The sequence below is a fragment of the Syngnathoides biaculeatus genome, chromosome 2 (assembly GCF_019802595.1).
Source record: "Syngnathoides biaculeatus isolate LvHL_M chromosome 2, ASM1980259v1, whole genome shotgun sequence".
Lineage (NCBI taxonomy): Eukaryota > Metazoa > Chordata > Actinopteri > Syngnathiformes > Syngnathidae > Syngnathoides > Syngnathoides biaculeatus.
Window position 1 is genome coordinate 26662407 of NC_084641.1, and position 277104 is coordinate 26939510.

The 277104-nt window shown below is 43.1% G+C and overlaps 3 protein-coding genes, 1 non-coding gene and 1 pseudogene across 11 annotated transcripts; 4 read left to right on the forward strand and 1 right to left on the reverse strand.

Annotated features, from left to right (window-relative positions):
• The first annotated feature begins 20307 nt into the window (after positions 1–20307).
• Positions 20308–194813, forward strand: grm4 (glutamate receptor, metabotropic 4). 7 transcript variants are annotated; one of them, XM_061844055.1, is made up of 12 exons: positions 20308–20525; positions 76290–77237; positions 134061–134277; positions 152481–152616; positions 156957–157111; positions 161309–161449; positions 172799–172999; positions 179618–179754; positions 182563–183498; positions 188168–188414; positions 189567–189612; positions 192184–194813. In XM_061844055.1, exons 2-11 carry the CDS (start codon positions 76731–76733, stop codon positions 189602–189604), a joined length of 2715 nt encoding a protein of 904 aa, XP_061700039.1. In that variant the 5' UTR covers positions 20308–20525; positions 76290–76730; the 3' UTR covers positions 189605–189612; positions 192184–194813. The 7 variants fall into 7 exon arrangements, with proteins under 7 accessions (XP_061700039.1, XP_061700021.1, XP_061700031.1 ...); XM_061844076.1 differs by lacking the exons at positions 20308–20525; positions 76290–77237; positions 189567–189612 and adding exons at positions 85135–86156; positions 86247–86324; positions 86674–86794; XM_061844037.1 differs by lacking the exon at positions 189567–189612.
• Positions 27929–28047, reverse strand: LOC133497338 (5S ribosomal RNA). Its single transcript, XR_009794031.1, has one exon. It is a non-coding gene; the product is annotated as a 5S ribosomal RNA (ribosomal RNA).
• Positions 75504–75624, forward strand: LOC133497339 (5S ribosomal RNA; annotated as a pseudogene).
• Positions 194814–234167: 39354 nt separating the features above from the next.
• LOC133495531 (immunoglobulin-like and fibronectin type III domain-containing protein 1) lies at positions 234168–257273 on the forward strand. The gene is made up of 23 exons (XM_061810303.1): positions 234168–234204; positions 235193–235252; positions 238728–238850; positions 238938–239077; positions 239150–239249; positions 239407–239458; positions 240194–240347; positions 240477–240546; positions 241867–242139; positions 242247–242558; positions 244224–244328; positions 244675–244799; positions 246203–246344; positions 246432–246728; positions 246837–247133; positions 251066–251245; positions 251317–251445; positions 251525–251824; positions 252247–252332; positions 253268–253460; positions 253532–253828; positions 255219–255545; positions 256288–257273. The coding sequence occupies exons 1-23, from the start codon at positions 234168–234170 to the stop codon at positions 256290–256292; spliced, it is 3804 nt and encodes a 1267-aa protein (XP_061666287.1). The 3' UTR covers positions 256293–257273.
• A 3461-nt stretch (positions 257274–260734) lies between these two features.
• zgc:66479 (uncharacterized protein LOC327541 homolog) lies at positions 260735–268452 on the forward strand. Of its 2 annotated transcripts, XM_061844160.1 has the most exons (6): positions 260735–261344; positions 263448–263663; positions 263754–263902; positions 264201–264363; positions 266668–267097; positions 267200–268452. In XM_061844160.1, the coding sequence occupies exons 1-5, from the start codon at positions 261066–261068 to the stop codon at positions 267061–267063; spliced, it is 1203 nt and encodes a 400-aa protein (XP_061700144.1). In that variant the 5' UTR covers positions 260735–261065; the 3' UTR covers positions 267064–267097; positions 267200–268452. The 2 variants fall into 2 exon arrangements, with proteins under 2 accessions (XP_061700144.1, XP_061700135.1); XM_061844151.1 differs by having other exon boundaries at positions 260738–261344; positions 263448–263902; positions 267200–268451.
• The last annotated feature ends 8652 nt before the right edge of the window (positions 268453–277104 follow it).

The following is a 277104-nucleotide window of genomic DNA, read 5'->3' on the forward strand; positions in this document are numbered from 1 at the left end:
AGTTGTGACCTCTCTGTAGAACTCTCTTGGAAAAGTCTGACGCATTTGGCAGAAAACATACCCCAATATTATCTGTAACCGTGATAGAGAATCCAGTTAAAACCTGTTATGTTCAGTCGCCATTTTGGAAGATTGTGTGGCACGGCAACTGTAGCTAATGGGGGCGGAGCTGAAGATCGTCAGTGGGAAAGATCCATTGGCTGGCAACGAGTTCAGGGTGTACCCCACCTCCTGCCTGATGACATCTGGGATAGGCTCCCATGACCCTTGTGAGGATAAATGGTTCACAAAATGGATGGATGGGTTTGTGCAGCCAGTGACTTAGCTCAGTCACTTAAAACGCTCACAGATTCATGACAATTCCCATTTTTAAATGGCTTTTTTTTTTTTTTTTTTTTACATCATAATGGGAGCAAATAACTCTCACCACAGCTGATATTGCTCAAAAACTATGCGAGTATCTCAGTGCATGACGTGTAAATGAATGGACAAGCTATGACGAGGGAAGGTGAAGGATACAAATTGCAACGGCACAGAAAGTCTTGCATGTTTCATGTGCACCTCCTCACGACTTTGTGAACTCTCCCAGCGCACAAATGTTCAAAGTGTCCCTCTTGTTTTGTCAACCCTGCGGTGCATTTTTAGACGACGCCCTCAAACGTTGATTGGCGTGCGGGACGAAGCCGTACCAGGTGGAGCCGAGTGCGCGAGTCAGACGTTCATCCTCTGTGGGGACGTGTTGAGGGAGGGGCAGAATGAGGTGAGGGCAGAGTAGTGCTGCACCTGCCCGCTGAATAAATCATTGCCTCGCGCTTTCGCTAGCTGCAGTCCAATTAACCAAAGGGGACCCGGTGAATGGAGTTACCCGGCGTGATTAATTACAGAATGTTGAACCCAAAGGAGCGAAAACCAAGCGAGGTTTTACTTTGCTGACTTGAGCTTTCCTGATGTAAAACTGTTTCGTTTGAATATTGTGAATATACCGCATGCTGTATTTTGCAAACACTCCCAGTTAAGTATCACCTCACACATTTCGCAAATGAAACACGTCACAAGGAACCCTGACGGAACACTTTAAGGGATTAAATGAGACGCGCACCGCGGGAACGTTTCACCTAGCGGATGGTGATTAGCGCTTGAATAGTAAATTAGGGTGCAATTATTTCCTCTTATATTCCCTGCGTAACTCTTGGGTGTACAACTGCGGCACATTTCAATATTGCCTTTAATAGCGCATAAAAGGTAGAGGAAAGGTGGAAGGCGAAGGTTAATGGCGATGGCACAGAGCTTCGGGAGACAGCCGAAGAGGTCTCGCCTTGAGCGTCACATCCCACCGGCTTGGCAGCCCCTATGACGAGCCAATTAGCCACAGTCAGTAATCAAAACAGGTCCACGCTGAGGCCGGGTTCTGGCCTCACCTTCTGAGGCGATTAAAGCCCTCCCCGAGACAACTGCTGGTAATGACCTTCGTCTTTCTATCAATAACTGACTTGCACCGGACCTCTGACTGCTGCAACCGCGAATAGAAAGGTCACTCTGGATGTTACTGATGAAAATGGAAGAAAGGAGAAGGCACGGACGTAATTGGAGCGGCCATTGGGAAGTGTGAGAAACACTCGGCTGGAGGGCAGAATAAAAACAAGGCCGACGTTGATGTTTGTTTCGCTCGCGGGTCACAGGTACGTGCGTCATTTACGACTCAGCTCACACTTCAAGATTTTTTTTTTCAAGTCTCCAAGTCAAAGCAAGGCGCGAAATAACAAAACGTGATATAGACTGTACATGTATAGAGCTCGTGTACGTGACGTCACCATTTTCCAGTCACACTGTGGTCCACCAGTCATGCCCGCAGATATAAAGTTGCGGGTGTGATTAGGGATGGAATCTCAAGACCTTAAAATAAATTACCGAGTTTTTATACCCGAGTATGTAGTGGTTACCTCATACCATAATCTTAATTTATTGACACTGGACAGACTGATACATTTTTAAAGAGGTCAGTAGATGTTTAATTTCAAAACTAAATATTCATATAATCACATCATTTTATTTCATCATGATGTATTGTTATAATCTAGCGTAATTTACGGCGGTATCCAGTGTCAATCCATTGAAAAAAGTTAGCAGTAGATGATCTATATTTATTAACGTTAGATACTGAAATATTACCCGTGTTATATCCCAGAATATCTTCAGCAATGCATGTTGAAAGCTGAATGATGCTACCAAACAGTTTCAAGGTTAATGTTATGTTGCCTCCTATATTTAAAATACAGAATTAGCTTTCTGTGCACTGTATTGTCTGTGTTTTCATCCTCGAGCAGACTGTGCCAAGGTGTAATATTAACATTATACTCCATCTCTTCCTGTACTTTCTACGTTGGCTTCAAACCAGACCTTTTTTGCTCAAAAAAGAGAAAATCTCATCCAGTTGTGCCACTTTTTCTTCTTTTATGCGCATTATTTTCATTATTTTTGTTGTTGTTTTGCTTTTACCATTATTATCGAGAGAGCACACAAGCAACATGTCTCTCTTTGCTCTACGTTGCCAAGACTGTGTGGGTGGACGGTGTTTGTAATTATGAGTGTACCATTCTAAGAGCCAAAGGGGGGCACAGTTAGGTAAACTATCAGGAGACCGTGTGCTTCCGTGTTGGCTGTGGTTAGCTGCGCTGGATTGGTTTCCGTGTGCGTTGAGAATGTCTTTGTATTACTACTCGTAACAAATTCCATGCACGTGATTTTTTTCGTGCTCGACTGTGCAAATTTGCGAGTGCGTGGGCGCCATCGCGCCCGTCAAATCGCAGTGACTGATTTTCATTGCCGGTCAAACAGAGCTGCTCGACGTTGTGGGAAACATTGAACTGGAGGATAATATTTACAATACCTGGGACCTGTTATGATGTTGGTTGTCACAACAGACAAGACATATTCAAAGAGATCATTCTATGGAACACCAGCTGAAAAGACCAGAAAATATTGATGAATTTCGGCAATTAAATATGATGCGATCACTTCATTTCAGGTTGCAATTATTCTTCTCAATCTCAAATTCCCAAGATGTATTTAAAATGCCAAGTTGGCTCATTTGAGAATAATGTTTAAAAGAGCTCTACGAAGATTAAGTGTTCCCGCGATCGCTTCTGTGTACGTGGAGACGACTCCGTCCTCTTTTTTTTTTTTTTTTTCCAATCATAGTTAATGAATGCGAGTTTATGTAAAACCAGGGTTCATTTATTTAAATATTGGTATTTGTATTGAATATTAGCCGAAAAGATCGATGGATTCTGGCAAAGGTTAACGTGCCGCCGAACACACTTCCATGTTCACGAGCCGTCAAAACCGTTACTCTGTGGGATTTATTCCTGATTGAGAACCGATCCAGACACAAAGTATTTGTATGCGTCCAGACTTTCATACGCTTTCAACCTTTTCCGTGTAAATCTCGACGACTTACTCATCAGATACATTTAGATCCAGTTGTTCAAGACAAGCAGAAGCAGGTCAACAGTCCAATTTCTTATTGGCGAAAACATCGATTTTGGCATTAAGTAGGAGTCATCTATGCCGAGTTTATCTAATTTTTCCGTGTACTGTCGTTTATTTTCACCTTCTAAATGTCTGACGGTATCGGACAAGACTCTGGTACTGCTACAAGACACATTTCCGTGTCGTCTCCAACCGACTTAGCATTGAGCAATGCTTAGCTTGACCGGCGATATGGCGACGTAAGCAAAAGTCACATGATTTTATGACGTAGGTGCATGAGCTCTATAGGTCCTGTATACATGCATGTTTATATATCCCGCAAAAATAATTGTTATTAGGATTTTCTTCATTCCAATCACCTCCAGCCTACTATTCTAACAGAACGTGATGTGGTTTAACTTTTGTGCGGCATCATTTGGAGGCGAACCATTATCACGCGTTGGCGCCAAAATGGGCCTTCCCGTTTGATACCAAATTCATTACCACACAAGCCGCGATAACTCACTCTGACCAATCTTCATTAGCGCCGCAGCAAAGGCGTTTTAGCTTTGATGGATTGGTAAGAATTATCACGAGTAAAAGCAATTAAGATAAGTGAGAATGTTCAGTGCACATTTTTACTTTGTCTAGTTCTGTTTGAGATAATGAAGGTTTTTGCGTCGGGATGTATACTGTACAATTATATCACAAGAGTATCAAATCTGTATTTTGGTGCCTATATAGGAAAAGTGTTTTTTTTATTCCTGTGCCTCGCTCTTGTTAATCCTATTGACTAAGCCTAATTTCTATGTGTAAATATTTTCCCGGGTTCATCTGAGGCTGCCTTCTCTCCCACACTGTAAAGGTTCATCTGCCCAAAAAAAAAAAAAAAAAAAATGCACGACAAATTTATTCTGACTGCGGTTGCTTCCAAGGAATATCGCCAAACATGATTTATCCCGTAGATCGTGATTGCAGAGGTGCGTTTGTGGTTCTGCTGACAAAATGACGGAATGCAGAACAATGAGTGCTGGATACAGCTGAGAACATTTCCCTCAATTAGATTACATTCATGGACGATGTCCATTCACGCTGTGAATGGAGACGACATTTTCACCCGCTATAATCTGTGGCGATGGATGAAAGAGAGAGAGATCACCAAGCAAAATGAGGAAAACTGGAGTGATCAGATAAAACCTTTCTTAGCTATAGAATCACATTTTTTTTTATTTACTCCTGTTATCTGAAGTTCCATCCGTCCATTTTCTTTGCCGCTTATCCTCACGAGGGTCCCGGGGAATACTGGAGCCTATCCCAGCTGTCAACAGGCAGGAGGCGTGGCACACCCCGAACTGGTTACCAGCCAATCGCAGGGCACATCGAGACAGACAGCCGCTCTCACAATCACTCCAATTTAGACCGGATCCATCGTCAGAAGAAAAAGAGGAATGCACAGAGCCTACAACTGAGTGTAGGGACTATGACAGCAAAAGCTCAGGAGTTGGTTGACATGATGATTAGGAGAAAGGTTGATATTCTGTGCATCCAAGAGAGCAGGTGGAAAGGTAGTAAGGCTAGAAGTTTGGGAGCAGGGTTTAAATTATTCTACCACGGAGTAGATGGGAAGAGAAATGGAGTAGGGGTTATTTTAAAGGAAGAGCTGGCTAAGAATGTCTTGGAGGTGAAAAGAGTATCAGATCGAGTGATGAGACTAAAATTTGAAATTGAGGGTGTTATGTATAATGTGGTTAGCGGCTATGCACCACAGGTAGGATGTGACCTAGAGTTGAAAGAGAAATTCTGGAAGGAACTAGATGAAGTAGTTCTGAGAATCCCAGACAGCGAGAGAGTTGTGATTGGTGCAGATTGTAATGGACATATTGGTAAAGGAAACAGGGGCGATGAAGAAGTGATGGGTAAGTACGGCATCCAGGAAAGGAACTTTGAAGGGCAGATGGTGGTGGACTTTGCAAAAAGGATGGAGATGGCTGTAGTGAACACTTATTTCCAGAAGAGGGAGGAACATATAGTGACCTACAAGAGCGGAGGTAGAACCACGCAGGTAGATTATATTTTGTGCAGACGATGTAATCTGAAGGAGGTTACTGACTGTAAAGTAGTGGTAGGGGAGAGTGTAGCTCGACAGCATAGGATGGTAGTATGTAGGATGATTCTGGTGGTGGGTAGGAAGATTAAGAAGACAAAGGTAGAGCAGAGAACCATGTGGTGGAAGCTGAGAAAGGAAGAATGTCGTGCGGCCTTCCGGAAAGAGGTGAGACAGGCTCTCGATGGACAACCGAAGCTCCCGGAAGACTGGACGACGACAGCCAAGGTGATCAGAGAGACAGGCAGGAGAGTACTTGGTGTGTCATCTGGTAGGAAAGGGGAGAAGGAGACTTGGTGGTGGAACCCCAAAGTACAGGGAGTCATACAAGGAAAGAGATTAGCGAAGAAGAAGTGGGATACTGAGAGGACTGAGGAGAGGCGAAAGGAGTACATCGAGATGCGACGTAGGGCAAAGGTAGAGGTGGCAAAGGCTAAACAAGAGGCATATGAAGACATGTACACCAGGTTGGACACGAAAGAAGGAGAAAAGGATCTCTACAGGTTGGCCAGACAGAGGGATAGAGATGGGAAGGATGTGCAGCAGGTCAGGGTGATTAAGGATAGAGATGGAAATGTGTTGACTGGTGCCGGTAGTGTACTAAATAGATGGAAAGAATACTTTGAGAAGTTGATGAATGAAGAAAATGAGAGAGAAGGAAGAGTTGAAGAGGCAAGAGTGAAGGACCAGGAAGTGGAAATGATTACTAAGGGGGAAGTCAGAAAGGCACTACAAAGGATGAAAAATGGAAAGGCAGTTGGTCCTGATGACATACCGGTAGAGGTATGGAAGCAATTTGGAGAGATGGCTGTGGAGTTTTTGACCAACTTATTCAACAGAATACTAGCGGGCGAAAAGATGCCTGAAGAATGGAGGAAAAGTGTTCTAGTTCCCATTTTAAAGAACAAAGGGGATGTTCAGAGCTGTGGGAACTATAGAGGAATAAAGTTGATGAGCCACACAATGAAGTTATGGGAAAGAGTAGTGGAGGCTAGACTCAGGACAGAACTAAGTATCTGCGAGCAACAGTATGGTTTCATGCCTAGAAAGAGTACCACAGATGCATTATTTGCCTTGAGGATGCTCGTGGAAAAGTACAGAGAAGGTCAGAAGGAGCTACATTGCGTCTTTGTGGATCGAGAGAAAGCCTATGACAGAGTACCAAGAGAGGAACTGTGGTACTGCATGCGTAAGTCTGGTGTGGCAGAGAAGTATGTTAAAATAGTACAGGACATGTATGATGGCAGCAGAACAATGGTGAGGTGTGCCTTAGGTGTGACAGAGGAATTTAAGGTGGAGGTGGGACTGCATCAGGGATCAGCTCTGAGCCCCTTCCTGTTTGCAGTGGTAATGGATAGGCTGACAGATGAGGTTAGACTGGAATCCCCTTGGACCATGATGTTCGCAGATGATATTGTCATATGCAGTGAAAGCAGGGAGCATGCAGAGGAACAATTGGAAAGATGGAGACATGCACTGGAAAGGAGAGGAATGAAGATTATCAGAAGTAAAAAAGAATATATGTGCGTGAATGAGAGGGGCGGAGGGGGAAGTGGAAGGCGATAGCGAGGGTGGACGACTTCAAATACTTGGCATCAACAATACAGAGCAATGGAGAGTGTGGTCAGGAAGTGAAGAAACGGGTCCAAGCAGGTTGGAACAGCTGGCGAAAGGTGTCTGGTGTGTTATGTGACAGAAGAGTGTCTGCTAGGATGAAGGGCAAAGTTTACAAAACAGTGGTGAGGCCGGCCATGATGTACGGATTAGAGACGGTGGCACTGAAGAAACAACAGGAAGCGGAACTGGAGGTAGAAGAAATGAAGATGCTGAGGTTCTCGCTCGGAGTGAACAGGTTGGATAGGATTAGAAATGAGATCATTAGAGGGACAGCCAAAGCTGGATGTTTTGGAGACAAGATTCGAGAGAGCAGACTTCGATGGTTTGGACATGTTCAGAGGCGAGAGAGTGAGTATATTGGTAGAAGGATGCTGAGGATGGAGCTCCCAGGCAAAAGAGCGAGAGGAAGACCAAAGAGAAGGTTTATGGATGTGGTGATGGAAGACATGCGGGCAGTTGGGGTTAGAGAGGAAGATGCAGGAAATAGGCTAAGATGACACGCTGTGGCGACCCCTAACGGGACAAGCCGAAAGGAAAAGAAGAATTAATGTTGCACGTTCTTGGAATGTGGGAGGAAACCGGAGAGCCCGGAGAAAACCCACGCAGGCACGGGGAGAACATGCAGACTCCACATGGGGAGGGCCTGGATTGAATCCCCGTCCTCAGAACTGTGAGGCCAACGCTTTCTCGCTGAGCCACCGTGCCACCGTTACATGTTAATGTTAGAATGAATTCAATGAACTTTCTTGACCTTACACAAATACCAGGCAGGAGTTTTTAGTCTACAGCCGCTGGAGCAGTTTACCTGTGTTAGCCATTCTTAGGGTGTTATGCCGTGAGCCTTGCATCTGTCCCGACTGCAGATGTGGAGCCAGTAGTTGCTGCACCAAAAACTGTAATATATGATCAAAAACACGATAACTCGAATGTTTGTGTCAAAATAATCCAAAATGTTCGAGGCCCTGTGCCTCGCGATTGGGTGGCAACCAGTTCAGGGTGTACCCCTGATGACAGCTGGGATGGACCTTTACGACCTTTCAATGACTCGTACAATAATAGCCAATCAGATAGCCGCATTGTCTTGACACGCCCCTGCCGCCATGTTGTCCCACAAACGTTGCTGGTTGCCAGTAGTGTGCGCTTGGAAAAGTTAACGTTTCGAAGAAAATGGTCCTCAGATGCGGTTGGGGAACGTGCAATTCTGATGAAAGAGATCCTGCTAGCTTACAAGGGGCCCGCTTGATTCATTTTCCAAAACCTAAAACAGAGTTGACCAAGTGTCTACGATGGATAGAAGCTTGCGGAAGAGCGCATGTACAACTAAATGTGGACAATATTAAAAAACACAAGACTGTATGTTCGAAGCTAAGTGAGGGAGAAGTATCTTTTCTGAGTTTAATTGAATTATTATCGGTCTTTCATACATTGCAGGAGAACAACTTTCACTTTGTTAGTGTCTCAGTGACCTGCTGAATGAAGTGTGTAATGTTTTATACCGAAGAGTCGGTATGTCATGTAAGAGAAATATCTATTTGCCTATTTGTGTCACATCGGAGCACTTGGTTTGAGTTTGAGCCAAGTCAAATGAATACACCCACTCACTAATAAAGACTACAATGATATTTCTTGTGATCTTTCCAAGTAAAAAGTACTCACCCTGCTTTACATGCGCAGTATGATTCCACTATTTTAGCCTGTTCGATTTCAATTGGAAGTTTGTGAGGCGTCAAACTTTTTTGCATCGATCGCCAACGTTTCGCTGTAACTCTGACATTGCGCCCTGCTCCATCCAAAATATTAATTCCGTGTACATATCTTTGCGTGAAATAGTTGAGACCTCTCTGTAGAACTCTCTTGGACAACTCTGACACATTCGGCAAACAACATAGCCCAATATTATCTGAAATACATGATAGAGAATCCAGTTCACACCTGTTCTGTTCAGTCGCCATTTTGGAAGCTTGTGGGACATGGCTAAGGGGGCGGAGCTGAAGGTCGCCATCGGAAAGGTCCATTGGCTCCACCCTTGTTAGGATAAGCAGCTCAGAAAAGAGATGGATGATGACACCCGATGCAAAGTAGACAGCACTGGGCCAGACCAGGAAGAACTGGATGACAAGAAGTGTTATAAAATGAGAGGTAGGAAGTGAAGGAGTCCCCCTTTGGCTAAATGAAATATGTTCCATAAACTTCCATTGAAGAGGGCCACATTCAAAACACAAATGTTATTATGTATTATTAAATTTATTTAGCGGGACAGGAGGTCAGCTGGTAAAGCATTGGCCTCACAGTTCTGAGGTCCTGGGTTCGATCCTGGACCCGCCTGTGTGGATTTTGCATGTTCTCCTTGTGCCTGCGTGGGTTTCCTCCGGGCACTCTGCTTTCCTCCCACATTCCATAAACATCCGGCATTAATTGGAGACTCCAAATTGCCCCTAGGTGTGATTATGAGTGCGACTGTTTGCCTCCATGTGCCCTGGGATTGGCTGGCAACCAGTTCAGGGTGTACCCCGACTCCTGCCCGTTGACCGCTCGGATAGGCTTCGGCATTCCCTGCGACCCTCGTGAGGATAAGCAGCAAAAGAAAATGGATGGATGGATTAAATTTATTTCCATGCACAAGGGGAAACATCTTTAAGTCAGTCAATCATACACTTCCACTGATATACAGGACACTAACACATTTTATTTTATATACTATATATTGGATACATATGTGTGAGTTATAATTATTGCTAATACTTGTATGAAAAACACTCCTAGGCCATGAAAATAAAACAACCAAATGAAAAACGGGAAGTAGTGCGCAACCCAAGGCGGCCTTCTCATGTCACGTGACCACGTACTCCGCCAAAAGTAATTCATTGCTTTACAAAACAAGGATTTCTTACATTTTCTGCACCAGTCTACCGGAATTCTGTTCCAAATCACAGGTCTACAGTTTCAACTTTCATTTCATTTTGTGTTGTAGACCCTATGGAAAGAACTCTGTCTTGCTTTGTTGTTGTTGTTTGTTTGTTTTTTGTTTTTTTTTTGCGGGGGTGGGGCGGTGGGTTCGGGGGTTGTTTGTTTGATTGATACTCGTTCCCCGTGAAGTCCTCCGAGGCGGACTGTACTCAAGATAAATGGTTGCAAAGAAAGATGTGACTGAACATTCTTTATTGGAAGCTCGCAGAGGCAAGTAAATTATGAATTAGATGCCATATTTTTTGATAAATAAACCACGAACACGGGTTGAATCTTAGGTGTTGGAGTTGCTGTTTAGAATGATCCTTGAAATATTCTCAAAATTTTGGAGTGAAAAAAATTTAAGTGTAGCACTATTATTGCTTTCCAAAAATCTAACAGGGTGGCATGGTGCTGGGACACATCAGAGCGGACGCCTCACAGTTCTGAGGACCGGGTTTCGAATCCCGGAGTTTGCATGCTCTCCCCGTGCCTGCTTGGGTTTTCTCCGGGTGCTCCGGTTTTCTCCCACATCCCAAAAACATGCGACATTCATTGGACACTCTAAAATTGCTCTTAGGTGTAATTGTGAGTGCGACTCTGGCCTGTCTCGATGTGCCCTGCGATTGACTGGCAACCAGTTCATCGTGTACCCCGCCTCCTGCCCGGTGACTGCTAGGATAGGCTCCGGCACTCCTGCGGCCCTTGTGAGGATAAGCGCATAAGAAAATTAATGGATAGATGGAAGATGAAACAAAAAATTGGTAACATTCCTGAAAATAAATTCAGTTTTGACAAATGCTAATTTAAATGAGTCATATCGTTGGTGTTAGCTGTCAAGATAACGGTCATGGATTTATTTCCTCTAATTTAATTGAATTTAATTTAATTTATTTTTTTAAATATAAATTACATCCAGCTATACAGTTTAACCCCCCAAGGGAACTTCTTTCTTTACTGTGCTATATGGTTTTCTCTTGCATGCATGGGCACCACACAAAAAACAATCCAGTCACACGCAGGCCAATCAGAGACGTGAATATCAGAATCAGGTTTTGATGGCCAAGTGTGACAAAACACACAGGGAATTTTTCTCCGGCAGTCGGTGCTGCCCTGGTACGACATTCACAACAAAGAACATATCTTGATATCTTATATCGTGAACATAAGCTGCAGGAAGTTCTCAAAGGGGAAATCCAGTGGTTTGCATTAACAATGTATCCAATTGGTCATGTAATATGTACTCTATTTTGACAATGTGATGTTAAATCCTCTCGCATTTAATAGTGTTTTGAGAAGATTTTTATCGACAATTGTGAATTTTCTGGGGCGGTGCTATTTTCGCGAGTCACATGACCTATCTTTGCAGATTTGACGTGTTACGTGCCGCAACAAAGGCTCGATTACATGGGACACCATTTATGCCCAGCACTGATTTCTTGGATTTTTCCACATCTGATGAAGAAATATCAGAATAAACAGGTCCAAGCAGGTTGGAACAGTTGGCGGAAGGTGTCTGGTGTTCTCTGTGGCAGAAGAGTCTCCGCTAGGATGAAGGGCAAAGCTTATAAAACAGTGGTGAGGCCGGCCATGATGTACGGATTGGAGACGGTGGCACTGAAGAGACAACAGGAAGCAGAACTGGAGGTGGCAGAAATGAAGATGCTGAGGTGAAACGGGTCCAAGCAGGTTGGAACAGTTGGCCGAAGGTGTCTGGTGTTCTATGTGTCAGAAGAGTATCCGCTAGGAAGAAGGGCAAAGTTTATAAAACAGTGGTGAGGCCGGCCATGATCTGCGGATTAGAGACGGTGGCACTGAAGAGACAACAGGAAGCAGAACTGAGGTGGCAGAAATGAAGATGTTAAGGTTCTTTCTCGGTGTGAACAGGCTGGATAGGATTAGAAATGAGCTCATGAGAGGGAGAGCCAAAGATGGATGTTTTGGAGATGTCCAGAGGTGATAGAGTGAGTATATTGGTAGAAGGGTGCTGAGGATGGAGCTGCCAAGGAAGAGAGAGCGAGAGGAAGACCAAAGAGAAGATTGATGGATGTTGTGGGTGTTAGAGAGGAGGATGTACGAGATAGGCTTAGATGGCTGTGGCGACCCCTAACGGGACAAGCCGAAAGAAAAAGAAGATGATCCTCACTTGATGAAGACATAGCAGTACCAGTTGATCGGGAAGACGGAGGAATACTTCTTTCTATACACAGCCGTGAGCGGCTCGACCGCTCGGTTGATCGGGACGACGGAGGAATACTTCCATACACAGCCGTGAGCACTCAAAACACTATTAAATGAGAGCGGATTTAACATCATATTGTCAAAATAGAGTACATACTGTATTACATGAACTATTGGATATGTTAATGCTAACCAGCGGATTTCCCCTTCAGGCAAAAATGAGAAGCCAAAGAGGCTCTAAATGTCGATATTACTTGACGAGCTGTCCACCAAATCATCTGTACCATATCGTTGTGATTGGTTCTCTTGTCAACTCTTTCAGCCTCTTAAAACAAAATTGGCTCTGATTGGATCTTGTCTCTGGCAGACATTTGCGTCTTGTTTTTAGTCTAAAAAAAAAGTCATTCCGTTTTGTCATTGGCTTAGTCTGAGGAAATGTATTTTTATATAGCTTTCATCCCGTTTTATCATCGACTATAACAATGACAGGGGGGGAAAAGGCAGTAAAATTAATACAGATCCACATTAGAGTTTGAATCTTTGGATAATCATCACGAGTATCTTGGGCAGAAGTAGAAATAGGACAAATGGTATATGCACACAGACGCACATGCGCATGGACAAGCTGAGTAAATAAACTACAGAGAGGAAAGCGAGAGAGAGATTAGCTGATACCAGGCCGCTGAGCTTTGTTTCATTCCGTCTTTTCAGTTCTTGTTTGACTTTTGGATCAGATTTTGAATGTCTTTTGAGAAAAGTTGCTCGAGCACTGAATCATTGGACGTTCGGGCGCGTACGGTACATCCCGCGGGGCGGGGCCGTCACCTTCCACGGCACAAAGTCACAAGTATCGACACGAAGACGAGTCATCCGCCGTCAGAGCAGAGAGCAGTTGAAGAATCCTTGTTGCGGTGGGGGCCACCCGCGGCGACAATTACACCGGCGGGGGGCTGCAGTCTCCGGAGGCAGGACAGCAGGCGGACAGATTCATGGCATCGCGCCTGCAACTACAGTGAAGAAAATAAGTATTTGAACACCCTGCTATATTGCAAGTTCTCCCACTTAGAAATCATGGAGGGGTTTGAAATTTTCATTGGAGGTGCATGTCCACTGTGTGAGAGATAATCTAAAAAGAAAAATCCAGAAATCACAATGTATGATTTTTCAATGATATATTTGTGAGATACAGCTGCAAATAAGTATTTGAACACCTGTCTATCAGCAAGAATTCTGACCCTCAAAGACCTGTTAGACCGCCTTTAAAAGTCCACCTCCACTCCATGGATTACCCTGAACCAGATCCACCCCGTACAATCAGTAAGACTCAAACTTTTAATGTGGCCAAGAGCAAAGAGCTGTCCAAAGACACCAGAGACAAAATTGTACAACTCCACACGGCTGGAAAGGGCTACGGGTAAATTGCCAAGCAGCTTGGTGAAAAAATGTCCACTGTTGGAGCAATCATTAGAAAATGGAAGAAGCTAAACATGACGGTCAGTCTCAATCGGAGTGGAACCCCATGCAAGATATCACCTCGTAGGGTTTCAGTGATCCTTAGAAAGGTGAGGAATCAGCCCAGGACTGCACGACAGGACTTGGTCAATGACCTGAAAAGAGCTGGGACCACCGTTTCCAAGGTGACTCTTGGTAATACACTAAGACGTCATGGTTTGAAATCATGCATGGCACAGAAAGTTCCCCTGCTTAAACCAGTACATGTCGAGGCCTGTCTTAAGTTTGCCAATGATCATTTGGATGATACAAAGTAGTCATGGGAGAAGGTTTTGTGGTCAGATGAGACCAAAAGGGAACTTTTGGTCATAATTCCACTAACCATGTTTGGAGGAGGATGAATGATGAGTTCCTTCCCAAGAACACCACCCCTACTGTGAATCATGGGTGTGGTAGTGTCATGTTTTGGGGGGCATTTTTCTGCACATGGGACAGGACGACTGCACTGTATTAAGGAGAAGATGACCGCGGCAATGTATTTTGTGATTTTGGGGAACAACCTCTTTCCCTCAGTCAGAGCCGAAGCACACAGCCAGGAAAACCAAGGAGTGGCTCCATAAGAAGCATATCAAGGTTCTGGCGCAGTCTAGCCAATCTCCAGACCTAAACCCAATAGAAAATCTTTTGAGGGAGCTGAAACTCTGTGTTTCTCAGCGACAGCCCAGAAACCTGTCTGATCCAGAGAAGATCTGTGTGGAGGAGTGGACCAAAATCCCTCCTGCAGTGTGTGCAAACCTGGTGGAAAAACTAAAGGAAATGTTTGACCTCAGTAATTGCAAACAAAGGCTACTGTACCAAATCGTTGAAAAAAATCATACATTGGGATTTCTGGATTTTTTTCTTTTTCGATTATCTCTCACACAGTGGACGTGCACCTACAATGAAAATTTCAGACCCCTCCATGATTTCTAAGTGGGAGAACTTGCAATATAGCAGGGTGCTCAAATACTTATTTTCTTCACTGTGTTCCGTCTGGCTCACTACCGATGTGACCTCCATCATCGCCCGCCTCTTCAGAGTCCGACTGACAATTGAGAACCACACGATCCAAAATACGTCAGTTGACATTTTAAAGCGTCAGCTCAGGTATCGATGGAGCCTTCTGCGGTTATGACAAATGGAAACTTTCATCTGTTATTTGCACCAGGTTTTCCCAGCTTTATTTATGTGGGGATTTATATAGCTTTGAGGTGTTTTTATCTTTATTTAACGTGCCACTTTGTCTCCGTCGCTCACAGGTGGCCTACTCAGAATTTATGTGTGAGCGAGGCTCTGAAGGCGGCGCGAAGTAGCGGTAGACTGACATCTGTATTTTGGTAACAGATGAGCTGCGAAGGGGATGGAAATCTGTTGTCCTCAAGTCAGCAAAAGAAAAATCTTCTTAAAATATTTGTGTGCTGAACTAGATTGTACTCCTGTCTTCAAAAAGTCTTCAAAGGGCTTCTTGAACTATCCATAAAAACGACCTCATTTGACTTTTTAAACCGTCTTCACAAAATAAGACACGCAACCATCATAAAAATTACACAGTGAGTCACTAAAAGTGGGCAAGTAGAACATTCATTTTTTGGTAGGTTTTATATATATATATATATATATATATATATATATGTGTGTGTGTGTGTGTGTGTTTTTTCTCTAGATTTTATTGTTTTACCTGTTATTTGAACGTCATAATTTATGTATGATATTTGGCAATTACTACCACCTTATTTGTATGCGTGCCCTTTATCTCATTTGCCTCTTGCTCTTTCTAATTTTTTTTTTTACAAATGATTTTTGTTAGGTCACTGTACACGGTGACCAAATGTGCCAATTTGAGTGTGAAACAAAAATGTCCCCCCTGTTTTAAAAAATGATTAACATGGAATGATGCATCTCAAACCAACATTTTACATGATTGAGGCAGCATGGATATCAGGACGTTTTCCTCACAGTCAAAAGTTCTGGGTTCGACTTTCGGCCTGGACCTTCCTATGTGGCCTTTGCATGTTCTTGTGTTTGCATAGCGTGGTTCACAGTTTTCAAACTCAAAGCCCACGGGCCAGATCCGGCCCACCACATGATTTTATGTGGCCCGCAAAGGCAAATAATGCGTGTCAACTTCCATGGTTTTTGTCCAAATCTGTACCAAGATTTCAAATCGCCATATCATAAATGATAACCTTGAAATATTGCAAGCATTTTCTGTGTTACCAAGCAACAATAGTTGAAAAACCCATTACCCTTGATGAGGAGGTTAAAGATTTTTATGATTTCAGTCACAACGGACCTCTGAGCAAAAGCGGAACTACAATGTGGCCTGTGAAAAACACCCCCTGACACCCCCTGGCGTAGATGCTCTCTGGATTGACCGTTTCCTCGCACATTCCAAAAACGTTGAATACTCGGTGTGAATGAGCGAGTGAATAAACGTGCCCTGTAATTCACAGATGGGTTAGGCTTCATTACTGATGTTGGTAGCAAGCTTGGCTAGGCTAAGCTAGGCCGCGTTGCTTCAAACGCGCACAAATACGGCTCCAATTTGGGTAGTAAGATTTCACAGAATGATTCTTAGTCCACTGAAGTCATCACCGGGGGCGTCCCACGCTGAGTATTCACAACATTCGGTCCAAATTCATCCATCCATCCATTATCTACTCCTTTTCCAGATCGGTCGCGGGGGAAGTAGCTTCAGCAGGGATACCCAGACTTCCCTTTCCCCAGCCACTTCTTCCAGCTCTTCCGGAGGGATCCCGAGGCGTTCCCAAGCCAGCCGAGAGACATAGTCTCTCCAGCGTGTCCTGGGTCATCTTTGGGGTCTCTTTCAGATGAGACATGCCCGGAACACCTCACCAGGGAGGTGCCCGGGAGGCATCCCCAGCCACTTCATCTGGCTCCTTTCAATGTAGAGGAGCAGTGACTCGACACTGACCCCCTCCTGGATGACCGAGCTTCTCATCCCATCTCGATGGGAGTTCAGTTCTCCCATGATCCTTAAATTATGTCTCTCGGCTGGCTCCTCTACATTGAAAGGAGCCAGATGAAGTGGCTGGGGATGCCTCCCGGGCACCTCCCTGGTGAGGTGTTCCGGGCATGTCTCATCTGAAAGAGACCCCAAAGATGACCCAGGACACGCTGGAGAGACTTTGTCTCTCGGCTGGCTTGGGAACGCCTCGGGATCCCTCCGGAAGAGCTAGAAGTGGCTGGGGAAAGGGAAGTGAGGGTATCCCTGCTGAAGCTACTTCCCACACGGCCCGACCCGGAAAAGTGGTAGAAAATGGATGGATGGATGGATGGATGGATGGACATCACATCACAGTATGGATGATTGTAATTTCACCCTCGACCAAAAGAGGGCAGTAGTGAAAAAAACCCCATCAAGAATTGAAATGACTGTTGATTGCTTGACCCGTTTCAGTGAGAGTGAGCCCTTGAGAGTCCATCCTGGATGCAGGTGTCCGTCCAGTAGTTCCATTACGATACTGTGGGATCACGCTTCCATCACTGTGGGTTGAGTTCCGGTGCGACGGTCCGAGCCCTCCTGGTGCTGAAAAGTCTCCTTGTGATTAATGCGCATGCGCGTATATTTTGTAAACTTCCGGCCAGTCTGAAACGTCCCCACCCACGCTTCAACATGTGCCATTTGGAGGGGGGAAAAAAACATACAGTAGGTGAAAGAGATGTTGCAATAAAATAGCATCTTTTCCTCAGCGACAAATTGGTTGGACAGCGAACACAGCTTGCGCTTTACTTTCTTTTTCCCCAAGTTGATGTCATCAATTTTTCATAAACAATTTGTCCCAGTCCCTTCTCCACCACGAATGCCAAGCGAATAAAGAGATGATGCCGGTTATGGAACGTTAAGTACATTTTGACAAGGTAATTATGTGCTCTGTTATGACCAAAGACATTTGAAAAAAAATGTTTACAGTCCAATTACTCTTGAATAACTCAAAATGCTCACGGATGACTGAAACGCATACATTCTAATTATTCCTTAATGCATCATGAGAACCAAGCATAAATTCGTACCTCATGAGTACACAAGAGAAATTTCCCTTTTAATATTCAAGCTCATTAAACAAACTGAAACATCAGACCAGTATAACGCAAGTGAATTTAAAATGCCGTTTTTAACTCGAGATTTCAGTTTCCATCCATCCATCCATTTTCTTGGCCACTTATCCTCACAAGGGTCTTGGGAGTGCTGGAGCCAATCCTAGCAGTCAACGGGCAGGAGGAAAGGTACACCCTGAACCGGTTGCCAGCCAATCACACAGCACATTGAGACAAACGGCCGCACTCACAATCGCACCTATGGGCAAATTTAGGGTGTCCAATTAATGTTGCATGTTCTTGGGATGTTGTCACGAACCTCCGGTATGGGGGCGGACCCAAATGCCGGACTTCAAGGTAGAGGCATTATGTTCAAAGTGGTTTATTCCGGAAACCGGGTCATACACGGTGGAGCAGTCCGACAAGGCGGAGGTACAGAAACGTTAGGCTAGGCGGGATCCAAGAGACATGCAGCAAGGTCCGATGACTATGGGGCAAACTAAGAACTCAAAAGGACAGGATCAAATAAAAGGGCACCGAATCGCTGTGACTTGGGTTACTCTGCATTTTGGCTAACACGAAGGAACAAGAAGCTAATGGAACTAAAACTAATGGAAACAAATGAGTCCACTTGGGGGCGCCGCTGTCCTTTACGTCACTTCCTGCTTCTTCTCGAAAACAAATCCTCGAGAGCATTTTCATGGTGTCTTTTGTCTTTTGCTCCCGCGCAATCCATTTTTCACGACAAACCTGGTCTCTTCCAAACTTATGAAGGGTAAATCCATCCTCCCGAGTGTTCAAGCAATGCCCAGCAATGCAACGAGCCAGCATTTCGGCTAACACGAAGGAACAACGACCTACCTTCCTAGCGGTAAAACCAATAGAAACAAACGAGTCCACTTGAGGGCGGTCCTGCCATGTACATCACTTCCTGCTTCTTTTCGAAAACAAATCCCTCGAGAGCATTTTCATGGCGGGAGTTACAAAAAGCTGTTTATGTCTAAATCAGGTTTTGTGGTGGGGAAAAAAAAAACGCATGGGTCCATGTCGGCTGCTGTTTTTTTTTCATGAATAACACACTAAAAATCATGCATGTCATGACAGTGGCCCTTTAACTGAATTAATATACTGTAAATGGATGACTTGAAGAGGAGCATCAGTGATTCACGGACTGGAGGAAATTTATAAAATATGTGCCGGCCAAATATTTGTTGAAGAGAAGTAGTGGACTCAGGTCTTTAAGTTGATGCAGGAAAACAGCCCTGCGCATCGGCTCAGCTTTGCTATAAAATGCACTTATGAAGCAGATGTTTCATGAAATATTTATTAGTCAGCCGTTATAAATGATAATGCTTAAATCGACTCTCTGCGATTAGAAATTATTAATTATGTTAAAATTCCATGTTTTCGCTTTGGGCGTTTTCGTCATTGCTATTCATACGTATAAGTAGATATAAACCATGATATCTTTTCATAAACACATTACGTTCAATGTTGCGCTTTCATCAAGTAATCGGAAAAGCTTCAAACGGGGCTTAAATGCGGCACGATTAATCGAGCGTAATGCGGTGGAAAAAGACGCACGTTAATAATATATTTTTTAACAGAACACTTCTTTGCACATAATGTTATCTTTGTTTTAAATGAAATGAAAAAATTATTATGGAGATTTGTGAAGAGCATTGTCAGTGTCATTACATAATAGTAAGTAACCCAGGTTGAGGTCTCTAACACTTGTTACAATATCCGCACGGCCGGAGTGAAAAACGCATCTGGACAATGGACGCCGCTGCGTCACGTGGTCCAAAGATAAAAGAGGCACTGATTGGACTGATGGATCAATACGTGCAATCAGCGGCATGGCGATTTAAAAAAAAAAAAAAAGAATAATTGCAATTCCAATGAGAATACGACAAAATTGCCCGAGACGTGATGATCATGAAGGGTGTACTTGATAATCTAGAATCGTGCACGACCCCCACTCCCCCCCCCAAAAAAATAAAAAACTGCAGTAACCCTAAAAAGACGCAAGTGGGCGCTTTACTAACAGATGTTCACCTATGGCGGGGGGAAAAAGCTGACGGGAGCGCTTCCAACTTGCTCAAGCCCCCCCCCCCCCCCCATCAAACTGAACGCAGGGATGGATAAGAACTAACAGGCTCGAATAACTGCAACTCATAAAATTATGGATCCGGTTGCTGTCGTACCATAGGTGACTGCCATTTATTATTATTATTAGTTTTTTTTTTTTTTTTTTAGGGCAGCGCATTTGTTTCTATTTTCTCAAGTCTCTCGAGCACAGAGCGCGCTGTAGTTACAGTGGTGATTGGAATTTAAGGGTGGGGGGGGTGTAAAAAAAATCTTCTGGGGGCGGGAGGGATTGCGCAATCAAAGTGAGGATTCGGGAGAACAGGGAGGCTGAGGAGAGAAAGCAGGAAATCCCTTCAGCAGCAGCAGCAGCAGCAGCAACACACGCCTCTGGACAGCGTCTGAAGCTGAAGACCGGGAAGACAAAAGCAAGGCTGCAAAGTGGAAGTTCAAATCCTCCTCGTCCGAAAATTGTCCGTTGCAAACAAAGAAGCAAGAGGAGCAAACTAACAAAGCCACCGGACGCCAACAGCATAAGTTTTCATCCAAGTCACTTGGAAGATTATCCACGGTAATGTGTGTTTTATTTCCGTGCGCGTGCGTGTCAGCAGCATGCAATGGAGTGTGACACAAGTCTCAGTGCGTCTTGTGTTGCACATTTTTCGCCTCTCTTTTCTCCTCTTGGATCGTTTCGGAGAGGCTTGAGGAACACCCGGTTGTTGTCGGAGTGGGACGATGTGCGTGGTGATCAATTCGGTGACACGATGGCTTCGACGCGCACGTGGACTTGACGGAGGTCGACCTGTGAAATATCGACGCGTGCGTATGAAAGGAGCGCGGCGTTAGTTTTTCCCGTCATCGCGCGTTCAACAGATGAATCAGGCTCGCCCAAAGGCTTTCGAGCGCAAACGAGCCACCACTCATCCATACAATGGAGCCCTTTATCGGCTGCATGTATGGGAGCCCCCCACCCCCACCACCCCTCGTCCCCTTGCGCCTCGATCCCCTTTCCGCTCTACTTGGCTCGGCGGGGGCTCCACTCCAACAGGCACATCCGAGGAATCCATATAGATGTAATCGCGAGAAATATATGTAGAGCCGCTGATGCGCGCGGCGGAACGGCCGAACTTCAAAGTCATGCAAATCAGAGGAGGTTTCTTTGCGCATTTCTGCAGACGCGCCGGTTTGCTTGTTCGTGCACGTCGTTGGGTGGTTTGCGCTTTACCACTTTCAAGCCTCGCTTGACGTCTTCCTCTCGCTTATGCTCGTATGCATCGCTGGCAGGTGATATGTATGCCGTGCATTCAATATCATACTTCAGAAGCTTTCAACTACTCTAGTCTCTCCAGATGCGAGAAGTCATTTTTTTTTATAAGTGTGTCACGCAGATATGTAACCCTTCTGTAATAACTGTACGTTCTTCTGGTGATGCAAGAGATTTGAAAGATTGCACTTGGTCAAAGTTTGGATAATACCCCCCTCGGTGATTTTTTTTTTTTTTTAAGTTGGTGATCATGGCGCTTGTCATTAGCTGGAAAAAATGCAAATATATTTGAATTATTTCCTCAGCAAAAGTGGTTCATCTGGTATCCAGCACGTAACACCGTCATATTAAAATAAACAAATGATCTAATAAAACCTCACATAATGTTTTTTTTTGTTTCATAGAGTTGGGATAGGCTCGATGGCTGCACAGTGGTTCAGTTGAAAAGCTTTGGCCTCACAGTTCTGAGGTCCTGGGTTCAATCCCGGACCCACTTGTGTGGAATGTGCATGTTCTCCCCGTGCCTGCGTAGGTTTTCTCCGGTAACTCCGGTTTCCTCCCACATCCTAATAACATGCAACATTAATTGACACTCTAAATCAGGGGTGTCAAGCTTGTTTTTGTCATGGGCCACATCGTCGTTACGGTGTTCCTCAGTGACACCAGAAAAATCTTTAACCGCCTCATCATATTTACACATTACATTTATGGATTAATTTTGGAATCGGAAATCAAGGGTAATGGGTTTTTCAACTATTGTTGATGTTTCGTAGCGCAAAAATGCTTGCAATAATGCAACATTATCTTTCATATGACATAACTATTTGAATTTATGATACAGATTTGAACAAAAAAAATCATAGAAGTTGATACAGATGATTTGCCTTCGAAGGCCACATAAAATCATGCAGTGGGCCGGGTCTGGCCCCCGGGCCTTGAGTTTGACACCTGTGGTCTAAATCGCCCCTAAATTGCCCCTAGGTGTGATTGTGAGTGCGGCTGATTGTCTCCATGTGTGAATGGCTGGCAACCATTTCAGGGTGTACCCCGCCTCCTGCCCAATGACATCTGGGATAGGCTCCAGCACTCCCCGCGACCCTCGTGAGCATAAGCGGCAAAGAAAATGTAAGATAGGAAAACCCACATCTATCCATTTTCTTAGCCACTTACATTATCCCCACAAGAGTCGTGACGAGTGCTGGAGCCTATCCCAGCTGTCAGGGGGCAGGAGGCGGGGTACACCCCAAACTGGTTGCCAAGCAATCGCAGGGCATTTGAGACAAACTGCCGCACTCACAATCACACCTATGGGGCAATTTAGAGTGGCCAATTAATGTTGCATGTTTTTGGGATGTGGGGAAGGGGAAACTGGAGTGCCCGGAGAAAACCCACACAGACATGGGGAGAACACAGGCGGGTCCGGGATTGAACCTGGGTCCTCAGGCCAACGCTTTACCAGTTCTCACCGTGCCTCCGTGGATTTTCTCCAAGCACTCCAGTTTCTCCCTCCCCACACCCCAAAAACATGCATTAATTGGGCACTCTAAATTGCCCCTTGGTGTGATTGTGACTGCGACTGTTGTCTGTCTCCATTTGCGCTGTGTTTGTGGTTCAGAGCGTACCCCACCTCCTGCCTTACGATAGCTAGGTCTTACCACCCTTGTGAGGATAAGTAGCTCAGCAGCTTCGCGTGGGGGGAACGGGCACTGACTGGTGTTTGTGCCTATCCACCAAAGAGCAGTTCAGAGTACCCTCCCTTTTTGGAGTACTTGGAAATGGTGCTCGAGAGATACTCCTGCTAGGGGATTTCAATGATCACGGAGGCAATGACGATAAGACCCTGATCAGAACCCAAACAGTGTTCTGTTATTGGACACGCTAGGGAGACTACGTCTCTCGGCTGGCCTGGGAACGCCTCGGGATATCCCCCCCCCCCGGGAGAGCTGGATGAAGTGTCTGAGGATAGGGAAGTCCGGGTATGGTGGTGGTAGTTTATCGCTCTCCGTAGAGAAAACTACCAGTCACTACTGTGTCAATGATGGATTGAACCTCTCGCCCCATCTCCCCTAATGGATTCTTGGGAGCCCTCTAGATGCTGACATGCAGTCAAGCTGTTCCATTTTTGCTGTCACCGAAGTGTATTCACTGTGGCAGACTTAATGATTACGGTCCGGGTCCAGGGGATCAGCTGTGGGATAAAGACAATTACTGCAGAATTTACTGTAGACAGAACAGAAACCCTAAAAATGTCTCGTCTCGGCGGAATACCTGGAAGTCCTCATTAAGCAACAACGCTTGGAGAAGCACCAGTAAACAAAGCCAGTGAACTGACTGTCGGCGCAACATCTGCTACTTTCAACTTTTACATATCCAAACAATCATTTCCTTCATATTCCTGCAGTTTCTTCTCCACGCTGGTGTGGCTTCGTGTGATAACTTTGCGTTCCTCTGAGTGTCTGACTCGAGCACAAATGTCTGCACAGAGACTGCTAAGTTACCAGACAAGCAAACATCGAGATGCTTGACGATACCGATTTTTATTTTTTCGTTCCATACAGCGGCGCGGAGTTTGGGACCTGGGACTTCGGTGACGTAAACCCGTCACCATCACGTTGCAAAAATCCTAGACGTGTATAACTGTGTTATTACTGTGAGACAGCGGCATTGCCAAACTTGAGGATGAATGGCATGATTCATAAAGCAAGAAATACATTCATATTCCAAAACATCACCTCCAAAGCAATGGTAAACAATAAACTCTTACTATATTTCGCTTTATCCACACCATCAACTCCAAACCTCTACACTCGCTATTTGTATAAACGACATTGTAGCAATTCACAATAGTTATCTAATAACTTGACAAAAACGTCAAAGCTTAAAATGAAATATTCACCGCCGATGCTGACGGTGATAGCTAATATTGTATATACTGCTCAGAAAGTACCTCAAAATCCTTTTCCGGGTTGACAACAAACCAGACCAAAATACGTTGGCTGACCTAGCCCCACAAAATCGAAAAGAAAAAAAAAGTGGCCATGAAAATAGATTTTAAATTATGCATTTTTTAAAAAAATTCTGCCCTGAATCATCATCTTCATTAAAATCAATTCTATTTCTAATAATTCTTCTGGGTGAGATACATATTTTTTTCGCAGTCTCTTGAGTCTTTCACTCGCTGTTGAGGATCCAAGCAAGTTGCCAAATTACCACTTTTCAGAAAATGGAATTACTAAGTCACGTGTCCCCTTTAAGCTTTTTCAAAAAGGTGATGCAAGTTATGTTTCCGTCGCAAGGAGTGTGTAACAAGTCGCGGTGTCATATACATAATTGTTCTTCAAGAATATGATGCACAATCATCCACGAAAAAGGCCTTGCATCATCCTTTTAAACAGGTGAAGTGTATTTAAATATTTCATGGCGCGCGATGGAGCTTCATCAGCGCGCAAACAAAACATCTGTGAATTTTTTTGACTTCCAGAGAGGACGAGACACTTTTCTCTCTCTGACATGCACGGACGCCGAGTTCCGCTTTTTGCTTCCGTGGCGCCGCTTTGTAAGTGATGCTTAATCTGCCGCCGTGCTAATAGCTTGCGAGGACTCACTCCCGCTTCCATCACTGACATTGTATAAATGCAATATTCATCTTAATTGTTCGTGCGTATGTCGAAAATTAACCTTTGCGGCGAAGAAAATGAGTATTTGAACACCCTGCTGTATTGCAGGTTCTACCATTTCAAAATCATGGAGGGGTCTGAAATTTTCATTGTCGGCGCATGGCCACTGTGAGAGAGAAAAAGCAGAAATCACAATGTATGGTTTTTTTTGTAACTATTTATTTGTGTGATTCAGCTGCAAATAAGATACATTCTTTTAATTTAATTTTAATATCCAGAAAATGCTCGGTTTTCTCTAATTAATTACAGCAACATTAGCATTTTTTCATCAACATTTTATTCATGAATGGTGTTGAAGTTTAGTTTTCACTTCCAACTTTTTTATTTTTATTTTTTTTCCACACACTTTATGACCACCTACTCCATCGCCATTAAACCGAGTTATTGATCCTTTAAATGTGTGCGATCACCGCGATCTTTATGAAGCGCTCATTCAGTGCAGCGAGACACTGAGTAAGGTCCAAGAGAAAAATGCGGCCAAAGCTGCTGCCGGCCCCGATAAAATTGCACCTCCCAACCGAGAGATGACCTACTCGTGTCTGCTGCATCTTGTGTGCGATTCCTCTCTGAGTCATCAAAGGCGCCACTGAAACAGGTAGCAGATGAGAGCTGGAAGATGACTCGGAGGAGCGCCGTCACAATGACTTCTGAAACCGTAAGATGATGACTGCGACAGCTTCGGGGCATTTGCCTTATCAATCGGGACAAGAGTCTTTGAGTCTGCTGTCTGTTCTCACTCATCCATTCAATTATCCGAGCCGCTTATCCTCACAAGGGTCACGGGTAAGACGGAGCCTATCCCAGCTAGCTTCGGGCGAAAGGCGGGATCCACCCTGAACTGGTCGCCTGTCAGTCGCAGCCAGATATCGACACAGTCACCGAGCGGGAATCGATCCCACGCTGCCCGCACCGAAGGCAGGCGTGTGTACCGCTACACCATCAGTGACTTTTTCTCTATTATCATCAGACCTGAAATGAGTTTCAACCCGCAGGACCAGTAGAGATATGAAAATATGGTTTGCTGGAAAAATTGTTTCCTCAGCAAAAGTGGTTCAACTGGTATCCAGCACATCGGACCATCATATTAAAATCCATAAATTATGTAATAAAACCCCACACTACGTTTTTTTTTTTTTTTGTCAAATAGTTGGGATAGGCTCGATGGTGGCATGGTGGATCAGCTGGTAAAGTATTGGCCTCACAATTCTGAGGTCCTGATTCAATCCCGGACCCGCCTGTGTGGAGTTTGCACGTTCTCCCCGTGCCTGTGTGGGTTTCCTCCGGGCGCTCCGGTTTCCTCCCACATCCCCAAAAACGTGCAACATTAATTGGCCACTCTAAATTGCCCATAGGTGTGATTGTGAGTGCGGCTGTTGTCTGTCTCTATGTGCCCTGCGATTACCTGGCAACCAGTTCAGGGTGGACCCCGCCTCCTGGCTGTTGACAACTGGGATAGGCTCCAGCGCTCCCGGGACCCTCGTGAGGATAAGCGGCTAAGAAAATGAATGGATGGATGGATAGAACAATGTCATGTAGGTAGGTGCAAATGAAGCTTTTGGAACTGCTGGATATTCAGACTGGGTGAGGAAAAATATGCTTTCTTGAGTATTTTCTGACATCCGGAATCAATACCAAATGTATGTTTTACATATATATAATATATATTAAGTTATACTGTGTATCTATGTCTATTTTTTTATTGCTCACAGATGCATCATGAGTCACGGTTAGTTTGACTGCCTATTTCTGGTCTCTTGGTAGGAAGCAACAAAAAAAAAAAAAAAACAACAACAATTGCAAATCTTGCTCACACAACTCTGAATGCAAACATGCTACATCAGAAACATAGAAATGAGTGGGCAAAAATGTACGACTTCTCACTCAAGATTAGTTGTTGTTATGGACACCAGCGCCAGGCAGGCCGCTCAAGCCCAAGTTCCTAAATCCCGCAATCCTCCGACAGCCACCCGGCACTATTCCTGTCTTCCCTCGCCGGTTGTTTCATCGGCTGGAGACATTTCCAATAGTCTGTGTAGTTGGGAGGGATTGCTGCACTTGCTGAGCTATTTTATGTACCGTTCTCGAAAAACGGTCAGCCTTCTTCTTATTCTTTTCCTTTCAGCTTGTCCCGTTAGGGGTCGCCGCACCATGTCATCTTTTTCCCATCTCGTGCATCTTCTTTTCTAACCCCCACTGTCCTCATGTCCTCCCTCACAACATCCATCAACCTTTTCTTTGGTTTTCCTCTCTCTCGCTCTTTTGCCTGGCAGCTCCATCCTCAGCACCCTCCTAACCAATATACTCACTCTCTCGCCTCTGGACATGTCCAAACCATCTACGTCTGCTCTCTCTAACCTTGTCTTCAAAACATCCGACTTTGGCTGTCCCTCTAATGAGCTCATTTCTAATCCTATCCAACCTGCTCACTCCGAGCGAGAACCTCAACATCTTCTTTTCTGCCACCTCCAGTTCTGCTTCCTGTCGTCACTTCGGTGCCACCGTCGCTAATCCGCACATCATGGCCGACCTCACCACTGTTTTGTAAACTTTGCCCTTCATCCTCGCGGAGACTCTTCTGTCACATAGAAGACCAGACATCTTCCGCCAAGTATTCCACCCCCCTTGGACCTGTTTCTTCATTTCCTTACCCCACTCACCATTCCTCTGTATTGTTGACCCCCATGGGTGAAAATAGCAAAGCAAGTCATTCCATGTGCTCCACAAACAAAATTCTCCCTGGAACTAATCGCATTTTTGCACCAGCTCTGCTCGCCACTGAACGCTTCCAGATCCAACACTGAGATCAGATTTTCCCATGAACCTCCCGGTGCACCGAAGAATGTTAGATAGAAAACACATTTCTCCTCTGACTCCAACCCCTGCTCTACAGTAGCTACAGCACAATCTTCTTCTTCTTTTCCTTTCGGCTTGTCCCGTTGGGAGTCATCTCAGATGAACGCACATTTGTTTGGCACAGTTTTACGCCGGATGCCCTTCCTGACGCAACTCCTCTGCATTTCAGCCGGGGAGAGAAGCTTACAGCACCCGGTATTCCCAGGCGGTCTCCCACCCAAGTACTAATCAGGGCCAAACCCGCTTAGCTTCCGAGACCTGACGAGATCGGGCGTTCTCGGGGTAGCATGGCCGTAAGCTTAGCTACAGTACAAGTACAAGAAGAATACTGGACAGGATTAATCGCAGCCCTGTGCCCTCCTTGTTTCATCCCGAGTGAATAGAAAGGATTTGGATAAATATGAGGGAGCAGAATGTGATTGTCCCCCAGCAAAAGGCATCAACATATTGACCGTAGAGATCCTGCTTCAGGTCACTCTTGATTGCTTTGCACAAATTAGCCTGTGAAAGACTAATGGAAAAACTCAGCAAGACTGTACGGGGAGGAGGGCGCTTTTCACGTCCTTGTTAACACTCGTGTGCAGCTTGGCTCAAACAATCACATCCCCAACAACTTTCTGAGTTATGTTCAAAAAGATTCAATTGTAAAAGAAGACCACCATTAGACGCCTCGGCTGCTTCTGTGCTTTGCTTCGTAATGGGCCCGTCGGGCTGCAACGTGCACCGCGGGTCCACTTAATGGCGTGCTGATGTTTGAGCCCATTACTCAGAGAATCCTTGTCATCGCCCTTGCCCCCCCCCCCCCCCTCCAGCACGCACCCCCAACCCCGACTCCCCCCCTCACTAGTCACACTCCCACCCCAGCCATGAGCACCACGCTGGAGCTGGCTCCCCCTCGTAATGAGATGTCTGCATATACACGCAAAGTCCTGATCAAGAATGCAGCGACTGCACTCTGGGGTACTGTCGACCGCTCGCAGCTTTCGTGTTTGACACCTGTGAATGGGGGATTATAAGGTCGCACACACACACATTCACAAATACAAAGTATATCAATACCCAGTGGTGGGCTTCAGCAGTCACGGGAAAAAAAAATTAGCATGAAAACAAAAACATGGAAGTGTGCATATGAAATTCCCAGCATAATGCGAATTTGGGCGGCACGGTGGAGCAGCTGTACAGCATTGGCCTCACAGTTCTGAGGACACGGGTTCTGTCCCCGCATGTGTGGAGTTTGCATGTTCTCCCCATCCCTATGTGGGGTTTCCTCTCACATCCCAAAAAGCAGGCATTCATTGGAGACCTTAAGTCAGGGGTAGGGAACCTATGGCTCGTGGCCCTTTTGGTGGTTGTCCATAACCAGTGGTCCCCAACCACCGGGCCCCGGACCGGCACCGAGTCATGGATCAGCTGGTACCGGGCCGCCGAAGTAACAATTAGTTCCGCTGTATTCATTATCCGAGTCTGAAAAACTCTAACCCTATTTTGACAAATGACCGGATTGTCTGGGTTAAATATCTCGATCACTTGAGCGCCAAATTTACCCCCGCAATCTTGAAAAAACACATCTTTGGAAAAATTTCTTTTCGATGGGGAAAAGGCCCAGTGAAGAGATCAAAGAAGAGCCGACAACTTCCAAGAAAAAGAAAGTTATTAACCACATCAAAACACTCCCTTAAAGTCGCGCCATTTTGAGGAGCTTTGTGGATGTAGATGCTTCTCTTACACACGAAAATAAGATGGTTACCCAGAGGCAAATCGCTCACAAGGGTGTTTAAATTACGACAGCCGCTGCAAAGATTTCTCTCATTTCTGACATATCTGTAAAACGGGGTTTTCTGGAGTGACAGCGACCAAAACAAAGCAACGTAATAGACTGGATATAAATAACAAACTTCGGGTGTCATTGTCTCCCAGTTCGTTACCACCTCGTTGCAGAGAAACAAGCTCAGGGCTCGATTTAGCGTGATGGTGAGTTAAAATTGTCGTGCACTTTAAATTCATTTTCGTAGCGTATCTGTATCTTATTTTGAAGGCTTGTTTAAACGTTACCCTTAAGATAGTGCTCGGGCTGTGGTCGCCAACTGAGGGAAATTGTTCAAACTGACAAATTTATTTCAGCTGTTGAAAAATAACATTCATGGAGTATTTAATAATAATAAAAAAAGTTAGAAAAATTAGAAAAATTTACTTTGACACCGTTAAAGTTTGTTTGTAAAGTTTTTTTTTTTTTTACATTTTCTGATGAGCTTAATTCACTTGAACAAAGTTTTGTTTACGGTCGTTGTTGTTCACTGTTCACTCTCTGCTTCCCCTTTGTAGGTCGACATTTTTTTTCTGAAAAAGCGATGTCAATATTTTCCCAAACTTCTATCAGTCGATAAGCAAGAAAACACATTTTCTGAAATATTATATCTAACTGATTGACAAAAAAATGGTTAGTTTTTTTTGCTATGTTATGATAGTAGAAAAAGTTAACGAGGTAATATGCAAGGTTTCTGGTAGTCACCTTGTTATATGTCTTTCCTTTGCACTTAGCCTTTTTTTGGCTTACCAAGTAAAGGCGAAGTAAAAATCTTCCGTGTTACTAGAACTGAAAAAATGTCAAGCTCACACCACCAGTTTTAATTCTGCATGCCAAACTTTGAGGAACAACCCAACCATAATCCAACCTGGAAAACCACCTCCTACACACGTTTTGGGAGTACCAAGATGGCGACTAACTGGCTTCAAACAATCGACATACCGCTTGATGTATATACGCTATCCGGCGGTTTTATGCTTTTTTTTTAAACTATATATTTTATATAAGTGGTTGGGGACTACTGCTCATAACGACATTTTGTACATGTGAGCTCTGTCGTGCAGAGAAGGGTTGTCCTTGTGGGGTTACTGTAGTTAGGTGTGTGAGGCAACGCAAGTGACGTAGAGACAGTTTGGCCTCGTGAGTTGCCGTAATTTTTGCGTGGGATTCGGTGTCCAGAGGTGCCGAAGGGTTTAACTCTGATCGTGTAACAATTCATTATGGAAACGCTTTTGACAAAGGTCGCTCAAAGAAAAATGTATGAGGAGTAACGAAGTTTTCAACAAGAATTAGAATGGACAGCCTTTGTGGAGAGGGAGGCTTCTGCTGTGTGTGGAAATTCACAGATGGTGAGGATGGCAAAGCATTCGTACTCGACGTTGCCAATCAACACTTAGCCAACTTTGCATCAAGACAAGATAATCAAACAAATAAAAGACACGCCTTTGTCGGCAAGAACTGTTCACCATCCTACCAGCGTGATGGCAAATCTAATTGAATTATGTTCATGATTAATTGACGGAAATCTCAACGCCTCCGTGAAGATTAAAATGAGGATGTACGAAACAAGACTATCAAACCATTTGCAAAACCGGGAAGCACCTGAAGTCGCATTCATGGTAAGAAGCGCTTTTGTCATCATTGGTTTGCAACATCATAAAAATGTTATTTAAAAGAATTCAGAGACTTTATTGCACTCTAAAAGTGTTGATTCTACATAAATGCGCAAATACACCTGCATTTAATTTTTTTTTAAATATTGCATGGGTCTTTTGAAATTCCGTTTTGAAATATTTGGCATTCATGGCTCTCTCAGTTTAAAAGGTTCCCGACCCCTGGCCTAAATTGACCCCTCCGTACAGGGCACTTAACCACGCCTCCTGAAGTTACGTCACCCCACGTGTGCTAACCTCAGACAAACAATTAGCAAAAATGGCGACGCAGGAAGAAAAGACTAGAGCGAAATTGTCTGATTTACCAGCTGATTTCTCACTCGCATTCTTAGCGAATAGTGAAATATCGTTGAAAAGCAGACAGCAGGGCTTCAAGTATTTCAGCGAGGGGTATTTCAATGGTATTTGCATGCATATCGACGGAGAAACCATTGATAGCGCGAGATCTTTCCGGAGACAGAGGAAGACCGAGAAGCCACATAATATAATATATTATAACCCAAAGACGAATTCGTCATTGACAGTTTCCTGTTTTCGTGTTACATATCACACTTGTGTGCAGAATCTGCATGTGTATCTGTATAGCCGTTTGTGAGCTGTATGAAGGAAAAGAAGGCGAGGCTTGATTTACGAGTTGTTTCTCTCGTTTTTTTGGTGTAACGTCACGCGCTCCCCTCAATAATTATTCTTGAATTAGTGCCGAACCTACGTAAGTCCCGACCGAGTACGACAATCACTACTTTATAGTGTCCTAAAACATCCTTCCTTCAGTCTTGGTGTATCGGTGCACGTCGAAGGCTTTTAGGACTCGCTAGTCCGGTTTAGCTTAGCTCGGTAGCCGACAACAGAGACACGTTTGTGCAGTTAGATCATCGCAAAATATCGCTCAACACAGATCAAGTGTGTCAATCATTCACACGTAGCTATGTTATGCAAGCGAAGAACTGCTAATTCATTTATATGAGACATGTATTGAAAATCAAATATGGGGCTTACCTTCGTGCAAACATATCTGTTCCGGTTGATTTTAGATGGATTCAGTTGATCATACGGTCTTCCTCAAAGTTTTATCCATCAAAGACATATTTCGTACTCTGTCTTCTGTTCCGGTTGATTTTAGATGGATTCAGTTGATCATGCCGTCTTCCACAAAGTTTGATCCATCGAAGACATTTTTCGTACTCGGTCTTCGGTTTTGGAAAGGGTACGAATTGAACTCCAGCAACTAGCCTTTAGGATACCTGTCGTCACTATTACAAAGTCCGTGACTACACCTCTTAACCATATCGATTGTGAAAGAACCCAAATACGCAATAAAAGCTATCAAAAGCTATACTGGACCAATAGTAATAGCGGACGCCAACAAGGGGCGTGGTTTATGCAGATCTCTGGCGTCTGATTGGTCAGTGACCCGGATGACGCAATTTCTACGGAGGGGTCAATTGCCCCTAGGTGTGATTATGAGTGCGACTGTTGTCCGCCTCCACGTGCCCTGCGATTGGCTGGCGACCAGTTCAGGGTGTACCCCGCCTTCTGCCTGGGATAGGCTCGAGCGCTCCCTGCGACCCTTGTGAGGATAAGCGGCGAAGAAAATGATTGAATGGGTGCAAATGTGTTTGGAATTTCACTGTAACCTTTCATTGCTTATGACCATGAGATTAGCCGACGACTATTATTAAAGAAAGGGCTAATTATAAAAAGAGGACATTCTGCCGTTTAATCATATCTAAGGGGACTTTGATTCACTTCACAGGGGGAGAGAAAAATTTTAGCACTCAGCTCCAGTCCGATAAGAAGGACAGTAGTATATGCAGGCGGTGTTTGTGCAATTAAGATGAAGCGTCACAGTAAAACAAAAGGAGTCGATGCTCGTGTTGTTCCTCAGAAGTTGCTAATTGGCCCACAAACTATAAAAGGAAAAGGCTGACTGCTTTGGATGCCGGGTTGTTGCTTTTCGGAGGGCTACGTTCGGGGTGATAAAATACAATCAAATACAATCCCCTTTCCCAAAGTTGCGGTCGTAGAATTTGCCGTAACAAAGTTGGATAGCTTGCTCAGCGTTTTCCCGGGTCCGCATGCGCACAAAGAACAACCTCAATGAGCTGTTATGATCCATATATCTTTTATTACTCAAGTTGGCTCCAACTCCTCTTCTGATGTCTGCACTCTTTGTTTAAAGGCGACTTTGTAGACATTTCTTAGTGGATACAAACGCTTCGAGAATGCTGAATGCACGTATACACACACAACATACACGTGCACTGTCAAAATGCTGCAGGGTGCTCTTCTCTGTCTGACTTATTCATGTAGAGAAATATTAGAACATGGCACGGGGTGCATTTGATATATTGGGATGTTCCGCTAGATTTACCGTAACTTGTACAGTCAACATTGCTGGAACTGTAATGCAGTGAAGAAAATAAGTATTTGAACACCCGGCTATATTGCAAGTTCTCCCACTTAAACATTTTCATCATAGGTGCATGTCCTTTGTGAGAGTGATAATCTAAAAGAAAAATCCAGAAATCACAATGTATGATTTTTTTCAACTATTTATTTGTGTGATACAGCTGCAAATAAGTATTTGAAAACCTGCCTATCAGCTAGAATTCTGACCCTCAAATACCTGTTAGTCCGCCTTTAAAAGTCCACCTCCACTTCATGGATTAACCTGAACCAGATCCACCCCATACAATCAATAAGACTAAAACTTTTAATGTGGCCAAAGAGCTGTCCAAAGACACCAGAGACAAAATTGTACAACTCCACACGGCTGGAAAGGGCTACGGATAAATTGCCAAGCAGCTTGGTGGGGAAAAAAAGGTCCACTGTTGGAGCAATCATTAGAAAATGGGAGAAGCTAAACATGACGGTCAGTCTCAATCGGAGTGGAACCCCATGCAAGATATCACCTCGCAGGGTCTCAGTGATCCTTAGAAAGGTGAGGAATCAGCCCAGGACTGCACGACAGGACTTGGTCAATGACCTGAAAAGAGCTGGGACCACCGTTTCCAAGGTGACTGTTGGTAATACACTAAGACGTCATGGTTTGAAATCATGCATGGCACAGAAAGTTCCCCTGCTTAAACCAGTACATGTCAAGGCCCGTCTTAAGTTTGCCAATGACCATTTGGATGATACAAAGGAGTCATGGGAGAAGGTTTTGTGGTCAGATGAGCCCAAAATTGAACTTTTTGGTCATAATTCCACCATCTGTGTTTGGAGGAAGACAAATGATGAGTTCCATCCCAAGAACACCATCCCTACTGTGAATCATGGGTGTGGTAGCGTCATGTTTTGGTGGTGTCTTTCTGCACATGGGACAGGACGACTGCATTGCATTAAGGAGAGGATGACTCCGACCATGTATTGTGAGATTGTGGGGAACAACCTCTTTCCCACAGTCAGAGCATTGAAGATGGGTCGTGGCCGGGTCTTTCAACCTGTCTGATCTAGAGAAGATTTGTGTGGTGGAGTGGGCCAAAATCCCGCCTGCAGTGTGTGCAAACCTGGTGGAAAAAGTACAAGAAACGTATGACCTCTATAATTGCAAACAAAGGCTACTGTACCAAATATTAACATTGGTTTTCTCAGGTGTTCGAATACTTATTTGGAGCTGTATCACACAAATAAATTGTTAAAAAAGTCATACATTGTGATTTCTGAATGTTTCTTTTTTGATTATCTCTTTCACAGTGGACAAACACCTACGATGAACATTTCAGACGCCTCCACGATTTCTAAGTGGGAGAACTTGCAATACAGCAGGGTGTTCAAATACTTATTTTCTTCACTGTCTTTGTGCAGGTTTTCAAGGGTTCTGTGAATTCTCGTTAAAAAGAGCAGATTATTCATTTGAAAGTGTGTCCTTTCCAAATGGAGCCATGACCAAACTGTATAAACTAATTGCACTAGTGATCCTCAACTAAATTAGTTTTCCTTTTTTTTCAATTTATTTTTATTGGGTATCCCTCCAGACCAGTTACTCCGCACTGACTCCACAATCAATTTAGAGCTCGTGATTTGCATCCAGCTGGAGACAAAATTACGATGCTGGGATGCCGTGTTAGTCAGTCACTGATAAATGGGACGAAATGATTTGTCCACGATTTAATGTGTGTGCACTCTGAAGAAAATCAACAAACGGTCTAAAAATGACAAGAATCAAAGGCACAGTCTCGCTGGAGCAGACGATTTGGAGCCGTTCGCTTTTGAATTATTCCCGGTGACAACCGCGCGATGCAAATAGCTGATCTCCTCAGTCGCATTCCGTTAGCGACTGGAACACCAGGGTTGACACGGGGTGCCTCTAGGTTTACATTTATGAGCTACACCGCATTTCTCCACCCCGCCTTCGGGCTTGCTCAATTATAGCAGTTGTAATAAGGGTGTTGTTGTTGGCTGCCCCAAAAGAAACAAGCACACCTACTCTGGAGGAATGCATCTTGGTTCATCCCCACCACACAGCGGCAATTGGACCATATTTATATATATTATATATATATATATATATATATATATGAAAAGAATTCCCATTATGTTCCCATTATTAGCTTATGGCTGTAACCGCAGAGCTGCAATTGTCCGAAAAGATTCCGTCAAGAACATTACCATGGGACGGTTATTACAGTACGATTAAAAATAATTTAGCATACTGTTCAATTACACAACATGATCATGATAGATTCATGTACATTGTTAATAAATGATGGCTTCGCTGTTTTTGTTATTTAATTCATCTCGTGGACGTGTTGGCAGACGAATGTTTTCTCTTGGATGCTATTTTTAGATTTCCCGTATCGACCATTGCTGCCGATAGAATGCAAATTTCCCCATTGTGAGACTAATAAAGGTTATCTTATAAATATTTATCATCGTAATGTACTTTTGAATTTATGGGTCCCTGTTCTGTGGTGACACAGCGGGACTAGTGGCGACGTACTCATTTATTTTCGGTTTCAGGTTCAGGACCCCGTGTCCCTGTCTCGCATAATCGTGTATTACAGTAAAAACGTTCTTTTTGTCTCAGCACTTGGTAATTTGCCTGCTATTTTGCTCCTCAAAGTTGGTTACTCTACATCAAGGCCGTCAAACTCATTCTCGCTCTGGGGCCACTCGGAGGAAAATCTATTCCCAAGATGGTCGGACCGGTGAATTATGGCCTTTATAGACCAACTTGTATACTTTATAACTTAAAAACAAAAACGTCCTGATTGCTTTCTTTGTTTTAATACAAGTCTAAAATAATAAGAGCACAACATCACTAGGGCGGCACGGTGGGACAGCTTGAAAGCGTTGGGCTCACAGTTCTGAGGTCCCGGGTTCAATCCCGGACCCGCTTGCGTGGGTTTCCTCCCACATCCCAAAAACATGCAACATCAATTGGACACTTGAAATTGCCCCTAGGTGTGATTGTGATCGCAAGCGTTGTTTATCTCCGTGTGCCCTGCGATTGGCTGGCGACCAGTTCAGGGTGTACCCCGCCTCCTGCCCGTTGACAGCTAAGATAGGCTCCAGCACTACTGCGACCCTCGTGAGCATAAGTAGCTAAGAAAATGGATGTATGGATGGACGGAAATCACTATTAATCATTAAACAGTTCAAGTTTTTTTTTTAATTCTCAGGATAAAGAGCATACAAACACACAATGGCTCAGTTATTCACATCAGTATATAACAGAACACAGAAGTATATCAATATATATATCTATATATCTCCATCCATCAATTTTCTGAGCTGCTTATCCTTACGAGGGTCGCGGGTGAGCTGGAGTCTATCATTTAGTTCCAAATATGACCTCAAAGTGCCACTTTCTGTGTGATGTATTAATTTGTCTGAGAATTTGACAAGGTTAGACCCAGCGTTATACTTTTGAACACATAAAAGAGCATTGACTTATGAACAGTTTCATCTTCATCATTTCAGACATTTTATGAAACGTTGACTTATCTGGGAACGCTTAGAAAGCGATATCGCCAAAATTGTGCACATTTGTCATTAGGTCAACATGGTATCACGTTTTGTACATGCTGTATGCATACTAAAATGTAATCCAGCATTCTTTCTTCTTAATTATTATATTTCGTTGTCTCTTTATTAATTGTTCAAAGAACAAATATGTCGTACAGCATGTACAGTATTTATTTTATAAAAAATAAAGTGGAAAAAAGAAACTCCATTGCAATCAGCCCCAAAGGTCGCCGTTTGGACAAGTGTACTGTGTGAATCACTTGGCATGGCGGCTTCACTCATTCCTGGAAGGAGGAGCGCCTACAACAAGAAGAGAGGATATGAGATATGATGCTTGGACATAATTATGCATTACAGTATAAACATTGAGTTCACCGAGCCCAAAAAAAACCTTCCAACCCTTCCACTAAATCTCTTCTCTTCATAAATGTCATCAGGGTTGAAAATGCGAATAATCTCCGCCAACTGAGGTGTGTGTAAAATGTTTACGAGAATTCAGGCCTGTATTGTCCAAATACATAACTGGACTGGACTCAAGCCACGTGGGGCACTGTGGGGCAGCAAATATCACACTGCATAAGTATAACAATTAGTTTTGTACTTAGAAATTTTGTGAAATAGAAATTGTTTTGTGAAAACAGATAAGAATATTTATGCAAGAGTTTTCAGGACAAAATAATTTTATTACAAGTCCTGTAAGGTGAAATAAACCAAGTGCAGAAAAAAATGCTGCAATGAAAATTAAATAATTCTAATTATCATTTCATGTATTTTATCAGGTTTCAACGAAAATGAGGGCAACGAGGGCAATGACCCTAAGTGGGGAACGAAAGTACTACCGAGTGTCAAAGATATGAGGCGGCATATCTGATGACATGACCACAAAGTCCATCATCGAACACCAGTCTAGGGTGTCATGATGCCATTTGTAGATATGGATATCCTCATGCATGAACATGGTGTTCATTATGGACAATCTATAATGAGGACAGAAGTACAATAACAGAACACTGCTTAGATTCTAATCAGTGGGGGGGGGTGGTCGGGGGAGGGGGGGGGGGGGCGTTCCATCCATTCACGCTCTTCCAGGTCTCACTGTCATCCCCCATGTGAGCATAGAAATGAAGAACAATACGATCCTCATCAGAGGCGCTCTGTAGCAACCAGTCCAAGTACTTCAAAAGGTTGGGTACTCTGAACTGCCCCTTGGTGTAGTGGCACAAACAACAGTCAGGACCCATTCCCACTATGTGAAGATGGAGGGATGCTACCCTCCCATCCACCCGAGTGAACCCCAATGTACAAGCTCCAAGCTGGAGCCAATAAGTAGACTCAGACCTTCCCGGCACCTCTCACCATGGACAACCAGAGAAGGAGAGAGTCCAACCAAGGGTACTGGTAGTAGACCCTAGGTTGTGTGTGGAGGCCAGCCCGACTATATTTAGTCAGAACTTACGCCTCACACACCAGATCCGCTTCCTTCCCTGTCAGAGAGGTGAGGTTCCACATTGCAAGAGCCAGCCTTTGTAGCCAGAGATCGGCTTGCCAAGGTCCCTGGCTTCAGTCGCTGCCCAACTCACAGTGCACCTGAACCCTATTATCCCTTCCACAGGTGGTGGAGACATGGGAATGAGGACCTACGTTACCCTTTTGGGCTGTGCCTGCCCGGGCCCCATGGGTGAATGCCAGGCCGCTGGGTGCTTGCCTTCAAGCTCCATCTCCAGGCCTTGCTCCAGATTGGGGGTGGCATGGTGACCCACATCTGGGCAAGGGAAACTGATTCGCATTGATGTAAATAGTCTTATGGGTTCATTTGAGCTTGAAAACCTTCTAGCATGATAAGGTGAAATGCCAAAAATTCCTCCCAAAATGTATGTGGTCTATGATATTGTCATCTTTCTCACATCAACTGAAGTTGATTTTTAGATCATACACTGGATACAATTGCAAAGATGGAGGCATGTACTAGAAAGTAGAGGAATGAAGATTAGCCGAGGTAAAACAGAATGTATGTGCGTGAATGAGAGGGGCGAAGGAGGAAGTGTGAGGCTACAAGGAGAAGATATAGCGAGGAAAGACGACTTCAAACACTTGGGGTCAACGATCCTGAGCAATGGTGAGTGTGGTAAGGAAGTGAAGAAACGGGTCCAAGAAGGTTGGAACAGCTGGCGGAAGGTGTCTGGTGTTCTATGTGACAGAAGAGTCTCCGTCAGGATGAAGGGCAAAGTTTATAAAACAGTGGTGAGGCCGGGCGTGATGTATGGATTCGAGACGATGGCACTGAAGAAACAGGAAGCAGAATTGGAGATGGCAGAAATGAAAATATTGAGGTTTTTGCTCGGAGTGAGCAGGTTGGATAGGATTAGAAATGAGCTCTTTAGAGGGACAGCCAAAGTTGGATGTTTTGGAGACAAGGTTCGAGAGAGCAGACTTCGGTGGTTTGGACATGTCCAGAGGTGAGAGAGTGAGTATATTGGTAGAAGGGTGCTGAGGACGGAGCTGCCAGGCAAAAGAGCGAGAGGAAGACCAAAGAAAAGGTTGATGGATGTTGAGAGGGAGGACATGAGGACAGTTGGGTGTTCGAGAGGAAGATGCACGAGATAGGCCTCGATGGAAAAAGATGACAGGCTGTGGCGACCCCTAGCAGGATAAGCCAAAAGGAAAAGAAGAAGAAGAAGAAAACAGTAGGTACAAGTCTAGAGCCACATTCTTGGATTAGTTTGAAGACCGACAAACAGTCAGACTTTGAATTGATGGATTGAATGTGTCAAAGAAACATTGGATTGAAGGACACACACATTCATTGATTTTTATGTTTATCCTTGTATAAATTTGTAGATGCGCGTACACAGGCACTTTGTGTGTAACTTCATTTTCATACAGATGTTTAACTTTTCCGACGGCAAAAACCCATCTGCCTGACACACACAGCGAGCACACGGAGCACTCGAAATACATTTTCATTCTTTGCCGTGATTCCTTTGCCTTCCATCCAACCATTTGCAAACGTTTTTGCACCATCTGCAATGGCGCAGCGCAAATAAAAATGTCACCAAAACTTTTGGGAAACCATTTTAGCTCACTCAAAGCCTTACCCTGCACGCTCGTCATGCAGTGCGAGCTTAATCCACTTAAAACATGTTGATAGACTGGAATTATAAATGAGACTGCTTGGCCATCTGAAAATCTGTCTTCATTTGGAGCGGATCTGGAAAGAGTTTCTATTAGCTCGCTATCAAGATGAGGCCAGTGTGGAGGAAATTACACATGTCATAAGACAAAGTGTGGCAAGCGCAAAGCCCAAAGCCCAACCAAGGATGAAAAGACTTCATCAAAGACAAGGACTGTTGGTGACAGGACCGGATGATCAACCCATGCGGGTCCATTTTACATGCCGCCTGACAGATTAAGTCTTCCTCTGTGGGTTGGTGGCTCAGGAGCGCAAAGGCTTCCTCTCTGCCCTACTCAAGAACAATGGTTTTGGGTCAGTATTCTGGTATCATCGCCGAGGTGGGCGATAGGAACTCTTCTTTGTTGGAACTGCAGTCGAAGAAGCCCAAGGGATGTGTTTGTATGAACTCACTGGTCTTGGGCTGTTTTGCTCTATTGTCCTTGTCACGTTTCTTCTTTGCATTTACCACTCAAATATTTCTTTGTGGGCGGCAAAATGGAGCAACTGGTCGGAGCATTGGTTTCACAGTTCCGAGGACCAGGGTTCAACTCCCAGTCCCATGTTCTCTCCTCTCGTTTGTTTCCATGTGCCCTGCGATTGGGTGGCAACCATTTTCAGGGTGTTCCAACCCTCCTACTCGATGATAGCTGGGATAAGCTCCACCACTGCTGCGACCCTTGTGAGGATAAGCGGCTCAAAAAATGGATGGATTAATCACTTCCTCCTTACTCTATCAGCCATGTTATTTTTTTCAATTGTTTAAACCTACTGCATTTTTTTAGGGATCCCTTTCAAAAAGAATAATTAGATCCCGAGTTAAATAAGTACTAAGCCAAATGACCATTACACAAACATGGAAATTGAATTAAAAAAAAAAATTAAAATTCAGTTGTTGGAGTGCAGATTGTTTGTTTGTTCCGATAAACATTTGTGAGAGTTTTCCTCGCCAATTTTCCTTTGTAGCTCATTCCAAAGGTGTGAGAGGCCTTGAAACTTTTCCACATTCATTCATTCATTTTCCATCCCGCTTATCCTTACTTGGGTGGAGCCTTTCCCCGGCTGACTCTGGCCAAGATTTAGTGTGTACACCCTGAACTGGTCACCAGCCAATCACAGGGCACAGATAAACAAACAACCATTCACACTCAAACACACTGATGGGTAATTGAGAGCCATCAATCAACCTACTATCCATGTTCTTGAGTGAAACTCGAGTGCCCGGAGAAAACCCATGCAAGCACAAAATTTTGTTTGTTCTAATTTCTGTGGGTGGCATGGTGGCATGGCTGTAGAGCGTTACCTCTCACAGTTCTGAAGACCGGGGTTCAAATCTTTGCCCAACCTTTGTGGAGTTTGCATGTACTCTCCATGCCTGCATGAGTTTTCTTTTGGCGCTCCGGTTTGCTCCCATATCCCAAAAAACATCTATTAATTCTGGGATTCTAAATTGCCCCTAGGTGTGATTGTAAGTGTGACTGTTGTCTGTCTGCATGTCCGCGGCAATTGATTGGCAACCAGTTCAGGGTGTACCCTGCCTTCTTCCCGATGATAGCTGGGATAGGCTCCGGCACTCCCGCAACCCTTGTGAGGATCGGCAGCTAATATAATGGATGGATGGATGATTTTTCCATGTTTATTTCATGATTATCGATGTGGCCCGCGATTGGCTGGTAACCATTTCAGGATGTACCCTGCCTCTTGCCCGTTGACAGCTGGGAAAGGCTCCAGCACTTCCTGCGACCCTTGTGAGGATAAGCGACAAAGAAAATGGATGGATGGAAGCTGCTATAATTTTCCAGTTTCCAAAAGGCAGATGACACCCTCCTCTGATTGCAGTCACATGACAGATATTTACCCAAGACCAGTAATTCGCAACCAGCGTGCTGGGGCAGATGAGCGTGCCGTGAGCGCGCTTCAGGAGTACCGTGGGAAATTGCAAATAATTACATAAATGCTCAAAAGCTCATTTATTTTAGAGAAATATTGTATCTGTGTTTATCTATTTACGCCAGTGAGGCATAGTGACAACCGGAACAAATCCACGCTCCTCGATTAGATGGGAAGAAGTACATAGAGCCATTAATGTACCCACATTTTGTGAAATTTTCGTGTGTTTGTTTGCAGTGACATTTTTCAATTGTAAAATATGTGCCTTGGGGCCATAAAATCTAGTCAGACAACGATTCCCAGTCTTATTAATAGCTATAGTCCACAACAGGTTGTGAATTCACTGAGCCGCGCACGGTTCTCGCTTTAAGACGAATGAACGTTGTCATTCTTTTGCACCGCTTACAAAATAATGTGATTTAATGGTTCTGCTCCTCTGAGGCCACACCACTAATTAACAAACAAAGCAGCCAACGTTTTCTTTGTACTCTCCGGTGGGAAGAATGCTAATTGTACAAAGCATTGCCTAAAGCTGGGGAGGTCGTTGTCTCGGGCCAAAGCAGTTCTGTCTCTTTTAATATTCTGGCCACCGTCTGGAAATACAGAAAGGAAATGCTTGTGGCTTTCGGAGAGATGCTTAAATCAGTCAACGGCGAATTCCTTCTTCTTCTTCTTTTCCTTTTGGCTTGTCCCGTTAGGGGTCGCCGCAGCGTGTCATCTTTTTCCATCTAAGCCTATCTTGTGCATCTTCCTCTCTAACACCCACTGCTCTCGTGTCCTCCCTCACAACCTCCATCAACCTTCTCTTTGGTCTTCCTCTCGCTCTCTCTTCCTTGGCAGCTCCATCCTCAGCACCCTTCTGCCATTGTACTCACTCTCTCGCTTCTGAACATGTCCAAACCATCGAAGTCTGCTCTCTCTAACCTTGTCTCCAAAACATCCAACTTTGGCTGTCCCTCCAATGAGCTCATTTCTAATCCTATCCATCCTGCTAACTCCAAGAGAGAACCTCAACATCTTCATTTCTGCTACCTCCAGTTCTGCTTCCTGTTGCTTCATCAGCGCCACCGTCTCTAATCCGCACATCATGGCCAGCCTCACCACTGTTTTATAAACTTTGCCCTTCATCCTAGCGTATACTCCTCTGTCACATAGAACACCAGACACCTGTTCCACCCCGCTTGGACCCGTTTCTTCACTACGTTACCACACTGCCCATTGCTCTGTATTGTTGACTCCAAGTATTTGAAGTCGTCCACCCTCGCTATCTCTTCTCCCTGTAGCCTCACTCTTCCCCTCCGCCCCTCTAGTTCACGCAGATATATTCTATTTTAGCTCGGCTAATCTTCATTGCTCTCCTTTCCAGTGCATGCCTCCATCTTTCTATTTGTTCCTCCCCCTGCTCCGTGCTTTCACGGATTATCACAATATCATCTTCAAAGATCATAGTCCAAGGGGATTCCATTCTAACCTCCTCTGTCAGGTTAAGCACAACATCCAGGAAAGGAACTTTGAGGGACAGATGGTGGTGAACTTTGCAAAAAGGATGTAAATGGCAGTCGTGAACACTTTTCTACAAGGGCCATTCATGCACAGTCTGGGCACGGAGGGTGAAACGCTTATATAAAATCCAAAAGGTAACTACAGCTGCGGATCCACAGCTGAGCATTTGATATCAGAATTAGCTGTTGGTAGCGCACACTGTATGTACTTGATTGCTTGGTAAAATTGTTGGCTCGGTGACGTCAGGTGACATGTCTGCGGCCCCTCATACGCCGCCCGCTCATTCCTTAAAGTGTAATCCGGTGGCTTGGTGATGACAACACACGGGAAAAGGGAATCCGTGTTGGTCAGGTCACGGAAAACAAGTAACAATAAAGAGATACATATTTCACCAAGAATTATCTCTGCAGGTTTGAAAGAAAATAAAGATAGTGTGATCGAGGAATGAAAAACATGTAAAAAACAAAACAAAAACTCAGTTACCTTGGGCACCTGTGTCAGATATCTCTAAATATGAATGGGTTCTGGGTTAGATGTACAAATACGGTCCCTGAGTGCTTTCACAAATTATGGTCCAAAACTAAAAAATGCTATAGGCCCATTAAAAAGGTTTTTAAAAAAGAGCTCTACATCAGCTGATCTTCATCAGTCCTATTTCGTTTTTTCACTGTCCTTGATTGCATATCAAAGGACAAGAACAGTACAAAAAAATTAGACTTATACGATTATTCATTTTACAGCAGCTCCCAGCATATTCTTTTTTTTTTTTTTTTTTACATCCCTAAACTGTCCTCTGTCACTTTACCTGACTAGTGCTAGTTTTAGGATGGCAATAGTTTGCACATGAGGTTTATGTGAAGAATAAAAGGCAAGGCCAGCTGCATTGGAGGAGACAAATGAACCTTCACTCACTTGTATAAAAGGCGGAATCCTGCTCCACAGGGCCGTAAACCTCCATTCATGGCATTCAAGGTCCACCGACACATTTCAACATTAAAACACATTTTAAACAAAACCCCCCCCCCCAAAAAAAAAAAATCCCATCAAAACAAAAACGTTTTCTATAAACAGCAGACTTTCATGATCTTTAGGAATTTTCCGATAAACCCCAGCAATATAGCTGGAGTATGAATGATAAATTGCTAGTTACAGTGGAGCAAAGAAGAAAACTTCGGAGACTGTCTTTGTATGTTTGGAAATGTTTGTTTCTGGTTGGGCGGGACGGTGGCTCAGCTGGTAAAGCACAGTTCTAATCTCGGACCCACCTATGTGGAGTTTGCATGTTCTCCGCCGTGCCTGCGTGGGTTTTCTCCGGGCACTACGCTTTCCTCCCACATCCCAAAATCATGCAACATTAACTGGACACTCTAAATTGCCCCTAGGTGTGATTGTGAGTGCGGCTGTTTGTCTCCACGTGGCCTGCGATTGGCTGGCAACCAGTTCGGGGTGTACCCCGCTTCCTGCCCGATGACATCTGGGATAGGCTCCAGCACTCCCTGGGACCCTTGTGAGGATGAGCGGCTAAGAAAATTGGATGGATGGATTAATGGTGTAACCAATCATATTTTACATTCACCACTTTGCACCTTAACACAGGTTCAGTTTCTGGTTGATTTGGAGTTGAGGTGGCGGATAGTAAACACCTGAAGAGAAAGAGCCTATGGGCTTAATTAATCACTCAATTTTATCATACAATTTGTTCAGATAAAAGCCATTTTTTTTTTACATTTGTATTCTTATGAATTTAATTTCATCACATTCATACAATTTGCATTAACTTTTCATTCATTTAAATTGTTGGCCTCACAGTTCGGAGGTCCCGGGTTCAATCCCGGCCTTGCCTGTGTGGAGTTTGCATGTTCTCCCCGTGCCTGTGTGGGTTTTCTCCGGGCACTCCGGTTTCCTCCCACATCCCAAAAACATGCAACATTAACTGGACACTCTAAATTGCCCCTCGGTGTGATTGTGAGTGGGGTAGTTTGTCTCGATGTGTCCTGCGATTGCCTGGCGACCAGTTCAGGGTGTGCCCCGCCCTCCTGCCCGTTGACAGCTGGGATAGGCTCCAGCACTCGCACGGCCCTTGTGAGGATAAGCGGCGAAGACAATGTATGGATGGACATTTTGTATTCCAATTATTCTCATTTGTCACATTTGAGCAGAAGCACTTTCACATGCGTATTTTTGGAATGTGGTATGAAGCAAGTGTACTCACACAAGAAACTCACACAAGCATAGAGAGAGGATGGAAAGGCCATCTCGGATTCAAACCCTCACCTCAGAACTATGAGGCGGATGTGCAAACCACTTGATGACCAAGCTGCCGCGATTAGTGTAATCGTATTTATTTCTGGGTTATATGAACCTGATCTGAACACCAAAACTGAAACTGAATAAATACTGAAAATAAGAGAAGTAGACTGATCTAAGTGCTGCACCAGACCCTCTGTTGGTATCTCAGTCTTCAACTTTGTCTAGATACTAAAGGAGAAATATTCGCAACTGTCCAAAAATGTCATGAATACGGTGCAACACCGAAACCTCTTTTTATATCTGCAGCATTGGCTTCTCACAAATAAAGTTGTATACGCTTTAGTGACATGGAGTGCGAAGAAGGATCTGAAAAACAATGTTGCCATATTAAACCCAAATGTCACGCAGAGCTTATCAAAGGCCATCTTTCACTATGGTGGGGGTGCTTGTATGCAATTGTGGATTTTTTATTTATTTTTTTCGCGCGTGTTTCTGTGTGTGCCACTGGTTATGTAATGAGTCTTGTCGCCAGGGGTTGTGCTGACAACATGGGACCCTGCTCTTTACTCTCAACTACTGCCAAGAAAGAAGACCTGAGGTTGTGAAAAGGGGTCAGGGGCAGAGAGTGTAAATGAATGTAGCCTCAATCCAAAAAGCTGTCGGTGGAATTGCAGTGGGAAAACATAAAATAATAAAAATACCAATAATACAGTAATGTATTACAGCGCCGTGGTCATCAGACGTTAGGAACGCAGGCCTGAGAGGCACTTTGAGGGTCGGGATCAAGGGCTTGTTTTGCTGCCTCTCGGTTGACCTTTATTACAACGAGCCAGCGGAGCTGACCGAGGGTTGGAGTCCTCCTGTGGTTTTCTGCAGAGCGCAGCAGCCCAGCACGGTGACACTTGTCATCTTGAATGGTCGGCTGCAGGCGGTGACGGGGCAATGTGAGCCCCGAGCTGGTCTGTCGCCTGTCTCTGCCCCCCACCTCCCTCCCCTCACCTTCCGCCTACGTTGCTTTCAAGCGGCAGAGCAGTTAAAGGCTCGACAGAGAACGCTCATCAGGGTATCGTGTCATGCTCACTTTGTAGCACACTCGTCACACTTGATTTGAGAACTTCTAAAACGTTGGTGCTATTTCATCTTGTTCTGGCACTATCGGAGGCCGAACTGCGTTGCAAATTAACTTGCAGGGATGAAACATGTCATGTTGACGTTTTCAGTTTGTTTGGCTTGAATTGTTTCATGTGCATATTTATCGACTGCACTTTTATCTTTCTATGTCATGAACCACAGGGATTATTGCAGTACTGAGCTTACAAACCCGATTCCAATGAAGTTGGGACCTTGTGTTGAAAAAATAAAAACAAAATACTGTGATTTGCAAATAATGTTTAGCCTATATATAACTAAATACACGACAAAGACAAGATATTCAATGTTCTCGGTGTTGTTGATAAAGGGATTTTGTGTTTTGAGTTTTAAGGTTTAAGGTTAACCCTTTTCTCAAGTATACGTTGATATGAGTTTTTGATGCAGTTGCCGCCTGAGGGATCGAAGGTCACGGCCATTCAGTGTTGGTTTTTGGCCTTGCCGCTTACATGCTGTGATTTCTCCAGATTCTCTGAAGGTGCTTGACATGATTAAAAGCATAAAATCACAGACTAAGAATAAAAAATAAAAGTAGACTGCGAGACCTTGGTGCGGTGTGAGTTGGACTCCAGTATTGACAATCGGCCTTTAGGCTAATCAAGTGATTTTCGCATTAGGCTTTGGTCCAGTGGGTCAAGAAGGGGTTGGAGTTTCAAAGTGCTGGCTCATCTCATTTCTCATTCATTCTTTTGATTGGTTGAGTGACACTGAGGAATCCATTTGTTATGTCCTTATCTCTTGTCCCTGCGATTGTTTTGGAACATCTTTTTGTTCGTCAGCTGTGTCAATAAGGCCAATGTTTTCCTCCTCAGGCCACTGAATGATGTACAAAGTAAAAAATGTTGTCAGCAGATAACCTAACCCCTTGTCTATTTAGCTAAATATCATCATCATCATTTAATTGACTGAGCATACTGAAAAGTTCATCTCAAGAGTGAAGCGCCTGGGAGAAGAGATGGCGAGGGTGAACGACTTAAAATACTTGGGGTCAACAACACAGAGCAATGGAGAGGGTGGTAAGGAAGTGAAGAAACGGGTCCAAGTGAGGTGGAACAGTTGGCGGAAGGTGTCTAGTGTTCTATGTGACAGAAGAGTCTCCGCTATAGGATGAAGGGCAAAGTTTATAAAACAGTGGTGAGGCCGGCCATGGTGTATGAATTAGAGACGGTGGCTCTGAAGAAACAACAGGAGCAGAACTGGAGGCGGCAGAAATGTAGATGCTGAGGTCCTCGCTCGGAGTGATCAGGTTGGATAGGATTAGAAATGAGCTCATTGGAGGGACAGCCAAAGTTGGATGTTTTGGAGACAAGGTTCGAGAGAGCAGACTTCGATGGTTTGGACATGTCCAGAGGCGAGAGAGTGAGTATACTGGTAGAAGGGTGCTGAGGATGGAGCTGCCAGGCAAAAGAGTGAGAGGAAGACCAAAGAAAAGGTGGATGGATGTTGTGAGGGAGGACATGAGGACAGTGGGTGTTAGTGAGGAAGATGCACAAGATAGGCTTAGATGGGAAAGGATGATACGCTGTGGCAACCCCTAATCGGGACAAGCCGAAAGGAAAAGAAGAAGATACCATGTCATTTGGAAAACACTGGATTTTGGTGTTGTTCTCACTCACCAAAATCCCGTGACACCCCTGACAGCTCCATCAAAAAACTAGTAACCTTTTGGGGACTTGTTTGATTAAGTTTAATACCTTTCAGTGGGGGTGGAGGATGAGAATTCTTGGCCATGGTCATGTAAAAGTGACTCAGAGCTATTTGTAAGTCTGATGTGTTTGGCATTGGCTCACGTTCTTTTTTTCTCGCTCTTCGCTGTAATGACCGTCCGAGGCTGCTCACTCGGGGTTGAGGCAGGCCGCAACAGAGGCCAGCCGGGTTCCTCGGTTATCTGCTGGCGTTGTGTCCTCCCTTTTAGCAGTTTTCCTTCTATCTTTACGCTTTGCTCCCAGTAAATTCTAGGGAGAACCGCTGGATTGGAGTGTCATTTCAAAAGTCCAGACCTGTCTTTCTTTGTTGCGCTAAGTGGCTGTCTTCTAACACACTTCTGCTCACCATTTTGAGATTTCGGGAGAGTCGTTTCATTCCCCGACTGTCCGTTTCCATCCAGATACACTTCACGTCAAGTCGGTGGTTTCTCCTTTCGAGGACTCCCACACTCTGTAACAGTTCATGATAGTCCTCAATGGGGTAGAGAGGCATCTTGTCTATGGTCTTGTTGCCAATAGCAGGCCTGTGCTAATTAGCCTGGTACGCTCACACGTAAGTGGGTAAAAGAATTATTGGAATATGGCAACAACTGACTGCATTCAGACACACAAAAAATACATTCTCAAGAGTTTAAAAATATCTAGGAGTTGTTTCTTCCAATTTTCTTGGGAGAAGAAAGCAAGCTCATCCGCAAGAAAAAAAAATGCAAAAACAGGCGAAACACGCAGCAGCAAGCAGAAAAGTATATGCACTAATAGAACAGAAAGACTCCTTTAAGATTAAACTTGACTCTATATTTATTTTGATACCTTCTCTTTTTTTTCTTGAAGCTCATGTTTGTGGATACTTGATTTTCTACAAGTTTCCCAAAGTTCTTTTCTATTCTCTTAGTTTTCTTCAGGTGCGTGAGTGCTTATCGAATAATCTTGGTTCCTTCTCCCCGGTCAGTCAGTTTCACTTTTCTGCTGCGGATGTTGTTTGCCAGCTTATTCATGTTAAAAAAAAAAAAACACATTGCAAACTTTTCCTACACCTCGCCACACATTACAGCACTTTACTCAGACTCTTAGTTCTCACATCCTGTAGTCAATGCCTTCCCAGCTTCAATTTGTGCCTTATGCTCATATGCTAAGCTGCCGTTAGTCACCGAGCCTGCTTTTTTCACTCTTTAAATACAGTAGGCGGATGATATTGCGGTGTACTTAGACCTTTTTAAAAAGGTTGAAGATAAAAAGGACAAAAAAAATAGAACCTTGAGTTAACAGTACAAGCATATGAAAAGTCAGTGAAAAATGTGTATTAATGCGTTTTTACGGAACCTCTTTATAATTGTTTAACCTGGCACTCGGGCGTTTGTGTGGGGCCTCCATCCAAATAATTCTCTTTTTAGATTCAACCCCAATTGATTATTTCATTGATGTAACCCCCTTGTGTGTAAATGGATGTGACTGTTTCAAGGTTGTCTTCATCTTTACTCATCTCACATTGGCGCCCAAAGGAAATCTCAAATATTAAAGCTCCTTACTCAGGGTATGCCATGAGAATGCATGGCGTGATGGTGAAATGCAAAGCAGAAGAAAAACAGCCTTTCTAATGTAGTTCTCCAGGGATCCTCTTTCCACCACTTTGAACAGTTGGGTGTTTGAGCTTCTGAACGTTCCCACGGATGGAGACAGGATAACAACGGGCGTAATCCAGGCGTGTCAAATCATACGCCATGGAGGGCCGAGAGTTTTCAGATTATACCTGGAGATTTCACTGAAGGGCTCAAGAGATGAGTGGAGAGGAGGGCTTAATTAGTCAAATCATTACTCACACACTTTTAGAGCCACCGCTGCGGGAGTTTTATTTTCCAAACCTCGGCAAAAAGTTCCATCATGCAAAGCATTTGGAAAAAGTTTGCTACAAGGGATTTTGAAACAAAGTAGCCGGTTTGGAGAAGGGACTCTGACCAGATCATGTGATGGGGTACCACAAGGATGTAAGACTGCAAGGTACAGCAGTGGTTGGGTCTGGGCAACATTTAATTTGTTCAGGAAACAAAGCAAAGCAAATTTATTTGTATCGCGCATTTCATACACAAGGTAACTCAATGTGCTTTACATGATTAAAGGCATTTGAAAACAAAGAGATATAACATTTAAAACGGGACAAAAACAAAATATTAAAAAAAAAGACAATTGAAACCGCATACAGTGCAAGTAATGTGATCAAAAAGTGGACATATTCTGAAAAGCATGAGGAAAAAAAGAAGAGTTTTCAACCTGGATTTAAAAACATTCCCACTTGGGACTGAACTCACCCTTGTTGGCAACTTATTCCATTTGTGTGCAGCATAATAGCTAAATGCTGCTTCACCATGTTTGCTTTGGACACTGCGCTCCACTATTTGACCTGAGTCAGTCAATCTCAGAGCTCAACTGGGTTTCTATTCCGTAAGCATTTCTTTCATGTAAATCATTTAGTGATTTATAGACCAGTAGCAGAACTTTAAAATCTACTCTAAAGCTGATCAGAAGCCAGTGCAAGGACTTTAGAATGGGCGTTATATGGTCTGACCGCTTTGTTTTGGTCAGAACGCGAGCTGCAGCATTCTGAATCAGCTGCAGCTGTTTGGTGCTCTTTTTTTTTTGTGAGTCCAGTCAGAAGACCATTACAGTAGTCAAGTCTACTTGAGATAAAAACATGGATGAGCTTTTCTTGGTCTGCTTGACACATACAAGACTTGACTCTAGATATGTTCTTCAGATGGTAGATGTCAAGCGTCTGCATGATAATCAGGTTTTATTCAATGTCAGTATTGTTGTTACGTTGAACTGCACAGCACTTATTGTCCACTTTCTTCCCTTCCTGCACATGCGAGGCATGTACAGCAAGACTTGATGAAACAGTTTCTGAATGCACTTCTTGTCTCTGTATATACATGAAAATATGCTCAGTGTTTTAAAGCATTTGTAAACCCATTGGGGATTAACCGTGTGTGGTAATTACTTTTTTTTTTTACTTCGGAAAATAGAGATGCAGGAAAGCCACAACTCTTTGTTGTAATGCATGTATCGCTTCATCAACAATAATTCACTGCTTGTGCTGTATTCATGTCTGGTCAAGGTTGTGTTTTATGCAGATGCATCTTAGTGGAAAACCCTAGTCTTTGTAGAGCCATCCATTAAATAGGAGAACCCATTTTTCGCTTTAACCACCGTTTTTGATCCATGTGCTCACGAGGGTTGTTTTGATTCAGGTGTACTGTATTGGGCCGTAATGGTTTTACTGAACTGCAACACAATCAGTCATAACTGTTACCCACAGATGCTGTGAAAAGGAAAATATAAACAGGTGAAAATATATCACATGCTCAAGAAACATACACACTTGTTTCTCTGAACTATTGAGCAATTGTTTTTGTGTCAAAGCTCATTGGGGTCATTCGCTTACATGGATGTAGAACATACTGACTTGAGTAAACCTGCATTTGTTGCCAAACAGAGGTGACGTTCGCTACTGGATAGTGAACAGGGTACTACACAGGCTATGATGACATTGAATTTAGCTGTTGTCAGACTACTGCCTCCTGGTGATTCATTAAACTTTATTTGCAGGCGCTAAGGTGCACGTGTAGTGAGTCTAACTGTGTTGTGTATTTTTTTTTTTTTTTTTGGATGATGAATGAGAAGATACACGTTGGCTTGTCTAAACCTGGTTTAATCCTCTCTCTCTATTATAAAGAAGGCACATTCGCAGATGTTCACAGATGTTTCTTTACAGCTACTCTCAAAACTCTTACCCTCAGGAATCTCACAAACAAGAGGAAATATATTTATTATATATTATATTCCCACCACGCGATACGTGTGGCTTCAAAATAAAGCATGCAGCCTACTTCCTTCCTTCCTTCCTTCCTTCCTTCCCTAAATGAACATTTTTAAACACAGAATTCCTTATACCATCATTGACGTTGGAAAGAACCAAAAAGAATAATTGACAGAGATAGTGCTGCCTTTCAAAATAAAAGTGGGCTTCCACGTCCTGTTCCTATTATAGCGCACAACATCACACCAGTACACAATGCATCGCTCAGTTTTACTTGGAAGCACTGCACAAAATTCTTAACAGTAAGTTTCACACTGGCGGTAATTTTAACACAACATAAGATTTGTCCCGGCTGGTCTACAGTGATAGAACACACAAGTCGGTGGTTAGGAGAGATGCATTATTCACGCTACCAGAACCTACGGCACGCAAAAAATGTTTAATTCAAATCACAATTCATATAATTCTTGTTTTGTTTAAATTGATGAAAAGTGCATTATTTATATTATATACATTGTAAGTCTATGTGTGGTGAGGCAAGATGTACTGTGATATATTGCTGCAGCTGGGGTTCCGCAGCTGCGGCAAAAATATTGATCAAAGTATCAAATAAGTGCTTTTTTTTTCTGATGTTGATGATGGAATTGGCCCTGGGACGTTCATTTTGTAGGGTGATATGTGTGCTCGAAGCAAAGTTATAGAGAAGCAATTAATATGGGACTAGTAATGAAAGCAATTTGTTCCACTTCTGCCTGAAGAAAACTGTTACTAGAACCATCTGCTAGATTTTACAAGGACATATTTTCATATACTGTAGTTATTCCAAATAGCTGATACGCTTTCCGGAGTGACAAATGAAAAGGCAGCCACTCCTGAACGCCACCGACTGGATTCACCGCCGCTCTCGTGATGGTGAACTTCATTCTCGGAGCCAATTGGGAAGGAAATAATGTAAACAATTCTGCGCCTACTGGCGGGCTTGGCGGGCATTTCCCGTTTGTGTCTGTGTCTGCCGCAGAACTGTCGTCCATCTGCTGCAACCACTGAAGCTGATCATAAGACTCGAGAAAGTGACACACGAAGAAAAACGAATGGCTGCATCGTGGGTCCTTTTTCAGAGCCCAGAATTGGAGGGTTTTTGCTTTTGTACTTGTTTTGAATGAAAATTTTACAGTGTAAAGAGCGAATCATGCATCTAAATCTGAAAATGATTAAACCTGGTTCATCTGGTTAGGGACACGTGGAGACCTCCTCACATCAGTTCCAGGAGCACAAACCTGTGATGGGAGCATTCTACAAACAACAGTTGTCCATTGTACAGTAATTAAAGGTGTTCCAAAACCAAGCTTTGTCATTCAGAAGAATGAGACCCGATTGCTGCCTTTGTTACATCCTTGCTTTTGAAAGATAATAACAGCTTGTCAAAGAATTTGACAAGTTATTCTCGAAACTGGGTATCTCTCTGCATGTAAAGCATGGCCATACATGGACTTCTTCTTCTTTTCCGTTCGGCTTGTCCCGTCAGGGGTCACCACAGCGTGTCGTCATCTTTTTTCCATCCAAGCCTATCTCGTGCATCGTCCTCTCGAACATCCACTGTCCTCATGTGTTCCCTCACAACATCCATCAACCTTTTCTTTGGTCTTCCTCTTGGTCTTTTGCCTGGCAGCTCCATTCCCAACACCCTTTTACCAATATACTCACTTGCTCACCTCTGGACATGTCCAAACCATCTATGTGCTCTCTCTAACCTTGTCTCCAAAACGTCCAACTTTGGCTATCCCTCTAATTAGCTCATTTCTAATCACTCCGAGCGAGAACCTCAACATCTTCATTTCTGCTACATCCAGTTCTGCTTCCTGTTGCTTCATCAGCGCCACCGTCTCTAATCTGTACACCATGGCCGGTTTCACCACTGTTTTAAAACTTTGCCCTTCATCCTATAGTGTAGACTCTTCTGTCACATAGAACACCAGACACATTCGCCAACTGTTCCACCGTACCTGGACCCGTTTCTTCACTTCCTTACCACACTCTCCATTGCTCTGGATTGTTGACCCCAAGTATTTAAAGTCGTTCACCCTCGCCATCTCTTCTCCCAGGAGCTTCAATTTTCCTCCTCTGCCCCTCTCATTCACGCACATATATTCTGTTTTACTTCGGCGAATCTTCATTCCTCTCCTTTCCAGTGTGTGCTTCCATCTTTCGAATTGTTCCTCCGCCTGCTCCCTGCTTTCACTGCAGATCACAATATCATCTGCGAACATCATAGTCCAAGGGGATTCCAGTCTAACCTCATCTGTCAGCCCATTCATTACTACTGCAAACAGGAAGGTGCTCAGCGCAGATCCCAGATGCAGTCTCACTGCTGTTCTGCTGCCCTCATACACGTCCTCTACTATTCTAACACATTTCTCCGCCACACCAGGCTTGCGCACGCAGTACAACATTTCCTGTCTTGGTACTTTGTCATTGGCTTTCTCTAGATCCACAAAGAGACATTGTAGCTCCTTCTGACCTTCTCTGTACTTTTCCATCCTCAAGGCAAATCATTCATCTGTGCTACTCTTTCTAGGCATGAAACCATACTGTTGCTCACAGATACTTACTTCCGTCCTGAGTCTAGCCTCCACTACCCTTTCTCATAACTTCATTGTGTGGCCCCACCATCTTTATTCTTCTGTTGTTTCCACAGCTCTGCAAGTCCCCTTTGTACTCAAAAGTGTGAACTAGCACACTTTTCCTCCATTCTTCTGGCATCTTCTCTCCCGCTAGTATTCTATTGAATAAGTTGGTCAAAAACTCCACAGCCACCTCTCCAAATTGCTTCCATACCTCCACTGGTATGTTATCAAAACCAACTGTCTTTCCATTCTTCAATCTGTTCAGTGCCTTTCTAACTTCCCCTTTACTAATTATTGCCACTTCCTGGTCATTCACGCTTGCCTCTTCTACTCTACCTTTAAATGAGATTCAAAAAAAAAACAAAAAAAAAAAGACAACCTTTTTTCTCACAACAGATAAGCTAAGACCAGCGTCCCGTTCCCAAAACTGCATATGCTCCTGGAAACTTTGCAAGAGCGACACAAATGATGAGCGGTTGACTGGCCACACATTTATAAGAGTTTGTAAACTTTACAGCGGACAGGATTACTTGAGGGATAGTCTATATACAAAACATTTGATAAAGCATGCACATAAAGTCAAATCACTGCAAGTGGAAGAATGGATTACCGCAGCTTCAGAAATTATCAGCTTTAAAGGACACACAATCCTGAGAAAACAAGGCATGAATATTTATCAAATGAATACTTATTCCATGACTCTGTTATTAATATTCTTGCTATTTCCAGATATATGTAGTTTCCTTTCTCTTAAAATACTTTTCTTTTTGCCAAAAACAGTCATTGACCCTGCAAATAAGTGTTCATTATTAACACTGCTCACAGAGTTATTGGAGCCCATCATTGCGTCTCAAAATGTTAACATATTCATTTCCTAATGTCACATCATCCTCCTAAGTTGGAGTCTTTGACAAGAATTTCTCAAGTGATAATATTTACATTTGGATAATAACAGCCGGGCTGCATAATGGCACGTCTGACTTGAATGCGCAGGTTCTGGGTTGGCACGTTATCGTGGAGCCTTTGTTCTTTTTTCCAAAACATGCAAGCATGTTGGGTTACTCAAGTTTTCCCAAACTAGTGGCGCAATTGTCGGCTTCCAGCTGGTCACATGATGAACAGTTTAATTTCGCTGTGACAAGGCTCTTTAGCAGCTGACGCAGTAGAGTAGATTTTTAAATCTCACGACCTTTTCCCCTCATTCCATCTGCGCAAAGCGAAAGAACACCTTGTGCGGCACGCCGTCATAAAAGCACCTTGTTGTTTGCTGACTACATTTTAAATTTGTTTGATGGCTGACACGTGCAATGTCACTTCCTAACCGCTTTTAGTAGAGCCCCGCCAACCCGAATAATTTTCAGAAACAGTTTTGTAAACCATTGGAGACTACATTTCAGGGGGTGTGAATGGGACTGTGATTGGGCTTTTGTCTGTCGTGCGTGTGCCCTGTGCTCGACTGGAGGCCAACCAGCGTGTACGCCATCACTTGGGATAGCGGAGCATCAATTATCCCCTTCACCTCATTCAAGATGCCCCAAAAAGAGACAGCAAAAAATAGCTCTCTTAAATTTAGACACATCCATAAGCTACGAGACTTACAACTGTTGTGTGCTTAACATCCACTGAGAGAGTTGCGGCTCATTAAACATTCCCTTTGTGCCCACATTAATAATGCAGCGACAATGTTATGATATGCTCAAAGACTTGCCTTCTCGTTCATGTAACGTTCATCATCCAGGTTAAGACTACAGCCTTTGAGGCAATTGACATTACCAGCCATCCCCTTTTTGTATCGTACGGATCGAGCCATAACAGACATTGTGTCTTGTTGTTCCAGACTTTTTAACTGAAGGCCCGCCAGCCAGATTGCACCCCCCACCCCCCATAATTTCATGTTACCTGTGAAAGCATGTCACATTTTCCCTTGTTCTGTTCAAGCTGACCAAACTATTGTAGTATTCAAATATAGGTATCATTACTGTTATATGACAAGGCAATTATTGAGGTTCACGGACATGGTACAAGTTCAACTCCAGGGGAGTTCTTGTGGTATCAGCAGAACAGCTATGTCAGAAGAATTTAAGGTGGAGGTGGGACTGCATCAGGGATCCGCTCTGAGCCCCTTCCTGTTTGCAGTAGTAATGGATAGGCTGACAGATGAGGTTAGACTGGAATCCGTGGACCATGATGTTCGCAGATGATACTGTGATCTCCAGTGAAAGCAGGGAGCAGGTGGAGGAACAATTACAAAGATGGAGGCACGCAGTGGAAAGGAGAGGAATGAAGATGAACTGAAGTAAAACAGAATATATGTGTGTGAATGAGAGGGGCGAAGGAGGAAGAGTAAACCTCCTGGGAGAAGAGAGAGCGAGCAGGCATGAGGATTTCGGCAAATATGGTAACCGATCTTTTGGTTCCGTTGATTTTTGTCCTGGGAAACGGTGGGAAACAATTTTTCGGTTCCCATTGATAATGCTCACGGGAACCGGTTTTTACATGTACTTCAAAATAAAGCCTTAGCAGGCATGAGCCTTTTGTCTTTTACGCTTAGCAACTGACATGTTTGACTAGCGTTTGAGTGACCCGGATATGAATAACTCGACCTTGCGCATGCGTAGCGCAGAAGTGGAAACCGGTGCTGTTTGTAAACCACACTGACAAAGCTGGGCGTTTTAATCATTAAAAATAAAGGGGTTCATGTAGGTTCGTTTTATACAGATTGTTGTATTTCGTTGAGAACTTGTTTTACATTCCACACATGGGCGAATTTTATTAAAAAGTAAGACCAGAGATCTGGGAAACAGACTTTCGGTTCCGTGTTTTCTCAGGCTGGGTAATGACACGGTAACGGAACGATCATTTTTGTGAAATGCTCATGCCTGAGCAAGGGTGGATGACTTCAAATACTTGGGGTCAACAGACCAATTGGGAGTGTTGTAAGGAAGTGAAGAAACTGGTCCAAGCGGGGTGGAACAGTTGGCAGAAGGTGTCTGGTGTTCTATGTGACAGAAGAGTCTCTGCTAGGACGACGGGCAAAGTTTACAAAACAGTGGTGAAGCCGGCCATGATGTACGGATTAGAGACGGTAGCACTGAAGAACCAACAGGAAGCAGAACTGGATGTAGCAGAAATGAAGATGCCGAGGTTCTCGCTTGCAGTGAGCAGGTTGGATAGGATTAAAAACGAGCTCATTAGAGAGACGGGTAAAGTTGGATGTTTTGGAGACAAGGTTAGAAAGAGCAGACTTTGATGGTTTGGACATGTTCATAGGCGAGGGAGTGAGTATATTGGCAGAAGGGTGCTGAGGATGGAGCTGCCAGGCAAATGAGCGAGAGGAAGACCAATGAAAAGGTTGATGGATGTTGTGAGGGAGGACATGAGGACAGAGGGTGTTAGAGAGGAAGATGCACGAGGTAGGCTTAGATGGAAAAAGATAACACGCAGTGGCGAACCCCAACGGGACAAGCCGAAAGGGAAAGAAGAATGTTCTTATAGTATAATAAGTAACAGTTTCAACCAATGCTGTTGCACTTGACTGCAGTTCGATTTCAATTTATATGTTGCAATTTTGGTTAGCATATCTGCCTCACAGTTCTGAGGACCGGGGTTCAAATCCCAGTGTGTCCCAAATCCTAATCCCTATGTGGAATGTCCCTTTTCTTCCCATGCCTGTGTGGGTTTTGTCCGGCTACTTCCCTTTCCTCCCACATCCCAAAAACATGCATGGGAGGTTCATTGAAGACTCCAAATTGCTCCGTCAGTGTGAATGTGAGCGCAAGTGATTGTTTGTCTATGTGCCCTGCGGTTGGCTGTCGACCATCTCAGGGCCTCTCGCCCAGAGTTAGCTGAAGGTTAGCTGCGACCCTTGTGAGGACAAGCAGCATGGAAAATGAATGGTTGGAAAAGATTATGGCTTTCACTGTTTTATTTGATGTCATGAAATTGTTTCAGGTTGACGCAAAACATGAGCGCTTTGTTTTGTACTTTGTTCCATTACTGTTAGATATTTAGTTGTTCCATGTTGTAAAAACCCCTTGAGACATTTTTTTGATAAAGGGCTATATAAATAAACTTGACTTCGCTGGCTAGTGTTGTAATAAATCTTTTATGCGCTGAATGTCTCAGTATTCTTATCAAAATCTTTCTTACTCATCCCACCCAAAATGTGTGTAATCATGCTTACTAACACAAAAATCTGTTTTTAACATCAATCCGCATCAGCATCTTTTTGCTCCCAGGTGAGCATCACCACACTTTGACTCGCCACTTATAGACCACTAGTTAGAAGTCTTCCCTGACGCTCTCCTGGTTCCTTTTCTCTCCCACCTGCTTCTCAAATCAATGTTCCAGCCTTTTCTTCCGCTCCACAGATTCCGAGTCCATCAGGCCCTCCCTGGCAGACTAACATTTCTGCTGAGCTGCAGCACCTAACGTTGCTTCCGTAACTGACTCAGTGCCCCTAGGGATGGATAATCCAAGGCTAACCCTCCGCCATATTCTGTGATTAATGATATGTCTTGTACTTGCGACCCTTGTCTCTTGCTGGGATGCCTCCCGTAGTGCCCAGGGAGCTTTGGAGAGCTGACAAGGGGGACCTGTACAATTACGCACTGGCACAGCAAAGCGGCCCTGTGGCAAATCTAGACGCAGCTTGACAGGACCTTTTATTAGCAACCGCACACACGCTGAATATACGGTTTATTACATTAGGGAATACAGCTGGCGTGTCCAATGAAGGTTGCAAGACAAACACCGTCGATGTGTTCATGATGGGATGTGAGTTATTTGCCAGCTCTGAAAAGATTCTGCATTTGTTTTATTTTTTTTTTACTTGAACCTGTGAGGTGTAATGACAAAGCTGACTCTAATCTAAAGATATCCATCCATCCATCCATTTTCTTTGCCGCTGATCCTCACGAGGGTCGCGGAGAGTGCTGGAGCCTATCCCAGCTGTCAACGGGCAGGCGGCGGGGTACACCCTGAACTGGTTGCCAGACAATCGAAGTGCACATGGAGACTAACAGCCTCACACTCACAATCACACCTAGGGGCAATTTAGAGTGTCCAATTTTTGGGGGATGTGGGAGGAAACCACAGTGCCCGGAGAAAACCCACGCAGGCACGGGGAGAACATGCAAACGCCAAACAGGCGGGGCCGGGATCAAACTCGGGTCCTCAGAACTTTGAGGCCAAACCTTTACCAGCTGAGGCACCGTGCCGTCCCTTATCTACATTTAATTCCAGTTGAATTATTTTTTTGGGGTGGTTGATATCCTGACTCTTTGTTCAGGTGGGCTACATACAGGAGATCATCGCATCCAAGAACAACGCAAAAGTATTTAATTTGCTTTTCAGACACTGGATTGTACACCAGGGGTCGATCGACGCATTGATTGCAAGCCAGTTTTGGTCAATCGCGATTGTGAAAAATTGTTGTTGGCCAACTTAGTTTCTTCGATTATTGCACTTTTCACCACTTTAATGTCTGAGATCATCAAACAAATGTCGATAGCCCACAAATACTCGTGACCCAAGCGAAGCTAAGATGGGTTTTTAAAATTGTGATTTTGGGTATTAATTACCCTCCCCCACCCCACACAGACACCCTTGTTAAATCATGAATTAATTGTCCCATCACATTTTTGTATATTTTCACTGAGCACACCGAAGCCTGACTTCCGCCAGACGTGTTCACTCTTGAAATTACATAAAAAAGTCAGACAAAAAGAGCTGCGACAAAATGACTGGCGTTTTCAGTTCACTTGGGCTATACTTGTCTGACAGTTACATTTGTTTGATGATCTTAAACGTTAAAGTAGGGAAACGATGCAAAAATATAAGAATTTGAGAAGGAGGCCAACACTTTTTCGTGGCACCGTAATTGCTAATGGCTGCGTCCTTGTTCCATTTGTGTTTGCTTGCGCTTGCCAATTTTATCAATCAAGCAATTTGTATGATTTTTTTTTTTTTTTTGGGTGCCATCTTTCACACGTATGGAAAATAACAAACAATCGAGAAGCTCCGTAAATGAATTCCGAACGTGTCCCGCCTCAATAATTCTGATTGTTCCACTGTGGACCAGAAATCTTGGGGTGTGCCACAACTCCCCGTCAGGTTCGACACCGTTGGACTGAATACGCAATTAATTAGGGACAATGAAGAGGTCTTTAATCGGCTCATGAGGAAAACCGGTTTGGCTGACCGGCTGCACCACCAAACCACGTTCGGAGTCAGCCAGACTGTTTTTCCTCTTTTTATTGCTTTCTCGGGTTACATGGTTACACAGTACAGATGGCTACACCCACCCCAACACAAACACTCAGGTACATGTTTCTTCAAGGTTGGACACACTGTCCAACCTGATAAACCCACGAGAGAAACACCCCCACGTTGAAAGTTTGTGTTTTTCAAACGTTCCGATTCAGTGTTAGCAGAAATGCCAAGAATGCAGTTCCACGCATGATACACAGTGACCATAAAAACGAGAGTTTTCATTCAAATTCAACCTCCAGCTGAGTACGAAAAAACATATACGCTCAACTACACTACATTGTGGATAAAAGACATCTTGAGTATGTTTCTTGCATGCACTGTCCTTGTCCCTTCCCTGGATCAGGCTGAATGAGCAGTGGAAGGACAAAAATGAACAATACGAACGCAAAGCTGAGTAACATGAACTCAATACTAAATACAGAAATACAGAGTCTTCAATAACACGATAGCAGCAACCCCAGCATTAAGCGGCATACATATTCATGTTTTCCCAAGAAGAAGAAAAAAAAAAAACCCTCCCTAAAATGTCATTATTTCACTCTCCTAGCAGCTAAAGCGTCTTTACAGATGAACCCCAGGCCAGGAGGGCCACCATGTGGGTTTCATCTGTCTTGGATGATTGTTGATCACCTCGCTCCTAATGGGTTTCGCCATAAATGTGTCATTTGTCAAAAAATACTCCATGACAAAAGTGTCTCGAAAGTATTCAGGGAAATGACATTTTACAAAGATGCAGACGCTTCCATGCTTTGTTTAGCCGAATCTCCCGATAGCTCGACGGGACACCTTCTTTTGTGCGAGAAGCTGCGAGATAATTAGCCCGTTTGTCATCTTGGTCCCTCCCCTTTTCCCTCATGCATGGAGGCTGCATATTTTATCTTAAGAGGGGGCTGCCGGTGCATGATTAATGCTAGCAGTAGATTAGCTTTCTCGGTCTGCATTCATTTTTAAGCACAATTATCGAGACAGCATTTTTAATTCCACTCTGTACTGCAGAGGTGCAGGGATTGGGACGTGTACTCAAATTATATAGAAACTTTGACTTTCTGAAAAACTTTGATTTTGACTCCAAGTAAAGGATGATTGTGATGTTACTAGGGTGAATACCTGGTATTAGTATCCCATTATTATCCCTTTGCATTTCCTCACGTTCTCAGTCTCAAACACAATTTTTATAATTTGGTGTTTTCGCTGAATATGGGGCCACTTTGCATTTGAATGACAGTAGCCAAACCATGTTGTTGGCACACTTATTTCTAAATAGAGGAAAGATGAAAATAACAGCTCCAAAGTCATGTTGATGGCACTTTGGCTTTAAAAAAAAAATAAAATAAAAATATATGCTCTCATTATCATATCAAGAGATTCATGGTCTTTCGTATTGGTGGACCTCTAGGGGCTGTTTAAATAAGACCGTTGTTAAATACAAACAGATAAAAATTGTGTTTTGGCAGCAACGTCAACGCAAAGTTTTCAAAATGGTTCGTAAAGTGGAAATTTTGAAAAGCAGCAAACAAATCAACATGTTAACGCTGCTGGAAAAAAAAAAAAAGCTGGCGCTTTGCTAACGTGGCGGACATACGCGAGTGAATATGTACCATTCACTCATGAATAGGGGAGAAAAAAAAAGTTTGTGATATATTGCGCAAGATAATAAGCTCCGTCATGCTTTGCTAAATGGAAAATGTACATTTGCTGAAACCGGTAGAGCCACACTGCGGCCATAAATCAAATAGGTGCAGTATGCAGTACTGTACACGTATTTTCAGCTCTGTGTGACTGCCAATAATTTTGAATACCATGAATGTACCGTCCACTGACAATGACAAAAACACAGATTCTGAATTATGTTGTTCCGTGAGTCGGCAATAATGATATTGCTGACACTCATGCAGTGTTTCTTAAGACTAAAAAAATTCCCATTTGTCAATATCCAAAAACAAACGAACTTCACCTTGGGCAGTCTGTCAGCAAATTTGCGTTCCAAAGATTTTTTTCTGCAAAGGAGCCTGAAGTCAGGTCATTAAAATTTGTCAAACTTAATAAACAGGTGTGCTACTTTTACATGGAGGCAGCCAATCAGAGGAAAGGGGGCGGTCTTAGCCAAACATGGCCAAATTGCTTACAAAACTGGGTCAAACAGAAGTAGCTGTGAAAAGGGGCTTTCTGGGCACTCGTATGACAAAAGTATATATATATATATATATATATTTATTTTTTTAAATGCACAAAGTTTATAACAGAAAGTCCCCCTGCGGAACCTAAATACGGGATGTTTTACTTAAGCATGTTGGAATCTATTCCAAGAGATGTATTTTTACGGCCTGCCTGAGTGCTTTTTCGTGTAAACGTATGGCTTATTAGTCTCAACTCAGTTATAACTCATAACAGTTCTGTCAACTTAAAAGCCAATTTAAAATAAGATGTTTAAAGAGAAAAGCTTTTTATTTGCCACATCAAGCCCAAGATAAGGGTACATTTACACATCAACAACCTACCCATAGGAATATTTTACCTTTGAGTATCTAAAAAAAGAAAAAAAAAACCATACAGATGAGAATATTGTCAAAACACTTGACGGACCTTCTCAACCAGGTACAACAAGGAAAGCTAAAATATGAATACCGCACTAATAGTTGGCAATGTCACATGCATGGCAACTAGTTAGGGTGTAAAAACACCTTTGCTTACGTTGCTATTTTCCATTTTAGATATACAGTGGTGCCTTGGTTCTCGAACACAATCCGTTCCTTTTTTAATTAAAAGTAAACAAGCAATAATGAGGGGGAAAAAATCAAATTGTTTTTTGTTTGCACAGAAAGTATGTAACGTGTAAAAAAAGTAACTTGCAACTAGAGGTAGGGTTAATGGAACAAAAGAAAAAAGCAATGCAAGACAACAGTTTCAAATGTCTGGTGAGGGTGACTCGCCCCCTTTTCATCAAGAATGAATCTGTTTGTTTCTGCCATCTTTTAAGCACTTTTCTTAAGTGGCTCACAACATCATTAAAATTTTGCAGCAAACTTCAGCTTTATTCAGGTGAAGTTCTCCAAAATTATGAATGTCGCTCCATTTTGCGCAGATAGCTTTAATATCGGCACTTGAGACATCCTGCCTGCCTTCAGCCTCATCAGACGACATCTCCTCCCTTCCTCGCCATCACTGTCCCCAGCTAACTACTGCTCGTTCACGAAAATAAGAAGCAACTTTCGTTCGTGCGTGTTGCGTCTTTTCCGTTTTTTTTCCGGGGGTGGCTTCGAAAGCACAAGCACAAATCGTCGTGGGTCAGCTGGTCGGGGTGTTCGAATAGCGATTTTCGTCCGAAAACCAAAGCAAAAACAAACAAATCTCTCAATTTTGGCTCAAAAACCGAGGTACCGCTGTATTTGAAACACGAAGAACCAATAAACAATAATTAGGGGAACATACGACCCCAAAAAATCTTTCAAAAGTTAAACAAACATGTCTACTAGGAAGAAATATTATTGGAGGAAAGCAAAAATAAAGGAATAATAATGTGTTTGAATTAACTACTGAGAAAAGTTGATTGTCAAGCTTTTGCAGTGGACTTCTAGATGTATGCCTAATTACAATGGCGCAGCCACACTGACACATTCGCCGGAAACATTACTTTGACGTTTATGCCTGCAGCACTTGACTGGTCATCATCAACCTTTCCAGTGCAGAATCAAAGAATGTGGCTTACAAAAGGAATAAAGTGGAAGATATTAATAAGCATGTTCTGGCAGTCGCATTAGCGACGATGTAAAGCTTACAAGCTAATATCCTCTGATTATATATATATATATATATATTATATATATATATATTTATATTTGTGTATTCATCCTCTGTCTTGTGTATGCGTAATGTACAGTATGGGTGGCGCTCCATCTGTCAAGACGGCACTCGTGACGAGAGGACGAAGAATAAAGAAATACAATTGACGTAAGGTTGACTGGGTGCCCTTTGAAGAAGCGTACAGCTCTCTCTTAAGAGGAGATAAATGGTCGAAAAGAGGCAAAGCCGCTTCAGTCCTGGCAAGCTGGGACTTACGTTTATTTCCGTGCTCTGCTTTCCTCATAACAGAACATTAAGAGATTGTTACCCAATGCAGTGAGCCATGTAATTATCAACAACATAAAAAAAACAAACCTCTACAGATTTCATTTCTCCTTGTACTCCATCAAATGTTTGTGGTTCCAGCCTCAGGTTCAGGTCTCATTGAGATGAAAAAACATCTTAGCCCCAATTTTTACAATTGCAGCGTCGCAATTTTCTTACAATAGAGAGATGTGTCCGACTCACTTTGTCTATCATTATCGCCATCTCCTCCTTTCCTTCTTTTTTGATTTTGTTTTCATTTCAGCAAATATCCGCAAGTTAATCATGCTTCTTACTGGGCAATTCCTCCAATCACAAGAACACCCAGAGGAAAGGGTATTATTGTACATTTCAAATATCTTCCAAGTTCTAGTGAAGAATACGCACAGGATGGCTATGCAGCGTGCACGACAGGGGTGCTCAGACTTTTTTTTTTTTTTACCCCAAGATCTACTTCTCAAGCATCTAGCCTCTCTCGATCGATGAGGGTGTGTGTGTGTGACATTTTTTTTATTAATTTTTTTAGAATGACCAGTGATGAAATAGAATGACCAAGTCACAAAGATCTACGCACTACAAAAATGCAATAATGTATAGTGAGGATTTTTCATGTGTAAATGTATGTTTGTGTGCCTTGCATAAGCCAATATTACACAACATAATTAACTTTAAAGGTCTAGTGTCATCCCTATAAACCAGGGGTCGGGAACCTATGGCTCGCGAGCCATACATGGCTCTTTTGATGGTTGCACATGGGTCGCAGAGCCCTCGTAACGACATAGCGTACATGTGATTTCTGTCCTGCGGGCAACGCAAATGACGCAGAGGTAGTTTGTCCAAGTGGACTTGTAGTTCACCGCAGCAGACTATGTGCACAGGCGCAAAGAGGTCCAACGCAGAGCAGGTAGCGACAACTAATTGCACAAACGATCGGTTGTACAGTTTTTGGCAAGACTGAGCAGCCATTCACATACGGAGGAGTATGCCAAATCATTCGCGCCTGATGTTTTCGCATAAAGACAAGGTAAACGTGCTATTTTTGGCAAGAACTGACTTTAACATTCGGTTTTCGTACCATCATGATGGCAAATCATATTGAATTGCGTTCACGATGAACGTGCACGAAGCTTCATCTAGCAACGTATGAAAGACTATAAAGCCGTCAGCAAGACCAGAAGTCACATTAATGGTAAGAAGTGCTTTTGTCATCATTGGTTAAGAAACATCATAACAATGTTATTTCAAAGAACTCAGAGACTTATTTTACTCTAAAAGTGTTGGTTCTACATAAATGCTCAAATACACCTGTATTTAGTTTTTAAAATATTGGATGGCTCTTTTGAAATTACGTTTTGGCATTTATGGCTCTCTCGGCCGAAAAGGTTCCCGACCCCTGCTATAAACATTCAACAGTCCGACACTTGGTGAATTGTTACTCCTCAGGACTGGGCCTCATTAACTTGAGCTCAAATACTGTATCTTCGTCCTCACCTCAAAGCAATCTTCACGGAACTGTAGTTCCCAAAAACAAACAAAAAAAAAAAACTAAATTCCCCCCAGATCCGGCCATGCTGTAAAAATGGAATGAAATTTTTCGAGCCTCTGCTCATCTCTTCTTGCTTATTATAAGCAAGCCGTGCATTTCCATTATGACAGTGACATATACTTAATGCGGTGCTACAACCTACTTTATGTCCAAATCAGCAGGAAAAGCCACCAGAGCACTCGCTGTTACATCGGTTTGAATGTACCGGAATATAAAATTGCATTTTATGAAAAAAAAAAAAAAAAAAAAAAAAAAAGTGATATGAAGAGAGACAAGATGCAGCTTCTGTTGATGCAATAGTTGCAGTTGTGCTTGTATTGGAGTAAAAGTGATCTCACTTTTCAAAAACCCTGCATGCCTGCGCTCATTTGCATCAATGTGTGCGACATAGCTGCATTTATCCTTCAATCCATTTTCGTTTGCCGCTTATCCTCACGAGGGTCGCAGGGAGTGCTGGAGCCTATCCCTGCTGCCAACGGGCAGGAGGCGGGGTACACCCTGAACTGGTTGCCAGCCAATCGCAGGGCACATAGAGACACCAATTAAATGTAATAAAATTCTGTATTTATCCATTGAGCTACAGGTATCTGACATGCACTGCTTATACTAACAATGGGGTTGCGTACCGAAAGAAGCTAATTTGCAACTTTTTCCTCATGCGTTCAACCCTGTGACTTATGCGATGTGGCTAATTTGTGCATTTTTCTCTAACGGCCGCAAGGGGTCAACTCGCGCGGAAAAGATAAGAATGAGACCGATGGAGTATATGCGCCGAGGACGTGACTTTTACCCGCCCTGTTAGCGCTGTGCTAGCATGTTGCTGCTGTGTTACTGGCGTGTCTCAGTGATATTTACCGGTAAGTTTCATTTTAACCGGCCTTGTTAACGTTAGCGCTAGTGCCGCGCTAGCGTTAAACTCTTACTGTGTACCGTCTTTCTTTGTAAATATCTCGTGTTTGAATATGGGCACTTGCGGCTTTTACACAGCTCCGGCGTATGAATGCACCAAATGGTATTTTGGTTACAAATGTACTCGCTGAGGCTTACAACCTGGTGCGCTCTGTAGGCCGGGAATTACGGTGTATTTTCACACTTGAAGACTTTTAAGATTTTCCTTCTGTTTTAGAAATCAGTTGACTAACTGTAATTGACGATTTTTTTTCGTCATTCCTGCACAATGTAATATTAGAGGAAGTAAAAATGACCACATGCAAGTAAATTATTGACTCTGAAACAACACGAGGTGTCCTTGCTTGGTCAAGCAATGGTGAAGACCACTAAATTTGTTTCGCTGATGTCACCATGGCAGTGACAAAGATGCGCCTTGACTGATTAAGGCCCCGTCACACCATGACGTTCTGGTCAGCGTTCTATAGCGTTTGAGGAAACGTTGGTAGTCGCCCATGGTCGCCGGGATAGTGCCAGAAGAGCGTTGTTTGAATGCGAGTGAACATCAATGATCGGTGGGAATCGGCGGAGAACGCCGGTCTGGAAAAAAAGTTTTGAACATCCACAAAAGTTCTCACCGAGACCAGCTTTCATCAACGTTTAATTTTAAACGCTGCAGAACGTTCAAGAACGTTCGTGGAACGTTTTACTAACGTTCGCCGAGCGTTGTACGCGTTTGGCTATTGTTAGTCAGTCGTTACTGTAGCGTTACTTGGTTGTTACTTATCGTTTGTTACCGTCGGACCGTCATCACTGGGGTTTTCATGGTGTTTAGGGTCTCCAGGGGGTGTCACATGGTGCGTTACTTCCCGGACGTGCTCTTCCTCCTGGTGTTCTTTTTCCTCCAAAGACATTGCTAGTGAAAGAGGCTTTGCATTCTTACTTGCAGCGCTAGTTGCTGAAGTCCGCACCCCACCTTTTTTTCGTCTAGGCGGCATGATGCTCACTGTTCAAACTCACGAGAACAACTGAAGTGAGTATAAAATTTCCAACGTTTTCATTCCCGTTCCACTGTAAAAATTACACGCCAGCAAAACCCTATTCTGTTTTTATTCACCCGTTAGTCACATGCTCAACATGGTCGTCTAACGTTGACAAATCGCTCGTCGAGCGCCAGTGACACCTTAGCACACGCTAATGGTTTTTAGGGGTATCTTATTTGGTTGCTGTTACACGCTTCTCGTGCGTTAGACACACGTTAGTCATGCGTTAGACACACGTTAATCACACGCCAGATGTATCATCCTCATTTGAGAATGCTGAAAAATAGAACGATTGAAATGTTCAGAGAACGTTGACCAGAACATCTTGATGTGACGGAGCCTTTACCAGCCAGCATACTGTGAACATTATTTGACATTCATATTTGAAGACTATATAATACAATGCTTTTGCAGTAAAAATACTGTGCAGTGCTGTATATGACGCTTGGTTGGCCAACCGTGTCAATCAGTCTCTATTGTAAGCTCATTTTTTTCCCGTTAGCACCGCACCACAAGTTGCCGGTTCTGGCTGTCAAAAGCAACAATTGGTGAGCCAAATTTGGCTCGGAAATCACATCCACCCCACATAAGGCGGCATCGAAAGCATCCATCACCCACCGTGCCAGGGCAAAGGAGGTGTTGGGCCGATGACGGGATTGCAGCTATGCAGAACTCAGTTTGCTTGTTTTCAGCAGGTCTTGGTGGACCTGACTTATCCCCAAAGAGAATGTTTACAATGTTTCCAGAGTGACAGTTCTCCACATGACCGATTCCCCACGAGTATTTCTCACTCCTTTTACACGTTCAGCCAGTGAAAGTCATTCCAGCTATCTCGCAAAGCACAATCCAGGCTCATGTCTTCTATTTTCTATTGAAGCGTACCTGTTCCCAAGGTGAGCAGTCTGCTCCCCTCCATGCCGGCGTAGAGGAATGTAGACAGGAAGTGAATGGCGGTGCTCTCATGATAGGAATTCCACTTTATCCATTCAAGCGTGCCTCTACAGTGAAACCCTCTTTGACAGGGTGGCGGGAATCAGAGGGATGCAGTATTCATCGCGCCTGCTTCCAGGAGTGCAGTTAAACCCCGGCTATACTTAGAAATGTCGAGTGTGATTTGAAATATGTGATTCCTGACAAATGCCCTCCTATTGTCGCCGCTGGGGGAGGCGCTGTTGGAGCAATTGCTTTGTGTGACAAAACTATCGCCCGTGCACACTCTGCAGTGCGCTCTGTGCTGTTAGCGAGGTATTACTCGATGTTACAACCCGAAAGAGAGCAGGTTGCTTCTGCCAGGGCCTCACAAGGTGGCTGCTTTGGTTGTTTGTTTGGACTCAGCAGGTCTTGTTCTTGCCATCAAATGAAAAATTAGCTGTCTGATTGCTGATCAGCAGCTTATATGAGCAGGTCAAACGGACTGAGGAGGGGAGATGCCACCTGACGATAATGATGGTTGCACATATTAAATGGATATATCAATAATGCACGTTACTGTCTCTTTCATCTATTGTTTTTGAACATATGAGGTGCTGTGCGATTGTAGCCGTCTGATTAAAAATGGTGAACATCACAGCGACTCACGATAGTTCATTCATTCATTCATGAATGACATTTCCGACATCTCGGCTTCTGCGCTTGGCATGTCAGTGACTTGAGATGTTTTTTTTTTTTTTTTTTGCGTGCTACACACACTGCATTGTTATAATATTTCCATCTTGAAATATATACTTTCATGAATACGAAATTGAGCAGGACAAGGCATGGCTGCCCACCACACAAAATCTTTGTTGCATTAATTGTGCATATATGTATGTTGGGAGTGACTTTTGATTTTTCTCGTGAATAAGTCAGATCTTACATACGTGCAAGCGAGGTGGAGACATGGTTTAAAATGGCGTACTGTCTTACATAATCTGTGTAAGAAACGATGAACCTCTGCACCTCAGCATGTGGCCGACACTTTGCTCCTTGGAATGATTTCTTTTTCCAATAAACGTAGCTGTGTCCCATTCTGCATTTTCCAAATTAAACGAGACCACCATCCAGTAGGCCCCAGGCTGCAACAGCGCCTGTTTGTTAATGGAATCTGCATTTTGCATGAAGAAAATATTAATGAGTGAATAAGAGTCGTCGTCGTATCGCTGGCTCCGGTGGAGTGAGCTAATGGACAGTGTCCCTGAGACAAGATCAGGTAATGGAGGTGTGGAAAGTTAGGGGATGCGTCTAGCGTCATTTATTGAGACTTGAGTAGTGTTACAATGCATGTAATGAAAAATATTACCTTAAAGGTCAGCTGTCATGAAATGCATGATTTTTAGTACGTTATTAATGGGAAAAAAAGGCAGCCGGTATGGATTTTTCACCACAAAACACGATTTTGACATATGGCTTTTTGTAACTCCCGCCATGAAAATCCTCTTGAGGGATTTGTTTTCGAGAAGAAGCAGGAACTGACGTACAGGGCAGTAGCGCACTCAAGCAGTCTTATCTCTTTATACTTTCTACTTACCCGCTGGAAGGTAGCTCGGTACTCCTTCGTGTTAGCCAAATGCCGGCTTGTTGTATTGCTAGACATTGCTCGGACACTCGGGAGGATTGATTCGCTCTTCGTACTTTTCCAAAAGATCCGGTTTGTCGTGAAAAATGGATTGCACAGGTGCAAAGAACAAGAGCTTCATGGGTTCCAAATGTATATAATCATGTATATAGCTACTAAAAAAAAACAAAACAAAAAAACAATAGTTGGGGGGGCGTAATCTGTAAATCAGGGGTGCTAAATGTGTCGATGTACGCATGGGAACACTTCCGTGCAGCAGCCGTTCAACGACGGTGGATCGCCACCGGGCTTGCCAACAAAGCCGGCGGCCGGCTAGGCCTTGTCAACATGGCTTCGGCCGGGGTGGCTCGTCTCCGCCGCGGAAGTGGATCAGACACGGAGCCAGTTTGGCCTCGGGGTTTTTTTTTATCACCACCACGCGGCGGTTTGGCTGAGGCGTCGTCGTCGCTCACGGGCGGCGTTTTTTTTTTTTTTATTTTTTATCCCCGGCGCGCGGAAGTGGATCAGCGGGGAGGTGTTTTGGCCGTGATCCGCATATAATCTAAATATGGCTCGAAACGATTGGGTAATATTGCCCCGTTCACTTCACTCGGTTGTGAGACGTTTTCTTCTTTGAAAAGAGCTTCTGTGTCAGAAGGGGCGTGTTCGTTTCCTATTGTAGGTTGCACAGCGTGTTTTCAATGGCGAATGTCCGAGTGTGACATCACGGACAGAAGATGCAGCCAATATGGCCACCACTTGGATGTCGAATGAGACTTCCGCAACTTTGCACATGCATGACGCGCTCTCCGCTCATATTTATTTTTTCGTATAGACATTGAAATTAATAATGTTCTGTATATATTTCATTACAATATCTATTTTAGAATGTTTATATAGGGATCACACTTGGGCATTAAAGAGTTCAATCAGTTTTGGGATGCATTTTTATCCCCGCTGCATTTTTTTTTCTTTGGACCACATTGATTCTTACTCGTTCGCTGACTGAATCATCTCGGCTCTGAGTCATATTGATTTGAACGTATTTTTGATCGACGTGTGAAACAAAGATCATAATGCGAGATGATAAATGTCTGTGTGATTTATCCACAGCGCTGTGTTGCCCTATTTAATGCCATGAGTGGCCCACTTGTTAGTGTTGATGTGTCATTCTTCTCCTTCATCTTGATGCCTCTGTTGTTTCAAAACAAATGTCAGTTTGATGTCAGTAATTTTCAAAGTCATGTCGTTTTAAAAAGGGACTGTCAAGGATAAAGAAAGCGAAGAAATACTACATCCTGCAGTACGTAGGTGGTAAATGAAACAACGGCTGCGCTTGAGAGCTGTATTATGGGATAGATCTGAGCTTTCCACACGTTCTGAACAGACCACCAATCAAGTGTTCATTTGAAAGCAGACAATTTGAAGACGTAATCTCAAATTGTGGGATTATGGATCCGAGTTTGGTTTGCACATCTTTGTCAGATGGAACCACCAGCTTCTCTCTGAGGGATCTCCTTTCTGGATGAAGAAGAGGAATGCACAAACCCTACAGCTGTATGTAGGGACTTTGAATGTTGGGACTATGACAGGAAAAGCTCAGGAGTTAGTTGACGTGATGATTAAGAGAACGGTTGATATATTGTGCATCCAAGAGAGCAAGTGGAAAGGGAGTTAGGCTAGAAGTTTAGGTGCAGGGTTGGGATTGGTGGAGATTTCAATGGACATGTGGGTGAAGGAAACAGGAAAGGAAGAATGTTGTTGCCTTCCGGAAAGAGGTGAGACACATGAGGACAGTGGGTGTTAGAGAGGAGGATGCAGGAGATGGTCTTAAATGGAAACAGATGACACGCTGTGGTGACCCCTAAAGGGACAAGCCGAAAGAAAAGATGATGATGAAATAATTATCTTGAATGGTACCATTAAACGATAAAAACATGATGAGAAAAGTGCCGCGTTTAGAATGCGGTCAGCGTGGCTACACTCCTGACCTTGTTAAAACGCGTTATGCGAATGTTCATTTGCATCTGGAAAATTGAACAATTAGTCAACTTTTCTTTTTACCTTTTCAAATGTTAGTGAGTGAAACATTCCCACGTTTCTCGTTTCGCTTCCACGGTGGGAGAGTACATTTTTTTTTCCTTCTGCGATATGACAAAGAGGGAATCACTTTTGACTCGAAAATCAAAACAAAACAAGAATGTCATGTCACAGTAGCTAATTGTTCTGCACAGTTTCCTCGCAGCTGTCTGGCATGTAGAATCCCTTGCATTAAACTTTCATCATTTGGAAGAGCAGACATTTATGCTTTCCTCACTTTCAGAAGCCTTTTTCTTTGCTAAAATGCCCGCCCCCCCACCTTATTTTTAAAATATGAAGTGGTTCCCAATTTTACTGTCTTAAATCCAACTCCAAAGGCAATCCCGAAGGAAACAACCGATGCAAACAAGCGGACACGTGCAAAAATAAATTTGTGTCATAATGCTGCGTTGCTTTAAAAGCAGCACATACGCGGAGGCAGGTGAGTGAGGTTGCATGCTGGCGTTGCTGTGCCTCCTTGGATTCGGTACACAACTCCTCGACTCTGCAGGCAGCTGATGTTTATCCGCACATACACTCCTCCGTCCACCCCACCTGGGACTCTTGACCAATCAACCGCTGAAACTGCCAGCGTGCATGTCGAGTTTCACCAAGTGAGGACAGCAACGCAGCGGCGGCAAAGACCTCATCGCGAAGATGCTCGGACACATTATTTAGTTTCACATTCACAACATTATCAGTGTGCTGAAATCAGTTTAATACGTGTTCATCACCTGCAGATTTTCTATTCGTTTTCAGAGTAATGTGATTACCCATTTTTTTTTTTTCCAACGTGACTCAAATGGAGGAATCAAAATTTAAAAGACAAGCATGTATTTTGAACCACTCTCTCCTTAAAATATGAGCACCATGGGGAGTCTTTTATTCTGACATTTAATTATAAGGGTCTTTGTAAAGATACCTTTTAACTGTGGCCACCAGGCAGGTGCACCTCTGGCACCGTTGCACAAACGTTCTATTTGATCGTGCGAGGTGGTTAATCGCTTAATTTCTTCCTTTGAATTCATTTCCGAAGAGTGAATTCCCAGGCAAGCACCCTCGCCCCCACCATCGGAATGAGGCTTTTCCTCAGAACAAGGTGTTTTCCAGCGAGTTCTCAGCCCTCATCCATTATGGATGCTGCATTTTAGAGGGAGGATCTGTTCAGATTGTATAAATATCTCCTTTTCATTCGCAGCAGGATGGAAACTGTGTGAGTGTATAGGGCATCTTGATGCGTCGATGTTGACGTAAAAAGAGGGGAAAAAGTGATGAGGAGATGGAAGAGCTGTCTCATATGCCTGGAAATCTTTCAAAACCTTGTTCATAAAATGCTTCTACATGTGCTTCAGATGGGAGAAAACAAACGTTTTGAAGGAGCATCCTCACTGCGCCTCCTTTCCTATTGAAATTTGGGAAAAAGCTGTGACAGCTGCAGGGGCATCTGATCTCCAAAGAATTCATTGTCTATATGTTATTGAAACTTATACCAGAGTAGGAGGCTGTGTCTACATTTTGCAGGAGCATGAATTACAGGATAAGAGTCTCACAGATACTCAAAAGATGAAGAAAAAAAAAAAAGACTCAAGGACTGTCCTGCACAGATAAACAACTGGATTGGTTTTTTACCCGGCAGGAAGTGTACACACTGATGTCTTGGGGAGCAGAAGAGACCCTTTGAGAATCAGGGTGGAAAGAGTAGTAGCATCATAATTTAAGGAATATTCTAGTATCAGTTTTGGTTACGGCCATGCTACCATGAGAACGCCCGATCTCGTCAGATCTCGGAAGCTAAACGGGTTTGACCCTGGTTAGTACTTGGATTGGAGACCGCCTGGGAATGCCAGGTGTGCTGTATCTTCTCTCCCCGGCTAAATCCAGAGGGGTTGCGTCAGGAAGGGCATCCGGCGTAAAACTGTGCAAAACAAATATGCGTTCATCTAAGATGACACGCTGTGGCGACCCCTAACGGGACAAGCCGAAAGGAAAAGAATGTCCGTTTTAGACATCTCTGATATTGTTCAGGGTCACCAGGGACTGGACTTGATCATTGCTCTTTCAGGTTGGAGTGAAAACAACTGCTGCATTAAATTTGTTTATATGAAACAAAAGAAAATATTATTTTTTTTGTTGAGTGCATTTTCCAAGATACGTGGACTGTAAACAAGTGTTAAGTGAAATCTTTCGCTTAGTCTGGCTGGCGACATCATTACAATTGTTGCAACATCCATCTACTCATCCATTTTCTGAACCGCTTTTTCCTCACCGGCTCTCCTGGGCTGATCTAAACATCAACGATGTCACACACCTTTAAATGAGAATCGAAAGATGAAGGGCAGGGCCTTGTTTTACCTGGCCGACAGGTACAGCTTTTTTGAAATGGGGAAGATTTTCAGGTGGTTTGCATACGAAATATTTCGACATGAATTGTGTGAAGGATTAATGCTAAGAAGCACCCCTGCATAAAATTCTTCAATTTCCCTTTATCATGGATTTTGCTAATGGACTTTTTCTCTTACTCTACAGGCACGCTCTCTGCAGTCCACCGGACCCTCTTGTGAACGTCTACCCACATTGAAGGACAGAGAAAAAGCCAAAAGCCAAAGTGATTTCCCTACAAGCACAGACAAAGAACAAAGGCTCACATACTCCCTTTGTTTTTGTTCAAGCCGTCTAAGAAAGCTCTTTGCAGTTTCATTCTCAGTTCCTTCCGCACTGTTGGGGTCGCGAACGCAGCAACTGCATTCCACTGCAGGAACGCTGAGAGAGCGAGGAAGGAAAAGAGTAAGGGTCAAAAAGAGTGACCTGGGATAGTTGGTGAAGTTGTGTCCGAACTGGAAGCTGAGAGAAGAGATGCTTGAAGATGACTGTTGTCTGAAGAATACTGTGGCTATCCTTTAAGACTTTGAACAACTCACCTCTTTTAAGTCAAAGGGGTATTATTGGATGCAGAATTAGTCCTTCAAAATGAGCCTGCGAGGGGGCTTGGGCTGTTGCTTTTGGCTGTTGCTGGTTGGTTGTTGTTTGTCCATCTCCTGGGCAGCCAAACCCAGAATGCCCGGCCACACGCACCTCAACTCAATTCGCATTGACGGGGACATATCTTTGGGTGGGCTTTTCCCGGTGCATGCAAGGGGAAATGAGGGGAAAGCATGTGGTGAGCTAAAGAAGGAGAAGGGGATCCACAGGTTGGAGGCCATGTTGTTCGCTTTGGACCGCATCAATAATGACAATGAGCTGCTGCCCAACATCACTTTGGGCGCTCGCATTCTGGACACTTGCTCCCGAGACACTCACGCTCTGGAGCAGTCGTTGACGTTTGTACAGGCGCTGATTGAGAAGGACTCAACGGATGTCAAGTGCCTCAGCGGGGGGCCGCCCATCATCACAAAGCCAGAGCGAGTGGTCGGCGTGATCGGCGCATCCGCGAGCTCCGTGTCAATCATGGTGGCCAACATACTACGTCTCTTCAAGGTCAGTCGTTTCCACAGTGGGCATCGCATTGCTGCTTTTTGACCATCTTCAACATTGTCTTACTCCCTACAGACTGTAGCTCAGCCGTTTAAATCCCATTTATTGCTGACATTCTCTCATGGCTTTGAGACATGGAGTGCACAAACCTTTTCACAAAGTATCGAATAGATCCATGCCGAGTTACACGACAGTTGGAAGGCTAACGGTTGGTATTTAAAAAAAAAAAAAAAAAAAAGAGGTATTTTTTGCAGAAATGTAAACATGCATTAGCTATACTTCGCAAATAATGAGGATTAATAGAAGCGCTCTCTGAAAAATTTGGCTTTCAAAATCAATAATCTCCCATTTGATTCAGAAAGTCAAATAGCCATTCCTCCCCCCAAAAAATTCAATACTGTTTAGAGTTAGAGCCTAGAATTTGAAAGCTGCCACTATTCTCTATTCCCATGCGTGCCACATCGGAAATCTTTTTGTCTGATCTGCCGAGTAATCTGACCCTGCCTTGGTGTGCCGAGGGGAAAAATTAGCTTTGGCAAGTTACGAAACTTTTTTTTGGGATAATTTAACAGTTGTGCTGATCTTGTGTGTCGTAATGAATGATACATTTAAAGCATTACAAGTAACTTTAGAGCGCCGGTGTCTCGTCCGCCATTTTGTCCCTGGTGAGTTAATGCATCTTGCTTATCTGTGTTTGTGTGGCTGCATTATATTTGCCTTTTTCGTCCACGTTTTACACATTTTGGCCCAAAAGAAGAAAGCTGCTTTTTTTTTTTTTTTTTTTAAGCAGTGCTGGTCAAGGCAAAAGAAAAACAAATTACCATGGAAACAAAGCTTAACATCATAAAAAGATCGGAGAAAGCAGTAACACAGACGAATATGGGAAAGACTTCTGCTTCAGTTGGTCGACTGTGGTGATGATTATTAAGAACGAAGCTCATATTTTACCGCGTGTGAAGGGTTTGGCTCCTATGAGGGATACAGTGATCACGAAGCACCTTTTCCTGTGAAGAAAAAAACTGGTTTGTGGCTGCCACAAAAAAAAAAAAAAAAAAAAAAAAGGACAAACTCAGACTACACGGATTGTCGGCACCACCCGGGCCACCCTTGAGAACTTGCGTGCCACTCGAACCGGGACAAGAGCGGGCAGGACCCTATTGGACCCGCCACATCCTGGCCACCAGCTCTTTCAGCTGCTTCCAGAAGGGTAGATGCTCCCAATCAATGCATATCGAAGCCAGCAGGCATTCCAGCAATTTCTTCTCTTGCAATTAAGTCATTTTGTTTTTAAAACAATGGTAAGGCCGGCCATGATGTACGGATTACAGACGGTGGCACTGAAGAAACAACAGGAAGCAGAACTGGATTTGGCAGAAATGAAGATGTTGAGGTTCTCGCACTGAGGGAGCAGGTCGGATAGGATTAGAAATGAGCTCATTAGAGGGACAGCCACAGTTGGATCTTTTGGAGACAAGGTTCGAGAGAGCACACTTCGATGGTTTGGACATGTCCAGATGTGAGAGAGTGAGTATGTTGGTAGAAGGGTGCTGAGGATGGAGCTGCCAGGCAAAAGAGCGAGAGGAAGACCAAAGAAAATGTCGATGGATGTCGTGAGGGACGACATGAGGACTGTGCGTGTTAGAGAGGAAGATGCACGAGATACACTTAGATTGAAAACGATGACACCCTGATGCGACCCCTAACGGGACAAGCCGAAAGAAAAATAAGAAGAAACGGGTAATCTAAAATTCCACTGCAACATGCTGCCAATTTTCTGCCTCGAGTTTGTCACATCCCGGTGGGCCAATTAGTATGATATAGACTATCGCACAACGAGTCACTTTAAGCTGCGTACACTCCTTGAATTCTTAAACCCTTTGCACAATGGTAATTGCACTGGACTATCGCTCTAATGGGCATTATAACTGCTCCAAAGACTCTGCATCGACTTTGCACCACTCTGAGTTTAAAAAACAAAAAACAAAACATGTTCCCTGTCAATTGACTATCTGCCTACTGTTTTTAGTAATCAACGTATGTCATATTATGGCGGCTCCAAATTTCTTGTGCGTTGTTTGCATAATTGGCCAATAAAGCTGTTTGTGATTCTGATTCTGATAGAAGCACGTCACTTTGTGTCAAAGATCCGTATCAAGCATGTGATCATCAGTCACCTGAAAGCTTTCGGACTTAGCACAGCATTTGGCAACTTCACAGCAGCGAACAAAATTCATTCAGCCCTTTGACAATCGTCTTTTCAGACAACAGACGTGAAATACTTCATGAAATATAAGGCCACGCAATGTTTGTTCTGTTGGCCTATGGATGGACGTTACGTGAGCCAAAAGCGGGTGAAAGGAGAGTAAAACATTGGCAGTCTCTCACAGATAGCAAAATCGCCCCTTCTAAAGGTGTTTAATTTAATTTACCCAATGACCGCGAATACATGTAATATAACGCTTAAAATCTAAAAAGATGAAAAAATATTTCAGAGGTGGTAAAAGCAGGTGGCCCGAACTTCTTTGTCAATATCTCGTGTTTCAATGTGGGCACATGCGGCTTATAGACAGGTGCAGCTTATGTGTGTACAAAATGTTTTTTCCTTTAAAAATGTACTGGGTAGGGTTATAATCAAGTGCGGTTTATAGTCCAGAAATGATGGGAAGTAACATAAGATTAAGGCTGGGTGGTACAGTGGGGCAGCTGTAAAGAATTGGCCTCACAGTTCTGAGGTCCAGGGTTCAAACCCGGCCCCACCTGTGTGGAATTTGCATGTTCTTCCCGTGCCTGCGTGGCTTTTCTCCAGGCACTCCGGTTTCCTCCCACATCCCAAAAACTCGCAACAATAATTGGACACTCTAAATTTCCCCTAGGTGTGATTGTGAGTGCAGTTGTCTGTCTGCATGTGCCCTGTGATTGGCTGGCAACCAGTTCAAGGTGTCCCCTGCCTCCTGCCCGTTGACAGCTGGGATAGGCTCCAGCACTCCCACAACCCTTGTGAGGATAAGCAGCTAAGAAAATGGATGGAGGGATAAGTGAGTATTTGGATAAATTTTAATTTTGCCTCGTGAAAACCCACTTCTGACTAGATGAGAAAAAAATAAGCCATATATCACCTAAAATATATGACCAATAATTTCCTTTTTTTAAACCATCTGTCTTAGTTCTTAAATCTACATTGTGCCGCAATTTTCCTGTCTAGAAATATTTTCAGTGAGGCAAGAAAATTTCAGTTTAATCGCATCATTTTTTCTTCTTACCATCCGTTTAAGTGTAAAAAAGACATGAGGCATTAATTAAAAAAGGCACTTAGGAGCTTAATGTCCAACTTCACATTTTAGGATGTGACATAATCTTGCAGTAGATTCAAACTACTCTCAGCCACAACTCAAGCGTTAAAGGCGTACACACTTAATTACAGATGCAGTATCAATCTCAATCAAAGTGGGAGGAAAAGCAGTGGATAAACTAAATAAAAAAAATCCCAGAAACAGAGAAAATTCCACAAGCATTTTTTTTTTTTTTGTATTAAAAGTACTCGACACATTGCGGTATTTGGTCCACCACTTTTGAAAGGCATTTTCAGATTTATATATTTCTGTGACACATTTCAACATTGGCCCCCAGATTCGCCCGCGTTCTTAGCATTAGCTACAGTTAGCAGCCACGGCAGCGATGACCCCTGTTCAGCCTTTTCAGCTTGAGCCCGTGTGATCAAAGACACGAGGAGAGAGAAAGATGAACGGACCAGCAATGAAAACGGAGATGAGAGTGAAGATGACTGGCGTGACGAAGCTCGTTTTTGTCATTTCTGGGTGGTGTCTTGACTGCCGCTTGACAAAGCTGACTGACAAAGAGAGCATGCTGTAGCATAAAGAGCTCCTTTCATTTGGCTGCTGACTGTGTTCACTGGAGTCATCAGGTAAAATAAACACGTGCTCCGACATACTGTCGCTGTCATCATCAAAGGCGGTGTCACATTTCACCGATTAGTTATGGGCCGTGATTGGCGGGTGTACATCAATCGGCTTGCGAGCCGTTCTTTGTACGGACGGCAACATCGCAAATTGAACATGCAGAGATCTGAGAGGATACTGTGGTGAACGTTGTGCACTTAGTGGCGAACACTGCACACTGAATACTTTATCTCATTTATTAAAGCAAAAAAAAAAAAAGAGAAATGAATAGTAAGGGCAGAAGAGGACTTGGGCGAGAATAAAAGGAAGCGTGTTAGTTTGGCTGACACCAGTCATTTCGACGTGCACTGGGTGAACGAGCTTTTTCATCCACAGGCACATTATAGACTTTGAATATATTTAAGTATTGATGTAAAGTAATATCTGAGGTTTTATATAGTGCAGTATTTATTTGAGTTGAGTGGAGGGGCGGCCCGATTGAAACCCGGCAATGCATTTTCAACATGAGGGGAAGGCTTCTGTTCTGTATTGAGCTTGTAACCTGTCGCTCGGTCTGTGCCATCTTTCTTTCTCTGCAGAATACAATACCACCGTGCAATAAAAGTTTCAACATTTAGCGACTATAAGAGTGGGCAGAAATCCACGGTGGCAAACAGCAACTACGACATGTCAATAATCCCAGAATGCTTTGCACACCCGAAAACAGTTTTTTTACAACTTGAAAGAAAATCTTAAAAATAGAGGTCAGTTGTAATATTTTAAGCATTTGTCTTTACAGTCAAATTTTCCTTTAATGTGTGTGTATTTTGAGCGTTATAACGTGGCCTACTGGCCCGACCGAATGCCCATCCATTAGATGCGCTCTGGCGCCAGCGATGAGTAGTCAGTACACACCAGTCATCATTCAAAGTGACTCTGAATTAACCCAAGTGAAGGTAATTCGTTCTGGTAGCATTTTCCTAAAATATCTACAGAGAGCTTCCAAAGTACCTCATCACTTATTAGTCAGGAAAGGTACAAATTGGAGAAAACGTGGCATCGCTGTAGGATTGCTGAAACCCACCAAAATGGACCTTTCGGAACTGTCAATCACTCGTACAATAATAGCCAAACAGATAGCCGCATTGTCTTGACACGCCCCTGCCGCCATATTGTCCCACGAACACGACTGGTTGTCAGTAGCGTGCGCTTGGAAAAGTTAATGTTACGAAGAAAATGGTCCTCAGATGCGCTTGGGGAACGTGCAATTCTGATGAAAGATATCCTGCTAGGTCACAAGGGGCCCGCTTGATTCATTTTCCAAAGCCTAAAACACAGTTGACGAAGTGTCTACGATGGATTAAGGCTCACGGAAGAGCGCACGTACAACTAAATGTGGACAATATCAACAAACGCAAGGCTGTATGTTCGAAGGCGAGGGAGGGGAGAAGTATCTTCTCTGAGTTTGATTGAATTATTATCAGTGCTTCATACATTGCATGAGAACAACTTTCACTTTGTCAGCGTATCACTGACCTGCTGAACGAAGTGTGTTATGTTTTATGCCGACTAGTCGGGTTCGTGATACGTAAATGTGCCATGCCACGCAAGAGAAATGTCTATTTGCCTATTTGTATCACATCAAACTTTTAAGACCGAGCACTGGGTGCCATTACGAGCCAAGTCAAATGAATACACCCACTCACTTATAAAGACTCCAATGATATTACTCATGATCTTTCCAAGTTAAAAGTACTCACCCTGCTTTACATGCACAGTATGATTCCACTATTTTATCCTGTTGGATTTTAATATGAAGTTTGTGAGGCGTTCAACTTTTTTGCATCGATCGCCAACGTTTCGCTGCAACTCTGACATTGCGTCCTGCTCCATCCAAAATCTTAATTCTGTGTACATATTCTTGCTTAAAATAGTTGAGACCTCTCTGTAGAACTGTCTTGGACAAGTCTGACGCATTTGGCAAAAAACATACCGCAATATTATCTGGAATACGCGATAGAGGATCCATTTCAAACCTTTTATGTTCAGTCATTATTTTGGAAGATTGTGGGGCATGGCAACTGTAGCTAAGGGGGGCAGAGCTCCAGATCGCCAGTCGGAAAGGTCCATTGAGTCAAATGAGAAGAAAACTTAAAATGCTGGAGAGACTTTATTTCGACTGGCCTGGGCACGCCTCGGGAACTCCCCGGAAGAGCTGGATAAGTGCTTGGGCAGAGGGAAGTCTCGGCGTCACTGCCAAAGTTACTCGACCGACTACCAGACGTTGGATAAGCGGTAGAAGATGGATGGATGGAGGGACGGTGATTCAACAAAGCATACATATTCTTGCAACAATTAATCCATTTTGTTGTCCACTTGATATATGATAAAGGTGCTCTTGTACTGATTCATAAAAACCTATCAGTTTATGAGTGGTGTTATTTACTCAGGGTGCCTTAAAACAGGATAAACTCTCACTTTTACATTCAAGACAAGGATCATAACAAAGGACTTGCATCATGGTTCTGTTGCAACTATTCCAACAAGGGTTGATTTAATATATCAGACAGACCCGCAGCTGGTCAGGCTACTACGGCTGGTTTATTGTCAGGATTGTGATAAAGTTTCACAAACTTACTGTAACTGGCCAGCGTTGTAGGGGAAAAAAAAGTTTGCTACGTGTTCCAATTACAATGCCGATAGTGGGGAAAAAAAACTAGCTTGACTTTTATCCTTTTAAAAGGTCACCGGGCTGCACTGTGAGCACTAGCTACACATCACAGAGTGTTCTTTGGAACAATAGATTTGATGGGAGTTTTTGCCAAACCGTGCACTACAGAGTTCAGGAATTATCCACATATTCGACAACAGATCAGTGCCAGTAGTTCTCATAAAAGTGAAGACGTGTGCGGTTATAAGCCCAAGACATCGAAGTTATGAGATGATGACAGGAAATGGCAGGAAAGCCAAGATGCCAGCTGAATTCCAGACAGCGTACGCATGCAAATGAGACCAATGAACTAGCGAGTAGCAACAAAATAAGCAAGTTGTGCCCAAATGGGTCATAACACCGCACAACTGGCATCATTTTATGTCTGACCACAGTTGCTACATGCTATGATTGTTTGTGCAAACCAATGCTGTCCTGCTTTATAGTAGATGACAATTTTGATCTGGTTGAAATGAGTAATGATGCTCAGTTTTGATTGTCATTGACAGAGATGTATTGATTCAGCAGGTTAATGATTTTGAATTTAGTTTGGTTTGTTGTGGGGCATTGTTTTGGAATGTTGTTAGAATTGCTTTGCCCTTTATTCTGGTTGAGTTGACCATACCTGATAAATAGTCAAGATGGCAGGACCCGATGATGAATGCAGACCAGAATGTATATGTAGAATGCATGCAAGGCCACGACCCTCATAAGGATAAGTGACAACGAAAATGGAGGGATGGATAATTCAAAAAATAGATTATCAAACTGTAAAAGTCAGCAAGAACCGACAGGAACCACTCTGCTGCAATTGCCTGGAATCTTTTGCGCCCACCAAAACGATACCAATTAAACAAACTTAAGGTTGCGCTCTCACATGGCACGGCTCAGCCAGCGCGATCCGCCTCTTTTCGCTATCATTTCAGCGAAAAGCGGCGTAAAACCATAATTAGACTCCTCTGGGCGGCGAAGGGGTCTCACTGCTCTCCACTTCCATCTAATGATTTGAAAAGTAAGAGTCTGCATCTTTCAGCAAGTTTGACGTGCTGAGCAGTCACCTTGAAGCTATATGATATTTATTATTGTTGCCTGATCCTACATTACGACCATATAGAGTCTGACTTCTTAATGTGATGATCCCGACACTCATTTAGCTTCTGTCAATTTCAACTTTTTTCCTGAACCAAGTTCATCTGATGCACTTAAAATCATAGCTGTAAAACTACTGTCACATTTTAAAACACAAGGATTGAATCTTTAATCACAATCTTTTTAAAAAAAAAAAAAAAAAAAAAGCACACATTTTATGTGGACTACATTTACTGCTCTTGAAGACCGGAACAGAACTGCACTAGTGTGACATACGTGGTTGTTAACAAACAGCTATAATACCATAGAATCTTGCATCCATACTGTGTTTTTGTTTTTTCAGCTAGTTTTGGTGGTTTGTTTGAACTGCTTCATTAATTTTCTATGTTCACATATGAAGGCAATCAGATATGTTACAACTAGCTTAATTTGTGTAGTCCTTGTTTAGCTGTTTGCCTTATTCATGAGGGACTTTATTTGTCTAGTGTAATTCACTTCGTGTTTTCAGCCCCGAAACTGTTGGCCTTTTCTTTATCTTCCAGGCGGTCGGTCTCTGAGTATCTGACGGCAAAGTGTTAGCTCAGCACTCTCAAGTAAGCAGGAGTCCGTCCTGGTAATATGTTATGAATATTTTACAACACTGTTCTGTAATTTGATGCCGAAGGATTGGGGTTGAAAGCTCCTTCTTTGAACCCCTAAATCCGGCTCTCTGATTGCAGCTATTCGACCATTTGAGGCACTACATCGTTAGCGGTTTGTGAGGTACGATTGCAATTATAGCCAAAAAGACTATTATTAGAGGTGGGTAGCAACGAGTTACTTTGACTTAAGTATCGTAATTTTCGGACGATAAGCCGTGACTTTTGACACACGCTTTCAACCCTGCGGCTAATTTATACATTTTTTTCTAACGGCTGCTAGGGGCGCTCCAGCAGAAAAGGTAAGAGTGAGACAGGTGCAATATATGTGTCGAGGAAGACGCAAGTTTAATGTAACTTTGCGCTTTGTGCGTGAGTAATATTAGCATGAAGAGACCCTCATCGTGGAAAATGGAAGAAGAAATGCACATGACGCAGCTTTCAAGTAAAAAGCAATCGGGCTGGCTGATAAAGAAGGAAACGGAGCTGCTGCACGTAAACTTGGCATAAATGAATCGATGGTGAGACGCCGCAAATTGTAGCGGGAAGAACTGGAACAATGTAAAAAGATGAAAAAAAGCTTTCAGAGGTAATAAAAGCAGATAGGCTGAACCATGCTGCTGCTGTGTGACTGCTGCGTCTCAATGACTTTTACCGGTAGGTTTTTTTTTTTACCCAGCCCTGTTAGTGCTGTGTTGCTACCGTATTGCTGATGCTACTGCCGCTTCACAGGGACTATTTGGAAAGAAAAGCTAAGGTATATTGTTGAAACTTTGAAAACTCTCTGTGTACTGTCTATCTTTGTAAACATCTCATGTTTCAATGTGACCACATGCGACTTATGGATGTACAAAATGTTTTTTCCTTAAAAAAATGTACTGGGTGATGCTTATAATCAGGTGCGGCTTATCGTCCAGAAAATACAGTAATTCTTTGGATACATTGAGTTTGCCGGAGTATTTTTAATCCAACATCATTTTTACTTTCACTTGAGTATTCTTGTAAAGAAACTACTTGTTTATTTGTTATATTAAGCTACATTCCTATTAGTTCTTTCTCGCTATCTATTATTGTTTGTGTAAACAATTTGTTTGTTTGCCTGAGAGAATCTGCCAGATTCCCGCTCCACCAAGTCATCGTAACCATGAGGAATGTTTGACTCCGTTTCACTGAACAAATGGAGCCAGCCAGTCACATGACCAAACTCCCCGCACCCGTCCGTCCATGGTAGCAAAGTTTCAAAGTGACTCATTAATGTGAAGAAAAAAAAATGGCACAAACAAGAGCATGTAACTCGAAATGAGAAGTCACAGCATCCCTGTGGGCGGCACGGTGGGCTCAGCCGGTAAAGCGTTGGCCTCACAGTTCTGAGGTCCTGGGTTCAATCCCAGACTCGCCTGTGTGGCATTTGCACGTTCTCCCCGTTCCTGCGTGGTTTCCTCCCACTGCAACATTAATTGGACACTCTAAATTGCCCCTCGATGTGATTGTGGGTGCAGCTGTTTGGCTGGCAACCAGTTCAGGGTGTACCCCGCCTCCTGCCCGTTGACAGCTGGGTTAGGCTCCAGCACTGAGGATAAGCAGCGAAGAAAATGGATGGGTGGATAATATCCCTGGCATCTTATCTAATATACGTTTATCTTATGCAAACATAAGTTGCCCTCTTCCTATTGTGCTGATACACAAGTGTAAACAAAGACAATTAATTCAAGATCATTTCTGACTGAATTTCCCTGAATAGTTACAGTTGAAATGACATGAATTTTATCCATTCCACATTTTATCTGTTCCACATTCATGCGCTGATGGGAAAAAAAAAACAAATCACAAGTTACTCACCACTTTCTTAGTACTTCAACAATTTTTTGGGGGTTTTCACTGAGTACTTGCATGTGCAAGTATGTCTTTCGAGGACCACTTTTTTCATTCACTGTTATTCTCAAATAACAGTACAATATTTAGTTTCCTCATTTTGGTGTATTCATGACAAGGTATGAGGCGTATGGACTCATTCGGTCAGAAAACAAGGCTGTGTTTTAGGTGTTGAAGTTGATTTGCTGAGACAAAGGGAAAGGGGGAGGGGTAGAGGTTGGTGGTGGAGTGGGGGGAGGGCGGGGGGAACATGTGAAGCTTCCACCCAGAAGCTTTGTAAATAATGCAAGCAGGCACAGTCAGTGTGGACGAGGCTTTCCTATGTGTAAACTTGGCAGTGCGGAGACGTGCGAGGGGAAGGTGGAGAGATTGTTTCAGTCCATCGAAATGAGGTTAACTTTCCCGTTACGCTGTCTGCAAAGTTCCGTCTGTCTCGCTCTCATCCCTCATTACAGACAGAGGCAAAGGGCACGAGGCCTTCCCACCTCGCACAACATGACTTCATCTCTCCATTTCATCGTGTTGAGACCAGGCTCTTCTTGGATTATCCTGCCAGCCTACACTGAAAGCTTTACCGATGCACCAAAATGTTGATACATCTGCTTTCATGCACACTTATCAATTCATTGGACCCTGAAGGCCGAACATTATCTCCATAAGGCACCAAAATTTTTCATGTAAAGGTAGATGGATTCTTAGTTGGTCAGTCTCTAAGAAGGTGGCACGGTGGATCAGCTGGAAAGCATTGGCATCACGGTTCTGAGGTCCTGGGTTCAATCCCAGCCCCACCTGTTTGGAATTTGCATGTTCTCCTGCGTGGCTTTTCTCCGGGCACTCCGGTTTCCTCCCATATCCACAAAACACGCAACATTAATTTGACACTCTAAATTGCCCCAAGGTGTGTTTGCGAGTGCGACTGTTGTCTGTCTCTACGTTCCCTGCGATTGGCTGGCAACCAGTTCAGGGTGTGCCCCGCCTACTGCCCGTTTGCAGCTGAGATAGGTTCCAACTCTCCCGTGACCCTCGCGAGGATAAGCGGCACTGAAAATGGATGGATGGAATATCTTAGAAAATGTTGAAAAACATTTTTTCCAACGTCTTTCATAATGAAACTATTTGTGCTTGTAATTGAAACAAAGCCATGTTTCTGGGAACAAGAATGTTTACAGTTTATACTCTTGTATCATGTGCAATAATGTGTCCATCCATCCATTATTTAAGCCACTTATCCTCACAAGGGTCGAGGGAACGCTAGAGCTTATCTCAGCTATTTTCGGGCAGGAGGCAAGGTACATCCTGGACTGGTTGCCAGCCCATCACAGGGCACACAGAAATAGAAAACCATTTGCACTGACAATCATACCTAAAGGCAATTTAGAGTCTCCAATGAGTGCATGTTTTTAGGATGGGCGAGGAAACCGGAGTGCCTGGAGAAAACCCGGGCAGGTATGGGGAGAACATGCAAACTCCACACAGGATTTGAACCCGGCCCTTAGAACCGTGAAGCTGAGTCTCTGACCAGTCGTGCCACCAAGCTCCCCTTATTAAATGCAAATAAAGTAATTTATCTTAGAACTGTCTAAAATGATCACTTATCTGAAAAGGTTCTTTCAGATTTGAGCACAATATCCCTTTTTACAAAATCTATGTATTTTATCAGTTCTCGACTGTGTTGGCTTTTCATGATGATATGAATTCGGTCTCAGGGTTAGGGTTGGGATTTTCAAATTTCTCGAGTTTTATGGCCGTAAGCAAAAGGATAGCAACAAATTGGAGTGTTATTTCCGCCCGAAAAGTCAACTCTTATTAGTACTCTTCAGCACCCCGTGCTGTGTATTATATTTGGCACCTTTTCAGTGTACAGTCTGGACAAGTAAACGTGTTCACGCAGCAAATCCCTTAAAACCCTCAAACCATGGCCAATAAATCTCACAAACGCTGAGGTAACTTTGTCCAGCAACCAGCAATAACTGTGACGCATCGGAAATAAGCGAGCAACAAGGAAATGGTCTCATTATTTTTCAGACCAGTGGGTTATGCTCTTCATCTTGACTCTTCGAGCTAAGCACACCAAATCCACAAAGCTGCAAACCATCGCTCTGCTTGTACAGGAGCCACTTTGAGGTGAGGATTACATCAGATCCAATTCACTATTTCTGGCGGCCGAGAATGCACAGCTCTTTCTCTGGCAAAGCTTTCGCAGAATCGTATCTTTTTGATTTTATTCTTGATCCAGTTCATACATTTGCACTTTAGTTTAGAAATCCTTCTCCAAGCAAATTGGAGCCACGGCTGGAAATCGGCAAGCACGTTCACAATGAGTACCGGTCTGCCTCGGTCCTCTGGCGCGTTCTCTTGCTTCATTTCTAAAGTCCCATACAAATTAATTTCTGCTTTTTAATTAGTGTGCATTGGCAGGTCTACTGAGGAAATGTTGGCATGAGGGAAAATAACTTTTTTTTTTTTAACGTGTGATTTCATTCTGTAGAAGTATTGCTGTGAAAATCAGAAAGCTCTGAGCCACAATAGGGGGACACAACAGGATTTCTTGCTATCAGTTTACCGCATTAGTTGCCGTCCCACCCACATTTGGCGCGCACGTGACAACCCCACTCGAAGGCATCTTTAAAAGTTTCTAAGCAGACACACAAACACACACACACACACACATAAAAAAAAAAACTATTTGTGGTGAACAAAATCTATCAAACAGAGGCAACGCCATCACATCCTTGAAAAGAGCGTGGGATTAAAGGCTCGGGGAACTGTCTAACCTGCAAGATCTCAGCATCAGCCCACCATCCATCATCCTGGTGCCATGCCAGGCTGCGGTGCCTCAGATTTAGTCAGCTTTGAAAAAGCTTGGAAAGAAATCAGAATGTCTCCAGTCACTCAAACGCATCCAATAACTGACAGCCGCTATATTTGTTGTGTGAGGGGAATTCCAATTGCATTCATTTCTTACTAGACCTATCTAAGTGTCAGCTGATCAAAGACGTGCGTGTAAAATGAAACATTTATCTTGTTAAATGAATAATTTCTCAACTGCGTAGTCGTTTTCGCTCTCTGTCAAACTGTATGTAAAGCACGAGCAAGGAATGCTGTAATCCAAAATACAAAATAGAATTATCACGTGACCACAGTAACGGTTAATGTTTTGTTAGGTCAGGGGTGTTGAACTCAATTTTGTCACGGGCTACATTGTAGTTCCATTTTCCCTCCGAGGGCAGTGATGAATGTGAAACTGTGAAAATCTTTCACCTCGTCATATTTACAAATGAAATTTAGGAGATAGTTTTGTAATCACAATTCAAGGGTGATGAGTTTTTGAACTATTGCTGTTGTTTGGGCACAGAATATCGCTTGCAATATCTCAGTGTTATCATTTATGATATGACAATTTGAAACTTTAGTAGAGATTTTTTTAAAAATCACCGAAGTTGATGCTCAGAATTTGCCTCTGCAGGCCACATAAAATCATGCAGCGGGCCAGATTTGGCCCCCAGTCCTTGAGTTTGACACCTGTTTGTTCGGTTATATCCATCTATCCATTTTCTTTGCCACTTATCCTCACGAGGGTCACGGGGAGTGCTGGAGTCTATCCCAACGGTCAACGGGCAGGAGGCGGGGTACACCCTAAACTGGTTGCCAGCCAATCACAGTGCACATAGAGACAAACAATCACACTCACAATCACACCTAGGGGCAATTTAGAGTGTCCAATTAATGTTGCACGGTTTTGGGATGTGGGAGGAAACCGGAGTGCCCGGAGAGAACCCACGCAGGCACGGGGAGAACATGCAAACTCAAGACAGGCGGTGGCGGGATCGAACCTTGGTCCTCAGAACTGTGAGGCCAACGCTTTACCAGTTGATTCACCGTGCCGCCGTGTGAGGTTATAGCCTGAGTAAAAATATTAGTCGAACGAAGAGACACAAAGAGGAATTTGGCTGCCATCAAGCTAAGCAAGTCAGACGCTATTGAGCTGTAGTTGTGACGAGCGACACCCGAAAAAGTCATTGATGTAATTCCTACTTCCCTGTTGTTTCGAATATTATTGACTACACTACACTTGTCTTTTGTGTATTTAATACAACAAAAATTATTTATAGAGATTTACAAAGCTCGGTCAGGCGAAAGCAGACGGCGCTGGCCGATCTGTCTTCGTTCTACTGTAGGAACCGGAAACCGAGTGCCTCCCCCTTTTCAGATAACAGTCCGTTCCTTCAGCAGCTTCTTATCAAACCGGTGCTCCCCTCTCCTCAGCCTGAATCTTATCAGAAGGTCTGCGTTGCAGGTGTGTCTGTGTGTGTGTATGTGCATTCATAACATAGTGTGGTCAGGCTTAACAAAACAAGTAGCGTGTATGCGTCCCATGGCCTATAAGCAGCAGCATAGAAATTTATCTGCCGATTTATCTGCACATGGCGGTTTGGTGATTGAGTGCAGTTTTTCATAGATCTCGTAGGGGCTTTGACATCCAAAACACCGCGCCTGCAAAATTGTACATTCCAATAATGCCTCTTTTTCTAATTAGGAGACGTTGCAGGATCCAACATTAACGATGAGCCGGTGGGCCAGGCCCACAGCGCCCTGAGTCACCAATTATGTATAGACACTCTCCCAGAGTAATTGATTGTATTTAAAAACAACAAACAAAAAAAAAAACATATCACATGAACAAGACTAGACTTGACTATAGAGCTCGTGCACCCACGTCATCAAATCACGTCACTGGTTGGAAGTGACGGTCAAACAAAGCATTCTTCAATGCTAAGTCGATTGGAGACGACGTGAAAATACGTCTTGCAGCACGACGCCCAGAGTTTTGTCCGATACCGTTAAACATTTAGAAGGTAATAATAAATGAAGGTACGTGGAAAAATGAGAAGCCCTTGGCATAGAGGACCCATATTTAATGCCGTCGGTGTTTTCGCTGATAAAAAATTGGATTATTACCCCGCTTCCGCTTGTCTTGGACAACTGGAATATTATGGGAGACTCCCAAATTGTCTAAAAACACCTCTAAATGTCACCAACTCATTTGCTTGTTTAAAAAAAAAAAAAAAAAAAAAAATTGAGTACCTGCTCACTTCGTCTTCTTTTTCTTTCGGGTTGTCCTCTTCAGGGTCGCCATCTAAGCCTATCTCGTGCATACTCATCTCGAACACCAACTAACCTCATGTCCTCCCTCACAACATCCATCAACCTTTTCTTTGGTCTTCCTCTCACTCTTTTGTCTGGCAGCCCCATCCTCAGCACCCTTCTAACCAATGTACTCAATCTCTCACCTCTGGACATGTCCAAACCATTGAAGTCTGCACTCTCGAACTTCGTCTCCAAAACATCCGACTTCGGCTGTCCCTCTAATGAGCTCATTTCTAATCCTATCCAACCTGCTCACTCCGAGCGAGAACCTCAGTCTCTTCATTTCTGCCACCTCAAGTTCTGCTTCCTGTTGTTTCTTCAGTGCCACCGTCTGTAATCCGTACACCATGGCCGGCCTCACCACTGGTTTATAAGCGTTGCCCTTTCATCCCGGCGGATACTCTTTTGTCACATAGAACACCAGACACCTTCCTCCAACTGTTCCACCCCGCTTGGACCCGTTTCTTCACTTCCATACCACACTCTCCATTGCTCTGTATTGTTGACCGCAGGTATTTGAAGTCGTCCACCTTCGCCATCTCTCATCCCTGGAGCTTCACTCTTCCTCCTCCGGCCCTCTCCTTCGCGCACATATATTCTGTTTTACTTCGGCTAATCTTCATTCCTCTCCTTTCCAGTGCGTACCTCTATCTTTCTAACTGTTCCTCTGGCCGTTCCCTGCTTTCACTGCAGATCACAATATCATCTGCGAACATCATAGTCCAAGGGGATTCCAGTCTAACCTCGTCTGTCAGCCTATCCATTACTACTGCAAATGAACGCCATATTCAAAACTTGCACGAGATAGAACCCACCCACAATACCAAGTGTTTGCTATATTTCTTTATCCTTCTTTATCCTTATCCACACCCGTCCAACACCTTGGTAAGCACACATGGGAACTGCTTTGAATTGTGAAACCCATGATACAGATTGTCACCTTTGAAAAGATGGCTGGATCTGCTCTTTGAGCTCAACTGTCCATAGAAAACGTGGTCTGACAGTAATAATATCACTGACCCTTTGAAAAGGATACGTCGCTTCAATTCATAGCAATACGAGGATTGCTGACATGAAAGCTCTTTGAGGGCTCTCGAGATGATTGAGCTCCATGTCCCCCTCCCGCCAAAAAACAAGTTGGCCACATGACACAGCTTAGCATAATATACGACTTCTCCCGCTGCTCTGATTATCTTAAGGTTAGCAAGAGGCCACAGAGGCCTCCTCGCAAAATCACAGAAAATTCAGTCGTTTTTTTTTTTTTTTTTTTTTCCAGTGAAAAATACAAACACCAGTAACATTACTGAGGTTGTACAACATTAAAGTTTTAAAACTTTCAGGCAATTCATTTATTGTTCTATATATTTCATGATCTTCACCAAAGGTTTTTTTTATTACTTCAATCTTTCGGACCTGAAGTCATCCTAAGATGAAAGGACTGCATTGGTCACACATGGAGACGCGAGCTGTCCGCTATGGTCAGTGTCAAAAGCACATCCAGAAATAAGTCACTCAGAACAACCCCGCTATCGGGTCTCAGACATTAGCGAGGCCCCGCTGGAGAGACATTCCCTCAAATCAGATGCTCGTGCTATCAATGGACCCCATTTTCTTTTTTCTGCAAGTACAGCTGGAAAATGTGATGATGAAATATTTAATCAATTTTACTAATGGGGTTTTCAAAGGAGTACTTTTTCTGAGTTGTGGAGTTGAATTTAAAAATGTAGATGCGCTTGTTTTTATGTCATAAAGAATGGCTAATTGACATTTGCGTACAGAAAATGCACATTAAATACTCTGAAAAGCATTACATCATACACTGGCCAGTATTATACTGTGTACTAAGACTGTAGAGCATGTGGCTGTTGCCTGAGCAGTTGTTTTAGTAGGATTTCTGGAGTTTAATGCCTTCTACTACCGTAATTTCCAGACTATAGGCGGCGATTTTTGTCACACGCATTCAACCATGCGGCTTATGCAATGACGCGGCTAATTTATGCATTTTTTATAACGGCCGCCAGGGGCGCTAGAGCAGAAAAGGGTAACCGCGAGACAGGTGGAATGTATGTGTCGAGGAAGACGCAAGTTTAATGTAACTTCGCGCTTTGCGCATGGATAAAATTAGCGTGAACAGGTCCTCATCATGGAAAATGCAAGAAGAAATGCATATGACGCAGCTTTCAAGTGAAAAGCAATCGAGCTGGCCGATAAAGAAGGAAACAGAGCTGCTGCACGTAGAGGAAGACTGTTCTTGGTGACTTTTACCGGTATGTTTTTTTTTTTAACCAGCCCTGTTAGTGCTGTTCTATCATGTTGCTGCTGTGTTAGTGCCGTGTCACGGGCACTTTTCGGAAAGAAAAGCTAAGCTATATTATTCTTACTTTGAAAACTCTGCCCGTGTACCATCTTTCTTTGTAAATATCTCATGTTTCAATGTGGGGACATGCGGCTTATACACAGGTGCGGCTTATATACGTACAAAATGGTTTTTCGTTTAAAAATGTGCGGTTTATACTCCAGAAATTACAGTAATTAAACTTCTTCCAATGAAAATGACATACAAGGACATTTTACTAATCAACTTTCTGCCCCTTTCCAAACATTTCCTTTTTGCCCTTTCCCAGTTTAAATGTGCTTTTTTGTCCGAATTACAAAGATTCCAGAAATATCTTTTTCAGCAATTTTCCAATGAAACTGACTTTGCTTTGCATCACTCAGCGCAGGCAAAACTAGGTCGCAATAGATGGCTGGAGATAGAATTTTGCAATTTATGACTCTGTACACTCACACGTGTGTAGTTTTAACCCCAAATTATCAATTGTCTTGACTGATACATAAAAGGGACTCTGAGAGTACCATTCGGAGAGACTATTGTTTTAGTTATTGCAACATTGCCTTTGCCCTTTGACAGCGATTTCAGAACATCATTTCAAAAGGAACATTCTTCTACAGTTTTTATGAGAAAGAGAAGAAATTACCCCACTGAGTATTGCCCATTGTTAAGCGATTTGTTCTTAATAGCTTTTGTAATAAATGATTAAGTGGTACTAATCAGCTACCTTGAAGTTCTTAAGGGATATTCAGCAAGGACTCAAATCCCATAATACTTCAGGAGATAAAAAAAAAAGGGAACCCTGATTCCTTTCAGCGATCCAGAACGACTTAAATAAAACGCCCATCCTTTCTCAAAATCCACTGAGCAAACTTCTTGTTTTATTTTAAACACATTTTTATTCTGTTGTGTCCACACATGCGGACGCCCAATGAGGTAGCACGACACAAATCAATAGGTTGGTTGGAACTCTAAAAGCTGGCAGGGAGAATGGATTGCAGAGTGCTTTGAATTATTTAACGGTGCTGTGAATTTGTCAGCACAGACTGTTTACGCAGCGATATTCCAAAGAACAGTGACCGAGATGTGAAATATTAGAACTTTTCACGATTTTGAGCGGCATAGCAAGCCATTAACAGCTGGCGGAAAAATACAGTAAAGCGCTGATATTACACCCATTGTCGTAAAATATTTAATAAGAATGCTTTTTATGGGATGTATGAGTTATTAATATTGAATCCATTAGGCTACAGAAAAACAGTGTTGGCCAAAAACACGAAAAGTTCATTCCGGTTATATTGAGTTGGTGAAGGAATTTCTCAAGGTTTTGTGGCTGAATGGAAGTGCAGCAAATATCTGATACATTTGCGCTCCTAATGGCAGCGACGACTAAAATACACAACAACACGAACCTTGAATTAATTAGCGAAGTCCATTTTTATTTTAGTAAGAAAAGCTAAACTTGTAATAGATGCATTACATAATCAATGATATTCGTTACCATAAAATGAAATGTATAATTTAGAAACCCTGCACTGGTTGCCAGTCAGTAACAGAAGATAAAACAACCATTCACACATACGGTCAAACCAATCAGCATTTAAAAGTCTTCAACTAAGGCCTGCTTTTAGAATATGGTTGTAAACATGAAGAAAACGTAAAACCCTGGGATTGGGCCCGAAGGCTGAGATTCATACCCAGGATCAACCATGTGGCAGATGTGCTAACGGATAGCCCACCACGATGCTTTTCAGAGCCAAATCTGAAATGAATGAGTCATTTGGTTCGGGATAGTAGACAGGGGGCAATGTAATCCTGAATGTTAACTGCAGCGCTCATTTCCATAACTTTTCGGCCTCGTGGGTTTTACATCCGTTAGTTGTCGTCACCGGCATGCACTCAAGTCAATCCTTGTTTCCATTTGTTCCAAAAACATTGGGGCGATCACACTTGTCAGCTGGAGCTTGAGGAGACAAGTTGTAATTAACTCTTGCTCCTTATCGGGGAACTCCTTTCCGTCACATAACTGTCCCTCAATTCCAGGCGCTCCACGACTCAACGCTCATAATCAACTTTCATTCTCATTTAGAATCCTGAATGGCTACAAATGGTCTGATAGGTGGATGCCATGGAGAACAAGGAATTGTGTCACTCAAATCCACGTTTGATGACCTGTTCTTTAGAGCGGAATGACATAAAATCATCTAAGAACGTGAACGAATGGAGTTGATAAGCCCCGTAGGTGTGAGCCATAAAACAGAGTCCAAGTGTCATGCAACTCCTACATTGTTTGGAACAAAGGCGATGTACAGTCCCCTCCAAAAGTATTGGAATGGGAACGTCAATTCCCTTGTTTTTATTGTATACTGAAGATATTTGGGTTTCAGATGAAACGAGACAAATATTTTACGTCACGGTATTTACAGTCATGGAAATGTGTTAAACAAGGTGGAATAGTGGGCAACTAGTTAGCACATCTGAATCAGAGTTCTGAGGATTCGGATTCAAATATGGGCTCACCTTTAATCCATCCATCCATTTTCTTCACCGCTTATCCTCAAGAGGGTCGCGAGGAGTGCTGGAGCCTATCCCAGCTCCCAACGGGCAGGAGCCGTTCAGGTACATTCTGAACTGGTTGCCAGCCAATCGCGGGGCAAATCAAGACAAACAGCCGCACTCACAATAACACCTAGGGGCAATTTAGAGTGTCCAATTAATGTTGCGCGTTTTTTGGGATGTGGGAGGAAACCCACGCAGGCACGGGGAGAACATGCAGACTCCAAACAGGCGGGGCCGGGATCGAACCCAGGTCCTCGGAACTGTGAGGCCGACGCTTAACCAGCTGAGTCAACGTGCCTTTAATACATCTCGATGTAAATACCATGAAACATAAAAAGTAATGTCAAACCCCCAAAAATCTTCATTATATAACAAAAACAAAGGAATTGACTGGCGTTCCGATACTTTTGGAGGGGGCCGTATATAATGGGATGTTTTCCCACCACCTCCTCTTCAAACCCTGAACCATAATGGCAGGAAAATCATACAGTAAAATGTAAGCAGAGTCCCCAGGCTTTGTTTCTGTTTATCAGGCATCCAGAAATCCCTTCCAGTGTGGGCGTCGAGGGTAATGGATTAGGGTGACGCTGTTGCCAGTGATACCACGGGTGAGAAAGAAGTGGGATATTTTCGCATTTCTTTGTCTCTCTGTGAGGCCTTTGCATTTTACTGGTGATTTCGACTGTCACTGATATGCCTCCTGGCACGGCGGCCCACTGTGAGCATAATTTAGCACACTGACACAAGCAGACCTGAGGGTGTGCAAGAATGGTGGCGAGGATTTCAAATATGGAAAGACTTTGCAGACGTTTGAGAAAATACTGCATACACCAAGAGTGTATTTTTCATTTTATTTTACATGAGTTAGACTTTGTCAGCCCTGCAATCGACTGGTGATCAGTCCAGGGTGAAGACCAATCACCCTGAGTCACTCCAGGCAGTACAGAAAATGGATGGACTGAATTTTTAGACGCAGTTAAGAGTTGGAGGGTATCATTTACAAGAAAAACTGCACTTTTGTTAAAGCACCTACAACAAGAAAAAGAAACTTTGAGCAATTTGCACTTCATTCTCATTTTCCACCTGCAGTCATTTATTTTGCCACGAAAACCAGCAGAGGACTTCATCACAGGCCTAAATTTCTCTGACACCCACCCACAATTTCCTGTGCTTCCCTGAGAGCAGACTCCATCACCGACACTCCTTTTGACATCAACTTCAAAAACGTATGAAAAGAATCGGCTGCATAGATGGAAGATTAATTAAACACCATTGAGACGCTCACTGCCATCTTAATCTTGTTGGTTCTTTGTAAATTCTTGAAATGTATTCACCGTTGCCTCGTCTCCAGTGAAATGTTGCACAGCATCATCTTGATGTGTCATTTTCTTTTTCTGCTTTGGGGGAGGGGGCGCGGTGGCGGATTGGTTAGCTGCCTCACAGCTCTGAAGACTGTGATTTGATTCCCAGCTCCGGGCTGAGTGGCGTTTGCATTTTCTCCCCGTGCCTGCGTGGGTTTTCTCAGAACCCTCCGGTTTCCTCCAAAAAAAAAAAAAAAAAAAAAACATGCATTAATTTGAGACTGTAAATTGCCCGTAGGTGTGATTGTGAGTGCAAACAGTTGTCTCCATGTGCCCTGCGATTGGATGGCAATCAGTTCAAGGTGTACTCTGCCTCTTGCTCGAAGACAGCTGGGATAGGCTTCAGCACTCCCTGCGACCCTTGTGAGGATAAGTGGCTTAGAAAACGAATGGATGGATGGATATTTTCTTTCGAGGTGGCATTTCAAGTATTGTTTGGAGTGCATCGACTGTCAACAATTATTTTAAACGTATCGACACAACAAATCCATATATTTAAGTTTACATTGAGGGAGATGGTCTGAAAAAGTTTGACAAAATTTCATCCATCCATCCATTTTCTTCACCGCTTATCCTCACGAGGGTCGCGGGGAGTGCTGGAGCCTATCCCAGCTGTCAACGGGCAGGAGGCGGGGTAAACCCTGAACTGCTTGCCAGCCAATCGCAGGGCACATTGAGACAAACAGACGCACCCACAATCACACCTAGGGGCAATTTAGAGTGTCCAATTAATGTTGCGTGTTTTCAGGATATGGGAGGAAACCGGAGTGCCCGGAGGAAACCCACGCAGGCACGGGGAGAACACGCAAACTCCACAAGTAAACAGCATTTAGTAGTTATGTGGATGTTTTTATTGTTTAAATTTGCCAGATTACCGATAACAGAAAGCATGATATGAAATGTTTGCGCAATTTCCTGTCTGGCTATTTGTACTGTTAACCAGTTCTGGCCCACTTATTTGGATTTCCTGTTCTGTAATGAGAAAACGCATTCCAACAAGAGTTTTATGGTGACTAAACATATGGCTTTAGCACATGTGTAAGGATATGGGGAGCAACCATCAACACTGAGCTAATTAACAGCGGGGACAGCGCCTCAATGCTTAATAGTTGACTTCCATCATTATTGAAGGAATTGACGTAGGCAATCCCTTCTGGCATTAATTTAAACAGCTGCTGTGTGACCGCATGCTCGAAAGGTAGAACTAAGATTAAACACGCGTGAAATACTGTGTGATCGCCCAACCAGTTGATGGTAACCCAATTCAGAATGATTTGTCGTGCAGCCCTTCAAATTTGACAGCACTCAGATGCTCAATCTTACTGTTGGTTGATTTCTTAACGTGACTTCCTGCATGTCATCGTAAGCGAGGCAGTTCAGAGCCTGACGGCGTCTGACACAAACAACTGTGAGCCAAACATGAAATACTTGAATTTGATGACGTGGTCCGGCTTTCACCCAAAGTTAGCTGGGATAGGCTCTGGCACACCCGTTACCCTTGTGAGGATAAGGGGCTTGGAAAATGGAGAGATGAGTAATCTTTCATATCCTCAGACTTTAGCAATGCTGGACTGCTTAGAATGCACGATCGTTTGTTCAATTCATAATATTGACAATAAGGTTTGTACACCTACCATCCTCCATATTTCTCGCGGCTTCGGAGGAACCACGGTCTGTCACCAGAACTGCGGGGACAGTTCTACACCCAATCAGTGCTGTGTACCTCCATCGCAGTCTGGTTTGGGGGTGCCACAAAAAAAAAAAAAGACAAAGTCCGGCCAGTAAAAAAACCTCCGAACGTATCGTCGACCCCGACCTGCCTACCCCCTTGAAGACTTGCACGCCACTTGAGCTAGGACCAGAGTGGGCAGGATCGTTTCGGACCCTCCACACATGAAGACTTGTGAAAGTGGTATCAAAAAGTGACACAGGTTCCGTGTAATCTGATCAGTATAAAAAGTCTTTTGTCGGAACAGGATTTTTTTTTTTTTCCTTCTTTTAAACCATAATTACAGAAACAGAACCCCCCGCCCCCCCGAGTCTAGAGTTTATTTGCTTTTTAACTGTTTTGCATCATAATTTGTAACACTGACATTTGAGTCATATTTGCAAGATTTTCTTTGTGATGCTTTTGTTAAAAATATTGGAAAATATATAAACTGCTGCGATTGGCTAGCAACTAGTTCAGGGTGTACCCCCGCCTCCTGCCCGTTGACAGGTGGGATGGGCTCCAGCACACCCTGTGACCCTTGTGAGGATAAGCGGCGAAGAAAATGGATGGATGGATTATATAAACTGGGCGACACGGTAGAGCGTTGGCCTCACAGTTCTGAGGACCGTGGTTCAAATCTCAGCCCCGTCTGTGTGGCATTTGCATGTTCTCCAAGTGCCTGCATTGGTTTTCTCGAGGCACTCCGGTTCCACATGCCAAAAACACTTATTAGTTGTAGACTCTAAATTGCCCTTAGGTGCGTTTGTGAGTGCGACTGTTGTCTGTCTCCTTGTGCCCTGCGATTGGCTGGCCACCAGCTCGGGGTGTACGCCACCTCGTGCCCAATGACAACTGGGATCGGGACTGGGATCTTTGCGGTTTACGATAGCTGCCAGGTTAAGCACCAATAATTAATATCCATTTTAAGACTAACCTTGCCTTACAATTTCAAACAATTGCTAAATATTTCCTTGCTAACCCCGGGGGGGGGGGGGGTGCTTGCTGCACCACAAAGTAGCTACACAGGTAAATATCATAAAACAAGAAAGTCAAGACAGCTCTTTCGATCAATAGAGCTTGTGCCGCAATAAAAAATACAATGGTGCACAGTAGACAACTTAGTTCTCCCAAATTAGATGTGATTTCATCAGTGTTTACATTCCTGTGGGCAAAGACAGCCTCAAACATTCAAAACGAGATGTGAGCGCTTACCGAATCATTTTCCGCACGAAACCATCCAGAATAACATCAATTGGTTGTCATTCTGACGCGTGGAGATTTGTCTGTCTGAATGATTCATTGACTTTGCTCTCGGAGGGCCCATTTTAAGGCAATATTTATGAAAGGGGCTTTCGTACGCCGAGATATGAGAGAAAGCAAAAGGTACATAAGAAATATCTTCAGTCAAAAAAAAAGTCAAAACGAGGACTCGCTGAAACTCCGCACGTTTTGTATCATAATTTAAATGTGGGCCTTTCCTTACAAACAAGGGATTAATAGTCTCTGTTGGTTGGCAAAGCGTGCAGACGTGGTGTATGAAGCTTCTGAAAAAGAAAACCACCAAAAAAGGATACTTTGAATGTTCTGCGTGGTTGTGCTAACTTATGTCTATACTTAAAGCCCGGGTGTCATCCCTATAAACATTCTAAATTAGATCTTGTAATGAAAAATACATATAACATTATTCACTTCATTGTCTGTACAAAAAGATAAATGTGAGCGGAGAGCGCGTCATCCACGCGCAAAGTTGCAGAAATGTCATTCTACGATATCCAAGTGGTCGCCATATTGGCTGCGCCCTCCGTCCGTAACGTCACCTGGACATTCGCAAATGAAAAGACGCGGTGCACCCTAACTATGGGAGAAAAACCCGCCCCGTCTGACACGGAAGCTCTTTTCGAAAAGGAGAACGCCACACAACCGAGTGAAGTTATTGGGGCAATGTTACACTATTGTTTCGAGCCATATTCAGATGATATGCGATCACGGCCAAACCGCATCCCCGTCCGATCCACTTCCGCGGCGGAGATGAGCCACCGCGGCTCATCGCAGCCGGCCGGTGTGGCTTATGACGGAGCCGAGCCGTCCCGCTTTAGGTGGGTGTTCACAGGCGCCGCAGTACACGATGAACAACACAGTTGAGCCGGAGCGCTTTATGCGCGCACGCGGCTGAGTGACGCATTCTCAACTGGGCTCTTCAGAGCCGGCCCCGTCCCCAAAGCCCGACGCGCAGCCTTCGCCTCAGCCGGTGTGGCTGATTTTCTGGGCCGTGGTGACATATAATGGAGCCGACCCGTGCTGCTTTTAGGGGTATGTTCAAAGCCACCGCAGTACTTGTTGAACACCATCGAGCCGGGGAGTATTACTGCCTGCCTGTTATTTGGAACCAACGAAGCTCTCGTCCTCTGCACCCGTGCAATCCATTTTTCACAACGAACCGGGTCTCTTGCAAACTTATGAAGGCTAAATCCATTCTCCCGAATGTTCAAGCAGTGTCCAGCAATGCAATAAGCCGGCATTTAGGCCAACACGAAGGAACAACGAGCTACCTTCCCGGAGGTAAAACTAATGGAAACAAACGAGTCCACTTGGGGGCGCCTCTGTCCTTTTCATCACTTCCTGCTTCTTCTCGAAAACAAATCCCTGAGAGGATTTTCATGGCGGGAGTTACAAAAAGCTGTATACGTCAAAATCAATCATTTGTTATATTGGCTGAGGGTTTTTCATTAGTAATGTACCAAAAATCATCAATTTCATGACAGTCGCTCTTTAAATTGTGTATCAGACTAGTCCAATGGCAACACTCAATTGCCTTCAAAAGCCAAATGCACATTCAACAAGGTGGTGCTTATTTTCTGCAAGAGGGATCGTCACATTCTGTTTCAACTAGAAAATGCTCTTTCTCATCAAGACACCATGGAATCTTCTTCTTCTTTGCCTTTCGGCTTGTCCCGATTCAGGGTCGCCACAGCGTGTCATCTTTTTCCATCTAAGCCCATCTCGTGCATCTTCCTCTCTAACACCCATTATACTCATGTCCTCCCTCACAACATCCTTAAACTTTCTCTTTAGTCTTCCTCTTGCTCTTGCTCTCTCTTTCTTGGCAGCTCCATCCTCGTCATCCTTCTACCAATATATTCACTCTCTCGCCTCCGGACATGTCCAAACTATCTAAGTCGTCTCTCTCTGACCTCATCTCCAAAACATCCAACTTTCGGTGTCCCTCTAATGAGCTCATTTCTAATCCTATCCAACCTGCTCACTCATAAAGAGAACCTCAAGTTCTGCTTCCTGTTGTTTCTTCAGTGCCACCGTCTCTAATCGGTCCATCATGGCCGGCCTCACCACTGGTTTATAAACTTTGTCCTTCATCCTAAGGGACACTCTTCTGTCACATAGAACACCAGACGCCTTCCGCCATCCGTTCCACCCCGCTTGGACCCGTTTCTTCACTTCCTTACCACACTCTCCATCGCTCTGTATTGTTGAGCCCAAGTATTTGAAGTCGTCCACCCTTCCTATCTCGGAGGGGGAAGAGTGAAGCTCCAGGCAGAAGAGATAGCGATGGATGGATGGACAAAGATGACACGCTGTGGCCAAAGAAAAAGAAGAAGAATGGCATGTACAATGGCCCGGGGGTCACGTCCATACTTATTTTAGCAAGTCCTCATCATTGTAGGATTTATGTATGCAACTGGTATTCAGGTTACGTTATGTAATTGGACAAGCGATATTCCTCATGAGTCATTCTCATCTGTCATTATATCATGTGCCATAATCTCATGCTGGCGGTGGGCCACGTTAAGATGTAAATTGCAGCAGTATGATCTGGCATATGACAAATGAAAGCAGTGTGCCACGGATGCTGCAGACAGCATGCCATAATTTGTTAATGATGTTTGATTATTTTTTGCTGTGGCTTCCCCTGGTCTCGTATGAATTATCGATGATATTAGCAACTTTTTGACATATCGCCTGTTGCTCATACCTTGCCAGTGGTAAAAATATGTCCATGAGTAATGAAATTCAGCAGCTTGCAGACAGAACCTGCAAGAAGACTACTTGGTTTTTTTTTTTGAGGGGGGGGCGGGGCGTTCTGCTGCTACATACCGCCATATGTCACTTTTCAATATGTGCAGCCTGTCAATGTGTTTTACACCGTCTGCATCGTGTGGCGTTACCATTACTTAACTGTAGTTTCCGCTACAGTTCCGCAGTTGTGAAGGCAAAACAGCACATTGCTTCTGTTACAATGCACGTCTGACCTGGCCTGAATTTTTTTTATTCGCTGACTTTCCTGACTGCAAAGGTCCAGCCATGAGGAATCCCAGACCGCTGGGCAGCAGAATAACGTGACGATTTTGTTGCTTTATCGTACGAATGATGAGCCTCGTCAAGCAAAGCCTGAGAAAAATGCAGCACAGATATTTTTATTGTGCCACTTGCATATTAAAACATTTTATATAGGTAGTATCGGGATAATGTTCTCCCCGTGGCTGCATTGGTTTCCTACGGTTATATTCCCACATTCAAAAATTCATGTATACGATGGCATTCCATACACAAGGTAACAACAGGGGCGTCAAACACTTTTCTCTCGCGGGCCACGTCATAGTTCGCTGTTTCCCTTCCCATCCCGTTTTGACTGTGAAACAATAAAAATCTTTAATCGTCTCATCATGTTTACATGATCAATTTATCAAACAGAATTCGAATCAGAAATCAAGGCTAACGTGTTTTTCCAACTATTCATGTTTGGTAACACAAAAATGCTTGTAATATCTCAACCTGATCGTTTATATGACAATTTGAAATTTTGGTACAGATTTTTACAATCATCATAGAAATGGAAATTTTTGATTTGGCTTCGCGGGCCACATAAATGTGGCGGGCCGGATCTGGCCCCCGGGCCTTGAGTTTGGCACCTGTGCTTTACAAAAGCATAAGAAACAGCTTATAAGCACTGAAAACAAAGGGGAAAAATACAATTAAAAAAAACAGTGGGTCACCATGTATTGGCTGGCAAATAGTTCAGGGTGTACCCCGCCTCCTGCTCAAACATAGCTAGGATAGTCACTCCGGCAACCCTTATGAGGATAAGCGGCTCAAATATTGGATGGATGGATAAAAAAAAAAACAGCATCCAGGGCAAGAAAGATCTATTAAAAATGCAAAATCTCTTAAAAACATGAAAAAAATGGGCAGCGTTTTCAACTTGTACTTAAAAACATTCACACTTTGGGCTGACTTGGGTCTATAGAAGTCTTCACTATTATTTTGCAGGGTATTGCAAAGTAGTTCGTTCCAGGGACGACAATTGCTGTTCAGACTCGGATATGCTGTGACGTTTTAAGAGAATATTGGTGCGCCGTCATTGAAGGCTGTACCTGCGGTTGTGTCTGTGAAGACCCATCATCAGCTCAGCTCTGTTTTGGAAACGACGGTTAAGTGGAGGAATGATGTCCCGCAGCACCGTTTGATGCGGCGCTGCTTTGATCCAAATGCCAAATCCAACAGCCCGCGGTTCGGCGTGTGCTGTGTGAGGACTCAGCCTGGCTTGGAGGGTCCAGGTTCCGGGTCTCCCTCCGTCTACGCTCTTAGGGGTGGTATTGCATTGCATTCAGTTGAATGGTTGTTGCGTTACGCAAATATGTACCAGAGAGAGACAAATAGTTTCCTTCACATGAGTTACATTTCTCTTACATAATTTTGTTATAGCAAACTAGATTTCAGTGCAACTTTATAGTGCAGCAAGTGCTGCTGGCTGTTGGCGACCAGATGGCATCATTGCATATCTCCCATGCATCTCTCATAAATAAAGCAGTGGCCATGTTTTTTTTTTAGACATCAAAATCACGTGACGGAATTTAAAGAGAATGGATTAATTCTAAATGATGAGTTCATCCCAATTTGCCCTCTGGATGTACCGTCAACACGCAGCACTATGTCGGGCATCCCTCTGTTTTGAATGAAGTGTTGGAACGGGGGCTGAAGCGTTTTGGTAAGCTTGCCAGTGGTTTTCTTAACGTTGAGTTGGGATGTAAGGATGGAAAAACTGAAGCATGTTCAATTATTTAGATGGCAGGTCTTCATGTTTTTAGAATCCCTGACGCAGAAGCTCGACGTTGCTTTCCGTGTTCGTGATGGGGAAGGAAAGTACAGTGAAGAAAATAAATATTTGGACACCCTGCTATATTGCAAGTTCTCCCAATTAGAAATCATGCAGGGATCTGAAATTTTCATTGTGCATGTCCACTGTGAGGCATCATCTAAAAAGAAAAATCCAGAAATCACAATGTATGATTTTTTTTTTAACGATTTGTGATACAGCTGCAAATAAGTATTTGAACATTTGTCTATCAGCTAGAATTCTGACCCTCAAAGACCTGTTAGTCCGCCTTTAAAAGTCCATCTCCACTTCATGTTGTCCACCCCATACAATCACAAGCATGTAACATGGCCAAGACCAAAGAGCTGTCCAAAGACACCAGAGACAAAATTGTACAACTCCACACGGCTGGAAAGGGCGATGGAGAAATTGCCACGTAGCTTGGTGAAAAAAGGTCCACTGTTGGAGCAGTTGTTAGAAAATGGAAATAGGCTTTTGGTCATAATTCCACTAACCGTGTTTGGAGGAAGACGAATGATGAGTTCCATCCCAAGAACACCATCCCTACTGTGAAGCATGGGGGTGGTAGCATCATGCTTTGGGGGTGTTTTTCTGCACATGGGACAGGACGACTGCACTGTATTAAAGAAAGGATGACCGCGGCCATGCATTGTGAAATTTTGGGGAACAACCTCTTTCCCTCAGTCAGAGCATCGAAGATGGGTCGTGGCTGGGTCTTTCAACATGACAATGACCCGAAGCACAAAGCCAGGAAAATCAAGGAGTGGCTCCGTAAGAAGCCTATCCAGGTTCTGGCGTGGCCTAGTCAGTCTCCAGACCTAAACCTAATAGAAAATCTTTGGAGGGAGCTGAAACTCTGTGTTTCTCAGCAACAGCCCAGAAACCGGTCTGATCTAGAGAAGATCTGTGTGGAGGAGTGTGCCAAAATCCCTCCTGTGGTGTGTACAAACCTGGTGAACAACTACAGGAAACGTTTGACCTAGGTAATTGCAAACAAAGGTTACTGTACCAAATATTAACATTGGTTTTCTCAAGTGTTGAAATACTTATTTGCAGATGTATCACACAAATAAAAAAAGTAAGTAAGTTTCTTTCAGCTTGTCCCTTTCGGGGTCGCCACAGCGTGTCATCTGAGATGAACGCACATATATGTTTGGCACAATTGTTATGCCGGATGCCCTTCCTGACGCAACCCTTCTCAGGGAGTGGAGGCCTCAGTGGGATACGAACGCACAACCCCTGGTTTACCAAACCAGTGCTCTAACCACTGAGCTACAGGGCCTCGTATCACAGAATCATCGTATCACACAAATAAATCGTTAACAAAATGATACATTGTGATTTCTGGATTTTTGTTTTTAGATTATCTGTCTCACAGTGGACACGCAGCTACGATGAAAATTTCAGACCCCTCCATGATTTCTAAGTGGGAGAAATTGCAATATAGCAGGGTGTCCAAATACTTATTTTCTTCACTGTACATGACTGACTAAAACTAAGTATGCAAGCTTGAGAAACATGAAATGTTTTGAGTGTGGAAATGTTTGTCACGAACGGGGTAACGCGTCTCCATCACAACGCTCCAGTGAGACCTGCTGCTACTGATAGGCACGAGGATCGCGCTGAGGCAGGTCCAGTTGCGGAAGGCTGGGCGGTGGACGTTGAAGGACAGACAGCAGGTAGCCTCTGCTGAAGCCGTGATTCGGTGGAGGCAGAAAAATGTGTTGTTATTATTGAGAATGTTGAATGTAGAAACGACATGCAAAATTGTATTATTGATCAGATGTAAAGGGTGCAGGCGACTGATGTGAGAAAGCAGCTGAAGGCTGCCGACAAGGTGAAAAATAATGATCTGAGCATAATAGAGCAGGTTCGGCATTGGTGATGACGGCCAGCCCACGGGGATGGAGTCTGATGGTGACTCCAGACAAAGGATGTGTACCCTTTGAGGCTAATAGATGAGCTTTTGGAGGATACTTTCCGTAAACTTGTTGGTGTACAAGAATATTTTCCAGATGTTCGATGGTTTGTGAAGATTGTGAGCACCCTACAAAAGGTGGGATGAACAGAATTGCTGGATGACAAGAAGCGATATCACCTGAGGAAGCATGTGACTGCTGCTAGAAAATGTGTAGGTGGTAAAAGATGGAAAAGTTACTTATTATTACATTAAAAATGGAACCACAACACTGGGTGTTCACTCTTCTGGTGTCTCCGGCCTGTGGGTTTTTCTTTCTTTTTACTACTATGGATTCTTTACGGGTTGGGTCTTTGAAGATCAGCATGGGTAGAAATGCACAAAAGAGTGCGCTATTGTTAGAAGTCATAAAACAAAAGAAAATACATAGCTATCACTATGTTGCAAGAAACACGTACTGATAAATTAAATAAAACAGACTGGGGGTTATGCTGGGGCGGTCAGTATGGCTCTGATCTCGGTCCAGGGGTCTATCACGGAGATAATTGCTGGAAGGATTGTAATGGTTAAGGTTGAAATCCAAGATATATTTAATTTTCTGAATGTGTGTATGCACCAAATTGCGGGCAGGACTGTTTGAATCTATTTCATATATTAAAAGTAAAATTGAACAGCTGTGATAAGAGTGTATTTTAGTTGGCAGAGGGGGATTGTTGCACTGATAAAGACTGGATAGCGCATACACATCAAGCGGTATGTCGATTGGTTGGAGCCAGTTGGCCGCCATCTTGGTACTCCCAAAACATATGGAGGACATGGTTTACAGGTTGGATTATGGCGAGGTTTTTCCTCAAAGTTTGGCATGCAGAATTAAAACTGGTCGTCTGAGCTTGACATTTTTTCAGTTCTAGTAACACGGAGGATTTTTTTATTTGATTTGGTAAGCCCAAAAAGGCTAAGTGGAAAGGAAAGACACCTTGCATATTACCTAGGGCCCGATTTCTGTGGTGTTAACTTTTCCCAAAATACTCTGTGAAGCACTATCATCATAACATAGCAAAAAACTAAGCATTTTTGTCATCAAAACATAAAACTTTAAGTCAACCAGTTTGATATATTTTTGGAAATAAGGACTCGCAATGGGAAAATACATGCTAAGCGCATTGTTCATTCGTTGTCTCTGCGACGTCCTATTTCAGACAGAAAATTTCAACTTCTTTCCTCGCATTTGAAAATCAAATTCACTTTGCAGAGTTCTGTATTATGAAATTCATCAAAAATTTCATGGAAAATGTATGAAAATGAAAAGATTAATCACTGATGAAGTTTGGGAAAATATTGACCGCTTTTTTGTGAAAAATCGTCGGCCTACGAAGGTGAAGCAGACTGAACAACAACCGTGAACAAAACTTTGTTCAAGTGAATTAAGCTCATCAGAAAATTAGAAAAAAAAAAACCTTTACAAACAAACTTTAACAGTGTCAAAGTCAATCTTTCCAACTTACCTGTGGAGTGTTTTCTCACAGCCACGAACGAAACTGGCAATTAACTGTCGCTGCACAGGTCGGCATGGTTGTTTTGGGAGTATCAAGATGGTGGATGGCGACTTCAGTTTTGGTGGCCAATGAGCCATCCAGTCTTTTTTAGTAGATCAGTTTTTTAGATAGAATAGATAGACAGGAACTCCATATCTGTTCATCTTTTGTTTAGAGCTATAGAGCGTTGGCCTCACAGTTCTGAGGACGGGGTTCAAATCGACACCACTGTGGGGTTTGCATGCTCTTCCCGTGCCTGAGTGGGATTTCGCCCAGCACTCTGGTTTCCTCCCACATCCCAAAAACATGCAACATGAATTAGAAACTCCAAATTGCCCCTAGGTATAATTATGAGTGCGACTGTCGTCTGTCTCCATGTGCCCTGCGGTTGGCTGGCAACCAGTTCAAGGTCTTACCCTGCCTCCTACCCTGGCTGGGATTGGCTCCGGCACTTCCGCGACCCTCGTGAGGATAAGCGGCTCCGAAAATGGATGGCTGGTTGACGAAAGAGCTGCACTTAGTAGATGTGCGGAAGGACGAAGCACCCAACAGCCTGAGTTCAATGTATGACTGCAGTTTGACAGTGATTTCCACACAGAGAGAAACCCAGATACTAGTCAGTGCCAAGATTTTTGTTTAAATGTTAGCCCCACTTGTTCTCCTCCCTCTCTAATGGCTCCCAAACAACCAACAGAAAGCGGTGCAGCCAAAGAGCATGTGCTTAATCATTTAGGAAAAAAAAAAAAAAAAAAAAAGAGTACTTTCTTCTGGTGAGGATGATAATGAAGCGCAAAACCCTCTTGCCGTTTTTCCTTCCCGTGCATCTAATGATGATGTGGCCTAGTTTAACAAAAGAGACTATCTTTTGATGCACACACACACACAATCCAGAGAAGACAAATATAGATAACATAATTAAATCAAACAATGTGGAGAATAAAAAGGAGTCCTGTTAGATGAGAATCTCAAAACTGGTGAAGTTTATGTGTTGCAGTCTATTTCTTTTTTTTTTTTTTTTTTTTTTGCTTGCTTACGCTTCAAGGGATCCATATATGAGTGCGTTAGGAGTTTTCTAATTAACGCTTGCTAGATGTTGCTTCATATTTTAGTTTCATCTCCTTAAATACACGTGAGCGCTTTTCATTTGGAAACTTCACACAATGTGTGTGAAACCTCATTTTTGAAACAATCGTCCTTTTTTTTCCCCTTCAAAAGTGACTTGGACAACAGGTATTTGGTCTCGTCTTAACCCATTCATGGGCAGGGTGGCAAGTTTTTGCCTTATTGAGATAAAAGTCTCCTAACAGGGCACAATCAAGGAAATAACACTTCTTTTTCGTTTATGGTTAAATTATATGATAACTTTACCAATTTATAATCTCGTCCCAAAAATCTAACTGCTAACTTTGACCGATGAGTTATCCTCTGCTGATAGCAAATGATGGCTTCAGATTAAAACACTTAAATATTTTGACATATAATGCGTGAAAATCACGATGTCCCAAAAATGGGACGCTGCCCATGAATGGGACTTATTGGAAACATCGCAACACGAGTAAATTTATTTTTTTCGACACTAGTTATCGCTAAACTGTAAATAAGGTTATATTTCTCCCAATATTGTTATGCAATGGCTATTTATGAGTGGCTACCACCACTACGCAGACCTGATTGTGATGCTGTATCTCGAGACGAGTTGACGGTGATGTTTTAAACCTCCCCAGTGTTCATTATGCGGTTCGATACATTGCGGTTGATGTGGTTGCTCAAAGGCATGTCACTCTTTGTTCCATGTCTTGATCACTGTTTCAAGATATTGCAGACCCGTGTTTGTTGCTCTGGTGATGATATCGTTGTTTTTCCAGCAGATCAACATCTTTTCTGTTTGTGTTAAAACTTCTGAGGTTCCTCTGGATAACTTCATAAAATGACTCTTTAGATGTTCGCAGATGATATTGTGATCTGCAGTGAAAGCAGGGAGGAGGCGGATGAGCAATTAGAAAGACGGAGGCACGCACTGGAAAGGAGAGGAATGAAGATTAGCTGAAGTAAAACAGAATCTTCTTCTTTTCCTTACGGTTTGTCCCGTTAGGGGTCGCCACAGCATGTCGCCTTTTTCCATCTTAGCCTATCTCGTGCATCTTCCTCTCTAACCCCAACTGTCCTCATGTCTTCCCTCACCACATCCTTCAACCTTCTCTTTGGTCCTCCTCTCGCTCTTTTGCCCGGCAGCTCCCTCCTCAGCACCTTTCTACCAATATACTCACTCTGTCGCGTCTGAACATGTCCAAACCATCGAAGTCTGCTCTCTCGAACCTCGTCTCCAAAACATCCAACTTTGCCTGTCCCTCTAATCAGCTCATTTCTAATCCTATCCAATCTGGTCACTCCAAGCGAGAACCTCAACATCTTCATTTCTGCTACCTCAAGTTCTGCTTCCTGAAGTATAACAGAAGATATGTGCGTAAATGTGAGGGGCGGAGGAGGAAGAGTGAAGCTCCAGGGAGAAGAGATAGCTAGGGTGGACGACGTTAAATACATGCGGTCAACAATCCAGAGCAATGGTGAGTGTGGTAAGGAAGTGAAGAAATGGGTCCAAGCGGGGTGGAACAGTTGGCGGAAGGTGTCTGGTGTTCTATGTGACAGAAGAGTATCCGTCAGGATGAAGGGCAAAGTTTATAAAACAGTGGTGAGGCCGGCCATGATGTACGGATTAGAGACACTAGTGACTCTGAAGAAACAACAGGAAGCAGAACTGGAGGTGGCACAAACGAATATACTGAGGTTCTCGACAGTGGGTGTTCGAGCGGAAGATGCATGAGATAGGCTCAGATGGAAAAAGATGACACGCTGTGGCGACCGCTAACGAGACAAGCCGAAAAGAAAAAGAAGTTTGAAGGAAACGTTGGTTTTCCTTCATTGCGAGGAGGACTGTTTGAGTTTATTTCATATTCGACTGGATGATGCAAAACTCCTTTTACAAACACAACCTTTTTGAACCTTTGAGGAGTTGCTTACATCCATTATTGCTTATTTGTAATTACAATTCCATTGAAGTCGGGACGTTGGGTTAAACACAAAAACAATACAAATCATGTTCAACCTATATTTAATTTTATACACTACAAAGACAAGACATTTAATATTCACAGGACATGCCAAAAATGCTGGGATTGAATTCTGGTTACCACAGTGTTACATAACTTTTATTTTTTAAACAACATTCAACAAACGTTTGGGAACAGAGGACACTAATTGTTGAAGCTTTGTTGGTGGAATTCTTTTGCATTGTTGCTTGATGTACAGCTTCAGCTGTTCATCAGCTGTTCAACAGTCCAAGGTCTCCACGCTTCATAATGCGCCACTTATTTTCAACGGGAGACAGGTCAAAATTGCAGGCAGGCCAATCTAATACCTGCAATATTTTACTATGAAGCCACGCTGTTGTAAGTGCAGAATGTGATTTGGCATTTTCTTGCTGCAATAAGCACGCGTGTCCATGAAAAATATATTGCCTGGATGGCAGTATATGTTTCTCCAAATATTTCAACATTAATGGTGCCTTGACTTATATATAAGTTACCCATGTCATTGGCTGTAACACAGCCCCATTCCATCAGAGATGATAGCTTTGAACTTAGCGTCTGTCACAGTCCAGATGGTTATTGTCCACTTTGGCCTGGAGGACGCAATGCCCACAATTTCCAAAAACATTTCGAAATGTGGACTCCTCGAAGCACAGAACCCTTTTCCACTTTGCATCAGGCCATCTTAGATTAATTCAGGCCCAGAGAAGCTGGCCGCGTTCCTGGGTGCTGTTGATGAATGGTTTTTGCTTTGCATAGTAGAGTTTTAATTTGCACTCACGGATGTAGCGCCAAACTGTGTTTACTTGCAGCGGTTTTATGAAATATTCCTGAGCCCATGCGGTGATATCCTTTACAGATTGATGTCGGTTTTTTGCTGCAGTGCACCCTGAGGGATCGAACGTCATGGGGATTAAATGTTGGTTTTTCGGCCTTGCCTCATACATGTTGTGATTTCTCCAGATTCGCTGAAACCTTTGATGATATTATGGACTGTAGATGATGAAATCCCTGAAGTCCTTGCAATTGGACATTGAGGAACATTGTCCTTAAACTATTCAACATTTCTGTCACGCACTTGTTTGCAAAAAGATGAACCCCTGCTTTGCTTGGGAATGACTGAGCAATTCAGGGGCCCTCCTTTGTACCCAATCATGGCACTCACCCTTTTATATCAATCATGGCACCCACCTGTTCCCCATTAGCCTGTTCACCTGTGGGATGTTCCAAACAGGTGTTTGATGCGCATCCTTCAACTTTCACAATCTACTTTGCCACCTGTCCCAGCTTGTGTGGAATGGGTTGCAGCCACAACATTGTAATCCAATGATTATTTGCTAAAAACAAACTTGATCAATTTGAACATTAAATCTCATCTTTGCAGTGTATTCAATGAAATATGCGTTGAACATGATTTACAAATGATCTTATTCTGTTTTTATTCCTTTAACACAACATCACGACGTCATTGGAATTCGGTTTGGATGAAACGGTGTATTTAATACTATTGTTTACATCCACAGATTGTACTCTGACACGCCAAGTACTTTGTATTTGTAGACAAATGCATGCTCCTTGCTACAATATGCAATGGCACAGGGGATTGGCTATTGTGACCAAGGATATGTTTAATTATTCTGTTTTTTTCTTCTCCTTTCGGCTTGTCCCGTTGTGGGGCGCCGCAGCGTGTCATCTCCGATGAATGCACATTTGTTCTGGCAGTTTTACGCCGGATGCCCTTGCTGACGCAACCCCTCTGCTTTTTAGCCGGGATTCCCAGGCGGTCTCCCATCCAAGTACTAACCAGGGCCAAACCCGCTTAGCTTCCGAGATCGGGCGTTCTCAGGGTAGCATGGCCGTAAGCTCTGTTTAATTATTCTGTAAACATATCAAATAAATTCAAATTGCAAATCTATAAATTAGCACTAAACATGCTAAAGATCATGTGTACAGAACCTTTTGGTCTTATCTCTATTTATGTTGGTTTTTGGGAGGTTAGGGGGGGTTTGAGGCAGCCATCCTCCTTCGAAGGTACAACCAGGAGGTAAAGAGCTCTGGCCATGTGACAATTTATTCCAAACATGCCATACATTTCCTCCAAAACTGTTTGATATCCATATTTACTGAAAATATTTAAAAAGATGACATCACAAGTAACGTTTTTAGAAGCCCTGCACATGACACTGTTGTTTATGATCACTTTTGTAACTAATGGGTTGCGATGAGAGCTTCCAAAAGGATCATTTAAAGTGACGACAATATAAATTAAGGTACATTAAAATATGATAAAAAAAATGTCCATCCAGCCAACCATTATTTGAGCTACTTATCCTCACGAGGGTCGTGGAAGCGCTGGATCATTTTCCAGCTATCATTGGGGAGAAGGGGTGTACACTCTGAACTGGTTGCCAGCCATATAGAAACAAACAAGCATTCGCACTCAGGTTCACACGTTTGGCAAATTTAGATTTTTTTGGATGTGGGATGAAACCAGAGTCCCCCGGGAAAACCCATGGAGACACGGGGGGAATGTTGGTTTTTAGACACATTACCAGTGTTGGACAGTAGTGGCATCATTATTTACCTTACTCATTAGCGTGGTTGTCATTTTTAACATCAAATACAGGCTCTAGCTTTCAGTAGTCAAGATAATTTTTTTGCTGATATAACGCAGTACCATCCACAAATGCTACATTTCCCCAGGCCGTTTCAAACCTTAAATGTGTCTCTTCCATTTGATGTCACTTACCTATCCACCCAAGACGGTGCATAAAAAGATGCCTAAATTGAACGTCCCGAGACAATTGCAGAGGCACGGGCAGAAATGTGCACAGCTCGTGAACACCCTCCGGCATAAATATGGCAAAGGTGCCATATTTTACCAAACCAACTTTTTCTAATAATTGGGATTTAATTTGGGCTCTACAATTCCTTAGTAAACATGTCAAATATGAATTTAAATCATCCACGGATTCCCGAGTTGCAGAGTTTTTTCTACAGAGGCCTGAAAGGAAATCATTTGAATTTCTTGAGCTCATCTCCGTCACCAGTGACGGTATAGACATATGCCTACCATCCTCTTCCTGAGCCAGCGGTGTCAATATAACAAACATGTCTGCTCTCACAAGAGTGTCTAATACATGAAGGCCAACAGTCAGAGGACAGGGAGCAAGCAGTCTTAGCCAAATATGAACAAAGCTGGTATTAAACTGGGTCAAACAGAAGTAAACCTTCTGAACACTGGCCTGACAAAACCAAGGTGGTTTTTGAACATAAATTGGCACTTTTATGCTAAGTCCATGTTAGAGAATTACTCTATGGAGGTCTAAATTGACAAAATATGGGATCTTTCACAAATTAATATTATGAACTTATAGCAACCGCACTGAACAGTCCCTGTATACATTGGGTGTGTACTGCACAACCGCAAAAGCAATCTCCTGTAATAAGTTTCACAAATCTATGCATACATATTCAGGTATGAGGGTCAGAAACCTGTGAAAAATGGATATTTGACACGCTATGTAGGTGAATGGTTTGAATAGCGCTAACCAAGCAAATAACTTCATAATGATGGGCTTAGAATGAACAATGTCATTTCTTGGTCAGAAAAAGCAATATAGGTATTCAATACAGACAGAAAAAGTCTGTGGTGTAAAAAGAGTTATTAAAATGACATTCAATTGTGAAAAGGTTTATACAATAATAGCCATCTATTCGCCAGCTGTACCACAACACGAGGTGTCTTGGCAGATCCTCCAATATTATTGCCAACACAAGGAGTTGATTCAGGGAAATTGTTCTTCTTATGTCAAGATCATGTCCCTTCTGCATGGTTTTGAAGCGATTAACAAAATTTGTATTTTACCATATATTGTTCGACTAGAATTAATGATTCAGTCATCCAGCCATCCATCCGTCCATCCATTATCTATCGCTTTTCTGGGTCAGGTCGCGGGGGAAGTAGCTTCAGCAGGGATACCCAGACTTCCCTTTCCCCAGCCACTTCTTCCAGCTCTTCCAGAGGGATCCCGATTCGTTCCCAAGCCAGCCGAGAGACATAGTCTCTCCAGCGTGTCCCGGGTCGTCCTTGGGGTCTCTTTCCGGTGGGACGTGCCGGGAACGCCTCACCAGGGAGGTGTCCAGGAGGCATCCGAATCAGATGTCCCAGCCACCTCATCTGGCTCCTCTCAATGCGGAGGAGTAGCGGCTCGACACTGAGACCCTCCCGGATGACTGAGCTTCTCACCCTATCTTCAGGGAGAGCCGGGACACCCTGCGGAGGAAACTCATTTCGAATGCTTTCGGATCTTGATCTTTCGGTTACGACCCACAGCTCGTGCCCATAGGTGTGGGTAGGAACGTAGATCGACTGGTAAATTGAGAGCTTCGCCTTTCAACTTAGCTCCCTCTTTCCCACAAGGGACCGATACAAAGTCCGCATCACTGCAGACGCTGCACCGATCCGTCTGTTAATCTCCCGCTCCATTCTTCCCTCACTCGTGAACAAGACCCCAAGATACTTGAACTCCTCCACTTGGGGAAGGATCTCATCCCCGACCTGGAGAGGGATGGTTCAGTCATTATGTATTCAAAAATGTTTTCTTCCGCTCCCTGTTGGGAAAACACAAATGATGCCGAAGTTGTAGTTATAGTATAGTAATTTTATAAACTCTTCTGACAAACATTCAAGCTAAAATTTTCAAAGTGATCCCTCTTCACTATACTCAGAAATAGGCTTGCTTTGGAGGCTGAAATACAGGAGAGTAAACTTTAATGCTCAAGGCGTTACTAAAGAGGTTTTACTGTTACTGGTGCACAAAATTATCTATGCCTCCCCCAAAAGACTCTTTCTGATCAATTCTACGTGTTCCCCTACACATTACACTTAACCCAGTTGATGGGCTTTCATTTCACTTCTCTACTTTAAAGGAAATACAGTCGTACACATTCAAGGCCATTCGCTCGTTGCTTTTCTACTGACGTATTTCATTCACTGAAAGGGATACAAAAACAAGACCAGCATACTTGAAGGGTAATCACCACATATCGCCTTGGTATCATCATTCCAAAGACCGATGAAATGGTGCAATTGTTGTCTTACAAGAGGACAGCCCATTAATCAATACATTCCCGTTTTGTTTGCCCTCAAGGCACAATACAGTCTGCTCACAAGACATCCCGACATCAACAGATGATCACTATTTACGAAGTTGTTGTCTGAGAGAATAAGCTGTCAGAGTTACATGCCTTTATAATAAATGTGCTGGGGGAAAAAAAAATGGATTTTAACATCAGTCTTTATCAGAGCAGCTGGTTAAATTCTCATCCACGGGAAGATATTTTCAGTGACTGCAACCCACACCGATTTCACCACGGTGCAGCCCCGTTTTGATCAAAGTCTTTAAATGTCAGTAAAACGGTCCGCTCTTAATCACTTTGTAACTCAGCTCAGCTCAGCTCATTATAACCAAGAAATAAATATTCCAGCAGTCAAGTGAGGCTGCATGCTTGCAAAACACACTATTGTCAATTAAGTGGCACATAACTGTACAAGTGGAAAGTACACCTAAATATTAAATTGGTGAGAAATACCCAAAGGCGATGGAACAAAAGCAAAGCAAAGTAAATTTATTTGTACAGCACATTTCATACACAAGGTAACTCAATGTGCTTTACATAATTTCAGAAATCATTTGAATACAAAGAAATTAAACATTCGAAACAAGGAAAAAAAACTAAAAATGAAAAAAATGAAAATAAAAAAATACAATTTAAACAACGTACAGTGCAGAAATATTAAAAAGTGGAAATACTCTAAAAATCACGAGAAAAAAGAAGCGTGAACCTGGATTAAAAAAAAAAAAAAAAAACTCATGCCGCATGAAGTTGCTTTTCATGCCAAAATGCTGAATTCCAGTGCGTACCCTTCAAAATAGAAGGCTTGAAGCTTAAAATAAGTAATTACAATGAAAAATGATGATGCCTTGATTAATCCTGTTAATGTTGTTTAACTCGTTTTTCAGGATTTCAGATTCAAAGCATATTTCTTTGTCGTAAATTATAGTAAGTCTTTTCTCTGAATGTCGGCGGAAGCTCTCAATGTCTTCTAAATTTCCATGTTCTTAGTTGGACGTTTCAAAAAAAATGCCCTCCAAAGTCAAATTTCCCACTGGGAAAGTCGGAGATCTCTATTCCTGAGTTGGATTTCAAAGATGAGTGGCTCAAGTGTAAACCGTAAGTAAAAGTTCCCTTTTTTTTTATTTTATTTTATTTTTTTTAAATCACCTCTGATAAGTTGTTGTCAGACTAAATCGGCCGTGGAGGCACGTTGATTGACCGGTTAGCACATTGGCCTCACAGTTCTGAGGAAGAGGGTTCAAAACCGGCCTCGCATCTGTAAAGATTGCATGTTCTCCCGTGCCTCCGAGGGTTTTCTCGGGATTCCACATCCCAAAAACATGCCTTGTAGGTTAACTGAACACTCTAAATTGCCCTTAGGTGTGAATTTGACTGCAGATGGTTGTTTAAATGTGGCCTGTGGTTCAGTGTGCAGCTCAGAGTGAAACAGAAAAAGCTCCAGTACACCCCCAATCCTAGTGAGGATAGGCTGTATGGAAGATAATTGAATGAATAAATCGGCCAGGTATGTTGTAGTGGTCAAGTTATATAGTGAAGAAAATAAGTATTTGAACACCCTGCTATATTGCAAGTTTTCTTGGACTTGGTCAATGACCTGAAAAGAGCTGGGACCGCCGTTTACAAGGTGACTGTTGGTAATAAACTAAGAGGTCATGGTTTGAAATCATGCATGGCATGGAAGGTTCCCCTGCTTAAACCAGCACATGTCAAGGCCCGTCTTAAGTTTGCCAATGGCCATTTGGACGATACAGAGGAGTCATAGCAGAAGGTCAGAAGATGAATTATGAGTTCCATCCCAAGAACACCATCCCTACTGTGAAGCATGGGTGTGGTTGCATCATGCTTTGGGGTGAACATGGGAAAAGGTCGACTCCACTGTATTAAGGAGAAGATGACCGCGGCCATGTATTTTGAGATTTTGGGGAATAACCTCTTTCCCTCAGTCCGAGCATTGAAGATGGGTCATGGCTGGGTCTTTCAACATGACAATGACCCGAAGCACACAGCCAGGAAAACCAAGGAGTGGTTCCGTAAGAAGCATCTCAAGGGTCTAGCGTGGCCTAGCCAGTCTCCAGACCTAAACCCAATAGAAAATGTTTGGTGGGAACTGAAACTCCATGTTTCTTAGCAACAGCCCAGAAACCTGTCTGATCTAGACATGATCTGTGTGGAGGAATGTGCCAAAATCCCTCCTGCAGTGTGTGCAAACCTGGTGAACAACTACAAGAAACGTTTGACCTCTGTATTTGCAAACAACGGACTACTGTACCAAATATCGACATTGTTTTTTTTTCAGGTGTTCAAATACTTATTTGGAGCTGTATCAGGAAAAATAAATAAATCGTTAAAAAAATCATACATTGTGATTTGTGGATTTTTGTTTTTAGATTATCTCACTCACAGTGGACATGCACCTACGGTCAAAATTTCAGACCCCTCCATGATTTCTAAGTGGGAGAACTTGCAATATAGCAGGGTGTTCAAATACTCATTTTATTCACTGTATGTAGCATTATTGCTGGAGTGCAAAGTCTATGTAAACTCCAATGCAGCCTTTAGTAACAATGGTTAACTTTTGTGTGGTAGCTTTGCGTTGTTTTCATTCATGTTTTCGCTACCTGTTTATCTGGGGTATCTCTAAAGCACCTGCGCTTAGCTGGCAACAGCTTCAGAGTGTATCTCACCTCTCACCCAAAGATATCTAGGATAGGATTGTCTCATAGTTGGAAGTCCATACCAGAGCAGAAACAAAGAAATGAAGTCTAATGAATTGTCTGCAGACCTCCGACACCAGACTGTGTCAGGGCACAAATCTGGGGAAGGATACAAAAGAATTTCAGGTCCTGAAAAATACAGCGGTCTTGATTATTTGAAAATTGAAGAGATTTGGCACTACCAGGACCTTTCCTAGATGTGGCCGTTCAGCTAATCGAAGTAAAGGGCCTTGGTCAGAAAGGGGAACAAGAAACCTATAGTCACTAAAACGGACTTTCAGTGATCCCTTGGGGAGATAGAACCATCCAGAAGGTCAACAATTGCTAACGTACTCCATCAATCAGGCCTTTGTGGTAGACTGGCCACAGAATGGCTGGAGGAGGACTGATGAGCAATTTACGACCCGGGTGACATAAACCAGACTTCCCGTTGTCATGTGGAAACAGACGGGCTGGTTGCGGGTCAGAAGGCAATCTCAAATAATGATACAAGACAATCGACCATACTGCACGTGGAGCTGACACAATGTGCAAACGGCGATCCGTTTAAAAATATACATTTATTACAAAATATGAAGAGGTTGCAATTAGACTATAAATACTAATCACCATTATGTGGGACAATAAAAACATTTATGTTTAATATACAGGTCTTGGTGATTTCATAGTTTTGTTTGGTAGTCAATTTTTTTTGCTTTTAATCAAAATTCAGGATACTGCTGTTACTAATATAAGAATAAGGATGTGAATATATTATTTCTAACTTATTACATTACTAGAGTGCTATATTGATCTTCTATAAAATAATAGTTATATACAATTATAAAGATATACAGGATGACTACAGAAGCTGTTTTGGTTCGCAATGGTCAGCACTCAATATGAACGAACTCCCACTCTGTTCCAGTCTTCAATATAATTTGCTGTTAATGCGCCAGCATTGAAATTATTATAGAAAAGAGACAAAAGCTAGCTCAGTAAAGAATATGACACCTCTAACTTCCCACCTCAAGGTAGATGCAGCGCGCCATTATTTTACTTGATTGTTAAGAGAAAGCGACTGCAGGCTCAGGAGCTGCTGCACTTTATGTTTGTTCCCAAAGGATCCATTCAAATTTTAAAGGAGTTCCTCAAATCACACTTTACTGTGGAGCTGCAGGATAAATATTGTTTACTAATACTCAGTTACCACATGACGAGTTATTGCTCGCTGGCATGCAGATTAAATTGGAGAAAAACATTTAAAATGTTCAGACGAAGGTCACTTCCATCAGAGATCAGAGCATTATTCAAAATAGTACTGGAATTTCAATTAATATATTTTGGCATGAAAATCCATCAAAAGAACTAATCCAGCCGGAAGCCTTCAGTGTAATGCAATCTGCAACCTAAAAAAAATTATGAGAAAAGTAAGCAACGCTGCACTGCAGCCTTTCGTGGTTTCTTTTGTATGTATTTTGCCTTTGGCCGCTTCCAAGCACTTTGGAGATTTAACTAATCTTTTGACAAAAGAGGTGTGTACGTGTATTATCCTCTTTCACTCTTAAGTAACATCCAGTTTCACCAGCATAATGAAAGGTATCGGTAACTTTTCCGAAAAAAAAAATGTACTTTTTTTTTTTTTAGAAAGCCAGAAGGGATTTTTATTGGTTGGTACATTTAATTGGAGGTTAATATTGATAAGGCCCCGACTTTGAGGTGATTGAATTTGGTTTCAGGGAAAGGTCATGTTTAATGTCTAGCAAGTGTTTCAAGCTGGCCAGGATTCATTTCAATAATTGGCAAGTAAATATCTGACACAACAGTATTTAATCAAAGCGGACACGTTGTCCTTTCACCATTCCCCATTAACCGTCGTCGCCCGGTTTCTCCGCACTCAATCATTCCGACTATTCTTGGAGAGCCTTTGATTGCGCGGGATTAGAGTTCAAACTTTGAGTTTTATCTAATATCGATGATGCTTTTGTAATGCGAACTCACAAACTTTAATGTCAGGGAGGGCTGGGATTGAACCTGGGTCCCCAGAACTGTGAGGGCAACGCTTTCCAGCTGCGCCGCTGTGCCGCCCACAAGCAATATTACAAACAATGTAGCTCGGTGTGTCTATTAAAGTATTTTTTTCAAACAATAATACTGAAGTAAAAGCATCACGTCGGATTAAATGTACTCTGACAACAACAAAAAGTTAGATAACATAGGGAAACAGTAAATTTAGTGTGTCACTACCCACCTTTGATCACATGTCATAAATGTCCATCCTGTCCCTCCACGTTGTCTCATGTCCATCTCTGGATGAAACAGGACTGCTGTGGCCACAGAGAACATACTGTAACCCTAGCGCAAGGTGTTGGTGGACCCAAAACTTTTATGGTGGATAGTGAAATGTTTGCTTACTTTACTTAGCTCTGAGCTAGCTCGCTATGCTACCTCTTCGGCAGCTGAAGTTAGTTGCACTCTGAATAACAACTCAGTTTTTTTTTTTTAACAAATGTTATCCAAAATGAACAAGTCCTCCAATATGATGAATATGATCCACAGTCACAGTCCATAACTTTAGCCATTTGTTGCTCTGGTAACACCTGTCAAGGTTGCTTGGCCCGCTAGTAGTAAAGCGAGCAAGTGCTGAAACCAACAATCAGCCTCTAACTCACCACATTAACAATGTAAACCTATGAAGCAATCCAAATTTGGAATATTTTTCATTAACGGTACCAGATTACTTTACATGTAAGAAAAAAAAATCCTGAAAACGTAAAGGAAATAGTGTGTAAGGTAAAGCCTTATTTGCCTCGATCTCTCAAATGTGCCCCTACCTATATTTTACTGCAAAACTACTGCAAGTTATTGCTCAATTCCAAACTGGTAGTAAAGAGAGCATGTGTCTGTCGACTTATTTCACCTAGAGAGTTTTTTTTCCCTCCAGTCTTGGTGGGTCATCTAATATTAGTAAGACTAAGTAAAACACACATATCACAGACTTTCCGTCAAACCCTCACTCTATTTATAAACCTCCCCAGACACCAGTCTCTCTCCAGGTGGGTCATTAATTCGCCTCTGTCAGTGGTATGCCGCACAAAAAGTCCATCAAACCTTGCAGGCTACTTATCTTCAAGGCTTCAATGCTACCAAAAAGAGAAATGTCTATTCTCATTCTCATTAGAAAGTGGACACATAATTTGCACGTTCAACGATGACATTTTAGCTCTCGTTTTTTTTTTTTGGGGTTCAGACAAAGATGTTCCAAAATGACGTGGTTAATATTTTGAAGCTGACTCTGCAAACTAGGACAATGTTAAACTCTCAGTTTGGCCTAAGCCATACCTTAAAGCTGCGGAAAACTATTCATCAATACGGAGTCCACAGTCTTGATGAATTGTCAGATGTGCCTCCCCATTCAGTTTCTTCAACTGGGATAAGACACGAGGGACAGAACAAGGTAGTGGACCAAATGTTTTCCAGTGGAGCGAATCCAGTCTCCAGATAAATGTAATACCGCCTGTGACTTAGATAACCCCAGGATGTTTAGTGGCTGCCCGTTCACTCAACGCTCCTGCCTCAGCATTTATCAGTGAACTTCTGTTGGAGGTTAACCCCTTGACCTGCATCATCTTATATATTCTGATTCGCTCCAGACATTTGTGCCATGGTACTTGTTAAAGCTTTTTCAAGAAGTCTTGAAAGGGATGCAGGGTTTGTTGCCAGGCCGTGCTTCATCACCACCACTCGATCCTCTGGCATACCTCTACACCACGCTTGTATTATTTATTAGAAGACATTTGAAATGTATTTAAAATGTACTTTACCTTTAAATATAAAACATTTTTGCTCAGAAATGATGATAATTAAATAAATAAATAAATAAATGCAATGGTCAACCTTTGTAAATGCTGAATCCCAATTTGAACAATTGATTTGGATATATTAGGTAATAAAACCCATTTAGCCGTTAGTGATGGAAATGTTCAAGACCTGAAGAGTAAGTACTATGGTTAGCCTTAGAAACTGAATTTGTTCCATGACCCCGTTCACATTACCTCATTTGCAAAATGAGTTCATGTCCCTTCATCCATCCATCCATTTTCTTCGCCGCTTTTCGTCACAAGGGTCGCGGGGAGTCCTGGAGCCTATCCCAGCTGTCAACGGAGAGGAGGCGGGGTACACCCTGAACTGGTCCCCAGCCAATCACAGAGCACATTGAGACAAACAGACGCACAAACAACCCCACTCGCAATCACACCTAGGGGCAATTTAGAGTATTCAGTTAATGTTGCGTGTTTTTGGAATGTGGGAGGAAACCGGAGTGCCCGGAGGAAACCCACGCAGGCACGGGGATTACGTGCAAACTCCACACAGGTAGGTCCGGGATTGAACCCGGGACCTCTGAACTGTGAGACCAACGCTTTACCAACTGAACCACCGTGCAGCCAATGTCAACAATTTAAAATAAATCGTGATCACGCATTAACCCTTCCAAATATTCAAGGGCCTTTTAACAACATGACATGCATATCTGTTTTCATAAAGCAGCAAAATACATGACTGTTACATCTTAAAATGATCACAGACTCCAGAGCGGTGTTGGGAATGGGCATGTGCGGATTGTGTGACTGCACTGCGCAGCGTCGTGTTTGAGTGTACGTTTCTGGATGTGTGTGTGTGCCTGTTTGTCTGTGAGGGGGATGCAGGTTCATAGATTTGCAATGTAATAAACTGTAGTGTAAATTTGCCGATCACGTAGTATTTGGACCCAGAACAAACAGGATTAAAGGAGCTGGAAGAGGCCCACGCTTAGTGTTGCAGCCTACACACAGTAGTCACCATTAATATTTAATACGAACAACAAAGGAAATGTAGTGCACAGGCCGGCCTCATCTGTCCCATTTAACCTTAACCTTTAACCGCAGCTCAATTTTGTGGCGTTTCATTTGAATTCAAATTTAGATCTCTTGTATTCTGTGATTAAAATTATGCTTTCACTCAGTAGCCCATCTTAAATTGATTAAAGACCATTCATATTCTTTCATTTAAGCCGTAGGGGTGTCAGAAGAATTTAAGGTGCGCGTGGGACTGCATCAGGGATCCACGCTGAGCCCCTTCTGGTTTGCAGTGGTAATGGATAGGCTGACAGATGAGGTTAGACTGGAATCCCCTTGGACCATGATGTTTGCAGTTGATGTTGTGATCTGCAGTGAAAGCAGGGAGGGGGCGGATGAACAATTTGAAAGATGGAGGCACATACTGGAAAGGAGAGGAATGAAGATTTGCCGAAGTAAAACAGAATATATGTGCGTGAATGAGAGGGGCGGAGGAGGAAGAGTGACGCTCCAGGGAGAAGAGATAGCGAGGGTCGACGACTTCAAATACTTGGGGTCAACAATACAGAGCAATGGAGAGTGTGGTAAGGAAGTGAAGAAACGGGTCCAAGCAGGGTGACACAGTTGGCGGAAGGTGTCTGGTGTTCTATGCGACAGAAGAGTCTCCTCCAGGATGAAGGGCAAAGTTTATAAAACAGTGGTAAGGCCGGCCATGATGTACGGATTAGAGACGGTGGCACTGAAGAAACATCAGGAAGCAGAACTGGAGGTAGCAGAAAAGAAGATGTTGAGGTTCTCGCTCGGAGTGAGCAGGTTGGATAGGATTAGAAATCACCTCATTAGAAGGACAGCCAAAGTTGGATGTTTTGGAGACAAGGTTCGAGAGAGCAGACAGCGGTTTGGACATGTTCAGAGGCGAGAGAGTGAGTATATTGGTAGAACGGTGCTGAGGATGGAGCTGCCAGGAAAAAGAGTGAGATGAAGACCAAAGAGAAGGTTGATGGATGTTGTTAGGGAGGGCATGAGGACAGTTGGGGTTAGCGAGGAAGATGCACGAGATAGGCTTGGATGGAAAAAGATGACACGTCGTGGCGACCCGTAACGGGACAAGAAAAAGAAGAAGATACTTTCACGAAGTAGCCCATCTTGAATTTATTAAAGACCATTCATATTCTTTCATTTAATAATGACACGATATTTCCCTGATGATGATTCTGATAAAAATGTCAAAGTTTGGGCTAGTGAAAGCGAGGGAGGCAAGGCATGGATGCAGAGGACCCAAGATCAACTAGGCGGGGATAGAAGGCAGGAGTCCAGGAATCTCAAAAAATATTTCATTTGAAAAAAGCAAAATAAACAGTCCAACAACCAAATAATCAAGCTGAAATGAACCTAAACTGGAAACAAAACAAGATGTGGCTTAAAGAGATAATGGCATGGGCACAGACACAAAAAAAATGCCAGTTTTGCGAAAATACCGTGTTAACCTTCCTGCTACAGTCACCTGACCGTGGCCAGAAAATGTCTTTTCCGGGGCCGAAGTTGTCTTCCTCGGGGTTAACTCCCCTCTCTTGTTTCACATCTCAGCTGGATGGCGGGAACAATAAAGCTACGAAGCACTGATTTGCTACTCGAATGGCTTTATTGGCTCCTCTGCTCATTTGAGATCAAAGTGTCCTCCCCTAATCAGTACTCTTCCCGTTTCACCGTCGTACTCTTTTTTTTTTTTTTTTTTTTTTTTTTTTTTTTTGCAATATATACACGCAAACATGTATGTGAATCGATACTGTCTTGTGTGCCCAATAACATTCTAAAATTACGTAAAATTGCTGCGTCTGCACCACGGGGGCTGAGTTACCCCATCCACCAAGGAGGCATGGTCAGGTCCAGGAGCCCGCCTGAGAGTTGCCCAGTAGATGGGTCACCACAAACACCGAGGGGTTAACCGGCCCCACCAAGGCAACCAAAAGCTGGCCACCGAGACGAGACAGCAGGAAGCCACCAACAGAGGAACGATAAGGGGGATACCCCAGAGAGGAGCCATGTGGCATGATAGGGGAGCCCCTACCCCGAGCAGACATCCAGCCGGGGGTATGGGGAGCTTGGTCCTAGGAGCACCGCCATGAGCAGAGTGGAAAACCCACCTGCCCCCTGTTTCTTTGCTTCACAAGTCCCCAATGGTCAGCACTAATGGTTTCTCCCCAACCAGGGGATTAAAATCTGGATTGGTTCATGAGGAAGGGAGGAGTAGCGCTCCCAGATACTGCTACCCCGCAGCACCCTCCTACCCCCCACCTGCCACCTGACCCAAATCCCACCAAGCCCAAGATATCAGTGTATGTGGTGCATTATTAAAAATTGGTAAAAAAAAAAAAATGCTGTAATGCCAACATTGCCCAGAAAATAGCAGGAGATTGATGCTGTTGGTTCAATCTTTCAATAGAACAGCCAAAGTCATCGCACCGTCATAACAAAACTGTTAGAGAACATCAAGATGTATCAAACACCAAGAGCAGTTTTTTGTGAGACTGTCTAACACAGGAATCTTTGTGAGATGTTCGCAATGATCATATAGACCAGCCCTACTAGAAAGGCACAAAATGTACACTGCGGTTTTGCCCCTAACATCATCTGGATTTTTTAAAAATGTATTTTAATGGTACCGTTCGGATACTGGTTAAAAACTAAATTGAATCACCGTATGACTCAGCAGTTCTGACGATGGTCATATTCAAATTAAACAGAGGATGAGGATATCATTTTTGCTTCAGGAATACTGCTCAATATAATTAGATGACCAGACCCTGCCAATGAACTTCATTCATTTTCAACTTCTACCTGCTGCTTAAAAGTCTAATAATCTGAATTCATTATCTGTCCCATGGACTCGCCCAAAGAGCTGAGGCCACTTCTCTTTTCAGACCGATACGCACACTTTTTTAGAATGCGTTATCATCAATAAGATTTTCTGAGTGAGAGGATCATGAAAAAAATTGAAAGTCTGCTATCCAAATGTAAATTTAATTACTGTAATCAAGATTTTTTTTTAGCCCCCTTGAATTTTGCTGCAGTCCTATATTTGGGTGCCGTGGCACATCCAAGCCTGCCTGTCCCCGGCCAAATCGGTGAGATCTGGCGGCAAGCTGCACTGTGCATTTTCATATCGGGCTTTTGCACCGCAGCAAAAAAAAAAAAAAGTTTCCCCATTCTGTCAAAAATCAGGACAGGCAGAGCTTATCATGTTATGCCGGTGACATTTCTTGCTCACTGGACTCCAGCAATATCCATGTACAGCGTGTTACTTTTCCATAAAATACAACGTCTTGCTAGCATTTCTATCTATCTATCTATCTATCTATCTATCTATCTATCTATCTATCTATCTATCTATCTATCTATCTATCTATCTATCTATCTATCTATCTATCTATCTATCTATCTATCTATCTATCTATCTATCTATCTATCTATCTATCTATCTATCTATCTATCTATCTATCTATCTATCTATCTATCTATCTATCATATATATGAGAGAGAGAGAGGGGTGGCACTGTGGCTAGTCTGGTTAGGGCACCAGGGTTCAAATCCTGGAACCGCCTGTATTCTCTCCGTGCCTGTGTGGGTTTTCTTTCGGCACTCCGGTTTACTCCCACATCCCAAATACATGCACCATTAATTGGACCCTCTAAATTGCCCCTACGTGTGATTGTGAGTGCGACTCTTGTCTGTCTCCACATGCCCTGCGATTGGCTGGAAACCAGTTCGGGGTGTACCCCGCCTCCTGCCCGTTGACAGCTGGGATGGGCTCCAGCACTCCCGCGACCCTCGTGAGGATAATTGACTAAGAAAATGGATGGATGAATGGATAATGTATCTTTGTTCATGTATTTATGCCAGTGAGGCATCATGACAGAAAAAAATAATGCCCTTCTATTAGATGTGAGTAAGTACTTACAGTAATTTATGTATCTACTGTTCTGTATTTAGTTTTATTCAAACTATTGTAATGCGTTGAAAACCGGCGACCTGTGGGTAGGTTCATGATTGTTGAGAAACTGACGACAGACGAATCAGTCATGTGACGTCTGGAGCACTCTGAAGCCCGTGGCGTGATGTATTGGATGCTACTGCTGCCAGGCCACTGCGTCCAGAAACCTGTTGGCCCGCAGGCTAGCAGGTGGCTAGTAGCGCTTCTCGTCGCGGGAAATATTTGTTTTCAGCGCATTGACTGACATGCACACAGCATCTGAAAGCTGGGAGGACGTCTCTCTCTCTCTCTCTCTCTCTCTCTCTCACACACCCACACACACACACACACACACACACATTTTCTGTGCTGCTTATCCTCACAACTGTCACGGGAGTGCTGTAGCCTATCCCAGCTGTCAACAGGCAGGAGGGCAATTGCAGGGCCCATGGAGACAAACAGCCGCACTCATAATCACACCTAGGGGCAATTTCCAATTAATGTTCCACGTTTTTGGGACGTAGGAGGAAACCGGAGTACCTGGAGGAAACCCACGCAGGCACGGAAGAGTACATGCAAACTCCACACAGGCGGGTCCGGGATTGAACCCGGAACCTCAGAACTGCGAGGTCAATGCTTTAGCAGCTGAGCCACCACGCCGCCCTAGCAGGATATCTTTCATCAGAACTGCACATTTCCCAAGCGCTTCTGAGGACCATTTCCTTCGTAACATGAACTTTTCCAAGTGCACGCTACTGACAAGCAGCATTGCTTGTGGGACAATACGGCGAGAGGGGCGTGTCAGACAATGGGGCTATCTGATTGGCTATTATTGTACGAGTGATTGACATGTGAGAAAGGTCCATTTAGTGACACAAGGTAGCTCTCGGTTAAATATTTAGCACACGGGAGGAAAAAAAAAAAACAAGTTGCTCATTGAAAAACCGTTTTTACGGTTTTTCCCATGCCAGTGATCCACTCACCAGTATAAAGTGAAACTCAGTTGAAGTAAAGTCTGAAGCACGCATGCACGTACAAATTACTTTCTTTATTAGGAGGATTTCCAAGTGCTTAATCTGCCGCTGTTGTCGTCAGCATCCACGACGCGCTGTAAAGCTCGACAGGCAAAGCACAAGTAACTAAGAGGCGCGATAGATAAGCCGGAGCCCGACTCCACCTGAAACCCCTGTCCGTCAGTATTAGGATAACAATAGGAACTATTTTTGGAGTTTCGACCAAATCTAACCATTTTAGAGGAGTGTTCATATAGATGTAGTTAATCCATACAACCAAAAAGCTTCTGAGAAAGAGATCATTTTCATCCACTTTGATTTTTAATGCTATTAGATCTTATTCTTGGTAACCGTCTAGTCTTTTGGAAGAGAGATGCTCAAAGGTTCACTTGGTATATTTTGAGTCAAAATCATGGTGTCCATATGCAAGGAAAACACTTAGCACATTTTCCACCTTTATACACTCAGATGTTTTTTGAATTCCATAATTTGATGGAGAGGTGGACTTTAACTGTGTTCATCTATTGGATTATTTTTCACAGTTCTCTTAGGTGCTTATTAACACCTTCCGAACACCTTTGAACAACACTTGAATGGACTCTACTGGATGCTGCCGCGTCACATGGAAGTCCGCCAAGAAAAATTTTTTCACATGTACATTGCATCTATTTGGAAGCATGGTCGGTGATCATCAGTGCATCTTGCCACACTGGTACCATTGGGCACTTTCACACAAAAATTACCAGGAACTTTTAATTCCTTGTGCCATTGGGCAGTTTCACTAAAATATTACCAGGAACTTTAAATTCGTCGTGCCTTAATACCTGGGACAAAAAGTTCCTGTGGCCCATTGTCGTTTTGTGCTCACGTGAAAAGCAGCGTCCCCTTGCCGCCAACTAGAATGAGAAGTGGAATGTCCCAACACCAACCACCCATGGCAAGAAGAGATGCACCGCAATAACAGAGTAGAGGAGTAAAACCCATCTGTTTCGATAGCGTTTGACTATATACGACACTGCCTTGCGATTGGCTGGCAACCAGTTCAGGGTGTACACCGCCTCCTGCCCGTTGACAGCTGGGATAGGCTCCAGCACTCCCCACGACCCTCGTGAGGAAAAGCGGTGAAGAAAATGGATGGATGGATAAATACGACACTTCTGCGCTATGGTGGACACTCTTCTCATGGCTAACATTATAAATCCACCAAGTAGCAAGGAAGTTAGCGAAATGGTGTCAATAGTAGTTTCCACATTTGGTGGTTCTTTCGTACATTCCCAACCTTGCTGCAGAGGAGTGTTACACAGTACTATGTCATTTTGTGAGGTTGGATGCAGTGCTGGATAAGAAGGGGTCTTTTGGAACTTTTTTGAGGGGAAAAAAGGGGGCAGCCAACAATATGTACTATATATAATATATACATACAATAACACACTCACCCTGGCAGGGTTTGCCGCTCTGAGAGCAACAGGGCAACATCGGCACTGAATCAGAATTCCCTTCACTGCCTTGCTCTGCTCTTCCGATGTAAATCAAGTTAATAAAGCTGTTTTCAGTTTGCTGTTTTTGTACCAATGTATAACGCTATCTGCATTGTTTTTATATTTTGCCTGATTACAACATCAGTGTCGGGCAATACAATGGGTTGCAATGACTCAATGTTCATCACACATCACGTTGGGGGGAAAAAAGGATTATCGTCATGAAACTTGGAAGGGAAATGAGTGAATATTTCAAGATGAATGCTTCGGCCTCACTTTGTGTGAACAGGGTGAGTCACTTGAGTGACATTCTTCAAATTTCTCTAACTCAAGGATGAACTGATGTGATGTGGCCAGTCAAAAGCTCAGTTCACGCACATCTAATATTTACTGGAGAGATGCGACAAAGTTTTATCATCAAATTCAGTCACAATTCCTTCCAGTTCTGCAAATGGAGTTGCCATGAATAGTGTTTCAGTTAACATAAAAGTACACTACACTAATCGTAGGGATTTTTTTAAAGCAGGTGGACTAAACGCTGACAATTTAATGGGACACAGTAACTGAATCCATGCTAAATATAATGACAAATAATAAGGACTAAATAATAAAATGGCAGTTCTGCAGCTTCAAAACAGGGGTCAAATAACCTTCTACAGAACATTTCTTTGCCGAGCATTGGCCTCACAGTTTTGAGGACTCCGGTTCAAATCCTGGCCTTGCCTGTGTGGAGTTTGCATGTTCTCCCCTGTGCCTGTGTGGGTTTTCTCCGGGCACACTGGTTTCCATCCACATCACCAAAAAATGCATTCATTGGAGACTCTAAATTGCCCCTAGGTGTGATCGTAAGTGTGATTGGTTGTTTGTCTCTATGTGCCCTGCGATTGGCTGGCAACCAGTTCAGGGTGTACCCGGCCTCCTGCTCGATGACAGTTGGGATTGGTTCCAGCACTCCCACGACTGTTGTGAGGATAAGGGGGTCAGAAAATGGATGCATGGAAGGATACAACGTAGACGGTTCAGGAAATGTACATTTGTTTAACTCAAAATATTTGTGCATAAAACTGCAAAAAATGTTTCATGAGTCAAGAGAAATTTAATGTCCTTCTATGCTTGCAGTGAAATGTCTACAATTGGGAAGTTGGGATAGAAATTAGTAAGAGATTATCCATCTTTAAAGTGAATCCATCTTTAAATATAGTTAAATTTGATCAATGAACTTGCAAACTGCGACGGAGGAAGATGACAGAAACTAAAAGCACCATATGCCTCAACTAAAAACAAAAAGAAAAGAAAAATCATCCTGCTGGAGGCAGGATGTGAACGACCTCAATAGTGAAACAAATCTGACAACAACAAAAAAAAAAAAAAATTGACCTAAAATTCAATTATAATGAAATGTCAATTCATTTAATCCTAATCTTAATTCATCAGGGTAACAACAATACATCTTCCATGGCCTAATGGCTAAATGTCATCATTGCATGAGCATCTGATCATTTTTTGCTGCTCTGGTTTCTAACACCAAATAAACATGTGTGTGCAGTTTCACAAATATAGTCACTTTACTCATGAAGTAAATACCAACTGTACTCATAGCAACGAGGTTTTGCAGGATCTCAGCTATGTAGAATTATAATCCATCATAATCAACTGAAAACAACTCAAATAAATGTGCCTTCATGCTGTCTCGTGATTTTGTCCCCACAGATCCCTCAGGTGAGCTACGCCTCCACAGCTCCAGAACTGAGCGACAACACGCGTTACGACTTCTTCTCTCGGGTGGTGCCGCCTGACACCTACCAGGCTCAGGCCATGGTGGACATCGTCAAAGCCATGCGCTGGAACTACGTCTCCACTGTGGCGTCTGAGGGAAACTACGGGGAAAGCGGCGTGGACGCATTCATTCAAAAGTCTCGAGAGGACGGTGAGCCTTTGTTCTGCTCTCAAACAAATATTCTATCCACTCCAGTCAACAACAATATAATGGCACAGAGCTGTATATTCTTTATGATAATTCTTTGTGATAAGCAGAGCCTGCACAGAAACCTCGCCAAGTCAGGCAGGAGAACCACGACGACATCGTCAGTGACACACAGAGCAGAGCCCGATACTTACATTCGTCTTTGAGGCAAAACTGATCAATCTATAATACGGCTAGAAAAAAACATTCATAGTATGATGATGTGGTCAAAATTGAAGTGTTTATTACTCTAACCTAATCTAACATCAACAAACATGGCACACCAGTTGGTTCGCTTCAGTTCAGAGTCTGTGCTATCAATTTGGAAAAGAGTCGATAGAAATGATTGGAAAAGGCCATCCACAATTTCCAAGCGATTCGTGTCAATCGCCATATCAACATGTATGCTTTTTTTCATGTGTTTGTTTTTTTGTCAGACTTAAGTAATTACTGATTTTGACAATTGTGGGCTAATATGATACAGTAATGAACTTGCTAGAATATGAGAATCAGAATACAGTCATTTCAAAATTCAATCATTACCATCCATTATGTGGACTGATGTGCTAAAAATTACGACCATGTAAATATGAATATAAATATAATAAAAATATTGTATAGCAGGCGGAGGAACAATTAGAAAGATGGAGGCATGCACTGGAAAGGAGAGGAATGAAGATTAGCCAAAGTAAAACAGAATATATGTGCATTAATGAGAGGGGTGGAGGAGGAAGAGATAGCGAGGGTGAATGACTTCAAGTACTTGACGTCAACAATCCAGAGCAATGGTGAGTGTGTTGAGGAAGTGAAGAAACGGGTCCAAGCGGGATGGATCAGTTGGTGGAAGGTGTCGGGTGTTTTTGTCTATGTGACAAAAGAGTATCCGCCAGGTTGAAGGGCAAAGTCTATAAAACAGTGGTGAAGCTAGCCATGATGAACGGATTAGAGACGGCGGCACTGAAGAAACAACAGGAAGAAGAAGTGGAGGTGGCAGAAATGAAGATGCTGAGGTTCTCGCTTGGTGTAAGAAGGCTGGATAGGATTAGAAATGAGCTCATTAGAGGGACAGCCAAAGTTGGATGTTTTGGAGACAAGGTGAGAGAGAGCAGACTTCCATGGTTTGGACTTGTTCAGAGGCCAGAAAGTGAATATATTGGTAGAAGGGTGCTGAGGATGGAGCTGCCGGGCAAAAGAGTGAGACGAAGACCAAAGAAAAGGTTGATGGATGTTGTGAGGGAGGTCATGAGGGCAGTGGGTGTTCGAGAGGAGGATGCACGAGATGGAAAAAGGTGACACGCTGTGGCGACCCTTAACGGGACAATCCGAAAGAAAAAGAAGAGTAAATATGATCCAAACCTTCAAAACTCGAAAATAAAATAATTTGAACTGATGGTAATGATTTGCAGATTGGTTTCAGCTTTGGCAATATAGATTATCCAGTGCAATATATTGGCTGTTTTCTTCTAATCAGTTTTTAAAAAATGCCTTTTGGTTCCCTTCATATCAGAGCTCTTCATGACGTTACGCTCTAACACAGTCAACAGTGCTTACGCTCCACTTCCCACATGTTCCATCTCCAGTTCCTTTCATTCTTTCCAAGGGATTTTACTGTTTGAAGTCATTTCACACGCGCACAGGCCAAGAAGATCAGATGCAACATGTTTACTGCATCCTGGAGGCTGACTTGTTGCCTTTGCATTCCCAACCTTTCTCCACTGCTTTAAGAGTACACCAGTGTCACACTGTTCTTAATATTTGGAATGTATAACCTGTTGCAACCAAAAGGACTAACAATGTCAAGCAACATGGTTACCGATGAATTGACCCCGAACAATAGAATTCAAGCAGAACATTTGCAAGCACCCATGTGAATGCTGTTAACACCTTGACTGTCATCGTCTCATTGGAGGTCGTGCACATTACTTAATGTTTCTGGGAACTGAAATTGTGCCTGCTCTTTCCTAAGCTAGTCTATTATATATCATTGTAACATTTAACAGGAATTATTTTTAAATTGCAAGCCTTCCACAAACATTACAGGAAAAATAAAATGGATTACTTTGCATTAAAATGACAAGTCATCCATTCATCCATCCATCTTCTGAGTCGCTTTTGCTCATGAGGGTTGTGGGAGTGCCGAAGCCAACCCTGCCGTTATTGGGAAGGAGGCGGACGACACCCTGAACTGGTCACCAGTCAGTCGCAGGGCACATATCAAAACCGTTACCGAGCGGGAATTGATCCCATGCTGCCTGGACTAAAGTTAGGGGTGTGCACCACTACACTATCAGTGACCAACTGCTTAGAGTTGCTTGTACAAATATTATGCCCCTCTGAAAATGTTGATTTAGTGGCTGTCATAAGCCAGCGGCGCAGGGGCGGACCCAAATGCAGGACTCCGGGGCAGGGGCATGATATTTAGAGTGGTTCTATTCCAGAAGGTGGTCGAACACGAAAAGGCAGTCCAGAACAGGTGGTAGTACAAAGATGCTAGGCAACAGGCAAGATCCAAAAAATGTGCACGAGGCCCGATGACGATGAGGCAAACTAAGAAACGTGGACAAGACGTGGTCAAACTAAAGAGGCACAAGCGCCCTGTGACAAAGGATTGCTCTTACACTACACTTGCGGAGTAGCGGAGGAAAGCATGCGCAACGAACTGGCAAATGCCGATGACACATTCGCCTCTTAAGTGCCTTTTCCGTCAGTGTCCAAAATGCAACACACCCCCTCACAGGAACCACCCCCCACGGTAGTGGCTAGGCCATGCCCATGACAGTGGCAGCTCTAGCAAATGACAACAAACCACAATTGGGAGGCCCAGAATGGGGAAAAAAAAAAAAAAAAAAAAAAAAAAAGAATGTCACAGTGAAGACTGCTAAAAATAAATTGTCTTTAAGACTTGTAAGCATTTTCAAAAGGCTCCAGTGTATTTTCAATTGGACACTTCCTATTGAAACATCAGTGAGGCTCCTGTCTCATTAAGCAAGATGAGATGAAACCCTTTTTTCCCATTTGATACCCCATTGCCGCCCTCCTTCCTTGTTCCCTACGCACAAGTTCACATTCCAAAGCGGCTCCCTCTGTGTCCGAGCTTCTCTTTGAAAAGCACTCGTACCTCCCGTGTCCTTCGGGAGCGCAGAGACGTGCGCCGTAATAGCGGCTGACATGTCGCTTCACTCTCACTTCGTGAAAAGTGTGATACTGCACTTTCGGAGGATAGTGCTCACCTGAAATCAGACTTATTCATCACATTGGTCTAAAAGGGAACGCTTGCTTTTGCGTGTTCGTTTCCCAGATCATTTTTAAAATAATGTTTTACTTTGATGTCACCTTTTGAACAGCAGTCGAACAATCAAAAAGTGGCCCCCCCATCTCACCAATGACGGGGACATACGCACCACAATCCAAAATAGGGGAATTTTGAGAGGAGCTATAAGCTGTAGTCATGACAACCAGTGACTCTTGTGCAGTTTGTATATGCACAAAGCATGTGCAGCTCTTTAACACCTTCACCACAAAGCTGTCTGCAACATGATGGACCAAAAATGGTGTCATGTGCTCAGATGGGGCAAAAAAAAAACCAAGATGAATGCACATTAGACTGTAATTTTCCTTTTCTGATGCCAGCAATGTATGGAAGCGACTGACAGTGGCACGTCACTCTATGCCACATCAAATGTGGCTTTTCATGAGCGTGCTCACCACGTGAGCGCTCACTTTTTACTTGAGCACTCTTCCCTTAAAGGCTCCGTCACACCATGACGTTCTGGTCAACGTTCTCAGAACATTTCAATCGTTCTATTTTTCAGCATTCTCAAACGCTGAAGAAACATCTGGCGTGTGATTAACGTGTGTCTAACGCATGACTTAACGTGTGTCTAACGCACGAGAAGCGTGTAACAGAGACCAATTAAGATGCTAACGTGTCATTGGCGCGCGACGGGCGATTTGTCAACGTTAGACGAGCGTGGTGAGCGTGTGACTAAACGGGTGAATAACGACAGAATAGCGTTTTGCTGGCGTGTAATTTTTACAGTGGAACGGGAACGAAAAGGTTGTAAATTTCATACTCACTTCAGTTGTTCTGGTGAGTTTGAAAAGTCAGCATCATGCCGCCGAGATGAAAAAAACGTAGGGTGCGGACTTCATCAACGAGCGCTGCAAGTAAGAATGCAAAGCCTCTTTCACTAGCAATGTCTTTGGAGGAAAAAGAACACCAGGAGGAAGAGCACGTCCGGGAAGTAACGCACCATGTGACACCCCCTGGAGACTCTAAACACCATGGAAACCCCAGTGATGACGGTCCGACGGTAACAAACGATAGGTAACAACCAAGTAACGCTACAGTAACGACTGACTAACGATAGCCAAACACGTGCAACGCTCGGCGAATCTTAGTAAAACGTTCCACGAACGTTCTTGAAAGTTCTGCAGCGTTTAAAATTAAACGTTGATGAACGCTGGTCTCGGTGAGAACTTTTGTGCATGCTCAAAACTTTTTTTCCGGACTGGCGTTCTCCGCCGATTCCCAGCGATCATTGACGTTCATTAGCGTTCAAACAACACTCTTCTGGCGCTATCCCAGCGACCATGGACGACTACCAATGTTTCCTCAAACGCTAGAGAACACTGACCAGAACGTCATGGTGTGACGGGGCCATTAGACTACTTATTATTGTGCTAACTGAGTTCAGAGGGCGAGCTCATGTTGTTCTTTCATTCTTGCAATGAGCGGAAAAAGTATTTCGAGATTGGAAGCTGTTTAATATGATGCCCGAAGTACGATGGTACTCGGAGCACGGCTCTGCACGAGGCCAAGGTCTTGAATGTTAAATCGGAGTAGATCATTTGCACGACAGTCAAATAGCAAAACATTCATTCCTTAATCTGGATCCAACATCGGTGTAGTATGAACTCAATAAACAATAAGCACTGCTCAACCCTTTTACCAAAACCTCTACCATGCGTAGTCGTGTTTTCAACAAGATATTGACTTAAGATATTTATTTTAGCGGTTTTCGTTTGCAGTGAGTAGCATTTATAACTTCTTGCCCCTCTTGCGCAACCGCATCAGTGATTTCGTGGTTACAAACACGATGTAACAGACTCGCTGTACAGACGTCTGCAGCTTTACATTTTTGATATGAATAAATCAGCAGTTGCAGCAAACGCAGAAATCAGAAGCAACTTCAACACCTGCTTACCGCTAAATATCTAAATATATCCATCCATGTGCATCCCCGGGTCAACGTACAAATACAAATACAGTAGCTAAGCTCTTTGACTACTAATGGAAAATAGGACAGTGATACATTTTTTTTTTTTTTTTTTGCAGATGCAGATAAAACTTTTGTGCCAGCGCCAAAAAAAAAAAAAAAAGTGTGTTGAAATGTGAGCATCTCGTGTTCATGGCGCTCGTGTGCAAGATGAGTGCGGGATGTACGGAAATGTGCTTGACAACATCCTCGGTTATCGCTGGCCATTACGCATCTCGGCAATGTCGGGGGGAGGATAAGCCGAGAGCCTCCACTTCCACTCGTGAGCCTCCAGCATGCTGACGTGAGAGCAGACTTGCTGACAGATGAAACCGATTGCCAATTCGCTTAAGAAAACAGCCGTGCCAACACATGCTTTCAGTTGATCCATCAACCTCGGGGCCAGAGTGTAACTAGCACCCTTCCATTATTAGCTCTGTCATCAATATACTGTAAACTTGAGCTGATTTTTTTTTTTCTGCTCTTACAGTTCAACGATTAAGAGTGTGTTGCTGATAATACATTTCCAAAGTATGTGTGTGTGTCTAAATACTTTTCCAACACTGCAATGTATTTATTTTAACAAATTTTTCATTATGGCCCCGTCACACCATGACGTTCTGGTCAGCGTTCTCTAGCGTTTGAGGAAACGTTGGTAGTCGGCCACGGTCGCCGGGATAGCGCCAGAAGAGCGTTGTTTGAACGCTAGTGAACGTCAATGATCGCTGGAATCGGCGGAGAACGCCGGTCCGGAAAAATTTTTTGAACATGCACAAAAAGTTCTCACCAAGACCAGCGTTTATCAACGTTTAATTTTAAACGCTGCAGAACCTTCAAAACGTTCGTGAAACGTTTTACTAACGTTCGCCGAGCGCTCCACCCGTTTGGCTATCGTTAGTCAGTCGTTACTGTAGCGTTACTTGGTTGTTACTTAATTGTTTGCTTTGCAGTGAACGACTCACTGGCGACCTGTCAACGACCACTGAACAATCCCGTAGCGCACACAGCGTGTAACTAAAGTCAAACGAACGTCCTTTGGCGTCCATTGAGCGTTTCCCGAACGTCCATGCATATGGGTATATAAACCGATGCTCTGCATCCTTATCTGCAGCGCTAGTTGCTGAAGTCCGCACCCGACCTTTTTTTCGTCTCAGCGGCATGATGCTGACTGTACAAACTAACGAGAACAACTGAAGTGAGTAAGAAATTTCCAACGTTTTCGTTCCCGTTCCACTGTAAAAATTACACACCAGCAAAACGCTATTCTGTCGTTATTCACCCGTTTAGTCACACGCTCAACACGCTCGTTGACAAATCGCTCGTCGCGCGCCAGTGACACGTTACACACGCTAATGGTTTTTAGGGGTATCTTATTTGGTCGCTTCTCATGCGTTAGACACACGTTAAGTCATGCGTTAGACACACGTTAATCACACGGCAGATGTGTCATTCGCGTTTGAGAACGCTGCAAAAAATAGAACGATTGAAATGTTCAGAGAACGTTGACCAGAACGTCATGGTGTGACAGAGCGTTTACCAACATTACTTAAACAGACATCGAGCGTTCATTTGAAACGTTTATACGTCCAGCAACGACAACACAAATGAATCGAATTCAAGTCATCAGCAGATGGGGGTCCTTACAGCAGCGTTCTAATGCCTTGCTCAAAAACACTGCAAAAATAGCCAGATCTCAGACCAGATTCTCTCTCAATGAACCAGTTTACCTGATCTCTTTTATATCCAAATAAATAATAGCGACCACAAGTAATTCAACATTGAGTAAAAACAAACAAAAAAAAAAACAAACAACAAAACATAAAAACTTTGATGCTCTTTCCACCACTCTTCCAATAAATACTTTTCACGTGACGTCATGTTTTGTTTACCACGCCCACTGGACGGCAAAACTACACTACAACTCGCGTGTTTTAGTGATCTCTTTGTGAATATTGGCTTGCTTATAAGCGTCATCATGGTATTTCGTTGTGTGGCTTATGGTTAAAAAGGGGGTCTGACACTTCAGGCGTTGTTTACCTTTTCCCGGGCATTCAGCGAATTTACTGTGGTATCCTCCACTCTTGTTACACATTTTTACGGAGGTCTTTGGGCTATCAATGTGTTGACTAACACCCGCAGTGAAACTTTGCTTTCCACGTTGGCGGTGGATAACGTGAACCTCGCTAGCCATAGCCTTTAGCTGCACTTTTGCTAACTCGTGGGAGCGGGCTATGCCGATGTTCTTCTTTCGAGCGTGAACGCTGGCCCCCAGCAAATTGGTGGTGCGCATTGTACATCGGTGCAAGGGTTTTCCTGATTTTTTTTTTTTTTTTTTTAGGTCAACATTGGGGGTGCGCATTATACTTCAGGACACATTATACTCGAGAAATTACAGTAATTGTAGGCAGATGTTGCGGCCTTTTACAACACGCTGCGCTGTGGAGATACACTAAGAATGGCTCATTGATGTGTAATTCTTGTTTTTGTTTCTATGTCTTGCCTTCAAAATATGTCTTCATGTGGAAACATTGAGTGATGCTAAAAAGTTTGGGAAATACTTTTATTGTCTATTGCTAGGTTCTGGGGAGTGGGTGGCATCCCACTGGTTGGGTCCCCCACTGGATGGACTCACTGGCTTTGACCTCCCACCCTTCCTCAATGTCCCGCTGAGCAACTTCGCATGCCAGTCGACAAATATGCATATGATAAAGTTATTCATTCAAAAATAGGTTCGATTGACAGACTACAGCCTTTAATTAATAATTCAATAACTGGTAATGGTCATGTATCAACTCGCAGGTTCGCAGAGGAGTTAAGACACTGAAAATAATCCCACCGCACACTCGCCAGTAGCACTGCCTTGCTCATTTCCCACAACCTCTCCTGCCCTTTTCTGTCCTTTCTAGGTTATTGCATGTCCTCATCGGGTGTCGTCTCCATCCACAAATAAGAACACGCTTTGACTTTTGTTACTTGTGGTCAATTATCTACACTAACGATTAAGCTTCTCACCCCAATTACTCTTGTTCACTGTGTCCCTCTGTCTGTCCTCTAAAAGCCTTTTCTGTCAATCATAAAAATTCAAAACTTCAAAAAAAAATCAGCAGAGGGAGTGTTCCAAGGCCTCCTCCCCGTTGCACGACAAAACTGTTACATTACAAAAGGCAAACGGAGCCACCGTTCTGCAAAGCCATGCCGCTGAGCAGGACACATTTAAAAAAAAAAGGGGGGGGCGGCGAGGGGGGGATAACCTAATATTAAGTCTTTCGTCAATTCACGTGAAGCTGCTGTCAGGCTGACAACGTATCATTTGAGAAAAGTGTAAGTAAATAGTATATTTTTATTTCAGCGATAAAACAAAAATGTTTTCTTCTGCTGACGAAAAATGGGCTGTTCATAATAAATCCAATTTTACACACCTTTTTCCACATTTTTATCAAGAGTAGACTGTGAATAATTTACTTATGATTGAGGCATGATAAAAAAAATCATGCCCGGTCATTTTGCTTAATTTTTCTACTCATTCGATCCCACCGAGATGTGCAAAGACACTTTCATTCAAAACAAGAACACTCAAAATAAAATTATAAAGCAAGGAAATGATATTTTCTTCCACTCACCAAGGAACGCTTGTTAAAATTCTATGCATCTTACGATGATGACTTATATTTATGAAAAAAAAGTTTTAAGGCTATGTATTGCTGTGCACTTATGTATGTACATATATCCATCCATCCATTTTCTTTTGCGCTTATCCTCACGAGGGTCACAGAGAGTGCTGGAGACCTATCACAGCTGTCAACGGGCAGGAGGCGGGGTACACCCCGAACTGGTTGCCAGCCAATCGCAGGGCACACGAAGACAAACACTCGCACTAACAATCACAACTAACCTAGGGGCAATTTAGAGTGTCCAATTAATGTCACATGTTTTTTGGATGTGGGAGGAAACAACCGGAGTGCCTGGAGAAAATCCACGCAGGCATTGGGAGAACATGCAAACTCTACACAGGTGGGTCTGGGATTGAACCCGGGACCTCAGAACTGTGAGGCCAAGGCTTTACCAGCTGAGCATATAAAATATTTAGACGGTATATGAAACGACCAGTGCGGCATGGTGGAGCAGCTGGAAAGCGTTTGTCTCACAGTTCTGAGGCCCCGGGTTCAATCCAATCAATTTCTGCCGGTTTCCTCCCACATCCCAAAAACATGCATCATTAATTGGACACTCTAAATTGCCCCGAGGTTAGTTGTGATTGTTAGTGCGAGTGCTTGTCTTTGCGTACCCTGCGATTGGCTGGCGACCAGTTTAGGGTGTGGCCTGTCTCCTGCCCGTTGACAGCTGGGATAGGCTCCACCACTCCCGTGACCCTCGTGAGGATTAGCGGCTAAGAAAATGGGTGGATGAAATGACCATATGCAATTGTCATTAGCATCATATCATTTTATTCATAGTGAGGATTTCAAACAGCCCTATTCAACTTAATATCATTGCAGATTTTGCATTCATCTTTATGACTGTCTATGCACAGCGACCATAACTTTAGGGATACCTGGTGTATAGTTCAGATAATAATTTTGAGGCCGTTAAATGGTTTCAACAGGTCAGAGATGTGTATAATAAAGAATTTACGTGTATTTTGTTGCCGTTTTTAAGTGGTGCGGAATTGCACGAGTATTTCTTTTGGTTCGTTCCTCAGCAATGGGACGTGTGTCTGTTTACAAATGCAAATCAGCGCTCCTCACAAGCAACGTCTTCGTGGCTCAGCAGCCTTCAGTAAATGTACTGTAATTGGTTATTACTCTGCAATTGATTGCTCAAGCAGAAATGTATTTCTTGTTATGCCCTCAGCCATGTAAAATGAGGCCACAGTGACAACTACAGAATAGCTCCTCAGGGGACCCGGGAAATTTCTCCAGAACCTTTGAACGGGGTGGAGGGCTTTGTTTTGGGACTAAAACCGAGCCTTTTGAGAACACGGTCAGCTTCCATAATAATCTATCCAGCATTTCCCTCTACAACCGCTCTTGGCTCCTCTGATAATTACATGAGGAATTCATTTTTAATGTTCACCTCAGGTTTCATTTTGATGTTGGCATTTTACCTGCAGTGGTATTTTTCTTGCCAACGCTCAGCTGCTTCAATTCACTTTGCCGCTGAGCGAGTGAGAGCATCACAGCATGCGATGACTGGAAAGCAGGGGGGAAAAAATAAAATCATGTTGCAATCTTAACGCGTGGAACCACATTCAACTGCATTTGAGTTTACCAAATAGAAAAGTTACTTATTTGTCAACATTGTGTCATTTACTGCACCGTATTTTTGTTCACTTGCTGCGCTTTTCCGTTTTATTTCTCTGCACCTGAAACATGTATTAACTGTTCCCGATTAAATGATTGAAAAGAAACTGTAAAGTTTTTTTTTCCTCTTTACATTGCTATGTAAAGCGATATTTCTCACACGTCTTGTTGTGTTGGACCATCAGTTCTTTTTATTTCTGGCAGTTGTTATTGCTAACCAGCTAGAGACTGACGCTGTCACAAACCTCCGGTACGGGGGCGGACCCAAATGCAGGACTTTGAGGCAGAGGCATAATGTTCAACTGGGTCAGAGGTACAGAAACGCTTGGCTAGGGGGGATCCAAAAGACATACAGCAAGGTCCAATGACTATGGGGCAAACTAACAACTCAATAGGACAAGATCAAAATAAAGGGCAGAGAGTCACTGTGACTAGGGTTATGCTAGCTTGCGCGTAGAGCGGAGAGTCCCACACAAAGTGAATGCAATTCAGTAATGCAAGGCAACGAACTGGCAAATGCCAGTGACAAAAACTCCAACTTAAATGCAGTTCAAATGTGAAATAGCTGTGAGGGGTGACAGGTGGCACCGCGCAGAGCAGTGGCGTGGCCACGCCCCTCTTGGCAGTGACCAAGCCCCGCTCATGACAGACGCTAGTCAAACGAACTAAACAAATTATTCACGTGGCAACCCTTCCGTCACACCACCCACGAAAGCATTTTGTGCACTTACTTCCGCTCTATTGTTTAGCAGGTTAACGAGGTGCGATGCAATCAGCCAGCATGTTCGGGTCAGCCGCTCACCCACAGGTTTCAAGCGAAAAGTAATATTTGCGATCTAATCTGGCAAACAATGGGAAGACGAGAGAAGTGGCTCGCCACCTCCTCTGCAGGGGTTATTTTTAGAAGCGGTCTTAGGTGGCGCTCAGCCATTAGGAGCAATGAGCGTTGGGAGAGAAATACACTGCTCATTAAGTTTTCAACAGTGGCTGCTGCAATATAGTACGGCGATGCTTCAATTTGTCAGTTTCAGTTTTCGTTACATGACATCGGCATGGCTTCACCGGGTCATGCAAGGAAATGAACATGTTTTATAAAAAGATCCATACTAGAGTTGCTGTACATACTTTTGCATTTATTGACATTTCTCCCAGCATTCCACACCGTCAACATTGAATCTTTGTCGACCGAGATAAAGCCGATGACAGAGTACCAAAAGAGGAACTGTGGTACTCCATGCGCAAATCTGGTGTAAATATGTTAGAATAGCACAGGAAGGCAGCAGAAAAGCGGTGAGATGTGCCGTAGGTGTGTCAGAAGAATTTAAGGTGGGGGTAGGACTGCATAAGGGTTCCGCGCTGAGCCCCTTCCTGTTTGCGGTAGTAATGGATAGGCTGACAGATGATCTTAGACTGGAATCCCCTTGGACCATGATGTTCACAGATGATTTTGTGATCTGCAGTGAAAGCAGGGAGCAGGCGGAGGAACAATTAGAAAATGGAGGCACGCACTGGAAAGGAGAGGAATGAAGAACAGCTGGTGGAAGGTGTCTGGTGTTCTATGCGACAGAAGAGTCTCCGCTAGGATGAAGGGCAAAGTTTATAAAACAGTGGTGAGGCCGGCCATGATGTACGGATTAGAGACGGTGGCACTGAAGAAAACAACAGGAAGCAGAACTGGAGGTAGCAGAAATGAAAATGCTGACGTTCTTGCTTGCTGTGAACAGGTTGGATCGGATTAAAAATGCGCTTATCAGAGGGAAAGTTCGATGGTTTGGATACGTTCAGAGGCGAGAGAGTGAATATATTGGTTGAAGGGTGAGAGGAAGACTAAAGAAAAGGTGGATGGATGTTGTGAGGGAGGACATGAGGACAGTGGGTGTTCGAGAGGAGGATGGTCGAGATGGAAAAAGATGACACGCTGTGGCGACCTCGAACGGGACAAGCCGAAAGACAAAGAAGATTCATCCACATTTTATACGTTGACCGTCAACCATAAATGAGTTCCCTATATGGACGAATATTGATATCGCATTATTGGGCCACCAGAAAACTTCCTCTTCTGTAATCAGAGGTGGGTGGTCCAGCTCTCACCCTGGAGTACGAGTCTGCCTGTCTGCCACAATGTGCTCATTAATGCTGCCGGAAAGGTTATTTTCCCACCCGCTTGTTTGTTGATTTCTTTTGTAAGTGAGTGGCCACAAAAGCCAGTCAACGGAACTTGTTTGTGGACAGTGGATTATTCCAAAGTTATTTGTCAGCCACTTCACAGAGAAAAAAAAAGGCTGTTTGCTGCTTATTATCAGGAGACTTGGCAACATATGAGGACTCTACTTTTCAGCCACTGTCACTTTGGGTGAAATCCCGTTAATCAATTCTGGTAAACCAGATTCCGTGCTAAATATAACGCTTGCTCCTGACCTATTAAAAAAAAATAGATTGTGACCCATTTGTTCAGAATAAAATTTCGAGCATTTTTGAAGAGATGCCCCGAGTGACAAGCATTCATTGCAAGCAAAGTTTGTTTGATTTGATTAATTTGATACGAAACATAACTAAAAGCAGAAGTCTCGATCCAACGCTGCAGAAGACATTGAACGCGCTGTGCTTGTTACATCAAGTCTGCAAACAACTTGATTTTTTTGTTTCCCTCCAACCATTGTCGAAACCAGTCTGATGAAAACACTTAATCGTTGTTTTTAGATGATTTGATGTTTACTTTTAATTGGAGACTTTGGTGTTTTGCCTCGAAGAACAGCTAAATTGGATTTTTGGGGGTCATTTCTACCACCCGTCATTCACCTGTCAGACAGAAAGTGCACAGCCGCGAGCTGTATCCTCCAGCGTTAAGGTCACTTTCAGCCTTGAAACGGCAGGTGCTGTCACGCCTCACCTCTCATGTCTCACAAAAGTGACAGGAGTCACGGAGCGACTTATTATTTGGGCTGCAACATACCAGGATTTAAGAGGTAGCAGGTTTTGCTCTTCTGTCTGTCATAAAATAGTTGAAAGCCCCCACGCGGTTGTTAAGTTGGGCTTAACAAAATTATTCCTCTGCAAACGTTCTCTGGAAATCTGAAGGCGCATTTCCAAACGAAGGGCAAACGAGGCGTTTCTCGGGCGACAAACGCAAACGAAATTGCAAAACGACAGCAGCAACAACAGCACGTACAGTTTTTGTTACCGTAATTGCTCGAAAACAATGCGCACATTTTTCCAGAAATATTTTCCAAAAGTTAATACAGCACATTATATTTAGATATGGTTGAAAAATAAAAAATACAATCACATTGTATAGTTGTATGCAGGCACATAGAGTGGTAAAAAAAAGGTATACATATACATTTCAATATGATATTGGATGCCTTATGTTTCACATTTATATTTATTACTATGCGCCCCTAACCTGAACTCGATGACCTCCTCGGGGTGCTTGCATTTTACGATCGTTAGCGTAGCATGTTTGTTGCTACTGCGCCAAAGATCAGAAACGACTTCCCGTGCGAAACAACGATAGCTCGCCTCAATGGCTTCAGGTGGGTATAAAAAATAACGTGAGCTCAAACTATGTATTACGAGCGTCATGGGGACATTAAAAAAAAAAAAAAAACGGGAGCGCGCACACAATTGAAATAGTCACATTTTTTTGTCAAATGTGCCCATTGCCCTCGTTTCTACGTAGTTTGAACTCACGATGTTTTGATAGCTTTCCGATGGCGTCAAGTGAGCGAGAGGCTCCGCTGAGGAACCAAAACTCGGGATTCAAAAAATGTTTCCCCCAACAAACGCCACGGATGGCACAGAGGATGACATGCTGTGGGAGCAAAATAGGATCATCGTTCATGAATTCAGGAGGCGCCAGAACAGGACCAAATCACGATTGATATTTTTTCAGATTGGAGGTGAGCCCGATGTTGCTGTTGAAGTCTTGGCCAAGGATGTGTAATGTAGAGGATAAACTGCACTACGCACGAATATTTAATGCAAAAAATGTTTAAGTCAAACAGTGTTAAATATTTATTCAAGACTGTAATATCTGTTATCAACAGTATTTATAAAATGTTATGCCATCATTGAGTATTTATTTTAGTTGGTTGAGTGATTCTGTTCTGACAGTTACAAGGACCAGGAGAAGCGTGTCCTGCGGCCTGTCCCGACATTATATTACGGCTACGTGCACAATGATTATTATTAATGATTGTTGTACAGACAGTTTTTTGAAAAACAATACAAGTACAAACCTAACAAAATATAAATACAGATCATTCCCAATATTTTGAGCATATTGTTAGCAGCAGATAAGTGGTGTGCATTGTACATTGGTACTAGGGTTTTCCTGATTTTTTATTTATTTATTTATTATTATTTTTTTTTTTTTTTAGGTGCGCATTATACTCGAGAAATTACGGTAATTATGCATTACGCTTCTGCAGTCTTTGAAGTTAATGTTATTACAGCTCAGGTTCGTATTACAGAGGCATGACGGTGTTTCGTCAAAGTGAAATCTGATTCACTTTTGTCGGAAAACATGCTCGCCTGGTGTGGAATGAACATGCTACCCTTTAGAACTCCTTCAAATTGTTGCATTTATTGTGAAGCTGAGCTGGGAGTGCCTGCATTTGATTGCAAAGAGTAAAGGATGTTAGTGTTGGTAAATTTATTTTGACATTTTACAGTTTGTTCTTTTGTTCGTTTTAATGGTCTGGTGTTTTGTCACTCAGGTTCGATCCCGGCCCCGCCTGTGTGGAGTTCGCATGTTCTCCCCGTGCCTGCGTGGGTTTTCTCCGGGTGGGCACTCCAGTTTCCTCCCACATCCCAAAAACATGCGACATTAATTGGACACTCAAAATTGCCCCGAGGTGTGATTGTGAGCGGGGCTGTTTGTCTCTATGTGCCCTGCGATTGGCTGGCAACCAGTTCAAAGTGGTGGGCATTGTACATTGGAAGAAAGTTTTCCTGATTTTTTTAAGGTCAACTTTGGGGGTGCGCATTATACTTCAGGACGCATTATACTCGAGAAATTATGGTAACTATGCATTACGCTTCTGTAGTCTTTGAAGTTAATGTTATTACAGCTCAGATTTTGTATTTCAGAGGCATGACGGTGTTTCGTCAAAGTGAAACCTGATTCACTTTTGTCGGAAAACATGCTGGCCTGTTGTGGAATGAACATTCTGCTCTTTAGAACTCCTTCAAATTGTTGCATTTATTGTGAAGCTAAGCTGGGAGTGCCTGGATTTGATTGCAAAGCGTAAAGGATATTAGTAAATTTATTTTTACATTTTACAGTTTGTTCTTTTGTTTGTTTTAATGGTCTGGTGTTTTCTCACCGGGGGGTTTCCGGTGCTGACGCCCCTCCATTATGGTCCTTCGCTCCACTCTGTGCTCAGCCATGACTCAACAGCTGTTTTGTGTTTAAGCATCTTTTTTAAATTGTAACTATTTTTATACGCAGGTATTGGGCGCCGCAAGGGCTCAGAGACTGTTTTTTATTTGGATTGCTTTTTAAGTTTGAAAGGTGTTACTAAAGCTTTTATTGAGTCATTACTAATGTCGTATTTTTCATATATACGCAGAGGGCAAAACTGGAGTAAACATAAATCATTCAAAAGCGTAACGAGATTGAGTAACGGCGTAATTGTCACAAGGTCAGCATCGGTTTCCCAGTCCAGGAAAACCTTCTTGGAATGATGGATGCGTCGACGGCTGAACAGATTGTGTTGGCAATGCGTCAAGTTGCTGCGTTAACACAATCCCAAGCGGGATTACGACACTAGTTGCGCGCATTGTGTCCCAACTCCCAGAGGCTGGATTCCCTTCGCCGGGTCCTCCTTCTTTTCTCTCATGAGGTAGCTGGCGGCTGCCACAGATGTGAGAAGAAAAGAAAACGGAGGGATGAGTGCTCTGCTTCCACGCAGCAGATGTTGAGAGAACGGAGGCCCGAAGTACCGGCGAGGCACAGGCATAGAATTCAATGATTGATAGAGTCGCGGAAAGGACACAACCGCCGCTAAATTTCCCATGAGCCTCTAAGGGGAGTGTAAGTGTAATGATGTAGAGAGGCGGACAGATAACCTCTCCTTCAGTTACACCAAGGTTTTCCTTCCGAAGGGAGTAGAAATTGTACAAATATTTGCAAACGTTTTAAGTTCCCACCATTTTTCTTTCTTGCATATGCCTAATATGAAACTTGATCACAATAGATTACATTTACCAAGTATATAGAGAGGTAAGACACATTTATACAATGCACTACTTCACTTTTCAAACGTTGTGTATTGGTTTTGAAAAATGAAATTGGCTCAGCTAGTAAAGCGTTGGACTCACAGTTCTGAGGACCCGGGTTCGATCCGGACCCCGCCTGTGTGGAGTTTGCCTGTTCTCCCCTTGCCTGCATGGGTTTTCTCCGGGCACTCCGGTTTCCTCACACATTCCAATTAATTGGGCACTCTAAATTGCCCCTAGGTGTGATTGTCAGTGCGGCTGTTTGTCTCTGTGTGCCCTGCGATTGGCTGGCAACCAGTTCAGGGTGTACCCCGCCTCCTCCCCGTTGACACCTGGTACAGGCTCCAGCACTCCCCACGACCCTCATGAGCATAAGCGGCAAAAGAAAATAGATGTATTGCAGTAACCATCCAGCTCTTAAAATAAAATATTAATATAATGTGAAATAATTCAGTGGAGTAAGTGGTTAGAGCGTTGGATTCACAGTTCTGCGTTTTAAAATCCCGACCCTGTCAGTGCAGAATTTGCATGTTTTCCCCGTGCTTGCGTAGGTTTTCACCGGGAACTCTGTTTTCCTCCCACATCCCAAAAACAAGCGACAATAATTGGACACTCTAAATTGCCCCGAGGTGCTATTGTGAGTGTGACTTTTGTCTGTCTCTATGTGCCATGTGATTGGCTGGCAACCATTTCAGGGTGTACCCCGCCTCCTGCCCGTTGACAGCTCGGTTAGACTCCAGCACCCTCATGAGGATGAGCGGCTCAGAAAATGAATGAATTAATTTTATTTTTACCTCACGTTTCTGATATTTGTGGCGAGATTTTCCCCCACATTTATATTTCTGGTGCTGGTGTGTGTGTTGGTATGAAATAAATGATGTCTTATTCCCGTACTGTTCATTGGTTTTGTTAAGGGTCAGGAAAGGAAGATTCATTATCATGCAGATAGTCCCTTTCGTATTTTGACAAGGTGCTAATACTAGTTGGGCTGAAGTACTCTATAGGGAATTAAAAAGCTGTGTCGAAGACAAGTCCAATGGTAACCTTTTGACTGATGCTCAATAGCAGAACATCTTAGAGAGGACGAGCTCTCTGTCCCACCTGGAGGGCAATTACTGAAGGCAAAAGCATGTGTCACAAGAATAATTAATTAGTTTTACTGGACGATACTGTGGAGTTATTCCCAATTCAGATAATAAATCCCGATCTCATTTTATTCCAGATGCAAAATGTTTCATTTGCCAGGCAACAAAAACAACGAGTCCATGACTTGCGTTGAAAATGAAAGGCTACATCTGAAATCTCTGACTGTGACAGTTTGAACAATGAACCTCAAGTTATTGTTGACATTTGAACTTGAACGTTTCTCGGTTGTCCCGCTTTTTAGGTGTCCTGTGCATTTCCCAGTCTGTGAAAATTCCACGAGAACCAAAAGCCGGGGAGTTTGACAAGGTCATTCGTAGGCTGAGTGAGAACCCCAACGCCCGGGTGGTCATTATATTTGCCAACGAAGATGACATCAGGTCAGTGAAGTGAAATCCTCATTAATTAATTATTATTATTTTGAAAATGATCTGTCTTCATACAGTAACTGAGTTTTTAGAGATTCTTCCTCTGTCTGTTCTTGCAATTTTCACATACAGCGGAACCGTTCGAATGACTCAGGGGTCGCACAAATCAGACTTAGACCGAAATATGAGTGTAAAAAATGTCTCGGTGTTCGACCCAATTTTCACAGTCCGAACACCCGGGCAAAGCTGAGCCCAGGTCGAATGCGTAGCCGAGACAAGCCAAGCGATGTCAAATACGCACAGAGCAGTGCCGAGACAAGCCGCTGCCCACTTCGAGTCAGTCAAGCAGTGATCGTGTGAGGACGCACATTCGCGAGTGCTTGTCAAGATTTTAAAAAAAAAACAAAATCCAGTACATTCTTTGCCGTGGGTGCAAAGAAAGAAAGTGGCGCGACTGGCAGCAAAGGAAAAAGGAAAATTCTTTGAATCACAGTGTATTTGAGGAAGGAGATCATCGGTAATTACGAAATGGGACGCGTGTTTGTTTCGGCTTTGGCTAACTAGTATCGTATGGCTAAGTCGACTATTTCCACTATCCTAAAGAATAAAAATATAATTAAAGCCAGCTAGAGTTGCCAAAGGACGGACTTGCAAGAAATGGAGATCCTACTAGAGACCCAGTCAAATTATGGAGGGTGTCTTCGGCGTGACACTTTCTCCTTCACTCTCGAGTCCCTCTGATGCATCACACCACGACCATAAAGGTAAATGATACACATTTAAGTTGCTTTAAAAGTATGCATTGTTCATTGCTTAAATGCAGGGTGTACATGTTTTTACAGAAATAGGAATTAAAATGGGAATTTACTATTTGGAAGTAAGGAACGGATTAAACTCATTTACATTGTTTCATATGGAAAATAAATGTTTCGGAAGTTGAACAAAACGAGCTTTGAATAACTTCACAAGAGCGAATTACGTTCGAACTCCGAGGTTCCGCTGTACCGTATTAGTTTTGTTCAGCATAGAAGAATCTACTGCTCTTCCCTCACTATTGTACAGTCGTACCTTAACTTACAAACATCTCTAATAACTACAAATTTAAGTTACGAAATGCCTCCTCGGAAAAATATTGTCTCCGGTTATGAAGGAAATTCAGGATACGAAAGGGAAAAAAAAATAGAGGCTCGATTCCCCAAATTCCACCAAACATAAACATCCTGTATCTTGGTTTGAACTGCACTTCTATTGGCTATCACGTAGCATCTTCCTGGCATCCCATTGGCAGGAGGGGTGTCAATCTTTACCCATGATGTACTTCCCGTTTGTGTGGCACGATAGAACTGCTCTCTTGGACACTTGACTGTCACCGAATCACGCTGGCATCGTGACAAGCTAACCAACATTCCAAAAGTACAACTTTTTTTGTTTGAATTTTATCCAAGTTTACTCATTTTTCTTCACCCTATGCTCTAAGAAACTTTAGTGGAATTAAGTTCTGCACGTGTATATGTTCCCACGCAATTTTTCTCTCAGCTGTCAAAGTTTACTTCCTCCTCCGTCCCCCACGATACCTTTTAATAATGCTTATTTTTGGTGGAGGGGCGGGGATGGTGTTGGGAATCTTGGAACGGATGACGCGATTTACTTGTAAAATGCGACTGCTGAAAAATTGAGGTTACAAAACAACTTTCGGAGCGGATTAATTTCGTAAGTAGAGGAAGCACTGTATTTTTTAAAAAAGGGGAAAAGGTTCAGGGGTGCCCAAATCTGTTTATCGCAGAGGCAGTTGTGGTCAATCGCATGTCTGTATGCCCCCCACCCCGCCAAAAAAAAAACATATCAGCCTATCATCCATCTTATCGCTTGATTCAGATGTGACAGCCGGTTTAACCAATCCTGGCCTCTACTGACGTGTCACTGCAGACGTGTACAAAAAAGGCGGATTCTAGCAAGATGGCCTCCGTTTTGCCGTCTGTCTCTTGCTTTCTCCACGGCAGTCGCGGAGATAGCCGCGGTCCTCAGAACTGTGAGGCCAGCGCTCGAAAGCCGCGTCACCGTCCTGCCATATTAACACGTTTCCCTTTATTGAAATACCAAAGTTGCCCTTGTGGTAAATAAAATCTATCCGTTCTAATTCCTTATCTGCTTTTTAAGATGGATTGTTTCCATTAAGAATGAATTAATTAGTTGTGGGCATAATCATCACACACAGCACTGTTGCGGTTTTGTATGGGGAGCTGTCTCCCGGCAACTACTTAGTAGGCCTAGTGTATTTCTTGAGGCCGGTGAATTAGGCCGATCCCTTGGTGATGACGGGGCCAGAAGTCCCTGTGCTCATTGACTTAATCCCATCCAGATAACAGCTCCTTGTGTGGATATGTACTAATTACCTAAAGCCGGTGGGATCTCGATTCCACAGTGCTGCTGCATCCTTGAACCCCGCGCAGTCCTCATAACTTGACTAAACTGCTCTGAATATACTGCCCAATTGATGAAGTGCTAGACATTGCAGATGAATTACTTTGGTCTCTCTGGGTTTTAAAAATGAAGAATTCGATCCTGCGTCCGGTGGGTGTGTTGTGTAACATTCGTGTGGCTGGTTTCTTCAGCTTCTCTGTCACTTTTATTATGTCAACATTTGGATGCATATGTGATTACTGAAACATGAAAATGAAAAAAAAAATGGCCCTCTACCATTGTACTATTACATGTATTTGATTTAGTTTAGTTCCGATTGGATGGATAATTACAATTTTTGAAAAATATCAAATAATTGGAATAATTGGAATTGGAAAATTTTGTCTTGTTTTTCGCGGACAGGAAAAAGTAAGGACGTTTGCAAGTGGTGCATACTTTAACCCCTTGCTTATGCATTACACATTATATCTCACTCGTTTTCTGAAAATATGTTCCTTCCAGGCAGCATGGTGGCTCAGCTGGTGAAGCGTTTTTCTGTGGACCCGGGTTCGATCCCGGCCCGCCTGTGTGGTGTTTGCATGTTCTCCCCGTGCCCGCGTGGGTTTCTCTGGGCACTCCGGTTTCCTTCTACATCCCAAAAGTGCGGCTGTTTGTCTCAATGTGCCCTGCGATTGGCCGGCAACCAGGTCAGGGTGTACCCGGCTCCTGCCCGTCGACAGCTGGGATAGGCTCCAGCGCTCCCCGTGACCCTCTTGAGTATAAGCGGCAAAGAAAATGGATGGATGTTCCTTCCACGCGGCATGGTGGTGCAGCTGTAGAGCATAGGGCTCACAGTTCTGAGGTCTGGGGTTCAAATCCCAACCCCGCCTGTGTGGAGTTTGCATGTCCTCCCCGTGCCTGCGTGGGTTTTCTCCGGGCACTCCGGTTTCCTCCCACATCCAAAAAACATGCGACATTAATTGGACACTCTAAATTGCCCCTAGGTGTGACTGTATGTGCGAATAGTTGTCCGTTTCTGTGTGCCCTGTGATTGGCTGTCAACAGGTTCAGGTTGTACCACGCCTGTCGCCCAGTGCTCGCTGGGATAGGCACCAGCATGCCAGCAACCCTAGTGAGGATAAGCGGCTAAGAAAATGGATGGATTGATAAAGCCGCTAAAATTTATTTAATGAGAAAACTGCTCATGAGTGAATAAGTGAACCCTGGTGAGGATAAATGGTAGAGAAGATGGATGGATATTCTTCCCAAATTTGTATAGTGAACACATAATACACTTGTGGAAATCAGCGTTCCCGTTATTACACACCAAATGCACATTCTTGAGGTCACAAAAGGTGGAAAGAAAGCCTCACAACTGCTCCCTATTTTTTCCCCCAAAAATATCGTAGCCACGCATGGCACCATAAAGACTGATAGCTGACTGATATTTGTTCTGACAGCGAAATCTGGGTAAAAAAGGATGCATCCACAACGTAATAAGTCGCACGTCTCTGTTTTGTTATTCTATTGTTGGAGCATTGAGGGTCAGTGAAGCCACAGAGGCCAGATGGCGTTTTAAAATTTTGATGTTGCTCCACTCTGGCTTTCAACTGTGCCTGCACAGCGCCTTATATTTACTTCCATTGGCAGCAGGCCTGGACAAATGTAGCAGGGGCGTTCTTTGTGAAAAAAAAAACCTGAGTGCACTCTGAGGATATTTTGAGTCTTTGGAGGCACCTCATTTCTACCGCTTCTGTAGCTTTATGTAAATAAGTCCAGACTGAATCAAGTATTATAATCATGGAATTACCTGCACAGTAGCTTTGCTGCCTCTTCAGGGCGTATTCGACTGACAAAGCTGTGTTTTCAATTGATGTATGCCTGCATGCAGTAAATACGTAAGCAAATAACGACATGTTGCACAAACTTACAGAGCTTTTCATTTCTTCTAGGCGGCTCCTCCAAGCGGCAAAGAAGGCCAATCAGACGGGCCATTTTATCTGGGTAGGATCAGACAGCTGGGGGTCCAAAATCTCCCCAATACTGAACCAGGAAGAGATGGCTGAGGGTGCTGTAACCATCCTGCCGAAACGACAATCCATCAGAGGTGCTGTGTAATTAGGATTCAACCCTCAACTCAAATCACTACACATGCCATGAAAATGTATTTCCCCTCCCTCTTTTTTTTTTTTGCATATGTATCACACAAAAAGGTTTCAAATAATCAGACCAATTTTAACATCACTCAGAAAATTCAAGGTAGTAAAAAATGCCTTCCAGGCCACCCAAAGCGAGGCGCTTGGCTTAGCAGTTCTGGGTGTCAGAGATGATGCCAAGCACCAGGGTCCCCACGGGGACACTCAGGCAGACGTCCACGAGGAGTGTCCCAATGGCAACGCAGAATCCGAACAGGAACAGGTGACAGCTGTAGATGAAGCACTGTTGAGGGAGGAGTGAGAGGTGGCAGCTGCTGCTGCTGCTCAAGACCGCCGAGGCATGAGTGAGAGGCGGTGGCTGCTGCCGCTCGAGCACCGCCACGGCATGGGTGAGAGGCGTCAGTGGGTCAGGCTCCGCCAAGACATGAGTGAGAGGTGGTTAGTGGTCAGGTTCTGCTGAGATGTGAGTGAGAGGTTGCTCGAGGTTAGGCTCCACCAAGATATGAGAAAGAGGCGGCTTGGGATCAGGTACCAATGAGGCACAAGCAAGAGCCGGCTGTGGGTCAGGCACCACTGAGACCTGAGTGCGTGGTGGACAGCACGCCCCAGGCACTGCTGGAACAAGAGCACGTGATGAAGGCTGCAGGCTGGGTTCCACTTCTGAAGCACGAGGGAGGAAGTGGCTGCAAGTCGGAAGCCGCCGAAATAGAAGCGAAAAGCGCCGGCCGTAAGTTGTGCACTGCTGCTGGAGAGCGTCCAGCGGCCATGGGTTGGGCGTCGCTGAAGCATGAGAAGGAGATGGCCATGGGTTGAAATCACGAGCTAAGTTTGGTTGTCGCAGACCGGGTGTCAACGAAACATGAGCGAGAGGTGAAGACCACGGGTCGGGCATCGCCGGAACAAAAACAAGAGACATCGTCTGATAAAAAAACATCCTCTCCCTGGTCCAGATCCACAAGAACTGCAAACTGCGAAGCCAAAGCAGCCTGCTGCTATCCAAGGTTAATTCAGGCCAGAGAGGCCTGTAGGTCTTTAGATGTTTTTGGAGAGTCTTTTGTGACCTCCTGGATGAGTCATCATCAAACTCTTAGAGTAATTTCACTTGGTCATCCACATATGGGAAGATTTGCCACTGTTCCCAGTTTTCTCCATTTGTGGATAATGGCTCTGAGGGTGGTTCATTGGAGCCCCAAAGTCTTGGAAATGGCTCTGCCAGACTGATGTATTTCAATGACTTTTTTTTTCCCCTATTTCTTTTTGAATTTCTTTGGATCATGGCATGATGCATCGGTTTCTTCAGATCTCGCAGCCTACCTAACGTTCTCTGACAGATTTTACTTGAGATTTTACTTAAACTTAGTTAGGTTTGGGTGTGGCTTGTAAAATTGAAATCACATTTTCCAAATTTGTGGTCAGTCACAGTGACTTGGCGATTTAACAAGGGAGGAGCAATTAATTTTTCATGGAGGGTTGGAGAGGTTTAGATTTTTTGTGCCTGAATACATTGAATTGTCATTTGAAAACTGCATTTTGTTTTCCCCGGGGTTATCTCAGTGATATTAGAATTAATTTGATGATTTGAAACCTATGTGTGTGATAGATATGCAAAAAAACACAGAAATCAGGAAGGGGGAAATACTTTTTCACGGGACTGTGTGAACCAAGGCTTTCTGCGCTGTATAACAAAAACAAAGAAAAAAAATGTGCATCTGGAAAGTATATGTAGGGTGTGACTTTTGACACATTATGTGCAGCCTTATTCCAAGAATGAACACCGTATCGTCAGCATTTTACACACCCTCTGACAGCATGATGTTTTTCAGACAGCAACAACTAAGAAATAAGATCAATGTCGGTATTCCCGTCTTTTGTCATGAAATGCCGTACTGAGTGCATCAAGTGCATCCTGGTGATCAGCTTGGAAGTGTTTGCTTCTACGGCCTAATTTGAGGTGTTTTGGATTCTAGACAGGATTGACGTAGGAAAAATCCTGCTCCTTTGAAGGTCCCAATTAGCACAGTCGTCTCCATCATTCATAAATGGATGAAAATTGAAAGCAGCAAGTTAGAGTTGTTTATATTTCTAAACTGAACGACCGTGAGGGGAGGGTCTTTGTTTGGGAGGTGACCAAGACCCCAACAATTAATCTTTCTTCTGTGGGAAGAGGAGAACCTCCCAGAAGGAAAATCATCTTTGCAGTAATCCACCATTCGGGAAAGGTGGCCACGGCCAATCCAAAGGCGAGTCTGTATTTGTAGATTGGACAGATGTAAGACATTACATCAAAGGCAGACATAACCCTACTTGATTTGTCGTAAAAGCACCTCACGCACTGGTCTTATGGCCCCGTCACACCATGACGTTCTGGTCAACGTTCTCTGAACATTTCAATCGTTCTATTTTTCAGCGTTCTCAAATGAGGATGACACATCTGCCGTGTGATTAACGTGTGTCTGACGCATGACTAACGTGTGTCTAACGCACGAGAAGCGTGTAACAGCGACCAAATAAGATACCCCTAAAAACCATTAGCGTGTACTAACGTGCCACTGGCGCGCAACGAGCGATTTGTCAACGTTAGACAAGCGTGTTGAGCGTGTGACTAAACGGGTGATTAACGACAGAATAGCGTTTTGCTGTCATGTAATTTTTACAGTGGAACGGGAACGAAAACGTTGGAAATTTCATACTTCTGGTGAGTTTGAACAGTCAGCATCATGCCGCCTGGACGAAAAAAAGGTGGGGTGCGGACTTCAGCAACTACCGCTGCAGGTAAGGATGCAAAGCATCGGTTTATATACCCATATGCATGGACGTTCGGGAAACGCTCGAATGATGCTCAATGGACGCCAAAGGACGTTCGTTTGACTTTAGTTACGCGCTGTGTGCGCTAGGGGATTGTTCAGTGGTCGTTGACGGGTCGCCAGTAAGTCGTTCACTGCAAAGCAAATGATTAAGTAACAACCAAGTAAAGCTCGAGTTACGACTGACTAACGATACCCAAACTCGTGCAACGCTCTGCGAACCTTAGTAAAATGTTCCACGAACGTTCTTGAACGTTCTGCAGGGTTTAAAATTCAACGTTGATGAACGCTGGTCCCGGTGAGAACTTTTGTGCATGTTCAAAACTTTTTTTCCGGACCGGCGTTCTCCGCCGATTCCCAGCGATCATTGACGTTCACTAGCGTTCAAACAACGCTCTTCTGGCGCGATCCCAGCGACCGTGGCCGACTGCCAACGTTTCCTCAAACGCTAGAGAACGCTGACCAGACGTCATGGTGTGACGGGCCCATAAGAGACAATATTTTCTTCTCTGATGAGACTGATTGAACTCATGTGATGCGATGCTAGTCAATATGCGCTGAAGAAAACTGGGCACCATTCATCAACTGACCCTTGGCCTCCCTTTCATGAAAAACAGCGGTGGGTTTTTTAGCGGCAGCAACTGGAAGACTAGTTAAATTGAGTGAAACCTGAATGAAATCCTGTCCAGAGACATCCTGGATGAAAAGCTGCTCCGAAGCACTTTTGTGTCGGGCAAAAGGGCTCTGGAGCAGGTTAAAGAGAAAAACGACCCTGAGCATGATGCCAAAATATGGTTTCTGGACAACTCTGTGAATGGGTGGTCCTGCCAGTACCCAGACTTGAATCCAATTGAACACACACTATGTGGAGAATGGCTAAAAAAAAAAAATACAGTATCTGCACGCAGACACTTCCCATCCAACCTGAAGGAGCATGAAAAGTAATCCAAAGACGAAAGTGCCAAAGTGCCCAAAGCGCCTAAAAGTGCCCACGCTGGTAGTTTCATACTCAAAAACACTTGTGCAGTAATTGTTGCCAAAGGTGGAGCAAAATATTGTACAAAGGTAGCAAACATATGGGACATGGGATTTTGTTTTAATAAATTTACACAAAAAAGAAAAATATCATGCTGTCATTATGTGGTAATGTGTGTAGAATTTTGAGGGGGGAAAAAAAGAATGGATTCCATTTTGAATGAAGGCTGTAACATCAGCTGCAGATAATAAGAATACCATGCTCACATGTTTGTAATTATACTCGCACATTGAATTTAACGATGACAAAGTCCCTTTGTGGGAAAACGAATGAAATTGAAATGTTAATCTGAAACCGTTCTCTTGCAGCGTTTGACCGTTACTTCATCAGCCGGACCCTGGAGAACAACAGGCGAAACATTTGGTTTGCAGAGTTCTGGGAGAATAACTTCCAGTGCAAACTCAGTCGGCATGCTGTGAGGAGAGGCTCCGGCGTCAAAAAGTGCACGAGTGAGTCAATGCAATGCAACGCAACGCAATAAAAACCGAGGCACTCTGGCAGAGGAAAACCCCTCAATCAATCACTGAGTAAATTGACCTTTCAATACAGTATAAATTGTGTTTCTTGGTGGCACAGCTGTGGATTTATCAATCATCTGAGATTACACAACAACGTTCCACTCTCCCATTCATCCGATACATAATGGCTGGAGATAAGTTAATGTGAGCCTCTAATTTTGTTCCATGGAAGTGGATGTTTCCGTGTGTGCCAGCCAGGTCCAGAAGATGACATTTATTATCACAAAACCCATTGCCACGTTTGCCGAAAACATAATCAATAGTAAAGCCAATAACGCACGCTGAAAACAAGCTTTCAGGCCATTAAAGTCAGAGGGATCCTCCAGAATGTCTCCCACCCCACTGATAAGGGTTGCAACACCGCAATACTTGCAGATGGGACCGGTCATGATTAAATCAGATCCAGATGAGGTCCGTTCCCAGCTCTGGGTAAAGAGTCACAATCCAAAAAGAGGAGAGGCCTGCCTCCGTTTCTGGTTCAACCTCTCTAACTAATACAGATTCTACTGTATGTATGTGTAGCTTATACACATCCGTTATGTAGCACGTCATTTTCATTTGTATATAAAGTCAATTTATGAGACATCTCCTGTTAATAAGTGTAAAATAGTCCGTCAGAGGATGGATTGTTATTTTTGAAACACTATGTCATTTAAAACATAAGCTTTGATACAGTCACTCACTTTTGACGGGCGCGATCACGCCTGAGCGCCATCGCACTTCGAAATCTGCATAGTCGAGCACGAAAACTCACGTGCGTGAAATTTGTTACGAGTAGAAAAACTAAACGTTAAAAGACGTCGCTGATTTTGTGTAGTCTTGACATTAAATTACGTGTTTATGTTATAAATGTTGTTAACTAAACAAGCCTGCTCCAAAACAATCAAGAAACAGGAAATGATAGTTAACCGTACTGAGCATGTACAGAAGTTAGGCCGAAAGCACAGGTTCAGAGCTTCCTCACGTACTGCGAGCGCATTTACGTTGAAAGTCATCAACACCATGAGCTATGTCAAAGGAAATTCAGTTAGAGCAGTGATGCCCATTGCGTCGATCGCGAGGAAGTGTGACGGCGTGCACCCCCCCCCCCCAAAAAAAAAAAGACCTTAAACTATCATCCATCTCGTGGCTTGATTCAGGTGTGGCCAATACGTCGAGCGCATGCACATAAAGGCACTTTCTAGCTAGCCAGCCTCCTATTTAGGGCAGTCCCATGGTGCGTGCCCCCCCAACTCCCACAACAACACACCACAATTGGCGACAGGAATGTTTGTTACAATGTCTCGCTAGCTTGTTGCCACGAACGCCGATTATGTTGAACTAAACGTTCAGCACTTTCAAAACATTGAAGGTGTAGACCGTTCATGTTTATTCCTTGACTGGCCAGTGCATTTATCATTTCTTCAGATAAGCTTTGTCAGATCAAGAATTTTTATTGATGACAAATTTTAAATACCGTTTTATATCATGTTATACTAATATCAGTTGAAACTGGAAATGATGATTTCTGAGTTTGAAATTTTAGTTTTCTGATTTAGTTATGTATTTGTTTACTTTATTTTTAGTTTACACTTATGTTATATTAATCCAGTAACTTATTTTAAATTATTGCGATTCCATCTCTAATCACACCCGCAACTTTATCTGCGAGCACGGCTGACCACACCCGTTGCAAATGTGAGTGACTGTTTAATATCATACACACTGAGTAGCCACACCTTTATGACACACACAATATAATGGTAAGTAATGTTCTGTTTTTACAATTATAATAATGTGAATGCTAATATATTATTTTTTGTTCACGTTAATAATGTTTGTTTTGATAGACACTGTCAGAGAGGTATTTGCTATTACCGTCACCACACAAAGGCAGAGTATTTGATAACGCTCGGGGGGGGTTTGTAATATCATGGTCGTAATGTTGCGCCTGGCTGCTTGAGATATGCCGTGTGTACTATATATGTATATTTAACCAATTTTAAGAATGGCTATCCAAGCCCAGGCAAAGGTTGTTGGAATCACAGCTCCTGGAGAAGCATCATTTGAATGTCAAAAAATGACAAGAAAATCAAATCCCAAATGTTGGACAAAAGAATTTTTATTCAAAATACCACCTTTCTGACTTTAAAAAAACCAAGAAAGAAAACTGTTCTCGTCAGTCACTTGTTGGATTTGTGTGTGTGTGTGTGTGTGTGTGTGTGTGTGTGTGTGTGTGTGTGTGTTCGGTAATGCTCATGTACCATTTTGAGCACCGTAATTGCAATCCTCAGTATGTGTTACGCATATTGAAGAATTGACGATAAAAGTAGCTTGTACCTCATGTTTCACCTTCCCAGTGTGCTCGACTTAATGCAGCCTCTAGAGCGCATAATAAGAAATGTGCTCGCCGAAAGGAGAACCCACGGGAGGCCGGATTTTAGGGTTGCCTCACCTAGAGTGCTTGTGTGGCATGAAGTTATGCAAATGACTTAATTTGACTGAAGAAGTCACGCAGCCGAAAAAAATGCATGGCTTTGTGCCTTTTCTTGCTATAGAACATCGGAGAGTATGATCCATTTAAGAAGAATGTCCACAAGATGCAAATTTATGCACCATGCGAGCAGGATCAGGTTATCTGGCAAAGTCAAAGCCATAAACAGCGTCAGTGACGTTGAAAAGAAGTGAAAACACGCAAACTGCGGCTATACCGCTTGAGATAATTGTCGCGTGCGAGTCCCCAGAGGCCAAGGATGACTGCATGTATTAGCTGACTACATCTGCCTGTTGCGCTTTTGGTTTATTAATCCCTCTTTGAAATTGTACCACAAGAATTACCACATATTTGATGCTTAGAATACATTCGAGATGATTAAGAACTAAATATAGCATATCTCGGTTGAATCGAAATTGAATTATAGCTCAATTAACATGCCTTTTAGGTATGAGTTACAGAGTGCTGAATTATTAATGTCCCACTATTTTGTTCTGTATCATATTATGTCTCTAAAGACTGATGCACTCAGAGGAACCACAAATTATAAAGCCACAACTTCACCAAGCAGGGCTGTAGAAATAAGTACTATTGCATAAAAAAAACATATTTTTGTATTAACCACCCTCTTTATGTGACATTTAAAGCAGACATCATTTGTGTTTTGCTGCTTGGAGTCTGCATTGAAACGTGGATTTGGAAAGAGAATAAAATTTGGAAGATATACATTAAGACTTCTCAATCTTGCATCAGGCCTCCGCGCTGAGCCCCTTCCTGTTTGCGGTAGTAGTGGATAGGCTGACAGACGAGGTTAGACTGGATTCCCCTTGGACCATCATGTTTGCAGATGATATTCTGATCTGGAGTGAAAGCAGGGAACAGACAGAGGACCGGTTTTAAAGATGGAGGCAGGCACTGGAAAGGAGAGGAATGAAGATTTGCCGAAGTAAAACAGAATATATGTGCGTGAAGGAGAGGGCCGGAGGAGGAAGAGTGAAGCTCCAGGGATGAGAGATGGCGAAGGTGGATGACTTCATGGCCTCATCTGTTCTATTTAACCTTAACCTTTAATCACAGCTCAATTTTGTGGTGTTTTATTTGAATTCAAATTTAGATCTCTTGTTTTTTGTGATTAAAACTATGCTTTCACTTAGTAGCCCATCTTAAATTGATTAAAGACCATTCATATTCTTTCATTTAAACCAGAAGTGTCAGAAGAATTTAAGGTGGAGGTGGGACTGGATCAGGGATCCACTCTGAGCCCCTTCCTGTTTGTGGTAGTAATGGATAGGCTGACAGATGAGGTTAAATTGGAATCCCCTTGGACCATGATGTAGGAAGAAGAGGAGAGGAATGAAGATTAGTCAAAGTAAATAAAATATATGTGCGTGAATGGGAGGGGCGGAGGAGGAAGAGTCAAGCTCTAGGGAGAAGAGATAGCGAAGGTGGATGACTTCAAACTCTTGGGGTCAACAATACAGAGCAATGGTGAGTGTGGTAAGGAAGTGAAGAAACAGGTCCAAGCGAGGTGGAACAGTTGGTGGAAGGTGTCTGGTGTTCTATGTGTCAGAAGAGTCTCCGCTAGGATGAAAGGTAAAGTTTGTAAGAGTGGTGAGGCCGGCCATGGTGTACGGATTAGAGACGATGGCACTGAAGAAACAACATGAAGCAGAACTTGAGGTAGCAGAAATGAAGATGTTGAGGTTCTCGCTTAGAGTGAGCAGGTTGGATTAGAAATGAGCTCATTAGAGGGACAGCCAAAGTCAGATGTTTTGGAGACAAGGTTCGAGAGAGCAGACTTCGATGGTTTGGACATGTTCAGAGGCGAGAGAGTGAGTACAATGGCAGAAGGGTGCTGACGAGGATGGAGCTGCCGGGCAAACGAGCGAGAGAAAGACCAAAGAAAAGGTTGATGGATGTTGCGAGGGAAGACGTGAGGACAGTGGGTGTTAGAGAGGAGGATGCAGGAGATGGGCTTAGATGGAAAAAAATGACACGCTGTGGCGACCCCTAACCGGACAAGCCGAATGAAAAGGAAGAAGACATTAAGATTTCTCAATATGATAAAAGGTCAGTTGTACATACAGTATAGTTGAGTACAGTCCAGTACAGTGTAATCACCCCAAGGCATCAAATGACCCTTTAAAAGAAAGCGATATTAGCTGTTAAAAGAATTTCAAGAGGAAATAACTTCAATATTCACTTAACAAGGATTAAATGCACACGAAAGGGAACGATTTTAATTTCTCGCAGGGAAAACCGGGATTCAATCATTTGCTCTTCACAGACGGAATTGTCACTGTTTCACGCTATTGACCCACAAAAGGTGATTCCGTTTTCCACAGACGGAGGGTCAAGAATTGCAGCCGTCACCTTGAATGTGTCAGAAGCCAGACAAATGCTCCACACTATCACGGTTTTCGTCAGCCGCATCGCTCCATAAAGGGCATGGCCGGACCATCAGTCACGATTACTTTAGACATTGGTCAAACCCTTTCTACAAAGAAAGGAAAGTCAGTATTTACTGTAAATGTTTGTCATGCTTTGTCGGCGATTGGATGTGTGGAAAGTAATTACTGCATATTTGTGTAGCATGAAGTAGGCTGACTGGACATCCGGTCTTCAGTTTGAATGAGGCAAGGTCTGCATCTTTGCAGACGTGAGTCATCAAGGCCAGAATGTGGATGCCTTCGTACCCGATTGCGACATCCACAGAATGCTTCAAAAAAATGGATGCATACACTAAACAGTGTTTGACACACTGTTTGGTTCTCTCAAGTCATAATACGCAAATTCTCCAACCATATTCTGTACCACCCATCATTTGCAAGAAAAAGAAAAAGCCGGGAGTCGTCTCTGTGTTTATCATAATTTTTTTTCTTGTGAGGAAATATTCTTCATCGGCATCCAGTTCGTGCCAGCTGTCCTTGCAAGTCTTGGGGTGTTTGTGTCTTACCATTGACAATATTAAGTCTTCATGATTTGGTTTACAAGACAATGGGACGGAATCAAAATACTACGGTGTCCAAAATTCTTTTGTGAAATGGTCAAAAGTGCCACATCAATGAGCTCAATTTTCCAGACCAGGACAAATAACTGCGAGGAGGCAGACTGGACCCAGACCATCGACCAGAGTACTCCACATTTTAAAGTGGGAGGTCTGCGCAAGTCTGCGGTTGCACTTTATAAATCCAGTGAATTTCTGAGTAAAATATGTGTTTTCAGATCAGAGCATGGTTTGACTTTTGGTGTTTTTTTCATAAAGCTGATGGTAGTCTATCACATATTGGATTTGGGTAAATCTGAATTTATTCAAGAAATAAACAATTTAAAGGTGAACGCTTGTGTTGACTTGTGTGTTAGTTTGATTTACGTTATAATGTCATTATCGCACCATTTTTTGTCCCATAAAAGGCACCGTATCTCTTCTTATATGTGCAAATTTTAGGGAAAATGATGAAAAACCTCTTATCAGTCTCATATCTGAGGGTTTTTAGATTTAAGAAATACAAATTCTCAATTACAGAGGTTTCATTATTCAACTCAAAACACACAAAATATGACAAGAAGTGGAATTTTATAGAATATTTATTGAAATCTACGAAGGACCTATAGGGAAATGCAAAAGTCACACTACAAAAGAAAATGTAATTAATGCTAAATGAAAGGGGGAAAATTGGACATTGTGTGTGGCTGGACTAAAAATGAGTGTGAATTGAGTGAGTCATAGGGAGAAAGAGCCCAAAGTGGGATTTTTGTGAAGCTGACATTTTCCCCCAAATTATTAGGTACTACATTTGCACATTCTTGGCGGGACGGTGGAGCAGCTGGTAAAGTGTTGGCCACACAGTTCTGAGGTCCTGGGTTCAATCCCGGACCCGTCTCTGTGGAGTTTGCATGTTCTCCCCGTGCCTGCGTGGGTATTCTCTGGGCTCTCCGGTTTCCTCCCACATTCCAAAAACACGCAACATTAATTGGACACTCTAAATTGCCCCGAGGTGTTATTTGTGAGTGTGGCTGTTTGTCTCAAAGTGCCCTATGATTGGCTGGCGACCAGTTCAGGGTGTACCCCGCCTCCTGCCCGTTGACAGCTGGGATAGGCTCCAGCACTCCCCGCGACCCTTGTGAGGATAAGCGGCAAAGAAAATGGATGGATGGATTTGCACATTCTGGCTACTCACGACCGTGGATAATCTGCTCTTTTGGGGTGGTCTTTCTCCTCGCATCTCAGAAGGATGAGCGAAATTTGGTTGAAAAATATTTATTTGCCATTTATTTACATGCTTGTTTTGTTTAGTTCATATAAACAGACCGCAAACTACATGTCTCGACCCATCGAAACGGAGGTAGGACCCAAATGCAGGAGTCGCGAGACGCAGAGGTAATTCAGGAAAAACGTTTATTGTTCCACAGTCGGGGATCGGGCAGGCAGTCAGGTCCAGCAGCGGTAGTCAGGACGTCGGGCGTAGAGAGCAGGAGTCGGTACACGGGAGATCGATCAAAGCAGGCAGGAGTATCAAAGGAATCAGGCTTACGGGGTCGGTCGGAAAACAGGCGGAGGTCGGTACACACGGGAATACGATCGGAGATACGGGAGTGCTGGAACGGGGCATGAACCGCAACAATCTAGCGCCGGACCAGTCATCCCCATGGTCCTATATACACCGGGGCCAATCAGCCAGCATGAGGCACAGGTGTGCGCCTCCAATCAGTGCGGCCGTGCGGAAACCCGCACAGCCAGGGCTGGACCGGCAGGACCATGACACTACAGCGTTCTCTTGTTTACATCTCAGAGATAAAACAGTGCCTCTGTCAATGTGTCCTAGAATGTATGTGTCTTTGAATTGCAAAAATGAATGTTATCCAGTTTCCAGTCCGTGTAGCCAGTTTTACACCAAGCGTAATCTACATAGTTATGCTGCTATGGGTTGGCAATGCTCCACCCATTTTGTTGCATTGGATTACAAGGTTGTGTGATCTTTTTACAAAAAGTGCGTTCCGTATCAGCAACACCGCACAGAAGCTTCCACTGGATTTATCTTTTCTGAAACCCTGTGTTAAAAATTGTCTGTTTATTGTGTGTGGGGGTCAGAAAATATTCAGGCTCCTTCCAGCGCAGGCGAGCTAACATCAAAACAACATAGAGAGCCACCGCTGTCAGATCATCTTTTTTTTTTTTTTTTTTGGTGTGGAGCTCTTGCTCTAGAGCACTTGAAACATGCAGCACTCTTCACTCAAATTGCCACAGACCAAGGAACTACGGGATCAGCATAACCATAATAGGGAGACATGCCCTAAATATTCATCTTTGAAAAACAGGCCATTGTTAAAATGCAGTATCTCTGTAGAGATAACGACTGCTACAGACATCTAAGAATGATTACAAAAGAAATCCTTATGCCACTTTACTTCCATGTTTTCTGTTATCGGACCCTTGTGTACAGTTTACTCTGTGGTTCACTGTTAAAACCAGAAAGTCAAAAGTATGGCTATGAAAATTCATCTAAAATGACACTCCATGTCTTGAATCCTAAAATAGTGATTCTGGTTTGGAATCTTGACTTGAGTCTTCGCATGTGGAACTTGTATGTTCTTCCCATGCTTGCATTCCTTCTACATTCCGTACACGTGCATGTTCGGTTAAAGCCTCAAAATCCCTCATAGGTTTGAAGGTGAGTGTAAATTATTGTGATTGACTTCTGAGGGTGTATCGTGATTTTGCCTAAAAATCAGATGGCATGGACTACAACTCACCTTTGGATCCTAATTAAGACAAGCTGGATTGAAAAGGGATGGATGGATAAAGAACAATGAATTTAACACAGTGATCCCCATTGGAAACTACTAATCAATACATAGATTACCCTGTTAAGGCTTGTGTGGCGCTCACCTCGGTCAAAATGCAGACTGAACAACAGAAAGGTTTCCTCATCAATCACAGGACGCATAGAGACAAATGGCACTGAAAGACAGCCATTGGTGGCGCCATTAGAAACAATAACCCAACCCAGTTCGTCGGCACCAACGGACAGCTAGACGACCAACAATACAAGCGCGGACTTACTGAACTCTACACATCGGCTGTCACCAACACCAGGCTGGCCTACAAGCCTAACATCGTCTTTGGGGGCTACCTGCCTCCAATTCACGACGACGAACGGTCTCCGTCTTGGGAAGCACACTCCATCCTCGCCCAACTGCGCTCGGGCTTCTATCGCCAGCTACAAACACCCCCTCGACGACACTGTTGCCGACGTCTGCCCGGACTGTGGCACTGGGCCACACGACACGCAGCACCTGTTCAACTGCCCGGCGCGCCCTACTACGCTCACGGCAGAAGATCTATGGCGGCGACCTACCGAGGTGCCCGCTTTCCAACGGCTATAACGCTTTCGCACGATTGTGTACGTTGACGGAGCAACACTGTCACGCTGGCTATCACAACAACAACAGCACAACCCAACCCAGATACACGTACGCAGAACATCCAACTGAAGTGAGCTCACCGGACTTACAGTAATCCTGAGGACACTCATTAGGCCACGCTCCTCAAATGGCATACTTCAGTTTGTGTTGTGACTTTCGCCTTGTCACAATGTACAGTAAATACACGTTATAAAACGAGTTTCTTTACATTCACGTTAGGTTTATCCAACATGGTACTATTTTTCTTCATCAAAAACTGTTAAAAAAAAAAAGGATTAACATATTTTCGCCTGTGTAAGACGCACCTAAAAGTCTCATTTTCTCAAAAGTCGACAGTGCGCCTTATAATGCGGTGCGCCTTATATATTGAGCCTTTAGTGCAGCTCCATCCAATGGATGCATAACGTAAACCCAGCCACGACTGTAGCGTCTATTCTATGCGCCTTATAATGCTGTGCGCCTGATTTATTAAAAACTGTTTTAAAATAGGCCATTCATTGAAGGTGCGCCTTATAGAGCTCGTGCACGTGACGTCACCGTTTTCACGGCACCATATTGCCTGTCAAACAGAGCTGCTCGACGTTGTGGGGGACATTGAACCGGAGGAGAATATTCACAATACCAGAGACCTGTTGTCCTGTTGGCTGTCACAACAGACGAGACAGATATTCAAAGAGATCATTCTATGGAAAACCAGCTGAAAAGACCGGAAATTATCGATGGATTTTTAACGTGATTGACGGTGCCCAAACAAAATAGACACACGCCTGTGTAGCAATCACGTCATTTCAAGTAGGAATTATTCTTCTCAATCTTAAATTCCCAAGAAATATTTATAATGCCAAGTTGGCTCATTTGAGAACAATGCGTATTTAAAAAAAAAAAAGTCTGTCGCAGAGGTTTACGGAGGTTAAGTGTGGCCGCAATCGCTTCCGTGTACGTTCCGTGGAGACAACTCCATCCTCTTTTTTTTTTTTCAATCATAGTTAATGAATGCGAGTTTGTGTAAAACCAAATAAATAATAATGAGTAAATATTGGTATTTGTATTGAATACTAGCTGAAAAGATCTACGGATTGCGGCAAAGGTTAACATGTGGCTGAACACTTTCACGTTCACAAGCTGTCAACCTCTCACTATGTGGGATTTATTCCTGATTGAGAACAGATCCAGCAACAAAGTATGTGTATGAGTCCAGACTTTTATACATTTTCAAACTTTTCTGTGGAAATCTCAAGGACTTACTTACCAGATCCATGTGTAGATCCAAGACAAGCGGAAGCGTATTGACAGTCCAATTTCTTATTGGCAAAAATATCGACTTCGGCATTAAACACAGGTCTTCTATGCCAAGTTGATCTAACTTTTCCACGTACCTTCATTTATTTTCACCTTCTAAATGTCTAACGGTATCGGACAAAACTCTGGGCGTCGTGCTATGAGACATATTTTAGTTTCGTCTCCACGGGATTAACTTTCAACAATGCTTTGTTTGACCGGCAATATGGCGACGTAAACAAATAGTATAGTAAATTGTAAAACATGAAAATACGGCACTTTAATGTCACTTTAATACCTTTCAGTGAGGACAATTAATGATACTTTTGAGTCACAAGCTTGATGACAGGGAAAAAATAAACATAAGTTATTGTATCACTGATCTTTAATAGCTGCTATGTTGTTTCATTAATAAGTCTTGACACTTTCATCAAAATGAGTATTGTGTTTGCAAAGGTAGTAAGGGAGAAATACTGTAGATATGCTTGTGCAGGTGTAAAATTTCTTTGACACAGCACAACGTGCAGCACTTACACTCACCATTAGGCAACCGAGCAATGTTAACAGCACTCGGGATGTTGGACCTTTTCAAAATCTCTTCATATATTCAATCCGGAGTCAGAGCAAATCGAGCTCTGATAAAGCGATAAGGCTGCCTCGTTGAATTCTTGCTTGCCAATTGACACATTTTCAAAACAATGAGACAACCTTAGCTCAGATTACATATTATGCAAATGTCTCATCTAATTACAGTACGAGTGAAGAATGATGAGGCCTGCCTTACTCTGCTCTCCACTCCTGGATTGCCATTGTGATCTTGTGTTCTGCTGATTAATGGATGTGAGCTGGAACATGAGCCAAACAAATAAAAACAAAATGAAACAAACGTGTCCTTAAAAGAATATTTTGGAATCCATATCTGAAGACTGCCCTTTATTTACAAGGCGGTGAGATATAATACAATGAAGTCATCGGCAAGACAAATTATTGGGCTCACAATTAACTCTCCGAAGGATTGTGTTCAATTGATTTCGCTCTTGTCCCGTTTTGTTGGATTTTGGCCCATTCACATATATGTCTTCCTTCTGTACGTCACTCAACAGATCACGAGAGGATTGGTAAAGATTCTTCCTATGAACAGGAGGGGAAGGTCCAGTTCGTGATTGATGCCGTGTACGCCATGGCTCACGCACTGCACGACATGCACAAAGATCTCTGCCCGGGGAAAGTTGGCCTCTGCTCCAAGATGGATACCATCAATGGCACCTTGCTGCTCAAATACATTCGAAATGTCAATTTCTCAGGTGTGTATTTATCATGTACAATGTTGCATACTGAAGTGCGGTTGGAGCAAATTGTCCTTTTTTTGGCTTCACCAACATGCCCAAGCATAGGACTTGGTAAATGTATACTGGTCTTCAATTATCAGTCTGATGAACAGAAATTATTCCGAGAGGCTGGCCATAGGTGGCGTGGCGGTTCCATTATCTTATCCGTCACGATTGTGCTGGCGGCACAGTCCTTAAAGTACCTTCTCTGCTGGGTTATAATTATACACAAAGAAAAGTAAAGCAACAGGCAGCACCAAACAAAACAAGCACCAGTAATTTGTACTTAGTGCATATTCATTCTCCTGTATATAAAACGTTAACGTCCCGATTTTGCAGAAAGCTTGCTTATTTAACTAAACGTGGCAAAGGCTCAAGATAACAAATGGACGGAAATCTTCCTTTAAATTGTGTTCTGTGCGCATTGGGCTGAGCAATTTTCAGTGCAGGATTTCAATCTAAGTTTCATAAATTCTTTCTTCAGTCATGTATTTATCTTCCTTCATATACACAGCATAATATTTGTTCACCTTGAATAAACTAAATATCCTTTCACTTCCTATGCCATGTTTCAGACATCAAACTTTTCCAACTCTGGGCTACATGATCGAATATTTCCTCCTGCATGAAAAACTTTTTATAATTGAAATCATTGAATTACTGTAGTTTTTCTGGAGTTTGGAACCTCACCGGAAAGAACAGATACAATGGCAGTATTTTTTTGTAAAAAAAAAAAAAAAAGCAAACCCAAAATCGTGGCAACTGGGAAAAAAAATAACACTTTTAGCGTGGTGCAGACTTTAGATCACCAAGGGACAAAAGTGAGGTCGCATTAGTTTTGCTTTTTCCCTCCGAAAATGATTTGAGAATCAGTTGTGCAAGCGTGTCTTGGTCTCCAGTCTCCTCATGGAAACTCGCCACAAGGATTAGTGTTGATGGGAATTATCGCAGGATGTGACAAAACAATTTTCAAGGACTACAAACACCCACGGGATCGTGCCGTTTGCTTTGTTCGAGTGGAATTGGTCTGCAGATCTAAGTGAGGGTTTCAAGAGCTGAATAAAGATGGGTTTAGAACAAAAGATCTTTCTCTTTAATAATGCAGTCAAACTTTTTTGGGGGCCCCGCAAAAGGTCTGACACTTTGCAGCAGGAACATCCTCACCATGATGAATGTTGAGTGGAAACTCAGGGGGCCTCATCTTCAAAGTCAAAACATTGTTCACCTGTGCCTGAGCGGCCTTATTACAATGTAAGGAGGACACACCTCATTTGTATAAAATATACAAATATTAAATCAAAAGACGTAGTTGGTTGTTAGTCTCTTGAGCTAAAATTTACTTTTACAAGGTGCAGTATACAGTCCCTCCCAACAATGGCACTGAGCTAAAATAGTCATCAACATGTTTGGGTTATAGCATGAAAGTTTTTTCCTGTTCTATTCCTGACAATTGGGTGATATGACGGGAGTTATATCATCATTGAAACCATTATTTTTAAGACTGGAATTACTGGTATATACATTTTCCTGATTTGCTGTCAGAATTTAAAAGCTTTGAAAGAAAACAAAATGCAACCATCAACAGTAATTTCTGGACTATAAGCCGCACCTGATTATAACCCTCACCCAGTACATTTTTAAAGGAAAAATCATTTTTTACTTACATAAACCGCACCTGTCTATAAGCCGCATGTGCCCACATTGAAACACGATATATTTACAAAGAAAGTTTTCAATGTTTTAATAATATACCTTAGCTTTTCTTTCCAAACAGTGCCTGTGACGCAGCAGTAACACAGCGCTAACAGGGCTGGGTCAAAAAACATACCGGTAAAAGTCACTGAGACGCGGCAGTAACACAGCAGCAACACGGTCCAATCAACCTGCTTTTATTACCTCTGAAAGCTTTTTTCGTCTTTTTACATTGCTCCAGTTCTTCCCGCTGCCGTTTCCAGCGTCTCACCATCGATTCATTTATGCCAAGTTTACGCGCAGCTGCTCTGTTTCCTTCTTTATTGGCCGGCTCGATCGCTTTTAACTTGAAAGCTGCATCATATGCATTTCTTCTTTTATTCTCTACGTTGAAGGTCTGTTCATGCTAATTTTATTCATGCACCATGGGCGAAGTTACATTAAACTTGCATCTTCATCGACACAACTTTCTCACTCTTCAGTCTTTTATACTTGAGCGCCCCCAGTGGCCGTTAGAAAAAATGCATAAATTAGCCACATCATTGCCTAAAGGCCCCGTCACACCATGGCGTTCTGGGATAGCGCCAGAAGAGCATTGTTTGAACGCTTGTGAACGTCAATGATCGCTGGGAATCGGCGGAGAACGCCGGTCCGGAAAAAAAGTTTTGAACATGCACAAAAGTTCTCACCGAGACCAGCGTTCATCAACATTTAATTTTAAACGCTGCAGAACATTCATGAACGTTTGTGGAACGTTTTACTAAGGTTCGCTGAGCGTTGCACGCGTTTGGCTATCGTTAGTCAGTCGTTACTGTAGCGTTACTTGGTTGTTACTTATCGTTTGTTGCCGTCGGACCGTCATCACTGGGGTTTTCATGGTGTGTAGGGTCTCCATGGGGTGTCACATGGTGCGTTACTTCTCGGACGTGCTCTTCCTCCTGGTGTTCTTTTTCCTCCATAGACATTGCTAGTGAAAGAGGCTTTGCATTCTTACTTGCAGCGCTAGTTGCTGAAGTCCGCACCCCACCTTTTTTTCGTCTAGGCGGCATGATGCTCACTGTTCAAACTCACGAGAGCAACTGAAGTATGAAACTTCCAACGTTTTCGTGCCCGTTCCACTGTAAAAATGACACACCAGCAAAACGCTATTCTGTCGTTATTCACCCGTTAGTCACACGCTCAGCACGCTCGTCTAACGTTGACAAATCGCTCGTCGCGCGCCAGTGACACGTTAGCACACGCTAATGGTTTTTAGGGGTATCTTATTTGGTCGCTGTTACACGCTTCTCGTGCGTTAGACACACGTCAATCACACGACAGATGTGTCATCCTCATTTGAGAACGCTGAAAAATAGAACAATTGAAATGTTCAGAGCACGTTGACCAGAACGTCATGGTGTGACGGAGCCTTAAGCCACAGGGTTGAAAGAATGTGACAAAGTCGCGGCTTATACTCCGGAAATTACGGTACATGATTCTGGCACATCTTGTGAATTCGACTTTAGTCACTGACTAAACGAAATGAGAAACCAAGCCTCTAACCAAGATTGCGTTGATATGTATTCATCCAAAAGCTTGAGATGTGATGGAAGTGATCGCAGGTTATATGTGAAGTTGTTCCTGAGGTCCTTAGAGTCATTTACAGCAGAACATTATCATTTATGAGATAACGTCGTAATTCCCGAGTAAAACAGTAAAGCACTGCACCAAGTCCACGATTCATTAGTTGCTGTAACATTCGTACTTTGCTGTAAATTGCTGTCAGATCTGATTTTAAATGCTTGTAACCGGATAGCACCCAGGATCATTGTAGCATCGTAGTGAATAGCTCAAACTTAACTGTCAGAAATTAAACGGATTTAAAGAGGGCATATTTGCATAGATGGGCGCATAAATGTCATGATCAGAAGGAAGTGTTAATTTACCATCCTGCAGTTATTAAAATAACCTTACAGGCTTGAGTGATTAAAATTCCAGATGTTATCCCTAATGGTTTTGCAGTCTTCCCTTAAAGACGAAAAACAATATTAGCAGATTGCTATTGTTGTTACAACACTACATTAATGAGGAAAGCCCGTACGGTATTTTGTGACAAATTATTTCAAATAAATTATTTTCCACTTCAGGAAAAGCTCTATAAACAGCTCAATCATGACTGCAATTAAATAGTTACCATTTCCCGGAACAATGAGTTCCATAGTTTGGCACACTTTGACAATTTTTTTTAAATAGATACATTGTTTATTTGTTTGTTTGTTTTGCTGGGCATTAGTAGCTTCAACTGACAAAATGTAGTTTTCACAGACTAGGGGTTGGTTTAATAGACATTCAGTCTATTAGTATTTTCTACCTGAACATAAAACTCGGAGAAAAGGGAAAGGGCAGAAATTAATTAAATACATGAACATCTGAGTCATTTTCTTTTATTGCTGAGACGGTCAAGAGCATATTTAGAATGGTAGAAGATGCGTTCACTACTATACGTAATCCCTCTCGATAGTAGTAAAAGAATTATATCCCATACTGTATTTTAATCCCAGCCCTGACATTGTAGAGCTGTTTGGCCTCAAAATCTGATTTCGTAGCTCGAGTCTCAGGTATCACCATGACCACAGATCAATACTGTGACCTACTGAAGGGAACATATAAAGTGAATAAAATATTTCTATTTAGTCACATGAACGCAGTCCTTTTAATATTTATAGAGGGGAAAAAAAACAATAGGAGCCTGAACTATAAGCATTACAAAGTTATTACACCGTGAATGTGTTGTTTCTTCATGCGGAAACGACAACTTTGGCTGACAGTTCCAGAATTATTGGGACAGTGACAGAGTTTGTGTGATTATGTCTGTAACACTCACACTGCATTTGAAATTAAGCAATCACTTTCCACTTTTAATTTAAGAGCTTTAGTTAACGGCTTTCGCCATTTCTGATTTAGATCCATTTCAATTTGGATGGATCCATTTTCAGAGGCTTGAATGTATTTGGACATTTGATCTTTTTAAAACCTTCAAGTCAGTGAATGATATGGCATTAATGGCTGGACGTATAGTGTCCGTCAACGACATCGTATTCCACGGTTTTCATTAGTAAGTAATTTCATAAGTCTTCATTACAGCCGCATTCGGTAGCTACTTTTTTGTGACTATTCCTGCCTTGGTGAATAAAAATAATGACAGAATGTGCTAGGAAAAGTAAGTATTGCATATCACTGTTATGTATCTACAATCATGAGAAGAGAGTGTTTACAATTAGGTCCCTGATTACATTTAGACAAAATCACATTGAAAAAAACATTCTGGAATCAAAATATTTGGATTGATAAACTATAGGTCAGCTTGTGTCAGCGAAATGTGTGAAACATGGTGGAGGTATTGTCATGGCATGGGCATGTACTGTATCAGTGCGAATGCAGTTGTGTTTATTGTGTTGTACAGACAAAAATTAATATGCGTGTATTATACCAAAGGCCTATTTGCTCAAATTCTGTCCAGATGTGAAAATGTAGTGTATGTTTTTGCAATGTGAGAGGACATCAGAAAACCCAAGCAAGAATGGGGAAAAAAAAAAAATACAAAGTGAGGTGAGTTGAGCTGAAAAGCGTTGGCCTCACAGTTCTGAGGTCCCGGGTTCGAGCCCAGTCCTGCCTGCGTGGGTTTTCTCCGGGCACTCTGGTTTCCTCCCACATCCCAAAAACGTGCAACATTAATTGGACACTCAAAATTGTCTCTGGGTGTGATTGTGAGTGCGGCTGTTTGTCTTTATGTGCCCTGCGATTGGCTGGCAACGAGTTCAGGGTGTACCCCACTTCTTGCCCGTTGACAGCTGGGATAGGCTCCAGCACTCCACGTGACCCTTGTGAGGATAAGCGGCTAAGAAAATGGATGGATGGAAGGTGAGTTGATAGTGAGGCAGACATTGTAACCATGACAAAATAAATTTGAGCCTCTGAGTAATCGTTACTCAGCATAAACCAGCCAGAGTGGTAAAAGCCATGTAAAAACTCCTAAAGTGTAAAGTCTACTCTACAATTTCTGAAATGAAGTGTGGTTGATGTTTGAAAGCAAACATTATAAAAATGATCCTCGTCTATGCATTTCTGAACCTAACTGTTTCAGAAATCCAACAGCTCAGGCTAGACTATAAGGATGAACACAGGGAAAACGAAACATTGTTGTGTGAGTACAAAAAAATATGAGATCCATTTTAATAAATAATCCTCGTAGCTGCCGACATTGAAGCACTTTTCCTATTTCGGAAAAAAAAACGTGACACTGTTGAACACGTGTGATGACATTTTGCGTAAATTGCACAAACGGCATCACAAATGAGCCAAACCGTTGCGGGCCTGCAAGTTAACTGACGGCCTTTCTTTTTTCAGCTTTTGCGGTTGTCAGCACAAACGGATAAAGATGCCAAGATGCCGCTAATGTGCCTTTTTCCCAGATTTGGAGGCTGATCGCTGAAAATCCGAATCTTTTGTTGTCTTGCTTCAAAATACTGTAATGCGAGAGGAGGGTTCAAAAGGTTTGCTTAGGAACAAAGAGGAACAGGGAGGGGAGGGACGAGCCCTCAATTGAGACCTCAAAGTGGTAATTTAAATCAACGCCGTTGTTTATCTGCACTCTGAGGACAAGCTTAAAGATAGCAGGCGATGGGGCTATAAGTTGAATGAAAGTGTGTGAAATTATATGGCAGCATGAACAGACAGCTCTGTGGACATTTGTCCAATAACCAAGATGGCCTACCTGTCAACATCTATTTGATCCTACCGTGAACGCTCTAAGAGTTCCCCAGAGTAACACGGGACTTACTATATTGCGCATCAACGGGGAGGCGTCAAACAACAGCGCAGGACTCGAATAACCCGTTTTTGTTGTTTTTGTGTCATCTGCAGGAATTGCTGGCACGCCTGTGGTCTTCAACATAAACGGAGACGCTCCCGGTCGCTATGAAATCTACCAATACCAGATCAAAAATAACAACACAGAGTACAAAATCATTGGCCGCTGGACTGACCGCTTGCACTTAGATGTGGGTATCGCTCTAATCACTTCTTTCTTGTCTACGGTCTTGAGTGCTCAGACAGGTCCTGTATTTTGGCTATTTAGATCACCATATGGTGACACTAACATGGATTTAGTATAAAACTCAATTTCATTGAAAAATGACCTTGGTTTTGTCATTTTGTCAAAAGGTCCCTCTGACAGCTTCTTCTGCTTGACCCAGTTTTGTCTTTGGTTTGTCCATATTTGTCCCTTTTCTCATTGGTCGCCTCTGTTTGGAAGACCCACTGGTGGGAGCACACATGCTTATGTTGACATCGCAGGTTCGGCGGTGAAGAGCTTAGCAGAAATCCTCACTAGTGACGTAGATAAGCTTGAGAAATTCAAATGCCAAGATTGCAGGTCTCTGGCAGAAAAACAACGTGACTGTTGTCTGTCACCATGTGCCCTGTGATTGGCTGGCAACCGGTTCAGGGTGTACCCTGCCTCCTCCACGTTGACACCCGGGATAGGCTCCAGCACTCCCGGGACTGAAGGTTTCCTTTTATTACGTCTTCTTATCTATACTATGCTTGAATATCAGGTTGTTGGTTTAGTGGTGGCACGCTGGGCAGGGGTTAGCATGACTGCTTCATAGCTGAGGACTCTGAGTTCGACTATTGATCGCGGTTCTTTTGTGCTAACTCTCCATATTCTCTCTGTACTTGAATGGTTTTTCTCCAGGTAGTTTGATGTTCTTTCACTTTCCAAAAACATGCATGTTAGGTTCTTTAAAAACTCACCGAATGTGAATGTGTGAATGCTTGTTCGTCTGTAATGTATGTGCCGTGCGATCGGCTGGCGGCCAGTTCATGGTGTTCATCCCTCTTGCCTAAAGTCAGCAGGAATAGGCTTCAGCTGACCTAATTTTACAGTTTTCTGTTATTTTAAGAATGAATGAAATCATAGACAAAAAGCATTTCCTTCAGTGTGGTAAATGAGCAAGTTGAGCTTTCAGCTTTCATTTCATTTGATCGTTTGGTATCATCATTGCGATAAAATTCCTAAACAAAATATCCCAACCAGAAGTGTCGCATATGCTAACATTAAACTACCACAGGAACAATGTGCATTGCTCGTTTTTATGGTTATGAATCATTTATACTCCCCCCCTCAGGTGCTCTATTTTTGTTGCCGCACATCGCACAGGTATTCTACTGAATTATTGCAGACATCAAGTTCCTGTGTTTCTTTTGCCTACCGATCGACTTAGGCAGAGAGCTCCCAAGAAAATTATCAATGCCATGTGAAAACATAAAAGCAATAACTGTAAATGACATCATGCATTTCTATTATTCTGTTTTTCTTTGCGGCACGGTGGAGCAGCTGTTAAAGCGTTGGCCTCACAGTTCGGAGGTTCAAATCCCGGCCTCGTCTGTGTGGGGTTTGCATGTTCTCCTCCGTGCCTGCGTGGGTTGTCTCCGGGCACTCGGATTTCCTCCCACATCCCAAAAACATGCAAAATTGGACACTCTAAATTGCCACTGATTGTGAGTGCGACTGTTTGTCTCTACGTGCCCTGCGATTGGCTGGCAGCCAGTTCAGGGTGTACCACGCCTCCTGCCCGATGGCAGCTGGGATTGGCTCCAGCACTCCCGTGCCCCTTGCGAGGATAACCGGCTCAGAAAATTGATGGATGGATGTTTTTCTTCTTCTTTACTCTGCATCCATACTAAAAAATGAATGATGTTATGCAAATGTAAGTTTATTTTACAAAACTGAAGATTGACTCCCTGGTTATTAAGTCTGTTCTAGGCAACAGCAGCCTACCGAAAAAAAAAATGGATGATTCAATGACTGCAACAATGCAACGTGATACTCTTACATGACTCATCAGGAGTATATAATACGACATAATGGCTCGCTTCTATTTTCCTCAAGTAAAGGCCATTTTCTACATCCGGCGGTTCATTCATTGTTCACGTTCGCCATGCGCAAAGAGGTTACGTCATGAACTTTGGTTGAGTGCAGGGTTCTCAATCACAATTTTGACCAATGAAAATCTACAAGTAGTTGGATAGTGTCACAACCCAAATGCACGATTCGGGAGACGTGGAGGCAGTTCGGGAATCATATTTATTCAGTCCAGTGTCGGGGATCAGGCAGGGAGTCAACGGGTGCAGCAGTAACAAGGACGTCAGGCGTAGGAGGCAGGTCAGTGGGCAGGCAGGGGTCGGTACACGGGAGATAAGGAACAGGATTATGAGAGTGCGGGAACGAGGCATGAAGCAACGATCTGGCAAAGGCCAGACCGTACATGCGGTTCTATATAACTGGGACGTGATTAGGAGAGACGAGGTGCAGATGTGTGCCTCCGATGATTTGGGTTAGGTGCGTGCCGCATCCGGGACCGGTACGGCCAGCACAGGGACCGGCGGGGCCATGACAGGATAGCATGGACCAACAGAAACCATAACTATACAGTTGGTCTGTAATTCAATAACTGTTCTTACACGCAAATTCATTAAGTCCTACCTCGTAGTCTAAGAAAGCGAGTGTCTGTCTCGTGTTAGCACATAGTCACATGGCTATAAATATTTTAGCATTTGGTATCAGAAGTGAACCGATGAGGTCTTCCACACATTTATCCAAAATGTAAACAAAAACAAAAAAAAAAAAAATGAAAGTCTAACGGAACATTTTCCCCTATAATATCTTTTATAATAAAGACTGATGTGTGGAACCACAAAATAATTATAGAACAGTTTTGAAAGAAATGGGAAAAAAAAGAGTAGAGCTTGTGGTATAAAGTGATCATTTCTGTTAACTGTTTGATATTCAATCCATCCCCCGACAGACAGACGAGATGCAGTGGCCAGGTGAAACACAAGAAGTGCCCTCTTCCATTTGCAGCCAACCATGCCGAGCTGGCCAGCGTAAGAAAACCGTGAAAGGAATTCCCTGTTGTTGGCACTGCGAGAATTGTGACGGCTACCAGTATCAAGCAGACACTTACACGTGCAAGATGTGTCGCTTCGACTTGCGGCCCAATGACAACCACACCGGCTGCGTTCCCATTCCCATTGTCAAACTGGAGTGGAGCTCCCCGTGGGCTGTCATCCCCGTGCTCATCGCAGTCCTGGGCATCGTGGCGACGGTGTTTGTGGTGGTCACCTTTGTGCGCTACAATGACACGCCCATTGTTAAGGCCTTGGGTCGAGAATTGAGCTACGTGCTGCTGACTGGAATCTTCTTGTGCTACGTCACAACTTTCCTCATGATCTCCACCCCTGATGTTTTTATATGTTCACTGCGCCGGATCTTTCTTGGCCTGGGTATGAGCATCAGCTACGCAGCCCTGCTCACCAAGACTAATCGTATATACAGGATTTTTGAGCAAGGCAAAATGTCAGTCAGCGCCCCTCGCTTCATCTCCCCGGCCTCACAGTTAGTCATCACATTCAGCCTGATTTCAGTGCAACTCCTCGGGGTTTGCATCTGGTTTGGTGTTGATCCGTCGCAAGCCATCATTGACTACGAAGACCAGCGTACAGCCAATCCTGATCTGGCCCGCGGAGTTTTGAAGTGCGACATATCGGATCTCTCCCTCATCTGCCTTTTGGGATACAGCATGCTCCTGATGGTCACCTGCACAGTTTACGCCATCAAGACCAGAGGGGTACCGGAGACGTTTAACGAGGCCAAACCGATTGGCTTTACCATGTACACCACTTGCATCGTATGGCTTGCCTTCATCCCCATCTTCTTTGGGACTTCACAATCAGCAGAAAAGGTAAATATGGAATTTGAAAGAACGCAATCCCCTCATGACTAACGAAAATCTATTTTCATTCCCACGGGTGCTGTAGGAACTGTACAGTTGCAGCAAGGCAGTTAATTTGACTTGCAAATGCTGGAAGTCAGCGTACCACTTGAATTGTACAATTTCCTGTGTGTCTACTTGTGAAGAAAATGGCCACTTGATAGTTTGTCGTACATGTCAGCCTTGTGTTGTTCTACTAGACATCATGATGAGGAGTCGATGGGTCCGGAGTTTTCCTCTTGTGGGGAGAGTTCTTGGAATCTGTCCTCTGTGATTGATTGATTTTTTTTGATTCAAATTCAAGTGGGAAGCTCGCCTTAAACCTTTGTGAACTACTTCATACCTGAATAACATGGATCTTATATGCGTTTTCTCAACTTGTGCAATTCAAAGTATGGGCTAGAAAAGGTCAAATATTCCATCACGAATAGGTCTCCGGATTATTTTAGAATAAAAATGTACCCGACAGTAGCACTTCATTTACAGAAAACAGAACTGAGTGTTTGATTTGAGGTACGCAACTTGACGATAACATTTTATTCCTTCCTATATCTTACAAAACTATAGTTGCCAAATTATCTGCTTACTGGACTTAACGTCTTTTGCGGCTGTTAAATTAAAAAAGATGTTTACTTTTCAGTAGAGGAGAGTTTTCTGTCGCGTGGTATTCCAAGAGACTGGCATATTCACACAGTTTATGAGGGAAAACGTAGAGCCAAGATACACAAACTCATCATAGTCACACACAAGAAAAAAGAGCTGCCGTATTTCAGTGGATTCAAGTGGAAAGAATAATGAATGCTAGATTGATATTTGAGTGGATGCTTCAAACATAGCCCGAATTTATGTGCAAATTGAGTTCATGGAACAAAAACCTGTTTTGTGGATGCCTAATGACAAAACAAAACAATTCTGTCTTGAACATAATCCAGAATTGTTCAGTTTCCGTCTGCGAATTGTTCCATCTCCATGTGCATGAAGCAGATAGTCATATCGACATGTCGGGGAAAATTGAGGTTGGATGTCTGCAGGAAGCGGACGTGGGTCTCGTCTTCCCTCACGATGACTCTGGTCTGTACTCTGTTGTGACTGTTGTAATCTTCTCGGGAGATTACAGCACTGCCATTCAACGGAAGAATGTTGATGGAACAAGTTTGTTTTGATATCTCACCTGGCGGACAACTTTTGGCCCTTTCTACATTTTGTGTACCAGCAATCGCTCACCAACCACAACATGAACTACACTATTAATGGCGTTGTGCCGTGAACAAAATATGACTTAACGGTTGTCATTATAACCATTATAGTAACAATAACGCATACAACTTGGATATCGCTTTTCGGGGCACTCAGACACAGATCCACACATTATTCATTCACTCTACAGTCGCATTCTAGTGGTGGCAAGGAAATTTCATAGCCACAGCTGCACTGTAGTTACTGTATATCGCTGTAAACTTCATACACAATATTGGATTGTCATATTAATACCTCTCCGACGGAATCAATAAAAAGGCATAGGCAGAATGTTTTTTATACACTACGTTATTATATTGTGCAGTTTTACCTGTTGTATGTCGTTGATCTGGCAAAATCCCTGACACAATAAGCAAGGAGACAATCTTGTGGATTTTTATTACAAAAAAGAAAGTCTTCGCAAAGAGGGGAAAAGGTACAAGTCTTACGAGTTGTCACCCCTTACAAAAGATCAGACTGAAAGTCCTTCCGTGATATGAAAGTGAGGGAGACGGAGAGTGACAAAACAAGACAGTTAACTATGTCTGGTTGTATACAGCCTGACCGGAAGAACTTGAAGCCATAACATGAGAAAAGTTGAAGGTAGAATTCATAGAACTAATATTTGTGTATGTAAAACATGTAATGGCCCCGTCACACCATGACGTTCTGGTCAACGTTCTCTGAACATTTCAATCGTTCTATTTTTCAGCGTTCTCAAACGAGGATGACACATCTGGCGTGTGATTTACGTGTGTCTAACGCACGAGAAGCGTGTAACAGCGACCAAATAAGATACCCCTAAAAATCATTAGCGTGTACTAACGTGTCACTGGCGCGCGAAGAGCGATTTGTCAACGTTAGATGAGCGTGTTGAGCGTGTGACTAAACGGGTGAATAACGACGGAATAGCGTTTTGCTGCCGTGTAATTTTTACTCTGGAAAGGAACAAAAACGTTGCAAATTTCATAGTCACTTCAGTTGTTCTTGTGAGTTTGTACAGTCAGCATCATGCCGCCTAGAAGAAAAAAAGGTGGAGTGCGGACTTAAGCAACCAGCGCTGCAAGTAAGAATGCAAAGCCCCTTTCACTAGCAATGTCTTTGGAGGAAAAAGAACACCAGGAGGAAGAGCACGTCCGAGAAATAACGCACCATGTGACACCCCATGGAGACCCTACTCACCATGAAAACCCCAGTGATGACGGTCCGACGGTAACAAACGATAAGTAACAACCAAGTAACGCTACAGTAACGACTGACTAACGATAGCCAAACGCGTGCAACGCTCGGCGAATCTTAGTAAAACGTTCCACGAACGTTCTTGAATGTTCTGCAGCGTTTAAAATGAAATGTTGATGAACGCTGGCCTCGGTGAGAACTTTTGTGCATGTTCAAAACTTTTTTTCCGGACCGGCGTTCTCCGCCGATTCCCAGCGATCATTGACATTCACTAGCGTTCAAACAACGCTCTTCTGGCGCTATCCCAGCGACCATGGGCGACTACCAACGTTTCCTCAAACGCTATCGAATGCTGACCAGAACGTCATGGTGTGACGGGGCCATAAAACATAAATCTGCCAACATATTGTGGTTGGTGATATTACATCATTGTCATGCTATGACAAAAGACAATTGCTGGATAGCCTATAAATACTGGCCTACATTTTTAAGATTTATGTGATGACGCATCAATGAGGGACGGAGGAGGAAGAGTGAAGCTCCACGGAGAAGAGATAGCGACGGGTGGACGACTTCAAATACTTGGGGTCAACAATACCGAGCAATGGAAAGTGTGGTAAGGAAGTGAAGAATCGGGTCCAAGCGGGGTGGAACGGTTGGCGGAAGGTGTCTGGTGTTCTATGTTCTATGTTCCATACGAGGATAAGCGTAGATGGAAGAAGATGACACGCTGTGGCGACCCCTAATGGTACAAGCAGAAAGAAAAAGAAGAAGAAGAATGTGATGACGCATCAATGCAAAATCAGTCCATTCAACTTTGGGACTGCTGTAAAGAATGCTCAGCTAGCATTATATGCGGACAATAAAATATTTCACAATCTTACATACAGACATCATATCACGCAGAACTCTACGTTGCACTATCCAATTCATTTTGCGAATGACAGACAGCTGTAAATTAATCCCATGCAAAACAACTGATCAAATTAATGCCACTTGAAAACCACTCAATATTTTTAACCCCTCTGCAAATCTTCCCCCTGCAAATTATAGATAGACTGAGATAATCAGAACTAAAATAACAACAGCACAAAAAAATCACTCGTTTTGGGCAATGTGAAGATGTTTTCTCTGCTCCATTTTTGTAGCCTGTAGCTACGTATCTGACTCCCAGCTGTGAGCTGCAGCTGTCGCTGGCCTTTGCGCAAAATGTCCTCATGCTGTGGTCTAAACCCTCAAGGCAAAAACAAAAACGGTTTGCACAGACACTTATCAAGGGGTGCTTCTGTTCTTTGTACATTGCATATTTAAAAACAAGGAGAGCAGCCAGATGAACAGGAATCTCGTGTATAATATGAAGAGGGTAAGAAAAATACACGAGTGCTGTAATAAAAGACACATTTCAAATCCAAACTACAAGTTTTCCTCTTTAACGTTCAATCAGCATGTTTACAAAGACATGCGGCAGTGCACGAGAAGAAGCGAGAGTCCCCTTTTTCCAATTGGTCAAAGGGTCATTGAAGGGACTTGTTTTTAAGACGTGGATGACATCAAGATGGCTGTGAAAACTATCCTTACAGCTGTGTATAAAAGTGTTCCTGAGAAGATTTGGAAAGTTATGACATGTGCCACCGGGATTTGCATTAAAAACGCCACTGAAAATTTTATCCTGTAAAATTCACATTGCTATTTCAAAGTGACCACATTTTCAACAGCTGTATTTCAGTTTAACTTTTCAATGTCCACAAATTCGCCATATAAAAAAATAATTCAACGTTTAAAATTCAAACGCAATATTTTCAGTCTCCTGAGATTCAACTGGCAACAATTCGCTGTCTGAAATTCAACTGGCACGATTTTCTGGGTGTTGGGTTCTGACCTGAGGTAACCCTGCCCTCCTAACGCTGAATATAGACGGTGAATTTCAGACAGTGAATTGTAGTCAGTTGAATCTCGGGAGACTGAAAATATTGCATTTGAAACTCAATTGATTCTTAACTTTAATTGACTCCAGGGGGATTACTCTGAAGCAGAAAACTTGTAGTATGGATTGGGAATTCAACTTTTCTAACACCAGTCCTGGAACAGTTCCGATGCATTCTGTGTTGCAAAGCGATGAGACGCTGTGACGATCCTCATTCAGCTCACGGACCCATTCTTCCCGTGTGATTATCAACCTTTAACAAATAATGCTTTGGTATGTTCTCTCTCTTCTGTAACACAGATGTACATCCAGACCACAACTTTGACCATCTCTGTCAGCCTCAGTGCATCAGTCTCTCTGGGAATGCTCTATATGCCCAAGGTCTACGTGGTTCTCTTTCATCCAGAGCAGAACATTCCGAAGCGCAAGCGCAGCCTGAAGGCTGTGGTCACTGCGGCCACCATGTCGAACAAGTTCAACCCGAAAGGCGGTCTGAGGCCCAATGGCGAGGCCAAGTCAGAACTCTGTGAAAGTCTGGAAACACAAGGTTGGTATTGTAGTAAATCAGTCATGGCAGCTTTGAATGTCCGATGATGTCTTTATTATAATACACGTGAAAAAGTATTGTAGGGTACAGATAATTACCGGATGTTGGCTTGTACTTCTGCAGTTTTGGGAAATAAATGGCAAGAATTCTGTTTAACTAAGGCAACTGCACACTTTATTACAGTACATTTAAATCTTTCATCTGGTACGGAATAGATTAAGAAACAGTAAATCTGATATTGTCTTTATCTCTTTGCATTTTTGGTAGTTTTTGAGGTCTTGAAAATGGATTATAGTGAGAGGAAAAAAGCGCAGACCTCCTCCAAGTCAAATAAAAACTCCTAATTTGGATTAACAGCGGCTACCCACGTCTTTCACACAGTACTAGTTTGGAGACATTTGCTTTGGATATGAAATGTAGTGACAAGGTTTTTTTCAAACATTTTTTCCCCCGTAAAGATTCATGATTCAATGTCCTACGAAATTGCGGAAATGTCATACATTGTCGCAATGTGAAGAATAAAACAGATTTTGGACCGACACCAGAATTAAAAAGGGTTCTCCCTCATCCGTGTCCCTCCCCTCCACAAAGCTTCATGGAACTAAGCTCCTTGAAGATGTTTTCGTGTAATCCTGCTAAAAAAAAAAAAAACCAAAAAAACAGCAAATTAATATAAAAACATAAGAAAAGCAAGAGGTGACTTGTCTGTTTCACCAAGTTTAATTCTAAATCCTTCACTTAGGCTATACAAAAGGGTCCCATTCTTGACAACTCCAGTAATATTGCATTTGCCAATCAGGGGGAGTGACAGGGAGCCCACACTCAAATTTTGAAAGGGATGAAAGAGACAAGAAGAGTTGCAAAAGCGACTTTTTGTTTCAGTCCCCAAGATAAAGTGTATGAATAGGCGGGCTCTGTGTGGGGCGGAGGATGAAATCAAGCAGGCGTGCGTGATTACTCCAAGTCTTGATTTTATTCACTGACAAACTCCACTGTACATCACGTACTACGACTAAAACGCATATGCTCACACATATACCTCGGCCTTTTTGCAACCTCGGAATTCAGTTTTCAGCTTTAGCAAATCTGTGTACACAATACGTGCTTCCTTGAACGGGACCAGATAACGACTAATCTTTATGTCTGCGTCAGACTGTGTTGAGGGAGTGGAGCCTCGTGAGGGACTTTAGACTCTCAGGTAAAACCCATTGGGTTGTGGTACTTGTGACCACTTTTTGATCTTTTTATGTATATGCTCATAGTCACTACCCCTGCATGCATGCAAAACAAAAGACACCCCAAGACTGACGTATCGTGACCTCAGCCTTGATCAGCGCACACCATCATGCACGACGATATTGGTGTGTGCCGCTTCCTAACTGCCAACTAACCACCGATGTGTGAACGTGAAATCAATGCAATGCCTTTCCCGGTTGACAAAAGGAAGGATTTGTCTTATCGGGGCAGCAATAAAAATAAGGGCAAACTGTAAGAAGACAGATTGCTCCATTTCTTTTTGAAGCATCCACTCTTTATCTTGGCCCCACAGCCCATAAATATTAACATAAGATTCATTTATCAATGCTCTCCTTGGAGGAAACGCTCTGGATGAATTTCCATCTCTATTTAGTCTGCCACTGACACTGGAAGCCTTACATAGCCTCACCCGTAGCCTGACACTAGCGCTCAGCTATTTTCTGACCGGTTTCGTCCCCGTCTTACGTATTCAATCCGCCACTTACAGTGATTATCATCACAAAGCATGTTCACTTGGAAGGGTTTGATTTTGACACACGTATCTTATTTACTATTTTCAGTTTTACGAGTTTATACTGACAGGTCACATGTGGTTGCATGAAACGGGGAACAGCATGTCAAAGAGGGAACTTGCTATCAACCATGGATGAGGACTCTTACAGTGGAAAGAGGGATCAAATGCACTCTTATCAAAAGCCAGTCCACTCCATTTTCCGACATATTTTGAAAAATGTATACATACAAATTTGTAGTTAGGTCAACATGATACGTATTAATTTATTAACTACTAAGGAAAAGTGTGCTAGTCCCCATTTTTAAGAACGAAGGCGATGCTCGGAGCTGTGGAAACTATAGAAGAATAAAGGTGATGGGCCACACAATGAAGTTATGAGAAAGGGTAGTGGAAGCTAGACTCAGGACAGAAGTAAGTATCTGCGAGCAGCAGTATGGTTTCATGCCTAGACAGAGTACCACAGCTGCATTATTTGCCTTGAGGATGCTTGTAGAAAAGTACAGAGAAGGTCAGAAGGAGCTACATTGTGTCTTTGTGGACCTAGAGAAAGCCTATGACAGAGTACCAAGAGAGGAACTGTGGTACTGCATGCGCAAATCTCGTGTGGCGGAGAAATATGTTAGAATAGTACAGGACATGTATGAGGGCAGCAGAACAGCGGTGAGATGTGCCGTAGATGTGACAGAAGAATTTAAGGTGGAGGTGGGACTGTATCAAGGATCCGCGCTGAGCCCCTTCCTGTTTGCGGTCGTAATGGATAGGCTGACGGACGAGGTTAGACTGGAATCCCCTTGGACCGTGATGTTCGCAGATGATATTGTCATCTGCAGTGAAAGATGGAGCTACGCACTGGAAAAGAGAGCAATGAAGATTAGCCGAAATAAAACAGAATATATGTGCGTGAATGAGAGGGGGCGGAGGAGGAAGAGCGAAAGTCCAGGGAGAAGAGATAGCGAGGGTGGACGACTTTAAATACTTGGGGTCAACAATACAGAGCAATGGCGAGTGTGGTAAGGAAGTGAAGAAACGGGTCCATGCGGGGTGGAACAGTTGGTGGAAGGTGTCTGGCGTTCTATGCGACAGAAGAGTCCCCGCTTGGATGAAAGGTAAAGTTTGTAAAACAGTGGAGAGGCCGGCTATGGTGTACGGATTCAAGATGGTGTCACCGAAGAAACAACAGGAAGCAGAACTGGAGATAGCAGAAATGAAGATGCTGAGGTTCTTGCTTGGTGTGAGCAGGGTGTATAGGATTAGAAATTAGCTCAATAGATGGACAGCCAAAGTTGGATATTTTAGAGACGAGGTTCGAGAGAGCAGACTTGGATGGTTTGCACATGTTCAGAGGCGAGAGAGTGAGTATATTGGTGGAAGGGTGCTGAGGATGGAGCTCCCAGGCAAAAGAGTGAGAGGAAGACCCAAGGAAGGTTGACGGATGTTGTGAGGGAGGACATGAGGACATGTCGGTGTTCGTGAGGAAGATGCTCGACATAGGCTTGGATGGAAAAAAATGACACGCTGTGGCGACCCCTAATCGGGACAAGGCGAAAGAGACAGAAGAAGAAGAATATATTAACTACTAATGTCTGTCTGCTTCTGCATGACTGATTTCCATGGATGAAATTTTATGCAAGCATGCTCCTCGTTACTCAGTAACCTTTGCAAGTATTTTGAAAGTTTGTGAGACCTCACTAATTGTAAAACACATTTTTATGATACAAACAATAATCCACAGTCCAACAGTGAGATTATAATAGGATCATTTTTTGTAGGCAACCTCTTTTGAAATTCTTCTTACCGCTCCTAGTCACATCTGCACCTTTCCAGCCTATTTCAAATCTTATGGGATGGTGCATACCTCCCTGTGCCTCGATTGGTTGCACCTGGACTCATTCATAAATAGAACTCACCAACACGCGCACTCAATTTACCACCAATTAACATCTCAACCAGTGAGCATTTTTAACCGTGTTGTTGTTGTTGTCACTTTCACCCCTGCAGCGTTGGCCTCCAAACAGACGTATATAAGCTACAGCAACCACGCCATCTAAGAAGGAGCCGTGTGTGGGCCTTCGGAGAGCTGCTGCAGCAGAGAGGATAAATGGCTTGAACGATGTCATACCTTTTTTTTTTTTTTTTTTTTAAATAAATGCCACTTTTATCCGCAATGAGTCAAATGCAAGTAAGAGATGATGAAAAGACTGGACCCTTCATGAAAATGTTAGGTTGCGATGTTTCCAGGTGCGGGATGAATGAACCACCTGCAACCAACAATACGTTTTCCTTCGGAAGTTGATAGCACACATTTCAGGCATCTCCCGAGCGGAGTAATTTGACTCATTCAAAGAAAGAAAGCGAAGAGGCGGGAGACTGGAGTTTGTTTCTGCAGGTGAACTGTTTGGAAATGGTTCTGGAGTTGCTACTCATCAAACTGTACATGCCTTACAAGAGTTCATCGAGTACTGCAACATGAACGAACCATATCTGGCAACAGTCTGATTCATTTTTATTTTTAGTGTTTCATACGACGTCAACATCGCCACCGTTTTTGGCAAACCTACTGTACAGTCCCAGCGCATGCTTGTGGGAGCATCACGTGTTCCGTGCTGTGTTGTCAGTGGAATGCGACGTGTCATGATTGTCATTAACAGTGGAGAGAATTAGCCACCCTTCCTTCTGGTACGCAAACAGAAAAAGAAGCCCAACAAAATACTAATGGACCTTTCCGACTGGCGATCTTCAGTGCCGCCCCCCTTAGCAACAGTTGCCATGCCCCACAATCTTCCAAAATGGGGACTGAACATAACAGGTTTGAACTGGATTCTCTATCGCGTATTCCAGATAATATTGGGGTATGTTTTTTGCCAAATGCGTCAGGCCTGTCCAAGAGAGTTCTACAGAGAGGTCTCAACAATTTCACACAAGGATATGTACCCGGAATTAAGATTTTGGACGGAGCAGCATGCAATGTCAGAGTTACAGCGAAACGTTGGCGTTTGATGCAAAAAATGTTGACGCCTCACAAACTCCGTATTGAAATCCAACAGGATAAAATAGTGGAATCGTACTGTGCATGTAGAGCAGGGTGAGTACTTTTTACTTGGAAAGATCATGAGTAATATCATTGGAGTCTCTATAAGTGAGCGGGTGTATTCATTTGACTTTTGCTCGTAATGGAAATTCTTAAAAGTCTGATGCGATACTGCTGGGCAAATGGACATTTCTCTTGCGTGACATCGCGCATTTACGTATCACTAACCCGACTCTTCGGCATAAAACATGACACACTTCATTCAGCAGGTATGTGATACACGAACAAAGTGAAAGTTGTTCTCCTGCACTGTAGAAAGCACTGATAATAATTCAATCAAGCTCAGAGAAGATACTTCTCCCCTCCCTTACCTTCGAACATACAGCCTTGTTTTTGTCGATATTGTTCACATTCAATTGTTCGTGCGGTCGTCCGCAAGCCTCAATCCCTCGTAGAGACTTCGTCAACTGTGTTTTAGCCTTTGGAAAGTGAATCAACCGGGCCCCTTGTAACCTAGCAGGACGTCTTTCATCAAAATAGCAAGTTCCCCAAGCGCATCTGAAGACCATTTTGTTCGTAACATTAACTTTTCCAAGCCCACGCTACTGACAAGCAGCATTGCTTGTGGGACAACATGGCGGCAGGAGGGGCGGGTCAAACTAGGGATTAAGACAATGCGGCAATTTGATTGGCTATTATTGTACGAGTGATTGACAGGTCGGAAAGGTCCACTGCTCGTTTGTTTTTTAAGAGCGGGCTTCATATTTGGTATCCCAAACAAGATGTTGGAAACTTACTGATATCAAAGTGATATTTAGGCTATTCGTGTCCTTTAGTAGCATCTGGATGAAAACATACATTGAAAGTTTGCCACCGTGCAGCTTGAGAAGTAAGAGCCACTGTCTCCATTTTACGCTCTGGCCATTTATCCTCCGTGGACCATTCATGGTGTAGACTCTTTGTATAATGTCTGAGTCCATCCTCTTCAAACACGAGGAAGAGCTCAGTGTACAAAATCCAAGTGTGTAAACTCCATTTCTATCGTCAGTCCCCCGTTCTCCTTCTGTATTCCATGTAAAAAAAAAAAAAAAAAGCCACACAAAAAAAAAAACCAAGCAACTCTGGAATTCGTCACCGTAACTCTTATCCTCAGCGATGCAGAATATGTATGTTGCATGTCAAAAATTGTACGTCACGTGAACAATTTGATATTTGGGTCGGATGTCCAGCAGAAAAAACACTGCAAAGAATTACAAATCACAAATAGATTTGGTTGAATTGAAAGCTCTTGCAGCTTTCAACTTGAACAAAGAGTTCTTAGATATTGCTGCAAATGTTTTTTTTTTTTTTTTTTTTCCCAAGCATTGGGATAAAGTATTGTTTGTGGAAAATGTGTTTGTGTATATGAATACAATTAACTGCTTTTTTTTTTTTGTCCAATATCACTTTTATTTTTCTAAAACACTATACGTGTTAAAAAATAGAATTTGTTCATAAGTACTGAGTGAACCTGGTCAAGTTGCAAGTAAATGTACGTTTACAAATGTTTGCTTTATGTACTGGAGTTATTTTTTACAAAAAAGAAATACAAATAAATACAGTGCCTGGATATTTATGAATCATCTCTAGAAAAGAAGACGTGTAGAGCATGTTCATTTTTATACGATATGTTTCTAATAAAAAAAAAACACTTTTTCGAATTAAGTGCTGTTTTGCTCCCTCTACTCGTTTTAAGCAGTTTGAGAGTATTGCTGATTTTTCTAATTAGGATATTGACTAGATTATTAAACTGTGATGCATCACTTTAGATAGCTGCGACCCGTGCCGTATTTTAGAAGGCTGATCTCAAGAGCACCTAAATAGAGTAAAAAAAAAAAAAAAAAGAAATCCCCATGCTGACCACCTTCCCCACTGGCTTAGAGTTGAGAACAAAAGCTCGTTGGCAGTGATGCGACAAATCGTAGCTTTTTACTTTTGTGATCACGACGCAATTGTCCACAGAAGCTAGCTACATTTCCCCTGGCGGTTCTAAACCTTAAATGGACATCAGATTATCTTTCCTCCTGACGTGCCAGTTGATACGATGGCAGAGGAGAGGGCACAGGTCGACGCATCCTGTCAATCTCCATGGCCATACCTTCATAAATTCAAGCAACCTATCAAATCTTCACTGTCTCACGCTGCTTATATGTTGTTCCGGTGTGTACTGTGCAAACCCCAAGACATCCTGCGCATATTCATGGGCAATATGGAAAAGCCAACGGAGATACCGGCTGAGTAGATTTATGATCTATTGTTAAGTCGTCATGTCTCGGAGCTCTAGATCAGGGGTGTCAAACTCATTTTTCTCGCAGGCCACATTGTCGTTGCGCTTTCCCTCAGAGGGCCGTTATGACTGTGACACCAAAATATTTAGTCATTTCATCATATTTCCATCATCGATTTATGAATTAGTTTTGGAATCAGAAATCAATGGGCAATGTCTTTTTCAACTATTCACGTTTTGGTAACACAAAAATGCTTATAATATCTCAACTTAAATTTAAAAAGTTGTTCCAGATTTTTCCCAGAATTGTGGAAATTTTTACTCTAGATTTGACTTCGCGGGCCACCTAAAATCATGTGGTGGGCCAGATGTGTCCCCCGGGCCTTGAGTTTGACACCAGTGTTCTAGATATATAAAACTGCTTATTCACTGATTACCATACCAAGCTGAGGCGAATAGCACTCAAATGTAAGTTATTAATTCAACGGTACAGTGGTAAATAAAAGGGGTCGGCAGACTATACGGAGAGGTGGGCGTAGTAAGTCTCAGTGTGCGATTTGCAAGTCAAACAAGTTTCAAACAAATAACGGGTCAGTTATTGTGGCAAAAATCCAAGCGATTCTAGTCCTCATTTGGATTAAGCAAGATGTAGATATGAACTATGAATACGAAATAAAATGTATACACAACATTACCTAAAGATTTACATAAGGATTTACAACTACTAATAGAGTAACACTGTTCCTGATGCGATAAATATGGAAATATCCTGTATATGGGAGGAAATGTAATCACCAGATTAAAAAATATGAAAGGCATTGTTTTTGGTGGCTGGTTACCAAAATAGATTTTGCGTGAATGGTTAACTGAACATTATCTTTGTTCACTTTGTAGGTTTGAATTTGATGAAGTTCATTCAAATTATGGGTAGACCTGCCACATCGCATATGGTGGACATGCTCACGTTGCATAGCAACCCACACAAGCACCATCAAGCGATACATATCTATGCTGACAGATTCTAAAATGTGTAAAATTCTCTACAAAGTTGAAATCTTCGCCTTGTCTGTCGTTTTGCACATTTCCTTCAACCGCATGAACACTAAAATGAAAAGTATTTCACAATTATCAAAAACCTTCACTCAAGTGGCAAAACATGGGCTCAGATTAGCAATTGCAAACTTTTTGCCAAACAAATGTTATTTGCAATACAATCTGTATGCATTTGCATTTTTCAGACAGAGACGTTTATCATAATGTGTACTTCTGTGCAATATCAAAGCACTGAATGTCTTAAGTACAGTCGCACGCCGATGAGCTAATTGGTCAAACATCTTCCAGCCGGAGTGTCCCCTCCCCAAAATATTTGTCGGGGGCAGGAAAGTTGGGGGGTGGAGCCAAATTTCCAGGTGAACGGTGAGTTTCAACTATGGCTGGTATCTTGCTTTTTATGCTCTGAGCAGAAATGTGGATTTCAAAGTACATAGTTCACCTTGCTCCTCTTCTTCAATTTAATTTGCTTATATTAATTTACAGCGGCACGGTAAAACGTTGGCCTCACAGTTCTGAGGTCCCGGGTTAGATCCCGTACCCGCCTGTGTTAAATTTGCATATTCTCCCCGTGTCTGCGTCGGTTTTCCTCCGGTTTCCTCCCGCATCCCAAAAACATGCAACATTAATTGGACACTCTAAATTGCCCCTAGGTGCGATTGGCCGGCGACCAGTTCAGGCTGTACCCCGCCTCCTCCCCGTTGACAGCTGGGATAGGCTCCACCACTCCCCGTGACCCTCGTGAGGATGAGTGGCAAAGAAAATGGATGGATGGATGGATGAATGCATATGGTCTATCCATTTTCTCACACACCCTGGTTCAACTGTTTGAGCTCCTGCCATTTGGTAGGCAGTGCTCATGCGCAAAAGCAAGGACCAACAGACCGAGGAACAATTTTTTCCAAGAACCATCACCACCCTGAACCCTCATTTTTCCTCTTTCCACTCGATCCATCTTAATGTGAAGATCCACTGATTTCAACATCTTGTGGAATAAATTGTATCCATTCTACACATCTATTTTTGTTTTTTTTCTTATTCACTCTTTTTTTTTATTTTTCCTTGGTTTTAATGTATGCATTGATAAGGGTAACTCCTATCTCATTGTCCAGGCGTATAATGATAAATACATGGCATTTATTCATATATTTTCCCTTTCAAATCCCTGTAGTCCAAATATTTAGTAATGTTCAAAAGAACATCTAGCGAGAACAAGAAAATATGAGCTTTTCCCTATTTGAAATATCACTCTAATAATTACACTATCTGTACGCGGAGAGGATATGTTGTTGTTTTCTCCCCCGCCTCCCCCACGAGGAAAGAATTAAATGTAGCGCGAGGTTTTAGCTTCTCCGTGAAGACATCAGCAGGATGCTGGGCTGACTTTACCTCTGCTGCGCTGCGCTGCATCATAAAGTACAATGTGTGGAACGAATGAGGTCAAAAGCACAGTTCGGCTGCCTTGCAGTGGTCAAGCCCTTTTTTGTGGTCCCCTTTTGTTTCATTTCTCGAGCATTAGTCAGGAAGGAATAACGGGGAAGTCATTAAAAACTGCAGCAAATGGGCTTTTAGTTCGGTTAGGTGTATTACTGAATGCAAGGGGACGGGTATATTTAACATATTGATAATTGATGCGCATCCTTTCCATGTGGCCATCTATGGTGCTGAGCCCGTTATATAGTCCTCTACCCACGGAGACTGATGGCTGTTAAGAAGGAATACTCAAGTAGTACTGGCAGGGATAAGTACCTCGGAGTTCAGTTTCTTTGAACTAGAGCATCTTTTTATGCTTCATGATTAAGACTAAAAGGTCTTGTGTATCAAAAAGTGGCACTCTCTATTTCAGGATTACGTTTGAAGACAACGTCACGGCACGTGGAGGGCTTTATAATCACGCTCTGCGCTCCAAACAAGCAGATGTGTGACTGCGCATACACAATACTGGTTACAGAAATATAACTCAGCTCATGATCTACCCTCCAAACTTTTAAATAACTCGGGCATAAAACCCATTATGCATAATTGCAGCCCTTTTCTGGACCCTAAATAATTGTAACAGAGTACATGACAGCATAATGGAACCTAATCGAGGGAATATACTCTATAATGAATGTTTAATCTGCAGCCACTTTAACCTGAGAGAACCACAACACACACATAAGAAGAGCATGTTTTTAACTGTGTGTGTGCACGTGTATTGTGTATATATATATGTATGTATAATTAGCATGCAGAGAAGACAAATCCATATTGACAGAACCCCAAAGCAGAAATCTGTTGATATAGAGCACATGTATTGTATACAACTAACATACTACAATAAAGGTTACTTTTGGCAAGTAGTTAGCTCTCAAACAGCTACACTGACTTAACATGCAACCGTAGCGTATCATTTGTTTTTGTCTCTCTTCGGTCTGTGTTTTTATGCATCCCACAGTCCATTAATCAAAAATCTTGATTGCCAAAACAGAAGCTTTGACTCTTGCATTGACAATTTGAAATGACTGTAATTTCTGGACTATAAGCCGCACCTGATGATAAACCTCACCCAGCAAATTTTTAAAGGAAAAAAACATTTTGTACATACGTAAGCCGCACCTGTCTATAAGCCGCAGGTGCCCACATTGAAACGTGAGATATTTACAGAGAAAGACCTTACACAGAAAGGGCTTTCAAGGGCTGAGTAAAAAAACAGACCGGTAAAAGTCACGGAGGTGAGGCAGTAACACAGCAGCAACATGGTAGCAAAGCTCTTACAGGGCTAGTTAAAAAAAAAAAAACCATAGCGGTAAAAGTCACTGAAAGCCGTTTTCATCTACGTGCAACAGCTCTGTTCCCTTCTTTATCGGCCAGCTTGATTGCTTTTAACTTGAAAGCTGCGTCATGTGCATTTCTTCTTGTATTTTCCATGGTGAGGGTCTGTTCATGCTAATTTTACTCACGCACAAAGAGCGAAGTTACATTAAACCTGCGTCTTCCTCGTCACCTGTCTCACGCTTTCCTCTAGTGCCCCTGGCGGCCGTTAGAATAAAAAAATGCATATATTAGCCGCATCAGTGCATAAGCCGCAGAGTTGAAAACGTGTGACAAAAGTCGCGGCTCGTAGTTCGGGAATTACAATACGTACATCTGCAATGATGAACTACAAACAAACACAGCGATATACGGTAAACAGCTTTGATCCGTGGAATCGAGTGCTGTCAATCAAATATGTACATGTCCAGACAAGAAGACGCAAAATTTAAACTTGCTATTTTTAAACATTCCTAGTTGTGTGTGCAGTCTTCTTCTTTGTGTCGTGATTATGATTGGCTATATACGGCTGCTCATATTTCAAGTACTGGTCCGTACCACATCCACCTAAAACTTTTTTGTTGTGGTTTGCTACTCGGTTGTATTTGCACATGCATGTGTACCCTTGTGCAGATCCTGATTTTGGACTTTCAAGTCTAGGACCGTGGCTATAATTCTTCACATGTTCGTTCCTCTGCTTCAACCTGCCCCATAGACACTATTTACACGTTACGTCAGCTGTGCTACTGAACGCACCTGTCCATATGTCACCCACAGCACCGCTCCCCTGAATAATTTAACCCAACAGCCAATTTCTATAAAAACTCCATCTATATTAATGAGCTGCCTCCAACCGTTTGGGTCATTGCGCGGTAGTTGCCGTCTCTCCATCATGTAGAGTTGTCACTGAATGCTCATGTTCATCAGATATGCCAATGATGGAGCTATAGTGGAAAATAAATGGGTGTTTCGATGTAAATATCACACTTTCCCCCCAATGCCACACACACTCAAGTCTTCCCCATTATAATTAGTAAACAACCCTCATCTCTTGGCTTTTTTTTTCCAAGCGGGAAGTGAAGTTAATCTATGTAGACATTAGGTTTTACTATCATGGCCCAAGAGTTGGCTCTGCAAAAAGTGTTCCTGTTGTCATCTCGGAAACAGGGAGTCCTCGGTCTACGACTGAGATCCGTTGCTCCAGTCGCGACTTAACTCGAATTTCGACTTAAGTCAGATTCCACCATTAAAGTCAGAATTTACATCAAAATACTTTGTATACAAAACAAATACAGTGAAATAAATGAGATGATGTACTTAGCATGACTCTTGAGAGGTGGATGGAGAAGAAGAAGGGGAGGCTGTGCTAAGCTATTGCCAAGGAACCTGGTCCTCAATCCTCTCCATCTCCACAAGTATCAAAGAACCTTGTTTTGTGATCATTGCAGCCAAGATAGGAACGGAAACCTTCACATGTGCTAAAATACGGGCTTTGCCTTTCATAAGTGTCACCACGGTCGACCGACTGAAGCCTTGGTGGTGTTGGTGTCTCTCCCTTCTCCAATCTTTTTATGATTGTGAGCTTCGTTTCCACGGTAATGGAAGAAGCATTGCTAAAAGACACAGCTTGTTCTTCGATAATGTCGAAAAAGGAAGGCAAAAAATGCGAAGATACTCCCGGCGCACAAACACGGACAAGTATTCGCCAGACAAAATGGCGGACGGGGGACGGGCGTTGTAAAGTCGAAACGTCTTAGGTCGAGACCGTCATAACGCGAGGACTCCCTTTGTATACTGTACATTTGCAGACTAGCAAGCTATGTTTGAAAGCATGTGTGAGCCCGTGCGTGAGCATTAATAGACAAGGTAAATTTTTAATTACCGAAGTATTTGAATAGAAAAGAATAGAACCTTATTGTCACAGTCAAATGAACAATTAAAAACAGGCAGGCGTCACACAATTTCCAACAGTAAGGTGTCAAAACAAGTAGAAGAAAAAAAGAAATATAAGCGTGCAGTTACCAGAAGACTTATCAACAGAACTAATAATTTGCGAGAATGACTACAATTTTGTATTGGCACCCGCAGGGTGCTGCTTTTCAGCCATGACTGTATAAAAAGACACATTATGTATTTTCCTTAACTATCTGAGATTAAAGCCGACTCAACTTTTCCTGTTTCAGGGCAATTAGGATTACCAAAATTATTTCTATTTTCTAAATACCAGAATAACCCATCCGTCCATTTTCTGTATTGCTTAACCTCACTAGCGTTGTGGGCATGCTGGAGGCTATCCCAACTACCAGAATAGTGAGAGAAAGATTTTTTTTTTTTTACACAAACATACACTATATAATGGAAAAAACAGTTCTGCTCATGGGGTGCTAATTAATTTTATATGTATATGTAGTTATACATTTATTTACATTGGGTGTTGTGAGTCTCACAGTTCTTTTTCAAATTATTTTCAATCTATTCTTTGATGAATAGATTTTTTAAACGAATCAATAGATAATAAAATTTGTATTTTCTTTAATTATATGGATTGCACTTCACTCAGTAATTCATTTATAATGCGAAATTGATCCATCCCTGGATCTCCACCACCTCCGAGAACCCAGACTCTGGTTCCTCACGGGAAGGCGTGCCGGCGGAATTGAAGACGTCTGAGTATTTTCCTTAATGACTCACACCATCCTGAGGTCAGGAGTGCCCCACCATCACTATACTGTATAAATTGTTGACTGTGGACTGGTCCCCCCTCCTGAGACGCTGTAATGGTTGACCACAATTTTCTCAAAGCGAAGTCATTCTCTGTCGCATAACCAAACTCATCCCACAGATAAATGTTTGCCTTAACGACCACCAGCACTGCATTCTGCCTGGCAAGCCGGTACCCATCAGCTGCCTCAGCAGTCTCGAAGGCCAAAACCCAATAGGACTTCAATAGGACTTCAACTCCTTCCTCTTCAACCTGACTGCATACCTCACCACTGGTGTTGACCAACAGGTAAGGGTTTTGCCGCAATGACGGACACCACTTGCGGTCACAGCGCCGGTCGACCACCTCAACAATGGAGGCGCGTAACGTAATCCATTTGGACCCAATGTCACCCCGCTTTCCCCGGGACATGTTATCAAATCTCATCTAAAGACATGAAATTTTTCTCCCCTCATTATTATCAGGAACGCCATTGGAAAAAATCTACAATTCAGAAGCAATTCTTGACTGTGGTTCGCCTTGCCTTGCCTCAGCATAGTTTTCACTCACACATTCCCATCAAAGTGACAGCTGAACAAGTGTGTGCATATTAAAAAAAAAAAACAATGTATGCATCATCCATCTCCTTATTGCCAACAGCTGTTTGCATGTGGACGTTCCGGACTGTGGCTGACAAATGGCTGATGTCACTTCTCAAGTGAGGGCCAATGTCCAAAAGGCTTGTGTGAAAGACAAACGCTGTCCATCTCCATACACGTATACATACGCAAACATATTTATTTATTTTGATAGCAAACTATCCCTCCCGTAAAAGCCAAACAAACAATGTTTTGGCAACATTGAAGGAGCGCTGAGCATGGTTGCCTCACAGATGAGAGCAGAGCCGGGGACAAAGAAAATTGGCATTTTTTGGCTTAGACTGGCCCTTCATAGAGCACAACCTACTAACAATTCATGTATGTGTTCCACGAAGGAATGTATTTTACGATCATCCCAAACCCAGCTCCTCTCCCTGCCCGCAACTGTTTTCTTCACCTGTTGATCTTGGCTGGACGTGGAGGCCAGACCATCCTTGCACTGAACATTGCGGTCACTTTGACACATTTTGTGGCATCTATGTTGAGATTCTGGTCCTTCTTTCTGAGCAACCTTCCTGATCCCCCCACTTTTTTTCACTTTTATTCCTCCATGTTGCAACTAATCTTTTAACACTGTGAAACTAATGGCCCCGTCACACCATGACGTTCTGGTCAATGTTCTCTGAACATTTCAATCGTTCTATTTTTCAGTGTTCCCAAACGCGGATGACACATCTGGCGTGTGATTAACGTGTGTCTAACGCATGACTTAACGTGTGTCTAACGCACGAGAAGCGTGTAACAGCGACCAAATAAGATACCCTTAAAAACCATTACCGTGTGCAAACGTGTCATTGGGGCGCGACGAGCGATTTGTCAACGTTAGACGAGCGTGTTGAGCGTGTGACCAATGGGTGAATAACGACATAAAAGCGTTTTGCTGGAGTGTAATTTTTACAGTGGAACCGGAACTAAAACATTGGAAAGTTCATAGTCACTTCAGTTGTTCTCGTGAGTTTGAACAGTCAGCATCATGCCGCCTAGATGAAAAAAAAGGTGGGGTGCGGACTTCAGCAACTAGCACTGCAGATAAGGATGCATAGCATCGGTTTATATAACCATATGCATGGACGTTCGGGAAACGCACGAATGACGCTCAATGTACTCCGAACGACGTTCGTTTGACTTTAGTTACACGCTGTGTGCGCTAGGGGATTGTTCAGTGGTCGTTGACAGGTTGCCAGTGAGTCGTTCACTGCAAAGCAAATGATGAAGTAACAACCAAGTAAAGCTAGACTTACAACTGACTAACGATAGCCAAACGCGTGCAACGCTCGGCGAACCTTGGTAAAAGTTCCACGAACGTTCTTGAACGTTCTGCAGCGTTTAAAATTAAACGTTGATGAACGCTGGCCTCGGTGAGAACTTTTGTGCATGTTCAAAACTTTTTTTCCAGACCGACGTTCTCCGCCGATTCCCAGCGATCATTGACGTTCACTAGCGTTCAAACAACGCTCTTCTGGCGCGATCCCAGCGACCGGGGCCGACTGCCAACGTTTCCTAAAACGCTAGAGAACGCTGACCAGAACGTCATGGTGTGACGGGGCCATAAACAGAGGGAGTTACACGGGGCAGCACAGGGAAGGGGTGGGTCTGCTTTTGTTCTACAGGTATGTCCTGATTGGTTCAGGCCACAGGGGAAACAAAATAAGGAAAAATTACCCAATGGCAATCTCCTCTTTGCCTGATTACCAGTCCAACCTTGGCTGAGAGACATGCGACTAACCAGCCACCTCTCGTGTAGAATTCACATTTCTGTGCTTGGATGGGTTTTCTATGAGTACTCTAGCTTCCTCCCACATTACAAAAAATGCTTTTTAGGGATGTTCAGTGTGCTGTTGGCAAATATTAAACAGCATATGAGCAGAGAACACCTCACATCACCTGGCTGGTGTGGTGATTGAGGGGTGCTGAGCTGGTCTTATTTTGCAGCCACAGGCCCTGGGACCTAGCAGTGATTGAGTTAAATATGAGCTCTCGGTATACCAAAGTGCTCAAGAGCCAAATATGAGGGGCCATCTTCCCTACAGCTGAGAAGAGCAGAAAATTAGGTAATGGAACACGACCTCAAGCACATGAGCAATTTGCCAACAAAATGGGAGAAAAAGGAAAAGGACAAAGGTGCTGGAAAATCCAGGTTCTGACTTGGGACCTCAAGAAAGTCATGTATTATCGAATGCCTGGAAACCTCAAGGGAATTGAATTGGAGTGAACCAAAATATATGCTAAGAGCAGTAAACAAAACTTCGAAGAGTAAAAGATACCATACTTCAAGTGGTAAGGCAAGGCACAAATACAGCCCTTGTGGTGCTTCAGGCAATTATCTGCAGCACACGTACGTTCCCACCTTGCCCCTCTCCAACCCCCCCATCACTCTCTGCCTCAGTGACTTAATCATATAGAAAGTTAAGAAGGAATGTTTGCGCAATCCACGACTAGGTTAGGTGTAAAATGATCCCAAAAAAAAACTACGTGAAAGATGATGACGGCTGAAAACAGTATGCGGTAACTGGACCAATGTTTTGTAAACACACCCCAAAATTGGGATCGAGGGGGTGGATGAATCTGGGAGTGTAAAAACTTGTCTTGCCGTTGATCGACAAAGAGCAGCTGTAGCAAAGTGGTAAAGAGCAGAAAGAATGTGGGGAAAAAAAAAACACCCGGGATCTTCACAGGATGCAGCAACGGACCAACATTCTTCCGGCCCGAGGGCTGGAGTGTCCTTGAGCGAAAAACCGACCTGTAGCCCTGTGCTTTAGTGTGTGTGCTGTGATGGTTTAAATCCATTGAAGAAAAAATCCTGTGCATCTGTTAAAAAGAATTTACGGTGATTGTTTGGAATTTTCCATTCTTCTTCTGAAATGTTGCTGTCATGTTCATGAAGAAAGAAGGTGAGAACACACAGGCGAGCTGCAGCATAAATAGTTTCGTGCCAGTCTCTATATATGCTTGACTCGAAGTATAACTCACAGTGACATAAAGATAAAAGACAATGTAAATAAAAATAAGAAAAACCATGTTGATCACATCGTTTCAAATTAGCGTATAAACACATCTACTCAACGCTAAGATGGCTGCTTTCAAACTTAGCCTAGCATTTAACTCCTCTGCAGCAATGCAGGTATCCATCCATCCATCCATCCATCCATTTTCTGAGCCGCTTATCCTCACGTGGGTTGTAGGAGTGCTGGAGCCTATCCCAGCTGTTATCAGACAGGAGGCAGGTAACACCCTGAATGGGTTGCCAGCCTATCTGAGGGCACATGGAGGCGAACAACAGTCACACTCACAATCACACCTCAGGGCAATTTAGATTCTCCAATGAATGCATTTCTTTGGGATGTGGGCGGAAACCAGAGTGCCCGGAGAAAACCCACACAGGCACTGGGAGAACAAGCAGGCTCCACACAGACGCCGCTCAGTGCCAGATAGAAAAGAACGAGGATGTACTATTCCACAATGCTGCAAATAGAAACTAATGGTTTGTGCCATTAGAGTGTGCAAAGTGCCCAACACATTCAGGTTGCTGCTGCAAAGCACAAATATCATAGAGTAATCATTTATTTGCATCTCAAAATCACATAGCAAGGTTGTGCGAGTACAGTAACTGGCAAGCCAGCAAATCGCATAAAAATGTAGGCGTTTGTTGGCCAGCCATGTTAACAAGACACAACAAATTTTAATTTCAAATTATCTCTGCCCATAACAAGCATGCAGTGGTTTATTATAATTATAAACGTGTCTAGTTTTAAAATGGAGTCTCCAAGGAAGACGGCAGTTTGAAAAACTCATGCACATACATAATTGTTGCTAAGAAATTTGTGAATTAATGTTTCAAAATTGTACAAATATACCCAGTGTCCACGCTAAACAGAACTGGATCTTCCTTGACCATTAAAATGTACGTAGTATTTTTGCATTTGATTTTTGCTTCACAAGCAGCTTTAAAAGGATTTTCAACATGACTCTTTTGATACATTTTACCAATGACAACCGCAAATAGAGCTAACCCAAGATAATGTTTCTCATTAAAATGAATGGAAATTTGCTTAATCAGTTCCAGCAAGGCACATTTACCTTTTTAAAATCAGGGTTTATGGTTAAAAAAAATAAATGTGCAGGATTAGAAATGATTGAAAACTCACTATTTTAAATCAAATACGAAATAAACATCGTAGGACTACAGCCTTCTTCCATAACATGGCAATATTTTTGATTGAGCTGATTTTTTTGTTTAGTTTCCATTGCTTGACTTTTGCCACGAGAAAATGATTCAGGAAAAGATTTATTTTTCTGTTCATAAAAAAAATCTGATAGTGATGTCAAATTGTCATTTACAAGATGAGTTGCTCTGTTGGCCATTTTTACTGTAGATTTGATCATTTGTATCATTTTTTTTTATTGCCTTGCTCAGTTTGATCAAGAGAAAAACAACAACGAAGATCCAGTGCTTGCCTTTTCTGTTGCATTGTGTGATGCTCATCATTGTGCTCCTCAAGCGCTTCCTCTTAAAAGCCATCCTAATTTCAAACGGTTTAGTCCTTTGGTTTATTTATTTATTTTTTTTGTTTGTTTAGAAAATGTTCTGTGCCTCGACATCGCATCTACTTTGATTTCATGCATAAAGAATGTGAGGCTGCTAGTTGGACCGCGAAGCCCTCCGTATCCATATTTTGACACGATTACACCGACAACCGTTTGTTGTCTTAATTAAAGAAACTCTACAATTCAATTAACTAACATGCATCCTGAAAATAGTATTTTTTGATCAAGTTAAAATTATTCTGGTGCTTTTACCACTTTATTTACAAACACCTGTGACTGGATCATCAAGGAGGCTCAGGCAGAAACATCTTCAACAGAAGAGATTTCCACTTACGCTGTGGCGGTTTAGGGTTGGGCCTGGGCGGACGCCAGGTGGAGTCTATGGGTTGTTTTCACTGACGTCACATTTTTTGCTGAACCACTGCGCGCCGCCATTTAACCTCCCTACCTAACGCGTACCCAATGCGGAGGTCTACGGAATACTCTCGGTTACGCCTCGCGGTCCATGATAGAAGTCCGACTTCGAAGGTGGGAACATCGGCTAACACTTCCAATGAAAGACTTTGGACGTTCTGCGGCTCTGTGCTTCACGGAGACTCGGCATTGTGGACGATTGCCCGACGCCGCTATCCGCTGCCTGGTCTCAACCTCCATCGTGCTGATGTGTCGCCGAGCTAAGCTAACATGCTTAATCTCTTTTCAGAAGGCCAACATTACAGTTAAGATCGTTTTTTGTTAGTCACTTGAAAGATTCGAGAATTTTGTGAAATACTGGATTTGTATGTTTTGTCTTTCTGCCATTGTCATCAAATTTTAAACAAATAATAAACATTTCGCTTTGCTTGTGGTGAACTAATATACAGGTTTTACTTTTTGAAAAAAAATTTAATAAATGCAGTTTGCCTCTATTAAAAATATAATATTCCACTGCCTTTCGCTTTCCGTGTTAGCATACAGGTATGTGCTCCTCTTTCGCGATATCTGTCACATCGAGTAAAAGATCAAAGATCGCCTTTGTTTCGCAGTCCTGAGTACTACGATTTGTGCATGCCAGGTAGCCTAATCGTCAGTCTGGGCTTTATGTGCTGTCGGTCGCGTCTTCAATAAATGCAGTTAAAAACATAACGTCGTCCACCTTGCCTATGTATGAGTAACGTGAGCTCAGGGATTGAAAATGGCCGCCGTTCAAGGCAGCCCAACAGGTGTGACGTCACGTGAAAACAACCCATTGAAAAGGGAGTACTGTGGTGTTTATGCACAGACTTGTTTAATTTTGTTGGGCTCATTTCCAGCACCACACTGCATGTTGCCCGTCTTCTTGTTGCATCCTGTGAAGGGCAATTCCTGAAGGAGACTCATTCTGGCGCACCTGAAGCTAATCTGTAATCAATTGAGTTTAAAAATCCTGCCTGACCGACGGGGAGGTGCCAGATGATTCCCGCATCGATTAGTTATACAGTACTTGGGCCTACACACTTGTCTTCAGTCTCACCATTTTATCTGAAAGTTGTATCTAATTTCCTGGATGATTCTTTTACTTGTTTTTATTCACCACTGCCTCTCAATTTCTTACCGCAGTGTCCTTCACCCAACCGCCTGATTCTGCATTGGCTTCTCAAGTCCCTCCCATACTCAAGTGATCCGAGGAACCCTTCACCACTCACCATCAGCTTTTCCGCCTCGCAACTCACCCACTCACTCCTCACCTCGTGAAACTAAGACTTGGTTCGCCTGACCTATTGCGATATATTGTATTAAAGAAAACCTCCACTCCAACCACAAGTCCCCTCTTTGCCCTTTGGGTCCACATCTAGAGCAGTAAAGACAGCACCAACGCACAAACTCTACAGAACATGAGTGTCATTATTGTAAATTAGAGCACAGCAACCTTTTCCAGATTATTGCTAACAATCGCTACGTCCTTTGTTGAAGCAAGTGAGGCAATGGAGAACAGTTTCTCGCTTACAGTGCCGACCTGGACTTAATTTAGGGTTCAAGGTCTTGCAGGACATTTTGACAGCAGACCAGGAATCAAAACCCTGATCCTTCCATTGGTGAATGACCCACCAGCCGTGGCACACCCCAAGGTTGTGTCCTTTGTCCACTGCTCTTCTCTCTCTCTACATGAAAAACTGCACATCAACGTACGCGGGTGTCAAACTCCTGAAGTTTTCAAATTGTACCACAGTCATTGGCCTACTCAAATACGAGGATGAGTGTGTTTATCAACAGGAAGTGGAGCGGCTGGAGCTGTGGTCCACCTGACTGAACCTGGAGCTGAACACGCCCAAGTTTGTAGAGACGTTTGTTGACTTCAGGAGGCATTCTTTGGGACAGATGCCACTTACGCTGCCCAACGGCCTTGCATCAACTGTCGAGACCTTCAAGTTCCTGGGAATTACAGTCTCTGAAGACCTTTAGTGGGAGACCAACATCAACTTCATCCTCAAAAATGCCCAGGAGACGATGTGCTTACTGCAGCTTCTGAGGAATTTCTGGTGAATGAGTTTCTGGTTTCAAGCACAATTATACAGAGCTTCGATAGGCGTCCTCTTTAGCCTCGCGAAATGGCTTAAGTTTGGCCATGGCCCACACCTTGTTGATACTGATTGTGTCAAATGACTTTGTTGGCACACCAACATCTTCACAGAAACTGGTACAGGACGTAAACATCTGTATATTCATCCAGGCTGCCAGTAGAAGTTTCAAAAACACTCCAGTCTGTCCAGTCTGGACAGCTTTGAAGTTCTATCTTATCTTCATTGTCCACTTCTTCACTGCAAATTTTGCAAATGTAAGATTTTGCCTGTATGCTGGTGTAGCATATATAATATAAGGGATAAAACGTGATTTATTTCAGAAATAATTTTGTTGAAGCAGCAATGAAGTTTAGCATGATTGGATGCTTAACATTCTAAGACAAGGTTGGGTTAGGTTTGTCACGTCTGTTTTTTTTATATCCATAAAATTTAGCAAAAGCGCAAAATGTTTTTTTTTAGCAGTCTCATAATTCAATAAATTGTACTAGTAGAGCCACTTGTTGACAAACGAGGGATAACCACTAAAACCCTCCATGTCTACCACTGTTCCCATGGTTTCCTTCTGAAGTACCGTAAATGTACATACACGGGAAAATTAATAGACAGACTCCCACGCTACACCTCCAGTCTGTACAATGTCTAACTAAACAACTCTCTTTGTCACAGAGATTTTAAGAAAAAATATATTAATATCCATCCATTAGCCATCTATTTTCTGAGCCACTATATATATCTTAAGACATGCAGGGGGTTACAAATCTGATAAAAAGTGTTTTTTCCCTCATTTATTTGACCTGTAAATAGTTTTAAAAGGTGGTGTAAAGTTTCAATATAAATAAAATTTCTAAAAAGTGATATTTTTAACTGGCCACAAAGATAATGAAAAGCTAATTGAAGTTGCTCTAATCTATCTCGTTATTACTGTGACATTGTTTTGACTTAATGTGTGAGCCACGTTGAAAATTAATCACCCGAGAATATTGCAGGTTAAAAAGCGTGTTTGAATCTAAAGTTAAATTATGTGGAAAAACAAAAACTTAAATGCAGACGACAGAACAGTGTGTCATTCTTTCAGCTGCTGGCAACAATCGGCGATTAAATAATTGATTGAGAATACTAATAACCACCAATATAAGTCCCTGATGTTTTGCGGTATATTAGGAAACAAATAAAGCAAACAGAGACGCATTGTTTGGTAGAGATGGTAATTGAATTTGCACGTCACTAATCCCCAGCCATGAATCACCCCAACTCTCCAGTAGGAATTTCGTGGAAGCTATAATTCAGTTATTGACAAATGCACGTCTATATCGATTGCATAGGGCCCGCCAGTGGCTACCATATTTTTTTTCTTCATAAATCAATGAGATCCGATACAAATATATGTACACATACACATGGGGAGAAAATTGTCTCAGAATTATTGACACAAAAACTGCATTGGCGTGATTTTAATATTTTTCGGATTCACAAATATATCTTTGATTTACACTTTTCTTTCAGATAAAAAAAAAATTACAAACTACATCTGCAAATGTGTGCATTTATCATGACTTATCATTTGTAAATTCTGCTTGGGAATTTTTGAAGTTGCATTTGTGGCTCAGTGGGCATGTGCATTATATTTTTAGATAAATGTAACAGTTTAAAAGATTAAAAAAAAAAGAGGCAAATTTTAAAACTAATAATATTTATGCATTTGAAAAATGTGTTTCAACCACAGATATACTGCAATTCTGGATCTGAAGCACGTGTAAATCATGGCTAACTTTCAGACAAATCTCTCTCCATTTATACTGACCTATAACCTGCTATAGATAGATAGATAGATAGATAGATAGATAGATAGATAGATAGATAGATAGATATAGATAGATAGATAGATAGATAGATAGATAGATAGATAGATAGATAGATAGATAGATAGATAGATAGATAGATAGATAGATAGATAGATAGATAGATAGATAGACTGGAAACAAGGATAGGAGAGTGACACAGTCAAGGTTGAAAAATGCCCACCACAAAATGTACATTAATATGTTAACAGAGGCCTTGTTATTTGATAAGATAAAAATGTAAAAGGGTATTTTATGATTTGTTTTTTTTGTTTGTTTTTTTTGCTCATTATTGAGTAGGGTCAGTAAAACAGAATATATGTGAGTGAATGAGAGGAGCGGAGGGGGAAAGAGTGAGCCTACAGGGAGAAGCGATAGCGAGCGTGGATGACTTCAAATTCTTGGGCTCAACAATACAGAGCAATGGTGAGTGTGGTAAGGAAGTGAAGAAACAGGTCTAAGCGGGGTGGAACAGTTGGCGGAAGGTTTCTGGTGTTCTTTGTGACAGAAGAGTCTCCGCTAGGATGAAGGGGAAAGTTTATAACACCGTGGTGAGGCCGGCCATGATCTACGGATTAGAGACGGTGGCACTGAAGAAAACAACAGGAAGCAGAATTAGAGGTGGCAGAGATGAAGATGTTGAGGTTCTCGCTTGGTGTGAGCAGGCTGGATAGGTTTAGAAATGAGCTCATTAGAGGAACAGACAAAGTTGGACGTTTTGGGGACAAAGTTCGAGAGAGCAGACTTCTGTGGTTTGGACATGTTCAGAGGCGAGACAGTAAGTATATTGGTAAAAGGGTGCTGAGGATGGAGCTGCCAGGCAAAAGAGCGAGAGGAAGACCCAAGAGAAGGTTGATGGATGTTGTGAGGGAGGACATGAAGACTGTGGGTGTAAGAGAGGAAGATGCACGAGATGGGCTTGGATGGAAAAAGATGACACGCTGTGGAGACCCCTAACGGGACACGCCGATAGGAAAAGAAGATTTGCTGCAGTCATTCCCCCCAGCATTGTGTTGTAAAGACGAGCTATGACTCCTAAAGGGGAAGACATATCGCGAGGAGGGTCGCGCATGACAAAGAAGAGCTTAGCCCACGCTTATTTATGACACCTGAAGGACAGCAGTCGGAAATGATAAAGGGCGAGCCTTTGATTAGAAAGCGGTCCAGTTCTTGTGACCTGTGACCAATTCTGATGACCAGGGGAGAGGCGACAATCACGTTGGCGAAACAGTTTCTTTTTAGACTGAGCTGAAAAGTCATGCTGGCTTGTCTTGAAAGTTCTGTCCTTGTCATAAATGTCATATTTTCTTTTTCAGGGTAACCTGCATTGGAGATCATCCACACGATGGATGGTTATGTGGTTAGGGTAAGATAAATGAATGAATGAAGAAATACATAAATAGAGCAAAAGTAAGAAAAAAGGGAAACACTCATCCATAATGCCTCGATGGTTCCAGCTCCTGTTCTCGGAGGTGAACTATAGAGCAGTTTTTAATTTGGATTTTTTAAATCTATAACCTGCATTACTGTACTATGACTTGAAGATTTCAAACATGAAGCACAGTTTTGCTACAACTAGCGTCTGCTCCCTATTTACTTTCAAATGGATCATTGCTTAGTTCTATAAAAATAATCATTCCCAATGTCTCAATTCTCAATTTCTCTTTTGGCCCCCCAAAAAGCTAATATTCCAACAATGTAGAGTGGGTACAGAAAGTATTCCTTTTGCATGTCTCACTTTTTATAATATTGCAGCAATTTGCTAAAATCGTTTAAGTTCATTTTTTCCACATTAATGTAGACAGCACCCCATTTTGACAGGAAAAAATAGAATTCTGGATTTTTGCGCAGATTTATTAAAAAATGAAAAACTAAAATATCAGACAAGGATAACTATTGAGATCCATTGGCTCAATATTTAGTCAAAGCACCCTTTTGAGCTAATACAGATGCTCAATTGGGTTTTGGTCAGGGCACTGACGGGAGTCCCGGATAGGATAGAATAGTCACGGAGTCGTTCTGAAGCCATTACGACTTTACTACTTTAGTGTCATCTTGTTTGGAGGTGAAGTTTCGACACAGTCTGATGTTCTGAGCACTTGGGAGAAGGTTTTCATCCTGGGTATACCTGGACTCGGCCGCATTCATCTTTCCTTCCATGGCCTGTCCTGTCCCTGCAGCTGAAAAACAGCCCACAGCATGATGATGCTATCACCGTGCTTCACTGTCGAGACCGTATTGGACAAGTGATGAGCAGTGCATGGTTTTCTCCCCACATGCCTCTTAGAATTAAGGACAACTATTTCAACCCTTATCTACCAGAGACCGGAGAATCTTATTTCTCGCCCTCTTTTTTTTTTTTTCCATGCGGGCTTACATGTGTCTTGCTGATGAGCGGATGAGGCTTCTGCCACGCCATACTGCCAAAAAGTCCCAATCGATGGGGGGCTGCAGTGATGGTTGACCGTCTAGAACAGGGTTGCTCAATGCGTCGATCGCGAGCGACCAGTCGATCACGAGGCAGAAAAAAACAAGACGTCAGTCAATGTTCCCTCTAAATTGTGCACCGCTGATGCAGTCTCGTCACAGATAATCTGCGTTGTGTGCAAAAAAAAAAATTCCGGTGGAAATTGAAAGTATAACATACAGCTATTCAGTTTGTGGCATTTTGCAATGTGATTCAATGAGTGAGGGATGACAGGTTGTTACATCCAATGGCACAAGAAGCCGCTGGTTTCTTTTAGGCAGCACACGGAACTTTCTCTAACAAACGACCGCTGCTCCGCCACGCTCTTGTTTTCCTAGTTTACCTTACACCCCCCACTCCTGCTCTTAAAAACGTACACTCATAATTACGCAGCCCATCAATGTGTTTTATGATGACAGCGTCCACCATCGCCGCTTTAGTTAGCAACACAGTCTGGACAACGTAGCGCAAAGATAGATAGCTAGACACGCTGCTTATGTTTGCTTTAGATACTAATGGAGAAAGTTAAAAAAGAAATGCGGTTGTTTTAAGATGCAATGACTGTCAGAGTATGTGAATAATCAAAGAAAAAGTGGTTAAACTGGACAAGATTTTCTCTTTTCTGAGTGGGAAAGATCTGGTCTGAAGCCAACGTAGAAAGTGTAGGATGAGATGGTGTGTAATTTTAACATTCCACTTTGGCACAGCCTGATCCAGGATGAAAGCATAGACAATACACTGCACAAAAAGCTAATTCTGTATTTTAAATATAGGAGGCAACATCTCATCAACCTTAAAACAGTTTGGGAGCATTATCATTATCCCCCCCCTCCCCCATCGTCGGTAGCTTGCGAGAGGCTGGCTGCTTGAAAAGTAGATCTTTGGGTAAAAAAGTCTGGGCACCCCTGGTCTAGAACTTTCTCCAATCTCTTGAGGTATACCACCGTTATCTTTGGGTTCTTCTTTACCTCACTCACCATTGCTCTTCTCCCCAGATTGCTCAGCTTCACCAGACAGACAGCTCGAAGAAGGGTTCTTAAACGTCCCAAATTAAGTATTCCGGAGGCCACTGAGTTCTTAGGAACCTTAATTGCACCTGAAATGTTTTGTAACCTTGCTCAGATCTGCGCCTTGCCACAATTCTATCTCAAAGCTCTTCGGGTAGTTTACTTTGGAGGATTGGCCTCGCAGTTCTGAGGTCCCGGGTTCAATCCCACCCCGCCTATGTGGAGTTTGCATGTTCCCCCCGTGCCTGCGTGGGTTTCCTCTTGGCACTCCGGATTCCTCCCACATTCCCGAAAACATGCAACATTAATTGGAGACTCTAAATTGCCCCTAGGTGTGATTGTGATTGCAACCGTTGTTTGTCTCCATGTGCCCTGCGATTGGCTGGCAACCAGTTCAGGGTGTACCCAGCCTCCTGCCTTTGACAGCTGGTATAGGCTCCAGCACTCCCTGCGACCCTCATGAGGATAAGTGGCAAAGAAAATGTATTATTATTATTATTATTATTATTATTATAATGCATCCACTTTCTTTGCCAATTTCCTTTGAGGATAAGCGGTGAAAAAATCGATGGATGGATGGAGATATGAATATATATATATATATATATATATATATATATATATATATATTATATATATATATATATATATATATATATATATATATATATATATATATAGATAGAGAGAGAGAGAGAGAGAGAGAGAGAGAGAGAGAGAGAGAGAGAGAGAGAAATAAAGAAATAATGATGATAGATATCTCTGAATATGTTTTACCATTTGTTGATCTTTGAAGCCATGCATTGTAATCTCAAATGATATCTGTAACAATGTTTTTTCAATTTAGATCTTCCATGATAGATAATAATGCAATATTGAATTTATGTATATTTTCACCATCCCGCTTGAGTACAAATTTGAGCAGAGCTTTCGATCCTTAGAGAAATAAATAAATGAATGAATGAAGTATAATTATAAAAATACATTTTCCAACACTTCAGGATAAAAGTTTAGATTTTTTTTTTTTTTTAAATGAGTCACTTTATATTTAACATTTCCGTATCAACCGTGTTACAAATGTTGACACGTGATTTAACAATTAATCATAAAGCAGTTTTCTGTGCCCACAATTTAGAGACTTTTATGATTAAGCTTTCGAACAAATCCATACACGAGCCCAGAAGTTCAACTCGTTTATCTGCCATCTTCTGCATTAAGCGGCTCACGTGCTGCAGTGCAGTCAGGCGGTGGTTCAAAGGCTGACAGCGACTCTCAACTATCATTATTATTATTATTATTATTAATATTTAATTACTGCCACTTCGCCATGGTCTCGCAAAAGCTTGTGCTGTTAAATGATGGAGGAGATAAATAAACACCACACATTAGGCCAAGCGCTGACGGTTACACGTTTAATTGCAGCTCAAATTGCCACCCAAGTCTTCCTTAAAAACATAATGCAACCAAACATATATATACATATAATATATTGATCATTGAATTTACAATTTAGACCATTTTTTAATTTACATTTGACCCGCATACAACCATGACCTTGTTTAGCTTTACGCAGCTAGCGGTTCTCGTAATGGGGCCTTTTTTCAATTAAGTATTTATGCGGCTTCATTTAATCATCATTTAAAATTCGCAGCCGCCGCTGTTAATGAATTTGTGCTAAATTAATAATATGCCCTAATAGTTTTCATTAACTTGAGAAAATGCTCTGTCATAAAAGGATTAGCCTCCCAAACGATTGGACAAATGATAGGAGAAAAAACACAAATAGACAACGCTCGGTGGGAAGAGACCACTGCAAAACAGTTCCTAAGGTCTCACTATTAATGGGGATATGTTTCAGTAAAATTATTATTTTTTTTTAATTCTGTAGAGTTCTGACAACACTTCATAATTCCAATCGAAAATATTGTAATTTAGAATATTTATTTTGAAAAAAACGTGTTATATAGAAACAAACAAATATGGTGCAGTGGACCTTTAAGACTGAAAGTAGTTCAGCGAAAACAACTTTATCTCCTCTACAGTATACATAACTTAATATTAATGATTTGACTGAGGGAGGGGTCAGAAGGAGAACAAAAACTTGCAGTCACACTTTCTTGCATCTTGGCATGATCTTCGCCAGTCTTTCTAATAGTCCTGCTTTACTGTGTCTCCTCCTAAAATACGATACTACTACTACTACTACTACTGATAATAATAATAATAATGTGCCCTGCCCGGTGGATCAGCTGGTAAAGAGTTGGCCTCACAGTTCTGAGGTGCCAGGTTCAATCCCGAACCCGCCTCTGCGGAGTTTGCATATTCTCCCCGTGCCTGCGTGGGTTTTCTCCAGGCATTCCGTTTTCCTCCTACATTCCAAAAACATGCAACATTAATGGGATACTTCAAATTGCCCGTAGGTGTGATTGTGAGTGCGGCCATTTGTCTCCATGTGGCCTGCGATTGGCTGGCAACCGGTTCAGGGTGTACCCCGCCTCCTGCCCGTTGACAGCTGGGATAGGTAGGCTCGAGCACTCCCCTCGACTCTTGTGAGGATAACCAGCAAAGAAAATGGGTGGATGGATGCATGGATGGATGGATGTGCCCTGCAATTCGCTGGCAACCAGTTCAGGGTGTACCCCACCTCCTGGCTGTTGGCAGCTGGGATAGGCTCCAGCACTTCCCGCGACCCTCATGAGGATAAGTAGCAAAGAAAATGGATGGATAATCATAATAATAATAAGTAATTATAATAATAATAATTGTGGATTAGGATAAGTGGACACTAAGTGGATGAGTGGATTATAATAATAATAATCCATTTTCTTTGCCACTTATCCTCATGAAGGTCGCAGGGATTGCTGGAGCCTATCGCAGCTGTCATTGGGCAGGAGGCGGGGTACACCCTGAACTGGTTGCCAGCCAATCAGCAGGGCACATTGAGACAAACAGTCGCACTCACAATCACACCTCGGGGCAATTTAGAGTGTCCAATTAATGTTGTATGTTTTGGGGATGTGAGGCCAACACTTTACCAGCTGATCCACCATGGCAGCCAATAATAATAAAATAAAATGCATCTAAAATACAGATTCCAGAGGAGGTTATGAATGGGCTTTCTGTCTAAACATTGGACCGACGATGGTATTGATCTGGTTGTCCTCCAAACACACCTTGACTGAGCCGACCGTTTGGCAGTGAGCGTTCTCCTGGTCTGAAGTTTGTTCTTTCCTTGCCAGATTCCATGTTTGCAGCAGCACCACTCCATCATCATTTTTTGATTGCTTTTTAAATGAAATGATTTTCTTTATACATTGACAGGCAGACTATAACAGGCTGCTGATTTGATGTGATATATTCCAGTCAAGGGTAAATGAAAGTTATGGGACGGAATAAACATCACGGCGTGGCCGTAAACGCGGTGCAGATGTCACGCACGTCGCGTGGGACAAGCAGCAGACGGAGCTTAAATAAATAAGTAATATACAAAAAAATATTTCCAAAGACCTTCAATTGTGAATTGTCACCGATGATGTTGACGGAATGTAGATTGCAATTTTAGATGTCAAGCTATGAGTCTCGAGACAAAGATAACAAAGATGATTTTGAAAGAGCGATCCTGTGGGCATAACACCTAACACCCCCCCAAAAAAAGAGGGACTCGCCGGTTGTCAGCAAACATGCAAAAGATAAATATGCGGGAGACGCCACCTCTTTCGAGTAATTTTTCCATCAAAATCATTTGGATAGTTCGTGAGATGAAGTTAGCTGCTATTATCGCTTCGAACTTCAAATGTTTGAAAGTTTTAGGAGACATTTCGGTCGGTGAGTGAACTTCTACGTTCCCTCAGAAGATCCATTTTCCTATCTCACGATGACAGTTAAAACGCTTCTGGGGATAGTTTGGGGAAGGCCTTTTGGTTTTTTTTTTGGTTTTTTTTGCTATCGTTTCATCTCTGTCTCAAACGCAATTATAAAAGCATAATAATAAGCGGACGCGGAAGGGTGATCAAGAGCTGAGCTTGCTCCATGCAAATGTTCATTTTCTTTGATCGAATCTGCCCGCCTTTTCCAAATTTACAATACACAACAACATCGCATATGGTGACTTTGGTCAAACTCAGGGATGGATCATTAACAGAATGAGGAAGCACTTCAATTATTTAAAAAAAAAAAAAAAAGAACTGGTCAGCACGGTGGTTCAGCTAGTGTGGAGTTTGCATGTTCTCCCCGTGCCTGCGTGCGTTTTCTCCGGGTGGGCACTCCTGTTTCCTCCCATCCCAAAAACATGCAACATTAATTGGACACTCTAAATTGTTCCTAGGTGTGATTGTGAGTGCGACTGTTTGTCTCAATTTGCCCTGCGATTGGCCGGCAACCAGGTCAGGGTGTACCCGGCTCCTGCCCGTTGACACCTGGGGATAGGCTCCGGCACTCCCCGCGACCCTTGCGAGGATAAGCGGCCGATAAAATGGATGTTTAGAAAAACAACTGAATGATTCCGTGAAGTAAACGTTAGAACGAATCTTTTTAAGGAACTGATTCGAATGATTCAGTGCACTCAAAATACTGTAACTGCATCACTACTGTACAGGTGGCCACAGTGGGAAAATGGCAAAATGGTAGAACAAGTAGACCAAGGTTTTGTTAGGCAAATTATTTTATTTAGAAAATGATTTATTACTTAAATCCTTATCAATGATTCAGATGACTATCAAATGAGTCCCATTTTGAGGAATAAGCGATGTAAAGTGGTACTATAGCAAGGGAAATAATCAGATGACACTCATTCCATCACACAGCCAATAGTTTTGACTCAACCAGTAATCATACATTCAATAGATATCAATTTACAGATGCTACAGTCCATCCGTCCAATATTATTTATGCAGGTAAACCGATCACACCCTCCCAATCATTATGTAGAAAATGAGAATAAGGTCATTGTTCATCGTACAAGCCACATTAAAGGTGCAGTAAATGGAAAAGTATAAAGAAAGGCATCGCTTCACTGTCGCCACACTTTTCTGTTGTTGTTTTTTTTATCTCCCCTCGGTATAAAGTGTATGTGATTGTTGTCACATTTTTATTTACACATTAAGAATAGACTTTTACTGTGGTGTTGTTGCTTAATTATTCAGAACAAAGTGCGGCATCTGAAATCCTCACGGAGGACCGACTCACTTAAGTCTTAACAATAATTAACTTAAATAATATTTTCAATGAAAAGTGAGACGACTGCTGATGAGCGGCTTGAACGTGCTGCACCGCTAACGCTCACATAAGCGGGCTTCTTTTTTTCCATCGCCCACAGCTTTGCTACTTAAACAGCTGCTTAAAGCCCAAGTGTCATCCCTATGAACATTCTAAAATAGATATATTGTAATGAAAAATATATATAACATTATTCAGTTCAATATCTACAGGAAAAAATTAATCGCGGCTCATTGCAGCCGGCCGGTGTGGCTTATGACCGAGCCGAGCCGTCCTGTTTAGGGGGGTGTTCATGGATGCCGCAGTACACGATGAACAACACAGTTGAGCCGGAGCGCTTTATGTGCGCACGCGGCTGAGTGAGGCATTCTCGGCCGGGTTCTTCAGAGCCGCCCCCGTCCGCAAAGCCCGACACGCAGCCTGCGCAGAAGCCGTGACCGCCGAACGCGGCGCCTCAGCCGGTGTGGCTCATTTTCGGCGCCGTGGTGGCATATAATGGACCCGAGCCGTGCTGCTTTTAGGGGGATGTTCAAAGCCGCCGCAGTACTTGATGAACACCGTTGAGCCGGGGAGCATTACTGCACACACGTGGCTGTGTGATGCATTCTCGGCTGGGTTCTTCAGATTTGCCGCCGTCCGCGCAGCAGCCTGACGCCGTCCGACGTGCACATCGAAATATTTCGTAGGCGGATCTTTTGTTACGTTATGAGAGACTGATTACGTGGTCCGCCCCAAACTATAATTTTTTTTTAGTAGCTGTATACACACCTACCTGTTATTTGGAACCCACGAAGCTCTCGTCCTCTGCACCCTTGCAATCCATTTTTCACAATGAACCGGGTCTCTTGCAAACTTATGAAGGCTAAATCCATTCTCCCGAGTGTTCAAGCAATGTCCAGCAATGCAACGAGCCAGCATTTTGGCTAACACGAAGGAACAACGCGCTACCTTCCCAGAGGTAAAACTAATGGAAACAAACGAGTCCACTTGGGGGTGCCGCTCTCCTCTACGTCACTTCCTGCTTCTTCTCGAAAACAGAGAGGATTTTCATGGCGGGAGTTACAAAAAGCTGTCATTTTTTCATTAATAACATACTAAAAAATCATCCATTTCATGACAGTTGCACTTTAAACTTTTCATTCGGAACAAAAACATGTTTCCGCACTGTTAGTATAAAAATACGATGGTGGGAGTGAATGTGTTTGTTGTTGATGGACAGAATCAGGAAAATCTACCAACAAATTTATAATGTAAATACTGTACAATGGAGTATTGGTGGCCACAATCACACTTTCTGTCTGCGTTCGCCGAGCCCAACACCTGACCGCCAAGTCACGTTTAGGTTAGGTACTCGTATACACACACGCATGCAGACCCCCACACAATCTGCAGAGTGGCTGCACTTTATTTTCCTACCCATCAATCTACTGTACACGTCGCACAAACCGTGCTCACTGGAACACCAGCACCCGTAACCACTGCAATTATGTTTCATAATCACTTTTTGCTGGTCTTGAGAGCGCTCTCTGCTCTTACTCACCATGTACCTCGACTCACACCTTGGCAATGAGACTTTTTCGCCTATATGTATAGAGCTCGTGCAGGTGATGTCACCATTTCACCATATTGCTGGTCAAAATGAGCTGCTCAATAGTGTGGGGGACATTGAACCGGAGCAGAATATTCACAATGCCCGAGAATTGTTGTGCTGTTGGTTGTCACAACAGATGAGACAGATCTTCCAAGAGATCATTCGAGGGAATACCAGCTCAAAATACCAGAAAAAATGGATGGATTTCGGCAATTAAACGTGATGGATGGTGCCAAACCAAATACACATGACTGTGTAGCGATCACGATCAATTCTTTTCAGGTAGGAGTTCTTCTTTTCTATCTCAAATGACCATTTTTTTAAATACACATTGGACTCATTTGATAACAATGCATAAAAAAAAAGACAGGGAGTAATCTCCAACGTATACAGAAGCGTGTTGCGGCCACATGTTAAATTTTGGTAAACCTCTTCCCGAAAGATGTTTTTTGAAAAAATCAGAATGTGGGATTTATTCTTTTTTTTTTCACCAAATACATGTGTAGATACAGTTGTCCAAGACAAGAGGAAGCGGGTTAAAACTCTACTTTATCGGCGAAAACATCGACATTGGCATTAAATACGGGTCCTCTATGCCAAGCGTCTCATTTTTCCACATACCTTTGTTTATTATCACCTTCTAAATGTTAAACGGTATCGGACAAAACTCTGGGCGTCGTGCTATAAGACATATTTTCATGCTAGACCATCAATATGCCCAGTCACGTGACGTAGGTGTACGAGAGAGTGAGAGAGAGAGAGAGGAGAGAGAGAGAGAGAGAGAGAGAGAGAGACTCATAGTTGTGAGGACCGGGGTTCAACACACAAAGACACAAAATACTCAGTGCTAAACTAAAGTTCAAGCACAGAGGACCATAAAAAAAACTATGTTGAAGTATTCTAAGAGGAGCCACATCTGTCCTCTCCCCTTGACTTATATATTAACTCTAAAAATGTGTCCAAATTTGACTTTTTTCGACACTCATTTCATCGCTTTCTCGCTCTCCCTTGTCTCTCCCTTGCTCCAATTTGTGTGCTTTGTACTAAATTATTGAGCGATCTAAAGTGTTTGAAATGCCTCGGTCCCTTTGACAATCTATTTTTTTTTTTTATTCAAGAAAAGTGCATTTTTAGGGCTTTCCTGAAAAGCGACGTTTTGGATACGCGAGGATTCCAACAGCGATTTCTGACACCCCGTTACATACTTTCAGGTTTGCTTGCGTTCACATTCTTTTACTATGATCTAGTGAAATTTAGTGTCCTCTATTAATGAAAAATTATGCATACACATTACATCAAGGCACAGCGACGTGGTGCCTGTCCTGCTTGGCTGCTTGGTTCTGCATAATGGAGGATCTGAAAGTTTTTGTACGCCGCGACAGTTTTTTTAATATGCAACATATTTTAATAATGTTTGTGGTTTGTTTTTTTTTTTTTTTTTTGGATTTGATAGGAGAGACAGGCAAAAGAGAGGACGGAAGGAAAAAAAAAACATATGCTGTTACATTGTAATGCTACGTACCCACCGGATGGGCAAGATTATTTTGCCTCACGTCCCGAGCTTGAGTTTGATCACACGATGCTGAGTTCCCGCCGGATGCGTTTTCTGGCGTTTCATCATCAATGCGGGGTGGTGCGAATGACGCCGGCACACGCTAACCGCCTCCTTCACCCGAACACTCGAAGCTGGGATGAGCTGAACTCGTCTGGGAAGGAATGTTGTTGGCGTCTCTCTTGGTTTTTTTTTTCATGCAACCAAACTCAAGCGAGGGACACAAGGTGAAGGGATCGTTTGCATCCGTTAGGGGTTGTCACAGCGTGTCATCTTTTTCCATCTAATCCTATCTCGTGCATCTTCCTCTCTAACACCCACCGTTCTCATGTCCTCCCTCTCAACATCCATCAACCTTTTCTTTGGTCTTCCTCTCACTCTTCTGCCTGGCAGCTCCTTCCTCAGCACCCTTCTACCAACATACTCACTCTCTCGCCTCTGAACATGTCCAAACCATCAAAGTCGGCTCTCTTGAACCTTGTCTCCAAAACATCCAACTCTGGCTGTCCATGAGCTCATTTCTAATCCTATCCAACCTGCTCACTGCAAGCGAGAACCTCGGCATCTTCATTTCTGCTACATCCAGTTCTGCTTCCTGTTGTTTCTTCAGTGCCAACATCTCTAATCCGTACAACATGGTCGGCCTCACCACTGTTTTATAAACTTTACCCTTCATCCTGGCGGAGAGTCTTCTGTCACATAACACACCAGACACCTTTCGCCAGCTGTTCCAACCTGCTTGGACCCGTTTCTTCACTTCCTGACCACACTCTCCATTGCTCTGTATTGTTGACCCCAAGTATTTGAAGTCATCCACCCTCGCTATCTCTTCTCCCTGGAGCTTCACTCTTCCTCCTCTGCCCCTCTCATTCACACACATATATTCTGTTCTACTCCGGCTAATCTTCATTTCTCTCCTTTCCAGTGCGTACCTCCATCTTTCTAACTGTTCCTCTGCCTGTTCCCTGCTTTCACTGCAGATCACAATATCATATGCAAACGTCATAGTCTAAGCTCACAAACAGTTTTAAGGTTAATGTTATGTTGCCTCCTATATTTAAAATACAGAATTAGCTTTTTGCGCACTGTATCATCTGTGCTTTCATCCTTGATCAGGCTGTGCCAAGGTGGAATGTTAACATTTTAAACCATCTCATCCTGTACTTTCGACTTTGGCTTCAGACCTGACCTTTTTTACTCAAAAAAAAAAAGAGAAGATCTAGTCAAGTTTCACCACTTTTTCTTCTATTATTCACATACCCCGGTGTATTTAATTATGAGTGTGGTTACTTTTGGCTTGTCCGGATGCTCTTCCTGACGCAACCCTTCTCAGGGAGTGGAGACCCAAGTGGGATACGAACCCACAACCCCTGGTTTACCAAACCAGTGCTCTAACCACTGAGCTACGGGGCCGCTGGATGCAACTATGAGTGTACCACTTTAAAATGGAGGGGGACGGTGTCAGGTAAACGAGGACGTAGCGTGTGTGGCCGATTAGCAGCTCTTTGTGAGAGGCAGTACGCTGTCGCGTTTAAAAAACTAAATCAAACACAAAAAAAGACGTCAGGCTGTAGTTCACTGCACTTGATCTGTTTTCCTCTGCGCTGAGAGTGTGTGACACGTGCGCAAATGCGCAGTTGCGCAGCTTAGAGGGAACGTTGACCCAGAGGCCCACGCACCCCACCACAAATTTCAAGCAACTACGTTTTTCCAAATCGTAATGTGAACATACAATGGAAAATGCCATAGACTTTTTAGTGAATAGCATCGATGTTGTGGCGATTTCAACCTCGAAGCGACAGAATTTAACACAAATGGTGCAACAACACAGGGAGAACAGTGTGACAATACGCGGACATATAGAAATGCTTTAGCTTCAGCAAATAAACGTGTATACTTACTGCAGCTTACTGAGTAGCTGTGAGGGTGTTCTTTATTTACAATACAAGTGTGTTATACTGTCCCCCAGTAGCCATGGCACACACCCCCGAAGGAGGACGGTGTCAGGCTGGAATGGATCAATGACATTTCAATCCATTTTGACAGGGGAAAGAGGATTTGAGCTACAAAGTGTTTTGTGTTACAAGAATGGTCACGTAATCAATTAAACTCTTAAGTCAAGGCACCACTGTATCGATTAAAATACATTTGGTGAGCAACTTTGGTTTTAGCATTGTAGTAGGGCTAAAAATTTGGTGTCATTTCTGGTCAAAGGCAATCAGACTGAATTAGTTGGCTCTTATATTAGACTACACTGCTGCCAGAGGTGCCAGGTTGCCACCGGGCGTCATCCAAGTGCTGAGCTGCTATTAAAGATTGACCGTCTCACTACAAAGAAAAGCCTTTTTCAGTGATGACAGAAAAATTGCCTCACCATATCACTCCGATGCTTTTCTCATATCCTGCAAAAATGAAAATGAAAAAAAACATTCCGTGATCTCAAAATAGCCTGTAATCCAACGAGAAAGATTATTACTAACAAATCTTAATTTAGTGGTATTATAGGCTTTTGCCGCACCTGTAATTTGTCCTCTCCACTTCCGAATGTACAGTCGCAATGTCGCACTAGCATAAGTCAAAACCAAATGTGCAAACACAACTTTGCAAGCACCATGCTTTTCACCTCTTCACAGAACTGCCCTTCACCGACGTTCTTTTCTTGTGTTCGATATATAAACTGGTGTGTGAACACGCGGTGAATTGAACACCACAGCAGATTTCCTGGTGTTTATTAAACAAAAGATGAATGCAAGCATGAAAATGCTAACCACAAAAAGCAACGTGACAAAAGGTCAATATGTGTGTGTGTGTGTGGGGGGGGGGGGTTGTGGGTGAAACCAAAAGTACAAGAACGTATTAAAAGAGATAATAATGAAATGTCGCAGGTGGAAGTAGCAATAATAGAAGGTAAAAATAAAGACTCAAACACCTAAACAAGGCAAAGAAAGCAACTGCAGCAGCGGACATCACGGGGGATCACTTTGAATCGGATGAGTCAACAAAAGTGTGCGAACACTTTACATAGCAAATAAAGGAAATCTACTGCCACCAAGTGGAATTAACAAGGAAAGAAGCAAAAACTGCTTTTCACAGTAGCAACACTGCCCGATTTATTAATACAAAGTCTCCAAATCGTCCATGCATCCATCTTCCAAGCTGCTTATCCTCACAAGGCTCGCAGAAGTGCCGGAGCTTATCCCAGCTAACTTCGGGTGAAAGCCAAATCAATTCAAGCTTATGTTTATAGGGCTCTTTTCACTTTTTTGATATCCATCCATCCATCCATCCATCCATTTTCTGAGCTGCTTATCCTCACAAGGGTCTCAGGGGATGCTGGAGCCAATCCCAGCTGTCAACGGGCAGGAGGCGGGGGACACCCTGAACTGGTTGCCAACCAAACAGCCGCACTCACAATCACACCGAGGGGCAATTTTTTAGTGTCCAATTAATGTTGCATGTTTTTGGGATGTGGGAGGAAACCGGAGTGGCCGGAGAAAACCCACGCAGGCACGGGGAGAACATGCAATCTCCACACTGGTGGGTCCGGGATCGAACCCGGAACCTCAGCGCTTTCCAGCTGTATGTGTTACAATAAATTCATTTCCACAATTCATTCACACAGATGCATACATGTGCGCACTCATGCACACACAAACAATTTTGTGGGGTCTTGAGAAGGTTTTTGGGGTGCTCCAGGTCTCAAATAGGCCTAGCGATGTCACTACGATTCAGTACTAGCCACACCAGACACTTCAACATTCCTCCATGTAGTCACCAGGAACTCTTGCTCCTTTGTTAGTGGACGGCTAAATTGTGCTTTGACAATATAATATTCTGCTGTGTAAAATATGTAAGGCCTTGCAATACTTAGAACCCGCTTTATTTAAGTTGCAAAGTGCTGATTATCACTTGACAAGTGTCTGTCCCTATTCTATCTTGAATACGCCTTTAAAATCAGCCGTTTTACAAGCTATGAAACCATGTGTTTATGTACAACACTTACGGACCAAATATATACGTATCAGCTTGGCCAAGGCCACATGATGATCACCTGGTGGACTGAAGCGGTCAAAGTTCTTTGAGCTGTGATTAGTTAGGTCAGGGAAATACCTCACCGAGTACAAAACAAAGGTAGTGCTTAGCTTAGCTTAGCTTAGCTGTGAAACAAAATAGATGCGACTTGATATTCAAGCAAAAATCACAAATATTTTAATGCGGCGCTAAATAGTTTATTTATTTAAGACTGTAATACGTATTATCAAGAGTATTTATAAAATGTTGAGCCATCATTTAGCATTTATTTTAGCTGGTTGACGTGCACGTTGATTATCATTAATGATTGTTATACATTGTGAAAAGCAATACAAGTACAAATCTAAAAAAATATAAATACAGATCATTCCTAATATTCTGAGCATACGGGTAGCGGCAAATTGGCGGTGCGCATTGTACATAGGTAGAAGGGTTTTCCTGATTATTATTTTTTTTTTTTGGTCAACTTTGGGGGTGCGCATTATACTTCAGGACGCAGTATACTCAAGAGATCGCGGTAGGTGTGTTGTATTGGACAATAGAACACTTCCACATGTACACTCAAATCTAATTAACAGGTTATTTTCATACAATGCACACCATTCAGATAATGCTCACTCGTAGAAATTTGTCACGATTATTGACTCAGGCTCGAGTGACAATGACGAAACTAGAGTCCACGTTAAAGCTATTCAGTATGTTAGCATTTAGGAAAAGATTAGGAACGTCTCTTACTGGGACATGAGTCCTGCTCTGCATACTATGGAATTCTCTGCAGCGTGACTGGGGCGCGGCTCTCGTATGATTGCGAATGGTTGTCCTGTGTGTGCCCAGTGATTGACCGTCAACAAGGAATCTAACTTTTCATTTTTACAATTCAGTTAACATCATTAGACATGATAGAAACTTGATTTATAAACAAATTTGGCTTGGTAAATGGAATTGTAACTTTGCCCCCCAAACCCCCAAATTTCCCTGACTTAGAGGATCTGGACTCTGCACCTCTCTACACATATTTATCGATGAGCTTTGCGCAAACCAGTGATTTTCAAACTTTTTGGGCATGCTCCATCCCCTTTTTTTTTTTGGATTACTAAATTCCTCGCAATTGTATGTTGAGGAAGATTGTCTCGAACTGTTTGATCATCTTCTCACGCACCTGTCTGCATCGAGGTGAATCTCGCCCCGTCTTTGCTTGCTCCTTCTATACCCGGTCATGGCACCTGCCAGTTCCCAATGAACCTGTTCAACCTGCGTGATGTTCCAAACAATTTTTTTTTTTATGAACATTCCTCAACTTTCTTTTGTCTCACCTATTTTTCCATCTTTCCCAGCATTTTTGGAATGTGTTTCAGCTGTAAAATCCAAAGTTAATGATTATTTAGTAAAAACAGTTTATCAGTTTGAACATCAAATATCTTGTTTTTGTAGTGTCTTCAGTAAAATATGAATTTGATTTGCAAATCTGTTTTGACTTATGTTTAACACAATGTCTGCACTTCATTGGAATTGAATTTTTAATCAATGGATGGTCACGGTCGGGCATACATAGGAGGAAGTACTGTCCTGATTTTGGAGTCCATTTTCGTGGTGCGCATTGCACCCAAGAATATACAGTATCCATCCATCCATTTTCTTTGTCGCTTATCCTCATGAGGGTCACGGGGAGTGCTGAAACTTACCCCAACCGTCAACGGGCAGGAGGCGGGGTACACCCTGAACTGGTTCCCAGAAAATCGCAGGGCACATCGAGACAAACAGCCGCATTCACGATCACACCTAGGGGCAATTTCGAGTATCCAATTAATGTTGAATGTTTTTGGAATGTGAGAGGAAAACCAGAGTGCCTGGAGAAAACCCGCGCAGGTACAGGGAGAACATGCAAACTCCACACAGGCATGTCCAGGATTGAACCCGGGACCTCAGAACTGTGAGGCCACCGTGCCGCCTAAATATCCAGTATTATACACGAAATATTATGGGTCAGCCATTTTTTTAGGATGGTTAAAAAAAATGTTTTGGCTATCAAACTAATGTTGGCCATGATGACCTTTGTATTATGCGAACACAAAACCAAAATACTCTGATTAGTTATTTGTGATCATTTAATGGCTGGGATATCAGATTTATTGCTGGTGAAGGCCAGCTAAAGCTATCTTTACTTCTTGTTTATGAGTGACTGACAAGGCCTCAGCTGATGCACCGGTAAGTTTCTCTCTGCAGAGCAATCTACACAAGAGGAAGGCAGGCCAGCCAGTCAAGTTAGCGCCTCTGCGGCTCCTCTTTGTGGTTCCCCGTACATGGAATGAAAGCTATGGGGCATGACATTTCATCAATATAACGAGAGCGAGCCAAAGGGGTTTAATTCTTAATACAGCTGGTTTATTTGGGATCAAGCCCACTCGAGAAGCTATTCCGATGAATTCGAGGTATACTGCACGTGGAAAGACAAGGATGGCAGGACACCGGTACCACTGAGGCCATGTGTTTTCAGCTTCTACAGTTGTCCTGTGGAAAGAGAGGGACCCAGTGTATCTGAAGGAGGCTTGACACAATCAGGATTTTGGGGGACGATCACTGATCAGCGACTTTAAAAAAAACTCACGGATCCGATCACAAGATGGAGCGATGAGTCCATTTAAATGACCTGTTCGTATACAGTCCTTGTGTACTTCATTGCTCAATATATATATCTATCCGTCTATCCATTTTCTTTGCCGTTCATCCTCACAAGGGTCGCGGGGAGTGCTGGAGCCTATCCCGGCGGTCAACGGGCAGGAGGCGGGGTACACCCTTAAGAGGTTGCTAGCAAATCACACGGCACATGGAGACAGACAACAGTCGATCTCATAATCACACCAAGGGCCGATTTAGAGACTCCAATTAATGTTGCATGTTTTTGGGATGTGTCGCCATGAAAATCCTCTCGAGGAATTTTTTCCGAGAAGAAGCAGGAAGTGACGTACGGGGCAGGAGCATCCTACAGCGGGCTTGTTTCTTTGTATTAGTATTACCTGTGGGAAGCTAGCTCGTTGATCCTTCGTGTTAGCCAAAATGCCGGCTCGTTGCATTGCTCGACATTGCTTGAACACTCGGGACGATGGATTTACCCTTCATAAGTTTCCAAGAGACCCGCTTCGTCGTGAAAAATGGATTGCACGGGTGCAAAGGAGCTTCGTGGGTTCCAAATGACAGGTAGGTGTGTATACAGCGACTAAAAAAAAATAATAGTTTAGGGGGACCACGTAATACGTCTCTCATAACGTAACAAAAGATTCGCGTATGTATGACAGGTGTGCTAAATGTGTCGATGTGCGTGTCGGGCTCACCGGCGAAGGCTGCTGCATTGGCTCGCGGACGGCAGCGGCTATGAACAACGCTCCCGACTCAGCCGCGTGCGACGATTACGCCGTAAAGCAGCCCGGCTCGGCTCCGTGATAAGCCACCTCGGTGTCGAAAATGAGCCACCCCAGCCGACAAGGCTGGCTCGGCCTTCCCGGCCTTGTCGACAACGCCGATCCGGCCACCAGCCTTGTCGGCCGGGGTGGCCACGATGGTTCATCTCTGCCGCGGAAGTGGATCGGACTGGGAGGCGGTTTGGCCGTGATCACATATCATCTAAATATGGCGATGGGGTAATATTACCCCGGTAACTTCACTAGATTGTGAGATGTTCTCTTCTTCAAAAAGAGCTTCCGTGTAAGTAGGGGCATGTTCGTCTAGTAGGTGCCACCGCGTGTTTTCAATGCCGAATGTCCGGGGGGACGTCACGGACAGGAGATGCAGCCAATATGGCGACCACTTGGATGTCGAATGACACTTCCGCAACTTTGCGCATGGATGACGCGCTCTCCGCTCATATTTTTTTTTTCGTATAGACATTGAAGTGAATAATGTTATATGTATTTTTCATTCCAATACCTATTTTAGAATGTTTATAGGGATGACACTTGACCTTTAATGTGAAGAAAAGCATGCTCATTTGAGGAGGAGAAGAAGAAGAATTAAAAAACATTTTAGTGACATTATTGCTACCCTTGCAATGCACGAATACAGTATACCTCCAATTGTCGGATTACGGGCAACAGTAAGTGTTTGCCAGCACGAGTGGAAGCTCGTGTTTCACATATTAGCAGGCTACGGTATGTTAGCATCAAGATTTTTGGAAGAGCAACAAAAGCAATGCATACAGTTTGACCTGCTCGTAGTGATGAACAAAAGGCGCAAGGAGCGTGGCGGCTGAGTGAATTGTACCCCAAAAAAATCCTGCGTGAATCACACTTGATGGAAAAATGGATTTAACACTTGGCGACCAATAGGCTGAGAGACTGCACAGCCATGTTGCTAATGTGTCACAAAAACAAACAAGTTTCCAAGGAGAGGACAGAGGAATTAAATATAGTTGGCTCCCATGAAGAAATTTGACAGGCAACTGAAAAAACAATGAATGAGTTGTCACTGTTGCTATAATCGGCGCTTTACGTTTTACTGGCACCACGCATTGTGTACGCTCATTGAATTAGCATGCGGTGAATGTAAGAGTCATGCTGGCACTTGACCTTGGGAAACACAAATGCTGCCTTGTTCTTCATTTGATCTGTCCTTCTTGAAGTCATTGGGAGAGATTCTCCCACGTAAATGCCACAACCTTGATTATGTCATACATTGTAATACAATACAAGGGTGTTAGAGCTTCATTCAGAATGCGTGATCTTCTTTTGCGAGGGGGCTGATTCAGGCTCCAACTGTGAATTCGTCTGGACATCATGCCACCTTGAAGCTGAATGAGGTGCAAGACGTACAGCTGCATTCTATTATGAGCGCCACGGTCCACACAAATAGCAACAAACGGTGTGGGCTCGTGCCAAGTTACCTTACCTGACACTTACGTGAAGGTCACGAGCAAAATTTGGGGTTTTGGATGAACATCCTAGAGTCACGTGTTGGAAACAACAGCTTGACAAAGTTGCTAAACATTTTAATTGGCAAAAACATGGTTACCACTATAACTCTCCAAATACGCTGTGATGTGTTATGATATCAAACCAAACGAACCTTACTGTCACCAAGTGCGTGGTGAAAGATGAGTCCACTGTCATCGCCAATTAAAAACCATACCACTAAGTTGTGATGATGAGTGGCGCTTCCTTCTCCTCCCGCCTCAGGCATTTCATCCCTCCTTACCTCATTTGACACCCCCACAACGCCCCCCCCCCCCCCCACTCCACTTGCCCTTAAAAACAAGCCACCGGCTCCGAGCATCTCCGAGCCCAAAAGAAGGAAGCTACTCTTTGACTCACTGGGCGCTGGCTTACAAAGTTTTTTGGGTTTGACTGACTCACTGGGCGCTGGCTTACAAAGGTTTTTTTTTTTTTTTCGTTTTTTTTTTTTTTATTTTCCCCAAGGAATTTAACATCCAGTAAGAGCCAACAGGAAAAAGAACTTTGATCATACCTTAAAAGCTGTCTCAGTGTCAGTCTCAGAGGGTGAGTGGATAAATTCTAGGAATGCAAAATGATTGGCTGTGAGCCGGTCTGGCCTTTCTTGATGGGTATCTTTGTCGATTGTTGGCTTCTGGAAAGATATGATATGATGAGGAGATTACAAAATCAGATCAATTGAAGATTGCGGCGATTTGATGTGGATTATTTCGATCGTTTATGCGTGCAATATATCTGTCCATACTCTGTATATTAGCTACAAAATGTTTTTTCGCGTGTTGAGCAAAAATAATATGAGTACAATCTGAAAATGCATCTACAGCATTTCAGGAATTGATTTGATACTTTTACCACAACATCATTCGCCCAGTCCTATTGTTTTGTCAAGCGCTTTCTTGGTGAAAACTTGATCATTCACCCAATTTTCCATCTTTGTGAATTAGATGGATTGTATTGAAAGAACAGAAAAAAATGTTGCATCAGGCGTCCCGAGAATATCTTTTCAAGACGATGCGAGAAGATTAACAACGGTAATAACGGATGGCAACACCATTATTAGTACTGCGAAAGCATCTGATGGAAAGCATCTGACTTCTTAGAAGGGAACGTTCCAAGTGACAATCGTGTGCAGTCAGACTCTGTGTCACCACATGAAGTCACCACAGGTCACCGCTAACTATAGCTGCCGAGGCGAGGGAAGACGTCGGCGCTCAATCGGTACATTCTTCACGTTATTTCATTTTTTTGGGGAACATCTTGGACCTCCATTCAAAGCCGTAAATGAACGATCAGGTGACGTGACGGTCTTGAATCATGTTTACGATTACGCAGGCCAAACACAGCTCAACAATCACAGGGTCTAAGTCATTGTCACGTCATCTATTCCTGGGCGAGTACGTACTTGTAAAACCAAAACAGGTTTATGGCAAAACAGTACAGGTGTTGTTAATATCATGCATTTTAGTCCGTCAGTTTGGTGGCCCCGCACGAATTAAAAAATGGATCGCTGTTTTAAAAACTGAAAGAAGAAAAATCGAACCCTATTAAAATGTTGATAATTTTTTAAACTACTATGAAAAGTGCCGACCATATTTTGGGGGCCTTTTTACAGGGGTTATGCAATCTTTTCTTTCATTTTTTCCCCTCATTTTTTCTTTATTTATATATAGTTTTTTCTTCTAATCTTAACTGATCCCCCAGATTTGACAAAATAGTCTTTGTGTTCATTTTTACAGGCTTGGTCCATATTCTTAGCAAAATGTTGAAGCGTCCAAAGGGCTCAGCACGCAAAATCTGTAAGTATTGAAACTTCTCTATTTAATTGTTGTTTTTGTTGCGTTCGCCACCACCAGAAGGTGGACGACACCACGGCCCAATGTCGATGAGAGTGTGTTCAATTGCCGATTGAAGCAGGAGTAGCAACACATCCGTTGTTTATTGTATTTATTGAGCTTCGTACTCAATATAGCAACTCAAGCAACCAACATATTGATCTAATCTCAAGGAGAAGTGTTCATTCATAATGCTGGGAAATTTACATTTCAAAAAATGTAATTTCATTTTATTATTATTTGGGAAAGCCCCTTGCACCCATAAAGACGACCACCGACTTACTAATTTGTTGTTGGGACCATTAACATAACTGTGACATTTCCAATGTGATGATTTTATGCGACGTGAGGGGTTGATATATTGAGGGAAGATGAAAATTTTATGTAATGGGATTAGCTCCAAAGTATGAAAATGAATCTGCGACTCTGTAGATTAAATATCATCTGAAGTCAGAGCCAAAATAACAACCTCTCCCTGCACATGATACCGAGTGCAGCAGCTGTGCTCCAAGCTGGCAGGCCTTTTTAGCCGGCTTGGGCCATTCGATCGGCGTCTTCACTCTCGGGTTTTAACAATAAACAGATAATGAGAAGACAACCTCCCAAGATTAAGGTTGCCTCCCTGCTGCCCTTCGCTGTGCCTCTATTTGTTTTCCGTGTGATGCCTGACGGACTTCCACTTCCTGTCTCTCCGCTCACAGTATATTTTGCCATCACTGGCCTACGCTCTATGGTTTCCTCTCAAGATTAAGTAGACGTTCTTCGTCAAAGTTGCGCAAGAGTTCCCTTGGTTCTCTAAATACTACGACTCGAAATACTGAATGATGAGGTCGCAACATACAGTACAGCCGTGTATCATTTCGCGTAATGTAGTTTTCCACATTTATACTCCACGTTATCCAATTGTAATGTTCCAACGTGCTCATTTTAACGTATGAACTCTCCTCCCCAGGTTTCTCCCTCGTTCACCAGTACATTCAACATTTCAATGAGAAAACTGGCAACAAATCGGGTAAAATATCATCTTCTAGTACTGATGTATGAGAACAGTGTTGTACTTGACCATTTTCACATATTACACATTGAATAATATATTAGGATTATCTGTCAATATGTTGTTCATTTTAAATAATTTACAAGTGAACTTCAGTATCACCAGTTTCTTCAGTTCTCGAGTATGTTTCTTTGTCACACTAATCAACAAATCTTGAATTTATTGTGTGCTGATCAATCTTCTTGTCATCCATGACCAAATCCTGGTAGTTATCAGCAAAATGCAATAGATTGAGAAATCCAGGTTAAGAAAACACGAACCAAAAAAAAAAATTGTTTCAATATACTTAAGTGTGTACATTTATATTTATTGTATTTTAACCATCTGCTGCACAGACTGTATAACTACAGTGAAGGAAATTATTATTTCCCCCATCAATGATTTTGTAGGTTTACACGCTGACAAAAACGCAAATTAAATAATAATAATTAAAATATAATTTTAAAGGCAGGTGTAGTTGGACCGAGAGAGAGACAGAATCTCGCAAATAAAGCCAGAAAATCAAATAAACAGAGGTCAGTTGTTTCTTGTAGTTTCTCAGCAGGTTTGCACAAATCTTGGGAGCAATTTTGGACCACTCCTTTTCGCAGGTTCTCTCCAAATCTTCAAGGTTTCAAGGCTGTGCCTTGGTTAATCGAGGCTATCCCTAACCCCCAGCGCTGGTGACGAGCTAGGCCACTCTATGACCTTAATCCGCATCTTCTTTAGCCACTCTTTCATTTCTTTGGCTCTGCGTGCTTTGGATCATCATCATGGTGGAAGCCCCATCCACGACCTATTTTAAGTTTGAAGACTAAAAAAAGGAGATCCATCTTTCTCTCCATGCGGTGGAGTTGATCAGCCCCCTTTGCAGTGAAACGGCCCCAAAGCATAATGCTTCCGCCTCCATGGTAGATGTTGCAGCACCGACTGCTGGAGAAAAATTCCTTGTGTGTTTTTACACACTTGGCCATTAAATCTGAATCTGGATGTTGTTGCAGATGGCGTACTTGAGGTTGTAGTCTGAATTCCTCTTCCTCCAAACACTGGTGAGTCAAATTGACTCCAAAAGGCTTGATTTTTGCTTGGGCTAAACACTTCATCTTCTCCCAATAAATTCAGGTGTTGATTGGCAAACTTCACACGGGCCTGTACATGTACTGTACCTTCTTGAGCAGGCGCACTTTACGGGCACTGCAGGATTTTAATCACAGCGTAGTGTCCGTTCTTTTGAGATCATTCACAAGCTCCTTACGTGCTGTTCTGGGCTGTGGCCTCGCCGTTTTCATGATCAGTGACACACTACGAGGTGAAATCTTGCGAGGAGCCCCAGACCAAGGGAGATTGGCAATCATCCATCCATCCACTTTTTAGCCGCTTATCCTTACAAGGGTCGCAGCTGTCAACGGGCAAGAGGCGGACTACATCCTGAACTGCACTCACAATCATACCCAGGGGCAATTTAGAGTATCAATAATGTTCCATGTTTCTGGCATGTGGGAGGAAACCGGAGTGCCCGGAGAAAACTGACGCAGGCATGGGGAGAACATGAAAACTCCACACACTCAGAACTGTGAGGTCAACACTTTTCTAGCAGAATCACCGTGGCACCAGATTGGGAATCATTTTATGTTTATTCCATTTTCTAGTGATGGCACCAGGAGTTCTCTTCTTTTCAAACAACCTCTTACCAATGGTCAAGTTGCCTATTCCAGCCTTATCCAGGTCTCACAATCTTGTCCTTGATGGCCTTAGATAGTTCTTTGGTCCATCCCATGGTGGAGAGGTTGTCTGATTGATTGATTCTGTGGACGGGTATCTGGATAGAGGTAACAAGTTCAAATAAATGTCTTTAATCCAGCAAAATAATTTAAATTAGGAGCAATTTCTTAAAGTGACTAATCTGTGGGAGTTGGAATTTTTTATGGTTGGTAAGGGATCAAATATTTCCACTCACTGAAATAAGAAGAGATATTTACCCTTTTTAAAAATTTGATTTTCTGGATTTTCTTTCAGATATTCTCTCTCTCTCTCTCTCTCTCTCTCTCTCTCTCTCTCTCTCTCTCCTCTCACTGTAAACATGAAGGTAACATTAAAATTACCAACCGCTTAGGTCTTTGTCAGCGGGTGTACTTACAAAATCAGTGAAGGATCATCAGAAGTATTTTCACCACTGCAAACAGTGGAACATTTTCAAAACTTTTATTTCATTTTGACGTATTTTCCTTTTTAGCATGATGCCACCAGCACTTCTTGACTATATATAGAGCTCGTGCACCAATGACATAAAATCACATGCCATCGCCATATTGACGGTCTAACAAAGCATTGTTGAAAGTTAATTCTGTTGAGACAACAAAAATATTTGTTATAGCACGACATCCAGAGTTTTGTCTGATATCATTAAACATTTAGAAGGTGATAATAAACAAAGGTATGTGGAAAAATTCGAAGTCGATGTTTTCGCCGATGAGAAATTGGACTGGCTTCTGCTTGTCTTAGACAGCTGGATCTACACATGTCGCTGGTGAGTAAGTCATTGAGATTTACACGGAAGAGTTTGAAAGCGTAGAAAAGTCTGGACACATACAAATACTTCATTGCTGCATCTGTTCTCAATCAAGAATAAATCCCACACAGTGATGGAGCCACTCATGTTTTTTGAATACAAATACCAATATTTAAATAAATGACCCCTCCTTTTCCACAAACTTGCATTCATAAACTAAGATTGGGAAAAAAATTTAGGACAGGGCGTTGCGTACCTGGAAGCGTATTGTGGCCACACGTGAACCTCCGTAAACCTCTCTGCGACACACAGCTTTATTTATTCATTCAAATGAGTCAACTTGTCATTATAAATACTTTTTGGTAATTTGAGATTGAGAAGAATAATTCCTACCTGAAATGAAGTGATGGTTACATGGGCGTGAATTTAGTTGGGCACCAGCCATCACATTTAGTTGCCGAAACCCATCGATCTTTTCTAATCTTTTCAGCTGGTATGTTATAGAAAGATCTCTTTGAACGTCTGTTACGTCTGCTGTGACAACCAACAGCACAACAGGTCTCGGGCATTGTAAATAGTCTCCTTCAGTTCAATGTCGAGCAGCTGTGTTTGACCGGGAAGATGGCGCCGTGACAATGGTGAAGTCACATGCACGAGCTGTATATCGAGAGAGCCTTCAGCCAGACAAATAATATAATTTGGACCCACTGTTAACATCTACACACGCAATTTATATTGGAAATCAAAACCAACACTAAACCCACATTTTTCACTTAGCAGAATAGTTGGACTAGTATGGCATTATGAAGGAAATTTATCCATTAAGCACGAAATTTGTTTGAGATTTTTACTACATGCTGGTGACAAGAACAATGATTTATTCAGAAGACAATTTCCTGGCATGGTTTTGGATTCACATATTCATTCCCTGCTGTTTTTGTTCAGCTGCCATCCGGAGAAGATCTAAAATTCCAGGGGTGGTCATCACACAATACACAGTGAGCATACCAGAGGGGAAATGTTGCCCCGATTTGAAACGTAAACTAAACCCAGTAAATGTCCAAGAAGGTGAGTTTCTCTACGTTCAGCGATGAACTGCAGCTTGAGTGTGATGAAAGAAACCACAGGCTCACCACTCCTTCGTTTTCTTTTAAGGGAAATTGGGTGTTTTTAAGGCTTTGGTAATCGGAGAACCCAAGCCTGAAGTGACATGGAAAAGAGTAAGAGGCAATATTTCAGATAAGGAAAAATATCAGACAAAATACGATGACACAACGGGGGAGTATATATTGGAGGTGAATCAATCAGAGAATTCAAAATAAAAACCCCAAACCGGGATTTTACTAACATTTTACCTGTTCCTGTAGGTTCATGCAGTAACGGGTTCGGACGCAGACACATACAAATGCATTGCGGTGAACGAATATGGAAAAGCTATTTGCTCCACAACACTAAATGTCACAGACCGTAAGTTACCAACATATATATTTTAATTTGATTTCCAAACAGGTTTTGGGTTATTCATATTGTTGCTTTAATTCCCTGTATTTGCCTTTTTCGTACATCTCCATACCTGTACCTGATAAAAAATCTTTTCTTGTATTCTTTTTTTTTTTTATTCTAGTTGTAACCGATCCGTCAGATTTCAGAAAATTGCTGAGAAAAACAAAGACAAAGTAAGATTGTGTGAACAGTGCGTCATAAAACATGTTTCAAATCCCAACTCCAAGTTTTCCCATTTGTAACAATTACCCTTCAGATATAATCAGAATTATTTTTAATTGCCAAGTATGTCAGAAAACAAATAAGGAATGTGTCTTAGGTAGTTGGAAACACGAGTAAGATGACAGAAAATACTTTTGAGCCATAAAAAGAGAATCACTGAGCAATCAGAGGTTACCAGTAATGTGGTAATGCTGATGATTTTTTTTTTTGGGGGGGGGTTGTGCAAAAGAATGCAGAGTGTTCCAATAATTTCAATAAATTAGAGGAGTTTAACGGGTATAGCATTGGAAGTCAAAAGTGACGTCTTCAGAAAGGGTCCCCTTGTCCACCTCCTTTGAGGATGGAAAGTTGACAAAATAGTCCCATGGAGCCATGTCAGGTGAGGATGCAGGATTTTTCATTCTAGCCGTGCTTTTCTTGTGGCATTGTGAGCAGGTACTTTGTCAAGCGCCCTCAAGTCGTCCTGCCACAATCCCCACCTTTTCTTGAACACTAGACGAAGCAAACACGCCACTCGCTTTGTAGCCATGCTCGTTGATTGTCTAGCCAACTTTGAAGGGAATAAAGAAGTGCTGGGCTTTGAAATATATATTTTTCGTGACGCCAGTCCCGAAATCTAGCACGCTTGGACTCTTTTGTGGCAAGAAAAGATGAGTGGTGCGAAATAGTATTTCTGTTTTTCATAGTGTTTCCAAGGAAAACCAGAAAGAGAAACTCAAAGAAAAGAACGACAGATATCAGGATCATGTGGAGCGGGACTATGACGGACTAGGCACAAAAGATCTGCAATTGATCAACTTGAAAATGGAGGAGAAGAGGCAGCGACCGCTAAAATGTCAGGTATGAGTTCTCGTTCTACTGTATATTCATGATGGAAACGCTATTTCCTCACCAACACTCTTATTACTAATTCGTGTTAGCATTTATTTACTTCAGTTCAGTGTGTGATTCCTATTTTTTCTCGAACAGAGAGAAATGAGTCCTGATGACGACTTGGGAACAAAAAAGGAACCTGCAAGTAGCACAAGTGCAACGGATGGTGAAAACCTCACAAGTGTGTTAATAGTTTATGAGATAAGTGAATCAAATTGTAAAAACAAGTACAGTAATTGTGTTTACTGATTACAACTGAGACTATGGTCCTCGGTCGGAAAAGGGTGGCATGCCCTCTCCGGGTCGGCGATGAGATCCTTCCTCAAGTGGAGGAGTTCAAGTATCTTGGAGTCTTGTTGACGAGTGAGGGAAGAATGGAGCGGGAGATCGACAGACGGATCGGTGCCGCGTCTGCAGTGATGCGGACTTTGTATCGGTCTGTTGTGGTAAAGAGGGAGCTAAGTCGAAAGGCGAAGCTCTCAATTTACCAGTCGATCTAAGTTCCTACTCTCACCTGTGGGCATGAGCTGTGGGTCGTGACCGAAAGAACAAGATCCCGGATACGAGCGACCAAAATGAGTTTCCTCCGCATTGTGTACGGGCTCTCCCTTAGAGATAGGGTGAGAAGCTCGGTCATCCGGGAGAGGCTCAGTGTCGAGCCGCTACTCCTCCGCATTGAGAGGAGCCAGATGAGGTGGCTGGGGCATCTGATTCGGATGCCTCCTGGACGCCTCCCTGGTGAGGTGTTCCAGGCATGTCCCACCGGAAAGAGACCCCGAGCATGACTCAGGACACGCCAGAGAGACAACTGTATGTCTCTCGGCTGGCTTGGGAACGCCTCGGGGTCCCTCCGGAAGAGCTGGAAGAAGTGGCTGGGGAAAGGAAAGTCTGGGTATCCCTGCTGAAGCTACTTTCCCCGTGACCCGACCTGGAAAACCAGGAGATAATGGATGGATGGATTCCAACTGTCATTTGTAAATAAAGCGATATTTATTATACTTAATAGTGTGATTTTGCATTGTTTATAAAACGTTTTTTTCACTTAATTGTGTGCCTGGACAGGACTTAAAACAATTTGCTACAATTGTGTATACCAATTACATACATTATGCATATTAGTGATGCAAATAATGAATTGTTCATCCAAACTCCAACATGATAATTTTTGTGTTTGTGTCCCTCCTCCAAAACATCATCTTTGTAATTTTTATATAATTCTCAAAATCAAATGCTGAATATATTTTCACAATGCGTGTGAGCGTCAAATATGTTCGTCACGGAGGACAAAAACAATCTGCTGATTTGATTCTTTCAGGATTTAGACATGGCCCTTGAATTTTTACATAAATAATACCTCACCTGACTTGTGTATTGCACACCCTGGAGACCTCTATGAGCATCATATTTACTATACATTCCTCTTAGTGTCATTTTCCTGGTAGTGTTATTGCCCAAAAACAAGTCATATTTCTTTGTACATTTTCAGTTCCCAATTTGGACTTTGTTGTCAAACTTCAAGAGGCGGTAACCGAAGAAAAAGACACTGCTCTTTTCGAATGTGTCCTGACCCACCCAATCCCCAAGATCACATGGATGAACAATGGCAACGTGCTGGAAGATGGTGAAAAATATAAAATCACAGTGTCAGACCACAAAATGATCCACAGGTTGCTGATCCACGACTGTTCAGACCAGGACAAAGGTCTGTACTCAGCCGTGGCTGGAAATGCCTCATGCACAGCTTCATTAGCTGTAGAAGGTATAACCACTTCAATCGGAAATTTACTCTCAGGATTTGAACGAAGCATGATATGTTTTCTTTAATTACTTAACTGTGATTGTATAAATTGACCTTTGTGCCTCAAGCTGACCTCGAGGCATCCGGCAAGAAAAAAACTGGAGGCGCAGGGATAGACCTCGAGGAGGTGGTCAAACAACAGCGAATCAAGAACCAAGAAGAAATGCAGAACATTTTGGAGGGCGTCAAAGCAAGTCACGACGGAGGGGAAGTGACAGAGCTGAGGACATCATCCACGACTGGAAAAGATGGAGAAATCATTTCTTTTAGCGGGCCCGTAGAATACAACAAAAGTGACCTCCACGATGCAAACAATAATAGCAACATTCTCAACTCCGTGCTCAATGAACTTCCACCATCGGCACAGGAAGTGGAAAATGGTAAGTACAATTTGAGTGTAGTCGAAAAAAAAAAAAACAGATGTATCATATGTTCAAACCCATATATTTATTAAGTAAATGCTATAAAACGATGGATCAATGACAAATTTTTATTAGAAGTGGCCACTATTATAATGAGAACTATTGAGGGTAAATATGAACTGTTATATGATTAGAAGTAACAGCTTTTTGCTTTATGAGAAAATTGGATAAATTAATCCATTAAAACGGAAGAAAACTACTGTAAAATATGGCTTCTAGTGACTATATGTAATTTGATCGGGATGATTAGTTGGCATTATGAGGGAATATCATGGCATCTTTGTAGCCTCATTGCCATTATGCTCACAACATGTTGCTGCAAGGGTGGTTTTGGGACAGAAAAATAAGAAGCGATCGAGGAAAGTGATGCAGGAAACCAGCTGGAAGAAGAGAGTAGACTCCTATGAAAAATATGAACACTGTTGATGGGAGTGGTATATTGTCCATTGGCATTACCATTGCTTTTGTGTCTATATATTATTTTTCATGCGGCAACATATGCTGATGAGTTAAATAAATAAATAAAAAAATAAATACAAAGCTCACAACGAAAAAGATCAAATGAAAGTCTGGTTGGACAAACACCTGTTGATGATTGATATTTAGAAAAACATTTTTTATCCAAACTTTAATAATGTCTACAGTTTACCTACAGTGCGGTAATTTCTGGACTATAAAATGCACCTGATTATAAGCCTCACCCGGTTCATTTTAAAGAAAAAACATTTTGTGCATATAGAAGCCGTGCTTGTCTATAAACCGCTTTTGCCTACATTGAAACATGAGATATCTACAAAGAAAGACGGTACACAGAAAGAGTTTTCAAAGTTTGAATGATATACCTTAGCTTTTCTTTCCAAAGAGCATCTGTGACATGCCAGTAACACAGCAGCAACACGGGAGCAACACAGCACTAACAGGGTTAGGTAAAAAAAAAAAAAAAAAAACATATCGGTAAAAGTCGCTGAGACAACACGGTTCAGCCCACTTGCTTTCATTACCTCTGAAAGCTTTTTTCGTCTTTTTACATTGCTCCAGTTCTTCCCGCTGCAGTTTCCAGCGTCTCACCTTCGATTCATTTATGCCAAGGTACGTGTGCAGCAGCTCTGTTTCTTTCTTTATCGGCCAGCTCGATTGCTTTTAACTTGAAATCGACGTCCTGTCCATTTCTTCTTGCATTCTCCAAGATGATGCTAATTTTATCCATGCACAGAGCGCAAAGTTACATTAAACTTGCGTCTTCCTCGACACGTATGTTCCACCTGTCTCACGCTTACCTTTTCTGCTCGAACTCCCCTGGCGGCCGTTAGAAAAAAAAATGCATAAATTACCCACATCATTGCATAAGCCGGAGGGTTGAAAGCTTGCGACAAAAGTCGCAAGCTTTATAGTCAGGAAATTACGGTAATCTTGTCAAACCCCGAGATGTTGATTTACGCATGAAGACGGAGTTGCCCTAATGCTTGTGAAGCAACGGTTAAACAAATGTTAACGGGCAAATTTATTAAGTTTGAGTGTTCAGTTAATAATAAGGCTGTTTAGATTTCTGTTTGTTTGTAGGTGTAGTATACTATTTGTTTAATCCTTGGGTAGAGTTCAAAATATTGTGTTTGGTCTTTACAGATGAGATCTTGTTAAATGAAGACAGCGAGGCGAAAGATACGATTGGCTTCGCCACGCAACCGAGGCGTAAAAGAATTGGCCCACTGATTCAAGACGCAGTCATTGGTAAATATTGAAAAGCACAATAATCTTCAGTTGATGTATTTCATGATCCATTTTGAATCAGCTCACCTTGTAAATTGAGATTCAGTGTACTCATTCATGCATTTTGTATGTTCTACTAACAAAACACATGATCATGCAAAAAGTTTCTCTTATTGTCTACAGTAAGTGCTCTCTGAGACAGTCTTTCATATAATTCTTCAAGATTGCCAAGTAATACAGTGACTGTAAATCGCTTGTGCAAGGACGACGTGAATTATTCACTCGTTAAATAGTCACCACACACAGACACTGTCCACATCACTTTTTCATCTTATGAGCTCATTACATGCATAATTTCATTCATTAGATCCAGGGGTTCAGTTCATCTGGGGATTGTCTGACACCGACGCCATCATTGGTGAGAACGCAGAGCTAACCTGCAAGCTTAGCAAGGAAGACTGCGAGGGAATCTGGTTCCGAGATGGCGAAAAGGTCAGGCATAAGGTCCAACATTTCTAATCAAGCATTGCTGAGATTAGTTTGTCGCTGTGAGTGGAATAAATGAAAATGGAGACCTGAATGTATACATTGTCCTTCTTTCCCTCACCAATCTTATCTAGAGTGTAGCTACAATATTTAGACCATTGATGGACAAGTGGATATTTGCCTTGTACTGTGCTCCAAAACTACTGGAACAGTGTGGCCAATTCCATCAATCCGCCCATGATTTTCTACACTGTCAGAACAGCCTATTTCTAGGCCCTAGAGATAGGTTGTTCTGACAGATACCCAAGTTTAGGGTATCAGGTGAGCTGGATCCTATCCCAGATGACTTTGCAGAAGAGGCAGGGAACAGAATTCAGAATTCCAACAGAATTAAGACTGTTGTGCTGGACCCTCCAGCAGCCTCCCTAACCTTTGGCAATGGCATTTCCGTATTAACGCTGCCCTGCAACAATGTGGTGCCAGACGGAAAGACATGGTGCCCACTTACACATGCTGACCCACCCAGAACACAAACTCCCGGATTAAACCTCCATCCAGATGTGCTGATAGAGGTTTAATTTCACTCAAGATTGAAAATATTTGGGTTTGACAAGCAGTGATAAGAAACCAAAATATGTGTTTATCCATCCATCCATTCATCCATTATCTACCACTTTTCTGGGTCGGGTCGCGGGGGAAGTAGCTTCATCAGGGATACCCAGACTTCCCTCTCCCCAGCCACTTCTTCCAGCTCTTCCGGAGGGATCCCGAAGCGTTCCCAAGCCAGTCGAGAGACATAGTCTCTCCAGCGTGTCCTGGGTCATACTCGGGGTCTCTTTCCGGTGGGACGTGCCCGGAACACCTCACCAGGGGGGGCGTCCGGATCAGATGCCCAGCCACCTCATCTGGCTCCTCTCAATGGATAGGAGTAGCGGCTCGACACTGAGCCCCTCCCGGATGACCGAGCTTCTCGCCCTATCTCTAAGGGAGAGCCCGGACACCCTGCAGAAGAAATCAGCAACTGATACAAATGTTTGAAGATACCATTATTAGTAATATAAATGCATTACGTCAGTAGATGGTATTGGAAATAAGATGTGTGATGCGACACGCATTGACGGTCAAATGAACAATGTATAGGTTCAAACCAAAAGTGCTAGCTTCTAATTTATGTATCAAATTCATACTGTATGAAAATAAATTCCTGTAAATAAAAGTTAAAATGTTCATAGCTTTGCTCATATTCACCTTGGGAAGTCAACCAAATGTTACCTGTCTACAGCAAAAAGAATGGAGTTCGTCTCACATTTCCAATTGGGAAGCTTTTTGGGGGGAGCTGATGCAGAATGAATCTATGAAAAAACTTTACTGTCAATTATTTTGTTTTAATCTGTCACCTTTCTTTGCAGATCATCACTGATGACACGTTTCTAGTATCTAAAGATGGTGCGATTCACAAATTGCTCATAAGCAAATGCAAGGAAGAGCACTCGGGGAAATATCGTTTTGAGGTGGACAATCGTAAGACGGAGGCCGTGGTCAACGTCAAAGGTTCGAGAGATCGTCTCATCAACAGTCATCAAATTTGACGACAATATGATCTAACAACTCTGCTGTGTGGAAACATTCCATTTTTAGATCCTCCGAGGTTCGACCCAGAAGACCTCCGTGCATTCACTGAGCCATTGAGAATCAAAATAGGGCACAACGCGGTCTTTAAACTAAATTTTCTCGGCTTCGAGCCCATTAAGATCCAGTGGTACAGGGAGGGAGAGGAGTTACATGACGACGCTAGCAGCACGCTGATAGATAAATCGACCAATCACAGCCGCCTGTTGCTGAGCAGATGCCAGAGAAGGGACTCGGGAGAGATCAAGATCAAGCTAAAAAACGAGCATGGCACCGCCGAGGCAATAACAGAGCTCATTGTGCTTGGTAAGCCAATCATTTAGTCAAGCACATGACACATGTCGACTTTTTCTATGCAGTTTTGACACGTTGAAGAGACACATTTCAAAGAAAGTGTCACGTTGTTTGTTTCAGACAAACCCACTACCCCACAGGGCCCTGCAGAGATAACACTGAGTTCAGCTACATGCATTGAATTTAAGTGGAGGCCTCCAAAGGATGATGGCGGCTCGCCCGTGCTGAATTACGTCATGGAGCGACAACAGATTGGGAGAAACACTTGGAAGAAAATAGGAGAGATTCCAGGCGACCCCTTTTACCGCGACACGGACGTGGACCGGGGACGCAAGTACTGCTACAGAATTCGAGCTTTGACCTCAGAGGGAGTGAGCGAAGTGATGGAGACTGAAGACCTGCAGGCCGGCATACTGGGTGAGGTTTTCTCAGTCACTCTCACTCGGAACTGAAATTGTTCACGTCAGTGTTTCTCATTTTTTTGGAGAAGTTGCAGATGGTTTTGCACATCCATGCAAATGACTATGTACATCCATTCATCCATTTTCACGAGGCTCGCGGGGAGTGCTGGAGCCTATCCCAGCTGTCAACGGGCAGGAGGCGGCGGGGTACACCCTGAACTGGTTGACAGCCAATCGCAGGGCACATAGCAACGAACAATAGTCGCCGCAGAAACTGTTAGGCCAGCGCTTTTGAGCTGCTTCACCGTGCCCCCTGATTATGTACAGTTCTCTGCTTTTTTTCTGCATTGTCAATTACTTCACATCATGTTAATCAAAATGGTTTCTAAAGCCCTGACTTTACCAGTCTCACCGCAACATTTAGTCCTTTGTTCATCGCATCAGTCTTTCCATCCTTAACGGTTGTCATATGTCGAGCATATTTCTACATATTTACTTTTGGCTTTCCATAAGACGTTTTGCCAGGTGAATCTTGACTTCCTCTAACAAAGCAAAGCAAAGCAAATGTATTTATATAGCACATTTCATACACACGGTAACCCAATATGCTTTCGATGCATTTGAATACAAAAGAAATAAAACATTTAAAACGGGGGAAAAATAATCAGATAGATAGATAGATAGATATAGATAGATAGATAGATAGATAGATAGATAGATAGATAGATAGATAGATAGATAGATAGATAGATAGATAGATAGATAGATAGATAGATAGATAGATAGATAGATAGATAGATAGATAGATAGATAGATAGATAGATAGATAGATAGATAAAGACTGAGAATTAAAAATAAAAGTACAATTAAAAACAGCATACAGTGCGAGAAATATTAAATGTGGAAATACTCTAAAAAGCATAAGAAAAAAAGTTTTCAAACTGGATTTAAAAACATTCCCACTTGGGGCTGACCTCACTTCTGTTGGCAATTTATTCCATATTTTTGGAGCATAATAGTTAAATGCTGCTTCAGCGTGTTTGCTTTGGACTCTGCACTCCATTATTAGACCCGAGTCAGTCGATCTCAGAGCTCCACTGGGTTTGTATTCCGGAAGCATTTCTTTCATGTAATCAGAACCTAAACCATTTTCACTTACAGACCAGAAGCAGAACTTTAACATCTATTTCTAAAGCTGACCGGAAGCGGGTGTAAAGACTTTAGAATTGGAGTTATATGCTCTGACTGCTTTGTTCTGGTCAGAGCCAAGCTGCCACATATTTAATGCTTTTTTGGGGGAGTCCAGTCAGAAGACCATTACAGTAGTCAAGTCTGCTTGAGATAAAAGCATGGATGAGCTTTTCCTGGTCTGCTTGACGCGTACAAGCCTTCACTCTAGATATGTTCTTCAGATGATAAAAGGCAGTTTTTGTGATTGATTTGGTATGACCGTTGATAGTCGGAATGACGTCGGTATTATCTCAGTTTTGTTGTGGTTTAGTTAAAGAAAATTTCAGCTCATCCGGTTGTTTATCTGCTTTAGACAGTGACACAACACACCAATTGAACTGTAGTCATCCGGGGACACCGCTACATATAACTCTGTGTCATCTGCATCGAAGAACAATAGACATTCAATTCATGGGAACTATTCCTTATGAGAGTCGCAGTTGGAAAGACGCAGAGATGCAATGACAATTGCACTTAATGTGACAAATCGTGCGATAGTCTACGAAATGGTTGCCGTCAAAACTTTACTTTTCATCTGAACGTGATTTGACTGTTATCCGAACACAATAACACAACGACTTGTCATTGTGATACCACGAACGCGTTCATTCACATGAGATGAAGTAAGTATTCTGAGCAAGAGAATGAATTTCGCAGGCAATCCATTTTGCCTTTGCGTTTTGCAGGAATTGTTTCGAGAAACCCACTTAATGTTTTGCTAATTCCTATTCTGATCTGAAATGGACCAAAGTAATTCAGAAAAAAAGTTTAAATGTTTAACACAGACCTTTAAAGTTGACTAAAGTAGTGATTTCATTCTTGATTGTCTTATTATTAGGCCACAGCAGTAAAAGAAACAAAACATGGGTGGGATACTATAAAAATGTCACGAAGACAGTAGCTCGTTTGTCAAATTGCGCAACTAACTTACTAGTAAAATTACTTGAGTTCATTTTGACAACGCACACAAACATTTTGAATAACACTCCTGTTTCTGAGAGTTGTCATGAAATTAAGTGTATGAAATGTAACAGTTTGGTGACACTAACAAGCAAAGTGACATTGCTTTCTCGGAGTAACCGAACATATGAGTGAGGTTTTAATATTAAAAAACTTGAATGGGTAACACCTCCCTCTGCTGCCAAACAAAGGCATTACAGAGCGTTCCGTGTGTGCGCGTGTTTATGATGTGTCAACTCAGGGTTTTGCTGGGAGGAGATCTGGTGGAGGAGGGGTTAGATCTGATTCTGATTCCGATTTCACTTCATCCAAAATTAGATTGTTAATAACTGGTAATGCCATCAATCCAAGTTGACATTTGTTTGGACAAATGTAATTTTTCTTTGGGCTTGTCCCGTTAGGGGTCGCCACAGCATGTCATCTCACATGAACGCCCATATTTGTTTGATACAGTTTCTACGCCTGATGCCCTTCCCATCATTTAACTGAAGTGTTAATATCAAACCGTTGTCTGTGGTCAGTTTGTTACCCCAAAATCACTGGGAATACGTACAATTACGATTAAACACAACAAATGGGATTTAAAGTATTATGTAATCGGATGGTTTTTTTTTTACTTTCTTTTGGTATTTATTGTATTCATCAGGGTGGCACGGTGACGCGACTGGTTACAGCCCTCTGCCTCACAGTTCTGAGGGCAGGTGTGACGGTTTGAGCGCTCCCCCGTGCTGAAAAGTCCCCTTGGGATTAATGCGCACGCGCGTTGAATTTTTTTTTTTTTTTTTTTTGAATTTTTATACTTTTTCCACATCCGTGCCAGTCTGAAACTTCCCCGTACATGCTTCTTCCGCGTGTTCATTTTCACAAAGCGTGCATTTCGGTAGGGACGTCGCAGCGAATGAAAGAATACAGAAACAAATGCAAACGTATTGCTTCTTATTTATCAAATGGAAAGCACGTTCCATGAAACACCCGAACAATCCAGCGTTGTGGAAAAAGTAGAAAAATTTAAAAAATTTCTACGTGCATGCGCATAAACCTGAAGAAGACCTTTCAGCACTGGGAGCGTTCAGACCGTCACACCGGGGTTCAAATCCCAACCCTGCCTGTTTGGAGTTTGCATGTTCCTCCCGTGTCTGTGTGGGTTTTCTCCGGGCACTCCGGTTTCCTCCCACGTTCTAAAAAGAAAGAAGAAATTGCCCAAAATAATAGGAGTCCAATATGGCTAACAAAATTATTATTTTTTTTTTTAAAACACCCCTTTTCGAGAAATTCCCTGGGTCTTGTTGGTTTTCTGAGGATCGACTGCACCTACTGGTAACTTGTTTGACATGTAATAATAAGGAAATATCCTGAAAACGTGGATTAATCTGGCTCGTCACAATGGACTGCTATTATTTTGAACACCACAGTAGGAGTGATTGTGAGCGTGGCTGTTGTTTGTCTATGTGCCCTGCAATTGGCTGGCGACCAGTTCTGGGTGTACCCCGCCGCCTGCCCAAAGTTCGCTGGGATAGGCTCCCGCACGCCAGCGACACTTGTGAGTATAAGCGGCTCATATAACGGATGGATAAAAACGAACAAGAAATTGAAATAAATGTTCTAATAATGTTTTCCATATTTGTATTTTGGGAAATTGTAAAGTTTAGAGGATAAAAGCATGGATAAATGGATTAACACAAATCTCCACGAAAATGTTCAGTCATTTGTACTCTAATGTTAATCGTCATTGTGTCGCTTTCTGGCTAAATAAATCAGCCTTCCCGAGTGCCCCTGCGCCTCCAAAGGTGGTTCGTGCCTTTGATGACTGCATTAACCTTTCTTGGACGGCACCAAGTAATACGGGAGGCTCACAAATTCTTGGCTACGTTGTGGAGAAACGCAAAAAAGGAAGTAATCTCTGGACTGTGGTCAATGCCTCGAATGAGCCAATAAAAGGTGTGTTTTATTTTTATTGAAGTTGTACATGTTTGTAACGTAGACCATAACAGCAAGTGTTGTGTCTCCAGAGAAGAAATGCGCAGTGAAGGATGTTGTGGCAGGTCTGGAATATGAATTCAGAGTTTTGGCCGTCAACCTCTCGGGACCCGGGGAATTTAGCAACCCGTGTGACTTTGTTTTCGCACGGGACCCCAAAAGTAAGTGTGGCAATTGAAGCGAATCTTCAAACAATTTCTGTAGTTTTAACTCAAATTACGTGTCCCTGGCTACCCGCAGAGCCTCCTGGTAAAGTTATCGACCTAAAAGTGACAGAAACGTCATACAACCACTTTGTCTTGACCTGGACCAAACCTAAGGACAAGCCCGACGTAGAGGATGAAGCGAAAGGATATTTTGTTGAGATAAGGAACGCGCAGTGTCTCGAATGGTCACGAACTTTTACCATCACCACCACCTACACTGTAAAAGGCCTGAGGGCAATGGACATGTACTGGGTCAGAGTCATTGCGACCAACGATGGAGGAGAGGGTGAAACTGAGGAGTTGCCCAACTACGTCCTTGCAGTGCCACCCCTTGGTATTCTTTATTTATCACTAGTACTCAATGTTAATTTCTAACAATTTCTGGTTGAACCTCCTTTTAGATGATAGTTAATTATCTACGTATTGGACTCAAGGATTCTTTTCCTCATTAATAATTTCCAAAATTGCATCTTCACATATTTTACTTACAAGGAAAACACCATAAATAAAGGATAAAGCCTTTGCATAATTACTGAACATGTGTAAGATGAAATGTAAACCAATTCCCATTATTGTGAATATTATTATTGTTACGATTAATTTTTTAATTTTTTTTTGCTGTAGTTTTTGTCAGTGTTTACAACTATTGAATAATTTGTTTATATATTATATAATTTATTTAAATTGAGTAAAAGTATTTTTTGAGTCAATATAAACCCTTCTTCATTGAAAGAGATTTATTTTTCATCTCTGCAGTGAGGCCAAAGTTCACGAACAAAAAAATGAAAACATTCATGGTGGTGAGGGCAGGAAACACTGTCCGGGTGACCATCAACTTTGAGGTGAGATTCAATCATTTCATGTCTTGTTATGAAAATTCAAGTCAACATTATATTTTGGGTTGCATTTCCAATGATAAGGTCTACAGTGCCGTGAAGAAGTATGTGCCTCCTGATCAAATTCTTATATTCTTGCATAGTTCACTGACTTTAAGATCATCGAACGTAAGTGTCACACAAATTGAACCCAAGTGAAATTAAAATAGTGACTTCATTCAAAATAGAAAAGCATTTTCAAAAACTTTGGGATTCCAGCGACCTCTAGGGAGGGGCCTTATCCTCACATGGAAAAGTGGTGAACCTTTCCTGTCAATTTTCTTAGCTGCTTATCCTCACGAGGGTCGTGTGAGTGCTGGGGCCCATCCAAGCTGTCAACGGTACACCCTGAACGAGTTGCCAGCCAATCGCAGGGCTTCGCGCTGCCGTTTCCAGCGTCGCACCATCGATTCCTGTTATGTCAAATTTTCGTGCAGCAGCTGTTTCCTTCTTTATCTACCAGCTTGATTGCCTTTAACTTGAAATCTGCGTCATATGCATTTCTTCTTACATTTTCCGTGACGAGGGTAGCTTCATGCACAAAGCGCAACCTTGCATCTTCCTCGACACACACATTCCACCTGTCTCACTCTTACCTTTTCTGCTCGTGCGCCCCTGGCGGCCGTTTGCAAAAAATACATAAATTAGCAGCATCATCGCATAAGACGCGGGGTTGAAAGCGTGTGAGGTAAATCCTGGCTTAAAGTGCAGAAATGACGGTAATTTCACCTGTTGCTGATGAGGATGGTCCAACCAAATATTGGGTCTAGGAAACCATTTCTTTTTCACGCAGGGCGACGTGTCTTTGAATGTAAAAAAAACAACAAAACAAAACAATGAATATTTCAGATGGAGCCCAATACATTTTTTAAAGCAACTGGAACTAATGCCACTTTTCAAAGGCTTCCCCACCACCAGACATCATGTGGCTCAAGGACAACGGGCCTGTGCCGAAGCGAGTCACCGTGAGTAACTCCGATGGCGCTTCCCAAATGTTGATCCCTTCATCAGACCGCTCGGATTCCGGCGTCTACTCTATTTTGGTGAAAAATATGGCAGGACAGGAGAGCTTCAGTACGGAAGTCAGGGTCACAGGTAAAAATGAATATGGTGCAAGGCTTCCATTAAACATCAATTTGATTTCATACGTGTAACTGTGCTTGCAGACGATCCGAAGCCTCCTGGACCAGTGGAAGTGGAGGGAAACGTGCCTGGCACCGTGCAAGTGACTTGGCAGCCTTCACCGGATGAGAAACTCGATGACCGGCTGCATTACACGGTTTCCAAACTGGATTCAACCAAACACACGTGGACCACGGTGGCCGACAGACTGTTCAATAACAGGTTCACCGTCTGCAATATCATGCCCGGGAGGGAATACAACTTCCGCGTCTACGCCAAGAACGACATGGGCGTGTCGGCACCCTCTGAGTCACTCACCTGGGCGGTGGGGAGAAAGAAAGGTTTGTGTGTCGTATAACCACTGAAAACAACACCGTCGGTACACAGCGATCTTTCCCACTGAAAATCATCCTTTACATATTTGTGGTTTGGTTTTTGCAAATTGTTCAAACTGTGTTGAAGTGAGGGGAGGAGCTTCTTTTAGTCAGGCCAAGGCCTTGATTAAGGGGAAAAAGTGCTTTGCTGCCATCTTGCGGCAATCCATCCATCTACTTTCCATGTCGCTTATCCTCACTAGGCTCCCTGCAGCATATCCCAGCTGATTCTGGGCGAGAGGCTGGGTTTACCTCAACTGTTCATCGCTGGGCACATAAAAACAAACAATCAGCAACACTCATATTCACACATATGGGAAATTTAGAGTCTTCAATTACCGTATTATGCATGTTTTTGTGACGCGGCGGGAAACTGGAGTCTCCGAAGAAAACCGGAGCAGGCACAGGAAAACATGCAAACTCCACACAGGCGAGGCTGGATTTGAACCCAAGTCCTTAGAACAGTGAGATAGATGGGCTAACCAGTTGACCATATTGGCGCCACCTTTTGGCACGTATAGACAAATACAAAGCATTTTTCATATCTTAAAGGAAAATTCTGGTAGTTTGGAGGAACAAAGTATCCAATACGTCATGTATATGTACTCTATCTTGACAATGTGATGGTAAATCCTCTCTCATTTTATTGTGTTTTGAGAAGATTTTTGTCGACAATTACGAATTTTCAGGTGCGCCGCCATTTTCGCAAGTCCCGTGACCTACGTGCGCAGATGTGACATGTTACGTGTCGTTCCAACCGCTCGATTACATGGGAAACCAATGGCGCGGAGTCTGACGAGCTCGCCCGAAGAACCATCCGAATATTCAACATTGTTTACAGCCACAGGTTCAAATCTGTTTGGAAGTATTCCTCCGTTTTCCCGATCAACCGATACTGCTATTTCTTCATCAGATGAGGATAAATCTGAGAAATCAGCACTGGGCATAATGGTGTCCCATGTAATTGAGCGTTTGGAACGCCACGTAACACGTCACATCCGCCCACGGAGGTCATGTGATTGGCGAAAATGGCGGCGCACCTGAAAATTCGTGATTGCCGATAAAAATCTTCTGAAAACGCTATTAAATGATAGAGGATTTAACATCACATTATCAAGATAGAATACATATTACATGACCAATTGGATACATTTTCATTTAACTACTCGCAGCAAGGTTCCTCCCTATCCCCTTGCAAATCGCGAGGTTTTACTGGATCTCCAAATTGCGAGAAAAAAGTGTTTAGTGTCTTTTGGTGACTCCAGTAGGAAACCCCCAACGAATTCCAAATTGCCACAGCACAAACATCACTTCAACGCACAAATTCAGGTAATCATACGCAGCCTTACTTTTGCAGAAAAGCTTTCGCTGATCCTACCGAACAGAGAAGAACGCGACCTGCGATGTGCTCCAGACTTCATCGTGCCCTTAAAGCTTCACGCGGCGCCGAAAGGCTATGAATGCTACATGAGCTGCGCTGTGACGGGAAACCCCAAACCTCGCATCACGTGGTACCGGAATCACGTCAACCTGAACACCAACACCAATTATTACATCTCGAACACCTGTGGAGTTTGCTCAATGTTGATCCTCAGCGTTGGCCCCAAAGATGTGGGAAAATTCACGGTCACAGCAGAGAACTCCCTGGGCCGATCCGAATGTTCCACCATGCTCAGTGTCAGAGGTGAGGGGGGGTGGGGGTGGGGGTGGGGGTGGGGGACATTTTATTAAGGGGACAGATTGAAAACTGACTCTTTAATTTAAGTGCCTGCTGACCTGCCCCGTAATTTACAAAAATGTAATTCTACGTGTGCAGTTAAGCTAATCTAAATAATACGATAACCACAAAAGGTTTATCCACCAATGACTAAAAACTGAGCCTGGCCGAAAAGCCGCCATTTTCAAACAATGGTCAGATGATATTGAAACGCTATTGTATCAATGTAAAAAAAAATATAAATAAATAAAGAGAGATAAAAATGTGTTGCTGGACGCACAACTTCTGCTCGTGGGTTATGCACAATTTCCGCAGTGTTATCGGTGTTATTTTGTGACATACTAGATAGTTTGGTGAATTATTTGGGTTTGACAATCTGTCTTGCTCTGTGTGCCAGATGTGCACAAAAATTTGCATTACTGAAGTATAATAGGATGGCTTGTTGAAGTTCTGCTTTCACAAGTAAAATCAAATGCAATCATGGGCTTTTCTTAAAAAAAAACAAAATAAAAAAATTGATTTGGGAATCAAAACAGCCCCGCCCCTGGTCATCCTTGTGACCCCCCCTGGAGAGAGGGGGCAAGTTAAACAGTGGCGTTCAGTATTTGCATGAGACAAAGCTCAAAAATAATCATCCGGTTTGATAAATGATTGAGTTCAAGATAGCTGCAATGACTAATTATGCGAAATCTTTTTTGTCCCCATCCAGAGTGAAGAATCTGACGGCAACCAAGATTGTTTTTCCCCCCACCCCCCACTCAGATGATATTGTTGATGTGGCTGTGCCGCTTGAATATTATCCATCAGTAATATGGCAGCATATTTGAGTTTGTTAAAAAAAGAGAAATAAATGTTTTCCTGGTCACGTTTTTGTTGGAGTGATTAAATCCATCCATCCATTCTTCCATCCATTTTCTGAGCCACTTATCCTCACGAGGGTGGCGGGAGTGCTGGAGCTTATCCCAGCAGTCATCAAGCAGGAGGCGGGGTACACCCTGAACTGGTTGCCAGAAAATCGCATGGCAGATAGAGACAGACAGCTTTTGCATTCACAAATCACACCTAGGGGCAATTTAGAGTCTCCATTGAATGCTCGTTTTTGGGATGTGGGAGGAAACCGGAGCGACCGGAGAAAACCCAGGCAGGCACGGGGAGAACATGCAAACTCCACACAGGCGAGGCCGACCATGCTCTCAGATTTGGAGGTGATGATTCTCATCCTAGATCCTTCACATTTGGCTGAGAAAAAAAATCCAGCGAGAGTCGGAGATCATGGCTTGATGAAGCCAACAGAACCACATCACTGACGCCACCAAATTGGTCCAACTCTTCACTTCGGCAGTCCATAAGAGTTAGCAACGGTGACAAAGGGCAGCCTTGGCGGAGTCCAACCCTCACCGGAAACGAGTCGGACTTACTGTCAGCAATGCAGACACTGCACGTACAGGGACAGATGATCCCGTATGAGGGGGTTCAGTCCCCCATACTCCTGAAGCACCCCCAACAGGACTTCCCGAAGGACACGGTGGAATGCTTTCAAGTCCACAAAACACATATGGAGTGGTTGGGCAAAGTCAGGAACCTGCTCATGGCGTTGAGCTGGTCCACTGGTCCACGGCCGAGATGAAAACCGCACTGCTCCTCCTGAATCTGAGATTTTACCTCCTGACTGATCCTCCTCTCCGGGAATCCTGAATAGACCTTACCACGGGGACTGAGGAACGACTGAGGAATCATTGAAATGGAGGGTGGGCTGGGATTGGGGGGGGATCATCTGTTACAGACAATTTTCTATTATATTGAAGTATGTTTTGTGGGCATATCCACCCATATTACTGTACAGTACAAAATTATTTTGTGTCATATTTGGAGGGCCTAAAAAATGTTTGAAAATGTAATCAAAAATTAGCAGGTTGGTGTGCTTGACATTGTTGTCAGTGTGCCTAGTGGCAGGTCACTTTCATGAGCCACGAAAAATTTTCCCATTTTAAAATCTGTTGCCACAGACATCTTGACAAAAAAGAAACAAACTGTTACTGTACAGAAAAAAAAAATACCATGTTCCAGAGTCTAGAGACTTATGTATCGGATTCCTTTGAAACATCGCCAGAAAGCTATCTCTGTGTGGACCTTGATGCAACGATACACTTGGAAATGTCGCTACATTTAACGTGTCCACCATTGGTCGGTGAAAGGCCTTTGATAGGGATAAGGGAGGCATGTCTTTTTTCATGTCTATTACAGACCAAATTATGCCGATTTATTTCTTTTTAAACAAACTAGCACTCTGGGAGCCCAGGTGTGCTTCATTGGGTGATTCAGCAACTCTCACCCTGTTTTCTGAGTCGATTTTATTTCGAATCAAAATATGGAGCGAAAGTCAAACAAAGAAGACAAAAAAGTTGCGCTCGATCAAGTAAGAAACCAACGCCCCTGAAAACGCAACCGCTTCATTCATGTGGTTTTTAAGGAGGTAGAATAGTCATTTAGACGGAGTATTTGCATGTTGTTCAGTGTTTTATTGTAGTATAATTAAAGCTCATTTCAAGCAACCTGATGTTCTGGTTATGCTACATCGTTGTTTGGCAAAGGAACATTGAAGCAAACCAATCAACTAACGAATAAGGGGCGGGGCTTCGACAATCCATGGCGTGATCGAGACTTTTGTTCCCCTTCTTCTTCCATTGTACTTTCTAAGGATCTTATCTAATCGTGTACAAGCTTCTTTTGATGACTGCCACCCATTACGGATCACTGCAGTCCCAAATGAGCATCTTCCTTCCACGGTTCGTTGATTGACTTTCTAAATTTCAATCACCAACAATAAAACATGATGGAGCTTGTTGTCCTTTCTCTGCTGTGTGGGCAGTTTTATGGTGTTATGTTTCTGACCCCACTCACAGGCTAAAACTTTACCACATACCTTCTAGAATGAGGCCCTCCACCACTACACCGGATGAAGTCCCCTGGTTCTACGCAGTTTCTGTGGAATTGCCACTTCCTCGAGCCTTTTAGCCTGAAGCATTAATACAAGTACAACATGGACACGGCCACCAAAGTACGTTCCCTGCAACTTGTCTTGCTTTTCTGGCCCTGCACGCAAGAAATACAAATACTAAGACAAATTCATTAATCCAGGAAGTGCATAGAGTAATTAATCTATCCACTTTTAAGTGACTTTTTTCAATTGTAAAATATGTGTTGGCTCCATAAAGATTGGAAATGACTGCGCTAATTCTCAATATAATGAGAGGATGTGTGCAACATACAGGCGTTAACATTTCTATTTGCAATGTTTCCGTAAAGAATTCCAAAATATTGCAAATTGACAGCAAATGAGAAATGTCTCATCGTGTTTTTCATTCTCAACTGAAGAAGTCAGGTGGGATGGCTGTTTTAAGAAGGACTTGAATCACTTTGAGGTGGTAAGTTGCGTTGTCTTGGTTGTGATTTTATACAGATTCAACAAACTAGCTCGGCGGTATTAGCGGGATGGCCGCATTCATTCGGCTCGAAATTTCCAACATCGTCGCTGTGACGTTTTGATTTTGAAACGAATCCCATGAATGCCGCTCAGCTTTCTGTAACTATGGAGCGACCAGCTAACCTTTATGTTTGCTATGACCCACATTTCAAAAGCACCCCACCCCCTAACAAGCCTCCAGAAGCTCCTTGCAAGCGATACTGCAGACGAACTTGTTCTTCACATCGGCAGTTATCCGGCGCAATTGCAAAAGCTACTGAAGGTCAGCGCAGTTCGCAAGCTAGCTATGAGTACACCCGAAAATACATCTGCCCTCTCGCTTTACACGTCCAGATGAAGACTGAAGGATGACGAATGGGGAAAAATGTTTTTTTTTTTAAGTCCAAGTCGATATGTAAGATGGGGCTTTTTGCTGGAATTAGTGCTTTAGAGCGCATTGTTGTCGGCTATGACTGTGTGGGCAAGTACACAAAGATGGATGAGTGAAGAGGATATACATATATATCCGTCCATCCATTTTCTTTGCCACTTATCCCCACGAGGGTCGCGGGAAGTGCCGGAGCCTATCCCAGCTGTCAAAGGGCAGGAGGCGGTGCACAGCCTGAACTGTTCGCTAGCCAAACGCAGGGCACGTCGAGACAAACGGTCGTGCTCACAATCACACCTAGGGGCAATTTCGAGTGTCCAATTAATGTTACGTGTTTTTGGGATGTGGGGGGAAACCGGCGTGCCTGGAGGAAACCCACGCAGGCACGGGGAGAACATGCAAACTCCACTCGGGGAGGGCCAGGATTGAACTCGGGTCTTCAGAACTGTGAGGCCAACGCTTTACCAGCTGAAAACATCGCAGTTGCATATTCTTCGTAATGGCTTACAGACACTTGCCACAACCAGTTGCCCTCCCACTGATGAAGTCAAGGCCAATGCCAGTATCAGATGATTGTCGGCCTTTACCATTGGAGGGGGGTCTTTAGTCCCCAAAAGCAGGATAATCTTTATGATTAGAAGGGGTGGGGTGTGTGTGTGTGTGGGGGGGGGGGTGTTAATGTTCCCATTTCCCCTGATTTTTGGTGTGTGTACACTACCAAAAACTCACACAACAGTTGCTTTGTTCAAGTAGGGTTTCAATGAGCTGGGCGGAAACACCAAAATGATGGAACCCGGATCCTCAGAACTGTGAGGCCAACTCCAGCACCTTGTTGCAATGCTGCTGAAAAGCCAAATATTCCAAATAATATAGTTACTTTATGTGTAGGCGTGAGAATGCTGTTAGATTGAGTTGCATCCATTTTTTTTCTGGAACTAGTAGTGGTACCTTATTGACCGTTTAGGACGGTCTGGTTTCAGAGGATTCTGTAAACAGGGCCGCAGAGAATAGCCTGATTTTTCATGATTATGAAGCTTCCTTTTATACACTTGGCATTATTTTTTTTTCAATCATTCAAAATTGACTGGGTTGTTAAGACTCTTGCCTGTGGTGTCAAGTTTCGTAGACGTCTCCTTTCACTTTGCAGGGGGTCTCCCATAACTTTTGGTGTCAAATTCAATGTTAAGTACTATAAGAGTCTGTCATACTACTGGCTACACTTGAAGGAAATTGACTGGGTGCAACGAGCGTGTTCAGCATGCGAAAAGCACGCTTCGCACAGAAAGCGGGTTAAAGCGCCAGAGAAGAGCGCGGCCCCCGTTCACGGAAATAGAACGGCGTGCAGCGACGGTGTTTCCGCGCGCAGGCGCACAAATCTCGGATGTCACCCGGAGTAAAAAATAGGAACCAATTAAGAGCTAACCTGCCAACCGCTCGGAGCTCCCCCCCACCAGTCGCGGGACGGCGACCGTTCCTGAATGGCCGTGCGGTGCTGTGCACGCCTCCTTTCCCGGAGCTTCCCGTCATCGGTGGCTGAGATTACAGCAGCCTCGTCAAGGTTTGCAGGGCGCGTGTGACCTAACCGCGCCTCCCGCTCCCTCCGCTCCCGGAACATCGTGTCCTATATGCGGCCACAATGACGGCCAAGCATCGCAAGGGGAAGGGCAACCACAAGCACGAAGAGGACCACGTCAAAAGTGACATCCCCGAATCCGAAGTTCGATCCGGAGGGAATAGCCACGCGTTTGCGTTGTTTTTATGCCTCGTCGTTGTATTCGGCGGGGCCACCGGAACGTGGTTCTGCTACCAGCAGCACCTGACTATGACCCACTTGACAGAGAGCCTGACGGGCATGCAGATGAAGGTGGTGAAGCTCCAGGCGTCACAGGAGACCGCGCGACAGACTAACGACATGGTAAGGTCTCGAGTTCCGATGCGTGCGCGCAAATAGTGATTTGCGGACACTTGCGAGCGGGCGAGCTGCGTCGACCCACTGACCTGAGCTGACCTGGCCTGATCCAGATTGCAGGAAGCATTACCGATTCTATATATTCCCTTCTTGCGGCAGAGCTGTTGCGTTTGGTGGCTCCGCATTCTGCTGTCCCCGTGTCGATATAAATAATATTATTAATAATCACACAAACTGGATCCGTAATGTGGCGTGGCTAAAAATAGTCTCTACTTTCAGTGATACTGGAAGACAAGGGCAGACACTGTTTACCCTGAAAGGTTAACAGACAAGCTTGAACTCAGTTCTTTGGGGTTGGGCCTCCAGCAAAATTTGTGTTTTACAAAATAAATTGTGTCAAAATCAATGTTTTTGCTGTTGCGGTTAAATGCACGTTGTGATCGATTACAGCAGTGATTACCAACCTTTAAAGAGCCAAGGCACATATTTTACAATTGAAAAATCGCACTGCACGCCAACAAAAGTAAATGTCACCAAAAATGGATCGATTAATTACTGTATGTACTTCCTGCCATCTAATAGAAGAGGATTTTTTTTTTTTTTGTTCTGTCTGTCATTGTGCCTCACTGCATAAATAGATGAATAAAGGTAATTATTTCTTGGAAATAAATTTTTTTTTTTTTTAAACACTTACATAAAATTGGATAACTTCCTACGGCACACCTGAAGATCGCTCACGGCACACTGTTTGGGAATCACTGGTTTACAGTTAGGGTCACCAACATGGTGCCCCCGGGCACTATAGGTAGCCCCGAAGGACCACAAAGCCTGCAGGCCTGCTCTTAAACATTTTCTAATAATGTTGCAGAAGTGATCATTTGAAGATGTTAACACTGGCAGATATTTATAGATATAAAGTGTTGCATAGTGACATGTATGTTTCTAAATTATTGGAGAACACGTTAACGTGACAAGCATCTTCAAATTAATGATCTAATAATAACGTAAAGGCAATTTAGACACGTGTTATTGAAGAAGTATGTCTCAAACTGATATTCCTTCACATTAATAAGTACCCAGATTGCAGCTCTCTGTTTCAAAAATCTTGGTGAGCCCAAAGATGTTCGCATTCCACCTACCCGAACCGAAAATGTGGCATATGGGCCTGACTTTATGCTCGGGGTGCAGTCGTTCTAGAAAAAAGGGGGAGGGCCTTCTCCAACCTCTTCCTACAAAATTCCAAGCGTAGACTTTCTGTAATTGTCTTGGTGTGAAGAACTAAATTAAGTTTGAGAAATGAAGAGGTCTAACACAAACCAAGCCCTGATTAATTAGGATATGTGGGTCACTCTGAAACAACAAAAGTTTATGCATTAAACACTTGGACTCAGTTTGCGTTCCACAGCCCCAGTAACTTTCTGACCACTTTATCAGCGAAATAGCAAACCGTTACCATGTTGATCTGAATTGAAGACCAGGTCAATGATCAAGCACTGTAGACTGTCATGTTCTGTACGTTTAAGTCGCCATTTGTACCTTTTATCAATGGTCTTCAAGTTAACTGATTTCGATTTAAAAACTAAGCCACGTATAAATTGCAGGTTATTGTTGTTCAAACATATTGCAAAAGGCCCGTTATTTCCAGCTGAAGGGACGTAGTGGGGCTACTTTTTAACCTCGACATTGTGCAATTTCCCTGGTTCTCGAACGTCCCCCGTCCTTGAACAAATCGGTTTTCGAACGAAAAATCTCAAGATTTTTGGTTTTCGAACGAAAAAGCTCGAGATTTTTTTTTCTTCTGTTTTTGAAGGAAAATCGGTACTCGAACGCCCCCAACAAAACCCGGAAATAACAGAACGCTCGCGGCCAGACCTGCTGACCCACCCACGACGCGCTTTGTTATTGTCAATTCAAACAAACCCCCTGGAAAAAAAAAAAAAACAGAAATAACATTATTCGCGCGGCAGTTGATTCGGTTTTCGAACGGATTGTGGTCGAGAACCGAGGCTCTTCTGTACTTTGGATTAATTAGCGGTCAACAAGCTGCAGCCCAGAACCGATAGCGGTTTGAAGTCACTCAGCATCGTTCTTTGTGCTTCTCTGTTGCAGGTGCACTTTTCGACTGATGTGGAAAGTCGACTCAATGCTCTGGAAGAGTCGTATGCGATGGCCCAGAAACAGGTGGATGGGGCCTTAGCTAGCACAGAGCACCTCAAAGCGTTGGACCTCCCGGCTCAGGTGCTTTCACTCCACACGGAGGTGAAATCCCGCCTGGCTGAGATCCAGCAGTCTGTCGCGTCCGCGGCGGACCTGACCCAGCTGCAGGCAAAACTTCAACGGGAGGCCGAGGAGCTCGAGGGGGTCAGGCTTCAGGTGGAAGGTCTCGTTACATCTAGCGCTGATCTGTCTAAGCAGGTCCAAGCCGCGATGGGGCGCGTGGAAAAGGCAGAAGCCGTGCTGGATGATGTTGACTCCCTGAGGCACATCCTGAAGAAGCAGACCGCACACCTGATGGGCCTGCAGATCGAGCTGAAGTCGTACCAGACCGAGATGGCAGCATTCAGGTTGGAGAAAGCAGCTTTTTCTGCTGGGGGAGGAAATAACTCCCCTCCTCTGACCCGTAATGTTATGTTTGCTTTGTTCAAGCCAGGCTGGCTTACAGCTCTGTGTTGTTCCAAGGCCTCGTGTGCACGTTATGAAACGACGCCCAGCTTTAAAAAAAACGCCGAGGCTGAATTCATGATAAACGTGTTTTGCTTTGAGGCTTCCTACATGAAATGGTCACTTTGCCACATAACCCGGCATACTTTTAGTTCATTAGAAGTAAAAACAACAAAAAGCATTCTCGTGCTTCGTCTTCAGAGAATCGCTGGAGACTGAACGCTCGGCGCAGTTCCAGCAGGCCGACGTGGAGGAACAGATCAGCGCGGTTCGAATGAGTGTTCAGGAACAGAACTCCACGACCGGCAACCTTCACGCGGAACTCAGGGCTCAACTGGACAACCTACAAAAGCAGGTTTCACAGGTAATACGAAATTTTTTTTTTTTTTAATTTTAAAAATTTTAATGATTGATGGTGTGAAAACGGTAGCAGATGTTGTTTTGTGAAAGATATACAAATTAAATAAAATTGCACAGGGCCAAGGTTCTCTTTTGCTTCTCTGCTCCTTACAAACCTCATCCGTCCATCCATTTTCTTAGCTGCTTATGCTCACGAGGGTCGCGGGACTGCTGCAGCCTATCCCGGCTGTCAGCGGGCAGGAAGCGGCGTTTTTGTGATGTGGGGGGGAACCGGAGTACCAAACCCGGAGAAAACCCACGCAGGCACAGGGAGAACACGCAAACTCCACACAGGGATGGAACCTTGGTCCTCAGAACTGTGAGGCCAACGCTTTACCAGCTGAGCCACCGTGCCCCCCTCCTTACAACCATCATTCATTTTTTGTAAAGGAAGCAACTAATTGCCTGACATAGGGTCTGTAATAGATACATATTTATGCTTGAGTCTTCTTGGAAGTGGTTGGAATTTAATTTTTTGCACTTACAATGGAGCGCCACAGTGGATGACTGGTTTCGCTTTCTGCAAGGACTTCGGTTTCCTCCCACACTCCCGAAACATGCACGGTAGGTTAATTGAGGACTCTAACTTGTCTCTGCGTGCCCTGGCAAGCAGTTCAGGGTGCACCCCGCCTCTTGCGCACTCTGCTAGGATAGTTGCCAGCACGTGAACCTAGTGGGGATAAGCGGTACGGAAAATGAATAGCTGAATGACATTTCAATAAAGGGTCAGTGGCATACTTATGCAAACCATCATCAAACAGAAAAATACTAATTAAGTTGATTGAAAAATATATGACAAAATTCAGAAGAGGCATATAGTGCACAATGATATTTTACATGTAAAATACATCAGTTGCAATTATGTGTAATTTACTAATGGCATTTCAAGCATTATATGTAAGTAATGACTGGACTACCCACATCTTGTCTATAATATTGATGCCCCAGCCATTAAACAACTTCTTTTATTTGTAGGACTGCACGATGGGTTCCCCCCCCCCCAAAAAAAATCGGATTTTCCATTTTAATAGACTTTTTTTTTCCTTCACTATAAGAAAAAACAAATGTCAATGAAATCATTGACAGTTTTTTTTTTGTGTGTGTGCTCTATAAATAAATAGAGTTGAATAAATCACTGCTTTGGCAACATATAAATAGGCGATGTTAGCAAGTTGATCCGGGGCTCTTCGGGAGTATGGGGTACCGAACCTCCTGATACGAACTGTTCCGTCCCTGTACGAACGCTGTCAGACTTTGGTCCGCATTGCCAGTAATAAGTTGGACTCTCTCTCTCACTGGAGCGATTCGCAGCTGAGTGCGAAGCGGCTGGGATGAGAATCAGCGCCTCCAAATCCGAGACTGTGGTCCTCAGTCGGAAAAGGGCGGCGTGCCCTCTCCAGGTCTGGGATGAGATCCATCCCCAAGTGGAGGAGTTCAAGTATCTTGGGGTCTTGTTCACGAGTGATGGAAGAATGGAGCAGTAGATCGACAGACGGATCGGTGCAGTGTCTGCAGTGATGCGGACTTTGTACCGATCCATTGTGGTAAAGAAGGAGCTAAGTTGAAAGGCGAAGCTCTCAATTTACCAGTCGATCTAAGTTCCTACTCTCACCTGTAGGCACGAGCTGTGGGTCATGACCGAAAGAACAAGATCCCAGGTTACAAGCAGCCGAAATGAGTTTCCTCCGCATTGTGTCCGGGCTCTCCCTTAGAGAACGGATGAGAAGCTCGGTCATCTGAGAGGGGCTCAGTGTCGAGCTGCTGCTCCTCCGCATTGAGAGGAGCAAGATGAAGTGGCTGGGGCATCTGATCCGGATGCCTCCTGGACGCCTCCCTGGTGAGGTGTTCCGGGCATGTCCCACCGGAAAGAGACCCCGAGGACCACCCAGGACACGCTGGAGAGAGACTATGTCTCTCAGCTAGCTTGGGAACACCTCGGGATCCCTCCGGAATAGCTGGAAGAAGTGGCTAGGGAAACGGAAGTCTGGGTGTCCCTGCTGAATCTACTTCCCCTGCGACCTGACCCAGAAAAGAGTTAGGTAGTGGATTGATGGATAGCAAGTTGATGGAAGAATACACGGAAGGCCAGATTTGCAGATTTGACAGCTAACTCCGTTATTTAAGGGTTGCTCCATCCAAAGAACATGTCTGAAAAAAGGCTGCTTAAATTCTTCTAGTGAGAGAACCCAACCAGCCAGAAAAGTATCCAACTGCAGACGTTTTCCACTCTTGCTTGCATTTATTCCATTTTTTTTTTTTTTTTTTTAAGATTGCAGGAGCTGGTAAATCTGTACCCGAGCCCATGCAGAAAGCTAAGGGAGAGCCAGCAACTGTTGTTGAGAAAGAAGAAGAAGCAGCAGAGAAGCGAAGCAACCTTGTAGCGGTGGAGTCTGGCACAGATGAGCCGGTGGAGGAAGCTTCAGACGACAAGGCTTCTTCTACCGAGCACATGGAACAATCGCTTACCTCGCCGGAAACCGCAGAAACCCCCGGAACGGACGCAGAAGGCGAGGAGGTAATTCTGAGTGATAAAAAGCGGTTCGTGGAGGAGTTACCACTTGATAAGGGTGAAGCCCACCCGGAGGAAGACGACTATGATGACGATGATGACAGATCAGCTGAGCAAGATGAGTCAGAAGAGGAGCTCGACAATGACGAACTGTAGGACGAATGCACCGGAAGACAACGTTTGTGAGGCAGTAAGAGAAGCAAATTAAAAATTTGCCACATTATGCACGGTAGTCCAATTGATTTATTGCCCCGTCACTTCGCTGCTATTATTCTCCCTTTTTGTGTTTCAGGGGAAGAACTCCTCCAAGTCTCCAGGGACAGTATGACAAATAGTGAGGCATCAAGTGCTTGCTTTGCGTGCAGCGTACAGTACAACCGGTGACGCTGGCGCTCCGTCCGTGAAAGACGGCTCGTTCGTGAATTCAGCCACTGAAGTCGGATGACAAGATATCAGGTTTATCTGTCGTTGACCTCACAAAACCTCCAGAGCCTTATCCTGTAAACACTTTCTGTCTTTCCACTTCTTGCAAAATTCGGGTTGTACGCTACACGACGGCATGCATTTTCTTGTTAACTTAAAAGCTGTAGGGACGCGGTTTGCATCGTTTCCCTGTCTGCCTTAATCCTGAACGTGTGTGAGGGGCGGAAAAAAAAAAAAAAGAAAGGAATAAAGACTAAAAGGTCAGCTGTAGAGCTTGGAGATTTTTAGAAAGAAATGGCTGTCACGTAGCTTCAAAAATGAAATATGTATTGGGAGTTTTAGAGTTGTAGGTTTTTTTGGGGTTTTTTTTCCCCTCGGGGGGGACAGTTTGCAGTGAAACAACTGCCACAAATTTAAATAGGTGCTGAGATTAATTTAAGATGCATTTTTTAAAAATGATTCATATTTTTTCCAACAAAGTAAAACAAATAATTTTGTGCTTTAAGTTGAAAATTATGACGACAATTTCCAGCATTCAAAGAACCTCAACCTTGAGGTTCTCAAGGAAAAGATACATGTGTTGCTTGTAATGTATAGTTATGCTTAACAAAAATAAAAACATAATTCATACTGCTCTTCAGACCAACTGATAAAGTGCAGCGAGTTAACGTTACATTCGGGTGATTTCTTCTTTTCTGTGATGAAGAACTTGTAGTCACCATGTTAAGAACAACAAAAAAAAAAAAACTAAAGATAAGACCACAGCAGATTGATGCGAGGTTTAGCTCGTCACCTTCTGCATAACCAGCATTATAGAATACAAAAAAAATAATAATTCTCAAGGCAACAACTCACGCCCAAATAGTGTATGTATGCCCCCTGAGCTTAGCATCAATTTGTCATGTCACATGACTATCTGGGAGACAGGAAGTTTCAGAGGGATGTGAGACATTAAATCATTACAAGAACTATGCAATGCAGAAAAATCTGGGTTTTTTTGGTAAACATTTGGAAACAATATTGTGTATTCATGTTTCAAAGACAGGTTTACTGCACTCCAGTCCAGTATTCCTTTTAAGAACTGCTGTATATTTTACCCATTCAAATAAACTCAATAGTTCCCTTTTGTAAAGTGACTGTGTCATATTCATTTTTTTTTTTTTTTTTTTTACCAACCTTGCACGAAGCAAGGTACACGAGAAAGACTGTCATCTCTTCAGGAAAGTCAAATATCCTAATTCATCTTAATTTTTGCGGGAAAACATCATTAGATCAAGGAAAAATAAAAAGGCGCTTTCCTTCAAGTGTTGTTGAAATGAATTGCTTAGTCGGTAAACTTCCGCAGTGGCCTATTTCTGAAATATTGCCGCAGGCCATTAAGTATAATGGGTAACATTTTCTTTTCTTTTCATAAAAATATGATAAAAGTTACATAAAGGCAATTACTGTCATTTCTGGACTTTAGTCACACGCTTTCAACCCTTTTTTTTTTTTTTGCATAGTTTCACCACGTTAATGTTAAAGATGTCATCAAATGTAGATATCAGACAAATACAAACCAAGTGAATTGAAAATGCTGTTATTAAAAAGCAAAGCATTTCATTTATTAAGGAAAAAACATTCAAAGTCATGTAGCCCTGTGTGAAAAAGAAGTGGGCTCCTAGACCCAATATCGGGTTGGACCATCCTCATCAGCAACAGGTGAAATTACCGTAATTTCTGCACTTTAAGACAGAATTTATGTCACACGCTTTCAACCCTGCGTCTTATGCAATGATGCGGATAATTTAAGCATTTTTTGCAAACGGCCGCCAGGGGCGCTCGAGAAGAAAAGGTAAGAGTGAGACAGGTGCAATAGATGTGTCGAGGAAGACGCAAGTTTAATGGAACTTTGCGCTTTGTGAATGAATGAAATTAGCATGAACAGACCCTCATCTTGGAAACTGCAAGAAGAAATTCATATGAGGCAGCTTTCAAGTTAAAAGCAATCGAGCTGGAAGATAAAGAATTAAACAGAGCTGCTGCCTGTAAACTTGGCATAAATGAATCGATGGTGGCACGCTGTAAACGGCAGCGGGAAGAACTGGAGCAATGGAAAAAGATGAAAAAAACAAGCTTTCAGAGGTAATAAAAGCAGATATGCTGAACCGTGTTGTTGCCGTGTTACTGCCGTGTCTCAGTGACTTTTACCAGTATGTTTTTGGTTTTTTTTTTTTAACCCAGCCCTGTTCGTGCTGCGTTGCTACCATATTGCTGCTTTGTTACTGCCATGTCACGGGCAATGTTTGGAAATAAAAGCTAAGGTATATTATTAAAACTTTGAAAACTTTCTGTGCACAGTCTTTCTTTGTAAATATCTCATGTCTCAATGTGGGCACAGACGTCTTATAGACAGGTGCGGCTTGTGTACGTATAAAATGATTTTTCCTTTAAAAATGTGCCGGGTGAGGTTTATAATCAGGTGCAGCTTAGAGTTCAGAAATTACGGTAACTACCCAAAACATTTATTGAATTTGAACAGCCTTCCCTGTATGTACCTCTGGAGCATTTCGCTCAGATAGAAAACGGAACTTCCGAAGTGGGGGGAAAAAACTGAATCTCGATATTTGTTGTCCAAACTCCACACAGGAAAAGTAAACTTCAAACTCCTATCCTCACAAGTGGGAGGCAGACATGTTGGAGCGCCCTCGAATAACAGACACGAGACAACTAACTGCTTCCTGTTGCTGTCCTTCCTCTTCCTGTATCGCATTTCCTTGTTGACTTCAAACTATAAGTTGGCTGACAACAAATGCTTAGCACCTGCGTTTCCTCTCTCTTTCTTTATCCAATCACATGCTGAAGATGATTGCAGCCGAGATTAATTTGCCCACTAGGGCAGAGGGGACCAAAAATATTGCATAAATGTATGTAAAAACTCAACTGATATAGCATGGCAGTTCCAGGCGCTTACCACGAGAGAAACATGCTTGGCCACATTTCAAAATAAAACAAATTAAGGGCAAGCGGACATAAATTATTTAAAGGAAATAGCGGCTTCAAGGTTCTTAAATTTGTCACTGATCAGATTGGAAAGAAATGTTTTAGCAATTTATTTTTATTTTTAATTCACCAATTTTGAGGGAAGAATGGAGCAGGAGATTGACAGACAGATCAGTGCAGCGTCTGCAGCGATGCAGACTTTGTATCGGCCCATTGTGGTGAAGAGGGAGCTAAGTCGAAAGGCGAAGCTCTCAATTTGCCAGTCGATCTACGTTCCTACCCTCACTTATGGGCATGAGCTGTGGGTCGTGACCGAAAGAACAAGATCCCAGACCCAAGCGGACGAAATGAGTTTCCTCCGCAGGGTGTCCGGGCTCTCCCTTAGAGATCGGGTGAGAAGCTCGGTCATCCGGGAGGGGCTCAGTGTTGAGCCGTTGCTCCTCCACATTGAGAGGAGATGAGGTGACTGGGGCATCTGATCCGGATGCCTCCCGGACGCCTCCCTGGTAGGGTGTTCAAGGCGTGTCCCACCGGAAAGAGACCCCGAGGACGACCCAGGACACGCTGGAGAGACTACTGTATGCCTCTCGGCTGGCTTGGGAACGCCTCAGGATCCCTCCGGAAGAGCTGGAAGAAGTGGCTGGGGAAGGGGAAGTCTGGGTATCCCTGCTGAAGCTACTTCCCCCGCGACCCGACCCAGAAAAGCGATGGATGGATGGATTTAGGAATTTTGGGATTTTTGGATTTTAGTAATGGAAATGCTCTCGTCATATTTGTGATGAAGATCAAATTTAGCATGACAAAATTGAAGCTTCAGAGATGTATTTGATGGTTATTTCTGTTGTCTTCATTCTGATGTCGTATTTCTCATCCTCAAAGTCTGTTGGGCTTACAATCATGCTACCCTGAGAACGCCCGATCCCGGAAGCTAAGAGGGTTTGTCCCTGGTTAGTACTTGGATGGGAGACCGCCTCGGAATACCAGGTGCTCTAAGCTTCTCTACCTGGCTAAAATGCAGAGGGGTCGCGTCAGGAAGGGCATCGGGCGTAAAAACTGTGCCAAACAAACATGCGTTCATCTGAGATGACGCGCTGTGCCGACCCATGACGGGACAAGCCGAAAGGGAAAATAGAAGATGACGTCTGTCTTGTTCTAATATGCCATCTGTCTTGGTAAAGTGTATATATCTGAATCACTTTGAGAAACAGAGCCTGAATTGATTGATTTTGTATTGTGTTACCACCACACACCCTCCTTGCTCTCTGTCCTGTTTCTGCCCATCTGTCTCTCGTTTTGCTCTCTCTCTCTCTTTCTCTCTTTCTCTCAGCCTCTCCCTTTCATCATCACTGCTGCAGTGCTTCACTTTCTGACCTTCCGTTCGGAGCATGCATGCATTGGTGCCCAGGTAGGTTTCATCCGTTTTTTTTTTTGTTTGTTTTGAAATCTACAAAGTTTTAGTGTCTGTGTTTTTAGCAATGTTCCAAATCCTCTGGTAGGCTTTTGCAGGTGCAGGCGAAGGCCTGTTAACCAGATGCCATGTGAGGCTTTTGCTGCAGGAAGTGAAATGAGATTCCATCTCAGAGCTGCGTGATTAGCTTTTTTTTTTTTTTTTTTAAATCATTATTTCATCAGGAGTGCTATAATCTCAGTTACTACTAGTGCATTTTAAGTGTAGTTCTAGTGGAGCTTTTTGTGTAATGTGACAGCTGTTTCTATTACAAAGACGGTGTTCAATGTGCACTCTGTATCAAAAGTGAATTACTTTACAACATTTAAGGCTTTATCCTTGAATCCATGAATGTGCACAGTCATGTCAGTTTACATCCACTCGAGGTTTGCACTGTAGATTCAGTAGAGTGCGCTGCTGACCAGCTTGTTGATTCTCAGGATTCGGTGATACTCCACAACAAGGATTTAATGCAAGTACAAGCGACTTAGGGAAAACCTAAGCCTCTCTGCCGACGGTGATTACTCAGCTCTTTTCCTCTGTGCTGCCACCGATAATGATTTGAAGTACTAGTTTTAGTTATTAGTTATTTCCTTTGTTCTCATTTCAATTTATCCATCCATTTTTGAGCCGCTGATCCATACGAGGGTCAACGCTGGAGCCGGTCCGAGCTGTCATCGGTCAGGAGGCGGGGAACACCCTGAGCTGGTTGCCAGCCAATCGCAGGGCACATAGTGACAAACAACAATCACACACGCAATCACATCCGGGGCCAATCTAAAGACTCCAATTAATGCATGTTTTTGGGATGTAGGAGGAAACCGGAGAGCCCGGAGAAAATGCACGCAGGCACAAAGGAGGACATGCAAGTTCCACACAGGTGGGGCCAGGATTTTGAATCCGGGTCGCCAGAACACCCTCTTAACTACCTGCTCCACCGTGCCGCCTTACCTGCTACGGTGATCTATGATAAGACAAAGTAACGGGCCACTTTTCTCGTCTGTTCTGCCGTTATTGCTCGCGTTCTTGTTCAGAGTTGAGCGCAAATGAGCCGGTTTGTTCCTTTCTTATGATTTGTACAACCCAATCAACAGTTATTAATCTTTTAACACTTATTTTTCTTTCAGCTTGTCCCGTTAGGGCTCGGTACAGCGTGTCATCTTTTTCCATCTAAGCCTATCTCGTGCATCCTCCTCTCTAACACCCAACTGTCCTCATGTCCTTCCTCACAACATCCATCAAGCTTCTCTTTGGTCTTCCTCTCGCTCTCTCTTTCTAGGCAGCTCCATCCTCAGCACCCTTCTACCAACATACTCACTCTCTCACCTCTGGACATGTCGAAACCATCATAGTCTGCTCTCTTGAACCTCGTCTCAAAAACATCCAACTTCAGCTGTCCCTCCAATGAGCTCATTTCTAATCCTTTCCAACCTGCTCACTCCAAGCAAGAACCTCAACATCTTCATCACTGCTACCTCAAGTTCTGCTTCCTGTCGTTTCTTCAGTGCCACAATCTCCAATCCGTACATCATGGCTTCACCACTGTTTTATAAACTTTGCCCTTCTTCCTCGCGGAGACTCTTCTGTCACATAGAACACAAGACACCTTCCGCCAGCTGTTCCATGCTGCTTGGACCCGTTTCTTCACTTCCTTACCACACTCACCATTGCTCCGTATTGTTGACCCCAAGTATTTGAAGTCATCCACCCTCGTTATCTCTTCTCCCTGGAGCTTCATTCTTCCTCCTCCACCTCTCTGATTCACGCACATAAATTCTGTTTTACTTCAGGTAATCTTCATTCCTCTCCTTTCCAGTGCGTACTCCATGTTCCTCCTTGTTCCTCCGCCTGCTCCCTGCAGATCACAATATCATCTGCGAACATCATGGTCCAAGGGGATTCCAGTCTAACCTCCTCTGTCAGCCTATCCATTACTACCGCAAACAGGAAGGGGCTGAGTGCAGATCCCTGATGCAGTCCCACTTCCACACACACTTTAATAACTTGGGCTTCACTTCTTTAGATTGTATGTGTCAAAAAATGCTGTGAATTTGTGTTTTCAATGGTACACAGAAGGGAAAAAAGTAACTTTCAAAAAGGGGCTTTATAAAAAAATAAAAAAAAAGCCTGTACTGTACATAGGTTTGTTGGTAGGTATCCAAATTTGTAAAATTGGTGGGTGATTCCAGGGTGAGTGTGTTCTACTGTGTCGCATTGCAAAATTCTCCAAACCTTGAGATAGTTAGGAATAAACTGGCCACATATAAAAACTGAAGTACCGTATAAATATACTATTGTAAAAATGTGAACTTACATAATGTTTGAAAAATCTGTGTGACCGTCCTCGTCCCAGACTCTATCTGACACCCGTCAGGGATGAAGAAGCCGAGTCCCAGAGGAAGGCGAAATCTCGTCATGCCAGACAGACCCGCAGGTCAACGCAGGTAATTTATGAATACTGTAGAAAAGCCAAACATCGCTATACTGTGTGTGTGTGTGTGTGTGTGTGTGTGTGTGTGTGTGTGTGTGTGTGTGTGTGCGAATGCTTTGCAGGGTGTAACTCTGACGGACTTGAAGGAAGCTCAGAAGATCAACAGACGCTCTGATGAGTCTCTACTTGATGAGAAAGTGGTGGATAGAGGAATAGAAACCAAAACCAGCCCAAGATGGAGTCACTCAGACGAGGTTGGCGAGAGTATAAAATAATTCCTCATATCCTTGTGATTCATTTCTGTTTTTAAGGTGTTTTCAGTAAATGCCATTTAAAATATTTTGTGAATATGTGGCAGGGAATCACAAGACCCAAGTTCCAAAGTGTCGCTGAGTTTACCGAAGCATCGTGCCAGCCTTCATTGGACACTCCAGTTCATGCCATAAACTCCATCAGAGGTCACGTGTTTTTATTTGCTTTTGATCATCAAAAGATAAGTTTATTAATAGTACGTGAAACTTTATATGTGCAGTCGGTGGAAGGAGGTGGAGGGACGAAAATCAGAACCCTCTCGAAGAAGAAGAAGAAGAACCGCTTATATTTACAAAACAGAGGAGCAGAAGACATGGATGTGATGGATGCGACGAATCAGACGTTATCCTCGCAGAGGTTTGACGATCATTTGTGTGTGACAAAATCGTGCGGTGATATCTCCACTGACCCTATGTTCTCGATATAAACTTAAGAACCCAATTTGCTTTGGTCAAGAGCAGCTCTTGCAAGGGACAGACGGTAAACGCAGTCACTCACATTTGACGAGCGCGAAGGCGCTCGCGCGCCTCCGTGCTCACAAATCTGCGCAGTCGAGCACGAAAAATCACAGGCGTAAAATTTTTTACGAGTAGGAAAAAATAGATATTCAAAGACGTTGCTTATTTTGTGTAGTCTTGACATTAATTTCTGTGTTTATGTCATAAACGTTATTAACTGAACAAGCCTGCTCCAAAACAACCAGGAAACAGGAAATGCAAGTTAACCATTCTGAGCATGTAACGCTGATTGTTATTATTATGTATTATGTATTATGACTATGTAACTCCTTGACAGGCCAGTACATTTAACTTCATTTTGTTTTTTTGAAATTGGAAATTATCATTTTTGAGTTTGAAATTTTAGTTTTCTATTTTAGTTATGCATTTGTTTATTTTAATTTGCAGTTATGTTATATTAATCCAGTACGTTATTTTAAGGTCTTGAGGTTCCATCCCAAATCACACCCGCAACTTTATCTGCAAGCATGACTGTACATTTTTCATATGTGACTGTAACAAAGCTGCCTTCACCATGTCATTAACGATGTGCATTTCACTATTCACTTAGATATTGCAAAACTTAGGTAAAAAAAAAAAAAAAAAAAACACTCACTGATAGAAAATTGATACACTGTACATAAATAATACAAGTAGGCGGATGATGAACAAGGCTTGAAAATGTTTCCTTTTTCCTGTTGTTCGCTGTACAACCACTAGAGAGCGATGTAGGACTTTCCCTTATCAAACCCAGTTGCAAAAAAGGATACACAATTACATCCAATAAAAACTGATACATCGAAAGCCCTCGAGAAGAAACCGGTTTTATGGCATACTTAAGAGTTTTAATGGATGAAAAAAAAAAAGCGCGATATCTACTCGTCAGTCACAAACAATACGATTCCACGGAGTGCATCGCCGCACCTTGGAATGACTCATTTTTCATCACGGCCGTCGTTCCAAATTCTCATCCTCGGGTTCTCCGTCAGCCGAAAGGCATCTGCGCTTCAAAGCGACCGAGCTCTCGTCCCTGACGCAACATTTGAAGATGCGCTGCAACCGTAGTGGCGAAGCGCACGAGCCTTCGACTCGTTGTGGCGCTTAACATCTCGCAGAGGACCCCCCCCCGGCCCCCCCCCCCCAAGTGGCTTTGCTTCTTCACATCACATGGCTGAAGTGTCTCAGCATTCCATACCATATTGGGCAAAACGGAGGCGCTCTCTGCGTGCTCTGAGCTCTTCGGATCGGAGGGATTGCCTCACTGCTTTTACCTTCTTAGCTGCTACTGTGCTATGTGCGTGAACTTTGACCCTGAACACCAGTGCTGATTCCTCCCGCTTCCAGGGATGAATCCAGCGGAACTGTGTCACAGAGCGCATTATAAATGCCCTTCGCAGTATGGAGGGAAAGCGATTTTTCCTCAGGAGCTGACCTCGGGTCACGGCATCAGCTGCTTGCCGCGGTGGCATCAGAAACAGAAATCGGGCGACGGTAACATGAGAGTCTCTCAGCATTACTAAGAGGACTATATCTGGCCGCGATAATCACAGCCGGGATTCATCAGTAGTGTGGCCTGTCACCAGCACCCGGCTCCGTTTGATGTGATCCCCAACAGATTTTCCGCATTGCTTTTTCGAGAACAAAAAGCGGGGACAGGCGTGGACCGATTCCGCACCGTGATCTCGCCACCTTGGAGGTGTTCAGCCAAGTCGGAGAGCTAATGGCAGGAAATGATCTTGGGAGATCTTGCACAACAAGCAACTGACTTCATCACATCGCTACCAAATCTAGGAATAGATGAGAATGTATGTCGTACATACGTAGAGACGAGTGTGCGTCTCGGCGGGGGGGGGGTCAGCCCAGAGACGCTCCAGCTGCAACCTTTAATTGTCGACACTAGCGACAGTCTACTCCGTTCTCCGTTTACACAATGAATGCCATCGCTATTATTCAGATTTGGAAATTCAAACACAACAAGTTATGGCTCAATATCTTATACAACAACGAGGACGGTTGCGAAGAACTAAACAATCTTTCTCGGAGCGTCTTACCAGCGCGTTCATTTGGCATGGTCATGTGTTATCCTTCCTGTTCATCTGTTTGCC

Bases quoted from the DNA above. Each gene is read 5' to 3' on its own strand.
- zgc:66479 (XM_061844151.1), top strand. From the start codon at position 261,066: ATGACGGCCAAGCATCGCAAGGGGAAGGGCAACCACAAGCACGAAGAG. The intron at 261,345-263,447 runs GTAAGGTCTCGA...TCTCTGTTGCAG, and splicing joins CGCGACAGACTAACGACATG to GTGCACTTTTCGACTGATGT. The intron at 264,364-266,667 runs GTAATACGAAAT...TTTTTTTTTAAG, and splicing joins TACAAAAGCAGGTTTCACAG to ATTGCAGGAGCTGGTAAATC.
- LOC133495531 (XM_061810303.1), top strand. From the start codon at position 234,168: ATGTTGAAGCGTCCAAAGGGCTCAGCACGCAAAATCT. The intron at 240,348-240,476 runs GTATGAGTTCTC...TTTCTCGAACAG, and splicing joins AGCGACCGCTAAAATGTCAG to AGAGAAATGAGTCCTGATGA. The intron at 252,333-253,267 runs GTGAGATTCAAT...CACTTTTCAAAG, and splicing joins GGGTGACCATCAACTTTGAG to GCTTCCCCACCACCAGACAT.
- grm4 (XM_061844037.1), top strand. From the start codon at position 76,731: ATGAGCCTGCGAGGGGGCTTGGGCTGTTGCTTTTGGCTGTTGCTGGTT. The intron at 173,000-179,617 runs GTGTGTATTTAT...TGTCATCTGCAG, and splicing joins TCGAAATGTCAATTTCTCAG to GAATTGCTGGCACGCCTGTG. The intron at 179,755-182,562 runs GTGGGTATCGCT...ATCCCCCGACAG, and splicing joins CTGACCGCTTGCACTTAGAT to ACAGACGAGATGCAGTGGCC.